Below are 287,038 nucleotides of genomic sequence, written 5' to 3' on the forward strand. Positions count from 1 at the left end.
AGCGATCTGGGTATAGCCACAGTCTACTTCTTTGCATGGCGGGGGGGGGGGGGGGGGGGGGTGAGCAGGGAGAAGGCGTGGGCGAGTGTTATCTCCACCCTTCCCTTCCGATGGAGCTTTTATCTCTTAAAGGTTGAAATTGAGATATCTCGTATACGCATATTTGATGGAATCAACATTTGGGAAATCACCAAAAAAAAAAAAAAAAAAAAAACTGATGGGGGGCGGGGGATGAGGGAGGAAAGGGTCGATTAAAAGGGGAAATTCCCCTTATACCTGAGGGAACCTTCAGTTTTCGGAATATAAGTGATAAGTCTTGTGCACTCAGAATTATTCAGTATTTTTTGTAAATCTAAAAAGTGTACTTAGCTAGGGAAAGAGGCACAGAGGGGGAGGGTTTGGGAGGGGGGTGTCGCCCCTCCCACGGTGAGAACGTTTTGCATTTTGATGTTGCAAATGGTGCAATTTGATGCATGTTTTTGCGTGTTTTAACGAGTTGAAACAGTCCCACTTGTTTAAAGGTTGCAGTATATTTTAGTGTAGATTATTATTGAACAAAGGCCTATAAAATGGTATGATTTAAATACACTAGTCTTCTTGTATTAATTCTTACACTGAATATCATGAACGCTGTCTGTTCAGCAATCAAACAGAAAAAGCATGCACACGAGGGTGTAGATAGGGGCGTATCCCCTCCCACACGAAGGTGATTTTGCGTTTTCAGACCTGAAATTCAGCGATCTGGTGCAAATTTTTGGTGCAATATTTTTTCATCGAAGTGTTAAAATCTCGGAATTTAGCTTCTATTCCGAATGTGCACCATCTGTGCGTATGTATAAAGTCTAGTGAGGTAGAGCTTAGGGGAAGGGGGATTCCCCCTCCCGCTCGCGGAGCTTTTGCGTTTTTAGAATCGAAATAAAGCGATCTGGGTATAGCCACAGTCTACTTCTTTGCATGGCGGGGGGGGGGGGGGGGGGGGGTGAGCAGGAGAAGGCGTGGGCGAGTGTTATCTCCACCCTTCCCTTCCGATGGAGCTTTTATCTCTTAAAGGTTGAAATTGAGATATCTCGTATACGCATATTTGATGGAATCAACATTTGGGAAATCACCAAAAAAAAAAAAAAAAACTGATGGGGGGGGATGAGGGAGGAAAGGGTCGATTAAAAGGGGAAATTCCCCTTATACCTGAGGGAACCTTCAGTTTTCGGAATATAAGTGATAAGTCTTGTGCACTCAGAATTATTCAGTATTTTTTGTAAATCTAAAAAGTGTACTTAGCTAGGGAAAGAGGCACAGAGGGGGAGGGTTTGGGAGGGGGGTGTCGCCCCTCCCACGGTGAGAACGTTTTGCATTTTGATGTTGCAAATGGTGCAATTTGATGCATGTTTTTGCGTGTTTTAACGAGTTGAAACAGTCCCACTTGTTTAAAGGTTGCAGTATATTTTAGTGTAGATTATTATTGAACAAAGGCCTATAAAATGGTATGATTTAAATACACTAGTCTTCTTGTATTAATTCTTACACTGAATATCATGAACGCTGTCTGTTCAGCAATCAAACAGAAAAAGCATGCACACGAGGGTGTAGATAGGGGCATATCCCCTCCCACACGAAGGTGATTTTGCGTTTTCAGACCTGAAATTCAGCGATCTGGTGCAAATTTTTGGTGCAATATTTTTTCATCGAAGTGTTAAAATCTCGGAATTTAGCTCTTATTCCGAATGTGCACCATCTGTGCGTATGTATAAAGTCTAGTGAGGTAGAGCTTAGGGGAAGGGGGATTCCCCCTCCCGCTCGCGGAGCTTTTGCGTTTTTAGAATCGAAATAAAGCGATCTGGGTATAGCCACAGTCTACTTCTTTGCATGGCGGGGGGGGTGGGGGGGGGGGGGATGAGCAGGGAGAAGGCGTGGACGAGTGTTATCTCCACCCTTCCCTTCCGATGGAGCTTTTATCTCTTAAAGGTTGAAATTGAGATATCTCGTATACGCATATTTGATGGAATCAACATTTGGGAAATCACCAAAAAAAAAAAAAAAAAAAAAAAAAACTGATGGGGGGGGGGGGGATGAGGGAGGAAAGGGTCGATTAAAAGGGGAAATTCCCCTTATACCTGAGGGAACCTTCAGTTTTCGGAATATAAGTGATAAGTCTTGTGCACTCAGAATTATTCAGTATTTTTTGTAAATCTAAAAAGTGTACTTAGCTAGGGAAAGAGGCACAGAGGGGGAGGGTTTGGGAGGGGGGTGTCGCCCCTCCCACGGTGAGAACGTTTTGCATTTTGATGTTGCAAATGGTGCAATTTGATGCATGTTTTTGCGTGTTTTAACGAGTTGAAACAGTCCCACTTGTTTAAAGGTTGCAGTATATTTTAGTGTAGATTATTATTGAACAAAGGCCTATAAAATGGTATGATTTAAATACACTAGTCTTCTTGTATTAATTCTTACACTGAATATCATGAACGCTGTCTGTTCAGCAATCAAACAGAAAAAGCATGCACACGAGGGTGTAGATAGGGGCATATCCCCTCCCACACGAAGGTGATTTTGCGTTTTCAGACCTGAAATTCAGCGATCTGGTGCAAATTTTTGGTGCAATATTTTTTCATCGAAGTGTTAAAATCTCGGAATTTAGCTCTTATTCCGAATGTGCACCATCTGTGCGTATGTATAAAGTCTAGTGAGGTAGAGCTTAGGGGAAGGGGGATTCCCCCTCCCGCTCGCGGAGCTTTTGCGTTTTTAGAATCGAAATAAAGCGATCTGGGTATAGCCACAGTCTACTTCTTTGCATGGCGGGGGGGGGGGGGGGGGGGGGGGGGTGAGCAGGGAGAAGGCGTGGGCGAGTGTTATCTCCACCCTTCCCTTCCGATGGAGCTTTTATCTCTTAAAGGTTGAAATTGAGATATCTCGTATACGCATATTTGATGGAATCAACATTTGGGAAATCACCAAAAAAAAAAAACCAAACAAACAAAAAACTGATGGGGGGGGGGGCTGAAGGAGGAAAGGGTCGATTAAAAGGGGAAATTCCCCTTATACCTGAGGGAACCTTTAGTTTTCGGAATATAAGTGATAAGTCTTGTGCACTCAGAATTATTCAGTATTTTTTGTAAATCTAAAAAGTGTACTTAGCTAGGGAAAGAGGCACAGAGGGGGAGGGTTTGGGAGGGGGATACCCCCTCCCAAGCACGAGAGACTTTGCATATTTTGAATTGAAATTCAACGATCTGGTGCACACTTTGAGTGAAATATTCCAAAAAAATATCTTATTTGATGAAAGGTTGCAAAGGAGGCCCGCTTCATGTGCATGCATACAGTATACACGCATTTTTTTCCGCCTCCCAAATCCCCGGTCCAAATCTTGGGGGGGGGGGGGGGGGGGGCGACCGCCCCCATCGCCCCCCCTCTGGCTACGCCAGTGATATAAAGTAACTATTTCTACTTACCGACAGCACTGTATCACAGGCGCCAATATGCTGACCTCGTCATGACTGTGTTTTCCAAACCTTAGTAGTAACAAGAAACAAATTAGATCATTAATTCCATTAGCTGTAGAATAGTGCAAAATTTAAAAAACAGAATCGTTATTCCATGATGTTATTCCTGATATTCATCGAAATGAAATGAAATACAGTTGTACTTGTAAAGCAGGTAAAACAACAAAGGAAAATACCACGTAACAAGTTACGCTGTATGTAAACCACGGACTTTTGCTACCTGCTGCTCAACGAAATGAGTTTGTCTACATATAATCTATTGCAAAACCTTTCCAATGGCTTCTTTGCTAGGAGGGTTCTGCTAGCTCTCAATAAGATGATCTGTCAGGCATCGAACAATTACAGAAACTAACAAACACAACCACTGACACAGAGAATGAAACCTGTGTCATTGACATCCACTTTACAAACTAACCCTTCCTGGAGGTTATTTTTAGTGCGCACTGTTGCGATATTTGAAGAATGTAAACCTCAAATTCATGTCCGTCATGTTGACCTTTGACTCTATTTGACAGTAGTATGGAGAGCCACACTAGTATTTTATTTATTTATTTTTATTCTGTCTTCTTTATACAGGGTAGTCTCTTCAGTACATAAAACTGCTTTACAAGAGAGCCCTGTATTACATAAAAACATTGAAATACAATTTACAATTCGAAACAAATTTGATACAGTATAATGTTACAATCTATATAACAATATATTACATAACATACAATACAAAATACGACAAGTTAAAACGGCAATCAAAGTATAAAACTGAGTATGATATAAGTTAAATAAAATGTATAACAATGTAAGATTAAAATACGTCTTACATCTTACATTCAGGATAACAATTACGATAACAAGTACGAATTATTTTTCCCTATATATATATATATATATATATATATATTTATTTATTTATTTATTTATACGGTATACATATATATATATATATATATATATTTATTTATTTATACGGTATACATATATATATATATACATATATATATATATATATATATATATATATATATTTATATTACCGTCATTGTTTTTCGGTTCGAATTAGTACATTTAAGGGCGTACACGAAATGATGGTTTTCAAGGATCGACTGGCAAATATAAAACTGACTGGGTTAGATAAAGAAGGTACGTGCAAGGAATTTATACGAAAGTGAGTTCGAAACTTTTTTAAATAAATGCATGTACAAATAAAAACCAATGATGAAAAAATGAAATAAGAAATACTAGAACATGACTGAATTATACAAATAGTACTAGTATTTTTGTTTTTCTTTGTCTGCTTTTGTTTGTTTTTCTTTGTCTGCTTTTGTTTGTTTCATTACTCTCTGAAAGGATGTGACAGAAGCCCATCAGAGAAGAAGGTTCTTTTTGATAGTGCGTTGATGCAAAATTAATAATCATCATTTCCACCAGTTAGCACAACATATTTCACTGTCATTGGTATATTCAGCGCTTTCGAATCGCCGAGACCTGATACTTACGCCCTGCCATGATCCAGATGAATTGGGTAAGTGAAATTCCCAAAGGCCTCGAAAGTTTCGTAGTGATGCCTGTCCATATTTCCTGTGTGAAATTATAACAACAATGAGATCAAAATCATTCATGGCTGTCAAGTCATGATCCTTAACACGTACGTAGCAGCTCTCGTACTCACTGTTATTAAGAACTGTATCCACTAAATTCAATTGCCCTACTGCACCTAGCATTAGCATTGGGAATCAAAATGTCCGGGGTTTTTGTTTTTCCTTTGTCAAAACTTTCTTGAGGAGTATAATATTCAAGTAGTAAAAAAAACCAAAAATTATGCACATATAGATTAAGAATCGTGAGAAAAATAAAAATCTGATACCAGAATGTTCATTTACAACTTATGTAGCATTTTTCGCCCACGTATAATGATAAGCAATCCAAACAAGATCACTTATCACCCCTACTGGAAAGAACACAGTGTTCTACAGTGTGTTCACAGTGTGTTCATATAGTCAACTATGTGAAAACGCTCACAATTAACATTTTGAAGATGATTTCACACCGTGGTGTGGTTTTCACAGAGTGTTCACATAGAATGCTTTGTTTCACGCTGGGAATTGACGACTCACATTGTGTTCACACTATTAAAACGCTCGAATTTAACAGTGTGAAGAGATTTCACATTGTGTTCAGTTCAATGTGTTCACACTGTGGTTCTCACACTGTGGGACACCGTGCTCTTTCCAGCAGGGACAAGGAAGAATAAATCTGCAAAACAACAACAACTAATTCTAACAAAAAAAAACATTACACACAAACGATTCGATTATCTAAAATAGCTGGTGATTATCTTTGAACACAAAATGCATACACAAATACCGATGCAGCATTTTTCACAAAATATTCAAAATACAAATGTTCCATGAAAGTAAACCTAAACGTTCAAGGCGAGGCAAGACAAAAAGCTACGATCCTTCTTGTAAATTGTAATTCTTGAAGCTACACATGACTCGCATGGACAAAATTGTCACAGACAATTCATCAACAATAATATCCACCCATGGCCGCTGAAATAGTCAGACCATTGGTTAGCTCCATGGTCAAACATACACAGATATACACACAACACACACACACACACACACACACACACACACACACACACAATTGTACACTCAGACACTTGCAGCGTCCCCCCCCCCCCCCCCTTCAGACTAAGAGTTCTCTCCTATATGGATATACGACGTACTATGTGTATGCAACGTTTTTATTTGTCTGAATGACAATTATACTGATACGTCGTAGGAATAAGTATTATATGACGTATATTGAAACGACAGTTTCGGCATTGTTTCGATATATGACGGATTCATATGACTTACATTCGTGTCTGAACGCTCTCATTTAGGTAAAGTCGTATGAGTATATATTAGCGAACTACCGAATGAATCAGACGCGTTGTGTTTATCAGACGCAATGTTAAAACACAATGCGCAAAGCCGGCGCAAAGTTCGTTCTGCGCAAGGGAAAGAGTCATACATATTCATGAACTTCCCATGAAGCAGAACAGTGCGCAAGGTCTGGGGGCATTTCAAGAAGCGTTTTGTCAGATTTTTTTTTTTAATGACAAACTGTTATAAGCTACTGAAATCCGTGCGTCTGATTGGCAGAGAGCAAATTTGTCGTACAAAACGCTTTATGAAATGCCCCCCCCCCCCCATGCGGCCATACTTTTTTAACTACATGTTTATTAATAGAACGTTGGGCCTGAATGGTTCAGTCTCATATCAATATGTCGTATATCCATACGTCGTAAGAATATACGATAGCTCTGTGTGCCAGAAAGTGTTGTTTGCGTCGTATAAGCACATGGCGTATATCCGTGCGAGATATCAGAAAAATGCCGGAAAGTAAATACTACCACTGCTACTACTACTACTACTAATAATAATAATAATAAGATGAACTGGCCTTCGGGGGATAGGCCTACGACATTTATTGGCTGAACTAGAATTGTATTTCCTGACTCGAAGACAAGAGCAACACGAGTCTAGGGAGGGCAATAACGTCGTATCCCTCGAAAGTAGCCTGTCCATAATTGCCCATTTCAGCATCTTGAGCAGTAATAGAAATTAGTGTATTGCAATGTTAACTTTATACAACTTCCCAATAACAAAATTTCTACTCGGCTTGAGCTCTACACAATTATAGCTGCTTTGCGCTACATCCATACCATGCATACACACATACACAGCTCAGGAAAGCGGCGCACGTTACAGCAGCTGGCGCGCACAGTCACACATAGGATTACACACAGAAGGCAGATGAAGCGATCGTCCTCAATTTCTGCGTGTTAACGTATGAGAATTTGCCCCTGTCGCAAAAACATTCCGCGAAAGAAACTCTCGTCAACAGCATATTTTCATCACCGGGAGCTAAAATGCCCGGATGCTATATTTTCCTCTTTTTTTAACACCCAAATCCCATAGGCGTTTGTAAAAGAGGGAAATATAAGAAATTTACTCCTGTTGGCACGTAAAAATCAAAGGGAAAACAATTCGTAGAACCACAGCTCTGGGCCATGTTTTATGAAGAGTTAAATTGATTATAAAGTTGATTTCAACTGTAAGTCTATGGCAAACTGTGTAGTAAAGAAATTTAAAATCGATTTTATCTTTTGATAAAACGGGGCCAAGATCTCTGATATGGATAATAATACATTAAACTACTACTATACTACAACATTACACACTACAACTACCACTGCTATTACTACTACTTTTACTACCACTACTTCTACCGCTACTATACTATGTATTACTACTACCACTACTAGTCTCACATACTGCGGTAAGTCTGCAAAACCAAACTTAACGTTGATTTGAAGTTTAAAACCACATTGTCAAGGGGGTGGTGTGGTATTGTGCATATGACTCTTGACTCTCAGGTCCCGGGTTCCCGTCCCCCAAGGGATTACTATAGCACGTCCTTGATCAAGATGTTAATTTTTTTTTCACTCTCAAGTCTCAACCTATGTGTGTACTTGGGTATCTGTCAATGCGAGGGTAAACGTGACGGCAGGACCTTTTGGTAGAGCAGTGGAAACATTTAACAATCCTGAATAAGCAAGACCTTACTATAATCGTCATCATCAGTATCATCACGAATGAGATAGAGATAGAGACAAACAGACAGACAGACAGATAGATAGATAGATAGAGAGGGAGAGAAAGAAAGAAGAGAAACGCCACAGAGTCTGTGAGCAATGAATTTACTGTATCGCAGACGGACTTTACCGTTTTCTGAAAGAGTTTTCTTTATAGCTCCTCGAGCACTCGTCGGCGACGCCAACAACTCGGGCAACAAGACAGAATAAGCATCGAAACTACTCTTCACACTACAATTACCCGTTATTACCTTATACAGTTACATAGTTTAAATGACGTTTAAGGTTGAAGAGCCTTGTTACGCCCTCGCTCAGAGAACCTCATTCCGCTGAGTGTTTATCACTGAACTCGTCTTTCTAGTTCAGTGGTGTTTATCGTTGGCAAGGAGCGCGAGAGAACTTTAATATGGAAGGCCGACTGTGTCTAAATTAATATGTGCAAGTGCAATAGTACCTTCATAAATCGTCATCTATAAACTGTACTCACTCATTACTACGCCATGCTCACTATTTAACGGCTCTTATCCCGTTCCAAATCAGCTAAAATTTCTGATCAAAGCATTGGTTCGAATGTTATACAATTGATAATAGAGGCCAACAAACGTACCATCAATTTTACGACCTTTTGGAATTTGACAGACAATTTCATATAGACCCATAAAGCTTACATGACCTGAAAAGCCGTCCGGCCATGAGGCAAGCCGTGCCTTGCACATTCGTGCGATATTACGACCATAACTTCTTATCAGAAGGCTCTAAAGAATACGCATGCGCATCTTAGACTTACTCCTCCTAGGTCAGTCTTCAAACGACAGGACTAAGAATCCGCAACGTCAAGCCAACAGCCACGCATTGATGCATATAGTAGGCGTTTTCACTTCAGCCCGATGAAAATCCAAGCTCGAGATATTTTTCGCGATCGCAAATTAGCGCGCTATTTCATTTCCTATTCACATCAGCCCGAATTTTTTCGAGCTAATTCGACAACTGAGCATGCGCAAACAGTGTCGGGTATACCAGTAGAGCGCGCGCTTTCGGGTCACACACGCTATAGGCATGATGGGATGCATCGCGCTAAATTATCCCGCTATTTCGGAAATTTCCCGAGTTGGACTCGAGAAATTTTCTCGATCAGAGCGACAAAATTAGCGCGCTAATTTGTATTCACATTATCAAATAGCGCGCTATTTCGTGATGGGTTAATTTCCCAAGTCAGAAAATAGCGCGCTACTTCGTGATCGGGTTAATTTCCCAAGTCAGAAAATAGCGCGCTATTTCGAATCATCGGGTTGATGTGAAAACGCCTAATGACACCTTACTGCATGGCAAGCCAAGAACTATTCCATACCAGTTGTTGAGTACTGATTGACTTGTAAAACGATGACAACATAAGTTACCTCCGAAACAAAATGTGTTCCGACCAGTTAATTGTAGGAAACTTGTAAAGTGTTGGCGCAAGTGGCGGATACCTTGATAAATACCTTAAAACTGACTACTCTTCACCACGTGACTTGACACTTTTGCAGAATTAGAACTTTTGTTTATTGTGTTTCAATCAAAAATCATAATTTCATTACGTCATATTTCGATGTAAACGCACGAAAGGGTCCTACTAAGTATGTCTGAGGGTTGAATCCTTTTTGGCCATCTAGAGCCAATTGAAGACAACATTCCTCGCAATATATGTAAACAGAGTTTTCTGCATATTATAATAAATCCCATACCTGGAGGCATTCTACTCTCCATACGTCTAAAAAGACAACAACAACAGCAAACATCCCTCTGCAATAATGTAGAGACAATACAGAGCGCAGCGAGCGTTTTCTCCTCTTGTTTTTTCGTTTTGTCCCCTGTATCGGCTGTTACTTTTTCGATTTGCCACAGAATATTACGTTTCAGCTCTGGCTACGGTCTCCAAACTTGACGGAGAAGTACATGAACTGAAGAGTAATATTATAATGATAATAACGACAATAATATTGATACTAATGATGTTGATGATAGTCATGATGATAATACTAATGATGACAATAATCATTACAGTAATGGTAGGAACAATAATAAGAACATATGATCAACAAGAATGACAACCTCACCGTTGAGTAACATTTTGGATTATAATTCTTTTATATACCTATCAATATATCTATCTATCTATCTATCTATCTATTGATCTATCTATTGATCTATCTATTGATCTATTTTGCAGACTGTTCGTTATGGGTTCTTGGAAAAGCAAACCAACAACTAGCAAATGAATCGATTCCATGTGGCTTTATTAAAGGAACATAAACAATAATAGTGGACGCATGCCAACCAAGGTGCCCTTGAGAAATGGTTAGATCTGCAACTTTGACCATGCGTGTAACTAAAATAAAACCGCAGATTAGACAGTTATCTGTGGAGATGACGGCAGAAAATACATAGAATAAAGTGGTCTGAAATCTCCACAATAGATTTAAAAGATCGAGGGTAATTTCATTGCTGGGCACAAGGAACGTGAAAGAATTTCAGAGTAAATCAATTGTAGGAAATCAGAGTCTTTTAACCTGCTTCTTATCGGGATCAAAGTACACTCTTCATTTCCTCTAGAGAGGAGTACTGTATCGGTGGCAATAGGCTAGTCGATATATGTTTTTCAGATTCGAAACACATATGCGAACAATTATTGTATAGGTCTTGCAGAATAACACACTGCTGTAATTTTACAAAGTTGGAACTATTCCAGCAACAATTCAAACTCTTTTTACTCCATACGAGAAAATCAGACAATTTTCTTTCTTCTACGACTGCAGCCAAGAAAGAAAGAAAGAAAAAAACAAACAAACAAACAAGATTTATAGTTACATCATAAATCAATCACCAGTTACTTACGACTGCATGCTTCCATATACCTACTGCATAACTCTCTCCTTTTAATGTAATATAAGTTGTTTTTAAGTAGCTTATACTAAATCCTATGTGAGCTTGTAGTAGTTGTCTCTGATTTGTACCTCATTCAGTATTATACGGTCTACAGCGTAGTTGTTTTCGAATTAAAATGGTTGTGAGGTAGCAAGCAATGACGATCGTTCTGTTTGTCCTGAATTAGGGATTCTGCAAAAGCGTGTTATCCCCACTCAGACTCCCAATCGGGAGAGTAGGACGGCGCGTTGGCGTTAGCGATTTAATAACAAAAATGGAGACACACTTCAGTTGGATTGTGTATGTAGGCGCAAGCCCGTCTAAATGAAGAAGCTGGGTTTATTCTCCTCTCCTCCTATTAAAAAAAAAGATAACTTATATCAGAGTGTCGATTCGAGAATAGAGGAACTCATGAATACGCATCTTATCATAATGGCGAAGAAGTAAAGTTCCCCTATGACATCTCACGAGACGTCGCGACATCATTATTGTCCCTTCCAAGCTTTGTACTTACTGCACAGGTCCTGCGATGCTTTCCAGTCCACTTGGACGTGGACAGTAAGCTTTACCCCCCCCCCCCCCTCAAGCCCTCCCCTCCCCCTCTACACCAAGTGGAACAGTCGGGGATAACACTTGACCGTTTCCACTACATCTTCCCATGTTTGAAGAGCACCCTCAAGACGTCCAGTCAACAGCGCCTCACGATTCTGCTTGTTGAGTGGAGTATCAGTAGTGAAGACACCTAAGAGGTCGATGAACGCCGCTACAAGGTAGTCTTCGATTAACGAACGCTCAGACACGAGGGATAGTCATCGGATACCAGCAAGCCAAAGGGGGTGTAAAGAATACACTCAGGTGCAGGGAGCGAGAAAATCTGATTCGAGAAGCGTGTTTCCTTGACACAGACTACGAGAACGTGGAAATAGCAAAACATCAGGGGATCATATTCCGAAGTAAATTACGCAAAGAGAGAATGAATGAAAGATTTCGCCTGTCAAACTTGATACCCTCAATTAATACCGAGGGATCAAATATGATCTATTGGTATAGCGCTTGGTCTCCATAACCCGTTATAATGGGAAGCGCACTGACCTTTAACCTTTGTGTGACACTTTGCTTCAAAGCTTGCAAAAGTTCTAGCACTAATAAGTCAACAATCGATCGCAATGGGAAAATGAGTGTGGAATTCCTTCACGTTTCGTCCAGCACGTGCCAGCACTCAATGAATAACTGCCACGCATGAACAAAACGTTCATTCTCTTGGGACTCAATTCAGTGTTGATCATACATGGACTTCATTCAACAATGTTGCGTATACGTGTTTTTAAATCTTTCCGATCACGATTAGAAAGAATGAACGTGAAATTCCAAGCGACCAATGTTCAGATTGACAAGCGACACAGAGTTGGTGTGACAACCTTTTCCTCTCGTTACCGCTGAGGTTACTCACGGTACGAACCGGTGACAAAATTTATTATGGAGCCAAATACCTGTTTTTATTATTTCAATGCGTTTCTTCGTCTTCCATGATATTGTTAGTTATTAATGTGCCTGATGTATCGCGACAGTAAATACCGCAAGGAAATAGAAATAGAATAAATCTATTTGTCTGCCTGGAGTTCTCACAAGAATCCGTCAAATTTATCGTTGACGCCTTTCGTTCATCGTGTAATTGTCATCAACGAAGTTGATTTTCGTATCATTTTTTTTTTTTTTTTGGCACATTGCACAAACATTTGTGACAAGAAAACAGGTGATATACAACTGCCCAGACAGATACGCTGAAATGAAATCAGATATGTTGTTTCATATATGCTTCCATTGGAAGCTTTTGCGTAACAGAAGGGCCATAAAAAGCTTATTCAATAATTTATGAGAATGTCTGATTAACACACACACACACACACACACACACACACACGCGCGCGCGCGCACACACACACACACACAGTCACACACACAAATGGAACTAGGCGAAAGAATACAGGCTAAATTCCAAAGGTTCGTTAGTGCTCACCTTCTACTCATTTTCGGATTAACTTATCTTCGGAATAACGAACCATCCGACTAGCGAACCTTATTCCGTTTTCGGATTTATGAACGAACCTTTGGGATGACGAAACTTCATCTTCGGATAAATTAACCTTTGTAATAACGAGCCTTCGGAATAACGCCACAAATTGTTTGGATTAACGAACCCTTTTTCATTTTCCGAATTAACGCACCTCTAGTTATAGAGAATTTGTGTGTTTCGGAATAACGAACCTTCGAAATAACGACGCGGATGTTGGCATTAACGAACTCTTTTTCATTTTCGGATTAACGAACCTCTAGGTTTAGGGAATTTGTGTGTTGCGGAATAACGAACCTTATGTCATTTTCGGATCAATGAACCTGTGCAGACCCTTAGTACTAAACTGCCCTCTTTTGGTGCGTAGCGGTGGGCAGCGCTGCGTATGTAAAATCCAATGTACTGTCACAGTGAACGGAAACACACAAACTCTCTATACCTAGAGGTTCGTTAATCCGAACATTTTGTGGCGTTATTCCGAAGGTTCGTTAATCCGAAAATGAAAACGAGTTCGCTATTCCAAAGGCTCGTTTATCCAAAAATACAATAGGGTTCGTTATTCCGAAGGTTCGTTAATCCGACAATGAAATAGGGTTCGTTATTCCGAAGGTTCGTTGATCCGAAATGAAATAGGGTCTGCAACGAACCTTCGGAATAACGAGCTTTGAGTCATTTTCGGATTAACGAACCTTCGGAATAACGAACCTTATTTCATTTTCGGATTAATGAACCTTGGGAATAACAAACCTTATCACATTTTCGGATTAACGAACTTTCGGAATAACGAATCTTCGGAATAACGAACCTTCGGAATAACGAACCTTCGGACTAAAGAACCTTCGGAATAACGAACTGTAACCACAGTGAACATACCCTCGTCCAATGCGATCGACAGGCAAATGTCTGTGACGGGGCAGACTACAAATCATTCAAAATTTACCAGCATTTGAATTGAGTGGCCCTATCGCAATTGACCAAATATAAACATTTTTTAGTCTTATTCGGTACATTCAGATATGGACTGCGTTCATGCGGGGAATTGTTGATATTATTAATGCCCCAAAACGCAGTCAAAATCTGTATCGTATTGACGTCATTACGAGAGAAAGAGAGAGAAAGAGAGAGATGAAGAGAGAGAGAGAGAGAGAGAGAGAGAATAGGAAGAGGGGAGGGGTGGGAAGGAAGGGTGCAAGGGAGAGATCCCGTTCTTCTATCCAAACATTTCATTCTTTCCATCTTAATCCGAGAGGCAAATACCGACATAACTCACTATAATATGGCCTCATGGATGACACACGAAAAGAAGACAAATAATCCTAATTACACTACGAGTACAATCAATGGCCGCTGTAAGGCAATGAGACATTAATTTCAATCAATCAGGTTCTTTTTATATCATTATTTCTCATTCAACTTGAGAAAATAGAACGGTAGGTCTACTGTTCGTTATTTGCTTATTAGTCTGCAATAAAAAACTAATGTCGCGGTTACAGACCTCGCATGCACGATATACGGAGGTTTGCGTTTTTGTTGACAAATACCCTATCCGCTGTTCATCCTAATTACATAAAACATGAAATACTTGAGTGGGTATTATAGAAAAGGTTAGCTCTGGGTTAGTGCTCTTCGAACTGTAGCTGACCCGAAGGATGCTTTTCCTTGAAGGACAAACGGTATGGAAGAGGCTTTGATTCAGGAGAAAAAGAAGATAAAAAAGAAGAAGAAGAAGAAGAAGAAGAAGACGGTTAGATAAATGAGACCGTTGAACAAGAAAGATGTAAGAGTAGCATATGGCCGCGTCTTGTCAAGCATCTCGCCAGCAAGCTTGGTGTGGTTTCATGTACGTCACAGCAGCACGCGTAAGCGCAAGCTTAACATTGTAGCACGCAGTACAGTACAATGTATTAGTATTGTAGTGGTAGGAGTGGTATAGTGGTAGCAGTATAAAGTAGTGATAAAGACGATGATGATGACGACAATCATATTGAATGGAGAAGAAAAAAAAATCATCAATAACACAATTACAATTACGACTGAATTCCAGTTCGTCAATGACTATGTATATCGTTAAATCTTTGAAGGCTTCCGTGGCGGTAGAACGTTGGGTGGTAGAAGGCTGAACGGTGCACCACGTATTCTTTTAAAGGCAGCCGATCGCCATCCCTAATGGTACGTAAACTCCGAACGACCGAAGTTTGTGCGTGCAATTGCGCAATGGCAGACTCGGTGCTATATCCATAAACGTGTGGGACAATGCTACCAATGAGACAAGTGTGTGTGTGTGCGTGTGTGTGTACGCATCATACACAAACATTGTCACCGCGAGCTGCGGTGATTGGAGGAGAGAGGCCAGAAGACGCTGCGGCGTGTGTGTGTGTGTGTGTGTGTGCGTGTGTGTGTACGCATCATACACAAATATTGTCACCGCGAGCTGCGGTGATTGGAGGAGAGAGGCCAGAAGACGCGTGGCTCTTTTGGCCTCTCTTCATGCGCATGCGCACTGAGAGTGTGCGTCCATTCGGAAGCTCTCGGGACAGCCATTTTGGGTTAGGAGATAAGCACAGGGAGCTCTCTTGTAGCCTACCGTATTTTCGCTGACCCATTGAGCCAGCGCTATTCTCATTCGGGGGTCACTACATTTGATACAGAATGGGGGAGGCAGCGTGTTGCGTTCGTCTCCGTGCCGCACAAACCACTCGCCACGACTGAGTGTCTTTAAGGTATGTGTTTGGCCCTGAAAAGGGCCTACGCAGTCCCAACGTTTCGACAAGCATGTTCTCGCCGTTCTCAAGGGAATGGGCAAAGTTTATGAAGTTTATTTCATCTTTGTAATTACAAACCTGATTTCATTTGCGGATTAAAGAACCTTATTTCACTCTCGGATCAACGAACCTTCGGAATTACGAACCTTACTGGCCCGAATTCACGCAGGTGGTACAATCTTTGTCCATGGTTTAAACCATGGACAAAGACGGTAGTTGTGTATGGGGCGCCAAGTGTCGCATGGTCTATTTCGTTACGAAATCAGTCATTTCGTTACGAAATGTTAACATTTTGTCGACGAAATGATCAATTTGTTAGCGAAATGGTAATTTCGTCGACGAAATGACTGATTTCGTAACGAAATAGGCAATGCGACACTTGGCGCCCCATACGTTTGTCCATGGTTTAAACCATGGACAAAACCATGTACAAAGAGTGTACCATCTTCGTGAATTCGGGCCAATTAGTTTTTGGACTAATGAATCTTATTTCATTTTCGGATAAACAAACCTTCGGCATAACTGACCTTCATAATAAGAAACCTTATTTCATTTTCGAATTAACGAACCTTCCAAATAACGAACCCTATCTCATTTCAGGAATTAAGGACTTTCGGAATAACGAACCTCATTTCATTTTCGGCTTAACGAACACTCGGAATAACGAACTGTAACCCGAGTTGGTAATCTTTACCGAATGATGTGCGGACAAAAAACCTGGTTCAGCGATCACCGCTAATGATATCCACTTGCCTAACCGTGTACCTACTAAATCAAACGTGGTTCTCATTGGGATGGTGGGGCCTACGTTTCGATAAAATATTAGACCTCAGAAATCATTGGTAGTTAGTTCCATGCTCGGAGATGCAGCAATGTGCTCACTAGCCCGGTGAAGGAGGATCTCAAACCAGGAACGGACACGAACAGGGAATCAGCAATTTAAAAAGAATCTTCATAATCTTCAAGTTTTGGTCATGAGTTACATCATGAATTTTCTATGAACCGCCATTAGAGGTTTTTTTTTTTTAAAACCTAAAATATTGGACTAAAAAGAGTCGTTGTTGCAGAAGGGACTCTATTGACATTGCAATACGTAGCCCATAATTGTAAATCATCGGCAGAGAGGGAGGGGCATATGGTGAACACTTTCTACTCCATAATGCATGTAATACCAAGGAGGTACTGAGCGGACCTCCCTGATCACACCAAACTACGGGGAGGTTCAGCGTAGTTTTCTCTTCTTCAAAAGGTCATCCGTAAGATGAAAGTTTGAGGAACAAATGAGGGCTTAGAAAATGTCGACTGGTACCTCTCAAGGTAATTCTTCAGATAAAATTCTGACAGAAATTTTCTGCAACTTAAATTATGACTCCCAAAACAAGACAAAACAAAACAAAACAAAAACCTACATCAAACGATTAAGGAATATGAGATGACGTCCCTTCGTCTTATGGCTAACAAGTCAATGTCCTAGCAGTCACGTGACAGTCACGCCCCTCGTACTCGTGATTTCAAATATCAACAAGCGGGGGAAATGGGGGCATAAAGATTAGCGCAGATCAATATGTCAGTATGACATATGTAGGTAAGTGGTACAAGGACATGACGAATACTGGAAGAGAATTAAAAAAAGGGGGATGGGAGTGGGTGGGGTGGAGGAACGACAACAAAATGAAAGACAGATAAACTTGACTCCGCTTCGGTTAACCCACATGCCTTCGTGAGTTCACGGGTAAAATGGGTGAGGGGTCACCTGTAGTTCACCCGTGGGTTTTTCCTCTCGGCAAAAGCAAAATGAAATGACGCAGAAATCCATGCACAATACTCAAATTAATATGGTGATCGCTGAACGAGCTACTTTTGTTATTATTGACTCAAGAGATTTGCGATTAAAGCTGCTAAGAACAATGCAAATAACCAGAAAATATGATATATTTCTAATCATAACTTCAGGAATATTCCTTGTTGTACCAAGCGAGGTATCACTGGAAAGGTTTCATTTTGCTTTATCAGACGATGGGCTTTCTTTAAAATGTTTAAAAACGGCGCTTGATCTGTTTTGCAACCAATCTCTTCAAAGGTTTACCATAGGAGAGAAATACCATCTATGGCACGTACTTGTATATGAGGAGATATAGTTTGTACAATTATGTAGTTGCATAAATGCATATTTTTCCTTCATTGTAAAAGAAGGACAGAAAATGAACGCACCAGCTTACGTACTAGTTGTAAGCATAAGAAGACAAGTGAGAGATGAAGAAGAAGGGGAAACGTTTGACAGCCGGCACAATTATCACTTTGATCACGAGGTATGAATGTGTTTATTGACATTCGTTGGCTTGTTGCAAAGACCTACGATAACTCGGAGATTGTATTTGAAGGTACTGTACCTTCCTGACCCGTGCCACGGAAGTCCAATTGACAATCACTCATTATCACATTCAGTATGTGTCACATTAACGCTCAACCCACATTCTTCACATATAAAGAGATATGAAAAGTTTACAAATATCCCCGGGCGCTGAAAGTGGGCATCTGTCAGTTTTGTTCAAGATTGCATCATTTACACACTCGGGTAAATGTCATCTTCTCAACCGATGAGCCGCATGGTGCGCTCAAATGCTTTTTCACGTTTTTTTTTTTTCCAGTTTTGTTTCTTATACGCTAAGCAGGGCTTAAATCATTATTCATCACACTCAACTTCCGTTGCGTTTACCAATTACCATCACTAGAAAACGACTCCATTTATCTTCACTATCAAGGAGGAGGAACCACCCTACCAGCTTAGCTAGATCACCCAGCACACCTCCAGAGTCCTCGGGGAAATTCAGCGTCTTAGCGTGGGGAATAGCAACCCCCTACAAACCTCCTCCTTGGGAAACCTCCTCCTTATAGGGACTAGCAAACCCATGGAATGATGTATTATAACTGCTGTAAGTATTGGTACCAATCGGAGACTAAGCCCAACACACCAGTCAATCAAGGAGGTACTAGGCGAGCACCTCCTTGGTTCAATCAGATTTCGTTTTTTTAAACGTAATTCTGTGAATTTAGCTCATTGGATAATGTGGTTATTGGGATCGGGACTTGGGGCGGGTAGATATGGGAGTTAAATAGCTGACGTTACAGCAGATACACTTTCCTCGCCAACACGTGTGATAATCCGTATGACGCCATTTCATTTCGTATGGCTGTGTCTTAATTTCATCAAAATACCACATTCCGGGCAATTCTACCTATTCCCAGATTTGCTGCGAATATCGTTTCCCTCGGCTAATGTTGGACTGCGAAGCCACGGGTCATGTGCAGGTGTAATGTGACTCTATCGAGGGCTACCTTGACTATAGGCTCATTCGCGTCTACGGAAGAAAAAAGACACATGTCCTACACACATACGTCCGCGAACACGTACACACGCACGTACACAATAAACAATGTAGGCACTTCTTTTTTTTTTGTAGTAGGCACTTCTTATGGTATGTTTTATCACATATTCTTTATCGATATCAGCGTGATTCACAATGAAAAAAAGGCAGCTATATAGGTATGTCACTAATTTAATGCTGCTTAATCACAAATTCGTACATGCAAAGCTAAAAAAGTTTATACAGGTGTACAGATTCATAAAAAAAGATATGTACAAAAACAATTAACAACCACCTTGATCAACTTGATCAAAGTACAATAGCTACAATATAGGCATACTTGATCGCACAAAATACAGACAGAAAAGGTAACTTCACTTAAAAGCCTGTCGTAAACTAAAATCTCATCATTCATAATTCAATGACTGATCGAACGAGAACCGAATTTTGTGGCCAATCCCCTTATCTCTGATTTAAATCGTTACGCAAAATAAGAATAATAATTCCATGCATTAGTATGAGCTTCCTGCATTTACCAACCGAACTATTCATGTTCCTATAACCGGCCTGACCACCCCCCCCCCCCCATTGCACATGAAACCACTCTACATACCCCTGTTCTCATCCACACACTCACCAAACTTATCCCCCCCACAAAAAACAAAATAAAACAAGACAATTTGACAATTTGACAATTTGACAATTTGACAATTGACAATTTGACAATTTGACAATTTTATTTATCTCATGTCACCCAATCAGGGTATTGGAGATAACCATGTGAATTATACTCTCTAAAAAAAATCGAGTGAAAATTTTCACTCTAAAAAGAGTGAATACAAAAAAGAGTGAATTTCGAGTGAAATTGGAGTGAATTTTGAGTGAAAATGTTCATTTTCACTCATTTTGGAGTGACGTCAGGGATCACTCCAAAATCTTCGAGTGATCCCTGACGTCACTCCAAAATGAGTGAAAATGAGCATTTTCACTCAAAATTCACTCCAATTTCACTCGAAATTCACTCTTTTTTGTATTCACTCTTCTAAGAGTGAATATTTTCACTCGATTTTTTTTAGAGAGTACATTTGAGATTACATATCGACAAAAAAAACCCAAACAAACAAAAAAACAAAAAAAAACAAAAAAAAAAAGGTGAAGGTACATAAATTTACTGGGGAAAAAAAGAAAGAAAAAAAGTTGTATAATGCTATGCAACTAACCAAATAACCAAATAACTAAATCTGTAACATAACTGTACAAGAAAAATAATAAAACAATGCAAAAACAGGGATGGTCCTGGTTGGCACCAGTAAATGATGATACAATGCCGAAAATTAATATTCGAAAATGACAAATCAGACAGGAAATTAACATTATAGTAACAATGTTTACCATAAGTTTTCTATGAGTTCTTGAAAAAAATCATTATTTTATGACAAAACTTAACTAAATTAGAACGTGTTCTACGGTTGCAGGACTTAAACATTTGTTCCATTTTCAACGTATTGGGTCGAGTAACAAAATATTTTTAAAGATATAATTGCCTATCGTTGTCGAAAACAGGGCATTCAAATAGGTAATGAAATTCGTCACCTAGTGTATTCATATCACAAAGACTACAGATCCTCATGTTCCTGGGAGTATCTGTGTATCTCCCAGAAACAATTGGTAAGTGATGGTTTGAACACCTAAACCTACAAAGAATAATTCTATCTCTCTTCGGGAGTTCAATCAAATAATTCTCAATATCAGAATTTAGTGATTGTTTGAATATACGATAAGTCTTGGTTTGTGAATTATCAAAGATAGTGGACGACAAATTTTGTTTGTGTATATCAACGAGTCGGCGCTCTACCGATGCTTTGATCCATTCACGACTTGTAGTTTCACACGTGTTCCACAGGTCGTTCATGCCTATATTATTAAGCGTCGTGTGTATTTTCATGAGCCATGGTGAGCGATAGATATTTCGTTCAAAAAGTAATTTCAGTATCAAGTAGATTTTACTAGATAGTTTACTTTGTCCACTATGTACAAGATTGCCCCAAAAGTTTATCATTCTACTTTCAATGTATTTTTCTAATTTCAGCCTTCCTAGCTCGCCTAGAATCATACAATTTACAGTATTTTTTCGAACATGTAATATTTGTTTACAAAATTTCATATGAAATATTTCGATATCATTAACGATATCAAACCCCCAAATTTCGCTTCCATAAAGCAAAATTGGTACTACTAATTGATCAAATAATTCTAAAAGAATATCAATAGGCAAACGTAAATGATACGTTTTTGATACAAGGCCATACATTGCCCTTCTCGCTTGATTGAGTTGCTTGGATTGTGCCTTACGGAACTTATTATTGTAACTAAAGGTGGTGCCAAGATACACGTATTCATCAACAACTTCTACGATATCACCATTAAATTTAAAAATGGGAATGTTCCGTACTTTTCCACGAGAAAATATGACCACTTTTGATTTACTCGTGTTCACTTGGAGGTACCATTTTTTACAATATTCTGATAATGCATTGAGAGCATTTTGTAGTTCATTTTCAGAATTAGCAAGGACAATCGTATCGTCAGCATAAAGTAAAGTAAAAAGCTTGAAATAAATATCAAATCCGATATCGTATGCTTCAGAATCAATTTTGCGAGGAAGAAAATCTATCCCTTCGTATTTGTTGCAAATGAAATCTTTAAAGTCATTTAGGAATAGGGCGAATAACATAGGGGATAAATTTTCTCCTTGACGTACTCCAATGTTGCACTCAAACAAATTTGATTTTCCAGATCCAGTTAATACACATGATTTAGCCTGCTTGTACATATGATTGATTACTTTAAAGAAATTACCATAAATATTGTGTTCCAACAATCTGCAACAAAGAGAGGATCTGTCAACCAAATCGAATGCCTTCTTATAATCAATAAAAGCACAATACACTCTCTTTTTCTTATGTAAATGTAAATCAATCAATGAGTGAAGTACGAATATGTGGTCTAGGGTAGAATGACCACCACGGAATCCAGCCTGTTCATCACCTAAAGATTCATTATCTTCAAGATAAGAGGTCAATCTCTCATTCAAAACAGCGGAAAATAATTTTCCAAAACAGCTTAGTAGAGTAATACCTCTGTAATTATTCGGATCATTGGCATTTCCTTTTTTCTTATAAAGTGGACGAATAAGGCCTATTGTCCATGCCGTTGGGACAATACCACTTTCTAATACAATACTAAATAGTTTTACAATAATTCCCCATAAAGAAGTTGTACTCAGTTTTAAAAATTCATTTAAAATCATATCTTCACCGTGCGCTTTTCCATTTTTTAGACGTTTAATTTGCTTGATAACTTCTTCACTGGCAATGGGACAATTCAAGGCATGGTTGGTTGAGGAAATATTCTCAGATTCAGCGTTATTATATCCAGTTAAATTAGTATTCTTAGATTGACTTAAGTCACGAAAATGCGTCTCAGTATCGATTGGAGTTGTCTGAGCTTTCGTTCCGCTTGAGGAATTTATAACATCCCAGTACGCTTGAGGCTGTTTCTTTTTAAGTCCCCTAAGATCATTCAAGAATTTCGTATCAAATTGTTTTTGGGCAGAACGAAGAGTTTTTTTTTTGTAAATTTTCTTGGCTTTTGTGAGTGCATTGCGAATACTGATTGAATTTTCAGATTTAACTTGGTTTTTCAAGCGAAAATATTGAGCACGTTGTTTTGCACAAATTTCATCAAACCATGGTTTTGAATTCCTTTTATTTTTGTAGCTATTCTGTTTGGAAAAACGGATTTTGGAGTAAGATTTTATCATACCACTTTTATGGGCTGCATCAAGATAAATATCTTTGATGGAATGAGCAATATTATCAACAGAATTTTGGTTAACATTTTGACCCTCCAATCTGTTTACTTCTGAGAGCAATAAGTCAACTGTATTGCTCTCAATATTATCAACAAATTCATTCCTTGCATCTTTCTTCCATTTCACTTTCGACGTTTTCAACGTCTGAACAAATTTTTCATGAGTTACCTTTTTCTGATTGCTCAGGTCCACAAACTTTAAAATGATTGGATTATGTTTGTCATAGAGCAGAGGGTCAAAAGCATCAACCTCAAAATTATCAAGGAACTGGACTAAATCTGATGATGCAGCACAATAGTCAATCGTACTTGCATTTGCACAGGTAAAATCTCCACGTTGTCTATCGGTACCAATTCGACCATTAGTTATTACGAGATTGACATTTCTACATAGTTCCAGAAATTTATGGCCATGGTTGTTAACTACTGTATCGCAATTCTTTCTTATCAAGCTAATCCTGTGTGACGGGAACGGTTGATTCAACCAGTTTTCAGATTTATCTATAAAATGGTTGTTAGAAAAGTCGATTAAATCTTCATATTCTAATAGTTCACTTTCGGCCCCAGTTCTAGCATTAAAATCACCAAGAAGACAAATAGGTAACTTGTAAACATTCTTCAGCATGATCAAATCAGTAACAATGTCATCAAACATAGATATATCGTAATATTTAGAATTTTCTGGAGGAATGTAGACGACACCCAAAATAAACGAAAATCCAAAAGCCTTTTTACTAATCTGTAACCATAATACTGTCTCAGATTTCCCATTCTTCAAAACTGAAATACAATCATATATACAATCATATAATCATATAATCATACAAGCCTGTATATTCAAAGCACGCACACACACACACACACACACACGCGCGCGCGCGCGCGCGCACGCACATCATGCACTCGCGCAGAGCGTGCAGCCAACGCATCATGGTTGTATACTACTTATAGTAAATTTTGTACCTGTTTCTTCGAAATACACCAAAAATCAAAAACAGACCGGACGTCCGATATCGCGACATAAAGAAATGATAAAAATGATAAACAACAGATCTTCTTTAGACAATCGAGCTGTAAATCTCTCCTCACCGATCTTGGAAAAAAATGAATGTAAAATTACCAAATATTAACACCATCTTCATGCGTTAGGCCTACCCTTTTCACAAAAATGTGACCCAACCTAAACGTGCCTGATTTTATCGCTTTTTGTTTCCTGCTCTATAATAATAACAATAATAATAATAATGGCAATAATAATAATGATAATAATGATGATAATAATAATAATAAAAATAATAATCATCATCATCATCATCACAAACATAAAATCTGTATCTTCTCTCTCGAAAGTAAATTATTTTCCAATCTTAATTGTACTATTACAAATTTCCTCATACTTATCAAAGCATTCAAGAATTCAGTTCTAATTGAGTTACCTTAAAATCCCCTCCCCCGAAAGGAAGAAAGAAAGAAAGAAAGAAAGAAAGAAAGAAAGAAACGTAGAAACAAAGAAAAAAAGAAATAAAAGAAAAAAAGAATATCCCTTCGGTCCATATACTTTAGCTCGACTAAACCACGCAGTCCTCAATGAGAAATTGCCATGACGTCTTGGCTCTGTTCCAGCGCAGGTGTGAGCAAGTTACCGTTTTAGACAAAATAAACGCAGATCATCGTTTCCAAAACCATACTTTAAGAGCTGTTGGGTACACATGTAAAAACTCTCGCACACACACGTACACACGTGCACAAAAAAAAAAAACACACTCACACAAACGTTGACTATGATTGACTCTCTTTACGCCAATGTCTGACACAAAACTGGCACCAGCTTTATAACAACAAAAATGATAATAATGAAAATAATGATAACAATAATGATAACAATAGCAAAATCTGATATGATTTATGTCCCCGGATATCTTGCATAAAGGTGACTGACTCGAGTGTTTATCGACGATGTTTCTTCCGTTTATAAAGTGGAGTTGGCGACGAGCCATACTGAGTATACGGGCAGCAATGAAATTCCGTCGTGATGGTATGTCTCTAAGAAGCGCCTTTGCTGTCAGACCCGCCAACGAGATCAATTACAGAGACACGTATTAAAGCGTTGAATGGTCGTCCTAGTTCCCATGACACCGTGCGGAACGACCGTTACTCTACACGTGTGCGTGTATTACCTGACATACCATTAATTATGTGTGTATACAACAAATGGAGCATGGAAATATTGCTCCGTGGTCAGAGCGAAGAACGAAAAAAGGGCGTGGTAATTGGAAGCTAATAGGAGGGCGCACTTTGTGGGGGGGGGGGGGGGGGGGGAGGAATGAAGAATGTGAAGGAACGGATTTGATTGCCAGGAGTGTAATCATGTCTGTTTGGCAGTGACATCCACACCTAAAGTTCAATGAACCCGTCATCCCTTCCCCCACGCCTTCCCGTTTAACCAATGAAAAATAATATAGAGCGTATTAACATAACATGAATATTCATAGAACCCAATAATCATATTATACTTCAAGGACACAACAGGATTGGGTAAGAAGAGTTCTACCAAGAGGCGTGACTTCGAACAGTGAAAACGAGTACATCTACCTATCCCTAATCCTGACAAGCGATAAGATGCAAATACCTAAATAAATGAACTATACCCAGGCAGTTTGTTATCATAATCATCGCAACAAACTATACCAATATCAAAGATCTTGCTAGTTGCGAAACACTGTGGAGCGAAATTGTCTCAGTAGCTGAATTTTTCCATCAGGATATTCATAGTGATGTCATCGCACGATAAAGACGGGAATGAAGGGTGAAGACGCGTCCTTACGCACGCGAACAAACACACACACACACATTCTAACAGTCAAAATTTGAATACAATGTATACACACACACACACACACAATGAGAAGCGTACACTGTAAAAACATCGGTGTTAGATTTAACACCATGGGTGTTAAATCTAACACCGATCAAACTTCAATAGAGGACCACACCCACAGGTGTTGAAAATGTATTGTGACGGTGTTAAAAAGTGTTCGCCTGGCACTTCGTGGTGTTAATTTGACACTTTGGCTGGTGATATTTTTGACACTGCGCTAGAGTTAATTCAATATAAATGACACCGCATGGTGTTGATTTGATATTGGTGGTGTTAATTTCAATGGTATAACACCCGTCCAGCTTCAATAGGGGACCACACCAACTGGTGTTACTGTGGTGTAAATGTGTTTACACATTTTTTTCAAAAATCAAGTACTTTTTCGTCTTGTTGAAGTTCAAAATGAACAAGAAGTGCAGTAACTAAGAAACTATTCAAAAAACAATTTTGAATTTTGAAATGACACCCGGAGGTGTTAATCTAACACCATGAATGAGCACCGGAAATTTAACACCCGCTCGGTGTTTCATATTTAACACCGGACTTTTTGCAGTGTATAAAACCACTCAGAAAATCAAAAACACTTAAAGCAAACGAGATCATCCGCGAGCACTACATCTACAAGTCATACGACCCACGAGCTAAACACTGAAAAAACAGATCCATGAACGAGTCATACACCAACCAGTCATACAACCTGGTAGGCCTTATTACGCGCTAAACACCCTCGAAGTAAAACTTGCCCATTATCTCGACACTAAGCGAAATAGGCACATGAGCTTGACACTAGGCAAATAAGGCTCACGAGCTCTTCACGAGACAAAAAAGGCCCATGAAGTCGACACTATGAACATTAAGCCCCGTGATGCAATGTCGAGCTAGTAGACTTTTTGTTTTCCTACTGTCTAGCTCGGGGACCGCATATGATTACTCGTGGGTCTATTTAAGTTGCTGTCGCGCTCGTGAGCCTTGTTCACTGTGTCCAGCTCGTGGGCTGTATGACTCGTGGGCGGTATGACTCGTGGGTGTCGCGTTCGTGACGTACACACAAGCACACATCCAGGTGTAGTAACACAACATCCACACACCTGAGATGTTACATTAACAATTACACAAGGAGGCATACAAACACGCATCCACATCCTTATCACGAGACCGTGACAAAAGACGCATGATAAATCATTATGTACTGTATGTATATTTTACGGAAGTTAGTACGTCCTACATCTTGATGCTCAATTGTAACATATCATAGCGATATAAAAACGAGGGAGAACCAGCTGATTAGAACGAATAGCAAAATGTGCTCATGTCAACTTACCCATGAGGAAGTCAAAGACAGACATATCCATTAAATCTAGAAGTCTCCGCCCGCTGTTGTAAGGGTGCTTGTTCATCACAATCCGATGACAGTAGCTAGGGTCTTGCTCCCATCTAGAATTTCAAATAACGCGAAGAAAAAAAAGTGGAGAAATCATAATATATCTAATGATATTACTGATAAGAACTATCCTTCGCTGTACTTACGGAAGCTTTCTTCGAATAAAAAACAAACAAACAAAAAACAAATCGTTGATCGAACAGGCTAAAAAAAAGTACACACTGCGAGAATTTACTTTCGAAATTTACTTTTTATATTTCAAAAAGTGTCAAACTGACATTGCCAGGATACATGGTTAAACGACAATTCTTCTCTTGCGATTAAATTAGCAAACATACGGCCGTGACAACGTTAGATTAAGACCAGCAAAATCATGAAATATGTTGATATCAACCGCCTTTAATCAGCGATTGATGCTTGGGCATAATATATGTCCTTGGCAAGGCTCTTCCAAGTATACCAGACATAATATTGTTCGTTTGGAACCAAGCGATTACTTAAGACACATATACCTACAATACAATGTGCTCAGCAATTTATCTGTCGCAACTCGCAACAGCATCTCCTTTCTATCCACAAACCTGTCAACAAATTTCACCAAAAAAAAAAAAAAAAAACCAACCAAACAAACAAACTATGAAAGCATTGAGTCTAAAACTACAGTCCTGCTATTTTGAACAAGGGGCTTGGAATTATTATGAAGTTTACATAGCATGTGTAAAGTTACAACTGATTGTATGCACCAACGAAACCTATTCCATATCGTAGTTTACTTACACAACAAATTACAAACAAAATACGCTGAAATTTGCATCATGACTTTAAGGAGGTTGTTTTAAAAAGGAATCGATAACATTTTCACTACCTCATCACACAGCCTTAAATATTTGATGGCGCATTCCCAACCTGAGGGGGCGACAGAGCGGTAAAAGCGACTCTGCATTATTGTTTGTATCGCGGATTTTGCATGCCAGTCGCTCTTCTAACTCAACACAGATTTGAGCAATGTAAACGATAGAGCAAAGGGATTGCTCTTTCATGCTCGAAGTTTACAGTACACACACAAAAAAATGCAAAGTTTCGATCAAAAATGCATAGATTCGCTCTGATGTTATGTCATGCCGTCTAATATTTTGTGATGTTATCTGACGTTCAAATTATAATATTCGCTTCCAACATGAATCAGGAAACTACATTTCTGCACACCAATTTTCCCCTAATCATTTTGCCTATGTTAAACATCCATCTTCTGCGTTTAACCTTTTTTGTGCCAGGGACTTTGGACAATGTTTGTTATAACATGGGTCAAATGGCACTTCTAGCATTCACAGGGTTAAAAAAGGATGGAATAATCGACAATGTTTCGACGTTTTGCTTTCGTTTTTTATTTATTTGTTTTTTGGATGTTTTTTGGTTGTTTTTTTTGTTTTGTTTTAAGTGAAATCCTTGCTTTTTTGGATCACGATCTCTCGACGTGAGTTTGATTCTCTCACGGTGTATGTAGAGGAAGATGCGCACAAGATGCCTACACAATCACACGCCGCTTATCTCAGACCCATTTATCATTCCACTAGCAGAGCATCTCAAAATATATCACAGACATGTTTTGGGGAGGTTGACAGGTCACGGCTGACGTTTTGAAACATATCGCTATATTCGCTCTGTCTCTCTCTCTGTCTCTCTCTCTCTCCTAATATGTAACATACACCAAAACTCTTGGTTCACGGAGAGGTCACCAGCAACTAGGACTATGTTAACGAGAGTCACTCGTTATGATAATGCAAAAAATATTAACACAACTGGGTAAATCGCTACTCTATACTGTCCTATATTCCCCTGATAAGCACCTCTATTACCTTTTTTCTCTCACTTATCTCGTTGTTGTGTTCTACAACCCGGTTTGGTGATGAACATGGGCTCAGAAATACCTTTGCTGTTTTGGACCTCCCTAAAAGGATTCCCACATGCAACTAGCCATCAGAATTCATAAAACAAAATTCACGAAATATTGAGAGTTTTTGTCTTTCATATAAAAGTAGACCAACTGTTTAATTCCGGTACTGAAATTTGCAGAAGTCTTTTATTTTTTTTTTAATCAATCTCTGCTTTGGAGTCCTTAAAGAAAGACTGTGGTTTCATCACTCAAAAACTTGATCTGTTCTTTTAATCTACGCTGAAGCGAATGTAGTCCCCCTAACAGATAAAAATCGTGTCCAGCCTCCAAATTCATGACGAGTATTTCAAATGCAAATTCAAATTCAAATTCAAATTTCAATTCAATACATTGTAAAGGGATTCACTCTTATACGTTACACCTAAGTAATTTTTAGCAGGCAGGTATGGCTTTAATTTTCATAAGGGGTTCCCCCCCCCCCCCAAAAAAAAAAGACTTATGTTGGTATCTCTGGTACAACAAAGCGATGGGGTCAGATTGCTCTACTTTATTTTTAAGTGCGAGATCATTGTGTAAGCAGCTGCAGCTTCAAGCTTGAGTTACGACTATGAGGGCGCTTTTTCATTTAGTATTTGCATGGATCGGAGACAAAATGTGTAAGTTACTGAGCGTCTAGCTTTTTATTCAGTGCTACGTTAAGTCATCTGAAATGGGAAAGTGTTTCCTGTGATACATCTTTTCCCCGATAACGTTTAAATCATACCAGCTTTCCAAGCTTCACAAAACATTCCTTTGATTACCTTTTGCCTTCTCTAAGTGGCGAATTTACAGAAGGTTCCGTGAGTATTATAAATAAGCCAATGTTTGTTTTTGCAGAGTGAGTGACTCTGTTTCTACTTTGAATAAAAAAAGCCAAATATAGGCTAGCTATCCGGTAAATCATTTGAAGTACGGTGCCGAGGTAAAGGGGACATGACTGTCTGGAAAGCGTCAGAGAGTTTTGTAGGGAATTATGAACTGCTCCCTTGGTAACCTTTTCAAAAGCTTTGGCCCCTGAGCACGTGCATGCATTCCCTCGTAAGATTTCGGTGGTGACATGAATACACTGAACCCAAACCCTACGAGAAACCGAAAAACCCAGAGACAAAAACAAGACTCTCCAGGGTGTAGGCAAGCATCGGGTTAACATTAAAACACGAAGGACTTAAAGTTGCAACGCCACAATAATATTGATGATGAACATGTAGGGTCAACGAACTTTCGTCGATAAATCAAAATGAACCAGTTCACAGTTAGCAATGGTCTGCACTGACTTGGGAACCACAATTTTTTTTTAATGTATTTGATCAATCTTTTAATCAAAAGAGTAGATAGAAACAGCCAAGCGGAAAGCGGTAATTTCTAAGAAAGCACGGCACGAATGGCTTTCATTGATTTGGTTAAAAAGGATAGTACACATTCACCTGCACATTTCGATATGCACCTCGTTCATACATGAATAATTATTTATATCATAGTTTTTGTAGTGAAGACTTGAATATCCAGTTTATTAACTACCTCAGTTAGAAATCTATTTCAACTGGTCTGCAAAGACCTTTGCCTACATAATATGCTCAGATTGTCACTGTAAACTGGCCTATATCAATGTGTGTCAGCAGTAACAAACAAACTAAAACATGATAAAACAAAAATATCCTTGTTATGGGAAAGAAAAGTGATACTCAAAGATACTAGTAGATCTTCTATCTTCGAGTCTATCTTTAGAGGAGCAATCACGTGCTTATCCTCGAAAAATTCCTGTTAGATAAAATTCTGTTTAAAAGTGTGGAAGGGAAAGCTTTGACTACATATCTCAGCAATAACTTGTTGACACTGTTATGGTTAAAATTGTAGAGAAACACCTCTTAAATATCACAGACCGGACTCATACGTGGCTGAAGCTTGCAGCAATCTAGATTTGTCATTGACAGGTGGGAGGAACACTGTATGGCGTAGCGCCCTCTCTTGGTGGTACCTGATATGCCAGTCACTGTCATACCGTTTGCTGTTGTTTTCTTAGATTCTTCGAGCAGGCTGCCTTTAACCCCAAGCAAGACAACCTGTACAGTTCTCAGAAAACTGATATTTATTTTGCTGAAATCATGTAATCATATCCTGGCGTTAAATAATATGCTGATAAAATGACATCGCAAACTGGCCTAACAGTCATTCACATGAAAGGCTATAGGAAAGTCTCCTTAAGACGCCATTAATTTTACCTTCAATAACATTTTGTGTCACATCGCTGGCCGTTATTAGTTCTCCGAAAAGGAGGTGACTTGTTGAAACTCGACGAAGCACCTTGCTTTGGGAAGAGAAGTACTCAGTTGTATGAAACAAGGCAGTTTGTTCAAGACCAGAATGGGAGAGAGCCGTATATCTTCACCATTATCAAGACACCTTTGTGAACCGGAAACCAGCTTTTGATTTTCCTTAATTGCCTATGCCTCGACGAGGTTTAACTATCTGCCTTCTCGTTACACGTATAAGTTTCAATACTTGATAACTTTGGTAACTTTGTCACCCTGGCAAGGAAATGCGTGCGCACTTGATAGGTTCGGTTGGGGGGGGGGGGGGGGGGGGGATTTCCCTATTAAAGTCGAGGGTGATTCCCCGGGCGTGTGCACAATGAGTTTAACAGCATGTAAGACTTACACAGCTGTCCGGTGCTTGCTGTAGGACCGACGCCAGGGGTGCCGCCACGTCTTTCGGGGTGCTGCCTTGAAGGAAGGCAAGAAGGCGGCCACTGATCCCTCGATCATGTCCGGCTTGCCGCACACTGCTGTCTCCGTCTCGCAGTAGTACGAGCAGTGGCCAACGAAACACACGTTATTCGCTGCCAAGGTCCAAACAAATAGAACATAATGACGTCAATGGAAAGGAATGCAATGATTGATCAATTAAAGATTGATGATGATTATAATGATGATTATGATGATTATAATTAGTGATAATAATGACAATAATATTATCATCATCATCATCATCATCATCCTACTACTAATACTATCATTACTACAATGTACTACAACAACTACTAACATGGGGGTAACGAGAGTAATAACAACAATAATACTACTACTACTACTAATAATAATAATAATAACAACAACAATAATAATAATAATAATAATAATAATAATAATAATAATAACATACTAATGATAATGATAATAATATGAGGGTATGAGCACCTAGGATTCGAACCCACGACAACCAATTGGGAAGGCGAGAGCCTTATATCACAGTGCTCTTTGTATGAAGCAAAGCACCATCCTCTATTCTAGTCGTCTATCTTCGTTCACTACGTTCATGAAAGCAAAAACAAAATATGTAAATCATTCCTGAAAAGGCTATGCGCTTTATGTCCCCGCCGTATATGAATAACCACAAATCCATCTAGTTGATTTGACAATGATTGAATCAATTCAATTACTATGAATCTAGTTTGGTATGATAGAACACTCTGATTATGATTAAACAAATAACAAATATAACTTAGTTTTCTTTATTATTGAAACAAATAAAAAAGCACATTATTTCAAAAGCAATATAAGTCTATACGGCAAGAGGTTACATCCACAGCTGCCATTTTACCCATGTCTGACAACTAATCATCGAATACTAGTAATATTCATTAATAAGTGATCAGACGTATTTGATGACGTAGAATTCGAGATTATTCTGCTCAAATCTCACCAAGACACGATGCAACCTGGTGAAGACAGCTGGTGTACATATGTGTTTTTGCTTAAATGAGTGTTGAGTATAATGTGTAACGGGCATGAGTATGTATGTGTGTGAGGTACGTTATCCATTGAAACTACTGTCATTGCGAAACAACACTACTGTTCTGTATTCCAATGTTTTACATTTTTTATTCATTGACTACCCATCTTTCATCTAAGATCGACTGAGGGCGCTTAAACGGTTCAAAGTCGAATCGTCACATACTCACCTGGCGATCTGAAAAATGTTTTCCTAAAGGCCGGATCCGCCAACTCGAAGAGATCCCGAGTGATGTTGAACCATCTGCCGGTGACAGGGGGCGCTCTTCTGAAATCTAATATTCTGCAAAGAGAGCAACGGTGACGCGAGAATTCACTGTGAGTGCGTGTATGCGAAGATAAATCATCACTACAAAGTATTAATGTCTTGTAATCACTTGTAATCACTTGTAATCACTGTTGGGTTTATCATCTTGGGGTTTACTCTCTTTCGAAAAGAGGAGAATCGGTTCGTCTTGGAAATGTGAATAACATCACCGTAAATAGCAACATTTTGGCACACAAAAGCAGAATTCATTCATCTTCGTCTCCACAGAGTCTTTTCATTGTTCATACATGTGTTACCTTTCTTCTTCAGTAAAGCTCATATCAGTCAATAATTTACAACCTTGCATGGATTAGTTAGCGCGTCGGATGGTTGATATTGAATTGTTAATGGTTTCCGATTGGTTGAGTGGAGGAAAAATAAGATGAGCTCATGTCGATCGGGCATTATAATCATGATGAAGAAATTGCCAGGAATCTACTCTGATTTTTAACAAAATTTAAACCATAATCTTTCTTTGGAGACGCAGCATATGTTTGAAGAAAACTACTAATTATTCACTGGCCCCATGTCTGTACGAAAAAGAGTCGCACGCGTTTACATAATTGAATTCCTCTAAGAACTGTCGACATTCGTATACACATTCTTACCTATCAAGGTGAAAGGCCGCAATTTCTGCATTATGTCTCTCTATATCAGAAAAATAAAAATGATCGGGTAGCGTCTCGTACTCCCGTGGAACTCTGTTAAAAGATGAGAAAAGACAAGGAGTTATACACAGATAGTTACACACTGTTATCGTAAACGCTACTGCAATAATGAACAGCATGAGTCACATATTTCAACTTCTGTGGGCTATTGCAAATTGTGGACTTACGTGAACTATCCATAGTTGCATTTACGTTAAGTAAATCCTTAACATTATCGGAGATTACTGCTTTTCTAAGTAATAAGAATAAACCCATTTTCAGGGGAACCCAGTAGAGCTGGCACAGAGTGCAATTCAAGTTGAGAATCTAGTTGTAGGCAATGGGGTAAGGACCATTACATGCATTCTGTGTGATGTCATGCTTCTCTATTTTACAGGGCAAAAGGCAACATACCCTCCTCTCCTCTTTTTTTTCCTTCGGGAAACTAAGGAGGGGAAGAAATCCTCAGGAGAGTTCTTGGGTTTTAGGGTTTGTAATTTACTCACAGGGTTTTAGTTTTATTTTATCATTATTATAATTATTATTATTATCATTATTATTATTATTATCATTATTATTATTATTATTATCATTATCATTATTATCATTATCATTATTATCATTATGTTGTTGTTGTTGTTGTTGTTTTTTTTTTTTTTGGGGGGGGGTACCATTTTGTTTCTGTTTTTGGCAAGAGCGTGTGTGCGTGTGGGGGTGGACTGCAGTCACTCCTCCCTCTCCGCCCAACGCCCCCCCCCCCCCTCCGATTCCGCATTCCACGTTTCAGGACTGCTTCTTGTTACATTTTACAGCTATGAAACCTCGCATTCCTCCCTCCCCCCCCCCCCCCCCCCCCAAAAAAAAAGTCTAGCCAAGGCTTAAATGCTCTAACCAGCAAGAACCAAAGAAAACAAATTTTAGCAATACAAAAATGATTACAATTACGGAGCGAGAGACGTAAAAAAGCTCATAGCTCAGAGCCCTGGGAAGAGTCAACAAATTAATGATATTGGCAAACTACTTCATTCTAACCAAAAATCAATTATAAATCAAATCGTGTGCTGTCTAGTTTCTTGGATCTCACAGGTACTTGAACAATGAAGGGTCCCAGATGACATTTTATTAGATATCATAGATGTACTCAAGCTAATGTCATCCATTTTCTAATATCTAACAAGAACAAAATAATAATCAAGGCAATGTTCTTGATGACAAATGCTTATACCAAGTTGAGGAAGTCCGTAAATGCTAGATAACATAATTTTCACCATAATATTATTATTTTCTGAAATTGATCAGCTTTAAAGGTAAGAAGAGAGGACAGCAGGGAAGAAATTGAATTTTTGGAGAAAAAGCATAAAGAACCCCCTTAATAGAATATAATAGAACAGAATGGGATGGAAAAGTGAAAAAAAGAAGATAGAATAGAATAGAAGAGAATAGAGAACAGAATATATAAGGAACAAGAGGAATGATAATCCATTGTCACGGTAATCCATCGGATATATATACATTCAATTCAATTCAATTCAATTCAATTCAATTCATTTATTTTCATTCTTCTTTTTCCAACAAAACTTTTTCCAACAAAACTTTCCAACAACATTAATCACATCCATCCCTTGCGCCTTAACAATTCCTCTGGGAGAAAAAAAAATTGATCGTGTTCATTTTTTTCCCGATGTGTTCATGAGACCCTTGTCACATAATGCGTCAAAAGTCAGATGTTTTTGCAAGAAGCCGCGTCAGGACAAAGTGTCCGGGGGGAATTTCCAGCTCTGAAGACCTGCTGCAGCGCCATCTTGAGGCAAGTGTCGGGTTAATGCAGCAGGTTTCCTCGACTGCTCACACCATGGAGGTAGAAAGAGTTTCTACCTCCATGCTCACACTAAGCGTTAAAGCGGCACACACCACATACAGTGTAGCGCTGTATTCTGGCGGACCGAATCATCAAAATGATATGACACAGGAGACAGCACATATCAATTACAGAGCTAATGAAGTGGATTAAAGTGCATCTGTCCGTGGAGCATGGGTCGTTAAATACAGGTTAATGTGAACGAAATTTATTGAATGCCTGGTACACTAGGTTCATGCGTCATAAAAGTTGTACTGTTGTTGCGTAAATAATAAACTAAACGTAATAAACCTTCAAGCAACTGTAAGCCTAGGTGATTTTCAATTCTAGGTCTCTTTTGGTTGAACCATAAATAATAATGAGGGGTGTTGTACCCTCCCCCCCCAAAAAAAAAAAAAGTGGAAAAGATTGATGATGAAAGAGAAGAAGATAATAAAAAGACACAACTCTGGAACTTCTTTCCAGTTTTTCGGTACAGTCATGAAAGTCAGTAACATATTTCCGTTTACATAACTATTTTCCTTTACTACAATGCAGTATTGATCTTGTATGTCTATGTCATTGTAAATATTTTGCTGCTATTGCATTTTTGATGAAAGTGAATTTAATGAAATGAAATAAATTGAAAAGAAATCAAATGTTGTTGTTGGTTTTTTTTTTTGTATGGCAGCCAACAAAAACAGACATTGTGCTACGTTATCTGCTACGTTTTATTTCAAGGCCTCTACCCCCGAAACGAGGGAAGGCAAGGAAGGACCGAGGCCTACAAGCGCAATCGCTGATAAAAAAAAAAAAAATCGAATTTCTCCTTTTCTTTCATTGCTTTCAAAAGACAGCTAAGGTTCAACTGAAGACAGCGTGGAAAAGGCAAAATAAAATGACCGGAAAACTTGGTACTGCGCTTTGAAGAACAATAATCATCGTGAAAGTTGAGGCAAATCAAATTTAGGCCCAAGTCTGCAAATAAATGCACATTTTGCTCGCTGGAGAGAAACATGAAGATCACCACCATTGGAATGTTCTGACGATGCAGGTATTGGGTCACCGGTAAACGATACTCGCGCGCAGGAAATCCAATCCGCATAATGTGATTGCGTCTTCGTGCCATAATCACATGCACGTAATAGTAGTAAACGACGGTGGCACACGCGTGCCCTAGGCGCGCTGGATTCTTTACAATAGGGACCTTGGGTGAGTTTGGTTGGGTTAGGGTTCTCGCAACTACCACAAATCGAAAGATGTGGATTCTCAGTCGGAGGAAAGACATGAATTTCTTTGCTTTCTTTCCAAATACAACAGAATGCACAATCTTCATATTGGTTACATTCTTATGATTATTGATTACACAGTCATGGCAGTGTAAACTTCTTGCACTGAACACGAGAAAATCTACTCCACAGAAAATCACACATCTTTAAGTGCTGTGATCCGTAATGGCACAAAGTCCCAATAGTTGACTTTGCCACAAGGTCTACGTAATTTCTACCCAACGGTTCACTTCTGGGCAGACAAAAACAGCCCACCTTTCGCATTTTTTCTCTCTTCAACGTTTACAATACTCCGTGATGTGCCTTTATTGCATCAACGCCAAAGTAATTTCCGGCAGCTTCCTGGTCTTTGGGCGTCTTTCCCCGGCCAATAATCCCTCTTTACCCAATTACGCGGAGCTGTCACGATACATTCCCTCAATCAGTCTAATGCAGACTGGCTTATCCCTCCGTCACACACGGCGGCTTCATTGCTAGGATACAGGCATCATTCGAGCTGGATGAAAGTGGCGTGCCTTTGTTTCCTCCAACTCCCTCCATAATAGAAAGAATGATTTCTGTGGGGTATTATTCTGTTCAGGTTGGTAGTTGTCATCATTATCTCCATTCTTTTTCTCCTCCTCCTCCTTCTTCTACTACTTCATCGTCATCATCTTCATCATCATCATCTTCTTCTTCTTCTTCTTCTTCTTCTTCTTCTTCTTCTTCTTTCCCCCCTCCTCCTCCTCGTTCAACGTGTTGTTCTTCTTCTACTACTTCATCGTCGTCATCGTCATCATCTTCTTCTTCTCCTTCTTCTTCTCTTCCTCCTTCTTCTACTACTACTTCACCATCGTCATCATCATCTTAATCATCATCTTAATCATAATCTTCTTCTTCTCCTTCTTCTTCCCGTCATCATCGTCGTCATCTTCTTCTTCTTCTTCTTCTTCTTCTCCTCCTCCTCCTCCTTCTTTTTTTTCTCCTCCTCCTCCTCCTCCTTCTTCTTCCCGTCATCATCATCATCATCACCACCACCACCAGCAGCTTCATCTCCTAATGATAAAGGATGATGGTTCTGCATAATGTTGGTCTCGCTACTAAAATACAGACGTGGAGTTATCTTTCTTTAACAGAAGATTTGCAGAAGATCACGTAACATACTAAGTACGTCTTTATAACAGCATCGACAATGAGAGTGATTAGTAAATGGCTATCAGAATTAAACCTTTACAAATGTTGCTGATGTACCAGTCATGATCGATGGTTGTTTTAAAATCGACATTCTGTTGAACACGCTCAAAAAGTAGCTCACGCAAGTTTGCATAATATATGCATACGGACAAAAGTCATAATATACCCCTTTAATGGGAAGTAGTCGGCCCTTGATTGAACCCCGCTCCGCTCCTTTAATTGCCCCGCTGCCGAATCCGCGGCTATCTACCCAGGTCCATTGAACGGATGGCGGGCCGGATGAGACTGAGGGGGGATGTTGGTATTGTGGAGGAGGGCATCTTCTCTTCGAAATGGGAATGCTCTCGAATTGTGCAGATAATCCGGGAATAGATTACCACTCGACACCCAGTCCAAATAAAGGTCGTATTTGAGCACAGGCGATAGGGAATGAAGTTGGAGAAGAGACGAAGAAGAAAAATGCAGGAAAAATAGACAATGAGATTCGGCTGTAGTGGTATATAGATACACTAAAAGACGTACAGACAGACAGACAGAGAGAGTAAGAGAGAGATGGGGTGGGGGCTGACGGAGACAGACAGATGTAAAGACAAACAGACACATCGATTAATGTCGACAGGCCGAGCCCCGGAGAGATAACTGAACAAAAGCCATCCTTAACGGAAAGCAATGAGAGTCATTTCGCGTCATTGCCATATCTTTCTTGTCTCACGCTGTACTCTGATACAATGTATCTTCGTGGTCACGTGGTGATAGAGAAAAACGAAGTGATGTTGAAACCAGAGGAAAAGAGAAAGAGAGAGAATGTTTCGAACATATATTATAAGGGGAAATGCATTGACAGAGAGAGAGAGAGGGGGGGTGGGAGGGAGGAGGAGGACATGGCTTAGCAAATAGGCAAACGTCGTCCCATTCGAGTCGAGTGGTGTAATCACTGCACACTCTTGTACCTGAGCATATATGCTCGTGTGACTTAATTTAGGTTGAGTTGCTTCTACCCTACTGTCTTCATATTCTTCACATCCATCAATCCTACAATTCCCATAATCCTTTTTTTTTTGATTGACCAAAACTCGAAATTTATCGAATCTTTGTAAAGCTTAAAACGTTATTTTCTGGACGCCATATTGAACGCTCTTTCGCATCGAACCCAACTGCTGTAACCCTCAGAAAATTTTCACTGTAGCTACGTATATAACTAGTACGACTCCCACAATATACTAATCACTACTAGTAGTGCTCCAACTACTACCACTACTACCACTAGCACTATACTACTACAACAACTACTACTACTACTACTACTACTACTACTGCTGCTGCTACTACTACTACTACTTCTTCTTCTTCTTCTACTACTACTACTACTACTATACTATACTATACTATACTATACTACTACTACTAATTCTACTACTACTACTACTACTACTACTACTATACTACACTACTACTACTACTACTACTACTAATTCTACTACTACTACTACTATACTACACTACTACAACAACAACAACAACTACTACTACTACTACTACACTACTACAACTAGCACTATCATACCATCACTGTTTCTCTCACCACTTTACTACTACTACTACTACTACTACTACTACTACTACTACACTACTAAAACTAGCACTATTATACCATCACTGTTTCTCTCACCACTAAGAATACTATAAGCACTACAACTACTTTACCTTTTACCACAAGCGCCTCTATTATTGCTTTAAAAAGTATTACCATTTCAAAAACTACTCAATGGTACCCATAATATCATCATCACCGCTGAATAATACATTTCTGCTATTATTGATAGTAGTGCGGTATGAATCAGATATCAATAATAGTACTACTGTCATTACAATTACCACTGCTACTAGCAGTAGTGATCGTTGCTCCGAGTTGTTTTTATTGCTGCAAAATTGCCCTATACACCGACGTATCATAATATCGACTACGTAAGTTGTAATTACCAGTATTACTACCACCACTATACAACTCGCAATGACACTACTACACTACTGTTATCATAACTGCATGAAACTTTTGCTTCTATACTTCTCGTACTACAACACCTACTTCCATTACCGCTATTTCTACATCTACTGCAGACAGTGTTGGTAACTTACCGCCACGGTTTCATGAGACTCTGCCCCCCGTCCCGAAATGTGAGGACCATCTTCACCTGGGTACCACCTGATTTCTCATCTGAAAAAAAAAAAAAAATGTGGGAAAAGGTGAAAAGAAATGAGGAAAAATAGCGTTTAATATGAAAAATGATTTTGATTCTATATTAAGTTTAAAACGTACCCTTAAAAAATAATATCAATAATTTTGGGTCTATTTGTATACTACAGTTTGCGATCCGTAATATTGATGCATCTTCAATCAATTTTTCGCTTTGCCTATTTTTTTTTATCTCTTTCTATCTCTCTCTTTTAAACACACACACACCCACCCATCCCCCCACCCACACACACATGCACACACGCACGCACACATAGTCTTGTAATGGGCAATAAGGGGACAATTTGTTTTCTTTTTACAGTTGACTGGGGACCACATTTCACACAAACACACAACAAGACGTAGTGTATATTCTGGGAACAGGCATCATTGATAAAATGTGGAAAAAAGGTGGAGATGAAATTGTTTTTAACATCGTACTGGGGACCTATTTCCTAGAACAAACATTAATCCAAAATGTGCATTATGGGAACATTTACCATAAATTTGGGCTGTGTCAAAATGGGGACGTCTAATATTTCATAATTGATTTTCGGACCTTATTTCACAGAAATACACACATACACACACCCACACCTACGCACTAACTTTCAACATTTCTTTTATTCATTCATTTATTCCTTTATCTAAGCACGGCACATACTTCAGTCCGGGGACTGTTCTTCCGCAGGTCCGTGAGGATAAAATACAGATTTCGACCCTTAAAGGGACAGTACGGTATTGGTGGAGATGAGAATTGGGCTTTTAACTTTTTGCAAGATACCAAGAAAACACTTATGGTATAGTCCAAAGCATACCATTTTAAGAGGAATTCAGAGGTTATTTGATGAAAATCGGGTGTGGAATGAATGAAACATCCAAAAACAAAGTAAAACAAAGCGACCGTAATAAAGTGTGGGTCCCACACTTTATTAGAATCGCTCTTTTTTGATATCTCAGCCATTTCAAAACCAATTTTCATCAAATAAACGTTGAATTCCTCATAGAATTACATGCTCTTTCATATTTCATAAGAGGTTTCTCATTATCTCACCAAAAAAATGTTAGAAACCTAAAATTAGGTCTCAACCAAAACTGTATGTTCCCTTTAATCTACAAACACTAACGTTGTATATCCCCCCCCCCCTCTCTCTCTCTATCTTTTCCTCACTATCATTATTTTAGCAACGTCTCCCAATCCCCTTTCTACCACAAAGTCAGTCCGTTACAAACGCATTATCGCATGCGCCCTAGATCGTTGGAGAGGTGATAATGGGCGAAGCATACTGACGACTCTCGACTTTCTCTCTTCGCTTTATCCCTCTAAATTATTGTTGGTATTCTGTAAACTGATCTATCATTGATATCCACTGCCGTCAGACGTCAACGCAAAATTATGGAGATGATTGATAAATGTTCATTTCTAAAATTCATGGCCTTGTAATGAGATGGCAGACTCAGTGTCGATCCACTGCTACAGAAATAATCGCATCCTTATTAATACTCCGATTTCTCTGAGAAGTGGTTTCAGGCAATCTCAGGTTGGTGTTCATATATATTAAAGAAAGAAGTGTGCCTTTTTGTGTATGTTTATGTGTGTATATATCATAATGTTTATGGATGTGTGTGAGTATATGCGTGTGTTTTGTGTGTTTATGTGTTTTGTGTGTTGTGAGCGGCAACGGGCCGTGTATGATGTGTAGAAATGCATAGAATAAAATGTGGACTTAAAGTAAAAAAAAAAAGGGGGGGTGTGCATGTAAGTTTGTACATGTATGGGTAATTTACCCATATGCCATGTGCAGCAATTACTATAGTGTGGATGCATTATTTAGAGTATTATATTTCCCCCTCAAACAAGGCCACATGTGCTTTTTGCAGATGCTCAATAATTGTACTCATCATGGGGAGTCACTGTGTGCGTGTTTGTGCGCGGTGTGTGTGTAAATGTTTTGTGTGTATATGCGTATGTGTGTGTCAGTCACTACGTACCCCCAAGCTGGCTTATTACAGACAGTAACGCCTTCCTAATTGGTTTATTTGGACGAGCCGACACTGACGTAGACCTTGGCCCCTAGAGATGGTGATGCCGGCATAATGCAATATTTAACCTGCGCATTGGAAACAATTCGGCCTTGCTTATCTAGGCGAGATGCGGTCCCGCTTTTTTGAATTGTGCCACCTGTGCCGAGTGGCGGTGGTATCATAGCTCTTCAAGGCAGCGCGACTCATTTACAAATGAAAAGTAACAGTAGATAAAAAGGGACGGCGAATTTAAAGGGGATGGGTGGTAACTGGTCAGAGGAATCAGCGGGAATGCTGGGGAATGATTGTTCCAATCCTTGTGGGATTAATTAAGAATACATTATATATCTATTGTTATGTGAAAATTATTTGCTTCAGAATGGTCTCCTATTCAAGTAATGTGCAGTTTAATGTTTCCAGGTTAGCATGCCTGTACAGTGACGGGCGATCGTTAACGGCCCGTTGTGGATCGCCCCGACACTGTACAGGCATGCTAACCTGGACACGTTAAACTGCACATTATACTTGAATATGAGACCATTCTGAAGCAAATAATTTTCACACAACAATAGATATATAATGTACTCTTAAATGAATCCCACAAGGATTGGAACAATCATACCCCAGCATTCCCACTGATTTCCACTGATCAGTTACTATAGCCATCCCCTTTAAACAGAAATGTGCTCATTACAGCTTGCAAGGCAGCTCACAATGGTAGGTATTTCCCTATATTAAAATTAGATGTATAGCCCCCAGCAGGATTGATCGTTCATCAGCAAAATGTCAGAAAGTTTCATCCAATAGTAATTATAATTGAAGATTTGGCAACATGTATTCACAGATCTACGAAGGAACATTATACGAACAGCTAACGAATGCCTTGATTTATCACTGTCCAGCGTCTGACATTCGCCGTTATGAGATGCCATGTCAGTTAAATTGGTATATTGACCAAAATTTCATCTCTACTTTAGAAATTGGTAGATATTGTATGATTTCATGACTTGGGAGTTTCGCAATTTTCTTGTTACATGGACACTTTTGTGACTCTAGAAAATATGACCGTGATCTCTATTTGAATTTTGTTCATAATACCATAGTCGATTATGGTAATCATCCTTTTTGATCAAGACAGTACTGTACTCCGCAGAGGCCTCCGAGTTTATGAATTCATCACACTTTAATTAACATCACACACAGTAAGTTTGCGCATACTCAAGATACTACTAGAATTTTCAATCACCACATGACCACGCATCCTGTCATCATCCATCATTCACTAACATGACCATGACAACATAGACGTTTCTGTTTTGGATGCCAACTTCCAACCTAACTCTTTTCTTCTGATATAATTATGATAAGTTACAATAAATTCAATGCATGATACAACCACGGAGCTACAACAAGCTGCATGACACAACTGGTTCCTGGAAGCGAATCAGAAATTTGATACATAGAGAATCACACAGTTGAGAGATACAACAATTCTCGACGGGGTGGTAAGATCAAGCCCCGAGATCAAGTCTATGATGAAAGCTAATCTCTGCGTCAGACACGTGGAGTCTTGAGTCTGGATTGACGTATATGGGACCACTGTCGTCTCCGATCTGAGGTCTTAATCCGGTACTGCTATCGATACACCTTACGATAATTGCGTAAACCGCAATCTCAAAACACGAAGGGACTACTTCACCATGCGGTCGTTATTGTCCAGGGGGGTGTTTCATCAACGTTTGTCAGCGCTGACAACTTGAATCACCATAGTAACAGTCAGTGACCAGAGCATCTCAGCCAATCAAAACCAAGGATTTTACTTAAATTGTCAGCGCTGACAACTTGACAAACGTTGTTGAACCCCCCCCCCCCCCCCCCCCGCCCCCGGTCTCTAGGATACGTTATCTGAACTCGCCCTCTTTTCATCAGTGTACTTTGGTTGTTTTTGTTTTCTTCTTGTTTAGACTGTAGACTCTTGAATGTAAGCGTGTGCGAGGGAGAGGAGGCACAGTTAAAACAAATAAAAAACAAAGACAATATGATGAAATTACAAGCATGTGGCAGGAACTAAAAAATACAAGGTAGCAAAAACAAACAAACAAACACACAAAACACGGTTACTGAATTATTCGTTTGAGTGGCTGCGGGGTAATCGGCATGAATGATAATGCCGAAAGACTGGGTGCGCAGGTGGGTATAAAAGGGAAAGGACGGCGGCGGGGTGTGGCAAAGGGTGAATCTAGCACTTTAAAGCTGCACTCTATACAGGCGTCCCTCGACCACCCCGAGAAACGTGTTCACATTTCTCACGTTGTACATTACCTTAAACTCGCTTTTAGCTGCATTGCTTGCTGCCATTGGATTTCGTGTGCACTGACGCTATGGGGAATTCTACCAACGCAGAGGCGAAGGTTGAATACCGACGATCAAATCTACAGCGATACGACGTCACATTGACGTTTTAATGTTGTAAAGAAAAATATCTATGGAATGATTTAATCACAAAAAGCTGAACAGTAGATTGTTTTGAATATCGTCCCGGTAAGGAGATAGGGGATAACAGTTTGTTGGTTTTTTTTTTTCAGTGCACTGCTTCTATCACCTTACATTACAGACTATTACAGCTCAATCATTATAGAAGTGAAAGGCCTATCTTAAACATCAAGATCTTTTGGTACTTAATGAGTGTGACGTAAGGTCCTGAAGTGGGGACACCTAAAAGTTACCTGGAGCAGTACTAAAGATAGAGTCTACAGGTATTACCGGCAACTTTATAGCGATAAACGGGTGTAGGCCTACTTACCGACTTCGTACAACGGCTGCGTCCGTAGGTACTGCATGAGGTCTTCGATCTTGGAGTTGTTGAAGGAATACATCTCATAGCGGTTGATGCTCAGCTGGAATTCCTCCCATATCTTGGGATCGGATTTCCTGCAGGAATTGAAAAATGGAAAAAACAAAACCAAACACAATTAGAATTATTTTTCTTTCTTCTGTTTCTTTTGCTTTTTTTCGAGGGGAGACGGGGGTTACAATGAACAATGTTGAAGTGAAATAATCGTGCTAACGATTTTACAAACGATATGCATCTCACCGTAGTGATGCCAATAAAATTTATTCATATTCTTATCTTTCTATACCAAATATCCATAGACATCATTGTACATATTAGCTTATCTATTAAATATCACTTGTAGCAATGTGGGCACCTGTTAGCATTCGGAGCATTTGATTGTACCTCCTTCTGTATGCAATAGTGATCTTTGATAGAAATGATTTTTTTCATCCTTAATCAGTCTACCGAGTGCAATCTGCTCGAGCAGTATCAATTGATTTGTAATGGAAATAACCCAAATATCAAACAGAACCAGTTCAAACATCGATAAATTTCACTCTACATGAAATAAACAATGTGTCACCGATAACAGCCTGACAGAGCGCATAGATTTGATATAATGCACGCAGTTTGCAATTTCTCCTCTTGCCTGATTTAAGATTGCCATAAACACGCCGCGACGCTTAATCAACGCAACGTCAAACCCGAGGATGATTTGCAACATATTACTAAACCAAAATAATCTCTTTTCAGGACTTCGTAAATGTAGAGAAACACACGGGGAGATGTAAAAAGCGGGCAGCAGTGAAATGATTGCACTTTGGAGTTGGAATAGGATTTCTCAGGCAGCCCATAAAAGTCTTTTTTTGGGGGAGACGCGAAGCGTGTTTGGACGCTCGCTTCCTTGGCATCAATCTCATTTGCAAAGTTGCTGCTTGTCCGACGGGCATATGTCGCGGAGACAAATTTATCGCAGTCGGAGGCAGATTGATACGTTTTTGGAGCAAGGTGGCGGTATACCTCTAAGGCCATGGCGTGGTAGAGGGCGACGTGTGGAAGAGAAGATGCCAGGCCTATAGCCGAGGGGGGAATTATGGAAGGGACAAGCTGCACTCGTGGGGCTAATTAATGGGGTCGTCATAACAGATCCTGTGATCATCAGCGGCTATACCAAGTCGTTTAACATTTTCAAACCTAACTTTAATAAGGTCAGGATGTCACGATGCATGCTGGGTATTGACACGCGACAATGTGGTGGAGATATCAACTTGTCATTTTCCTGTAATATCAACAAACAGAACTACCGTTAGCCAGAGTTAAACCAAAAAGAGTCCTCACACAAACTGATCCCGAAACCGTGTTGCTTTCTGTTGGGGCATTACGAAATTATCAAATATTTCACTTCTGAACGTATTCACATTGGTATCAGCCCTTTGAAATCTTCACACGAATGGTATAGTTTTGGCAAAGGTGATGCAATATGCAACCAGCTTGCTGTGGTACACTTATCCTGTTGCAGAAATGCGAGATGAAAATGTGAGGCGACGCTAAACCCAAACGAATTAACTTGATTAGACGGATGTAACCTTGATGTGAGAAGAGAGACCGGGAGAGAGAGAGAGAGTGGGGGGGGGGGGGGGCAGATAGAAGGGGTGGACGAGAATCAATCGATCAAGCTTTCTCGAATACCATTCCACCGCTCTTAGATCTCCACGGAACCATCTCCTAATAGAGATGGAAGGGAGACCACTAAAGGGTGATGAAACGCATTCACGCCTATCCATATCTCACAACCATAGAGCTTGCGCATGCGTACTACTAGTCAAAGAGGAAGTTATCCGCGGCAAATGGCGGACTGTCTTCATCGATTTTAGCTTCAACTTGAATGCACATCAAGCACTGTGCACTCGATATTCCCTTTCTCAATATTATATAGAAATGCCTATGTTTCGCCCTTCGTAAATACCAACCGTGAATTATCCAATTATATGGTCCTACGGAGGACACGGAATATGGATAAAACGCCCAGAAATATCGAATAATTCTGAAAGGAAAATACGCTTTTTGGATCTGCCCGCTCTGGTGGCTCATGTAATTTAAACTGAGCAACACGAATATTGAAAGAAAGAAAGAAAAGGAAAAAAGTTGGACGCTGCCATCATTATCCTGATGTAAAAATCAAATGAACGTTGGGGGGGGGAGTGGAATTAAAAGCTACTTTTGGAATAAGAGTGATGAAAGGACTCTTGCAATGGGGATGTTAGAGAGAGGGGGTGGGGAGAGAGAGAGAGAGAGAGACGGTTGATCACGTCACAGTGAGGAGTCAGCTGATTGGAGCAAAGAGAGAGTGAGGGAAATTTGATGACAAAGACTACGCGATATCATATTTTCAATTTTTCATTCATGGCTTGAAAAAAAAATAATGGTTTTCATGAAATTATACAATGTATGATGTACGAATGTAATCGTCTCTATCATGAATGATATCTCGTCATAATAATTGCCTAAATTATTAACAATACCACAGTGAGGGGGAAGGGTTGTCCGAGCAGGGACTTACTGAAATATAAATGACTACTGACAGTAGTAAATGATATGAATATATGGATGATTACAGGCTAGCTATCAATTATCTAATCTATTCTTTCGCTCGTCCTTGTATCAGTATCTGGATGAACATTTTGAAAACTCCTTGGCGGGTCACTCTTTGTGTGGAAATATCTGTTCATTATTCATTTTATAATCAACTCGTAATGAAATTCAAATGACTATTGGGTATCTTGTAATCATTCAAATAAGTCGAAAGAGAACAATGAGCGATCACATTTCTAATTGGAAATATTGCAGGGAAACACTGGACAAACGAAAATCAAAACGATACCTTGCAGTACTAACCGGACTGCATGGACGGCAGCGTTTCTCGTTATTGTTAGGCAGTGCGTCTTTCTACGTGATAGCTGCTCCATGCCACACACAAAAAAAAAACACACCGCCACAACAAAATACTTCTATCTAAAAAATGTTGACGCGTTTATCACCTTAAAACGGTACTTCTTGTTCCACCTGAATTTTGAGCGGGAACAACGGGACAAATGCTCGAACATTGTCATGGCAACAGTCTGTATCAGTATATAATGGGTATCACGAAAGCCACCCACCCAGTGCTTCATCTATGCAAATGCCCCATCCAAGTAAAAATGTAGTCGCCTGTCATACCAGAGATATACCGGGAAAGTACTATGCTTGGGTGGCACTTGTCTCGAGTCTCTTTAATATGCCTTTAAAGGAAAATGAAACTTGGATATATAAAATGAATAAAATATCATGGTAATTGAGGAAATGCAGCTGGTTTAGTAGAACACATCAGGTACCTTCGAAAGTCAGACAATTCATTCACAAGTTATGAGTTTTTTAAAGTTTTGATGCAGCAATCACTAGATGAGAAGACTACAACAGTTCGTGTCGTTACGTTTGGACAACGTTATAAAAAAAACAATTAAACAAATTGAGCGATATCTTGCACAATTAAATGGCAGTTGACGTACCCTTTTAGAAAGTAGGGAGAGTTGATAATATTACCCGTAACATAAATATGTCAGTGACAAGTCGAGGGAATGTGCATTTTTCATCAAAACATGCATTTTGTATAATTCTCTCTCTCATTTTTTTTCTCATATCGTTGTCAGTACGTGACGTCATGAGTTGTAGTAATCTTCTCATCCAGCGATGGTTGCGTTGAAACTTTAAAAATTCATAACTTTGAACGGATTGTTCAATTTTCCTCAAACCTCACTGATGAGTTCTATTAACATTGGTAAATTCACCTAATCCACATGTATATTTGGATTTCATCCCCGTTCAGTATAAAGTAGGCGTAAATGATGTCTGTCTGGGGAAATCTAATCCGACCTACAGATCAAAGTGTTCCAGATTCTCTATCCATTCCTATTTCTTCACATTTTATTCAGTATGTAGGCAGTATTTCCACTTTGAATGCAGGCGTCCTATCTTATCAAATCCATTCATCTCATTTTGTTGGTTGGCATGCCAGTTTGCGAGTATAAGACAATTTTACTTGCAATTTTCTACAAGAAAAAATGCATACACGAACACTAGGAACATACTGACACCATCTAATTTTCATCCTCACTACTGCAAAACGGCGTAATATGTCAAAGTCAATATTGCCTGTTGTCAAAAAAAAACCTACTTCGGTGGGATGTTTTTGAGGCAAAAAAAGAATAAAGTTGGGGTTGTGCTCGTCGAGGCTGTATGATTATGACAAATATGAATCGTTTGCCTTTAATAATCCACAGTCAGTTCTTAGCATTTCCTATCATCAGCATAGGCGTGAGGCGATACGTGTGTGCAATAGGCAAATCGACTTAGAGGCATATTGCCGTGAAGAAGAGCATTTCCCCTTCTGCACAAGGGGTGAGAGAAATAATTAATCCCCATCTCTCTCTGGTAATTTGCAAGACGTCGCGCAGGATCAGGGGATGATGGCCGCTAAATTTGTCGGACATGAAATATTCAAGGCGACACGCCACGACGGCCCCCTATCGATGTCAGATCAGTATGTATGAATTCATCGAATTCCGATGCACTCAAAATCCGCGAATTCCACCACAAAATCGCGTCTGCCGATCGGATTTTCTGTTTTTCCCTTCCCTGGGGTATGGGACAAGGGGAGGGGACAAGAAGAAAGAAGCCACATAGCCTACCCTGACACACTTATATCACACCGTTACACAAGCTTCGGAGCAAGGCGACGTTGAAGAATAAGTGAGCGCCGGTTAATCATGTGGCAAGAAATATCATAAGTTGCCATGGGGATAGGGTGTCATAATCATTCACATAACACTTTATTGTCATGGCGTAAAGTGGTCACGTGAAGATGGCCTTGGACTGTCATCGACTAACATCTAATGGACATAACAACTTCATACTCTTAACTCCGTCAGAGATCGTACGTGAGTTTAATTGGATATGAGATGCGTTATTTCACCATTATGCATGATATGGACGTTATCCATACCACACGTCGTTCCCGTACGCAAGGGGTTGAGTCTGCCTGATAAAGATGAACAGCCGGAGCTCTGTACACCCAAGGGAAATGTTATCGACTAATTGATCAACACCTTCTCTCTACCTCTCCATCTCTCTCTTCCTTTGCATCTCTCCATCTCTCTCTCTTTCTCTACCTATAAATTTCTTCCTCTCTGTCTATCTATCTATCTATCTATCTATCAATCTCTCAACCTATATCTTTCATGTTATTTGCGAAACAGCAAAACAAGTCGAGCAAGGCTACATTGTATCTCGAGCACACGTTATGCGTGATCTTGACTGCACATGGCAATGATAGATTCATAAATGTTTTCTCATTCATCAACAGCAAGCTCGAAACAGGTGTTTCTCTACACCACGGGACACCTATATCTCTTTGTGAGCCGGGGTAAACTTCTCTTAAGTGGGTGCGGGGGTGGAAATATCAATCAACGTGAAGCAGGTAAATCTTTGAAGGAGACGCTGATACTTCTTCCTTCACAACATGCGAAGCGATCAGGGTACTGCGTCCTTTCGTCGTGGAAGCGCAATTGTATTTGTGAAAAGTTTTTGCATGCAGTTACATGCATAAGGATTTTAAGCGCTTTGCCAACGCATATCGTACTTTAGCCTGCAAAAGGACACACTTGCTTACACGCATACATGCACACAAACGCACACACACAACCTTCGTTCAGTTTCTGAAGGGTAAAGGATAAAAACGAACTACCAAGACAAGAGTTTGTTTAAACTGTGTAACAAGGCGCGGGGGGGGGGGGGGGATCATACAAACGGACATCTCCTTTTGAAGTTCGGTGCTTATTCACCCCCCCCCCCCCCCGCTCTCCTCCTACTTTCATAAAAATGTTAAAATGAGATTACAAGATGTACAGATATCTATATTATTTCATTACACTATAAAATTATTCATCTTATACGACACGGTGATGTGCTAACGTTCGTCTTTGGAATCCACAGCTTGCGTCGAATGACCATCGTCACACTGCTGGACAGATGAGCATTGCTACAGTCATGTCATAACGTCATGAAATCACATCCCGATGGAATCATCAATTCCACACCCACCTCCGATTCATATCATTACCTAAGTGCATAAATGATGCACCGTACATTGCTTTTCATACATGATATATCTCACTGCGCACAATTTGCGAGGACTGCTTTTACCTTTTGTAAACTTGACAAGCAATAATTGCTGAACGATGCATGGGGGATGGGGTTCTTTATATATAATCGCAGGCTTATCGCTCTGCTTATTTTAAGTCTAGAAAGTCTGTCTTCAGAATAGAACTTTGTGAATTTCAATGTGCCCACTCTCTCTCGACAGGATCCTGTAAAAACTGTGTTAAAAGTCAGGCAGCGTTCATGTCTCTAGGACGTCTACGCTGTCGTACCCAGATATGGACATGTCGCTCGCTGACCTTCAAGACATCCTACGATTCTTCTCCAATTTCTGTGATAACATCTCCCTGGAATCATTACCGAAACTTTTACGGATTTGCTTCCTAGAGTTTCTTCTCTTGTGATGAGTGTGTGTGTGTGTGTGTGTGTGAGAGAGAGAGAGAGAGCGAGAGAGATCGAGATCGAGTCTGTGTCGCTGTATGTGTGTGTGTGTGTGTGTGTGTTGCTTTTGTACGAGCGCATTCCATGTATCGTTAATAGAAAAAACGGATAGGAATAGGTACTTCAGGTGACCCAATGCGACAAACTCAATATGCACCCGTTCCTTTTAATCCGCCATTGCCTTAATAGTCTATACATAGAATAAAGTCGCGTTGCTGATTTCGGCATAATGACTGAGTCATAAGAGAAAGTTAGCAAGTCTGAAGCAATGTTGGCGTATGATAAACGGTTGTCTCTTGTCCATTATTTACATTACCTTCTTATCGTCTACAATTATGTAGTCGTTCATTACATGCAATCGAACACAACAGTAGTTTTGTTTTATTGGTTTGATTAGGCGTTTCTTTATTCCTTGGCTTTGTTTTGTTGTCTTCTTTGTAATCTTTCCTAAGAAGCGAATCGTGGAGGACACAAAAGCCTTCTCTCGGTGAAAATTAATCACAATTGATATGTTTTCCTTAAAGCGAGAAGCTATCAATATATCAATGTAAACTGAAACGGTTTAGATTTGATTGCCAATATCACAGCTGTAATGTTTGCATTAGTTTTCGAGAAAAAAAGTGTGTACGGACAAAATAAGCAGTGTGTACTCAAATGATGTCAATAAAACCAATGCTAGCTTTCATCAATCTTTCTCTTCTTCACACCTTCTGGAAGTTGTGAAAAGTAAACTCTTCGATGGAATAATTATAGTACATATTTCTCACTCTGTCATGTCTGTAATTGATACAAGCGACGGAAATCTCGCTGCTAAAATGGTATGCGTAATGTTAGCAGATGTAATGTCACACCAGCGTTTGATTTTCTATTTTTCGGCAGGTACATGTGAGATTCTACTATGTCAATAAGATGGCTTCGCTGGTTGCTGCTTCGCCTCATTATATTTACCGCAAGTTGAGAACTCCGGTAAGATTTCACTTTTTTTGCGCTTAAATGGTCTCTTTCAAAGCAACGGGAAAAAACAAGTGTATATGTGGTTTTCATATATTTCCTCTCCGTATCTTCTCTTATTTGCGGTATTTTCAACACAGTTTAATAAAGTATTGAAACAGATCGGGTTACGCGCTGTAATAAGCAATGGGTGACAGCGGGACACTAAACGTGACATTTTGAAAATAAATACATGAAATGTATATGCGCATATATATAATATACATTCGAGTTTGATATTTTTTTACTATCAAAGTCTGTTTCTTTTGGAGAATAGATCTTGTTTAGCAAAGAAAAAAACAATCCCGCTAAACAGGTTGGACCGCAAATGACATAAATATAATAGACAGATATGTTTTCCCTCTTTAATGAGTTAATTATGAGATTCTCTGGGAGGCGACGATGGTATCACAACACTCTCTCCGCAGATATTGATGCCAGGTTGCTTTTGATTTTCTATTCTTTCTCTTTTTAAGCGAAATTTAAGACACACAAACACCCACCCACTTCCTGTCTCCACTGAATGTTCCCCTCCGAGTAATAATAGTGAGGGATGTTTTCTCATTGTTCGTAATCATGTTTGACAAACCTTGAGCTGCCTTTCAGTTACAAGAGTGGAGTTACCGCCCTTTTCCCAGCCAATAAGGGGGGGGGGGGGCAGAATGTAAATTCTCCGCGCAGATTTACACTAATGGTCCTGTAAGACTCGTAAGAAACTAACAGTGCTTCAACATGATGTTTTACAATACATTGGCGCCCCATTCTTGAATGAGATCATCCCACGAAACAGACGCCCTCGATTCATACGGCCTACGGGCTAAGACATTCAAAAAAAAAAAATGGTCCATGAGTCATGCGCTCACGAGTCATACAGCCCACGAGCTAAACACCCAGTATAACCAGGGAGGTACTAGTGCATAGGCGAGCTATACAGTACTCTCCGCGTAATCGGGTATCGCTTAAATGGGTTCTCCGTTAAATTGGGTAATAATGCCAAAATCAGTTCCAATGCACATTAAAATTACCTGATAATCGGGTTGCCTCTCCGCATAAACGGGTAAATAATTTCCTTCTAATCTAATTTATATCCACATTTTTTTTTCTCGCAGGTATAACACTTTAAGAAATCATGAATGTAAAATTTTCCACGGCTAATCGCATTCTCTGCTTAAAGATTGCAAAGAAGACGGATCATTTGGGGAGTGGTTAAACATGAAAACACATGTACACGTATTGACTTGCCACATAAACGAACATGACACATTACGCTGGCACTCACAATTGTGTAGACAGACAGAAGTTGAACACACTTGCGCTCCTCCCTTGCTCCGCAACAACATTCACAATACGAGAAGTTTGCAAAGAATACCAGGCCATGCACCAGCTCCATAATTTTGCTTTTCCCCAGTCACTTCTTGAAAATTAACCCGACGTTCTACGCGACTAGTGCATGTTCACGTAAAGAGACGTGTTTATTTCGGAAAACATCTGCGCGTTAGCAAGGAGTCTACAGTCAACCGTTAAAGTTTTCTGAAGACATATCTGTCCACAAAAAGAGTGTAAATTATTGCTCTTGACTGAGCAAGTGTAAGGTATGTATAATGTGCCGTGCAAACACGCGTGTTAAACATACAGTGTAGGTGTCTGGTGCAGCGTACAATGCATGTATATACACATTTTGTTTGTCAATTGTGATGAGACGTGTTCTTCTGTTAATCGGGTACCCCGCTCAATCTGGTAAGAAACGCTCTGCCCGAGCCTACCCGATTATGCGGAGAGTACTGTACCTCCTTAGTAAAAACCAGGCCTACGAGTTTTAGACACTAGTGAAATTGGTTATGTCCACGAGCTAAACGCTAGGGCCTTATTTGCCTAGTGTCTAGCTCGTGGGCTGTAATGACTCATTGGCTCTATGACTCGTGGGCTGAAAAGACTCGTGGGTGTCTAGCTGATGACGTCGACACTCTTCTTGTACACCCGCGGTTGCACTCAATTGGGAGATGCACTGACCACGATGATTCCAGTACTGTTATAGACCTAATAGCACCAAAAGGGTTAATGCATTTCAAATAAGGCTCATTTCAAGGCGCTTATCATTATTCACACATGAACACATTAATCATACGTCAACCCGAACATTCATAGAGGCATACTGTAAAACTCAAAATTTATTACTAGTATATAGTCTTTCTTCATGCATTTTGACTTCTTTTCTCTGTCAAAACCGTCTCGCTTTTACTCTTTCCGTCCCGAAGAAAGATGTGGGCCTAAATAGAGTTTTACAAATGCACACGCACATAGACTTACATAGAGACATAAAGAAACAAAATGTAAAAAAAAAAAAAAAAAATGATTGGCAAATATACAAACAATGTGTGTGATATCTATTTCCATGTATATCAACATTAGATATGCATATGTGTATAATACTGTATCTATACATGTATACAATATGACAATATGACAGTGTATGGCTATATACAGCATCAGTGAAACTTCTCTGCCGCGCAAAGCATAAAGTTTACCGAAGAAAAAACAGGGTATAATCCTGCCCCCTGGGAAGACTTTTACGGAGCCTAGATAATCAGATTTGTCTCCGGCAGCAGCAAGCCGGTGGTGCAATCACACGAAACGTGGCGCAGCTTGCAATGGCTTGACGGAGGGTGATACAGCTCTTATCGTTCTATGCACTGGAAAGAAGACGCGACCCATTATGCTGACAGTTATGGAAATCTAAAACATTTTGCAAGCCCCATGCCTCTAAGAATAAGTTTGTTTCCCCACGCCGTTCAGTGACAGCTTGCCAGATGCAATTTTCAATTCTGGGAATAACAACTAGATTAACGCCATCTGTGCTGAACAAAAAAATACCCCCAAAACTTATCTCAGGATTGAGCGAAACTAAATAACCGTCTTACAAGTTTGGGATTCAGAGCGTATGCGACAGAATTGGAAATGAGTTCTCGAAATATCTTGATCTCTTCCTCTTCCTCTCTCTATATCTCTTTCCCGCTATCTTTCTCTACTACTCCATCCCGCAAAAGACCTCTATCCCATGAGTTTAATATAAAGGTTCGTGTTGACTGGCAAAACAAACACAATTACGTCAAAGATTGACGATGTATTCATGTTTTCCCCGTGTTTCATTATTCTCAAGTCGCTTCAACAATCTCCTACCATGCCCCCTCACTTACCACGCATTCTCCTTCACATTGGCAGGACATGATCAAATTAGTTAATGACAAACATATAAAGTAATATGTATTCTTGACGAGAAAGATCCGCGTGGGCGATCACTCAGGCTTGATTTGATTAAATTTACAACACTTGCTTTCTTTCGCAATAACCCCTATTGGTGTTTAACAAGATAATGGATACCGGACCACCACGCTCTAAAAAAGGTGCCTATAAAGTATTTTGTACGTTACAAACAACACTTGCTCTTGTCATGCTTGTGAGAGTAAATGCAGGAAAATATTTCATAACAAACTTTCATGTATAGTATATTCTATCGTAGCTTATGAATTTCAAATTCCTTTATTGAATTCAAATTCAAATTCTTTTATTACTCTCGACTGGAAGGCGATATGAGTTTCTCGTTGGGAGCAAACTCCATTATCTGCACGGCTCTACCTCTGCCAGTACACAACACGAAAATGTTGTGAAATGTTCACGAATCGACCTGATGCCACACTCTCAACTATGGGGAGAAAATGCCCCCGCGCTCACGTTTAATAGGACGTCCCTGTCCGCTTGCGCGCCTGCGGGATATTTTGATTCATTTTGTTGTCATTCGAGGATGCACTCGTTGCGGGAAGCGAGATGGACGGGACTACTTTCGAGGTTCGATAAAAATTTGATCAAAGGTAAACCAATGATGGCGTGCGTTTACACAACGCGGCCACAGGCCGTGTTAGTCGAGACCACGTGACATCCCATGTCCACTCGCGTCTGGCCAAGAAAGCACGCTTAGAATTGGCTTGAACCTATCATGCTTCTGGCTATTTAGATTCCCCGCTATACTCTCTGTTTTCCCCCTTTTGTCAACCGTATATTTTCAAAACACGTTGATGCACACTGTTGAATCTCTATAGACCTCTATATAGACACCAGACATATTTTCTTTGCCATATGCACGTTCGTACTTCTTCTTAAATCTTTTTGCAAGGTTAATATTTTCAAAAGTCACTTACACTTAAATCAAACAATGCCTAGTTGAATACGTAGCGGAATCATCGGGCATGATCACAATATGTCAAGTCATGGCAGTTGAAAAAAAAAATCTTCCAGCAATGAATTGTCTCGAATATATAATAATATCGTATACATTTCTCATTCTCGTTCTCTGACAGTTTCATTGTGCTTTGGTGCATATGGTTGTTATTGCCCGTGTGTTGTACAAAACAAATTTCACTGTCGAATGGAGGAGGACGAAGAAATCTTTCATCATGAAAGACAACGTATAGGTTTAACTACATCACCGCCTCCCCTCATTTGAATAACCATCCTCTGTCTGCAACAGCGTAGCCTCCCTCGCACTGGAAGACATACTTTTTCTCTGAAGATGTACAAGGCATTCTGTAAACATCATTCTTAAAATTGTCGGTCTTTCTCTATTACAAACTAACAAGGTATTTTTGATACATTTACAAGTAAACCAGTATCTTCTCCCTTGAGCATTCATCATGCGTGTTGGTGTGCATGTATCAATTTCTTTCGTTTCGGTTTTGATTTTGGTTTGTTTGTACAAAGAGCTTTTTTTAAAATAATGGACAATTTGTGTGAGTGATGTAACTAGAAATAAAACGATATATGATTAATATCAATTACATCTCTGTATAACATTAGAGAATTACTGTATACCAGTATCAGAATCTGACAAATCATATGCACATCTCTAAACAAAATATATTGCGTTTAGAAGCAGAGCGAGTTTGACTAGAAATACAACTCCGTTTGGAGAAAAAAAAAATCACCACGATGTCATTTTACCGAGTAAACCATATTGGACCTCACACGACTATTTGTCGGCCTACTATATGGCGTGTCAATTGGGACGTCGCCTCGGCTAAATGAATGGGTTGACATAAAACGCCATCACACGCTTTTGTTGTGCCGAACAAAAAATGGCAAATGCATGGTTCATTATAGTGGATCGCAGTTTCTTCAATCTCTACCTCTTCCACCTCTCTTATCTCTCTCTCTCCGTCTCTCTCCTCTCTCTCTCTCTCTAGCTTTATGTATCTAATAACCCATTTCAATTTCTATATGTATCTGGAACTACACTTCTATTGGTCAGGCTCTCTTCTACTTATTTTCAATGTAGCTGTCCTCCTAAAGAATCTACGTGTATTTTAACTTTCGCCACTGAAGGCATTTTGTCTCTGAGCTTTTACCTCATCTTTGCACGCCACCAAATAGTACACCTCTCCCATACACATCGTTTGATCATATTACCAGGTCTGTGGAAAAGCATCAATTTGACTAAAATGATACGCTGCTCTTATTTCTGATACGAATTGCATCTTTCCGATCTTGCCCCTGATCAAACCTCAACTTTGGAAGAGCATCCCAATTCCCTGACAAGTCTGCATCTTCTCCGATGCAATCTTCACCTGTTTTTTTTTTTTCTTCAAAGAAACATATCTATCCATCTATCCACATCTATCCATCCTTCGTCCGCATCTTCTCTTCTCTTCTCTTCTCTCTCTCATCTTGCCTCTTCCATGACGATCGCCAAAAAGCCGGCAGGTTTGTTTAGACAAGTCCGCCAAGATTTGCCCGAGACGTCGTGTCCTTGCATAATTATAAGCTGTTAAGCGAAATGTACGTTTAGGGGTTATTTACAGAAAAGTCGCACAGGAGCGCGCCGACCTGGATGCTGGGACGTGGTTTACTGGTGACGCTGTGTGTTTACGTGGTCCTTCGCTCTCCCTCCAACAACACACACCACACACACACACACACACACACACACATACATACGTATACAAGATACACCATTGGTAAAATACGTTTCTCATTTTGGTTTGGCACGTGACGGAATTCCGTCAATAAAGCATGGATCTGCAACATCACAAAGACATAGTACAGTAACGTGCACTGTTAATGCTGAGACAAATAACCGCTGGAGACGGGGTAGCAACCAGCTAATGGTTTGGAATTGAAAGCGTCCCCTGGTTTCGGTCTATTTATCCCCCTACCTGGGACAATCTATCTAAATTGCGGTATGGCTCGATCCTGTTAGAAGTCGGCTAGCATTACCCGTCGCTGATATTTTCTTTGGGATCTTGTCAAACATAAATTTTTCAGAAATTTATTGTAATGTTAACGCATTTGAGAGAAATCACTTGAGAATTCAGTTGAGGAAAATCGTTATCAATGATGCCTGGATGAATGCAATTAATTTTGCTTGCTTTTCTGTATTTCACTGGTTTAATCTGTGATTCATTATTTAGCCTAATTCACCCGTTATTGTATGATTACTTTAAATATGATGTATGCAATATTAGTATGAAACCGTTTATTTCGAGTTTATTTCTGACATGTGACATCTGTAACGTTATAGTTCTGTTAAGAAAAACACATGCTTTTGAGAAACTCTTTTATTGTATTTGTGTGTCTTCATATGCAGATATGTGAGGGGGAACGAAAGAGAAGTGCGTGCGTGTGTGTGTGTGTGTGTGTGTGTGTGTGTGTGTGTGTGTGTGTGTGTTTTGGGGTGTATTCCTGTGTGTCTCAGGGACAGGGATATGTAAATATCTGTAAGCTATGAGATGGGCAATCTTTTGTTGAAATTCTTCTCTCCGTATGAATGACATGAGATTGTTAAGCTTTGGATAGGCATCCCATGCCACATCTCTTATACACGACACACGGAGAAGCGTGCGTGTGTCGGCGAGGCGCAACATTTCGAATTTACCCGAAACGCACGAACCGTACAGCAGCTCCTTACACAAGGGGGAACCCTATGCAAACATAGATTTATGAGTTCGCGTGAAACCATACACCCAGGCCATATCCTCCTATTATTGAATGGACTGACATGGACGAGATATAGGGCCTATGCCCTGTCTTACATCTATGTCCACACGTCTCGGAGATGTGGAAGGGGGTGGGTGGGGCTTTGACGTAGGCCTATACTGTATCAAGAACCCATTTGATGAGCTGGCATCTGAGAAAATCAGACGTAACCAAATGTTATAAACTGCCTCAAAAGGCATAGCTGACTTCAGTGGGAGTTTTCTCCTTCGGAGAACATTAACAATAGTGCCATCGTAATTTTGCGCAGACATATTATGTGCATTTTTTTTTTCAATGAGATTCTCTGAAGAGATTAGTCGTTCAAAAAAAAAAAAGGCCAATCCTCGCCAATTTGAAATGGGGGTTCGTTGAAGTCAATCAGGTTTCAGCAAGTATTCAAAGAATTACGTGTGTGTACGTCACCTCCTCCTGTAGGTAACCAAATTTCATCGTGAATCCCCCGACGCTTGAGTAGCCAGAAGGGTGCACTGTAAAAACATCAGTGTTAGATTTAACACCATGGGTGTTAAATCTAACACTGATCAAACTTCAATAGAGGACCACACCCACAGGAGTAGAAAATGCACTGTGATGGTGTTCAAAAGTGTTCACCTGACACTTCGTGGTGTTAATTTGACACTGTACCTGGTGTTATTTTGACACTGTACTGGTGTTAATTAAAAAATGACACCACATGGTGTTGATTTGATATTTGTTGGTGTTAATATCAATTGTTTAACACCCGTCCAGCTTCAAGAAGAGACCACACCAGCTGGTGTTACTGTGGTGTAAATCTATTTTCACATTTTTTCAAAAATCTAGTATTTTAATGTAAAAATTCTTGATCGTCTTGTTTAAATAAAAAAATCAACAAGAAGTGCAATTACTGAGAAACTCTTCAAAAAACAGTTTTATATTTGGAAATGACACCCGGAGGTGTTAATTTAACACCATAAATGAGCACCGAAAATTTAACACCAGCTCGGTGTTCACTATTTAACACCGGACTCTTTGCAGCGTGCCGAAGCCTTATGTACACTCGGACGAATGGCAAGCAAACGGGAAGGCAACGGGATGTCAAACAAATGTCACACATTATTCACAAGACACCACGCACTATGCTTCATTCTAATTTGACGAACAACATCAATTACTGATATGAGATGCGAGACTTACACACGAACCATTACCCAAGACAATGTCTTATGAATTTTGTAAAAACAAACAAATAAAGCTGATTTGTGATTGTAAAGAGTAGGCCTACATCACGCAGTTAACAGTATTCCAAAGGCGGAACTCAGATAAATGTGGCAACAAACTTTCCAATTGCATCCTTTACAAGGTGATTTCATGCATGAATAATAAACGGTTTCACTGTGTGTCAGTATATTTTTTCCTTATATATCTCTCTGTAGTCACTAATTACACTTTTTCGATCATGCCTAGGTGTTACGTGTCGCCACTAGGTATCACCCTCCCCCCTCAAAAAAAAAAAAAGAATAATGTAATTACTGTCGTTTTTTAGATGCACAAAAGTGATGAATAATTCTCATTTCATGCGGCCTCATTTGCGGCAAAGTGAAGCTCTTGTTTCCTCGCTTGCATTCTTTCTTCTACACCACCTACATCGCTTCAGGCTTTGCATTGTTACCCTGTCTTAATAGGTTTTACGACGCACATTGCCTTTGGGAATTGCTGCATTTATATTCGCTTAGACTTTGCAGGGCCAAAGATGTATATTCGTACGTACTATGAACGCACATACACATGTACATAAACTGTGGACAAACCGTTTCAGAGGTGCATCATAACTTAGTGTTTCAAGACACAAATTATTTCCGCTTCACTTGGTAACCAATACGGCATTTGGGATTTGGGGTAAAGCGTGAGTCTTCTGTAGATGTTGAAGTTGCCGTTGCCATTTAAAATCAAGGAGAAGTTCAACTTTAATATCGTATTCCGGGAGTCTGTATCTCGTATCCTCTCACTACACACACTTTATCCGATTTAAGACAAATGGTCTATTTCGAAAATAGACTTGCTGTTTTAGTTTTTTATTCTCTGCCATGTTCAACTAAAATTAAATTTTCTTCAAATTATTGACGTTTTCTCTACAATCACGGAACACGAGTTGCTTCATGATACTGATACTGTTATATGCAGTAGACAAGTTAAAAAAACAAACACCAGATTTAAATCCGTTTCGCGGTAAGATTGCATCAGTATATTCAGCGCAATTTTGGCGCTCTGTCAGTCTGTCGTTCATTTTGTAGATATTTACAATATTGCACAAGCCGACCAATAGGTTATCCTCATTGTCCTGTTTTCTCAGGGAGAATCTCGAATAGTGACCCAAAATCTCTCTCACACAGACACACACAAAACACACACACACAGTGACACACACACACACACACACACACACACACACACACACACACACACACTTTCTCTGTTTTTCTCTTCTCTTTTGCTGACCAAACAGGGACAACAAATGCACTTTCCCGTCCTCATCTGAGTGATACCACTTGGCAGGTGTCTGATGGCAAGCCACCGGGTCCGCCCTGGCCGTCTCTCACTCTCTCTCGCAAGTCCGTCTTCCGCGACACGACAAATGATGGCGACGTCGGGGTAGAAAAAACAACGCAGCTGAGGGAGTGGATTTTAAATGTCGCATCGACCGCGAAATGGATAGACGTGTCTACCAGTGAGAGATGGATCGGTAGTATTAAAACCTATGAATCATTTCGGCGTGATTGTGCCCCGCGCGCGGACTGCTATATTATGGCTACTGCATGAATAGCGTGTGGTGGCAAGTGCGTATTGACGATCGCATTTTGCCGACTCTTGAGTGCCGCGATATGAGATTCTGTGCTCTTGTATATCTATCCACTTATTCATGTATTTTGGAATATTTTGTATGCCTCACTACCTTTACGAAAAAAAAAAGTTAGGCATTGATGAAAACAGATTCTAATCAACAGGTTGGCTTAGAGTCTACTAGTATGCATGTGTCAATCATCCCTACCAATCAATATCGGTTCAATAGTGACGAATATTACCAGTGGGTTTTGTTTCGCTCGCATCATCAGCAGAAGATCAATTTTGAAGAAAAAAAAATAGAAGGGAGGAAAGTGAATGAGCTGACAGCACAAGCAGACAAGTCGGAACGACCTTATTCATGATTATTTGCCTTTGGTCTTATAGTGTAATATCACTACCAAAGTTGGTAAGAAATTATCATTTATGTTCATAAAATAAATAATGCACACCATTAAACCTGGCATTGCTAAGAACCACCCGTCCTCTGTAGATTGGAAAAAAGTATCTCTCTCTTTCTCTCTCCCTATACAAAAGAATAAACAAATAATAAACCTTCGCTATCACAAGCTAAACCGGAAGACGAAAAACGAAAACTACATGGATAAAAAAAAATACAAGAATTTCGAATACGGGTTTGATAAATAAAACCGACAAGAAAGGGATGAAGAGAGCTGAAAATAGCATGGAAGTGGATGGGGAAGTCAATGAGGTTAAGTCAAACATGGAAAAGATATACATATATACATAATTATATATATATATATATATATATATATATATATATATATATATATATGTATACAGGAATGTGAAATTGAATGACGAAAGAGCTGGATGTAGAGACGAAGACGAGATCAGGAGCGGAAAGATGCGAATGTATTAACCCTTTCTGAGCCGATGAGTCAAAGAGTGTTCATATTCTTCATCACACATACCAATGGACAGGAAACGCGGCACACCGGGGGTGAAACGCAGCCACGTTCCCGGAGATGCAGGTAATGACACCGATATAGAGAGTGTGTCTGCGAGGCCTCCATGAAGGAGAGGCAAGCCGAAAGGCATTTTGAGGCCTGTCATTACACGGATATTAAATCCAAGACAACAGACGAGGAAGGTACAGCGAGACACGCCCCGCGGAAAAAAAAAATTACCAAGGCTCCGCTTTATACACTTGCCTGCTACAAGAAAGGGATCATAATGACTCAATGACGCAAAGCAGTATGCCAGTGCGGCAATAGGCCATGCCATGCTTTGTAATATACGAAAGAGAGAATGATTTTGACCCCCTGACGAATACATACCCATCCCCTCGTGACGACCCTTTCCGATTTCTTGTTTGCTGGTTTTTGTTTTGGCGCTGTACCATTCTGCTTATTTGTTTCCATGAACAATAGAAATGGCGCTGTCATTTCAAGCAACGTTAAGCTTCAGAAGCATGACCATTGATTTAATGGCTGCTTAGTGGTACAAGATAGAAAACAACACCTATATATCATATGGACACTCTTATACGTCCCTTAATCTTTGTTTCTGTAACCTCTCTGTGTGTTTATTTATCATTTTCAATATTCACTCCGCAAACCTCCATCATCTGTAATATTCTTAGATCCAAAACATCATTTGCTATTTTTTGTGTTCTACTTGGACAAAATCTATACTGATCACAGTCTTACCCATCCAAATGAATCTGCACAATCATTCAGATGTTATGTATATTGTCTCTCGCAATGCACATGCTGTAATGTACTTGTGTATGATTATGTCTGTGCACATTAGGTATATAGCGCATGTGGCTATACCAATACGTGTGTACATAGTATGCCCAATACTCCAATGCAATAACGTAGTGGAGTATTCCTTCCCTACATTGTATTTAATTGGATTTTCATCTCCCCCTGCATGTATGAGGGGACGGGGGTAGGACACTAACCGGAGCTTTTTATGTCCTGTCAACGGGTACTCTGAAGACCAGCCCACTCGACACAATTGGGTCTTGACATTTGAGGCTCGAGGATTCGCATTCCCCTCCCAATGACAGCTCGGAGAGGGATGTATATTTGTTGAGTCTTAGCATTGCAGGTGGAAGCCCCTGTGTCTAGTGGAAGAAAAACAAACCGTGCGTTTATCCCGCGAACGGGAGAACCGGCCGACGGACGGTTGCAGCTATAGGAAACTACGGAAAAGAGTTCCGTCGACGATGGTTACAAGCTTGCGAATGTTTGCGAGAGTCTTTACGAGGCGGGTTGTTGATAACAGGGGAGGATGAGAAGAATAATACAAACGTTACGGGAATAACCACATCGCCGACAGACGGGCATAGGACACAGGAAGTGCGCGCTGACATACATGTGGAGACTGGAACGTAGATACGCACGCTGGGACTGTGCGCGGGTCCTCCTCTCGTATTGAGCTGGAATGATGATTGTACAAGTGGGAGTGCGTGGAAGAAACTATGGTGGCGGCGCCCCACAGACTGGGTTTCTTATCCCCCCTGGTTCACCATCTAGATCAATTGGAATACCCCACGAGGTAATGAATAGATGAGTACTGGCGACATATGCTGAACACATCGCATACAGCATCCCTTCATACACGATGAATCTCCCCGTAACTATTGTGGCGACATTTCACAATTATGGATTGGAGATTCACTTATCTTGAGTAGATGTGAACTTTGCACAACATACCTGAATTACGGAATCAGAGCGTCGCAAACGCTCAAAATCCACCGGAATCAATTTTCAAAGTGTGTATCGCGTTCTTTTCGTAGGTTTCGTAGAATCTCGGGACATTACATTCATCAGATCACTGACGTCCAAACTGGCAGGAAAACGTACATTTTTAGCGCCCCACGCTCCATACACAAATTGACATTTTATTCGACGCTGCAACAAGATTTCTCGCAATCAATCATGGCCATACAAGATATGCAGGATATTCAGGAAAGGATATCAGAGATAAAGGGTTAAAATGTTCGTGAAAGGAGTTCGTTTTCGGTTTGAACTTCTCGGGCAGGAATCACTAAATGACAAAGGGGTAGGATGAGAGGGAAAATCCACACAGGACATGAGCTTCACAGGCAAAGGTGTCGATGTTTCATAACCTCCAAGTATGCCTTATAACTCGTTTTGTCAGGGAGCAAGGTGATAGACCCCTGTCAACTTTCAATATTTGATTGGCAAGAAACATCACAGACCACCTTCTAGCCCCCAAATGATGTCACTTTTATGGGTTGTACCCCTCCTCAAGCCCCTAGTACCCCATCCTTACCTCTTCCAGTAATGAGAAGAGGAAGACGAGGAAATGGACTTACTCGATGAAGTAGAAAAAGCAGCAGGTGACTTTTTCTTTTATCGCTCGAAGCTCCTGTAATCACATTGCCCGTTTTCCTTCTTTTTCTCCTATCACCTCCATTCCATCGTGTCAGCTTTTTCTTCTCCTTCTTTTCTCGTATCTCATGCTTATTCTTTATATTTTTCTTCTTAGAACTTCGTTCATTACTTATACGTCACCTTCTCGTGTTATTTTCCTTTAACACTTTGCATGCTTTAAGTGCCGATTGGCACAGAGGGCAATATAGCATTGTTTACACTGTCCAAGTCCCTGGCACGTAAGTGTTAAACTTAATTCGTCTGTCTCACGTCCATGCTCCCATCTCCGCTTACCATGATACCTTTATTTCATCTCTGAATTTTCATTTCTTTTTCATTTTGTTCTCCCTCTTCTGCAATGACTTTCGCCTTTGTAAAGTTTTATATGACATTGATTTTAGCTCTGCTTAGCCGTCGTATACTTCTCAATCAAAAGCGGTATGCCCTGAAAGTTAAAAACTTTTTTATTCTTCAAAGGAAGTGAACACTAACATTATGAAACTCCATTCGTGCAAAAGAACAGAAAGAAAAATAGTTACTCATCTCCTGCACATGTGATATGGACCTATGAATTAATCCTGTTGATCTTCTGTACATGTTTTGATAAAGGTTAGACGTTATCGATACACAATCCATATCATACTACAAATGGTAATAATAAATCTATATTCATCTAAGTTCCGTATATTTTTGCGGTGTCGACATGAAAGCAAATTCGACTTTCATGGCATCAGGAAACATAAAAATACGAAAACATAACAAGCTGTGCGCCCTTGGACATTTCTTTCTTTCTCCTTCCCCTTCTTCCTTTGCAAGGACAGTCTTTTTCCTAGGCAATCATAAAAATTGAAGGCCAGATTTTCCTCACAATACAGCGCAATGGGATGCGAAGCGAGAGGACGAATCTCAACGCTTGTATTCAATCGAGTCTTAATGAATGAGGGGAGCATTACCAGCAATGCGCAGGACACGATGAACCCAGACGTAATCATAACCAAGGGCACAAGGCACAGGGCGTATAGATATTCAACACTGAATGACGCGCCTTTAAACAGCAACAACAACAGCGCGCTTCGTCCAGAGGTTTAAGCGGCGGGTGTTGTATGTCCTGTATTACAATGTACACATAGAGGAGAGGCATGCCAAATCCTATCCCCTTGATTGAACGGGAGGAAAAGGCTCAGCCCAATAAATGCCGACAACACCCCTTCGGATCTCTCCACACTTTGCTGAGCTGCCAATTCGGTCACGGCTTTAAGAATTGGCTGTGGCTCCACTTTCAAAATCACCTCGATATAAAGAGACCTGCAGAAAAGTGAGATTCGCACGACATACGATTGAGAATGGAAGGAAATATCTATTTCATTTCTCACCCCAGCCCATCCGATCAGACACATGGCGAGCTACATCACTTGAACAGTTGTCGCCATCGTTAGGGACGGGATGAGTCTGTGATACACAGACTTTTTTTTTATTTGTTGGCCCCTCTCGGCGAACTTCAGGTCGACCGACCTAAGCGAGCAATTTATAGCATCGGCCTTACAGCGATCAATCTTTACGATTTTTTCCTCGCGACAAATCTCATTTTGACGGAGCTAGAGGACGAATGCGTGTAGGGCTACTACAGCTCGAGCCAGAGCTGCCGCGGAGCACTCCGTGGTGCGCCATGCGAGGAGATCGTATTGTGATGTTGAGTGTTACGAATCGGGGAGGGGCGGACGTAATTCAAATATGGATACAATGGCGTGACCTCAAGGTTGAAACAATCTATGCAGCGGAAGTCTGCTATGGATAGATTCCCGAAACTCAACAGAGTTCATGTATAATGTCTCGAGTTAAATAAATCGAAAATACCAAAATACCAAGCTCATAATGACTCAGCTGGTATGAGAATACAATTACGTTCAAGTAGTGTTCATAAATATAATGGTATAATCGATTATTAAGCATTAAATGTTAGAAGCGCGTGCAATGAACTATAACTAGAGTCCCCGTATACAAATAAAGGAACTCTAGCTATAATAGGCCTGTGGCGACATCTGTAGCTGGCATATGATGTAGAAAGCTCACTTCAAATCTGAAACAAAGACAGCTAAATTGTTTGTTTGTTTGTTTGTTTGTTTGTTTGTTTGTTTGTTTTTTGCTTTATTTCATTTAATCACGAGATAAAATGATCAGCCAGGTAAGGCCGTTTTTCAGAAAGGCCATGAATGTAGTGTTATATGAACAACAACAACAGAAACAACACAAGTTACCGAATCGATCAAAGCAAATCAACAATAAAAACAAGCATAAATTAATAAAATGCATTACCACTCGGTACAAAATACCGAGAAAAAAAAATATAGACATAATCACAATAAACAAACGCTACATAAGGGGATGACACAAGCAGGTTCACGTAAATTCAGACAAATTAGCTCCAACATAATTATGAAATCCACACTAACATACATAATTTAATATTCTTTCAAAAGCTCTTAAATTGACTATTACCATCTCAAGGTTTGTTGATTATGCACAGACACCGTAATGCATGACGTGGAATACGCGGAGACAAGTCATTGCAGTTCACAGTGACAGCACTTTATTCCGTTACGATGGCATAATAATGGGCTACATGCTTTCAAGCAGGGCGCGATGATACCGGAATGTGTTCATTTACCTCTATGGGCAATTTACCTCGTCCACAAATGTCGCACCCCACCCCCCCTCCCCTTAAGGAGGAAAGGAAAAAAAAAAAAAAAACCCGTGTTTCCTGCGATCACATTTCCACTGTGATACTCACAGCCAAAGTCGGGATTAAACGCCCCTCCATGGCGATTAGCAACCGCGCACCCATGTCAGTTTATAAAAGCTTGCCCAAAACGAAAAAATTGGATTGAATCAAGTCTGAAATGCCAAGTGCGGTTGCACTTTACGGCTTAATTGATTTCCTCTGCACGTGAAACCAGCAAAGTTTCTAAGAGCGCCTCAGCTACACAGCTAGAATTACACATGCAATGTTGCGAGTGGCCGTGTTTACACTGCCGAATCAAACCGCTATAATGCTAACAGTGACAAAGTATGCACGCGTCCGCAATAAAATTTGTACGCAGAATGCTGATTTCAACGTCATGGATAGGCCTACAATGTATTGAACCTTAATGATAATGAATGCCTTGTCCTTTATTCCCTCATGCATATCACCCTGCTACAGCATTAAAGGTAAAACATGGTTTGCAAGACTACAGAAATTGTTGATTTTTGCCTTAAAAGCAAACATATGCATTAGAAATGTGTGAAGTAACGCTGTGTTAATACGATTTCAGTTGGGTAACACAAAGTACTAGTATCGCATCCGAAAAAGAATCGCACGAAGCTAACTTGTTAGCTGCATGCGAAACTTTATAATGCTAGGGTACGATTCGATCATCATGTAGGTCCTACTGGTAACGTTTCACCTACATCCTACTAGTATGACTAGGCGGGGAAGGCACTTCAGCCCGGAATTAATGTCGGTACATCGACGTTTATCATTTCAAACTTTTGATCAAAAAATATTCCCGAACAACATAATTATTATCCTGGCAAATACAGCGTCAGCCAGAGAAGTTTCTTAATTGGTTGAGCCTTTTGGTGAAGCAAATTCCAAAATCTTAAAGGTGGAAGATGAATTTTAACCCCTTCTGAGAACTTTTAGAGTATATTTTGGTCTCAAACACTAAGTTTGCGAAAATTGTATTGTGTTTTGATTTCTTTAATAAAACACAAAAAATGGGGAAAAGTTTGGATTCTTTTCATGATGTATCAGCTAATCAAATTATTTGGCACTGCACTTCGCATGGTTCACCCCGAGTCTTCAAACTATAAAGAATACGAGATGATTGATACGGAGCCTAAACGAATGCGAGAAAGGCAATAAGTGACAGATACACCTCGGCAGGCTCCCCGTGATTGCACATACAGGTTTGATTAACAGTCCTCCACAACGTATTCATCAACTGATACATCATGTACTTGACATGCACTTTGCTCCTTGTAACCTTTCATATCGTTTTTACATAATCTTCCCTGTTCTGTTCATTCCTTTGCTACATCTTTTCATGCACTCTCCTGTTTGTTTCTTTTCCATCTGACAAGATAGCTGCAGTGGCGGATCCAGGGGGGGGGGGGAGGGACCGGCGCAAGCCCCCTTAATTTTAGTTAAAAAAAAAAAAAGAAAAAGAAAAAAATGAAATGAAACCCGGAAGTTGCACCAGAAATATTAGTTGCGCCCCCTCCCCCCCCCCCCCCCCCCTTTACAGAATTCCTGGATCCTTCCCTGAGCTGGATAGCTCACATTCACCATGAAGAACTTACCTGAAGATGGCAGGCTCCGACGACCGGCATATACCCGGAAACAAGTGCATCGTCGATTCCTTTGATCTCATTGTTGCTATGTTTAAACTTAAGATTGTTGTAAATATTATACTATAATTTTTTTTTTTTTTTGGTCAGATACACGTGTTGTCATGTTCATGTATGATTTCCAAGGGGAAAAATGCAGAAATAAAATCAAACTGAACTGACTTGAACCTTTAACCGTACTGATTGGTCTTCCATGGGGTCCAGTTGCGAGCACTTGGATGTGGACCTCTTCACCTGGGTTATATTATGCAATCAGCTCTTCATGATGAATGAATGAATGAAAGGGATCATCAATTTACGCACTTGGGTTGTGACTCTCCCACACACAGGACCTTCATGTTATGCCCTATGCGAGTAAAACAGTGTTTTGTCTCTGGATTCGAACCCGCGCCCCCAACCGGAGATATTCAATTGAAAGGCAGATGCGCTACCGACTGAACCACCTCTCCGCCGTGGAAGGCTGGAAAAGCTTGAGATTGTTTTTTTTAATGGTGTAATAGAAAAGCTTTCAGCGTAAAGGATAAAGTCGCGGTCGAACTCTTTGTCTACTATGTATGCTCTTAATACTGACCATTTACTGTATCATAAATTCATTCATATACACAATGCCCAAATTGAAAGAATTATTTAATATTATTCATTGGTCATCAAACTACATTCATGTTGGAACATTTGAAGATCTTTATCTGAAAAGGGTCGCATTCGTGTTCATCAGGAAATCTATATTTGGTCGTTATGCAAAAAATCATGCCACCGAATAACAACAATCATATAGTTGAAGCACCAGCGAACAGTCGAAGACGAGTGTGTAATTACTGTACGGGTAAACAAAGATGGATTGACGTAAGCGCGGCTTGTTTTGAAACTATCGAATACGCAGGGATTAACACAATTTGGAGTAATAACATGATATGGAAACGTCATCCAGTTAGTCTCAGAAATAAATATCCCATGAAAACACGTTATAGTCTTTCTTTTATCATAGCTAAAATCCTCTATTAAAGGAATTGAAAATTGGGTATGTGTTTGTTTGTTATTTGTTGTTTTTTCGCTCACCAATTGCACAAATTCATTTCAATATTTTTGTCTTTTGGTTGTTGTAATTTTTTCTACTGAACGAACGTCAGGCTCTTTCAGGGTATGGGTGCTTTTAATATTGCAGAACTCATTATATGATTATCATGATAATATCGTTTAATGTATAATATGGTGAATAATGAGGTATATAATGGCACAACGCTTTTGCGGTCTCGGTCGTGTTGTAAATCACCTGTGAGCTATTGGAGGAAAGAAAAAAACTGAAAAAGAAACAAAATGTAAAAAAGGAAATAATAAAATTGAAGATTCAGGGCCTAGTGATTATTGTCATAAATCAGTGTTCACTCAATAAAACTGGCGTAATTACTTATATGTTTTCGTGTGTGTAATTTATATATGTCCGCATGGCTCTCTGTCCGTATATTTTACATTGATCGAGCATTGGTTTGGGCTTTGGTACTCTGGAATAATCTAGACCCTAGACTTTCCAATGACACATAATTTGGCCAAATATAATACGAAAACTATCACAGAGCAGCTAAAAACCGCCAAAACAAACACAATGGTATTATATATATATAATTATATAATTACATAATTATATAATATATATATATATATATATATATATATATATATGATTAAATCACTTTTGAAGTGTAGGTGTAGTCGGGAGTGCAGCATATTACACATTCAAAAAAAAAAAACTCCACAAAAAAAAAACACCATTCAAAACATTCTACTAATGTGCTACAAAACCAATGAAGAGGAAGCATTCGTAGTTGAATAGTAACATGCAATGAATGTTCGGTATCACTTCAGTTCTGACCCTATATTGATTTTTTTTTTCTCTTGTCAATGTCGGCACGTCTTGTATATATCGTGAGAACAAACTTTTAGAGGGTACAATATAAGTTTCGAAGTGATTTGTCATTTGAGTCAAATAATGTAATTCTAACATCGTCAGATCTATTCTTCTAAATTGCAATATGCACCCGAACCTATCACGTCCCGCCAATATGACCTTACTACAATATCCGTTAGTGATACGGCGCATAATACGCCGCATCGCGTTCGCTCTAATACTCACGGAACATGTGCCGTGATAACCGATATCTGGACGCGCGGTAAAAACTCTACCCCTTTGAGGTGTATATTGGCATTAAACATTCCCGAGAAACCGCGCGAAAAGGGAACTTTCGAGGGTCACACATACGATCGTGAATTTCTAGGCGTCCCCACAAACCCGGCAATTGGCACGTTTGACCTTTCTCGCCCAGAAACCCGCATTATCGACTGCTTGAACACGTTGCCCACGTAACAGACGAAATTGATAAAGTTTGTACTTTTATCAAACGCTATGAGGACGACACTACGTGTTATCAGCCACTCATAGTTATGTATATTATGCGATCAAATAGATTGGAATTGCAGTTGTGATGTGCTTCTGTGTTACTGTAACTTATCCATAACCATGCTATGAAATCTCATTCAAGCCAAAGATTTAACGGTCCTAAATTCAAATGTATGCTAAAGCTTTCATCGGTACCCATCGTGGAAGCGTCAAATGTCTTTAATCGTCGAGATCGGACACTTCACATTTTAAGACGAGATGACTGCACAGATAATTATTTCCGAAATCAAAGGGTCACGTAATAACGTTTTTAAGAGCAGTCTTAGATTAATCTAACGCACAACGTAAAGGAGAGCTGAAAATGGTACACGCAACCCGACTCATAAGAGATGATTGCGGAAGGATACTCGCAGTGACCCCCCCCCCCCCCCCCTCTCGAAAATTACTGTGAATTACGAATGCCAAGAACATACCGAGCAACTGAAGAAGAAGCGGGCATATCTACAACATTCCGCACATTTTTGCCTTTTTTTAAAAGTCTCATCTATTTTAAAGAATGCCGTCGAGTCGGCACCTTTAAAAGTATCGGCCGTGCTTGCACAGCGTGGCATTCCATACACGCAGACCTCTCGATGGCGAGTTAAGGGTCTGTGCCCTCGGCCATAATGTTGTCTGTTAAATTATCTTGTCCAACAGCGCGCCGAGCTATATTGATCGAGGTCTGCCCGCCTCTCACCCATATAGACTAAGTCAACTAGACCTATTTCTAATATGTATTTCTTTTTTTATCATTTGTCTGTCATGGAAAGCCGAGGAACGTGCACTTGATCAGATTCTGGAATCATTCACAGCACCGAAATTAAAGAAATAATCGCGGACAGTTTTTGAAGCTTCACGCTTGTGGAATTTTGATCCGCGGCTTCGTCAGACGGATATGAAAATCAACATCACTGCCATCCACGCATGATATCTCGTACTATGATGCCCCTCTTACGACTGTAAGTCTCTCAACATTGCACTCATCTTGTATACTCTGGCGTCGAAAAGCAATGCCGCGGTATGCCGCCAATGTGATATGTCTGATTCAAGGCTATGCGTGTGTCTGTCCTCACCTCAAGAGCTCCCTCGCGCGTCGATTTAAAGAAGATGACTGGACCACGACGGAGTGGGCTCGTCACGATCGTGATCAAAGTTATGTAATCAACATTACGACGATCCTTTCTCTAGCCTCCCATCTGTTATATGAACAGACCGTGTAAATACTACGTCGTACGTGTAGAGAAGCAGTATCTGCCGCCTATCATGTTGAGATACAGTTCATGGAGAAGTAATGTCTTCTACATCTGTCTGTTTGTTTGTCTGTGTGGGGGAAAGCGTTTTGTTTTTGTTTTTTTTTCTTTTTTAACTTACATTCAGAGGAAAGATGGCGCAAAAGATCACATTGCATAATGCTTATTTCTCCGAAAAGAAAGATGAGGAGTTGTTTCCCATCCCCTGACTTATTGCGCAATGCTGAGATGAAGGGGCAAACTCAAAATTTGATTGCACCAGCCACATTGCTGAATCGAATGCTGTTGGACAAACATAGATATTGCCAAACAGTTTCGAATTAACTAAGCCATCGTGTAGAATGAATAGATAACATCAGTGAATTTTAACTTTAACGCCGCAATACGATTTGCCCCCCCCCCCCTCTTTGTTTGTACGGCTGGATATGGATTTGTGCATTCAGTATTTCAATAATGAAGGATACGTTTACTTCATGTATGAGAGCCTGTGATGAAAAGAGAAAGAGCTTTAACAGAGAGAGAGAAAAAAAAAACTTTAAGAGGCGCCATAATTACGTGACGCCATATTCTCAAGCATACTACGTGGGGCTTATAGCAGGTAAATTACCATGATTACTATCTTCAAAAATCCATTGAGAAATCTTCAAACAATGAGAAGACCATCTGAACTGTAAGCAGTGAAAATTGTAAAAAAAAAAATACCCTAGATGTGATTGTAAGTATACATGCCTCGGAAAATAAAAGATAATGATGATGGTAATAAATGCGATGGCAGCAATACTCTCACCGAAGGAAATTCAAATTGAACAACTGTTGAACGAAAGTCAAAGACTGTCATGACTTTATATATATGTGCATTTCATCGCCAAACGAAGAGGAAACTCGGCACGAACTTTTTTTACTGTATGGATGACACTTTCATTCCTGTAAATGTCTACAAAGTGGCAAACGAAAGCTTCTACCTTTAAGACCCTCGACTCCACGTGGCGCCAGAAAATGACTCTCCAATTGAAATTCATCATCGGTTCACTGTATCATCAAATTCGATATATTAGGAACATGAATGAGTGTCTGAAACATCGAGCTTCACTGGGAAGCGTCTCGTCGCAGACGGAATACACTGAATGGAAAATAATGAGGGTGAATTCACCCCCATGTACACCACACTATCTGCCTACCATTTCAGGAAAATGCACACAGGGCACACACAGCAGAAGTGGCTCTTTCAACTCCCTGCCCAATTGCGTAGCAGATATTTATGATAATCCCCATATAGCTTCGGTACAGATCGTATACTGTTTCAAAACGTCGAGGATAACTCAAGGCAAAGTGATTAACACTTTGTTCGCACTGAAAGATGAAAACGAGGACGAACAAAAGAAAATGTTAAAACACATTCCACAGAGGAGATTTTGACTTTCTTTTACAAAGCGTTGATTAAACGTCATCAATCATCTTCGGCACAATCGCTTTTGCAGGTGACACCCAATACGAAATGCTTTCTTTAAAAAGCGTCCCCTAAATCGATTCCGCGTATGTAAATTAGCATGCTTCAGGATAATCTATAATTGACGTGAATTCGATCTGAACCCCTAGCAGCAAGCGTCGCGATAATTCCCATGTAACATGTCCGGCTCACGTGAGTTATAGCCTTAGACATCAATTTTTATGGTTGTCATACGGATCTCAGTTCACTTATTAAGAAGAATTAAGGCTCACAAAGCACACGAATATGAAGAAAAAACGTACCCTATATCTGATTTCGTGTGTACTTTCACTCATAAAGTCATTCAACTTGACACGTCTTCAAATAGTTAATAACAAATACATCTGCCAAACAATATGCTCCTCTGTCACTTTTGTAATTAATCATTAACGTTTTTCAGTTCGTTTATAAAGGCACCTGAACATCATCTCCGACCCTGGATATTCATCATTTGGACTTGGGGGAATTTAACATCTGACAGCCGATTCATTTAAATCAATCGCAATTCCCTTTTCTCCACTCACTACCACGCCGCGACTTTGCGTGTCGAAAGAAAGTCGGATCCTTATCGCAGTGTAAAACGTACTAATGATTGACTATACTCGTGAGACATCGATATATCATCACCCGTGTCCGCCGCGCCAATTCGTTATTCTTGATGTACCATCGGCTCTTCCGCCGCTGTGGTGCGCACGCCGTATCGCACACGGGGGAAAAGCCGGTATGTTTGTCTTTGCAATCGTCGATGGGACGGATAGTGGACCGCTAGCCAGGGGCGCGCATTTTAATTGATACACAAACTCTTAAGCAAACAGGACAAAGACTGCGAAAACGAGGATGTAAAGAAGAGGGTGGCACTACATGTAGGGATAAGATGTTCAAAGTAAACGTAAATACATGAGGAAAGAAAGTTTAATCTTTCTGCTATTATGTCTAGCATTCACAACTCTAAACCCATCGCTCCTTTCAACGTCATTTTCGTAGAGAGAGAGAATACAAATGTACGGTCGATGATTCGCAAGGCAAAATATTTTTACGATATGTCAGGCCGAAAATTTCACCCTGTTCGCTTAGCCTCTCACGTTCAGACGAACGGAAACAACCGGAGGCGTAAGCCCCTATACCATGAATGTTTTCGAGTTAGAGAAGAAAAACACGGATTGAATAGCGCCCTTACACCACCACTTCTCGTTAACCTTTTCCACGAGCTGAAACAAGAAGTGATTTTGTGACATCAAAACCGGCAACAGCTCTCTCGCTCCGAACTATAACAGATGATACCTTTCCCTTGGGAGCCTCATCATTTGGTAGTAGAAATTGAGGAAATATAGCAAATGAGAGCTAGCAGCACGTCGCCACATTTGCGATATGAGCGATAATCAAATTCCGCTTGGATGACGACACAAAAGGGACTTCAACATCAATCCCGTAAAAAAGAATACTGGGAGTTTGCAACACCGAGAGACAGAAAACGAAAATGCCATTTCAGTGAGAAGGGTGTGAAAATTCAAGCCATTTCCCGCTCTTCGTTCCCGGTCCCTCGGCACGCTCCTAACTTCACATCAGTAAGAATCACATTTAATGTACGTCATATTTCCTGCCTCTGTCACGGTATTCGCGGTATTACTATTTCATGGCCAGAAAGTGAGTATAATATGTTTGCTAAAACCACGATATGAGATAGATACAAGGAGATTGGTGGTAGTAAAAGAGAAATAGAGCGAGATAGGAAAAGAGGGAGAAAAAAAAAACAGACAGAGACATTCGATACCCAAGCGTCGATGCGAAAATAAATCGCATAATTCACGCGTTAATGCCGGTGAAACCGATCGGACAAAGAATGAATCGGCGTGCGTTGATTCTCGGTAAAAAGACATTAGTGTGCCTGAGTCGATCCTACGGATTGCGATCTCATATACGTCCACTCCCCCCCCCCCCCTTACTTTTTATTGGAATATTACTCATATACAAGGCAGAAATCACACAAATATTGTATCACTTACACCTAGAGCACGAAATAGCAAATAGAAAAATCCAAGAAACAATGGCATACATAAGATTTTAGTTATTGATGTGATGACGATTTCAGTGTCGATTTTTTTTTTCTTGTATGTCAAGGGCATTATCATGAAACTCTACCCTAATTTCATATAACGTTGCATGTATAAGTATATATATATATGTGTGCGTGTGTGTGTGTGTGTGTGTGTGTGGGTGTGTGTGTGTATGTGTGAGAGAGAGTAAAGATTTAAGATTGATCACTTATAACGACTGGTAGAACTATTGAATGATATCCATTTGAGTTGACACCATCTATCTAATTTGCTGTGTGTTCATATCTTATGCTGATTTATATTCGGCTTGTGTGTCTGTGTGTGTGTGCGTGTGTGTGTGTGTGTGTGTGTGTATGTGTGTGTCTGCGTGCAAAGATCCCCATCCACTACTTTTCCCTTTGTATCTTTTTCATATGATTAATGTCCCTATGTAAACTGACTTGCGCCGTCCTTCGAGAGTGGGTGGAATTTATGATCTACATTCCATATACGGTAGACATTGGTCCCTTCATAAGCTGTTATTTCTTTCACATCTGATTATATCTATAAACGCAGTTTCGTTGCATATTAAAGTCAACTACATTAACCGTCTGCTGAGTGAAATGACAGCTGAATAGACCGTTAACAATTAAGGCCATCTAGGCAAGAATGGGTTAAAATGATGGGCAGAAAGCGAGTGGAAAGACTGAATCGATGGAAAAAGAAGCTGGCATTAATTCAAACATTGTCAAACGGGCGTCTTCATTCGATGTACCTCCGTACACATTTTACGCATTAGTATACCAGTTTTATTCACTTATAACTTAGAAGGCGCAATGTAAAGATGAAAGTTCTTGTTCTGTTCTAATGCAGGCAAACTTTTGTAAATATGAATTTCGGTTTGTGCAGATTCATTGAATTTCACCATTTTCATCTCATCTTTCTCCAAATTACGAGCTGCATTAAAATTCAGCGTTACCAAATCTACACAATAATGACAAGATTATAATGTCTGCACCAAAATTCCCGCAGGAGTCAATTTAGTAATGCGAATAGCTTCTCAACAGTCGCTGTACTTCACATACGCGTCCTCCAATACTTCATACGAATTGTACGTATGTCACACGATACCATGCCAACATTAGTTAACCAATACTCCCCAAAACTTTTTCCACTCTTCTCACAGAAACTTTCCCTTCATTTATCTCTATACATCTCAGGTCCGTCCAGCTATCTGTGTTCTATGACTTGCCGAATCTTCTCAGAGCCTCTTATCTCGGAGTTAATAATGAGGATGAGTACATATCACTCCTTGAGAAAGATGAGTGTCACAGCGGTCTGGCAAACATCGCTTGAGATGCAGGCACTATCACACCGCACCGGTATGATCTCGGCTGCACTTGTCCTATCCACACTAAATCCAACTTCCACTATTACTGTCCTACTTTGGTATAGAAGCAAGAATATAATATGTTACAATTCATCCAGATCTAAGTCATATCAAACTTGTAAGATGTTCCCATGGAATTCTAGCCCAACATTACACACTGCCTCCACATTCCATATTCCCAGTCAAGTCGCAATGCAGATTATCTTCGTCTAAATTGCAGGCATCTAAATACGTAATGTTTACATCTTGGAAAAATTTTATAATGGCAAATATCCAATAGAGAAAGAGAAAGTGTTATAAAATTTAAGACATTTCATCCTTTTGTCTTCGCCTTTTCATACTTTGAACTACTTTTAGACCAACGAATATACACACAAGTATTTCACTTTGAAGATAGTATCATTCTGAATTGAAACAAATAGGTGATATGTTTCAAGTAAGCGTGATGAAAGGCAAAGGTTCAGATACCTTTTAACCGTTTGGCTATCATTGTTGCGACTTTCACACGCCATATCCTGTGACCTTCATTAGCAATTTATAACATATAACAACATGAAAATGTGTGTCCTCCCAGGAAATTAATGTAACATCAAATGGACTGAATAAAAGAAATAAATTGATAGGACATTGCTTTTACCATCTCTGCAACTCATCGCAATTATATCAAACTGCACCGATTTTTTTTCCCGCATCAGAGGATCGCCAATGAGACATCAAGAGCGACAAGAAATACCAATTCACTTAATTGATACATCCAGTCCCTTTTCACATCTAATATGCCGTAATGGAAAGAGAATGCAAGACGAGTTGCTGCTGGCCTTGCTGGCAATATTCTGCTCTGAAATGCGTGGAAAACATCGACAAAAAGAATTAAAGCGTGCGATTCAGCGCTTAATGACCAAGGTAATGGCTTTTTTCAGCATGTAGCACCAAGATACATCAATCATCATTCTGTATTTCTCGGTCTCTGTCCCCCGCACATGCGATGCTGTGTGTTTATGACAGGGTTATATATCTAAAACACATTATGATTTGCTAAATTGCATCAACGGCGGAATGATGATAACAGGAATAAGAGAAAACCTTCCATTTTTGATTGAATAATGATGCAAAAGTGGTTCTTTCAGGTGTAACTGTCGCCACAACTCGCTCGCGCTGAGAGGGGTCAAACGAAAAGTCGCGTTAGCTTCTATTAGATGAATAGCGCGCTCTTTGCATGGGTGAATGGCATAAAATAAGGATGAAATGCCGCATTATTTTACCAGTTTGATATCAAGGTGTTTTTTTTTCCAATCGAGATGAATCACAATGAAATGCATATTAGACGAATATTGTCATGTCCCGAATGATTACGACAACTGTCAGAAGTGATCATGATAGAAAAAATATATATATTTTCTCTGATGAAATATCGGGTGAAAAAATACAATCTACAAGTATATTTTCTGCTGCTCGTTGAAAAATACCTAACTTTTTCAAGGAAACGAAACGTTTATGTGCTTGAATAATATGTATCTGAAGAACATGTATATCTTATGGCATATTATAAGACATAATATCTATGTAGGACCATCGTCATCCTTTCATTGCATTCCAACATGGGACGTATTCTTCAGGCGGGACATATTCCCCTGCTACAAAGATGTCTCGCTGAATAATATACACTTATGGTCTTATTCCTGGTCACTGACAAATTTCCCTGCCATTAATTAGGCATGCGGTAGCGGTCGATATCGGCGGCATAATGAAGTACCACTTAATATGGGCAAACGAGATTTCCCTCAGTCCAATAAATATCACTCCGGGCTTGATAAAATATCTGAGGGAAAACGGGAGGGCGTGTGAGCGAAAGAGACCAGGAGCCCACTTCATTACGAATGGCCCGAAGCTCTCATCGGAATCAAAACGTTATTCTACGCACTCCTTCTGAATAACGGATGCAAGGAGTGACGGAAAGAAGAAGAAGAAGAAGAAGAAGAAGAAGAAGAAGAAGAAGAAGAAGAAGAAGAAAAAAAAGAAGAAAAAGAAGAAGAAGAAGAAGAAGAAGATAATAAGCGGAGAGCAGGACGGCGATATTCTGCGGTATGATCGCGAGGCGTGCGATCGCTTATCGAGGGGGATTTAATATAATAACGACGCAGCATTACATCTTAACGGAGCCGAAATGATGAGCCATAGTCTCCCAAAGTAATCGCCAACCCCGACAGGCCTTTGGGAAATGGGCAACAACGATGGATCAAAGTCAAAGAGAGAGAAAAAAAAAGAAAGAAAGAGAAAGCGAAAGAGTAGATATGAAGCTGCCCCGGCAGAGGTCTTGATTTCCGTCGTGACCAGGAGTCGAGGGGTTTACCATATCTGGTACTTCAAGAAGTCACTTTTCCTCCCTTTTTCTGTTGTCCATCATCCATATCGTTCGCACTTGTCCTTGCCTCGTGATTTATTTATTGAGCCAAGAGGAGGGTGATAGTCCTTATATATGGGTAGGCGGAATGCAACCCTTCGAAAGGCGAGGTCATCGATTTGAGATCGATTGGGATACTCGTCATCTTCAAAGTGCATGATTCTATATCTATATTCTTTGCTTCATACTGTACGACAACATCGTTCGCACTCCTTGTGTTTTCTCTTGCTAGATTTTTTTTTTTTACGTATTCGTGTAGTTCTTTAAAGCATGATTTTATGTCTCTCTTTCTTTGCTTCATGATGCACGACATCGTTCGCACTCCTTGCGTTTTCTCTTTCAGAATTTTTTTTTCGTATTTGCGTCGTTCTTTCATTCATCATTCAGATGATAAGATTAAAAGAGCCCCCAAAGTTAATATCCATGAAGACATCAACAGTTCTAAAATATGCAATATGAAGATAAAGATATCATGTCTTGAGATAATCGCAGAAACACTAAACAGCGTTGAGAAAGTAAGAAAAGCCTTCTGCGTGCTAAATAAAGAATTAAGTCTTTACTTCGCATGAATATTCTACCAACTCACGCCGCCTGACGCCTCACAGTGAACTCTCTTTGCAGTACTTTTTAAGCGAGTGCCTATCACCAAAACATGAATGTTTTTACGGTATTGGCCTTGATTCAAGTCTGTACATGATTTGTGCACCATCTCTTCTTCCGGAAAGAACATTCCCTCCTACCTACCAAGTACGGGTATAGTACGATCGACATCCTACGGGGTTTACATGAAATTCCAACAACAACGACAACAACAACAACAAAATAGGGGTATTGAATGTACCAGTGATTATTACCATGAGGAACTAATCATTATGCAATGTTATTCATTTCGTTATTGTTTTTTTTCCAGAAATTGACACTATTTATGGTAGCTTTCATCAATATTGATAGTAGTGTGAATATAAAAACATGAGTATACTATTCAATGAAAGTCTAAAATATCAATGGTAACTGTGACATAGCGTTAACAAATCTCTGCAGCATATTATCCGTTTGAAATACAAAATGTGTAACTCATGTAATCAATGATATGCAGATTGCAGCCCGCATATCCATCCAGAAACGTGCCATTCATTGCTTCTTTGCTATGGATTTTTTTTTTTTTTTTTTTTTTTTTTTAATGGTCAATCTTTCAAAACCAGAGTTCAACGTGTATCAAACTATGAAAGAAATTACAAAGTTAAGGAGAATACAGCTATCGCACTAGAGGGAAGGAGAACTGCTGGGTCCGGAGACTGATGACATCTGCACCACCCGTTACGCTCGCCAGTCAATGCCGGCAAAGAGAACAGAGACAGAGACGGAAAGACAGAAAAACAGACACACACAGACAGACAGAGAGAAAGAGACAGACAGACAGACAGACAGACAGGCAGACAGAGAAAGAGAGAAAGAGGATAGAGAGAAGAGAGAGGGAGAGAGAGAGAGAGGGAGAGAGATAGAGAGAGGCGATTTGGATCGTTCCAGGGTTCGCAGACGATTTATGATGATGGAGTCGGTCTACTTGAACTTGACATGAGAAGTGAAGCGGCCAGATATGTAAGACGGCAGCTACCAGCGATTGTTATTCATGGCGGGAATAACGTATTACTTTGGCGTGATTTAGATGCAAAATAAGTGGAAAAGCTCCGAGAATATTCTGATGTACTTTTTGCTCTGCTTTCCACTGTATGCCTGCTTAACATACCCCAAATTCCTTAAATCGCTCGATTGGAACAACATCAATATTGATCAATTTCAAACACAACATTTCTGCACAAAGACAAAATTTCTGCTGCTTTGATTAGGTCTAAAAGGTCATATGTCATAAAGAAACTGATATTAATCGTGATCTGGGCAATAACAGAATAGGCCTTTATAATACGAACATACTTCATCCTCAAACATCAATGACACTATCGGCTTTATGCCTTCATGTTTATTTTTCATTTAATAGATGGGCATGTGTTTGCCCGACGGGTGAATTAAGATGGATTTACATGAACTTAGCTGTAAGCCACAATGGATCATCAGAATGTGCAGTTTCACTGTTGGATTTTTTATTTTTCATCGGAGGACTTTGAAACTTTTGCAAAGAAGCTCCATTTCGAAAATAAAAAACCAAAAATATGTTGACAGCGCCGATTCGGAAGACAAATAAGCATTATTTTGTTGTTGTTGCTGTTGTTGTTGTTATTGTTGTTGATCAGTTCATTTTTCTTTTTGTTCTTTTTTTTTGGGGGGGGGGGGGGTTGCCGACGGTAACAAAAACCAACGAGGCACATCTAAAAAGTAGTATCTGTATGACGTCAAGGCACGAATCACGAAAATGTAATAAATCATCAGCTCGAATCATTTGATTAAGAACAAGAGCAGGAGCAACGCCGAAAAAAAAATCCCATCCATCTATCCTTGTCGTCTGCTCTTGATATGAACATTACGGGAGAAAAATAAAGCGGGCAAAGGCAGCTACTTACTGCAAAAAGTTGCTCATATATTTCCACTGTCTCACGACTTTCATATCTACAGTAGCTAAAGAGCACGCACACCCACACAAAAATCCCAGGTAGAGAAATTTCGCTTGATATGGACTTCACATATAATACAGACGTTATATCAAAAGCTCTCGCGCGTGCTGTAAGGTCGGGGTGTTAATTCAGGCCTGGCGAATATTGAATAAAAAACTGCTCCATCTTTCCTGGCAGCCGATCCATCTTCGAGTTATTGCGGGAACAAGAAAGAAAACGCGAGAAATGTTACACGAGTTAGTCTCTGCGCCCGGATGTTAAAGCTAGTCAGCAGGGGTGATCAATCTATCTCTACTGACCCGTAATGGATGGAAATGTTTCTCGAACGCTGCACGCTCTTGTCCTCGTAAATTGAACTGCTATTCTTCTTTCGTATAGCCTGTAAACACTTTATTGAAGATTTGAAGGTTTGCCATTCCATATTGTAATGTCCGCTGGTGGAATGCTACAAACTTTTATCACTTTAGGGGTGCCACGATAATTAAAGTTCCGTGACTATTGCTTCTATCAAAACATAGCATGACTTAACCAATCATAGCTCAATAAACTGCATTTATAGACAGTGATTTCAGAAGTGGCAAAACAAAGGTTCAATGCATATTTAAAGTGATATTTATGAAATTATGTCTGATTCTTCCCCTTTCATGCTTTTAATTTTCGCTGTCACGTCTTCTATTCTACGCAGTGCAGTCCTTTTATATCCAACGCACACACGGTCTGATATGGCACGACTCTTTCATTGTCGACTCTGCTGAGTTTGTCTTTCACGACGGCCTTGGGACTACTGTTTTTCTTTTTCTTCATAATCTCGTGGGGGTATACACCCGTCTGAATTCCCATTCTTTGCGATATCCGTGTCCGACGGATTGATAAATGAAGGATAATCCACAACCATCCTCTTCTCACATGAGGGTCACCCGGGCAGATTTATTTACCCACCGATGTTTGCCAACACTCAACCTACTCTCTAGCGTTGGCTAAATGGGAAATTATGGTCCATCGTTAAACCGACGCCGGCAGTGGAAGAGCAAACAGACTGAGATGAATAGCCAGCTCCGAGCCGGAGCTCCTGCCGTCTGATCGCCCCCATCACATTCTAGAGCAAGCGTACATAGCCACCATCATTTTTGTTTTCTTTACGACTCATAGTGGAAAAAAGACAACCTTAACCCATCGCCTACGAGAACACGATCGGCCCTGCATTGTTTACTATTGGGACTATTGATTAGAAAAAAAATGGGCGAGTTGCCACATTTGATACATATGTAAAGGTCAGTTGTATCACAAAACATCCTACCATAATTATAAAGATTTCGCAATAAAGCTTAAAATAATTACAGGGAGATATCACTCTTTTTCTCAACAAACCATAACTGTATACCGTTAATCTATAAACAATGTTCAAATTGTGTATATTCGACATTGATTATAGTGGGTTTTTTTTTAACATTGGTTGTTTCTATCCCTGTCCCACATTTCAGAACTATTTTGAAGCACAACAGCTGTTTTTTTGTTTCATCGGCAAATGGTAATTAGTGACTTTGTAAGGGAATTTCAGATCCTGGTGTACCTTTCCCATAGGGAATTTTAGGTCTTTTGTGCTTTTCTCGTATAGAGAATTCCAGGTCTTGTGCTCTTCCCCGTAAGGAATATCAGGTCCTGTGCTTTTCCTAGAGGGAATTTCAGGATCTTGCATGAAATGCGTTAAGATGAATGATAATTACAAATGAAACGGCTGGCACAAGGGCGGTAGTCCATTTTCGCAAAGAGTGCTACGTGATAAATTGAAATTCCCGTTGAGATAGGCCCTACTGTCTATGTCTTTAATATCTGCAAATGCCCTGATGAGAAGATTGAACACACGAGAAGATGAGGGAATGTCCCATCAGTTACATCATTTGCAAGACATCACATTATTGGTTAAATCGCTATTCCTACTCCACGGACAAACAACTCTCTTCGCATTGCATCTGCGACCTTCTACCACTCACAGAGAAGTGACGAGTCCGCATTCACGTAATGTGCTGTCTGTGCTATTGATCATGTCCTCGTTTTTGCCTCGTTAATCATGTCAGGCAAAATGAGAATGCTCTGCCTCCGTCGAGTATTGCGTCCTCTAAGGAATCAATGGCATTTCCGAATCCTTCTACACGGAAGAAACACGTCGATATAATGACAGATGAGCTCAACAATGCTCAATATTAACTTAATGAACCACGTGAAACTATCTTTGTAGATTTCCCCGTAATCAACTTTCAACCAATTCTTTAAGAGCGCGCAATATTTTCATGAGAATACAGCAATTTTGATTGAACCAAGGCTAGACGAACTCAAGGTCATTCTCCTGATCAAAGTTACTCGTAGTCAGTCGACTAGCGTTACCGGTAATCTTTCGAGGGAATCGGGCTCACCAGCACCCTATCCTCCCGATGTATGAGGAGGGTGCGATCAATTTCAATGTGAACACGCCTCTAGAGTTAAGCAATACCTCAATTAGATGATGGTTATAGCTGGAATGGTCTGAGATACCATGCTATCTACGATCAATGATAGAGATTTTGACAAGATCTATCCCAACCCTCCTGCATACCTCACCTACTCATGTTTCTCATGTTCTTTCCTCCTCAGTCATACTCTCTTCTATACGACTCTCACACAGAGAGAAACGCATACAAGGAAACGTATGTCTCCCTCTTCTTCCTCCATCTATCACTTTCGTTTGTTCCTCTGTTGCCCAACAGACACACTTGCTAGCATGCATGACTGTCGCCATTCGTCAGGCACATTCGCGCGAGCACTTCGAGTGAACGAAATAGATGGGGCTTGTCTCCTACGGGACAAGGTCCCTCCTTTCGTGCTTGCCAGGGGTTATTCATATCCTTTGATCCCCCTCGGGCCTACCGGAGGAGCAGCGGCAACACCTTCTGGCCGGTCCCTGTTCTCAGCAGTAATCCCGAACAGCCCGCTGTAAATCCTTTAGGGGGGTGGGATCATCAAACTTTTCCCCCCTCTCAGCTTAAAGTCTGCGACGCTTAACACCGCTACGTGATCTGGAGCTACTGTGGCTGCTGTCTCTCTCGGATCCCTCTTCCACACGCAGCCGTCTCGACAGTCATGAATATCCATGCCACGTTTTCACCTTACGGCCACCATACCTTCACGGTGCTATCTCCCGCGGGACCTATCGATTCTGGACCATTTTCGACAAAGAAGGATCTCACTCATCGATATCTTTCTCCCGTACGCCGATATTAAGTTGGATGGTGTTATGCTCTTCTCACAGAGTCAATGGATACGAACACGCACATACGCACAAACCCACACACCTACACACCCACACACACGAGCGATCACATACAGGAATGTTCAACGATTTCTTTCAGTCACTGGCCGTGTCTGCCCGCTCCAACAGAATCTCCTCCCTCAAAAGGCAGGTTTTTTGACACCAAAAAAAAAAAAATAAAGTATTTTCTGCATCACAAGAATATGATTTTTATTTCATCGTTGTTCATTGGATATATTCATTGTAGCACTACAAACAATCAGAGATAAGTAGTTTAGCGCACGTGTGTAGACGTGTGTATGTGCACCTGTAGGCTCAATTCAGTTTCCGATTTCAGAATTTCTAAATAATCCGACAGAAGTTAGTATATCTGGGCTTCATACCGAACGGGGATTTGACAACTGTGCTTTAGTTGGCACCGTGAAGATCTTGCAATTTAACAAATTAGTGCAGGTTGCCTAGCGACGGCTTGGCAAACGTCAACCACTTAGGAGCATTTATGTTATTACTATGGTAGCTGTAAAAAGTCCTTTCACAGCAGCAGATACTGAGCCAGGGTCCATTATGCTTGGAGAGATTACATACAATATACATTATACCTCGCCATAGTCACGATTTGCGATTTGAATTATCGTCTTTGAGAAGAGGTTTGATGGAACCGCAGCCTTATTCAACAATGCCTACATTGCTGCATACTCCTCAATCAGATTTTCTTTAACAACATTACCCTTAATCTCATGAGAACTGAGAAGAAAACATCGAAATCCTCCAAGAAAAATCCCTCCCTTAAATCGTCAAATAACAGCACAACAGAAATCCAGAAAGCACGTCATGTGAAATCATTTGGGAAGGAAAGCATTTCAAAGTTGCATTCTTCTCTTTCGACCACTTCACATACGTCTGCATGACAAGATAAGTCTCGAAAAGAGCGCATGTTTGTCTCGAGTTTGTTTTGTGTGCGTGTATATGCGGTTTGTGTTTGTGGGATTTGGCGGATTTTTTTCCCTGTTTTTGTGTTTTACCTCACGCGCACGCCGCCCGCAGCTATTACGTGCGATTGGAGTTCGATGAAACGTGCTCTGCAGCGCCAGCGAGCACGAATTAGCATGGCGCACGTGATATCGGATCCTCGCCTGAGCAGGTTCTCTACTCTGTCACGATAGAAGTCATGACTGAATAAAAAGAAAACGAAAGACATAAAGAATAAGGTAAGTTTACAATGTTAGCAACAGCAGGGTAATCGATGCCGAGAAATCCATTATTTGTCCTTTGTCAAGAGATAGAGAAAGGTCCAGGTACACAAAATAAACGACAGTAGTTGTCTTATAGACTCTCATCATCACGATCATTACGTGGTTGATGTTCCACGATGTCATCAATTTGATTCCTCTCTCTTCTTTACCATACATTAACAAGACAATTGCGATGGAAAATTCCATTACGATGATTGAGTGGTTCCAACTGGACACCATACTATTAAAAACTACCGTTAGTTTTTGCCGTATATGAACATAGATTTTATACCTCTTCTGTTTTAAATTTTCACTCTCACGATTTCCTCCCTTATCCATCAATTCTAATGCAAATTCATTTCAGACTGGCAAGTTTTCTAATCCTCCCACTTGTATTTTCATCATGACAGACCAAAATGATCCGTAAGAGAGGAAGTTTACGTCGATGACAAACAAAAACAAAACAAAAGACAACAAGAGATGAAAACACTCCCACATGGCTTATGCTAATGAATATGCATGTCTCCGTTGATGCATTTCTCTAACGGGAAGCGGGAAAGGACAACCGAGGGTAGATAGCCGGTGAGGGCGTGCAGTGATGCATGCCTCATAGCGATAATCCGCTTAACGTCAAACCAAAGTAAGCCACTAAAGCAGGGAGACACACCCTGTATGAATACAAGCGGGTAGTGAGTTGCTATCTAAGGTAGATCGTGCGTCTATCTATAGCTACTGTTACACTATGATTAAATCTCCGTCTTTCCTGTCAATATAGACTCTCTTGAAGGTTTATTCGTTGTTAGGGGTGTGTGTGTGTGTGTGTGTTGTGTGCTTTAGGGGGTCCTACATGTGCATGTTAGTGGAAGAAGGGTTTCAGTAGGGCCTATATTCTATGTGTGTTTCAATCAATTATATTTTCCATCACGTAACGTTGATAGACTGGTATAGTAACTACATTACATTAAAGCTCTGTCCAAAAACAACATTTTCATCGTTTCTTTAGGTTTTTACATAGATTGCCTTTAAATTGCACTTCGGGTGTATATATATATATATATATATATATATATATATATATATATATATTCTATAATTGTACAAATCATAAACACATAAAGAACAAACACACTAGAATGTAAGTAATAATATACATTGGGATTTCATCCTTATCTGTATTCATTAAAGCATGCAATTCTCAGCAATCATCTTGAAAACATTCGCGGTGTGTTTTATTTGCCAAAGCGCGGCGCCCTCGGCCTCTGCGCTTCGAAAATGATAGAGGAGACTGGTGACAAGCGTTGGATCATAAAATTTGACGTGCTCAATTGAGCGCGACGAATTGCCTATTGATACGCACCAGTCTACTTGTAAATTAAATGTCGCCCGCAATCGGGAGCCGTGGCTTCTGCATCTTCATCGCTGTGTCACCGCCAGCCAACGAACGCAGATGCGACATGCCGGGTAAACGTTGGGTATGGTGTAATGGATTTAATCATTTTTCGCGCTATTTCCCGTCGGCACCGCGGGACAACAGTAACAGCCATGAAAGGTTACGCGTAGGCGATAGAAAATATTTTGCATTACACCTTTGTCTTTGCTTCCTGCCGCCTTATCAGCTGGCCTCCGACAGCTTTAATAAAGAGACGAACTTTTCGAAATAATTTTCAGAATATAATTAGTGCTTGATATTTTGACTATAATGAACTCTGCTATGTAAAAGATTGGTGCATCTTTATCGTGCAAAGAAATGAGACCACGTTTTATCAAAATAATAAGTCATATGCAACTTGCTCAGGTCTGAAGGCAAAACAATAATTACGATACCACTCTTTCTTGGTCTTCTTTTCCCCTTCTTTTACCGGTAATAAAACTAAATCACCGTGATTGAAACGATTGTTTGCATTGCCTGTCAGTATCTCAAGTCATAAAAAGCTACAAACGTAAAATATGGCATGATTCTATTTTGATTAGTGAGTCGTTTACATTAAATTGGTGCTTGGGAAGGGCAGTAGAACTAAGTGTGTGGTTCTCATAATGAACTAATCTAATAAACTGAAGTACTACATTTAATCAGAAGGATCTCTTATGTATGGCAACTGCAAGACGTCTCCAGATGTAATTTTGCTTATGTGATTGTTCTTGAGTTGTTGTTTGTTTGTTTATTTATTAATTTGTTTTATTATTTTGTCTTGTTTTGTTTGTTCGTTTGTTGTTTTTTTTTAGAGGGAGGGGCTGGGAGTAAAGATTTGTGTGAAGAGGCCGGCCATAATGAATTTTAAAAGGAGTCAGCTACAAGGATCGGAGGAATGTGCATAACCGTGTTAGCAACTTGTCGTCCATTCCTCTGCGGTTCATCACAAACAACACGATGAATTTCAAAATAGAGAAGATTTCCGAACAATTTCCCCAACCTTGCCAGCCTGTCTTGCGTGCATGTCAGGAAAGTTGGTGGAGGCTTTGATGAAAAAGAAAAATGGTCTGTTGTAAATGGAGCAAAGGGTTCATGGGTATGATCCAATTATAAAGTTGGAAAGAAATTTTATACATGGGGTGCAGCCATTATATACGCAAACAACCATGCGGAACAAACAAACAGCACAAAGCAAGAGGTATTGTTTTACTGTGCAGTCCATAACGACAAAGATGTAGGGGTACTTGTTGTACCGCTTTCAAACGACAGGAAAAAAAAAAGAATATGCATTAGGACGTACGTACAGGTAATGGCGGATAACGCTAAACGCAATAACATCTTTGCCATCGAATCCTCCCCACCCATGTATTTCCTGTCCCATTTTATTGGTGATTTAGAAGAGGTCCTCCCCTTTTACGCGAAGTGGTCGGACCATTTCTTTATATATGACAAAAGAAAAACAATCAGGGACAAACGGTTGAATGCCCTTCGTCTATATACAAAGCATCAGCACGCTAAATCATGATATACAGGTCCATTTTGTAAGTGAGCGCCCATGTTAAGTACTCTCGCGTCCAAGGGATATTGCCTTTCAGCTAGAACGCGACAAGATTCATTTCCGATCCATCTTTGTAAACAATATACACAAAGCTATCTTCACAATGCTACATAATAAGAAGGGGATGTGTTGCAGAATATCAACTGGGTATGCTCTTAGGTGGAAAAACAACATCTCAGGAAGTCGGCTAGGGGACAGCGGCGATCTAATTTCAGCCGACCGGATATCAAGTTTCTCAAAGTTAGCGGTACTTGTCTAAAGATTGTGATGATGTTCAAAGGTGGCGGCCGGGAGGTACGACATGTTTTTCTATCCATGCCGATGACAACTGAGGCAGGGATAGGTTGACCGGAAGCGACAATAATCGACAGGGGCGTGGGTATCTTCCTGCATCCATGGGACGTACCATCTCATCACCCAGCATCGGGAGAGGGATGCTAGGAGGTGCATCATCCTTTCAAAAAAATCATCTTGCTGGCCCAGTTGTGTTTTCTCTCTCTCTCTCTCTCTCTCTCTCTGAACAGGGACTTGAACACTGCTGAAAAAAAAAATCACGAAGAAGCTTCTTTACAAAGATATCCAACAATGTGCATTTTCAGGTGTGAGTTTCAATTTGTCTCCCTCTACAAATCAAATTTGTTAAGATCGCAACTGCTGATCTGCAAATTAACAAATCACACTTGGACCTTCACCCCTCTGAATAATATCTGTCTTTCATTTAATGTGCATTTTGGGTTTTGTTGTTCTTGTCGTTGTCGTTGTTGTTGTTGGGTTTTTTTTTTTTTTTTGAAGTGTCGTTGCAAAAAAAAGATCTTTGCAAAGATGAAACTACTTAGCAAGCAACGTCACTTTTTTGACACTTAGAATATTGGATTGTCTTTTACTAATATCATGACATTAGTAAAGTGCTCGTAAAGTAGCTCTCATGATATAATAATCCTCCATCCTTAATTAGCTTATCTGCACGAGTCGTCGTTTACGACAGCGTTGCAAACGATCAAAGGAGAAGGGGGAAGAACGCGCTCATTGTCGGCTTCATCAGGTAGCAGTTTGAGGGATTGCTCCCCTTTATCAGTTTTACACGAACGCTAATTGCAGGGTGACATGGATTGTATCCAGAAGGGGATTAAGGTTCGTGACAATATCACGGAAGGCTGCGCCCGAGGAAGAGGACAAAAAAGGAGCACACTCTAGGGAGGAGAAACGTGACCGGGGTTGATGAAGATGTCTTCAAGACACTGGGTTAGATGCACTAGCTTGCATGCTGAACAATGCGCAATACATCCTCCTTGAGGCAGCTAACTAATAATCTAAAAAGCGGTCCTGGAAGTTTGAGCGAGATGAAAGTGCACTACTAGTATTTATAAGAGTCAACAAAAACTACAACAGTGTCGTAAAGCGAGTGAAGCTTTAAAACTATTGATCACTTTACAAGTGGGTATTTTGTCTCGGTATGCTTAATTAGGTAATGCCCCTGTCGATCTATAGGTCCGTTTTTGAAGTTGTTCACATGCATACACAAGCACATACGCACGAACAGACGCACGCACACACACACACACACACACACACACACACACACATGTTCACACGCACGCGCACACATACACACAAGGCAAACATACATGCCATCGTTAAGCAACGCAGACAAAGAAAAACGATGATGAAATGCCACATACGAATTCGAGAGACAAAATTTATAACCTTGCCGTCTTGAGCTTTTTATCGACTCTCTAAAGGTCTACCAAGTGGTATCTGATATAGTCATGGTGGATTCCTTGAGTGCTCTTGAAGGATGGAATCAATTACAACGCCATTTGAGCTAACATGGGGCGAGTTCAAGTTCCACTCCAAACGAGACAATCAAACATTCGTGATTTCCGTTGGCGGCGCCATTGTCAGCGAAGCAAACGTTTCCTCCCAGCGAAAACATACCCCGAAGGCAAGGCCGCTATGTCAATAATGTCATACATTCCTTATGAGAAAGTGATCCCCCAAATAGTACATACTGCTCCAAGTAATATTACATGCATACACTTTAACCCTGTTTTCCCAATCGGCAACTTCACTACATACGATATCAATGGTGTCTTTAAGTTTTGCAGCTGCGAGGATTTCACGGAAAGTAATTTGGGCGACTTTTGCATCAGACAATATTCTCCTTCCCTTTCAAATGATTAAAAATACACTGTACTGTGTTCTTCTCATACAAGATAACACCATTACACGTCGATTCGCAGTTTAAAAGCGGTCCGCTGAGAACATACTTCTCGCGACAGAACCAAGTACCTATTAGAGATGATCCTGTGTAAGTGATATTCAAATACCGTCACTACCATCATGTATCCTTGACAAGAACACTTGATGCAATGCCCACGCTATTTCACAATCTATTTCAACCTATAAAATTCAGAGTTAGGAGGGAGAGAGAGAAGGATTAGAATTAACGATGACATCTACTTTCCCAATGATGTTAGTACAGAGCAGCTGCTACGTTAATCAAGTCATGTATACAGAATAATGTGTTAATTGACGCATATCATGTTTGTGTTTAGACTATTTCAAACTGCCACCATACTAAGGAAGCATTGATTAATAGTTAATGATCAAATGAACATGGAACAGAGGGCTATTTAAGTCCCATCTGAAGGACTGGACAAAATGGACGCAGTGCCCTGCTTCTTAAGGGCACATCCACTGCTACCAGGCCGCTCGACCCAGGAACTCGAGTCCGTGGTCTCACCAGGCATGCCAGGGGGTAATACATAGTAGTACCTCCTCGGTCTTATTCACTGGCGTGACCGTGTCAGAGTGGCTCCACAATGTGACGCCTGTATGACATCACAATATCTAATTTGCATCTTTTCACCGAACGTCCGGGCAAAGCGTAGTAGTAAAACACATTATCTATCAGATCTGATTATGAGATGGGGATAATCTTGTCAATCGAAAACAGAAAACATAAAACATAAAACACACACACACACACACACACATACACACACACACGAACACACACACACACACACATCGCAGCCAGCATGATGGTGCTAAAAAGGAAATGAAATCACGGTTCGCATATTGTATTCCTTGTTACGGGACATTTTTGTTTTACATTCTGAACTATGAAAAAAAAAAACCACACACACACTATGTCAGACCACGCGTGGTCCGACGACTGCACTGTATTGGTGTTGGACCAATGAAGAGGTTATTTACAACTTTATTGCGCTCCCCTGCTATCAGATCAACTGATTATGTCACGTTCATTTAAATGTCTTCGTAAACATACGAATGGACAAGGTCGATTGGTGTGGATGCGAAGTATCCACTCTATCTTTAATTGAAAGACACGTCAGCACACTGGTTAGAGAGTGATTATGCCACGAGTGGTAATTGGACGAGCAATATAGCGGTGCAGAATCGGCTTGTTGCGTCGGATTAGTCATCGCGACAGGTGGATTTTTCTCTCTACTGATGGTACCCTGTTTACATCCCTGAATACTGTCTGTATGTGAATGATTACAATATTTCCCACAAGGACCAGAGATGACAAACGAATGAAAGGAGGCATCTTCCACCAACTATACCATCCTTCCCCTTGTCGCCAGAAGCAGTCCCACACCGCAACAGCAAAAGTCACATAAATATGGCGTCACTATGTATTGCCGCTATCTATGTCCTTATTTGTCTCGATACCACAATCTGTTTCTCTCTCTGTCCCATGAAATATTAACATCATTTCGAACATCTTCATGGCGCTGTCATTCCAGCTGATGCTCAACAACATACCACGTACAAAGTTTCAGAAAACCGTCTTTGTCTTGGTAAGCAGTTCTGATTGGTCAACACTGTCCTTGATGTCGGTCAGATTGACGTGGAGCGTTAAGCTAGCAGTGGCCTATCACGAAGTGAAGTAACGATGCATATCTTCTGCTCGGGTGGCGAACTTGTGGTACTGACATTCCCGCCATCACATCAGATGCCTTCCTCTTGATTTGTTCCCTCGTACATCCATCAGTCCTTCCCAAACTCACGTCGTCAGCGTTTACATCCGGCACCTGTTCCATTGTCTGTAGCTGCATCACACGAAGTCAAATCCTTGTCACATACTTCATTCATTAACACACTAGATTTTATCCCTTTATCGTCGAGTAAAAGACATTAACTAAAATCCCGGCTTTTGTCGCAAAACTTTGCTTTTCGCTCGCACAGAATGTACGAACGGCAGTGAATGTTACCTGGACATGTAAGGAGTCACGTGGCTTCTAAGTGTAAAAAAAATCGACTGTGAGTTAGTACATGAAAAGTGTTCCTGAATTAACAAACATTCACTACTACATGGGTTTCTGATGAGACGGATTTTCAAGCGAATCGTCCAACAGCAAATAAATTATTCCATCGCCCTTTCGAACAGCTCACTCATTTTCATTTTCTTTCAAGTATTTTCTTCCCTCTATCATGACTCTGGAAATTGATTTGAAATCCATGAAATAAACAAGAATGTTTCCTAGCATGACTTCTTCTACGACCTTTAACTAAGAATAGGATACCAGCCCTTTGCTGAGAGACGAACAACATCATCGAATTACATCGATATCTGTTCATCTTCTGAATACGATGGCTCCGTAGATTAAGAGGTCGTCCCTCAAAAGAGAATCTTGTCCTCGACGCGATCCCTCCCGATTCATGTTTGAATGTTCTAGCCAGCTCGATCGAACAATTGATAAAGGGGACAAAGAATTCGGCAAGTTAATTCACATTTCCTCATTGACATCGCGCTTCTCTAAAGTGGCATGTAATCCTTTCACTTTATCCCGCCTCCATCAGATACAGCGCAATAACGGAGAATGAGGATAATTAACTGAAGTTCTTCCGACGATTCCATTCAATGTCATTCTTGATGTATACACTCAGAAGGGATGAAATTATTGACAACAGCCCGCATTTTCTCGTTCTTTCTTTTTTTTTCTCAAGTTCGATAACTTAGAAAAATATGCACGACGCTTCCGCTAAAAAAAAAAACTTCATCAGTGATATTATCATATTCTCAGTAATGATCTCAAAATGTTCTCGCTATAATATTCTCAATCCTTTGGATTGCCAAGATGATATTTCCTTGTTCTTATTCATGAAACAACTCTAGCCAATTTAAAATGGATCGAATGACTGAGTACGCTTGTCAATAGAACTCTGACCAAAATGACAGGGAACGTACACAAGAGTAATTGTAATTCATGAAAGAGCGGCAATGCTCATTCCACATGTTTGTTCCTATATTGAGATGCAAGTGCCACATTTAGGTCCCAGCTGGGTTATTTCAAGTTTACGTTAAAGTTAGGGATTGTAATCACCCTGATCAAGAAGAAGCATTGAAAACAATAACATGGACTTCATTTATCGTAAAAAAAAAACAAAACAAACAAACAAACAAACAGCGATTTTATCTCCCATAGAGCAGCAGGGAAACGAATGTGACTTTTCGGACATTCATTGAGGTTGGGGAGGTTCAATCTGTCCATGGTCTTGCGGACTGACAAATTATGATACAAACGCAAACAGAAAAACTGACCAGAAATGAATACTATTCATTGGTGGAAAATTGAGCAAATAAAATGGGATTCCATCGGGATTCGAATCCCAATGGAATCCCATTTTCTTCGCTCCATTTTCCACTAATAAATGATGATACTATGATATACTGCACCCTGACAAGAGATGTGCGTATGAGGGCGTGTTTGCACCTTCCACCTCTTGAGCTTACTTCTTTGTGCACTCATGACTAACATGAACATACCGTTACAATTTATCAGGTATTGACAAGCGATCTGCCATACCTACTCTAAATGACCCATACATTTCCATCCATACTATATAAAGCATACAGTTTAAGATATTTGCAATGTGTTCATATAAATCACGGTAGTAGAGAGATGCACATGCAGTTATACACAGCTGTGTGTCGTTACACATCGTTCGAGGTTGATATACTGCCAATTAGTTTGTCTAGCCACGTAAAACTTCCCAATGCTGACATGTTATTTGTTATGATTTTCCCGCCGAATCTCTCGCGGGTAACACAATACCCATGGTGTAGGGATATGAATATGACGTCTGTCTGACAGACAGTGCACATGTCAGTTTGTGCATATATATTGTGATCAGGATGGTATGATCGTCGTTGCCATAAATTTACGTCTTTTGTCAAGTCGCCATATTTGTTTTGATCTTATTATTATTATTTTTTTTACAATTTCCTCTATCCTATTTTTTTTTTCGGGAGAGGGGGATAGGTCATGCGAGGTTTTCTATCGGGGACTATAGCAAAACAAGATTTCCCAAACTGATAAAGAAAAGACGGAAGACTAACTAAGAATATGTGTGAAACGTAGTCTAGTTTATCAACCGAATCTACAAAAGGTTAACGGCATTATATCCTTAAAGGCATTATTTACCATTGCAGATGAAACAAATAAACAGCTTAAGTGCATCAAAATAGTTTTTAAATGTAAGATAGGGATAGAAACAACCAATGTAGAAATTTATATCAATATGATCAATGCTAAGTATTGTTAAAAATTATGTGAACAATAATTGTGATAAAAATTCAAAATGTGAACAATAATTGTGATAACAAATTTTCTAGAATAAACCGTCTACAGTTATGTTTCATTGAGAAAAATCGTGATGTCTCCTTATCTTATCTTTTAGGCTTTATTGCGAAATTTGTATATGGTAGGATGTTAATTATACACAAATGCATCAAATTTGATAATTAGAACACTTATTGAAATTATTGCTTCCAATTGTAAACAATACATTTAAATCAAATGGGGATAAAAAGAAACAAGCAACTGATATGATTTTTATGACATGTTTAGACAATTACCTTGTCTTGTCTTGTCACATGAGTTTGCTTCATATGGTCGAACGATTTCCGCCTATACACACTATACCTGTCATTTCATAACAAATTAAATATCTCGAATTTTCTTCGTCCCTAAGTTAATCAGAAGCTATTTGAAACCATAATCAAATAACGCTTAAGTTGACTAGTGCTCTTAGTAAACACATTTTAAAGCCAAAATAGACCACTATTTTTGGAGAAGATGTGTCAACATCGTTCAACTGCTATTCCCTTCTTGCTGAATCACATGAGTTAAAACAAAATACTTGTCAACATGCCATTTATGAAATGATTTTTATATCAATTTCAAATAATTATGATCGCAGATTTCGCGAATTACGGCGAATATTAGAGAGAACTTCGAAGCTTGGCGAAATGTTAGTGAATAGATAATGTTGTGCCAGGTTTTGACACAATCAGTTAATGGAGAACTTAACACAGATGAAGGTAGTTACGAGAGTTCAGTAATAATAACCAACAAAATTCTCACTATAAGATGGTATTGATATATTTGCCTGGCCGGAACACCCTGACTGGGAGGATACCATATGAAGAGTTTGTTCGCAAAAACCGATAAGTCCATTTTTTAAAGATTTTGAAGTACAGTCTCTCTCATAAAGTACAAAACAATATCTTTTGAATGATATACTGGCCAGTCCATAAAAAAAAAGAACATTTTTGAAGTTATGGTCAAAAGAAGCAAAAATTTCTTATTATTCTCTTTATTTTTCTTGACTTTTAATCGCAAATACCTCCGTTTGGCAAATATGGACTTATCGTTTTTTTGCAAACAAACTCCTCATATATATATATATATATATATATATATATATATATATATTCCACACATTGCCAGGAGATCCTAACTTCTGATTATACGCAATACAAATGATATTTACACAAGCACTTTAAATTTGTTAACAACATGAATAGAAAAATTATGCAAAATATCTTTTACAGTACAAATTAACTAGTTACCAGAGTTCAGTAATAATAAACAACAAAATTCTCACTATAAGATGGTATTGATAAATTGCTTAGCCTGAACATCCTGACTTGGAGGATATAAATATATATATATATATATATATTCATATACACATATATATCATTACACTATATATATATATATATAAATTCCAATTATTGCCGGGAATTCTTACCTTCTGATTATAGGAAATACAAATGATATCTACACAATCACTTTAAATTTGTTAACGACAAGAATAGAAAAATTATGAGAAGTGTCTTTTAAAGTACAAATGAACTAGTTATATTACAATAAATAACACATCTGAAAAATTTTTTGTTAGTGTGGTACTAATTACGGTGAGTGTACGTGATTGTCAGAGCATGCAAATGCACACACGAACACATTCACGAACAAGATGAGGAATAAACGGATTGTGAGTATCACATTATGCCCGGTCTCCCTACACTCATGCCCTACTATCGAAATATTCAGGGTGCTGTTTATGACTATGATATTATGAGAAAAATGCCTAAATACTTGACGCTGTACATGTCGGGGAAGAAAAACGACTAAAACGTCTGGCATTGCTACCAATAGCTGTATCATGCGTGCTTTGATCCAATCGTGGGACAGTTAGCGGGACAGAGTATCAAGAAATTGATGCACATCATTTTACAATGTATATATGCTGTGCAGTTGTTCTACACAATGACTACACTGCAAAAAGTCCGGTGTTAAATAGTGAACACCGAGCTGGTGTTAAATTTTCGGTGCTCATTTATGGTGTTAAATTAACACCTACGGGTGTCATTTCCAAATTTTAAACTGTTTTTTGAAGAGTTTCTTAGTAACTGCACTTCTTGTTGATTTTTAATTTAAACAAGACGATCAAGAATTTTACATTAAAATAATAGATTTTTGAAAAAATGTGAAAATAAATTTACACCAAAGTAACACCAGCTGGTGTGGTCCCTTATTGAAGCTGGACGGGTGTTAAACCATTGATATTAACACCAGCAAATATCAAATCAACACCATGTGGTGTCATTTTTGAATTAACACCAGTTAGGTGTTAGATTTAACACCCGTGGTGTTAAATCTAACACCGATGTTTTTACAGTGTATCAGTGGTGGTTGCTCCATTTTCCCTATGCCACTCCAGTTAGCCTTTAACGGCTTAATTGTAACCCAACGCGTCGCTGCTCCGCTTATGATTATCTGCACTTGGACGTGATGTTTTTATTTTGCGCAGTCAAAGCTTCTTTCTGTATTAACGATAATGGTTCTCCAATTATCTGATTGCCATTATGCAAGGGAGTGTGATGGCAGTGATTTGGGCATGAACCCCCTCCCTCCTGTGTGGAGCAACCGAATTCATCCTTACAGTTTGCAGTTTATCGTGTTTTTCTTTTTAGAATGTATGTCAGATAGAAATCTGAAAATGGAAAGAGATATTTTGACGCTTATATTAACTATTCATTCTTGGTTTTTATTCACTCATTAATTACCCTAAGATTTTTCATAGAGTCATGTTAATACATTTGTATGTGATGTCTTCACTAAAGACAAATTCATTCAACATTTCAATTCAATTATGTGTTTACAATCCCTAAGGGAGAGTCGATACCAGACCTCAATCTATACAGAGAATATACACACTTTCAATCGAAAGTAGTTTTTATGAAGACTTTCCCCCCGCTGTGTGTGTGTGTGTGTGTGTGTGTGTGTGTGCTTTGTACACACAGAAAGAAAAAAAAAATAGAAGGGGACGAAAAAGATAAATTGGTGTATCATTTCCAAAGAGCGAAATACTCCGTTGTATTTAAGATGGCGTAATCACTCGCCGGGGGTATTTGGCTTAATACTCCGACCCAGGAAAGGTTAGTGACTTCTAGCATCCGTCGAAGAGACAACCGAGACAAAATTATTTTCGGTGTCAATTACAGAAATGCCTGTCCTCTGGAACGGAAACGAGTTTCCACGAGAAAGCAGCAATTAAGTAGCTATTCTATATGGCATGTAGAATAGAAATACGACTGTCTCTACTGCGACACATAAATTCGTCTCTCTGAAATGTCAAAAAAAAAAAATCTTTCCAAATAGCGACACATAGAAATGTAAGACGATATCTTAACGCTTTTAGCAGTAACAAAACGAACTTCGCTGGTGCCATATCATATAGATTGTTCACGATGAAGCTAAGAGCAAGAAGTGTGTATTTCAGTCTGTGTAATCAGACAAAAAGCAGACACATGCAGAAATGTAAGAGATTAGATACTTTTAAAGGGATGGTATAGTTCTGCTTGAGATTGGGATTCAGGTTTTACCCTTTTTTTCGAGATAATCAGAAACCACTTTATGAAATATTAAAGAGCGTACAATTCTAAGACGAATTCAAAATTTATTTGATGAAAATCAGTTTTGAAATGGCTGACATATCCAGAAACAAAGCAAAACAAAGAGGTCCTAATAAAGGGTGGGACTCACATTCTTTTAAGACCACTAATGTTTTTGGACATCTCAGCCATTTCCCAACCGATTTTCATCAAATAATCTTTGAATTCCTCTTAGAATTGTATGCTCTTCAATTTTTCATATCAGTGCTTTATAATCATCTTGCAGAAATTAAAACTTGAATCTCCATCTCAACCAAGACTATACCGTCCTTTTAAACACTCACATGCAGGAAAATGGATATACATTGTCGTGTGAGTAATATGATATTGGTAGAAGGCAAATTCACACTATCTGTGTTTTAGCTGCTTGCACAGATGATATCTTAAACAAGAGATGTGACGTTGCTCTTTGCATCAAAATATTGTAATACGATTGTTTTGTAGTTGGGAATCAATCATCTAGTCACATCTGTATTATCAAACGCCCCTAGCTAGACAGCGGACAAGTAGTAAATTGATGCTAGTTGTTTTTCTTTCCAAACTTTTTTCTCTCTTTTTTTTTAGGGGGGGGGGGGGTTACTTTGAAATAATTATCATTCTCTTCTGGCACATTCTAGTATCATTGACTGCGGTTCTTTTACAGACAAACATAATACTTCATGCAGCCACTGCATAGCTATATGCCACCATTTCACTGCGGCAGGTTTACTCGGGTATGCCGTTTTGTTTCACGTGATGAACTGTATGCGGGGGTTACTGGACGGCTGATGTCTGTCGTTCACCTTGTACAGTAATTTTATTTGGCGTGTTGCTATTTGCTCGGCATAGTTATGCGAGCGTCAAGGGTGCTTGAAGCCAACGCCGAAGCCCTTGTCCGAGGATTTGAAGAATCCGACGACAGACGGCGGTATGTCATTTTAAAGGGAACTTTTACCCCCCTGAAGGTTTGAAAGAAGACCTTCCTCACTACAACATGCGACAGAGGAATATCCGTTCTCTACCAGCAGATCGCTAACTCAGAACAGAACGCTTTCTGGCGGGAATTCACCGAAATAATTTCTTTGAACTTTACAGTTAATTTCTTTTGCCACATACGATCTATCGTAGTCAAACTGATTATCGCAATAAGATGCGGCTGTATACTTGTATAAATCTAAGAGTGATTTGCAATAAAGTATAAGATGCTGCTGATGTTGTTTTAAGGTTTAGCAATTGCCTGTTTCATATTTGTTTAGGCCCTATACTCCAGAAATGCACTGTAAAATCTATATCTTCTGATATATCTATCATAATTAACTATTATATTATACAAAATACAATGTTGTGTCTACTCTGCATTCAAAATGCGATACAGACATTTGGCCGGAAACTGCGCCTTTGAAAATCTCGGCGACAAAAAAATAAAAATAAAAAATAAAAATCAGGACATTTGACACAAGTTTGTGTGGCAATATTAGAATAATTTCGATAGTCCTAGTTTGATCAGTGTCTTAGAACCTACCCTTCAAAGCACGCATTAAATTAGTATTCTGTGGAAAATTCAAGAACTTCCTTCTATAAGAAAAACCGTGGTGCACATTTTGAGGCACGAGAAATCTCGAATATTTGCAAGAATTCAACCGATAATTCAATAAAATGATTTAAGGACATCCGCTAAGTACACACCAACAATAACGACAAAAGTAATAATCAGTCTACATACGGAAATTGCGATTATATACGCAAGCGCCTCATCATAACTGTAAGACTGAAAATGGGGGGATTACAAACTATAAGATGTAATAAAAATGAAATTACTGAGCCAGATGTCATACATATTTCCTAAACCTTTAGGCATCTATTGTTTTAGAATTATTCACAACGCTTGGAATTCATCTTCCAGATATAGGAAGGACAGATATAGAATTGTACACCCATCAAATAATGACATACCCAATATCTACGATGAGCATCAACTCATGTATGAGGTCTATAATACGATCGTTCTGCGATACATGCAAGATATAAACGATATTAAACGAAAACACAGCTGCCAGAGAAAGACCAACAAATCGAATCAATAGCATTGATTGAGTTATTTGATCGTGTTATCAGAACATTCAACTCTATGCCTGCGTCTCGATATATGACAAAGCTTTATGAATAAAGAATAGGGGGAGAGTGCTCTTGTAGAGTTCTTCATGTATTGCGCAGTCAATCTCCACCGATGGCATTATATTCTTGCGTCATCACACTGTAGACATGCAGGCAGAAGTTCATCACATCTCGGTTTCAAAGGAGGCTTTCCTTACAGTCGCTCGGGGAGCTGAGAATCATATCGTGCACCCACATTTTCCCGCGGGAAAAGAGCGGGATTTCTTTGTGGAAGATGTACCTTGTGCAACTGCGCTTTGAACTGGTAATCTTAGAACTGTCATGCAGTCTCCAGAGGTTAATGAAATGAAAAATACGCAATAGACCAAAATAAGAATGAATCCCGTTTCGTTAATTCTCTCTGCAAATAATTTCATCACCAAGTATGTTTGATGGTTTTGTTTTGTTTTTTTTTTCACTTCGTTTCTTCTATGACGTCAGTATTTTTATTCATACATTGAATGTATATCCTGGTGCCATCTTCACACTGTTTTTCGAGGTAAATTCTCGTGATTATTATTTTCCCTTGAATTGTGTCACTTCGGCATACACACGAGGCAAACCAACACACACAATCCACATGTCATATTAAACACTCACCTGTTCAATGACGAAGATGACGATGCGCAACCGGATGTGGTAGAAAGAATCCAAACCAAAACAAAGAAGAGAAAAGAGAGAGAAAAAAAGTTAGCGAATGTCATTTGCCTAGCAGAACCCCCCCCCCCAAAAAAAAAAAACAAAACAAAACAAAAAAACAGAAAAACAAAACAAAACAAAACAAAAAACCCAAAATCAGGATAATGAGTTAAAAACGTGTCCATTTATGAATAAAATCATGGACGTTGCAGTTGAATCCTGATTAACCCACGTTCACGTTTTCTAGCCCTACAGACGGAATCTCAAGTTATCGTTTTTCTCTGTCTGTTTGCATGTTTGTTTATGGCACTTTTTTATCGTTGCCCATGCCATATGATCTTGACAGATTGAACAGTACAAATGACTGAACATAATATCCTTTAAGCAATCCTCCGGCCCCTAGTTGTATTTACGTGTCTACTGGCAGGAGGGTTAGCGCCTGGCCACTAGCTGACATCTCAATAACTATAGCATATTACGCATTAGGGAAATGAACTTATTGATATCATTTCATTATGATCAAATTTGCACATCTATTTGTAACAACAGACAAATCACATTCAAGTATCACATCTCCTAGGTCGGTCCCCATCTAAAACCTCCTTAAGACCCATGGGGTCTGTACACAAGTCGGCAGCTGACTTCAGCGAACGTCGAGTGCTTTAAGGATTGTCGGCTGGGGACATAATACGGCACATTGAACGTGACAATGGCAGAGTGTAACGGAGACTAGCACACAGAAGTTTTCCCCTTTGGTTTACTTCAGTCATCAATCGCTGGGTCACGTGATGCAGTTCGTCGGATATGTCAGGATCACCCTGTCACGGATTTCAATCCACAATCGGGTATTCGGATATCCACGTTCTTTCACCCTAAATATGGCGTAATGTCATTTGGCATCCATTTAGGTGTAATCTGTGGTAAGCGTTAACTCCGAAAGGCTGCAGATTATAAGAGGAAGTGCGTTCACTTTGTTCGGATTTCCCACAGGAATTATATCTTTTGCCGGAATGCGTGTAAACACAAAAAAGCACGCTCGAGTATCTCACAATTTGTTCAAGAGGACATGATTATTCTCTTGAGAAGATGAGAGGAGGGGAAAGAGAGGGAAAGAAAGCGAGGGGAGAAATGCTGCCAAGAGAGCTTGTAATGTATCATATCATGTAGGAATAGATAGTTTTTGAGATGTCTTTGTACGAATATCAAATGGTAAAGATATAACAACTATCATGGGAGAGCCCCCTCCATCTCCCTGCAAAAACTGCGTCCGTGGCAGCTTACGAATAATTGTATTCACTGTCAAGACATGGAGACTCTGAAACTGTCCCTTCAAAAAAAAAATGGAATCTGTCGAATATATGGAAGCCATGATTCACACAACCACGAGAGAAATTGTGGTAAAATGACCAAAACAGGAACAGTGCAATATGTCATCTACATAATATACCTCGTTAGCAATTAAGAGCGTCGGTTCAGACAGTCGGCACGGTGTTTTATGTCGATTGCTTTTAGTATTGCTTGTTTGGATGCCAGCTGACCTGATAAACCAGGCACCTGCTGCAGGAATTGGTTTGGTGGGGTGGTCTTTTACGATCTAAAAAAAAAAAAATATATCCTATTTCAGGTCAACTCACAATGTCGAGAGACAGTTAAGGCGATATTTCATGAAGTGCTTGATGGGAGCAATAAATCGGTGTCAGTCTAGTAGAAAAACGACATAAGTAAAAGCACAAAATTTTGAATACACATTGTAATTTACTAGTGATATGTTTTTCTGATTCCCGGTCGTTTCTTTTGTACATTTCTCATTCCTTATTTTATTGCACGTGTTTCCTTTTACGATAGTTTCTCCGGGGTCAAAAGATATTCTGATTCTACAGGCTTATTGCGTGGTTTTTGTTTTTGGTTATTTCTTCTTTGTTTATGCCGGTATTTGTCAAAAATGGAGGTGCATTCGTGACTACGCTGAGCTCGTAGCACCTCAAATATGAAGTGACAGATTTCCTGTCTGTTGGTACAAACCGAATATAGTTCGATGATTCGACAAGAGGACAAGGTATGGTAGAAAAAAATGCAGCAGCGCAACAGTCGTCCTAGCGTGTATGATGAACAGATGAAGTTATTCTCCTACGTCATAAATAATTGTTAAAAAATATGGTCGACCCAGTTCGGAAGAAGAGCTCTCATTGTGTTTGAATTAATGTGAAATTTGCTCGGGTTTTTTGGAGCGTCCGTTCAAAACGCCGTCACGGCAATTTTTGATGACATATATCATCAATAATTATTTTGACGATACATGTAGCTAAAAAACCAAGACTGCTGACCTCGAAAGAAAATATAATATGAAAAAAAAATCATCCGCGATTCCTTGCGTGTACATCATTCAATTTCGAAGACCCGTCGTCTTGAGTGTGTGTGTTCCTTTTCTGTTTCCCATTGATTTAATTAGATTGTGGAATGTTGTGAGTTTTTGAAAGTATGTAATCACTGTTTAGTGAACCATCTGCGTTTAAAACACTTTTAAAAAATTTCCCCAAATATAATGTGTAATCAGATACCTATTACATGTACACTATATATTGTTTTGTCTCATCAGCAGCATTTGCGTTTTGTGATGAAAGAATCTCCGGAAATAGGGCTTTGGCATGTATTTCGAGTGCGGTTTTACCTGTGCATTTCGATATAATCTGACCGGCATTACATTACTCATGGCAGAAAGTCAACAGCGTGACCGACAGATAACAATGGAGTGTGGGGTCGCGATGACGTCAGTGAATGTCACATTCAGAGGTCAGGTGCGCTGCTACCTGACAGCTAGCCCGACAGGATGTAGACTGGATAGGCAGGTTCATAACAAGGGATATCAGCGAAAACTGCTTGGGACACAGACACGAACACATCCCCACCACCTGAATCCCTCTCATTCATATCTAACTGTACATGTAGGCCCCAATACCATTGTATACCATCCGTCGTTCACTGAAAGACCTATGGAATAACGCTCAACGTGATTCAAAGCACCGAGTTTTTACGTCTACCTATCAATAGACCTAAAAATGCTTTGGGAAATCAACAGAAGTAGAGCTATTTTGAGAAGCATTTTGAAAAGTTGTTGCAGACGAATAAAGTTTGCCAATATCTATATTCGATTAAGAGGTATATCATTGACATGCTGAGCAATATCACAAGTGCTCTGGGCATTTTTGGTATTACTCTTCACGTAAAGCGCGTTGAAAATAGTTATCTATGCAAATTTTGTGGAGAACGAACTATTGTCGACGCCAAATCTAGTTACAATTTGTAACTGAATCACGGATTAACCACAGAAGGCTGACACAATATCATGGAAGGCTGGTCATGATTTAAGTCAGTATCATACAGTGTAAGCTGTAAATGATGAATATTCAAGATTTTACCCCTCTCTTTTAGCACCATTCGTGTGAGAAAAAAATCGCACTGCGTGCAGAAGAATCAGGTCACTGTCAAAATTACGCCTGAACTCGTCGTGTGTTTTTCTACCATTCTGTCATTTTTCGATAGTACTGTAGCCTTCCTAAGAATCTATGGTGGACAACAGTTGATAAAAAGAGAGAAAAGCCTAACTATAGACAATTGTGACGTCATCATTAATCTACTTGAGTTTATTGTTTATACTGCCACATTTAGGCCTATGGGTGTTTGATTAAATTTTTCATGATGATTGGACTAAGTTTCAATACGTCTGAGAACATGATGAAATGACGGAAATAAAAACACTTCTTAGAGACAAATCTGAGCAAGATTAACTAAACTTGAATTTTTGTACTGTGATGAAACATTGATGCACATTTACAGACGTAATTCAATGAAATTCGGCAGGTTTAATGAAACTGAGATGACTAATACGAATAAAACAAAAAACACCCTATATTATTCACTTCACAAAGCAAATATCACGCGTGAATTTCCCACAGAGTATGACAAGCGGTCTCACAGTGTTATCTCTGGGAAGAAAGACCTGTATATCGATAGGGAACATGCCGATGCCAATGCAAACCCCATCGGTTGTTGGATTGCAGACACAAACATGGCCCCATCGCAGACCTATTCTGCACGATGGGGCTTCCATACACCACTGATAGCATCTAATGGCTTCTTCCCGCAAAGTGTCACCTTTACAAAACGGTTAAGTATAGTCTTTAATGAGCAAATTGGACGGAATTCGAGAGCAAATGGGATCGGTGCGTGCCATGAAATAAGGCAACGCACTACGCAGGTTATCTACGGGCTCCCCTCAGACGACTATGCAGGTTGCGGGCCTTGCTGTACTTTTCTCCCGGGCAATGGCATCGGGAAAATCTTGGCATGCAGCTAGTCTCCCTTCAGACGTCACCTAGCGTTTACATTAATGTGTCATATCAGTCATAACATTATTTGCATTGATATATCAAATTTAAAGCCATGTGCAGTTGTTATATTTGTAGTCCGTTTTTGTTTTTGTTTTTGTGCTCATTTGGGTACAGGACAAGAGAACGAATGAAATGTAGAGAGATTGAGGGAAATGAAAATATGGAGATTACAGGAGATATAGTAGATGAGAAACCACTCAGATAGCATAACAGACGGAGTCGTATCAATCTCCGCAGCAGCAACACTGGGAAAGGCGAAGGAATCGAATGTCTCCAGGTGAACAAAGACATCTATTTCATATCTCATCTTGTATTACGATAAGATCTTGACGCAATTACTATTCTATGACCAACCTCCTCGCACGATCACTTTGTTTAAAGAATTACATCGGAAGTCTGTTCGTCGTCAGATGTAATTTCTATCACGCGTGCACAACCATCAATTATCGAGTTTTTGTTTTGGTTTGCTTTTTTTTGCAAAATGTTTGAAAATGAGGTGACAGTGACTGAAGTTTCTAAACTTTTTGATGACGACTCGATGAATTTCATCTGAAACGACAAAAACTGCCCCCTTAAAACAAAACAAAAACAAAAACATGGGGTGGAGAACTTGGTTTCAGCAGAAAGGTGAAAAGTTATCTGCATTAAACTGGGGAGAGGTCGAAAACAAAACAAGTTCGGATCAGACTTGATATCTAATACAAACGATTTCAGACTGAGTCGAGTCGTTATTGTTTCAAAGTGACCAACTTTGGATGGCGGCTACAAGTGTCCTATAATCGAGATCATATAGTTCTACAAGTTTGTTCCCACTTGTTTTCACTCGAATTCATTCTTCACTCATGATAAAAAGAAAAAAAAATACCCTGAGGACAGGAAAGGATTATATTCAATATCGACCAAAACGAGAAAACACTACACGTCTCAAGATAAAAATTTACCGATGAAAACGCTGAAATGACATTATTGCGGAAAGGGAAGTAACCGAATCCCGACGAAAGCACTCAAAGGAAAGCACAAGCGAGAGAGATGTTAGATGACATTTAGCAGTACTGGTTGTTTACGTCGCTCATCTTCCAGTGTCCTGGGGCAAAACTGATACAGATGGCGAGAGCACAAACAAAACTAAGCCCTGTGGAAGCATTGTCGTAATTAATGGTGCAGCTATACAGAAGATTACAGTTGATAGCTGATCATGATGGTAAAAATGACGCAGAAAGTGATGGCGATGATATTGATGGTAATTGGGCCCATGGTGGTACTTCCGATGGTGATGTTGATGGTGGCAGTGATGTTGATGGTGATGCTGCACGAGGGTGGTGGCAGTGGTGATGTTGGTGGAAATGGTGATGTTGGTGATGGTGATGGTGATGGTGGTGGTGATGTTGGTGATGGTGATGGTGATGGTGGTGCTGATGGTGGTGATGGTGATGGTGATGGTGATGGTGATGGTGATGGTGATGGTGATGGTGATGGTGATGGTGATGGTGATGGTGATGGTGATGGTGATGGTGATGGTGATGGTGATGGTGATGGTGATGGTGATGGTGATGGTGATGGTGATGGTGATGGTGATGGTGATGGTGATGGTGATGGTGATGGTGATGGTGATGGTGATGGTGATGGTGATGGTCATGGTCATGGTGATGGTGATGGTCATGGTCATGGTCATGGTGATGGTCATGGTGATGGCGATGGCGATGGCGATGGCGATGGTGGTGGTGATGGTGGTGGTGGTGGTGGTGATGATGATGGGTGGTGGTGGTGATGATGATGGATGGTTATGGTTATGGCAGTGGTGATTGTGGTGGTAATGGTGATGTAGTGTGATGGTATAGAAATGAGGGGGTGGTGGTGGGATTGCTGATGACGGAGGTGGTGGTGGTGGTGATGATGGTGATAATGGTGATGGTGATGGTGGTGGTGATGGAGACAGTGATGCTGATGATGATGGTGACAGTAGTGTTCATGGTGTCGGTTATGAATACATAGAGGTCCTGACTGTTTTTTGAGATATTTATACGTACATGTTAACGTAACCAGTTTAAATTCTGTATCGACCAAATCGTCATACTTTAATCAATAATACAAACTATTTCGTAGTTCATTCAAACGGGTCACACTCTTCGCCACTTGCGTCTGGACTTGAAAGTGAGGTTTGCGTTTCCAAAGAACTGGTCATTACGAAGGGTGAGGAGACGAACAACGCATCACATTCGCCGTCATAACAATAACAACAACAACAGCAACAACAAAATGTCAGCATACACCAATGTGGGGATTCACAAACACGGCATCAGGATCTAAGTGTGTGTGAATATGCACGTCTTTATTGAGCGTCACCTCGGGGCAGTGGGCAAATCCGATTGCGTGTTGCCAATTTGCGGAGCTTGCCAGACTCTCTGGCGTACTCAATGAGGCTAGTTTCGTAAGAAGATTCAATGAAAATATAAAAAAGGTGACGGTGTTAATTCCACCCTCTAATGACTTTTCAGGCATTTATGCGTGCTTTTCTCAGCAAAGTGAAGTGAGACGAAGACACAATAAGATGCATCCCTTTTTTATTTCTCGAAGAAAGATGAATAACTGAATTCATACGGAGGGTCCGCACGGCCATTTCCATCCCTCTCATTAAGACTTGATATATGTGTGCCGTTTCGCTGGGTTCGTGCCAGATATTAAGGTGGAAGAACGTTTTAGATATTAAAAGTCGGGTAACGTCTCCTGGGGGGGAATGAAGGAATAAATAATTTGAAATGACAAGAGGAAATGGGTTAATTGCAAATCATGAGATATCATTAATTTGGGACTGGCACTAAATTAATCACGGATATCAATTACAACAAAGACGAATGTTTTTGAGCTATCAACTGAAGACATACCAAGATTAATTTCATTTTAGCGACTGAAGTATAAAGGCATGCATCACAATATCATTACTTCTACTTTCGACTCTTTTCAAAGTTGTTGTTGTCTTTTCATAGACAGTGTATCCAAAGGGGGAAAATGAATATCACGTGAAAGCAGCGAATTAGCAGCAACAACTTTCACAAGAGACAACTTTAACGACCAAATAACACAAAGTTGAATTTGAATGTCAATCAGCCATGAAACACGATATTTGATTGGCAGTAGAGAGATCATTTTAGGTGCTTGGCCATCAATTTGAATGAGTAATAATCAACGTTAACATGTACACTATACAAAAAAAAATCAATCAGTAGTTCAACGTTGATTTTCAGTTCGTATTTTTATCAGGCATTGCTCTTCATGAGGATGAAAAGCTAATACACTGGGATTTTATTTTAATGACACAATGGAGTGTATCACAAATTATTTACGGTTGATTGTATACACGAAATGAGTGCTATTCACTTGGAAACAACCTGTACAGAAAAAATGAATATATTCGAGTTCATCATACAAAATCTCTTCTGTTGCAAACATTACTTCAAAATATCAACAGAGCCATGCGGCAGGGGTGTGACTACTTTTATTTCTATATTTGAATATCACAGTGACAAAAATCTTACAGGCGTCTTGCGTGGGGGTTCAGTCCTTTGCTCCCTCAAAAACAAACAAACAAACAAACAAACAAACAAACAAACAAACAAACAAACAAATAAGAAACAAACAAACCCGTAGACTTTTTCCTTCCGTTGCTACATATTTAGCGATTATTTCTCTTCCATTTTCTACTTTTTTCCCCATCTCATTATCCAGTAGTTGCCCAATAAAGAGGATAAAACTGTCACAAGCTCCCGGCACTTGGCGCAAAATGATGACGAAAATCTCAAATTGTATTAAGACGCAGGAAGCCTAGCCCATATATAGTTGAGTGTATAGTCTCATTTACTTTGCCGTATGTACGGGTTGCCGCGTGTGATAAATTGGGAGCTATAAGTGTAGTTAAGGGACTGGGGCACGCACTAGGGGGAGAGAGTGACTAGTGAATTTACTCCAGTAATAAGTGTTCAGTGCCTCCTTTCCCAGTGTACCCTCATAGCACCAACATTCATGATATGAATGTGCGTTAAAAGAAACGATAGACGCATATATTCAAAGTGATACAGTTATAGGTTAATGGCCACGATGTAATTCATTGTCTATCAAATCAGAAGGGAAAATGGCGTTGCCATGGCTTTTTAGAGGGCATACTGGCAAAATGTCAGAGGATAGCTACTACTAGGATACGTTGCCTGGGCCGATACGTCTTTATTCTCTTTTGTGCGACGTGACAGCGTTTTAATAGTGTTTAAACTCGCGTGGGAGATGCTTAAATCCCAATAATCATCATACAGCGGCATTACAGGTGAATAGATTCCAGGCCACCGTATAAAATATTGATCGACTCTTGCTGACCATAACGAGCCACTCTTGCTTCAAAATGTCAACCTCGAGTAATCACGAGCAGTTTGGGTACAAACTGTGGTCAGCCAAATGATGGTGAGGTCTATGTGTTCTGCTTTATCCATATTTCATTTGTCGGAAGTTTTGAAATAAGATATCAGTCAATACCACCATCAAATTTTACATTACAATTTAGTACCACATTGCAATCTTTTCCACACTTCTTGACTCAAGAGATAACTATGTAGGTTATGGCTCTCCAAACATCAATTAAACTGCACAGTACGACATTTGTATTGGATCTCTACATCAAGATGTGGTCGTTGACATGCTCGACATTTTTGTTATGTCCGTGTTTTTCTAAGCATACTTATCTTCGCTAAAAGAAAGAGGAGTGGGTTATGACGCTCCCCAGTCCCTCCCATTAGGTTTCTTTCCGGCACTAGCGATGTTATCAACATCTCGCATTTACGCAAATGTTTTCCCTCTCCCTCCGACGGGCGACACTCATATACGTATCCGCAGGCGCGAAACCGTCGTATCGGGCATAAATCCGATAACGCAATAAAAACAAATGGCCTTAATATTCCCCGTTGCCCCGGTAACAGCTGCATATATACGCGACATTAGAAACTAGAAATTGGCTCATCTTTTGCCACATTAAATGGATGTGTCAGTCTGCGCTGAGTGCGTCCCTGCCTTCGGGCCACATATGGACAGAATTCGCCTCTCATTTTTTTTAATCATTACTCTTGTTATATCACCTTTCTCTGCTTTGCTACTAGAAAGCCAGATTTGAAACACGTTTGTAACATCATGAGAGCAATTATCCCCTCCTCTCAAAATTTGGATTTAAGGGCTATCGTGAATAATTTGTGCAAATGTATTCGTTGCCTAATAAGCAGAAATTCAGCTTGCCAACAAGAAGCAGTAGAAACCATGTCTCTCATGGGATGAATAACAGAGCTTTTGGTAACTTCAAACATCCTTTGGAGTTTCAAAGAATACCCCTCTACCAGCCAGAATGGTTTTCAAAGCAATATGTGCCTCGAGGACACATGAACGTTTTGCGTTATCGTGCCGTCCCGTCTAGGAAGAGGCAAGACACTCTGTTCCTCGGATAGGACATAGAATAGAGGTTCCGTGTGCGAGAGAGTCACAACCCACGCACGTTAACGACCCCACTTCGTTCATTCATCGTAAGAGAGAAAGGGTGCATGACCAGTTGAAGTGGTCCGCCTCAAGTAGGCCTACTGTACTCAAAACTGGATCCCATGGAAGACCAGCTAGTGTAGCTGGATGGATATGGCCTTTCCAGCTATCTTCTTGATGGAAAATGAAAACAAACAAACAAACAAACAAACACACATGAATGGGGACCACCATTATGAACACCACAATGTTTATGCTCGAAGGTAATAGTTGCGACCGGATGCTGAATAGGCCACACAAATCTCAATGTACACTTTGTACACGAGTCTGGTTAAAGGGGAAGGCTAGTAACTGATCAGTGGGAATCAGTGGAAATGCTGGGAGATGATTGTTCCAATCCTTAGGGATTCATTCAAGAGTTCAATGTATATCTATTGTTGTGTGAAAATGATTTGCTTCAGAACGGTCTCATATTCAAGTAATGTGCACATTAATGCTCCGTCACTGACCAGGGACGCTAACCTGGAAGCATTAAACTGCACATTACTTGAATATGAGACCATTCTGAAGCAAATCATTTTCACACAACAATAGATATACAATGAACTCTTGAATGAATCCCACAAGGATTGGAACAATCATCTCCAAGCATTTCCACTGATTCCCACTGACAAGTTACTAGCCTTCCCCTTTAAGGATCCTAGATCAGTGACGAGAAAATATATACATACATTTATATATCATATATAGAAAACTCGTTGGAAAATGGCCGATTCGTGTTGTCAGTGTGACCATGGACCTAACAGAAACTTTGCTTGTGATTTTTTTCCCCATTAATTTAAAAAAAAAAAAAAAAAAAAAAACGTTTATTGTGGCAACCCAGTGAGAAATTCTTCTTGGTGAGTTTGCGATTTTCAAACTTTCAGACGTTCAAAATTTCTAAATTTGGGCACGACCATGTGGAAATTAATTTTATTTTGTGATGCAACAAGCCTGAAAATGTAGAAAAAAAATACAAAAAAAAATCTGCATCAGTGTTTGGTTGTAGATATTGCAGTTTATGTATATCACCTGCTCTATCATTAATGGTGCTACACTGTAACAGTGACAGTCCCCCAAAAAACACTTTCGAGCATGTGATAATTACAGATCATCTCTACCCTGTATCAGCTCCAATTTCATTCTTCAAGGATACTCATCAAATCCTTCTGTTCTAATTCTATATTTTAGAGGCAGGTTTCTGATACCAGATCACACTGGCCGGCGCTGCAGCTACGTCACATTTCGGCAACTTCATTTCGCGCTCTTTCGTGATGGATCCAGAAATGCCTCAGAGAAAAATCCTGATCTCAGTCTAGTCGATTGCCAGCGAGGCCAGGATCGAAATTGCCATGTCAGAATGACGGGGGGCTCTAAACAGTTACCGAGAGGAGGAACAAAGTAAATAAAAAAAAATGACATGTTGTTCTCCGTGTACATATGGGTCAAACGATCGGTCGCGCAATGACAGTCTCGCCAAAATGGGATCGTGGGGTGCTCGTTACATGGAAGATGATGACATACGCCGTCGATGGCTTGCTGCGGATCAAAGTCGCGGCGCTAGGTCGGTGGCGTATGCGTTGACTGGGCGAGAGTACGACGAGCAGCAAGCAAGGCGGCGAGTGGGCGCGGCGCGGTGGTAGGAAGACTACTGCTGATCTAATATTGACTACTTTAATATCTGTCCCAGATAGCATGCTTACCCTTCAAAGGTCGATAATCATGACAAGAACAGACGCGGTAAACGACTCCGGGACCATCGGGTCTCTTCATATACATCAAGCAACAACAACTAGTTTACATGAACTCGTCTTACTTTCTTCTTCATATTTTTTTTTTCATAAATCCATCCCACTGTAAAGAATGCGTCCACATCCCCATATCTTTTGAAAAGAGTAACGAAGTTGTTTTGTACTACAGGTCCATCGATAACCGCATTCAAAATGTTGCGGACATTAAAGCCCAGATTAGAATTTAAAGCACAGATGACAAACTCCATTTAGCGCACATCGAAGTCAATATTGTCGTAAATACAGAAACCGACTTTCCCCTCTGATACTTCGAAAACTGAGACAAAGCTGTTTTGGACAGTATCCGCAGAAAAACATCTCCGAAAACTGTTCAAAACAGACATAAAACTTTGACGTATATCACAAGATAACATGACAAATTCCAATTACACTAATAATCGTATTATATATGGTCCATTTCTTTTCACGGCTAACAGCACTTTTCATGACGGTATGTTGCGCTAATCTCAGTTCCTCTAAATGACATCAGACGTTCGATATGATTCTCTATAAATGTCATCGTCTGGACTCCTAACAGATGACCAGCAATAAGTCAAACCCTATACATTTCGTGTAAACAGGAAATGCATTAACAGAAATTGAAAATGACATACATGGATAATGGGAAGGGAGACTGGCAAGACTGCATTCAGTCCACACACCAATATTCCTGTATTCTGCTTCTGCCAAGAATAAATGAATGAATGAATAGATAAATGAGTAAATAAATGAATAAATAAATAAACAGTCAATGAATAAACAAACAAATGATTAATCGATGCGTAAAAAAAAACAAATACATACACACATACATACTTGCATACATGGACATACTGTACATAATACGTACATTCACATATAGGTCTACACAAATAAATGTGTAGATTATAGATAAATAAATGAATAATAAATAAATAAATAAATGAATAAATAAATAAATAGATAAATAAATAAATAAATAAATAAATACATACATTAGTAATTAATTGAATAAACATAAAAGTGAATAAAAAAATGAAAATGCATCAGTATAGCATGCAAATTTCATCGCTTTTCTCACACATTGCCTTGAAGCAAAAACACCAAGAACGGAAAAAGCGTGAATGATACTATATACTACAGCATGAGAATACAATCTACTTTATTCACCATGCAAGGATTCGAACCTGAGACATTTACGGCCAATGCATACTTTCAACCAATGACCAAAATCACTTAGCGCTCGTAGCTCTAACATCCAACCCTCCTTCTTTAAGACGAAGAGTGACTGATGACGGTATCTGTTATCAAACTGTTTGCTGAAACAAACTGAAACAAACAAACGAAACAAAAAACCGACGTCATTTCTTCATTAGCAAATGCCTTGAAAGTCGCAGTGGCGAATACTTTGAAGGAAACGGCTAGAATCTGTAACACACGTCTAAATGCGCGAGCGACTAGTTTTACTCTCAATTCTCATGTGACGATATAACACCGTGGGAAAGAAAGAGCCCTATGTCTCGCAGGTGTATACAGAGAGGATCACGTGACTGGTAACATGAACAGGTGTCAACCGGGTCAGGTGACGACAATCATAACAACACAGCGGCATTCTGTCACGTACATTCCTTCATCTGGCTATCGACAAAGTCATCCATCAACGCCGAGGCAGACGAGGCGGACGAAGGTGGGCCATTTTTCCCTCGCTGGCTACAGAGGATGGAAAAGAATATAAGGCCTAACCCTAGAAGAGTGTGTGGAGGGAAAGTACGATTGTGGTAGACAAGGGAAGTATAGCAATAGTGTAGCTCTTCAGAAAGCGGAACGTGGAAAGGAAAAGGGAAGAGAGGAACCATCGATCAGCTGGTGTTCGACATCACACACCTAACTCGAGAATATATTACTATTATCATATTAAAGACAATGTACATACTCATTTATTGTCCCCCCTTGCAAGGGGAATTAACCACATCCAGCTTTTATATCAAGTGATGCCGGCACGTGTTTTAACCATTTCGAAAAAAAAGAAACAAAAATCACTCCTATCATAATATTTCTGCATTTAATAGTGAACCCACGCCTATATAATTGGACTGAATACCCATAAAACTTTGAGTTGAAGGAATATGTCTAACCGCAAAGTATCTTCACAGAAAGAAAGAAAAAAATGTAAGCACAACCTTCGGAGAGGGAGAGAGATTCATAATTGCTTGCGAAATATCGTAAATCTAGACGTAAAGGGAGATGCAGGGAAACACATCTGTAAACATGGGTAGGGAATAGAATGAAAATACCCTAAACAAAAGCGGTTAGAGATGGCGACATTCAGGACGTATGGGAGAGTGAGGCATCGTCGTCGAAATACATGTAATCCATAAATGATTAGAATAGCAACGAACTAAGGAAAATGAAACAAAAGGAAAAATAAAGAAACAAAAGAAAAAAGAAAAGGCATGTTGACAATGAGACAGGACCCTTGATAAGAAAATGAGAATGAGGACGAAAATTTGAAACGACCACCATCCCTGTTTCCATGGCAACGGATGAGACGCTGTATCATGGCGATGCTGAGAGGGACATTCGGAAAGACAGTTGGGCATATAAGATATACAATGTAATAGTTGCAAACTGAAAATAAAAAGAAAGGAAAGTGGAAGAAAAAAGCAAGACGAATTCGAGGGGGCAATCGTTTGAGAAGGAATGTGTGAGAACCGCAGAATGAGATCTAACCATGGAGCAGCCATGATCCGTTGAAAGGAGAGGCAATTTGACTTGACGCTTCGAGACAACATCCTCTCGCAAGAGCAGAGAGGGTTCAGGAGGGGTGAAATTCTTGAGTGCTTCGACATAACTGTGTCGGCGAGCCTCCGCACCATTGCAGTGCAACGGCAGTCAAAACAGACCAATAGTATAGGTGTCGCGCTCTCTTACAAAGGAACATAACAGCGTAGACTCATATACCAGCGCGATGCTTCCAGCTAAACATGCCCACACCCGAGATTTCATTTCTCACGTTTCGCTCTCAAACGTAAAAACCACAGATACTAATTGATGACAATATCTCGCTTCATTCCTCTAATAACAGGAGAGAAACAATCCTAATACTTAGCAAAAACAGCACGCATCAAAGCGGACATATCAGCCCCGATAGAATTACAAGCCCATCTCACAATGTGTGATAGTGTTTTCCGAGTCTAGTTTCAAGATGATCCTAATTTCGTGATTGTTAATAATAACACCCAACCGCCTGGATTACACCCTAAGCTGGTGACTTATATGATAGGCATAGATTGACAGGGGTGGATTGTCCTTGTTAACCTCGATGAATCAACTAAATATATCCCATATCCCTGCATAATGTGCACTAACACATTTTCCTCTCTTATGGTATACACACAACAGTCAGACTATAAAAATAATGTGCACCTAGAGTTCCCAAGTCACTTTCGCTGTCTCGTTGTACAAGTATAGGAAGCATCTACAGCAGCGTACTATAATCATGTGTTTATGTTTGAGAAAAGGAGTGTGTGTGTGTGTGTGTGTGTGTGTGTGTGTGTCTGTGTCTGTGTGTCTGTCTGTCTGTCTGGCTACTGACTGTGTTTGCGTGTTATTTATTAACAGCAAAAGTTAGAGAAGTGAAAAACATACAAGGCATCAAGGCTGTATGATCACGCTCTGCGTTTGATTTGATTTGATTTGATTTGATTTCACTGGTATCTGCGTTTTCTTCGCAGAAAACAATAAATCAAATCAAATCAAATCGTTATGTATCATAAACATACTTTATCTACATGATGCTTTGGAGCTGATAATAATAATGGCAATAAAGATAACTATGACACCAATTGTAACAATAACACGGAGAACCTTTCTAATTTCTAATTCACGAACGGAAGCCTATCCATAACAGTTGGCACTGTTGTACCACATGGACCTGCTATTATCATTATAAATTCTCATGAGAAAAACAAACTCTCTCATGTCTTATTACTGTTAAGTAACCAGAAAAACAAAAGGAGATTCACTAATGTTCTTTGCCATCTTTACTGCCACGTGAAATCTGATGTAAGCGCTTACAATATTTGGTTCTGCATAGTGAGAGTGTTTTAAGGCGAAAAATTATGAACAAAGATTCATTTGTGAGTACGTTGGCTTCACTGGCAGTGAAACTTGAATCCCCTGGGCTGTGGTGTGAATATCTACCCCCCCCCCCCCCCAAAAAAAAAGGGGGGGATCTACTGGCAAAGTGTGAGCTATCGCTTGCTTCTCCCATTCTATGGAACAGGAGGGTGATGATTGCGGAGGGCAAAACTGGCCGAGTGTAACGAGCTTTAACTTCGCCACTCTCACGATCTAATTCCGAGGCAGTCGGCGGTAATTGAGAGATATTGGAGTGGCAAAGCATGTATCGTGGTACGATTCGCTGTTCTCTGCGGCGCCGGCAATAAGAAAGCGGTGTGTTTCCATGGAAACCGCGACTCGCTTTCATCGAAATGAATTGGACGAAGAATAGACAACGACTGCATGTATATTTGCAGGGGGACAATGCGTCTAACTGTTAGAAGAGACTAGATAACTGCCACCTTTTTATTTTCTTATTTTTTCCTCTATCAGTGGGCGGACAAAAGAACAGTGGAACAACCAACATACAAGCTTTTCTGTTGTCGTGCTGAGGTGTTGTTGGTTGTTGTTGTTTTTTTTTTCGCTTTACTTTTAGCCCTCAGGAAAAGGACGACCACATAAATTCGTATATGCAGCTAGGTAGTGTTTCACGTGAACACATGAAGTCCTGGCAATTATGACAAGCTCGAATGTAGAAATACACTCAGCAAAAAAAGAAAGTAAACGCTTTTTCAAGTTTAGATTTCTCATAGAATATTTGGCTGAAAGCTAATGTATTATACACCATATCAAAGGTAATTTAATTGGCTATCAACCTGGTAGGTCAACAAAAAGGGAAATTTTATGCACGAGTGAACACCTTTGTTTTTCTCTTCCAGGGCACAAAAGTAAAAATTGCAAAACTGAGCAAGTTGTCATTCAAGCGTATGCGCTTTCCCATAGACGATAAGAACAAACAACAAATTTCACACACACACACACACACACAAAACGAAACATGAATCAAGTTGCAAAAATAAACCATTGATCTCTATGATATCTTTAAAGCCAAAATGATCAATAAAAGATAGAAATAATGCAGGTAAATTAAGAATCTTTTGTCAAATCTAAATTCAAATGAAACAAGAAAAGAACTAATAATTAGCATAAATTGATAGAAATTTGAACTTTTTTCGAATTAGGAAATTGTAAGTAATGTGTGGCTTTTGAATATGTCTCATGCATTCTTAAATCACTACATTAACAGAAATGAATAAAGAAATTCTGCTCATTGAATCATCTTTATGCTTATTTTTCCCTATGTCATGTAAAGTTTGACTTGACAGACAATTCTTTTTTCCCCTTTAGTTTCCCACTTTGCTTTTTTTTTAGAGGTTATACAAAGATAAAGAGAACGAAAACTTATTTTTGCTATTTCATCCATGTCTCTAATTGTGTTAGTCTGGTCTTTTGTTGTCAGTGTTATCGTGAAGGGCATTTGCAAATGAAATTTGATATGTCAATTTTTGCAATTTTTAATTTTGTGCCTTGGACGACATAAACGAATGTGCTCACTCATGCGTAAAGTTTTCTGTTTAATTAACCTATTTGCTTAATAGCCAATTAAATTACCTTTAATTTCGTATATAAGACATTGATTTTCATCAAAATCTTCTACAAAAATATGACCTCAAAAAAGTGTTTACTTTCTTTTCTTTTTTTTTTGCTGAGTGTATATTGAACCATGCAATTCTTAATAGGAGTTGCATGCTAACATGTAATCCACAGTATTGTTTGAAGCACCTTCGCCAACTACTTGCGAACTTTCGTCATATAGAATGATAATCTGCGTAGCTAATGCTTTCGTGTAGTTATTTTTTCTTACATATAGACATGTAGATTTCATGGTCTTCTTTATCATTCAAGAGGGCACTTTAATTATTTGTATATCAGTTTGTGATAGTTATCTGTCTGTCTTAGTTTCAAGTCGACCTGAAGCGATGCAAACTGCGATATGACCTATACCAGATAACCATTTCGAAATGTAATGTTCAAGGTGGATTAGGCAGCATAAATGCTTAGTCACTTACACTGTAACCGATTGCCTATAGTATGTTCATTGTTATTTTTTTTTTAATAGTTTGTCATGCGCCTGCACAGCTGGAAGTTTTGTCAACTCAAGTTTGGTTTTGCTTTTTTTTTTCTGAAGATAAAGAGGTCGATGAGGTATCTGACGCTACTGTGAGCACTGAGAGACTTCTCTAGAAAAAAAAAAAGCAGGTTTTCTGCTCATGCACGTTAATGTGTCTGTTCTCGTAGTATTTCTAAATCTGATGAAGGTTTAATATAATTGCAGTAATTAACCTTTTCGAAAGCCTAATTAGTCATTTTTGGTCACGAAATACTGTTTCGGCATAGTGTAATACAGCACTATATAACACAGCTGTACGCACAAAACTTACTAATCAATGCGTTTGAATAGACGAATAACATCCGAAAGGTGTACATTTTGCAAAATAAATAAATAAATAAATAAATAAATAAATAAATAAATAAATAAATAAATAAATAAATAAATAAATAAATAAATAAAAATAAATAAACACTTGTCCTCATCGCTCTTCTTCATCTCTTTAATCGATTACAATGATAAGAAACGAAATCGCCTTGAGGCCATTCGTGTCCTCCTCCTTCCTGACATACTCAGAAACCTTGAGCAAAAATAGCCTATCGAAAGAAGCAACAAGCAATCCAAGAGAATCATTCTGACCGGTATATACTGTAAAGGCAAGAGTCAGATGACAGGAAGACAATATTTAAGAGCATAAATATAAGAAAAACAACATTAAAGAGTGTTGTCTTGCTATAGCTACATTGACAAATGCAAGGGCATTGTTGTTTAAGTTCATTCATTATTTCATAAGAACATGCACACGTGGCTGGGTTACATAAAGACAGATGTTATATGAAAAGGGAACTCAAGGTTGGAAAGGCGGGCCGATGAAAAGTTTTAAATGTTTCAAGATTGTGTTTGTGTTTGTGTTTATGTTTGCGCGTGTGTGTGTATGTGTGTGGTGTGTGTGTGTGTGTGGTAGGTTATAAAAAATACGAATTTCGTTCGATTAATTTGATTATGAGATTTTAGTTTACTGCAGATTTTGGTGAAATGCTGTATTCTCAAGTGAGCAGTTTGTGTAATGAAGCAGATAGGCCCTATTGATTAATTTGATCAGGTTGATCAAGACAGCTTTTTTTTGACATTTATGCAGAATTTTAGATAACTTTTGTATACATGGTATGATTTGAAAAAAAAATGTATTGTATGTCAAAAAAAGAATGTGATTCAGCAGCTCGATTTTCTCAAACTGTGCCTACCTCCCTGTATCCCACAAGTAACCTGATATCATCATTAAAATTTAACACACTAACAGTTATCAAAGTTTATAATTGCTCTATGTTCCATGAGTTGACATTATATCTGCTGTATGGGAAATAGGACAAATTTGATCTAATTATTAGAGAATGATTCGGCACGTGATGTTCCCACGAGCGATAACAGATCGAAGTCAAATCGACAATGTGTCAAATTAATGCATGAAAATGGGTGTTTGGTTTTTTTTTTCAAAATAACACACATGAGACAAAATCATCACACGGGTAAACCTTGCGAATGTTAAAAGACGAAATAAGCGAAGAAATGAGGCAGAAAAGAAGAGAAGGAGAGAGGGGTAGCAGAGAAAGACAGAGAAGGGGGATGGAGAGAAAGGAAGATGAGAGGGAACAAATTGGAGGATGAAAAAGCTACCCTGCACAAGCAGATCTTGTCCAATAAATGGGTTTTGGACTGAAATGAAAACAGCGAATGTCGAGGAATTCTGTATCCTCATAATGCTCTGTTAGGCAGAGATCTGGGTTTGATCATCCTGTCCGGTTTGTTTGTTTGTTTGTTTGGTTATTTTCTGTGTTTATTCGAGGAGACGATTAAACTATTCCGAATGCTTCCATTATTGAGAGTGATCTTCGACAGTTGTATCTATCCAGGGGGTTGTGAATATCACAATTTAACATGGCAATGAAATCTCCCTGCAATTTCGTTTTTGCTTTTTTGTGTATTTTGGTAGTTTTTTTTTTTTTTTTTTTTTTTTTTTTTGGGGGGGGGGGGGGGGGGGGAGGGAGGGGAGGGTCAGGGGTTCGGTATTCAATTCCGATACCGTAACAGCATCCATTCGGTACCCATGGCCTCGAAGCCTTGCTGACTGATTGCAATAACGTGCCGTGGGTTATGCAGTCACGCCAATATCATATTGATGTAGAAGGATATGATTAATCGACGATTCCATCAAAGATGCAAAGGTCGAGTAGTTAATTGATTACTTCATTCCAATTAATACAATTTTCACTCAGCTAGATTGCCTTATTTTAAAAAATAGATGGTCCACACAAAGGGACTTTTTATACGCACAGGGTAATCTTTGCTTAAGAAGAATGACGATCTCTGAATTATAATTAAATTGATTGCGCGCTTGAGAGAACGATGGGGGCGGTTTTCGGCGAGGCCTCTGTTTGCGTCGGTGTCGATTTTTGTGCCTTTTGCTTGAATCAATCACCGGTCCTTCCCGTCGTTCCTTTTAGGTTATCCCCGGGCTACATCGTCGCTCACCTTGAAATGCCCATTTTCTCCCTGTTTTTCACACAGACATTTTTTTTTTGTTCCTTCTTACTTCTCCCCTCTGAGTTCTTAGAGAAGATTGAACCTAAGCAGGAACACTAATCAAATTGATTGCACAGTTTGCAATTATTAAAACTATAGAGAAAATCAAGAAAAAGTCAAAAATGTGATGCCATATACTCTTGCCTGTTTCTTATCCTCAAACCCAATTCATTTCATTTCTAAGTCTTCTCTCCTGTTTTTACTTCTATTCAATATTATAAGTTACTTATCTTCTCTATTACAACAGAAGTCTATTTCTCTTAAGACCTTAGATAAATCAATTTGCATTATTTCCATCTTTGTTTCAATTCAGCGCTTCAACCGATGTCTTCCAAGATACATTAATGTTTCCTATTCAATCATACAATATTGTTATTCGTTATATATTCTTCATTACAATTCGGCATTTGCATCTCTTTCTCAATGCATGTAAGGAAGGCAGTGGGATTTTTTGGCATTGAATTCAAGATTTTCCTTCAGATATTCACTTCCCCAAGTCTCACTTGTACAGGCAGGCAAAGGATTTGATGTCATCTGATTAAATCCAGACACGACGAGATAACTCGGTATTCTCAGCTTTGAGAGCGATCGAACCCGTGCCAAATTCTGTGACAATGCCCTCCTCAATTACTCCGTGTCAATGACATCCACGCTTGACATTTTCTTAAAGACATCGCGATGACTCGAGGTCAGCGACCACCGACTTTGGCACGCCATGACGTCGGCGCGAGACGAGCGATCTCCGCGGGAGATGAGCCGCCGAGATTAAAGGAGCTGTTTCGACGACAAGGGAGACAGGGGTCGTAAGATGAGGGTCAGATTGACACACAGGAGATACAGACGGCTTGAGATGCTAAAGAAGCAGCCTGTCAGCGAGTGGAAATATTGTCTGATAGTCGGATGGGAAGACAAACGATAAACAACAATGACCCCCTTAGAAGGAAATGCGAGTCTATGCTAAAGTTGACTTTGATAGATAAAGTGGAATAAAATGGCAGACGGTTTGATCAAGTTTAAGAGAGTTCAAAGGAGTGTTAACATTTCACGTGCTTTCACGAAACTGTGCAAAGGTCGAGACCTTATTGCTCATGGGCAAGGAACATGAGGCGACGATATTGCAATCGCTTCAAATTTCTCCCACTAATGTGTACATGACCAAATGCTAGACGGGAACAGATTGAGATTTGTGTGTGCTTGTGTGTGTAAATAGGGACTCATATTGGACTCGAGGGAAAAAATAAACCAAACTTTTTGCCACAACGAGATCAATATTACACGGAAAATGAGTAACCACATAATTCCTACCGGTATTGCGAGTAAAGACGTTTTATAGGCACCAACAAAGACATCTTATCTCGTTTACTTCTACATGCACGGGAAGGTGTAAGACCAGGGAGGTGGAAGTCCGCCTCCCTGGTAAGACCTTCCGCACTCTCGGTAAGCACTAAAATCACCTCCAAACGAGTAGTACTACGGATCTAGAACGGACAAACATGGGAAGCTTTGTGTCGAGGTTTGAAGGGTTAAGACAGGACACAAATCCAACCGGCCAGGTGAAATCCTGAGGCCAGATTCTACGGTAAGCCTGAACGACTTTTCTCGAGACACGAAAACAGTGCGTTCCTTGCTGCTTGTATCCCCGTAATTGGTCGTTCCCAAACATAGACGAGGAGAAGACATTCATGGGCCAGCGGGAATCAAGAGAGAATGAAATTGGCAAGAAGGGGCTGGGGAGACGTGTATAGTTCTTTCCGTCGAAGATAAGGGGGGGGGGGGTAAGCTACATACATGCCAATGTGTCTCTATCTTATACTGTTATATTGTGGAATGGAAGGGATAATGCCTACTTCGCCGTCGTAAAACTGAGGCAAGCCCTGGGCATTTAAGGGAAGCAATATCAGCATTAAGAACAAACGATATTTTGCTTGCGATACACGAATTACGGAAATAAACATTATCGTACAGGCTTCCATGGGTTTGCGTACAGGACACATGCCGACAATCACTCTTCTTTATTGTGAATAATGTAAGTATGGGCCTTCCGCTTTTTCATGCAACCTCGTGGAACAATATGCGCGTTTCGTGAACATCAGGCTTGATGGTGCAGTGGACATCTTGAGGAGGAGAATGTATCTTAAAGAGATGTCTGTTCCAGATAACCCGTTCATCGGTAACATTCATGGATTGTACGCTCCTTTTCGTGTGTCTTGGAAGTTGTGCCTGCTAGGTATCTACATGCACACACATAAAAAACAGGCCGCGGCTGGAGGCTCAAACTAGCACAGAGGGATCTGAAAACTCTCATTGCACGCACGCATTTATCCTCAGATATCGACATTAGATCCTTGACCTTAAGTAGAATTTCCTGAAAAGGAGCAGCGAGTCGACACCCCTCCTCGACTTCTACACAGATATCAATGTTGTCCTGTCTCCGTATGTAGGGGGAGGCGGAGGGCGTGCATCAAATGTTTGCCGACTCTTCACTATAATCAAACTGAGTCCCGTCTGCCCGAAAGACAGGCAGAAAGGCAGGGAACATGACGCAACATGAACCGACATTGACGAGACACAAATCTTTATCACTTAAGCCACTGTTAAGTGATCTTTCCATCACTATACAGCTCCACTAATTATCTCACAAAAAGTTAAAAAACCTGAATCCCATCTCAACCAAAAACTATAACATCTCTTTAAGATCCTTTTAAGATCCCTTGCAATAAAGTTCATTAACATGACTCGATTCATTCCTCTTTTGAGCACGGCAAACAGACGCTAGTTATGAGGTATGATATCAAGTACTGTCTAAATTTCTCTTTTTTCCCATTTCCGTTTTCCTTTCATCTTGTCCAGTTCATTATTGATGATATTGTTGACACATCGACAGCCATCAAAAAGGTGACATGTAAAGACATTTGCGGATGATCACATCGGATAACCACGGATAACCACAATTAATCGCGTAGCCTGTAAGCCAGTTTGGAATTCCACTTTGCGCATGAGCAGAAAAAAAGGTCATTTGTACCAACAGGCATGTTGGTTTTTAAATGCATCAGTGAATGAAATGGACGCTTCCCGAAGTGTCAATTGATGGACCATTCGGGTCTCCACGTCAATGTAAGCTCATTCTTTGTTTGAGAGAAAAAAAAAATGATTAATGAATTCCGTGAACCGCCACGTTTGACAAGTTTACGTATTATGCCGCTTTGAAAACGATTGAAACGAGTGAAATGCCTATTATAGGTATAATCAGCTTACAAAAAAGAAATGAAATTTGTACCAATGTGCATATGAGCCAACTCCCAACTAGCTCACAACTGAAGACACTGCTAACAGTGGTTAGTATAGCAAGAGTACGCGGCAATCGTCCTCCCTATATATATATGAAGAGTGTGCCGATCTTATTAAAATGACTCGATCTTTCCATAGCGGGCGACCATTTCCTGCTCAAGTCTACATCCCGAGTCGAGTTCTGACAGGCCAGAGGGGCTACACTTTCAAGATGGCGTTAGAAACGGACAGAATGGACGTACACAGCTCCACACTGTACACTCTACATACTCTAAATATCCATGTGTCATAGCGCCGCTAAAACGGCCTTTCGTTTAAATTTCTTTTGTAGGCTGATATACACTATCCGCAGGACTGGTCCACAGAGTGATCTGTAATTATTTCAAACTCTTGGATTATGCTCCAGTTAAATTCATGGATCTGTCATTAATGAAATGAAAAGGTGCCAGGGCAAGTCAAAACACCCTTTGCTGCGCTGCATAATTGTTGTCTCGACGAACATTAATTTCTCGTCACAATCATTGAAGGAGACAACCATAACTCCGTGTGACGACAAAATAATTTTACGTCAAAAAACAGTTTGGATGTAGAAAATGTTGATGTAAAGGAAGTGATTGGTCTCTTCCTATTCCTAATCCTCTCATCTGACCAGTAATTATTGCCAGCAGTCTGGACGGTAGCCAACATGTACTCTAACACGCAAAAATGTCGGTGTTATTGGCGCGATTCTTACATCGCAATGTGGACAAGAAAAAAGTAAACTCGCTCTAGTCTGGGCCGGGTAAATTTGGTGACCTCGTTTTCGAGCGCGAAAATCTGATCTCGCGAAATGAACGCATGCGGAGGGAAACGACACGCAAAAGAGCGAGATCATGAAGAAAGTTTGGGCAATAATTCGAGGATTTGTCGCGAGATATTGACTTCCTCTGCAAACGATGCAGTTGAGTACAGGAAACATCATAGCTGAGTGACCTTTTTCAGAGGAATGAAACCGGGAAGTACTTGTATCATATGGGCTTAAACCGTGACTCCAAATAATCGCTCCGACTTCTATCAACAACAAAAACAAACAAACAAACAAACAAACAAACAAACAAACAAACAAAGCTGAGCGCGGAATCCTACAGTAGGATTTACACGAATTACAAGGTCCACTTGCCAAAGATGTTGGCTAAAGTCTGCCAGGTCGCAATGCATTTTTTTGGTTAGAATGCTCATTTTCACAAGCATTCCTAAATCAATCATTATTCGCTTTTAGCATGTATATAGTACGATTGCCAAATAACATTGTCTCCACACCAAAGATCTGAAAAATAAAATTAAAGTACGTTTGCCAAGGTAAAACAAGTAGCACGTTTCCTGCTTGAATGACCCTGTACACAGATACGACGGATGTTTCAAAACGAGTTCAAAGCGATATACTGTAAGCTCTGTCCCTGAATAAATGATCAAATACCAGTGAAAGTGACGTCATACAATTCCTTTCCTTTCTAGTCTGAAATTCGCAGAAATTCTGGCCACAGTCATGAAATATTTTGTACCTACATTTCCTACAAAATAACCCGGGGCTACATGAGACGTTGTGCATATGTGAACGCGAAAGTGATAGGGACGTTCCCCAATAGGCCCTATTTCTTAAGAATAAAAAAAAATGAATAAAAAAAATTTCAGAAAATGTTGCTTGTAGATTTATAATATAGAGTGTCTAGTTTTTATTTAGGCCTTTGACTGATTCTTCTCTTTCCGCAAGCCTACTACTGAAGTCATCTCATAGGTGTACTTAGATATTGAAACAACTTGTATTAGAATAATGTGTCACCGTCATGGTCACAACGCAATATAAGCCTAACCTGTGTTGGGCAAGGGTGGAGAACTGTCGTCTGGATATAGGCCTACTTTTTATGGTTTTTTTTTTTTCAAGTAGATTTACCATTTATAACCACCGACATTGTATAAGTCTTGAGTACTTGCGTCGAATGGGCCTATGGAAATATGAAAGGAAAGAACAAAACAACAAAAGAAACACACGAATCATAAAAGAGGTTTTCCTCGTCAAGCTGCGGTTCCACTCAGAGGTTGTTTTTTTTTTTTTTGACACTTTTTGGTTCACGCTTAGGAGCGCGAAAGACCAGCACAAAGATGGCGTCGTTGTAAAGTCTTCAAAACCTACATGTACTATAGAATAACTATTACACGTATAGTTCTTAAAGCGTCTCCACTCTATCTTCAGCCTCCTCCTCCTTCTCTTCACACGTCTACTTCTTCGCGCGTCCATGGAACTTAACATCCCGATGGTAATGCAATAAGCCATGACACTTAGGAGCAATTTCACGAGGAGGCAGCGAAGCGTGCCCATGATCATTCAGCGCTCACTTCAAGATGGCAGTGTACCTCCTCCTCCCCACCTCTCCACCCCTCCCGCCGCCTTGTACTTGAGTATACCGGGGGAAAAAAACATGACTCAACTGGAAGTCCTGGAAACCTGTTTTTCTGACACACTGTCCCCAAAACAATATCAGTAAATCCCCTTGAACAAGAGGTTGTAAATTTGAACTGTCCAAACTGAACGCTGCAGCGTATACGACCATGACCTCGTACATGACGGATTGTGTCGTACAATACGGTTTCTAATCCTTATTACAATGGAAAGTAGAGTGGTAGATATCGAATGGTTTATGTTTTAGGGTATTACTGCAATACTCTAACACAGTCTCAGATGAAATGTTCGTTCAGAGAGTTAAGATAGATAAGAGGAAAATATTTTGACACATACCTTAGCATTATTGCGCATGTGTGAAGTATATGATTGTATACTTATGTATAGCCCATAAATTCAACATAATTTGAAAACTTTTGAACTTATAGGCTGCCATTTATTTTCAAGTCGCTTAGAGTGTGCGAAGAAGTTGAACTTACGGTTTGGCGGCGTCCTAGATATTCTACTAAATTTCTTCTTGAGCGGTGAGATTTTGCAGCAAGAGGGATTGGGGTGGGCAAGAAGCAAAGATTCCAAGGGGCTGTCTCCCGGGTTTCTTGCTCATTTTGCGCTGTGATATCTACATGCGAGAATTGTTACTTTCAGTTAAGAGCAAAATCATGCTCAAGTTACAGAAAAATGAGAGTGCTCGAGAACAAGCCATCGTAATCATCATCGTCACAAACATTCCAGCTGCGAGTTTGATTTCAAGTCTCTAGGTAAACTTTCGTTCACCGGATAAGTTTCAAGGAGCTGCCACTCGAATTCACTCGAGTCTACGCGACAGCTCAATATCTCCTCTAGTATGTCCTATATACCATCGATGAAATGCGAATATCAAGAAAACATCGGTACGGGTATAGGATACATGACAATTAACGGTTCTGCTCAATAATCAATAACTACACTTTCTTCTTCTCCCCCATCAAAAGCGCTTATTCCTTGTATAATCTTTTTTAGATTGCATCTTGTCACAATGTTTGGCTCTGAAAAACCCAATCTTAAAAAAAAAAAAAAAATTACACGACTTGGAGTTTGGAGAAAGCCTTAAAAACTGTCAACGAATCTACTTCTTTTTTTTTTACATCGACATAACCTTGCTTTTTGCTTAGTATATCTAAGATTACAATATATCCGTATATTGTCAAACAGTTGTATAGTAGCAGTAATAATAACGTCCATCATAATAAATTTGTTACTTACAGTTTGTAGTGTAATTGATCACATTGATAAAGAGACATTTACACTAAATAATATATGTCGAAGCAATCGCGTCCACTTTTCAGTTTCGTGTTTACGCCCGACGTCATAAGGACCAATCTTATTTCAAATCGATGAAATGAATAATTATGCCATCTTGAAAATGTTTTTGTTTTCGTTTTTGTGTGGATGTCTTTAATTTCTGTGACTTACATCCCTGTAGGGTAGTTGCGCTGCAACATCAAGAGGGTCAGAAATCGATGGATACCATTTCAATCAAGAAGGAGCTATCCACCTCTCACAACCATCACAAACTGTTCTGATCAAACGTTCACTTCCGCGGCGTTGCCAATATGAAGGTCAACTTTAATGTTATCAAATCGGCAACACCAGCCCCAAAAATATCAAGAATTCCACGCTCTGTTTACCACTCAAAGTGCTTCCAGCATTAAAAGATTGTATGAAGAAGGATTGGGGTGGGGTTTGGCATTTCTGCAAACATTCATGCACACACAAACGGAGGAATGCGTACAATTAAGAGCTTAAGTTCTTAAGGCATTGCTTCTCCTTCGCTGCTCTGTCTATCTTCTCGAATTACGAACTCGATACCTCTAAAAGGCGGGAACAATGACATTTGGGTCAGACAGGGCGAATCCCATGGGATCCAGCCCATGAAATGCCCCTTTCAGACGCTGTTATTGACATGCGCGTTTGTCTTGGCCTAGCCTTTTTCTACAGTCGTCTCTGAAGTCCAAGTTCATGAGATAATTGGAAATTTGATACCTAGGCCTACATCTCATGCTAGGCGAATTTTACTTGATACAACAATCATTTCGTCGCCATATACGATAACTTCCTTATCTTCTCAACTTTCACTATTTTCATAGTGCCAAAGCAATCACTGTTTGATAGAGTAAAGCACCACTTAATGAAATTGTGATAAGTGCAACCACATTACGATCTAAAAAGTATCATGTGACCCAGGGAATAAAATCAGTCGCAAATTTAGAGAAGAAAACAAAGTTTGGTCGGAAATACAACACTTTTACCTACAAAAGTTAAACTTTGTTCTAAAAATAGGTGATGATAGATGCGGAAGGAATAGACTACTCCTCCCCTACTTCTGCAACAAGAATTGTCCGAAAATAATGTTGTCATGCAGCATTCAAAAGATTTGTTGGAAATCTACATGCAGGGATATGCAAAATGGAACTTTCATATAATTTCTATTAATTATATCAGGTACACACACACACACACACACACACACACACACCTTTATTGAGCGGTGTGATAAGGAACTTCAATGATATACGCGTGCAGAAACACATCAGGTTTATTCGGTAGTCTGAAATTGGTGAAGTGTTATTTCGCATCCCTGGAAGTTTAATACTTTTTGTACGGCTGATGATCTTCCATGCTCTCGTAAGTCTAGAATGAAGGCTAGCCCTGCTTTGGGTCGAGAAATCCGGACGACGGTAAATCCCGGCGGACTTTTCAGTGAATCTCAATATTTTCTTTCCACCGAACAAATCTGGAGAAGAAAGCCGAGTAACATTTACCGGGAAGAACAGCCAGCCTGGTGAGGAGAGTAACGGGAAGTCCTCCGGGAAGTGTCCGGTATCAGCCCGGTGTCTTAACGAAATACGGAGGGCATTCATTAAACTGTGTGAGCAAATTACACGTGCGCCCACGAGTGTGTGTGCTAGGCGCCTTTTTTGAGCTATGTGCTTGTTTTCCTCACTTCCCTTGCCACAGAAATGTCCACATAACATCATTCATAGTCCCCAACTAAAATTTCTCATGCAAACCTCCTGAGTCTAACAGACACGCGTATCGAGATACACACATTTCTACTGGATTTCTGACATCTCCCGGTGTTGTTTCGATAAGGAGCTCGGTGACCACGTACCCTCTGAACAGCATGAGATTTGAATTTCCGCAAAGTTTTGGAATTTGGAGCAACCGTATCACCGCAAAGTTCTTTGCAACACCCAAACGCCGCTATCAAATAAATGCCAACCACCTGATTGGTAGTGTTGTCGATATCGATGGCTACAATTACGTAATAATTCAGTCTGATTCGACCGCACGTGCCGAGAATCATAAAACGAATCACTTACGGCAACATGCTTGGTTGTGAACTTCCCACACCATAAACACGTCACTCAACGCATGCGTCTTCACTTTGTTTGCATTTCTAATAATTATTGCAAAGACAAGAAAAACCGAAGATAGTAGCTGTACGGTCACAGCTGATTGCGAGAACGCGACTCTGCCGACCGAAAATGGTTTCACAGTATAAATAGGGGAATCCCGGCGGTTCCGCTCCACTAACCACGCACTGGTCCTTGACCCTAATGAGGACACCTCCGCAACGTCGAAGTGGGTAAAAACCCGTGTCCTCTACCTTAAACTATGCGGGTAGTTGCATCGAAGGTCACCGTATTCGATTCGTGAGAAAATTTATTGGCACCGTGGAATGTGTGTGTCATTTGATCTTTGTTTCAAGAGAACATCGTAGCAGGCTAGAAACTGACTTTTGACTGAGGGAAGGGAGTTGAAAAGAGCTATCCTATGCGATCTTACTTGCAAATAAATTGCATTGTCTGGATTATTGTGTGTATGATTAAAGCGTCTGTTTGTTTGTCTGTTGTTGTTGGTTGTTTTTTTTTTTTCAACATAACCTTAAAGTCCGTATTGGAAGAGCTGCCCACTGTAATGTGTGTTTGCCTAAACCTACATTTCTCTATCCAAACGGATTTCATGTAGTCCTTTATGATGTTATGGACACACTCCACTCCTGATTTTCAATTGGGCAGAGGGTTATGAATGGTAGAATCTCCTTCCACCATCTCAATCGGAATAACACAGTATATGCATCAGACAACTTCAGGTTTTCCTCGATATATCGAGGTTTCCTGTCATGCCAGTGGCGGTAAGCCCTTGCGACGCAAACACAAACATCAAACCGTCACATTATTATTGTGTACCCAATAGGGGGAATTGAACCTGATGTCTCGAAACCTTTCAGCTTGTCGCCGCCAGAAATGCTCACCGCCATCAGCCCCGACCGAGTGGCCAGGCATCATACCACAAGACATTAAAACCCCATTAGGCCAGACGTCCAAGGGATTTGTAAGGTGTACATGTGTTGGTAGGCAACCCTTACATCACTGACAAACAATTTTCCGGCAGCTCTTGCCGGCTGATTTGACATCCATCATCTAGAGCAAGATTCCGCAGTCGACGAACACAGATTGCCGTCTTCACGGTTGGCATGCGCAAACTAACCCTATCTGCTCAAGAGTTTGCTCACTTCTCAGAATGCTTCTGTATCTATCCCATTAAAAGTCGGAAAGTAGACGAGATGCTGTTGGTGTTGTTGTCATTCTTCTTGCTCTTGTTATTGTTTGTGTTGTTGTTTTTGTTGATAATTCTTACAAAGGGCGACAAACTCTGGCAAGTTCGTTGTATGGCAGGGTCTATTGCTAGGTCTCATACTGATTAATCAGTGCCTACACTTCCACAACATTTACCGAAAAGAAAAATACCATATCTCCTGAGCATGAACACTATTTGCTGCATTCACATTTCAACATAGCTTTGCTAATATCATGCTCTGATAAAGATCGTGTTTACATCTATGTTTGTGTTTACATTGTATGCACTTGATTGGTATTAATTTCGTTATTTAGGGGAAAAAAAGATCTTTACAGTTGTTTGAAACTTTTCTTCGGGCAGCAAATAGCTTGGACAAAATAAATTCATGCCCATATAAGTAAATATATGCCGTTTCATACATCTAATTAAGGGACCGTTTACATGGTTTAACAAACAATTCGCATGAATGCTATAACCAACAACACTGATATTGTATTTAAAAAAAAAAAACAATTACATACTGTGGTCGAAAAGGATCCGAAAAAGCGTAAGAGTGAAAATCGTGTGGGTGGCTGTATATCGTATTCATTTGTTCTCAAAATGTTAGATGTATTAATCTAATAGTGGTACTTGTTCATAGATATCTTGATACTAATGGCCTTGACTTCCAAACCTTTCGAATGACTCTGTGTTAGTTTTGTCCCTGTTTGCTTTGAGTATCACTATACAGCAGTTCTGCAGCAAAGTTAAATATTGCGTCCCCCCCCCCCCCCCCCCCCGTTGAAGCACCACATTTTAACTGTTAAACAGGGTCCCTCGCTTCATGCACACGGAAGTACATAGGATATGACACTCTGTATAAAATCCTTTGGGTACTCTGTTCTTCTGCAAAGCATGGAAACGTGACGCTGGCTTCACACACAGCAGTGATTGTTCGAGTCTCTTTTGCGGGCAGATTTACAGCTAAATGTTCGAACATTGTTCCACATGGCGCCATGCCAGAACATTAAACACCTATCACGTCTATAGGTCTGTACTGTCCCCCTTGTGTGTTTTTCCAGCTACTGGATGAGGAGTGAAGTGCAAATTTGTTTCAAAATATATTATACACAGGGTATTGAGTACATTTTAGAGTCATGGTTAAGCTATTCTCATAGAGGAATAACAAGCTTAGTCATGAGCTAAAAATAAGCGTTTAGTTTATGTCTCCCATTTCCAATAGCTAAACTGATCGCTCGCTGAAAGTTCAACGTCACGAGTGGGTCTGATGTCGTGGATAACACTCACTAAATAGGTTTCGTGCCAAGTCAGTAGTAGTCATGGTAGAACTACATAATGCTGACCAAAGATTGCCGTGACTTTAAAGTTCACATAACCGCAAACAGTAGCTGTTGTATGTCCTGGAATTTGGTGATGTTCGAGCTTGCGGAAAATGTATCAAAATAATCTCTATGCATGCTGCCAACAGTATTTATGGCAAAATTCACGCCACGACTATAATCATATAGCATACGGTTAATATAGAAGAATCGTAACATCCGTCCTTTACTCGGTGTGATGCTTTTACTCGTCAGAGTTCTACAAGTAAATTATTTTTTTAATTGATATTTCAGCGCCTGTTCAAAGAAATTACTATATATTCTCCTCTCATGTACAGCATTTAAATCGCAATCATGCTGATCTAACAGAAGTATTTCCCTTGTCATGTATTTTCACCATTCTGCAGTGTAGATACACATAACCTATCGCTTATCGCGTTTTGGCTCAGCTTAGTTTATATACTCTGAACTTGACAAGCAATGATAATGATGTTGACTAAGGAAATTAGATTTCGGGAAACATCGTGAAATATTGCCCTCGCTTTGACAATATTGCTCCACTGGTCTTCAAATCTTGCATTTCCAGTTGTAGCTGTTATAATTGGCAGTCCTGGCTCTTTTGTATGATCTTACAGCCGATTATCTTCTGTAAATTCATTGTCACTGAGAAAATGTATGAGAAGGAATGGTATCAAGCAAATGCTTGAGATCATGAGAAAACATACTACAAGCATAAACTAAAAAAAAAGGTAGGATTCGCCTAGATCCAAGTTCGTCTGTATAAAGTTCGTTTTCCGAGGGTTTGTGTTTATCATAATGATAGTATATAATTTCAAATGCTGCATTTCCAATATGATACTGATCAATGAAACTGATGATACTGATTCGCATTGTCAAATATTGTCGCAACAACGAGCTCCCAAAGAATACACGTACTTCTTAAGATTCTTGTTCAAAAATTTATGATGAGGGTGAAGAGTGAAAACCTTTTGACGATGTACAATTAGTATAACAAGCCGTCGGTCCACAAAATGAGAAACTATACATTTACCTCTGTTTTTACAAGTAGGTATCCACTTCAGAGCGAAATCATTAAAAAAAGTTGAGGCAACCTTTTTGTTTACAAGGGTTTAGAGAATTTGTAATGGGTATTCGCAGAAGTTTTGAAACGTCCAAAGCTTTCCGTAATTAAATCCATATTATTTGTTAAGGCAAATCTATAACATATCTTTTTATTTATCTATACTTTGTGAGGAAACACAAAAACAACTCATATTACTATATCTATATTACTATATAATGTATATCACGTTACATCGCTTAATGGGAAAAAGGTGTCAGACCTAGGATTGATGAGGAAATTTTGAGAAAAAACAACACGATCATTCATTTGAGTTCTATCCATTGCAGTATAGACAGCCGGAAGCGTCGAGCTTTCAAACCAAACCAGAGGGAAAATGGGAAATCACTTAAGCGTTCATCCAAAACTCTCTTAGATAATGCCACTGCCCAATTCGCCATCCCTCTCCCTTTGTATGTGAAAAAAAGAAGGTAATGTAAGACAATGTTTGGCTTGGAGGGGCAATTTCAAGTGAATCACAAACGTGTCTGCAATAGTGATAAACGGATTTCATCATGTTCAAATGACGAAGCCACGCCGAGTCGATCAAGAGGAGGACTTCTTGCTTGGCTGGTCACAAATTGAGGAGGGAGTGTAAAATTGCCGCTCCAGATCGCGTCATGTATACGAAACACACCTCCCCATCAAGCGCCACTGCTGAGCCGCTCTGATAGGAGGCATAGATACATATACCGAACTTGTCACATGTTATTTTACGTGCATGATTTGATGGGATCATGGGAGCTGCGCAACGCGATCGGATCATTTCTCAATCTGTGTACCCTCTCCATGAACTTGTTGTAACACTCGGGAGACAAAAGTCATGCCTGAATGGACACTATATGCTTACTGTGAATTCGTCACAATCTCTTCACTTACCTGGTAAAAACCATTATACTCTTCACACTTTTATACAAGTGGTACATGCGATTCAAAATAAAACCATCTACAAAGTTACGTATACAGCATTACAAACTTTAGCAGTCAACTAAAGACCTATCATTTCCCACTCTTTCTTCGGTAGAATCTATTCTAGTGGTCCAGAAAAGGGATGCATACTGATGCAACTTCATATACGACTTCCTAATTGATTTTCTCTTTTTTTAGATCACGAAGTAAATATATTGCTCATCACAAATGCTGCGGGTACAAGATGTACAATCTCGTTCTGCTCTACCCCTGAGGGTGGATGCAATGATGACGCTGAGGACATCCCGAATTTTTGAGTGACCTATGCGGCATTAACGACGTGCGAATAAAATCTTGTCGAGACAAAATCCTCTCAGGACTGAATGTGTCGATTACATGGCAATTTGTTCTCTAAAATAGGTTTGTTTGTTGTTGGGTGTTTTTTTTGTGATGTACACATTGACTTTCCACAGCATCAGACATTGTCAGAACGAATATGTTCAGCGACTCTGTATTTCATCATACAACATAAACTGCCCAACATCCTACCTTGTTATGACGAATGGATTGTCCTATATTCAAGAAAGTTTTAATGCCGGGTTACAATAGTATCAATAGTGGAACAGTCGAGCCAAAATCAGAGGCGCAAATTCAGAAACATCTAATTGGAATTCTTTGACAAAAAAATGATGTGGTACTGGTGCTTGCAAATACAAACTGTGAAATGGTTACGTGGGTATTAATGAAAACAATAATATATCTAATGTAATCTTTAATGTTTTATATACAATGCCAGTCCCACAAGGAAAATCGATGTCCGTGTTTGCCATTGCCTGCTTGCAAGCATATATCTGTAGAAAAATACATGTACTCCAAATGACGAGATATGACTATCAAACGTCAGATTTGTTTGTGCTAGCTCCTATAGCATCTGTCCAAAAGCCCAACAGAACTCCACGAAAGAGAGTTAAACATACTGACTTCGATACTGACCCCTTATGGCAGCTGCTCAAAACGCTACTGGTTATTGTAACGTGGGAGGTCGATGACAAATTGATTCGCAAATATTAAATTCAAACACTAACCCTTGTCTGATATCAGCATCGAATGATATGCGAATTCATAATGCATTATTACCTCTGCACTGTTTGGTCGATACACTCTCTCGTCATTGCTCGCGAAGAGTGATCAATGGCAGTCAAACACGAAGCACATGGTTGGCTGTCTTAAGTTGACAGATCATGCCATTTCATGGCTCGAGTGTGCCAGCTTGGGCAAATATCTCGCGTAAATGTGTTTATCCAATCGTTGAACGTTATTAAATGGATGAGCCAGACCCACATCTGTCACCATTGTGCGTTCAAACAAACCGTCTAAATGCTTCTGAAATGGTTCAATATCAGCACGTTTCAAAATACGAACATGCGTTATAATGAGTCACTCCAAGACATGGGGCAACTCCAATCAATGTTCAGAGAAAGAGATGTAAAAATAAGCCAAATAATTGCCATTAAACGACACAAGTCTGTGCTTTCCGGCGGAGCTATATCGATTTCACTTTTTCAAATTTTTATTCAATGTGGTTTAGATTACATTCGATTCGGACCTTAAAATTACTTTAAATACAAACAACAACCTTAGTAAAAAAGAATAGCTTAGATATAAACGAGAGGAAAATGTGATAAGTATAGTTACTGTATCATGGCAGCGCGACAGGCATAGCTGTCTGAAATACGTGTCTTTTGCTCTTGATAGATTTTATTCAAGGCAGCATGTAGGAGGACACATTCCTGTCACCATGTTCACATACACACATACATTGTACATACACAAAAAAATAGCTACAAATACCACCATAACTGGAATGTGAGACACGCAGAATTATTTCCACTTGGTTCTCTTTTGTTGTTGTTGTTGTTGTTGTTGTTGTTGTTATGAAGAATGATATCAAAAAATTATAGTCAGATCATTTAGTGTTGAGACACTTTTAGTAGCCTGAAACGTTTGTAACGAACATTGAAGTGATGTCTTAGTTAATGTTCGTCAACCTTTCTTGAGAAGTGACGTTCAAAAAAATTGATTAAAGGTCCTGTTTACCTTTGGGAACAGTGATTTAAAAAAAAAAATCAAGATATGACATTCAATGCATATGTGTAGGTCTGTTGTACCACAAAACATCCTATCATATAAAATTTTCGCGATAAAGCCTAAAATATAAGGAGATATCTATATTTTTCTCAATAAACCGTAACTGTAGACGGTTTAGTGTGGAAACATTTTTATTATAACTATTGTTCACATTTTGTATATTTAATAATACTTAACATCGATTTTACCTATTCAAATTTTTACAGTGGTTGTTTCTGTCCCTAACTCACATTTTAGAACTATTTTAAAGCACTAATGCTGGGATTTTATGTCATCTGCAAATGGTAAATTATGCCTTTAACCGTAGTTTGAAATACTGTACGATACGATGATTCTAAGCACTAGAGTTCACACGGACACATCGACAAGCATGAGGCGTGCAAGTCACATTGATGTAACTTTCACGACGCTCTTAATACGCGCCTTTCTAGAGGAAGTGAATTACACACTATCAACAAGTTCTATCGAGAGTTCAAGGTTCACCAAGTTAATTCGCAAGTAACGATCCGTATCTCCCGTCTCATATTCATCTCGAAGGGGAAAAAAACAAAGATGAGAGTATGCTTTGAAGTGACTGAGGAGAACAGCTGTAGGCCAGAGGCATAAATTTCACTTTTTAGAAAGACTGACAGAGCAGAATGCGAGAATTATTCCTAATTAGATGTTTTATCTCAACCCAAGATTCCTTTCCCTCGGGTTAGCGCAAACAGCTGTGAGATAATTTCTTCATTTTGTGATTTCTAGAATTTCAGAACGGAACATTCTTCTTTAGATTAATATAAAGCATCAAGCGATCTCCAACAAGACTATACCTCTTTATGTTTTCCGTCGGATTGATTCTACGATTTTATAGTGATAAATGTTTCATGTGCAACATTATTGAGCAGATCTCCTTCCTTCTGTCCTCTTCATCTTTTATCAATGTCTGCATCAATACTTTACAAATGTTTCATGTCATCCAAACGCTAAAAGAAAGGTTCATTAAGACAGTTTCGCCGAAAATCGATAACAAATCATGTCCTTAATTCATTGATTGCTCCTTACATTTTCTCTGAATGGATTGAAAATTCTGCGAAATGTGAATATTACATTACTTATTTAAAAATTCTAATTGACCAAGATTTGAATCATTCATTTGGCCTTTTTTTTGTCTCTATTTCCCCTCTCCTTTAATGTGCTGCACTTCCGTTTATTTCTTTACTCAAAATATGAACATGAATGTGTATCCGTACTAAACGGTTACAGACATTCTTTTCAACTCATTTTATTTCATTTAATTGTATTAAAAAATCACTTCATTTCATTTCATTTCACTTTATTCATCATTATTCATCATCATTTGTTTTATTCTACAACTAGAATGTGCAATTTCTGGGACGCGTGTAGTGATTGTGTGTCCAGATACACACACACATGTGTTGCCAATCCATAGTAGTCAAAGGAATTTCCTTCGATCACTCAGCAGGCTTTACAGATTTAAAACGATTATACTCGCTCGCGTAAGAATCAATGAATATTTTTGTTGTTGTTGGTATTTTTCCCATTAATTCAACCTATAGGCGATCTATATTATATCATGGATTCTGTCTTCACTGAGTTACTCAGCTTTTGGTACAGTTATCGTAGGTGCTCCGAAGTTTCTGCTTTTTCTTGCCGTTTTTCCTTCTTGTCTGTTTGTTCTTCTTGTTTTTCAGAGCTTTAAAGTTCACAGCAGTTATCGTTTATACGATGTGATCTATTGGACTCCAAATACGGAGGAAGCGATGTGTTGGTATACCACCTGCAGGCTAGGTTAAACATGGCTATTATGGCTGGTTACACGATCCGCCGTCCACCACACCGGATCGATCGAACGCCAACAAGATTTCTATTGATCGTCTGTCACAGATGTTCAACGCTCACTCGCTGCGCTAGAAATATTTGGGCTTTTTTCCCCTCTTCCTCTCTATTTAATTATCTATCTCCCTATATATTTTCATATCTATCTTTTTTATCGGGTCTTTCGGGAACCGCTATGAAGTTTCCGTGGCCGAGTGGTCGAGGCGTTGGCGTTCCATGCCAAAGACCCAGGTTCGATTCCCGGTGATGGAGAACAATAATTTTTCAACCCGCAAATGCACTTTTTCAAGGAGGAGCAGCAAGATGAATAATACTTTCATCGTTTTCTCTTCCCTCATATCTCATATAAATATATATATATATATATATATATATATATATATATATATATATATATATAGGCCTACATAATATGACCATATTAGATGTCTTTATGTATCACTGAAACTTTCTCTTTCTGAGTTCATGTCCGTATGACACTAAGATGGAACAATAAATGTTCATTTTGTGATTTTTTTTCTAAATCGTCTTCAGATCTACCATACAGCCATCTCCCTTCGACTGAGAGACTTTAAAACAGTCTGATTTTGTCACGACATACAGTCTCCGTTGACTACAACCCGACCTCAAACTCGGCCCTCGTTCAGGACAACAGTACTAAAGCTATTTTGAAGATAAATGGGGAGAGGACTTTTCACTACCACCTGCACCTCAGTTTAACAAAGCGTCGCTTCTCAACTTTTTTTTTTTTTATCGAGTAATTTCTTCGCTATCGTCTCCGTTGAATTGTTAAATTTTTACCTCCAAACATCTTTCACATGGTAAAGCATTTCTTTATATCGGACGTCTGGCCTTGTTTTCTTGCCCCACACACTTGAACATATTGGAATTGTTTGTTCTTTTTATTGCTCTATGTTCTCTCATCACTCTAATGACGTGCTTGTTTCCGGCGTACGCGCCCTTCAAATGGTCCTATTAGTCTTTTGCGATAGCATACCCCCTCTTGAATATCCTAATGGCGCTCTAAGCCTCGAATTTGTCCTCCTTGTTCCCCTCCTTTGGCGCAATGGAGTTCATAGTCTCGTTATGGAAATGTCATATCACATCACAGGATATCGTTTGCTTTTATTAGACCAGAAACCATCAATAAAAGACGAAATTGGTCTCTTTATGGCTTGCTTCGATAAACAAGCAATACCTGGGAGGTCTCGAATTCTCCGCAGTGCCCGCCTGTATCGAAGTATTCCTTAGCCAACATCATGTATAACTTGTCCTAATAAGCACACTTCAGAACGCAATGGCCTTTTACCATTACTTCCCCCGTCTCGAATATGCAAAAACAAGTGGCCGAAATGGGAAGTGGCCGAAATGTGGAGAGACGGAGCAGAAAGCGCATTTGGCACCTCGAGCCACACTTGACACCAACTAACTGACTGCCTGGCTCTCGACATTTGCATGTCTTTTATTTCCTTAAGTGATTTAGAACGACTCTCAAAGCAGACATATGAAAATTGTCTACCAGTAATTCTTGTTGCTTGATGAGATATGGATGTAATGGGCAGAGAGAATAAGGGCGGAGATTATTCACAAACTCGGAATTTGCAGATCGTGTATCCTGTTCAATAATGAGAGACAATATGTCTCTCATTTTCTCTCGCATTTCTTTTTTGCACGTGAGTTTGTCGTCGAAGATTTGTCCGCTTGTTCAACTTCAACCCTACAGATTTATTTGTATGCATTTATGATGTTGCTGTTTGAATTTCAGCTGCAATAAAGGCAACGTGTTCTTCAAATACATAACATTTCTTTATTCCATTATTTTCATATTACTATTCGCTTTTTACGACACCCATAAAATCACTGCCCTCACCTCATCTTTGATTATTTATATCTATACGCTATCTCTGCAATTATATTGTGAGTGTTATTCTTTCTACATGTGGTATAGATCATGAAACTTACGATCGAAAGTGTCATAAAAAAGGAGGACATTTTGATTTCATGAGATAATGTCTCGACACTGCTATCTGGGTTCACATTTTCGGTACTATTCCTTTGTCGTGCACAAGTTTTGGCTCGATAACGAATAGGTGAGCTATTGATATCAAAGTTAGTGAATCTTGCCACCAAAGAAAAAAAAATGTCTGAAATAATGATTTACTGGTAACATAGAGTGAGGCAGCAAATTCAGACATTAAAACCGAGAGGTCATTTCCTCACGACGGCTTAACCCGCAAAGTTGCACAGGAGACCTATTAAGGTCATAGCTATTACACACGAGTGTACATAATGCTGTACATTTACATGATAATTGCGAATGGACACTGCTGGATAAGCGTAATTATTGATACACATTACTGAAAGTATACCTAGCATGTGTGTATACACACACACACACTCACATTCATATATCAGGAGCTGCGGAAGCGAAGGGGGCTACGGTACAGCTCTCTACCCCTACAAACACTTTTGGCAATTAAAAACAATAACAACAACAACAACAACAACAGCAATGACAACAACATCAGCAATATCGGAAAAATAATAATTCAAACAATACCTTTCCGAGAGTTTATCATAAGATTCTTCCCGTCGAAACGCGGGGTATGGGGTGGGGTGGAACCACTGACCCTTAATGAACCCAACATCCAGGGCTACCTCCCCCCCCCCCCAAACACACACATACACACACACTCACACTGAAAACGTTCGTCAAGCCCCTGTTTTACTCTAGCAACGACAATACACTGCCGAAAAAGAAGACAGAGCGACTGTTGTGACAGATCGCAACGCAAACCATTTGAAGCAGTATCTCCAATCTTTGGGAAGTGTGTTTATTTGCGTAGACACCCGCGGATCGCCATGACGGGACGACTCTGGTTACTATGGTTACTGCCAAAGCGCGCATCCCGATTCAGCAAGAAGTATGAAGGTTAACATCAACTGGCTTAATACCAGCCATCCCGAGTAAAGCTATCCACAGGGAGGAGATGAAAAGTGGATGCGATGGAAATACATAACATCAGAAGGATGGGATATAACGAGCATAATGAAATATTACCCATCTCAATGATAAACACACATATATATTATCATGAAAACTTCGATTACGGTCCCATTCGTATTGTCCACTCACACGGGTTTACACGTTTTAAAACGAAGTGCGTTTACCTATTCAATGACGTACACGAGACGATTGTAACCGCAATAGGTGACAACGGCATGAACGAAATCGGACAATAATTATCACGAGGAATGCGGAGATGGATATTGCAGATGAAGATGGAAAGGGCGGCGGTCGGACCACAACATCCCCGTGTTGTCGGAAGCATGATCGCAGCCGCGGAAAGTAGTACAGGGAGTTCCAGGGGTTCGATGTATTACAATGGAGGTACTAGCAGCTCCATGATACAACATAAAGGGTATCTTATGTAAGATATCCATGCAGGACCTGATAACCGTATTGAGTCCTTTCACGTCCAGCGATGTTGACCTATTGTCTTAATTGCCCTTATGATAGTAACACTCTTCATCACCCTGAACTGGATTCATTTGAGTTTCTCATTTAGAGATGGGTTTCTATTTGGATTCTTCTCTTTTTCTATTAGGGGGGGGGGGGAATCTCAATACTCTGAATAGGCTTTCAAATATCCCAACAACCATCACAGCCGCCTGTCATTATGCGAAAACTAGTAATGACTATGTGTGAAGTTTATCGGTGAAAATAATCACGCAATTAGTGAGGATTAGCAATTAAGTGTATTCACTTAATGGATAACATTCATTCTTTGGATTTACAACTTAAACCCAAGTATAAGTTCTTTTCCTCCGTTTCTTTCTCAATTTCTCTTTCAAATAAAAATAGGTTCAACTTTGCACCTTTACATGTGACACAATATTGAACCATCTTTTACGGGTACATCTTTGCACCTCCTTCAGATCAGTCAGCACCGTCACAGGTGCAAATTTGCACCATTTTAGTCTGAAAAGGTGCAAAATTGCACCCGTAAAGGAGCTACAATCTCGTCACATGTAAAGGTGCGAAGTTGAACATATTTTTCATAGAATGTTCAATAGGACAAATAATAACATATTTGATAAATATTATCGCTTGTGTATAACGTGTGATTGATAAAAGGGGCTTGAACACAGAAAGCAGCAGCAAATTAACATAAACATTGAAAGGACGTTCCCAGTGTATCCTTATGACGTCACAATGTTTGGATATCCTGGCGTAAGGGATTACGACGACAGCATAACCACTAGTCTGTAGTTTCAACGAAGTTGAGAGAAGTGTTTCCATCTCTCGCAGAATCCTTCGCCGAAACCAAGGAACGTTCTGTGATAACTCCTTATAGCCGAAACCATCTATTATTGTGGTTCGTGTTTGAGCACCCTGGATTACACGTCTTTGCTTTTACCAAGCACATATTTTTGCAACTAGTGGAAGCAAATCAAACATTTTTCTCTATCATCATCAGAATCAGGCCACTTGTATTTGTATGAGAATAGAAAGGTGGAGGGAGAAAAAAAAGGTCAGACGGAGGAAAATATCACGAACCATCACCAGCCGGCGAGGGATGAGATTTCCGCGCCAAAACCAGGTGTCAGGTGCAGGTGTCAGGGGGGAAAGGGAGCAGCGAGCAAGTGACATGAAGTGAGCTCGGAACACAAAACATTTGTCGTGTGCTCGTGAAAGGTGGCTGTGATTAAACGAAGGCAACGGGGCGGCTGGGATTTTCTAAGGAGATAGGCGAACATGACAGAGAAAAAGTGTCAACTCTACGCCGCGCCAATTTTCCCACTCTCTGGCAAAAGGGAACACTCCATTTTCCTATATGACACACACACCAACAAAATCGGTAAGAAAGTATATACCCATCTGCCACCATCACTCGAATGTTTTTCGTGTTCCGTTTGCGGGATATTTCGGTGTCCTTGAAGGGTCAAAGCACCTTACATTATGGTTTGGGACTCACTCTGTCATCAAGGTGCTATTTGTTTTATGATGACAATGATTATGACGTCATTAACGACGGCGATGGAAAACAGCGTACACACACTGTTGCACGCAAAACCCCCTGAGGGACCTCGATAGAATATTATTGACTTAATATAACTCAAGACACAACTCATGAAAAAAAAAATGTATTGACAGTTATTGATTCATTATCTAAGACTACATGGGACATTCATTTTATAATTTTAAAAAATGGATTCTTCCACACGTAAATTATCAGAATTTTTTCATTTTCGATTGTCATGCTACTAAGTGGATTTCTCAAACACGACACAAGCCTCTCTCTCTCTTTCTGATACGCACGGAGATACATGGATGGATATAATATATGGCAATTATGTGCAAATTGAGGCGGCTCGCAAAAGGAAAGTTATATACCCCCTCCGAGGGAAATAAATGAAATACAATACGACTTTTCATCAGCGATCACTAAAGCAGGACGTGCTCGTGTTAATAAGTGGCATCGCCATAAATGAAATGATGACTTACCAGCTCCAATAATGTTTAAAGATTTACGAATACAATAGTCATTGTTAGTTTTCATGTAATTTTTGGTTTCAACGTTGCCAGACTTTCATTTACTGCAAGCACTACACAGAAGGAACGACAGGAATCTCATTGTATGTGTATAATCGCGGGGAGGTGACTGATTGTATGACGCTGAACACAGCTGACCACATGCATGATACGTCATACAAAAGACAACTCTCCCCTTCGGCGTATAATTCAACCAGCTCTTTTGTGTTGTCTTCGCATCCGAGTCGAGCAGCAATTTGCACATTGGCGCTACATTCTTCCGTTGCACATCCTCGTCATCCTTTCAACATTATTCAAAGACTTCTTTCGAATGTCTTGTGTGAACTCTCCCAAGCCCAGCCCTTTATTGCGAAGTTTCTGCTAGCTGAACCTATGCATCGCCGAAAAGAGCATGACCGTGCCATCTTGCGAGAGAAAGGAATGATGTTCGACGTTGTCAACAACAAAGGGATGCTCGTATACACTTCTCTTTACACTTCGTCCAAGAGGCATTAAAGTAGACCTCCCAATGACATAGAAGTGACAATGACGTGTGAAAGAGAATTCTCATTGAATCATGATCGAGGCAGCGTCCCAACATCCAGAAGGGAATATACCTTGACCTCTTTTTACACCCCCTTCTCTCCCTCCCACTCTCTATTTATTTCTATCTATCTCTCAAAAAGAAATGTATTCATCAAGGGGATTAAAGGGATCGTATAGTTTTGGTTGAGACGTAATTTCAGGTTTCTAATACTTTTTGGTGAGATAATGAGAAAGTTCTTATGAAATATGAAAGAACATGTAATTCCATGAGGAATTCAACGTATATTTGATGAAAATTGGTTTTAAAATGGGTGAGATATCCAAAACAGAGCGATTCAATAAAGTGTGGGACCCACATTTTATTACGATCACTTTGTTTTACTTTGTTTTTGGATGTTTCAGTCATTCCAAACCCGATTTTCATCATATAAACTTTGAATTCCTCTCAAAATGGTATGCTCTGTACTATTTCATAAGTGTTTTCTTGGTATCTCACAAAAAGTTAAAAGCCCAATTCTCATCTCCACCAATACTGCACTATCCCTTTAAGTTTTAAGAAGCAAGGAATGAAACGATGGGAAATAACAGGTTTTTTTTTTAAGAGATTCCGTAAATGATATCAAAACTTTGGAAATAGTTTTACAATGTAGGCAGTCTTGAACCACGGCTTGAACATAAACTTGATCTTTCTTTTTTTAATCCATCGATCTACAAAATACAAACTTGTCGTAACATGAACATGAGCGTACTTTCAACGGTCAATATGTTTACGAAAAGGTACCGGAAAATACATGTATCATAAATGTTAAAGGCATAATTTACCATTTGCAGATGAAATAACAACCTAGCATTAGTGCTTCAAAATAGTTCTAAAATGTGAGTTTGGGATAGAAACAACCGATGTAAACATCGGAACAAATAATTATAATCGATGTTAAGTATTGTTAAATATACAACATGCAAACGATAGTTATAAGAAGAATGTTTCAAGACTAAACCGTCTACAGTTATGGCTTAATGAGAAAAATAATGATTATCTCCTTATTTTTTAGGCTTTATTGCAAAAAAAAAAAAATATGTGGTAGGATTTTTGCGATATGCATCAAAAGTGATATTTTGAGCACCTTTAAATCAACTCTCCCAAAGGTAAACATGACCTTTAATTGCACTGAGGCTGGCATCTCTGCAAATTATCGCCTCATACTAGTATGTCATGGACGTGACATTACAAATTTTGTGTTAATAATACAAATGTAGTCGTACGTACTATAAATCAAGCGTTTTCCGGGGAGGGGGGGGGGGCGACTACATCAAGAGAATAATTACTACTGCAGCAATAAGTATGTTATAGTATATTTAAAATAAATGCTATCGTATACTACATGATATACACAATGAGATCGTATACACTGTAGCTCAAAAATGAAAAATAAACAAGCCATATAAATATTACTCCATCATTCGTTTCCGGAAGATATTTTCTGTATCGGCACCTTAATTCTGCAGTGGTGATGATAATGTATAACTATGACATGATTCATGTAACACTCCTCGATTACTTATACGACACGACTATGATTTATTAACATAGATTTTAGTAGATTTGTATTACAGAAATATCTGACTAAGATCTAAGTCATGTGACCGAGGTATAGTATCCATCGACTACTCAATGACATAAGAATGAAAGAATGATCATAACCAAAGACCGTATACGTTACATTAATTGTCTGATCTCTCACAATTCACTTGCTGAACTGTAGCCTTTAAATGACTGTTCGATTTTTCACCAAGGGCAAAGTGTCATACAATCCAGCCACCATACAACGGACTGGTGACACACTCCATCTAGATGTCGATAGCATTCTGTACAGTGGTGGTACTGTGAGGCTTAATGAGGGGCAGGTTGTGAGCCCGAGGCTAAAGACTGGGAGCGAGGTGACGGGCTTGCCAATGTGTGGCTGGTCCCTGCGCAAGAGTTTCCCCCCTCATCAGTGCGAATTAATATTTCAGCGTGTCAGTTAAAATATTGACCGTGTGAAACGCTATACGGCGCACTTCGCATACGAACATTGCTAGCACGTATAAGAGATGGCGTATGATGCTTTTCAACCCCGTAACATGTCATCACGTTTCACTATAATGTCTGTACCTCTACTACACATATTCTATCTATCCGAGATTTACGGCACTCTGAGAGGAAACATAATAAAATTATGGCACAAATGTGAAATTTGCAGGAAGGGAAGGGGCTTCAGGAATAAATAGTTTAACGATAAAAAGATGATGTTCTATATTTTACTTTTATTTAACCTTTGAATGATAGCTAGCATAACGACGTGACTCTGTAACATTTCTTCAGCTTGGCATGCAGCTGTGATAAACCCCGGTATAGGTGTACCTGGTATTTTCCCCGTAAACATAATAACATTTATAGAGCCGAATCATCGAACGATGGAGCTACACAGCCATGCTTGTGTTATGTTTTCAGATCTTGCATGACCTTTGACCACATTCGGAGGGTGTCTTGTATTAAAGAATCATTAAGGCATTGCGCAATGTTGATTATGATGTTCTTTCGCTGCGAGTGAGTACGTAATAGAGCTAGCGTTCAACATTATTCCACGCCTTATCAAGGTTTGAAATATCTTAATGTTTGCGTAATTAAATAACTAACAAAACCAAGTCCAAATATTGTATATTAACACAGCAAATAAAGATACATGTAAATATAGGATACAGGTGCAGTTTTAGCGTGACTTTACACTGTATTTGCGATGTATTGTTGTCGCATATAACATCATGAGTGCGCTTGTATGAGTACGTGTGGGAGTGCGTGTACATTATAGGTCATAAGTGTATCAGCCAGCTATAGTAGTAGTATAATGGATTAGAAATAATTACTTGAATACAACGTGATCCTGTATGAGGTATAGTATTGCAACATAATAGGCGAACAGGGGTCACATGATGTAGCACATGACGATACTGCAGATCAAACGACACTTTGACCCCATGTCAGTGGGGAGGTGAGATGCTTCATACAATATAACTCATAATTACTACGAAATAACGGGATAACGGGATATAAAGATCTTGAATGATATGGTTTTTAACGAATGTTGGGTATCATGTCGCTAACCAGAGCATTTAGTAGTCTTCAGTTTGCTTCTTTCATCATTACCTTTTCGACATGATAAACTCTCAATGCAATCATATCACACACTGTGCTCTATCGGAGCTGAGAGGCAATCACAACAAAGTAATATGGAGTTTAGTTATGCATACAATCGCCATCTATAGCGCTACTGAACCCTATACAAACTATATAGCATGTATTATCACGATCAGCTGAACAATGTAAACTCACATAGACCTAAAACTTGAACACTGTTTGAGTTTGACAGCGATATGTTATCGGCCATCTTGTTCCTGTAGTATGAGTTTTGCCCGAGCGTTGCCATGGGTTTGTGATTTACAGGAAATAGCAACGCGCGGTTAGTAATCGGGAGGGGTAAAAGGTCACAAGGGGAATGTTTCAGGGAAGGGAAAGAAGCGGGTGGGGGGGGGGGGAGGGACAGGGGGAGGGGGAGGGGAGGGGGGCTTGCTACTCGGAAACGGCTGGGGGTTTGCCTGTCTGGCTTGGCACGTCATATCCCCAGCGTCAGTGAACGTTGTTATGCTGCTGCTCCGCTATATACAGCAGCAGGCAGACCGTGTAATAGTACATGCACCGCAGCGACGCGGGGTCATAGTGTGCGCTGTTGATGTGCTTGATTCTCCCTGATGCAACCATATCGATAATCTTTCGTCCCGAGTAAGGGAATGAGAGGCAACGATGCCCTGTACCTTCTGTCCCGGAGAGTAGCCTGTCAATTTCGTGTTATTGAAATCGATTGGTGCGGGACAGAGAAAAAAGAAACCGTGAGGGAAACAAGAATTATTCGGGGGCACATGCCAAAATAACCTTAATACAAAACTGTCCTCGAGGAAGAACTGTCGCATTCTGAAATAATACAACATGTCGTGTTGACGGTAGATGGACATTGAATTATAAAATCCCGGGAGTTGTCAGGGGTTACATAAGTAAAGGTTGCAGAACCCTGGTGATAGGATTACTGAGAAGGAAGTGAATATCACCCAACTTTGGACATAAACAACCAAAAAATAAACATAAAAACATAAAATACAATCAATTAGCGGAAAAAAAGCATTTTCAAGTGCGCGCAGTCTGCGTGAATGAACCCAATGGATCTGCATGTACATGATTATTATACGCATGTTTCATCATACTGGAAGTACTGATGGTCAGTCCTGCCGCAAAAACGGGCTGTAATTGCGAGACTTTATATTATACTTTTAATGTCATTAATCAGTAAATGAATGAGGGCGAACACAAATTAGTGAAGGAAGTGATATATCAACAAATGTATATCGATGAACTCCGTTGGCCATGAGGTCGCTCAAAGACCGCCGATTTGTGAGATGCATGCGAATGAAGTAGTGGATATAAAGTGTAATCTGCGAAGGCAAACGCAAATTGCATTATTGAATACGTGAGTGGCTTGCAAAGTATTTAAACTATCAAGACTCAAGGAAATAATCGCAGTGTTGGAAAGCATACTTAACAGCGTTTGTTTGTTTTTTTTTCTGGAAGTTTTCTTTACTTTGAAACAAATCTCTGTGACTTTGTTTGCAAGTAAATAGGCAATACAAAACGTGATTTGTTGGGGGGGGGGGGTGTTAGTGTTATTTCAAGAGCACGCGGCTCAGTTTTGATTTGCTTTGTCACTTGCCGAGGAGGTTTTGTCCATATTAATGTATATAGCATGGCTATACCAGAGTGGAGCTTGAAAGACAAAAACATTAGTGTGATTGAGGCAGTAATAGTAATAATGTTAGTAGCAGCAATGGTATATATTAGTAGCAATATATGCAAAACTGTGGTAATAGCAGACGAGCAGTATTTTGTCGTAGGATTAGGAGTATAACAGCAGTACGTAGAAGACTATCTTTTACAAGTTAAACAAGAAGCAGAAGTATAGATTCGGTATAGCTCAGAATGAGAACTTCTATACAGAAGTACAATGTACAATATGTAGGCCCTACAGAGTATAGTAGCAGCAGGAGTAGTTGGTAATTTTAGTTGTAGTATGTACACACATGTGTATAGTGGTAACACAGTCTAACTAAAGCTTATTGGCATAACGGAAGTAGCAGTGTAGTACATGTAGTAGTATTACAGCAGCAGCAGCAGCAGCAGCAGTAGTAGCAGTAGTTTGTAGCATAGCACCTGAAGTATAGCAGTGATAGTCTGAGTTTGTAAGAGGTAAGAATAGTATTTTGATAGTAGTTTCGGCGGTAGAATAAAAGCTGAACAAAGTCGAAATAGCAGCAGTACAGCCGTAGTATATGGCCAATAAAAGAAGCAGCAGATGTATAGTGCAGTGTTTTGCAGATGTCAGTATCAGCAGCAACAGCAATAGCTACTGTCACATCATAAGGAAAATGACTGATTTGTAGTGAAGGTTGACTTTATGTAAAGTAGTGGAGCAGCGAAATCCGTTCCGAGTTGAACTATTTGTGGTTTGCCTGTCAACGCAAGGACGATACCTTTACATGTACACACGGACAGCTACCTTTCTTGCTCACGGAGATTCGAGGAGTCCGAAAACAAGTTATAAAAGCATTGCTGTACTGTAATATGCTCACCCCATGTGTCAATTATACATCACTGTAGAAGAAAATAAGAAAGGAAAACAACAAAGATATTGACAAGTGTCAGCGTTGCTGCCAACGTTTTGCGGAGTCAACATGCAGCAACAAAAGGTCATGTCTCTTTTGCGACGCATCTAGAATAGACATTTGACAGAAGGATGAGTCCAAAAAGTAAACTTTGCTAGGGACGATACGTCACAATCGGGGGATGCAGTCCAGATTTTAAGCTTATCAGTCATTGGACAACCTAAAGTGGAATTCCATTCCACGGTTAAAGGCATAATTTACCATTTGCAGATGAAACGATAACCCAGCATTAGTGCTTTAAAATAGTTCTAAAATGTGAGTTAGGGCTAGAAACAACCAATTCCAAAATTTGAATCAGTATAACCGATGTTAAGGTATTGTTAAATATACAAAAGGTGAACAATAATTATAACAAAATAGTTTCTAGAATAAACCATCTACAGTTATGGTTTATTGAGAAAAAAGTGATATCTCCTTACATTTTAGGCTTTATTGCAACATTTTGATATGATAAGATGTTTTGTGATACAACTGACCTACAGATGAAGATGATGTAATCGCCTCAAAATGTATTGTTCGTGCCATAAAACGATTTGGAAATGGCTTTAACAATGGAGGAAAACGCTGTGGACGTCTAAAGTCATACAAATAATATTTTGCTAAACATGTCCGTGTTTTTTGCTTTGGGGTTTTTGGGGGGATGTAAAAGCTATTGTCATAATACACGCAAAAAAGGTCACTTTTAAAATTCAATTGTGTTTGTTGAAACTACTTTAATGGTTCTGGTATTCACATTCATCATATTACGCATCTCCATACGCCACCCACACCCCCCCCCCCCCCCACCCCAAGAGAATGATAGTTATATTGAAGCAAGGCAAGAAAAAGACATTAAAATTATCATCTATTCGAAGAGGCTCTTAAATATTACTCCACGCAGATATCTCAAATTTATTGGTGCGATCATTTTATTTTAGCGTTAAATCTAGATTTTATGTGTTTACCAGGGAGGAGGTAAAATTGTAAAATGTCTAAAGGACAAGAGTATTTGAAACTGTTTGAAAGCGTTGTTCACAGTGTTGTAAGAATATTATTTTCACCATAAAGCACCCAACAAGTACGCCCACTATTCGTGTGACCAAATTATTTCGCTTTATTGTATACTACGATATGATAACAATATATTACGGTCTTTTCATAAAGATTGCCGCGATAAAGTGGCTACTTCACTTGTTTGTTATTGTACATTTTGTTTGGGCTTATTCAGCTGGGTTCATCTCTCATTTCGTCCAATGAAATTCAGCCTGCAACACACCCATAACACTGACCGTATCCCCCAAACTTAGCACGAATCTGTGACCTTAATTGAATATCAAACAGCCTAAACCTGCATGGAAACCTACTCCCTGAGCTTTTAAATCCAGATTCATCCATTAAATGAAATGGAAAGAAAACTTTTGAATGGAACTGAAGAAAGAGCCAGGGTATCTCTCCAAGATGCATCATGAAAACCATGAAGGGGGGGGGGGGACTTGGCTGGGGCACACTTGAATAGAAACAATACATACTCCTCTGTCTTATGCAATTCTGGGCACAGAAAAATGCAATGTAGCTTATAACTACGCATAAAATTCGCTTAACATAATCTCAATTTTCTGGCCGGATCATGAACAGAAAGTGGATGCAGCTTATGGATAATTTTCGCTGAACAAAAAACGCTATACTTCAATGCGAGTTACGTAGAAAAACAGGAATGGCATACACACACCAAAAAAAAAAAAAAAAAAAAAAAAAAAAATGCCACGAACACAATCACAATAAGGGGGGCTGCAAACTTTATTGGATGTGCATGGAGAGAAGTTTGATTAATTTAATAACAGATGGATTTATTCGAAAGTACAGGGCAATGTCAAGTCATGAGGGGGGCAATTGAAATGCTACGCGGTGTGTGGTTTCCCGTATATAGTCCTATACGTGATGGCGGGGAAAAGGCAAATAAGGGGGCAGATTGGGTCGAGTTTTGATAGAAAAGATATATCTACAAACGAAAGGGAGAGCGAGAAGAGAAAGGTCGGGGCTATATGGAGGCTGGACTAGACTTCGAGAAGATTAAATCTCGGCAAATATTCTAATTATGAGGATTCACTCATTTGAGTTTTGAGTTGTTGTGGTTGTTGTTGTTGTTGTTGCTAATGTTGTTTTAAAGGAAAGTCTTTTTGCCTTCCACAGAAATGTCTAACAGGAATACTATCATTAAACTGTTCATAGGAAATTAATTACGCACAATCATGTCATGTGAAATCGATGATAAATAAAGATATATTTCTGGTATTAACAAAACCAAATTTAAAACAACACATACCTTGCATTTTTTTTGGGGGGGGGGGAGGGCGCTATTTCTCCTCAGATCATTCGTATTGTTCTTGCCAATATCTTTATTTCATTTTTTGCAAGTTTGTAATTCTATATCATTTCCATTGCGCATAATGCACTCACTGATGTCCATGTCGCTTTCTTTTCACTTCTTGTGAAAATATAGTTCAAATTTCCCTCCTTGTATACAGCTCTGCACTTTTCCTTCTATTCCATATTCTTGTCATTGTTCGTACAAGGATCCCGTAACTTTATGCAATTATAACGAAAAAGTACTCGCTTCACCATCAATCTGTTCTTCAATATTAAAAAAATCTGCAGGCGACGACGGGGTTTCAGGGAAAGTCTCAATATATATTGCTTCGGTCCCTGGCATCACAGATTACGAGGTTTCTGCCACCCCTCTCTATTTCATTGCTTGGCATATGTCATATTACTGGATACTTCATAGGACACGAGGTATTCCTATACTGAAGCCTTTATTATTGTCCATTTCGAAATGAGAACGTGAAACTCGATCTATATACTCACCGGCTAAAACTTTTTTTTGAGATTCGATTGCGAGCGACTTTCAGGTTCCTGATGAAATCGGCAACCGCACATCGAAATTGATTTCCTCTGAAAACGAAATGTCATTCTACATGCGGTGACATTGAATGTCATAAACAACATGATATCAAATCCTGGGGATTTAAGGCTACAATATTGAGTTCCTCAGCGCTCTCCCTCCCTGGACTCTCCTGCTGTAGTCCAATGACTCATGCAAATTTGTAAAGCGGCCGGGTGTTTAAAGGGTATGAATGGCAAGATACATCAACATTTCACAACAAAGTCATCTCCCTCCTATAAAAGGGTATTGAAATTAATACAGCAACTAGGCCTGTTGATATACATAAAATTTAACGCGCCAGCTGCAGCCTTTCTTTATTGTGCGTTGATTAACTTCATCAGCAAACTCTGTGAACTTCACAAAATTGGAATAGAAGCAAAGTTTTGTGTAATCCCTATTCTTTCGCCTGTCTCTTCATGACATTCATTTTGACGTCTATACTTTGAAATTGAAACAATGAAGGCTACCATCGGCCCTACTGAGTACAAATGACGTCTGACAGTCACATATAAGAGCATGAATTTTATGCAACAAAATGGTCAGAATTCTTCCCAAACTTACTTTGCGACTCGTATCCTTTCTCCTTTATTGTCTGTGAAATTTAGAGCAAATAATAGATACCTTCCAATGGAGGTAGATTCCATGAAATGATTCTAATTTAACCATCACCACAAACAAGATAACATCTGAATCGTTCACTGCGGCACAGTCCATATTAATCAATATCCGTACAGAGGAAAGGTCCCCTAGAAACCGTGAGGCCTTGCTCATTTGTGTGCACACCTGCTCAATCACCAGCATACATCCGTTTGTGATGGATATTTGAAGGGATTTGATTGGAAATGGAGTTGGTCAACTTCGGGAGATACCGTTCCAACACCAGGAGCGCACGATGTACGCGGCCATCAAATCAATAAACCAGTGTACAGGTATTCACTCGACCGGAAGTTTGTTATCACAGACGCGCGCGACTCAATTCAGTCGGTTTTTGGATTTTATAGTTTGAAATCAAATATTTCAAAGAGTGTGTTCTTTCCGCATAACACATTTTAACAGCGAAATCACCCACGCACGAGTGGACGGTAAACTGCACATAGTAAAAATGTAAATCAAAATCATAGGTGGAATATAAATTGTCAAAACGCGAAAAACTTACTTCATTGTATTTGCACAGTTTTTTTTTAGGTTAGTGTTCAGTATAAAAGGTTGCCAATCTTTGCAGACCACAATGGCATATCGCACAATCAAAATCATGTTTCGAAGGCTAAAATCACATTTTGGTTCCCAAAGTTAAAAAAAAAATGTTCAAAATTATCCTGCAAGCTGGTATGCATTACGGGATTTCATGCTTCATGGGAAACAGCGATTCCATTTGAAATCACTTTCACTTATATATGATTAATTTTAATTGCAAGGACATGTTCCTATGGTTCAATGCAATACTTTAATAATAACGCCAGGATGAATTTTTAGCTATACTGTTTATCAATGGGAACAGTGATTAAAACATACAATGTTCGAGTTATCACATTTGATGCATAGGCCTACATCTATCAGTTGTATCACTAAACATCCTATCATATAAAAACTTTGCAATACAGCCACAAATGTGAGATATCACTAATTTTCTCAAATATCTATAACTGCAATGACGGTTTATTCTAGAAACGATTTTAATAAAACTAAACTTTTCATTTTGTATACTTAAGATATTTCACTTTAATTAAACTGATTAACATTTTTACATTGGTTGTTCCTATCCCTAACTCACATTTTAGAACTATTTTGAGTATGACTAGAGTTGTTTTTTTTTATCTGCAAATGGTAAATAGTGGCTTTAATCAATCGATCCACGTTCGCCAGTTGAATATATATATATATATATATGTACCCATCAAAGTGAAGCGAAACAAAATATAGCTAATGTATAGGCCTACATGCTTGGCTAGTAACGTGTCTATAAAGGGAATCAGAGCGTTGAGTGTCATATTGGTTGGATGTGGTTATATTCAAGGTAATTATATCGCAAAGCCATAAGAGAATAGACCGCAAAATCCGTATTATACAGACCATGACAACGTAACTCACTGTGTGATATCAAATATTGAATATTAGAAACTCACTAACAAAAAAGCCAGTTACACAAGACGAGTCAATATATTTTGGAACAGATCGCCAATTAATTGTCAAGTATATCATGACTGTGGTCACTTTGAAAGCGATGGCACAATATCGAATTCAGTGATTGCAACGCTGTGATTTCCGCCATAGCAGCCTTGATGTATTGAATTATGACGGTCGGCAGTCGGGGGTGTGCGAAGAATACATGCATGCCCATTTAGATTGTTTTGTGGCGTTGTATAATTGGCGCAACCTTGCTTGGGAATAATCAACAGAATCTAATTTGCATCTGGACGCGTAATGACATACAAATTGTAGCGACTCTCTGGATAATAAGTAGAAAATTGCAACGGGGGTTATTTCTTCCACGAGCCGTTGAAAAAAAAAAGAATCTGTTCCACTAGTCTCTCTCCATTAAAATAGACAATAATTATTCTATGGAACTGTTGCTGCTTGATGAAGACACAAATTGTACGTATTTCGAATAGAAATGTAAATTCTGGTTAAGCCCCCAATTGTGGCTTGGGTTTTTCACATTATTTTCATTAAAAGGTGCTGTTTCAGTGTAAATGCGTATACGGGTAGGCCTATATACAGTAAAGAAACACAGAGCCTCAACAGAGATCAGAAAAAGCTACCTCCCTGAAGTATATAGGCAAAGAGTAACAAAAAAGGACAGTAAACCAGACTTATCAGTAATAAAAGTAATAATCGCACAAACATAAATAAATCAGAGACCGCATAAAACTGGGTATACAGCAAGAATGGAATACAATCTTGAAAATTATAATCAAATGAACTTTGCATGCAGCATAAAAATTTTCCGTGATTAACATTATCATCACAGAACATTTATGATGTACGCAAAGTTCATTCACAATGGCAAGCTGTCTCGTGTTACAGGGGGAGATTAAGGTATAGAAAATCCTGCTGATGCGCTTCAAGCTATTAAACAGACCCGTGTAAACTTGGCAGCTTTCCCTATGTTGGATTAAGAGATTTGGTATGATTTTGGGCACAATGGCGAATGGTTTACGTTACCACGTAACTGCATGCACAGTCAGGCTATTTGATATCAAAGAGTATATAGGTTGACATTGCTCGTTTTCATATGTGTATTTAACCCATTCCCGACCATTGCATTCATTCCCGTCCTAGATTTTGAGTTCATTATTTCTGTGTACATGAATTGATTAAAACACAGAGTCAATCTAAGAGACATGTTAGTAGAGTAAATTTGAGGTTTGACCCCAAAAAAATTGATACAAAAGGTTTTTCAACGGTTTTGGGTAGGTTTTGACCTCCAAAATAACATACTAAAAATCTACTCAAATCCACCTACCGGAAAGGGCCTATTTCCAAGATGGCGTCCAAAATGGCCGCCGTGGGCTTAAATTTCCATAGAATGTGCAATAGCTGGCCTACATTTGTGATTTTTGTGTCAATTTCTATGTTTTGGGGGTCAACAAATCCAATGAAACCATTTTCAAAGCTGATCAATGATGGGAAAAACCTTAAATCCAAGATGGCGTCCAAAATAGCCCCCAAAATGGCCGCCATGGGCGTAAAATTGCTACTAAATTGTCAATAAATACCGTGCATGTGTGATATATGTGTCGATTTATATGTGTTGGCGGTCAACAAATCCACTGATATCATTTTCAAAGTTGATCAGTGATGGAAAAGCCTTAAATTCAAGATGGCGTCCAAAATGGCCCCCAAAATGGTCGCCATGGGCATACATTTGCTACTAAATTGTCAATAAATGCTGTGCTTGTGTGATGTATGTGTCGATTTCTATGTTTTGGAGGTCAACAAATCACCTGATATCATTTTCAGAGTTGACTAGTGATGGTATGGCCTTAAATCCAAGATGGCGTCCAAAATGCCCCCCCCCCCAAATGGCCACCATGGGCGTGTACTTGTTTTAAAACAGGCAATAAATGGACTACATTTGTAGTGTTTGTGTTTATTCCTATGTTTTGGAGGTCATGCCCTATCCTTCAAATAGTGTCTACCTGAAAAGTTGTCCCGTGTGTAGTGATCAGAATTAATTAACCATTTTGTGCATAACATAAATAAAAATATGCTTTGGTAATTTAGAAAGTAATAAATCAATCGGCATTCTCACAATGATCATCATTTCCTCTAGAACGTACTTTCAATTAAAATGCCTTCAAGTTAGGGTAAATCGAAAACATCAACGAAAGTTCGTTCATTGAAGTAGCATTTACCATAGATAAACTATGCTTCCTCTTCGTCCTCCGATACTGTCTTGTTGAAAGGATTTTCGCAGGTATCAAGTTGACAGGGTCCGCAGACGCTGTGGCATGGCAGACCGTATCCCCTACAGCTACAGCGACTTGTTCTACAGCCTGTTGTGCAGTTGCATCGGATCTTCTTCAACAACTTTTCTGGAGCAGCGTCCTCGTTTGACGTGACTTTAACTAGTTTATTGTCCTCCAGTTTCCAGCCCCAGTCTGTTGCCTTCAAGTTTCCGTTCCTCCCCATCCAGACCATAATCTGATGGTATACTATCAGAGAGTGAAACCTTGTTGAAGACGCTGTTGGTGGCAGACATTCTGGGGTGACAAACGACTTAGCTGAAGTCAGTTTCTTCACAAAGACATTATATCGCAACTTGGCGAGGGAATCACAGGGATGTCCTCCAAATAATACTTTCATGGCATTGTTGCCGTTTTCCACGACCATGTTTCTTGTTTGGTTGGGGACAAGGAAAGTGTTTGCACAAGTCTTGATTGCTGAATCCCCCTTTGCCAGTTTCTGAAATGCTGACTTTTTTCCAATTCCAAATACTCGAGATGTCGAGTCACACCCAGTGAAGGCATGAAGGAAGAGAAGATGTGGGCATAGCTCTTCACCCAATGATACTTTCAGCTGGTTGATATTGTGCACCTTCCAGTTCCTGGATGAATTGTCAGAACGAAAATACAGTTCTTTGCTGTCGACGCTAGCGTAATGCAATACAGTGTAATAGCACCAACAGATCTGTATCTTTTCCAATCAGGGTAGTTGATTGTTGGTATGACGATGTCACTTCTGTTTTTACTATGTCTACATCAGCATCCCCTGGTGCATGAATTACGTTCAAGCCAATTTTGTTCATTTCCTCACTGATGAGGTTGATGAGCTGTTGCTTGTTGGAGCTCCTGGACAGGAACTCATCCTTTTTGCCAGAGAATTCTGTTCCAGGTGTGAAGCTGACTTCGGGATGAACAATATGGCCACGGCCCTTGTGTGTATTGTCCTTAATAGATGGTCCATCATCATAACCATCAAAAACGACTGTTGCTTTTCCATAGTGATGAATAGTGAAGTCAGCATACGACTTGGCTATCACATTGAAACTGTCCCCGGCTGTCCATGACAAATGAGGCAGCAAGGAGCCACCATCAAGAACATAGTGCTCAGTTTTGGGAACAGAGTCGGACACGGTATCATTTAACACTTTGGCAGAATGGTCTCTGATAGCTTGAACTAATTGAGGTTTGTCAGCCTTTCTGAAAATACCTATACCCTCAAACAGGGCAGCGGGAAATGGGCTCAGCTCATAGCCCATGACATCTTCCAACGAAATGTCTCCTGTTTTTGACACGACAAGAAATCTTTGAAAGAGTAGAGCAGGGTCAATTGCTCTGTCTGGACCAAGTTTGACTGAAGATACATCTCCAAGTGTTTTGGCTCTGTCTTTTCGATTGAAGGTAGATGTGAAAGCAGGTTTATTGACCATACTTTCCATAATCTTCTCTCCAACAGACTTATGCTCGTGGACATTCACATCCAACGCGGCCATCACTCCAGTCACAATATTTCTTAGTGAGGGATCTGGAGAAAATGGAGAGCATTCACTGAGTTTTGAACTGCTTTTGGCTAGGTCAGAAGCATCTCTTTCCATCCTTGCGCCACTAGATTCCTTGTGTTGTTCACTAGTCGTGTACAAAAGATCAGTGAATTCCTGCATCGCACTGTTATATTCCGCCGTGACCGGCATTGACATTGTCCATAGAGACAGTTGTTCTTCACCCATCCCACTTCCGCGTGTTAGGCCACCAGTGCTCTTCAGGGATCTCATCAAGGTCTGTTCGATGACAAGATCAGGGCTTAGACCCGCCCAGAACTTATTACTCCGTCGGATGACATGGAATCCATCTGCAAACCTGCAGAAGACATCTGGAAGATTCTGTTCTAGCTCTGTCATTTCTTGAAGATACAAGTAAGAAGACTTCAGGTAGTTGGAATGGCCAGCTGCAGCAAATATTGGCAGACATTCAGTTACAGCATGTAGGTGCATTGGCCAAGATCCTTTTCGATCTGCCATGATCAACTTTCTTGCTACCCCTAACATTGTCTGATAATTTAACCACAACTGACTTGTCTTGGATCTTGTTCGAAATTCCATCTTCCGTTTGTCCATTTGTTTTCTGATTGTAACCATTGCTTCAGATGTCACGACATTCTCAAGCGTTGTCTCACCATCCAACACCTTAGAGTACATATCCTCTGACTGAGCCACAAGTGATGCAAACTCAGTATTCTCATTCATCATTTCGGATACAACCATTCGATTAAGGCACTTGTCTACCAGCAAATGTCCTCTGAACGCTCTTTGAACGGCCTTTCCAGTCATCATATGCACCACTGCATTCTCACCATACACGACCTCTAGAACCTTGCTGAGCCCTGTTCCTTGCATGAGTGTTCCTATGGCACCGAGCAAGTTCATGAACAAATGAAAATAGCCAAGCAGTAATACAACCCTTTTCAAGGGACTGTCTTGCAGTGCATCTTGGATGATTTCAGCAGCTTTCCAGTAGAGTGGTTGATCAAATGTCATGATGGGTGAGAAATTGTGCTTCATTGCCATGTTGGTAAGGAACTCCAAAGTCGATAGAACGCAAGTCTTATCCCCTGAATACATGTCTATCATTGGCGAAAACATCACTGAAGACTGACCAGGGTATTCATACCCTTGATAAAGCGAGCACATCATTCCTTGCCAGTTTGAGGTAGCCTTTCGGAAACTGAAGGATAGCTCCCACAAAATATCGATGCTCACACCAACAGTGTGAAATAATAAGACAACAATGACCCAACTCAAAATTGACATTTTGTTTAAGATTTAATTTCATAATCATGTGTTGTCGTGAATTAAAAAACAAACCATCTGAATTTTGCACATATTATCAAGGTGTCAAATAGACTATTGGTGCAAGTTTTTGAAGCAACAATGAACACAGAGACAAATAACATGTTGTTATACGACAAAAGATCGCACAATTTGAAACTGAAATGTATAATCAATAGCCGAGTTAGTAATTATAAAGTAAGTAAGGAAAATGCACATAAGTGGGATTCCATATCAGAATTTCAAGTTTTGTTACACTAGCACTTGGCAAGAAATGATTTTGGCCTGGATTATACAGCTGACCTCCACAATAATGGATTAAATCCAATCCAAACATTGGAAGTATCAGATACGTATTGGGTATTTTGAGTATAACGAATTATTGGCTGTTTTATAGAAATTTTAACCCCATGGTGGCCATTTTGGATGTCATCTTAGATGCCATTCCTGGTTTTAGAGACTTTCCCTTCACTAATCAGCGTGACAAAATAGTTTTAGTTGATTTGTTGACCTCCAAAATGTAGAAACGGACACAAACATATCACAAATACACGGCATTTATTGACAATTTAATAGCAATTTTATGCCCATGGCCGCCATTTTGGGGGCCATTTTGGACACCATCTTGGATTGAAGGCTTTCCCATCACTAATCAACTTTGAAAATGATATCAGTGGATTTATCGACCTCCAAAATATAGAAATCGGCACATACATCACACATGTTCGGCATTTATTGACAATTTAATAGCAATTTTATGCCTATGGCCGACATTTTGGGGGCCATTTTGGACACCATCTTGGATTCAAGGCTTTCCCATCGCTGATCAACTTTGAAAATGATTTCAATAGATTTGTTGACCTCCGAAACATAGAAATTGACACAAAAATCCCAAATATAGGCCAACTAGTGCCCATTCTATGGCAATTTAAGCCCACGGCGGCCATTTTGGACGCCATCTTGAAAATAGGCCCTTTCCGGTAGGTGGATTTGAGTAGATTTTTAGTATGTTATTTTGGAGGTCAAACCCTACTAAAAACCGTTAAAAAACCTTTTGTATCAATTTTTTTGGGGTGAGGCTATTTTTTGTTGTAGATTTACCCGACTATGTATAAATTCAAGAATCTAGTATCCTATCTAATTTTCATCCTTTTGTTCTTCTTTAAAAAAATATATATAGTAATAATTCACGCTCTTCTCTCTGCCTTCCATCTCACTCCCGTTCTTATCTGCCTCCTTCCTGCCCCCCCCCCCCTGTTCATTGGTTAAATTGTACGGCCTTATTTCTCTGTAAATAGACTAGAGTAACATCGGGCAATATCCCCTTACACTATACTCGCTATTCACCAAACTGGGACACAGTCTATCAGGGTGATGTGACAATATTGACGATCGCGCAATTTCGTTTTTCCACACAGTCCCGAATCGGCATCATCGGAGGCATGCGCACGTGATAGTCAATCGGAGCTACCTCCCCGACACCGTCTTAATGGGTGATGGAAAAAAATGACTGTCATAATAGTTCTTCGTTTTCTCGATATCATCATCAATTAACACATGAATTATAACGTCTTGATTTTCGTGCTCACTTGAGAGTATAAGATTACATCCGTTGAGTTAACCTCTGACACTACAGCCGTTAACAAAGCGACGGAATTCAATGATCGTGCAGTCATACCAATAATGGGAAAAGTGTCATTGTGCATTCGTGGGATATAACTCCATACACCCAATAATTTATGAAAAACAAAAAAAAAAATAAAATAAAACGCTAATGTAGGCCGTATTCATAAATGGGTTCCATCTGTACTGGTCAACCATCTGGACCAGGTTTGGCCTAAATAGCCAGAAGTTCTTGTCACCCAGCAAACATTAAACCGTCAAAGTCATAATGAATTCATAATTCTGTCCTATTAAACAAGAACAAAGAGAGCAAAATGAATGACAGTTTTGTCAATTCACTGCAACCAATACATCTGACAGCCGATCACGCACATAACACGCGTCTGTAAGGGATTACTAGGGCATGGGTTAATACAGAAATGTCATCTGGACAGTTATCAATGGCAGATTTTTGTTTTCTCTCTCACACACACACGCAATCCCCTGAAACCAGGACAAGGCATATATATTCAGGGATTAATCGATTACCACAAGTTCAGAGGACGCGTAACTAGAACTAGGCTTATCGTATTCGAGAGTTCCGGTCATGGCAGATTCGGGCAGAACGAGGAACTTTCTCTCCTACGGACAGAGAGAGAGAGAGGGAGAGAGAGGGAGAGAGTCAAAAGAGAGAAAGAAGTTTAACTGGTGCCAAGTTCTAGAGCTTGCTGTCATATGTTCGTTTGATCATCAAGCAGCGTTTGTCATCCTTGTGTGTCCATGCCAGCTTCCCTTCTCAGACTGATACGTGACCCGTACAATTTTTACACGATGTACTGTAATACACGAATCGCAGATATATTATGGCACTTAGCCACAAATACAAAACATTTCTAATCGATGAAGATTTTTGTTCGTTTAATAGTTTCGTCTTTGTTTTTGTTTGTTTCATTTTTTGTTTTTCTTTGTTGTTGCTACTGTTGTTGTAGTTTTTTTCCCTTTGGCAATGGAAGCACTGCGACAAAAGATTAACCACGTACCCGGGGTCTGTGACGTCAGTCTTTCCACTCTCACACCATAGAGTTCAGCAACTAGAACTCTCACTGCGTAATTGTTACAATAAATTGTGTCTCCTCCCACCTTATAAACGGACAGTGTTGTGAGTAAGGAGTACAAGTACTTCCAAGTGAACGAACATCAGTGTAAAAAAAATGTGTGTGCATGTCTGTATGTATGTGTGCACCATGTGGGAATAATAACTTTTAAAGAGGCCTCACAGGGACATAATTTCCGACTCGAGGGCAAACGCGTCAACGTGCCGTATAAAATGAATCAAGCCAGAACGTGTGGTTTAATTATATACCACACAGCATAATATGAAATGAAATATTAAAAAACATAGAAAACAAAAACATTATCATACAAAGGCAATTTTACAACCGACCAAAATATCGGATCAATTCCAGTGTGTAATCATCTCGCATATATATAGAATACAGTACCGTGAAAAGACGATATGAGAGTTTGGGGCAAGAGCAGAAAATGGACATCACACAGAAAACTATTAGTGTCTTTGAGGGCCTTAAGTGATTGTACGAGGACCAGGGTCCAGATAAGTAACTAAAATAGGTACCTAATTACAATTGTAGGTGATCTGAGTATCCTCTCGGATCACCTATTGTGTCTGTACGGATTCTTTATTCTTTGTTATTGAATGTATCGGTGGTACTGGATGCGCTCATCAATACAAAGCCAGCGACATAATACCAATGTACTGTGAGAGAAGACGTGCAGTTTCTGAAGATGATGATGAAGATAATGAAGATCACGGGATGTTTTTCATTTCATTAGGATTTTCTACGTAACTTGCCGTCTCCTTCTCCAATCTCATATGTCAGCGCTTTCTACAAACTTTTCTATAATTTCAATCGAGAATACTTCATTATAGGCAGAGCTCGATATTAACGGAGGCCTGGTGGCCACTAAAAGTTGGTGTCGGACCACTAAATTTATCCCCTGGTGTCCCGATCGGGCAACTAAGATTCAAAATGGATTGATACTTTTGCTTTTATTTCGGACTACATCTTTAGCGGACCACCAAAATTTCAGATATAAAGACTTCAGTGACCGAATGGGCCAAAAAAAAAAGTTAGTGTTGAATCCTGTTACAGATTTCTTTCCCTTCATTTACCATGGTCCTACAAGGACAGTGTTGAATGTGCGGAAGGCATACAGGATGTCCGCTACTTTACACCAAAATTTAATGTGGCAAGAAAAAAAAGTGATTAAAGAAGGGGTATAGGAAGTCGCTGAAAACTACTAATTACAGTGGCGAGTCTATGGAGTAAAATGAAGCTATAAGGATACCTCAGCTTTCGATCCTACATGTAGAAGAATCTTCGTTAGATGAAAAAATAGTTATTTACATTTAAGCTGGTTTTCTCTGTACGTATATGCTGTTCTTTTATCGTCACACACTGTCACAAGTAAAGCATTCGGCTGGTACTGACGCGGTTGGTCATGCAGTATCATATTATTTATTGCCTATACTGCCAGCAGCTGAATCCCGGACTCGCTTTTATCACTCCATTGAGTTATAATTATACGCATTCATATGAACATGCTGTTTGAATCTCGTTCATGATAAAAATGACATCAAAAACAGTAGACTACATCGTTGGACATAAACTTTTACCATTTGCAACTGTGTCAACGGAATACATAATTGTGTAGTGAAGTATTGAATTCAATCCTTTGCCATTAATGAACTAATCGATAATCTTCTTAAATGACCTTTAACGTGATCGGCGAGCTCACAACGGAAGCTGAGGGGAAATCATTTTGGTTGTTGCATCTGTTTTGTTTGTGTGTAAATGTGTGTGTGTGTGTGTGTGTGTGTGTGTGTGTGTGTGCTTGTGATTTACAATGCGTAACTTCCCTTTCAATTATGTTTGCCAACACGAAATGGCTTAGTAGTTCATGTTCAACGAGACAGAAAAAAAAAAACACACCCGCACAATCAAGCTGTGTGACGATGTTGGCAGATCGCAAGAGGTGCATGGTCGCTCTTAGTCAGTTGTCCAAATTACTGGGTTACAGGGGTTACATGCCAGCCAGTTAACAGTGTCTAATTGTACAGTAAGACAACTGAGAGAGTCAATCAGACAGACAGACAGACAGACAGACAGACAGACAGACAAAGAGAGATGGAGAGAGCAGGAGGTGGACTTGAAATTTACGAGCAGCCTCGCCTGGCGATCATTAGAGTTTCATACGTTGACTTGAGCGAGATAATTAAACATTCACAATGAGTTGATGAAACATGCAGGGCTAGTCACAGCTTCCAAGGGTGTAGCGAGCAGCGGATGCGGTGTGCACGTACCGTACGAAAAAATATCACCGTATCTCATATCCGGGCACTCAACACAATATTACCAAAGCGAGCATCTGTCGTAGGGATGTATGCACATGGCAGTAAAAAGGCAAATTGACGTTACACGCGTAGCATTATATAGTACGAGTTGATAGATATTGGCTGAAAAACGTTGCTAAATTTGGGCCAAATATGCAGTAATTGGTTGTGAATTTTCTTGTTATCACTGTTCAAGACTGGTCATATTGCTCACGGATATGTGGTGATACACCAAATTACACGTACTTTGCGCTCATGTTTATGATTTATATGCTCTGTTTTCTGCTACTAAGCCGTATCTCGACCAAAAGTGTTTATAGACGTTCGGATCATTTATTATGATAAGTGCTATTGCCAAACATCTCCAATAAACTATTGGTTCACGGGTTATTCTATTTCTACTGCTATGTTGAGAGGACTACCATTAGCTTGTCACAGACACAATGACACCGTTCTTACATATTTGCCCAAAAAGATAAATACAAAAATAACAAATTGAGCCAAACTTAGGACTCCGTCGGACGTTAATCCGTCATGGAGATATACATGTTTTATATATACATAAGTGAAAAGGGAAGCTCCCAAGGAAGTGGAAGCACAGACATGTGTCAAAACCTTAATTAGGTGCTGACAGGTTAATTTACAAATTGCTCCGATCGACATTTACGGTACGAAGGAAGAGAAATGTCTAATGACTATATCATGATATAATTGATTGTGTTGGGTCCCTTTTATGATCTCGCTTATACACGCACTCCTCTCCCATCATAACGTTCAGCCATGTACATGATGTATATGTGACAGCACATGCTAGCCTTGCAATCCCATGATGCCTCTCTACGGGGTCGTGATTGCTACCCTTCCTGATCTGGGCACGTCGCGAGCAATGTCAGAAAAACACCAACGTCACGTTTCAAGCCACTACGGACACCCTAGGGATTGATACACATAGTCACTGCCAACAATGTACACGGCATTATTGGCTCAATACTATACATTTTGTAATATGCGATTGAGGAGCGAAACATACAATAGGTGAATGGGAGAGAGAGAAGCGTATAGGTACCCTACTGGTAATGGTATACCGCCCGACCGAAGAGCCTGAGAGTTGTCGTAATTAATATCGATCCTGTACAGTTTATGCATAATGACATAACATCACCACGACTGTTTCGTTGCTGTGACAGAAAGTACAGACTTTATGTCGATGCAGAAGCCGAAAACGTATTTCGCTTTATTGAGATCTCTTTACACCTGTCGTTTGCATTTTATTACAGGAATGACTATATCTCCAGAAATCAGGGCGGCAAATCACACTTCAAAAAACAAAACAAAACAGCATCATCGAAAAAGAACTAATGAGTATACATAGTATGTAGGGCAGAATTTTGATATGAATAATTGTATTCATAGTCACTAGATGAGAAAGTACACACTAACCCGGAAAAGAGAGCGATCATAATAATAGAGAAATGAAAACGGAGTTCCAAGTTCGACCTTTACGACCAATACAGTACGAGCATGAGACGCTGTAGCATTGTTACACTGTAAGATTTATCGCTTCGTGATTCCATAATGTTCTTCCTGAAAAGGGACGACGAATTTATAATCACTCTCAGCACTTTCACAGACTTAGTGGCTCCTTGGTACTTTCAAATGAACGTAACGCACGACTTATACAGTAAGCCTTCAGCTCTCCAAGACATGACAATAAGTGGAAATAAAAATATTGACAGATAACTTTTATTGGTTGGAGAAAGACATCTAAGATTCACCCAGCCTTTATATTTTGGCTGGCATCATCGCACAAGCAGAGAAGGTGGGAAAGAATCATTTGGCTCTGTTAACGTCCACGGTAGTGGGGGAAAGCTCACTATACACTTTGTTGTACATGTATATTGAAATATCTTTTTTAACTCATCAAATAGTTTTGCATGGAGTATATTCTTACAGAATTTTCAAAAGCAGTGACACCCTTGCATTCTTTGTTAATGTCTGGAGCAACATCAAAACTTCATATTGCATTATAGAATAACATATGTACTACAATATCATTATTGATATAAGTAAGTATAATAACAATAATAAAATCAATCACCAACGATTCCACGGGAAAAACAAACTTGGAGGATTAAGGAACGACCTTCCCACATCGATCGGATGCGACCACAATGGCCTCAATAATTCTGCCAAAACAATCGCACTTTTCGGACAATCAGTAACAGTTTCTAAATAATAATGATGGTTGCAGTTTTTCGAGGTCGCATCATACAGTCCCTATGCAATTGTTTGCGGTTCATTGTATCTGTCTTGTGGGCTTTGCAAGATCAAATATGATTCAAGCAATATTTATTGTATGGTGCGCATGACTATTAGCGCTGTTTATATGCAAGCAAGTCAATATCACCAAGTCTCACTAGCAAACAATAAGATTTGCCATGTGGTTTGCTTGGAGAAGCCAGTAGCCAAGTCTGACACATGTTTGATTGTTCTTGAGTTCTTCTCTCGTACGTCATCCTCACCCTATAACTCAATTACTCTCCCTCTCTCCCACTCACACTCCTCGTTCTCATTCAATACACCAAATATCCACCCTCCCCCTTTATATTTTCATGCCTGGGATAATAATTGTGATATTATACATTTACATGGATAATATTGTAAAGGCATATCTCGATGAAAGTTCTACACGATATTTCGATACATTAATTTTACTGTACAAGTTTGTTCCACCCGTCGACATCTTTCGTGAAACTTTCGGAATACAGATTCCTTTGTCACCAAAAAGTGTGAAACGTATGTCACGTTTTGTCGAAAAATGTCTGTGTTTTGCGTTGTTGTTATTGTTGTTGTTGTTGTTGTTGTTGTTGTTGTTGTTGTCGTCATTGTTTTGTGTGGCCGCGTGTATTATTATCTTCTTTTTTGGTCACATTTTCCTGGCATACATGGCCAAATGGTGTCTGTGCCATAAATCTGCTATGTTATACATTTTGTATGTTTGCATTCTAAAATAATAGTAAGTATTGTTTATAGTATCAGCATCAAATATCAATGAGCAAATGTACAATGGTATACAGATGAATTCAATATTAATATATTGTATTGGTATAACAAATTGGTGCTGTCGTTGTTTTGTTTCCAGTGTTCCACGTCTTACAAGCTTGGCTTTTAGTGGAACACTGTTTTCCATCGTTATGATTACTTACTTTTTTGTTGCCGTGACAAAGTGTGCATTGTTCCTTTTTTATGACATCATTCGTGCATATACTTTATATTACATTTGAAAAAAAAAACCCTACCCTTATCAGACGAATGAAACACAAATCGACAACTTGTACCGCTTTGAATCATGTTCTCTTTTTCTTTTTTGATAATAGAAATAAACAAACTATTGAATATATATATATTCATGCTATTCAAATTCACGTTCCATGCATTTATATATATATATATAAATGCATGGAACGTGAATTTGAATAGCATGAATTGAATTGATGTCCGGGTCCGAAGATAGTCTAGATTATTGTATTCTTTTCCCGCACCTTATCCGCAACTTCCTCCTCTTTCATCTGCCTCTATTTGGCCATCTAATCTCCCTTCTCTTCTTTTCCTTTCATGATTCCTCCATCTTACTTTTCAATCATACCTTCATCACTTCCTCCTCTTCCTGTACCTTCTCCATCTCATCCTCCTTCTTCTCCTTCTTCTCATCCTCCACTTCTTCTTCCTCCTCATCCTCCCCCTTTCCTCCTTCTCGTCCTCCTCCTCCTCCTCCAACTCCTCCTCCTTCTCCTCCTCTTCTCTCATCCCCCAACCCTCTTTCCTATCTGTTCCCCGAAGCACCTGACATACAATGTCCTCAAATCTCATCTTGGTCTCTGTCTCCTGTCTCTGTCTCTGTCCACCGTCACCATGACTTCAGGTTTGTATCTCCCAGTGAGACCCCACTGACCCACCACTGACGTGCCGCGATGATACTGTGTTGACTGATGGCCCGGATGTCCCTCAAATTGGCGGCAAGTGTCCCTCCCCTTTTCCAGGGATTGGATCAAACACTCCCTTGTGATAACAAATATGATTTTTTTCTCTGTCATTCCTGAATCTAAAGCCTGAATGTAGATCTGCTTTAGACGTTCTCTGCAGAACGCAGAATCAACTACTAGTAATAGTCCGCTATCAGTACCCTTGCTCGGTGTATCATAACTGCGTATGAATGTTAACTTTAAAACATGGTCAGGAAACTTGATTTCCAAAAAGCATTCAATTTCTATGCTTTTTTGCATACTAATAATTCTTAGGAAATGAATACAAAACGTTAAACCTTCCTAGAATAATGACTTGCAATGCTTCGTCTAGACTGCCTAAGACATGGATGACACCTTTGATAATGATCTTGTACGCTGGAGATGGACATCATGCAGTTGGAAATGCTCAAACTAAGCACTGCTGAATACAAGTACATGACGATAGTGGTAACTTATAATCTGAGCTCCACAGAACGCCGGATAACTTTATAAAAGATGGAGATGGGAAGTTCGTTGAGAGTACACCAGCGAGGTCTCGCTCGCCTCAATGAGGATATAGGCCTAATACACTTACATCACAGGCAGTATATTGAAAGCGAAACGAAAAAATGATAAAAACAAGACTTGCATAGCTATATCATACAGGACGATCTTTCCAGCATGTTTACATGGATACCGTCGTCTGTATGGTGCACCTGCTCGAAAAGAAAATACAAAATGCGCATCAATGTCATTTAGCGTGCCAGCATTGTTGTCCTTTCCTCAGCTAAAGTCATGTAATGAATATAAGCATCTGCGATTTCGGGCCAAATACCTTCACATGACGTACATAAACATGTAGATTGTTGAACTCTTCATCTGAGGCCGAGGATAAATACATTGTTTATTGATAAGCAAGGACTGGGACTGGAGGAGAGGAAGGCATTTCAATATCACGTACCTGGTAATCATTATCAGTAGTAGTAATAGTATAGTAGTAGTAGTTGTATAAGTAGTATAGTATAATAGTTGTATAGTAGTAGTAGTAGTAGTAGTAGTAGTAGTAGTAGTAGTAATAGTAGTAGTAGTAGAAGAAGTAGTAGTAGTAGTAGTAGTATAGTATAGTATAATAATAATAGTAGCAGTAGTAGTAGTTGTTGTTGTAGTAGTAGTAGTAGTAGTATAGTATAATAATAATAGTAGTAGTAGTAGTAGTTGTTGTTGTTGTAGTAGTTGTTGTTGTAGTAGTAATAGTAGTAGTACTAACAGCTGCAGTCGTAGTAGCAGCAGAAGCAGTAGTGGTAGTATTCTTTTTTTTTATCTTGCCTTATATAGAGTGTAAAACAATATGTACCTACATACAAATTCATTCACTGATTTTTACTACGAGGAACAGTTTCAAGCCAACTTTCGTTGTATTTTTAAACTATAGATCTGTTAACGTCACAATTCTAACGTCAACTGCTGTGATAACTGATTTATACACTCAGCAAAAAAAAGTAAGTTCCCCCCTAGCATTTGTGGATATATCTCAAAAAGTATTCAACCGATTTCATAATTCAAACGGAAATGGATAAAGAATTTTATTACTCATAATATGAGTGGAAAATCATTGCCACCAGATATCATTATTGGTGTGAAAAAATGCATTTTATGTCAAAATGCAAGGAAACAAAAGTTGCACTTTAGTGATTTGCAATGACTTTTACACAAATAATCAAACAATCACTCATGATTCTGAACATTTAAGCATGGGTTATTGCATATTTTTCTATCTCTTTCTTTTCATGAGCATATAGTGAAGTATTTGATGATTGATATGTCCACCACCCGCAATGACCAGCCGCCATCTCCTCCTCAAACTGTTAACTAAAGTTTGTACTTGGCGCTGCTCAATGTTGGTCTATGCTCTCTGCAAGATGCGCTGAAATTCTTGCAGTGAAGTGTCATCTTTCAACTTCTTGCTCGCTTTCCACTTAATGATATCCCAAAGATTCTCTACTGGATTACAGTCAGGGGATCTTGCAGGCCACTCCATACGTTCGATGCCATTTCCCTCAGCAAACTGATCTACAACTTGAGGGCATGATGCAAAATGCCCACAGGCACATTAATGTGATCAACCTGAATTGGAATTACAAATCACATGGCTTCTACCAATATTTTCATATTGAGAAGGCCTATTGTTCAAAAAGTATGCATAACATCTGTTTAATAGGGAGACACATTGTACCTGAAGAAATTCCTGAGAATTACACAATTTAAAAAGATCATTTGATAACTTACATAGGAAATGTATACAATATGCTCTCTATGGCCTAAAGTGCAACTTTTTTCCCATGCATTTTGACATAAAATGCGATTTTTTACACCAATAATGATATCTGGTGGCAATGATATGCCATTCATGTTATGAGTAATGAAATTCCCTATCCATTCCCGTTCGAATTATGAACATCCGTCAAATACTTTTTGAGATATATCCAAAAATGTTAGGGGGGAACTTACTTTTTTTGCTGAGTGTATAATAAACATAGCAAGGCGAGTGAGTGTCGAGGAAAAAAAAATCCCATTAAATTCTCGTCTTCGTCCCTGTCTGGACGAACTGCATAATTTGCATTTCTTGATTACTTCTTCATATTTCGCACCTCTTCATACCACGAGCGAATGGAAAATGACATGCAATGAAAGGGGCGAATCAATTTCAACCGGCACGACGCTCGACAGTCTTCTAAAATAATCTTGGTTATTTACGTTTTTAATCTAATTTCATCAATAAAGGAATGTATGAAGAAGGCTGTGATAATTGCCTATCTAGGTCATTATTCATAACATCATGTAAGGTAGACTATCAAAGAAATTGCTGTGTGGCCCAAAATCAAGTCTTCAAGGCGTATCTCGTATCATAGATAATACCCTCGTTCGTTTAAGTCGACCAAAATACATCTTGATACCACCACCTACGAGTTTCGGGATTTTTTTTTCCTAGAAGAAAACTGCGTCCTCTGACAAGGATGATGTACACTTGATGTAATAATTTATCTTGTATAGAATTCAAGCAGATTCATCAAACAAATACAGCAAGGAGGATTGCACAAACGACATTGAGTATTATATATACTATGTGATTAGAACTAAGCTTTGATGTGCCCATTACATAACATTCATGGTAAAATAATGACCTACGAATACAGCGATCGCATCTGCCCCGTCCGCGTCTGCCCTTTATAATTTGCAATAACTCTGTCTAATCTAGCACTTGTTTATACGCATTTATGCCCTGTTATTTTCTACTTTGGGCATAATTTCCCCCTTACAAGCGCTGCAGACCGTGAAATGCCGTGAATTTATCTAAGCTGTTGAGATGTAAACATAATGTAGTCATTGTGGTCAACGTGTGGTATTTTACGTTGCCTACATTTGAGCCGAAATACACACATCCGTCTGATCATTGGTTTCTAACCCTATTGATTGCTCAACAAAAATCTCAAACAAAGGCTTACTGCTAGATTTGGAGATAGAAAAATAGACTGCCAGTAAAATGAGCAGTCTAAAGATCAAAGGTGGTTCTGCATTGTTAAACGTCAGCCGATGAACATTTTTTTTTTAATTCTCCTCGAGGACAATTACGTGTAATGACCATAATGACATGACTGAGGATAATATTCTCAACTGAAAGACCTTTCAGGTATGATAAAGAACCGAAAAATCGTAATGTGTTACACTCGCTTAACACCGTTACATTATTTATGTGATATTAAACAAACTCTTTCGAAATACTGTAGGTTGGTGATTAATAGTTCACACTACATCATGTAGGCAGTACTTTGTACCCAACATAATCCATCTATTTGACATTCTGTGAAATTATTTACACTGTTCAGTTTGGATTGCACCAACATGCGCGGTGTGTTCAGTAAAGTCCTTCATAACAATTGTGTTTTCTCTTCATTGTTTTGTTCTTGTTCCAGTCGTTCAAAGGGATTCTCTATAACAAAAAGCGCACTCATAGTAATAGGTCAAAATCGTCGCAAATGTTGACAGTACACCCGAGACCTTTACACTTTTTTTTAATCGCAATGTCAATACTCACTCGACGAAAATATTTCGCTGTTTATTTCCGTGAGTAAAGTAGCGACTGATTGTTAAGCGATACGCTTTGGGAATTAGTTTACTCACGTAATAATCTCACCCAGTTCTTCAGTTTCTTTCCTGTCAGAACTAAAGGGATTAGCGAGGGGGAAAACAATGCTTCACGCAATGTCAGCGATACGTTGGGTGCTATTAACTCTGCGACAACATGACCTTACCAGTGAAAAGCGCATACACGCATGGTCCCTAAACAGTTTGCTGAGTATACATTAACAATCCCAGTTATATCCAGTAGGGCCAATTAGATACTCAGTAGTTCCTTTAATGAATATCACTACTAACAACCTATTGGCCTGGCCATATGAATTTGACAAAGATTTGGCCAATACAGCAATTTATTCGATTCAATTCATTTATTTAAACAATGTGAGTAAAATTTAAAAAAATCATGCAAATGACATCCCACATTTGCAGCTTACATTATGTAAGAAGCATCATATAAAATTGGATGCCACCAATAGGCATTAAGGCCTTTCAAAGGCAGATTCCTGTCAGATAAGTTAACTAACAGCCGTAAAAAACACACATACACAAACAAATAATTACAATCAATTTCTGCACGATTAAATACAATAGTGACACTGGAGCGAGGAGGATAAAGTAAAAAAAAACCTTAATTCGAAGAGAAAGAAGACCGATGAGCCATGAAAAGGACCTGCTAGTGAACCATTTTACTCGAAAATCCAATGGCCCACACGTTTATCACTGGTTTAAAGGGATTGAGAATTGGGCTTTTAACTTTTTGCGAGATACCAAGAAAACACTTATGATATAGTACAGAGCATACCATGTTCAGAGGAATTCAAAGTTTATTTGATGAAAATCGGGTTTGGAATAACTGATACATCCAAAAACAAAGTAGAACAAAGCGATCGTAATAAAGTGTGGGTCCCACACTTTATTAGAATCGCTCTTTTTGGATATGTCAGCCATATCAAAACCAATTTTCATCAAATTAACGTTGAATTCCTCATAGAATTACATGCTCTTTCATATTTCATAAGAGGTTTCCCATTACTTCACCAAAAAATGTTAGAAACCTGAAATTAGGTCTCAACCAAAACTGTACAATCCCTTTAACGTTACTGTAAATGATGTGAATGTGAGCATGAAGCAACGAAGCTCCATGGTGTGTGTCCTTAAAATAATCAAAGGGAACTGACGTGATATAGCCTACTATATGTTCGCTGCCATTCTCATGAATCTCAACTAGTTTCAGGGATGCTTGTACAATCACTGCACTGTTATCACCACGAGCCAGGCAGCTAACCTGAAGATAGCATGTTCCGCTAAATGCATGTCATCTTTCAAACTCCTTGCACTTTATAAAGGTTAGCAGTATGTCATAATGTGAAAGTGACGCAGACGGGGGGGGGGGGGGGCAGGAAGGGAGATAATATGGAGAGGGGGAGATGGGGGGAGTACAGTAGTTCAGCTCATCTAGCATACCCAGAGTAGATCACTTTGATATGGAATCCCTTCGATATCACGGCCATTTTTCAGCCGGTGTGTCTAGACAGCTTGCTATCACAAAGCGGCAATCCTATCTACCTTTTGTGAGAAGCCTGCTCAATGCAGACCTGAACAATGTTACATCACACCCGCTGGACTTAAATGAGACACTGCCAGCGATACTGCGTTACCATGGCAACCTCCCCACACACGATTAGGTGCTGCATCATTTTGCCCCCGCGATGGTTGTTACTGCCTTTTCCCCCCGAGTACGTACGTGTAGGGAAAGAGCGTACCCACGAATTAGGAATGATGCACTTGTACCTCCTATCTCAACCAAGGGAGGTGCTTTTTCCCACCTCCCTCTTCAACCTATAATCGAATTTCAGGACTGTCAGTATCTATTTCAACGTCCAAGTTCCAAACCTGCGTGTACACACCATGAACTGGAATACGTGGAAACGTGGGAAGTTGAAGAGGACAAATCTATAGCCGCTGGGCCCATGTTAACTATTCTATAGTCTCCATCAATATTGGGCATACAATGTATTGTCTAACAACTTCCAGATACACTTCATAATTATATTACATATATTGCAACGTCCTGTTTGCTCAGCATTTGAAACAGACTATTTTTCTAGCTGATGTCGCATTTAGGTAGAATGAAGTGTTTCTATGGAAACGCTTGTGTTTTCCATTCTGGTGTGATTTCACCTTGCTCTACATTTATTACAAGTAATCAGCCTTTAATAACAAGCTGATATCATTGTGGTGGCTGTACAAGGTTGTATGTGCCTATGTTCTTTCGTTTTCGACCGATGTGCAAACGTTGTTTTTATGGTGTCCTTCTCGGGGAAAAAAAAAATGTTTAAGGAAATTACTCTTCGAATGATTGATGTACGAACAGAAAGTTTCATTTTCAGATGTGATAATTCACTTGTAAGCAAGCGAGCATTGAGAGAGATTAAAAAAAACTACACAGCTTTCTTTGCGTTAAATTGAACTGCCTAGAAAATGAAAGGGTGATGTTCACTGCTACATGTATGTTACATTCTTTTGGGAGTGAACATAGAACAATACCAATAAAACCATTCAGGGAGATAAATGTGTATATTTTCCTGCAAATAAACATTTCAAACAAACAAAAAACTGCATGCAATCAATACAGAAAGGCCAAACAGTGATTAAGTAATTCCAGAAGAAATAATTAGGTTACAAAAGTCACAACTGTACATCACTGCGTGATAGAAACTGCTTGAGCACTGTGACAAACATGTCATGGGTCATAATCAACCTACATGATAGACCACTCAAGGTAGGTGGTAGATCTAGGAAGGTGCATCTTCGCGAGGTACGTGTTTATGGACCTAGATCATTGCGCCTTGTGTGCAAGGGCTGCGACGAAACTTAAGAACTGTCGAAGTCACATAATAAGTCGTGAACAGACTGCAAAAATAATGTGCTGCAAAAATGTGATTCTTACCTGCTTGTGCGTTTCGATCTGATTAGCGACTCTGCTCTGACTGGGGCCTTGTTTAAACTGCTCACTTCGTCGAATAATCTCCTGTACTTTCCATCGCTCAATCTTTGGTTGGAGTTACCGGACGACGCGGAAAACTTGTGCCCGATGTTATAAAAATTGCCCTCTTCAGGAAAGCCACGGGGTCTATTCACCGGCGGCTGGCCAAATCTTGCAGCACGACCTCCGGCTGGTCCATCCCCTAACCCGTACCCCTCTACCAGCGTCCTGTTGTTGAACAGGTCAGCTCTTCCCCCGCCACCGGGGCCCTCCAGTCTAGTACCATTGCGTGCTCCACCTGACTTCGAGTCCACTTTCTCGAGTTGTCTGCGTAGCATCACCACACCATTCTCACCGTTTTTCTCACCTGCATTCAGCGCAAGTTCTCCACCTCCCTGGTAATTCGCATCTTTCTCTCGAGTTCTGAAATCGAGATTTCCTGAACGCGGGACATTGTGTAAGGCGGAGATGGGCTCGAGACCTGCTTGCTGCAGGGCGACGACAAACATGAACCCGACAACTATGGCGGCACTGGCCAGCACGACTCGCTGCTTCAGCTTCATCCTGACACGGGCTTCGCGGCAGCCACCGAAATATTGTGCCTCTAGAAGAAGAATGAACACTTATCTCGGTTGAAAACATCAGGATTTACACTGTCTTGGAGAAAACAACAAGGACTAGTGCCTCCGCCTTGCGAGGGTGGTACAAAACAAGATAAGAAGCTCTGGGCAAGTCAAATCTGCGGACATTATCTCTCGATTATGCTTACACAAAATTCATATCCTGTCCAATCTGCATTACTCACTACACTGGCGATAGCCAGCTCGCTCGCGCGGTGCACGATTGAATCGTCTGCAGCAGCGCACAGCAAGCCAGCCAGCTATTGAAGGCGTTTAGCACACAGGCTCAATCCACTATTGGACATGCAGCTCGTGATAGCAAACTAAACACACAGCTCCGCTAGACATGGATAGCCGACCGAGTATAAATAGCTCCATTCAATAACCGGCGCTCCGTTATTCGTCACCGCATTGTACCTCTCTCAAAGTCGTTTCATTTATCGGCGAAATGCATATTCAGTAGCAGAGTGACAAACTATCGATCCTTCGATCAGCTCCAGCAAATCACAACGTAGGGTACGAATACAATTACTTGGCAGAGCTCGAAAACAGCCTGGGTTTTCTGTCACAAACATGATAAACAAAGCAAAACAACTGAAGTGTAGCGGCATACATTGCATGATAAGTTCACGGCAGATAGGGAATTGTACTGAACTCAGGAAATGTCAGAGAGCGTGAGGGGGGGGGGGGGGGGGATAGAAAGAAAGAGAGATACGTACAAGGACTGATGGATTTTAACAGGGATAGAAAAAGACCTTCCTTTGCGCCGGCAAAGAGGGAAGTGCTGTAATTGAATGGAAATGAATATTCATGAACTGGTCATGGACGTAAACAAAGACAGAGCGTAATACACGTGGCTGTCTCCTTCCACGGGGCTATGATTGAACACGATTTTTTTGCCTCGACTGGCAAAGGAGTCATTGATGTGTTCCGCAAGAAGCGTCAGCGTTCGTTGCCATGGTGATTAAACATCTTCTAACAAAACACACGAAAGGGGCACGATCAAGGGGGAATGGTTTTACGCCCGAGATGTGTATAAGGGCACTGAGACCACACTTTGCAGATTATAGTGTTCTCCCGAGTGTTTACAAGTTCTCTGTCACGTTTAACTGTCATATTGAAAGCTATCAATTACCTGTCAGACCTGTTGACTCATATGCCACTACTTAGAAGTACGTTTTTGTGCTTTTTGTGCGTGTGGTTTCTTTTGTCGTTGTTGTTTTCTTTTTTTTTTTGCTGTTACGATATTCTTGTAAAATCACATTCCAAAAAAAAAAAAAAAATCACTGGCAATCACTGTCGTTTATAAAATGCAATCTACCATTTCTTTTCAGTGATTTAGTTTATGTCATATAACCCTTAGGGATACTAAGGATGAGGAAAATTGTAATGCCACCTTCCACAGTACAGGTTTGGACTGTCATTCTCCTACAAACGTCAACTATCATTCTTAGTACTCCTTTAAGTAGCATAATTATTATTTCAACTGTCTAGACTTATTATGCCCTTGTGATCACAATAAGACGACAAAAAAGATACTTCCTTTGTTTTGGAGAGAATTATAATCATAACTAAATGAATGAAATATATGAAAGTAGTATAGGGGAAATTGGACAGTTATGAACATGTTTAAGGAGTATTTGAAAGGGCACTTACGTCATTTAAGCCGATGGCTCATCTTATTAGGGAGATCACCGATAGATGTTGATGGATGGACAGGTTGATTATTTCTTAGATAGACGGAGAGAGAGATAAACTAATATAATGATTAACACTATGCCTATATAGGAACCTGGTTGATGCCGTATAATGCCTACCGGATGGATATCTCGAAAGAAATGCAGCAGTTAATTGACTGCTCCTGTATTTGAATAAGCCTACATGCTTGAGTGATGAAATAGCTATACATTGTAATTGCTCTGTATGAATTTAAAAAAAAAAGTATTATTATGAAAATAAACACTTTGGCCCGAATTCACGAAGGTGGTACAAATGAAACCATGGTTTAAACCATGGACAAAAACCATGGAGCGCCAAGTGTCGCACGGAATATTTCGTTACGCAATTGGTCATTTCGTCGACAAAATGACCGTTTCGTTAACGAAATTATCATTTCGTGGACAAAATGTTCATTTAGTTACAAGATGTTGTCATTTCGTGACAAGATAATCATTTCATCGACGAAATGACTGATTTCGTAACGATATATTCCATGCGACACTTGGCGCTCCATGGTTTTTGTCCATGGTTTAGGGCTCACACCTGTAAATACAATGGAATGTCCGAGACAAATTCGTACCAAAGATACCAAAATAAATGAAGAAAAAAATTAATTAAAAATCAATGATGTAGTTTGGCAAAAAAGTGAATAGCTGCTATGTAGATATTGAGTATGAATTCCTCTACAAATTGCATTTTGGTTAGAAGATGAAAGCTTTTCTGGTGGAATTTGAGGGGACTATATTTCATTGGGTACGTGTACGGAAAATGGGTGATGTTTTGAGTGACAAGAACTCGTAGTCTGGCTTTTCGGACCCCTGGACAGAATTTGAACTGAATTATCCACCCTGAGAATTTGATGGATGAAAGGGTACATCTAACTTATCTAGGTTAGTGAAGCTGAAACACCTCATTTCTCCCAGCTATTTGACAGAATTTTTTGAAATTTGATTTTTAACACACATCCCTATGGGGAAATATTTATGGGTGTGAGCCCTTTAAACCATGGTTTCATTTGTACCACCTTCGTGAATACGAGCCAAAGACGCTGAACATTAACTTGAACATGATGTTGGATAATGACACTTTAATGACCCTGCTCAAGATTAATTTTGTCATTATCAATGTACTCTTACACACCCTCAAAGTTAGATAGATTATTACTTTAAGAAAAATTAAATATTGCTCATTTTGCTGAATCGTGATGTGCGAAAGCAACTGAGAATCTTACCATGCCTATTTTGTAGGCCTATACAAGTGACTTTGCGTCATAATAATGACGCTGTGTCAGATTGCTCACAGTGACACTGTCGTAACTTTCATTTTCCTCATCCGTCGTCAAATTTTACACGTCTGTTAATTTGGCTATTGTCAATTACGCCCATTCAAAGGCTGTTTTCACATTTTACTAATAGTAGTTGACAAGTCGTTTTATAAACATAAAAACAAGCTTGGTTTATAGAAAGAATCTGATTTCGTTAAAGGGATAGTACAGTATTGGTGGAGATGAGAATTGGGCTTTTAACTTTTTGTGAGATAACCAGAAAATACGTATGATATAGTACAGAGCATACCATTTCAAGAGGAATTCAAAGTTTATTTGATGAAAATCGGGTTTGGAATGACTGAAACATCCAAAAACAAAGTAAAACAAAGCATTCGTAATAAAGTGTGGGTCCCACACTTTATTAGAATTGCTTTTTTTTTTGGATATCTCAGCCATTTCAAAACCAATTTTCATCAAATAAACGTTGAATTCCTCATAGAATTACATTCTCTCCCATATTTCATAAGATGTTTCTCATTATTTCACAAAAAAAAAAAATGTTAGAAAACCCAAAATTAGGTCTCAATCAAAACTGTGTGATCCCTTTAAGATCAAATGGGACATAGGCCTCTGAGTCATGTGTGATGTTCTTGTGATTTTGTATTTATGTTTTTTATGTGTGTTTGTTCTCTCTTTCCTGTCTGTCCTGTAATGGCTGTCTTCTTCAGAATGACTGAATATCTTTTCTTTTGTTGGCCCAAAGTTTTTGAGTCGATTGTATAATTTGTACACAATGTACCAGCTGCTCTGCTTTTTAGTGGACTCCTCATCACTGTTTTCTTTCCTCAGAGCATGCATAACGTAGCATGTCAAAAGGTTGAAATACAACTATGTATAATATGATTTTTAATTCATAGTTACCTCTAATTTTCATCACACAGTCAACTCGTATGTGTTCAAGATCATTAAGTGATGTTTTAATAATGTTCTGTGGAAGAAGATAATGAAATAAAAATGAAATTAATTGAATAAAAAATGCCGACATAGGCGTTGACATCGAAGATCCTGATGTTCTAACCCACCTCCCTGATGATACTGCTTTTATGACACATTTTATATTGTATGACATAGCTTTGTAAGCATGCGTGACCAACTGCGGAAATTCAAAAAAAAAAGGGGGCATGCAAAATCATGCTAGGTACATCGTACTCCACTTACGCTGAGGCCCTGGAGTTGTGTAATATCACTACTTTGTCAGAAAGAAGAAAAAAAAATGTGTCTTGACTTTGCCCACAGTTTAGAAAAGCCCCTGGTTTGTAACTTGCTACCATAAAAACCGACCCATGACCATGCATTGCGCTCAAAGAAAAAAGTATGAAATGTTCAAATGTAAAACGAAAAGGTTCCAGGATATTACCTCATCAGACTTCTTAATAGTGAAACTTCTTAGTTGATTGAATGCAGTATTGCAGGTGCCCTTATATACAGTGGCGTATCTAGGGAAAACGGCGCCCGGGGCAAGCGCGAAAATTGCGCCCCTAATTTCTGAAAAAGTGTTCAACCCTATACCCATCCCGGTAGGGACTTTATTTGTTTGTTTGTTTTTATTTCCGTCTTCATATAAAAATACACACATTACAAGTTACATATACATTGCATATACGTACAGAAGAAACGGGGGATTGCCTGTTCAGTCATAATTTCAAAATATGTCCGTTCTTCCACATGGTCCCGATATAATACGCTTTAAACAAAGTCCATATGATATGCTTTTTCAAGCACTTAAAAGGGGTCTTTTGAGGGTGATTCAAATGTAATGAATTTTGATAAATTGTGGCGAGCGAGCACAGCGAGCGAGCCAAAAATTTTTGCATTTCAGCTTACAAAACATGGAATTCTTGTCATTTTTTGCTAATCATATCTTACAATATTTCCGCGTCATCATCACGTTTTGTTATTATCTCTTTCTTTTTTTTCTTTTTTTTTTGGGTAAATTTTGGCGAGCGAGCGCAGCGAGCGAGCCGGAAAATTTTGTATTTCAGCTTACAAAACTTGGAATTCTTGTCATTTTTTGCTTATCAAATCTTACAATTCTAATCAAGCTATCGTGACGACCTTATAGATAACGATTTATACCAACAAACTGAGGACTTGAAAAAATACTCTAAATTAGTACGAGCGAGTGAGCCGAAATTTGTATATTTCCGCGTCATCATTACGTTATGTTCTTATCTGTTTTTATTTGGTTTTTTTTCCGCCCCCCCCCCCCCTCACGTATGTTCGAAACCGTTGGCGTCCTCTTTTGATCCAATCGGCGATCGCTTCAGAACGAATGAAATTGCAGCCGCTGCTCCGTGTAACATTTTTCCTGCTAAATATAAAATGACACGTGTGAACACGATAGACATTGTCATTTTGTCCGCGTCATCGTCACGTTTTGTTCTTATCTTTCTCTTCCTTTTTTTTTTTTTTGATAAATTTTGGCGAGCGAGCGTAGCGAGCGAGCTGAAAATTTTTTTATTTCAGCTTACAAAACATGGAACTCTTGTCATTTTTTGCGTATTAAATCTTACAATTCTAATCAAGATATAGTGACGACCTTATAGATGACAATTTATACCAACAAACTGAAGACTTGAAAAAATACTCTAAATTAGTACGAGCGAGTGAGCCGAAGTTTGTATATTTCCACGTCATCATTAAGTTTTGTTATTATCTTGTTTGATTTGTTGTTGTTTTTTTGCCCCCCCCCCCCCCGTATGTTCGAAACCGTTGGCGCCTTCTTTTGATCCAATTGGCTATCGCTTCAGAACGAAAGAAATTGCAGCCGCTGCTCCGTGAAACATTTTGCCTGCTAAATATAAAATGACATGAATGAACACAATAGACATTGTCATTTTGTCCACGTTATCATCACGTTTTGTTCTTACCTTCTTTTTTTTATATAAATTTTGGCGAGCGAACGCAGCGAGCGAGCCGAAAATGTTTGTATTTCAGCTTACAGAACATGGAATTCTTGTGTAAACACAATAAACATTGTCATTTTGTACGCGTCATCATCATGTTTTGTTTTTATCTTGTTTGATTTGGTTTTCTGCCCCCCCCCCCCCCCAACCATTCTCCCTCCCTTTCCGGGCGATTTTTTTTCTTCTTCTTCTTCTTTTCTTTTCTTTTTTCTTTTTTCTTCTTCTTCTTCTTCATTTTTTTCTTCTTTTTTTCTTCTTCTTCTTCGTTTTTTTTTTTCGTTTTTTGCGCCCCCAAGGAGTGGCGCCCGGGGCACGTGCCCCCCTTGCCCCCCCCCCCCCCCCCTAGATACGCCACTGCTTATATAGTTTAGTAATTAATAAGAAAATTGATATATTTTATTTGCTATCACTTTTTTAATGCTGCAAATGCATCTTCTTAAGTTCATTTTGTCACAGTACTGAAACTTCAGTGGGTTCCGATGCCCCTTTTCTCTTTTTCCCTCATGTCACAACGGTCCACCTATACTAGTAGCTAAGTAATTTTTAAGATATTTGAATGGTAGAAATATCATAATTTGTCATTTGTTTTTATGGTGATAAATATCCTTATTTGGAATTTATCTCTAAAGTGATAGAATAGTCACTGCTGATATGTGTGTATTGTAACCATAAGCATTATTTGGGAAATTAGGAAAAAAAATCAAATCCACAATTTGTCGTATATCTGGTCTGTATGTTTGATATACATACATATATTTTTTTTTTTTTAGTTGGAAAAATATGCAATATCATTATGTATGCCCCCCCCTTCCTTTGGTTTGTGCATCTCATCTATATACTCAGATATGCGTAATGTGTCATTTTTTATTAGATGGTGAATAAGTAATAAATTATAGCTCATTGATAGATTTGCAATTTATTTTGATACAATGCACAAGATTTAAGATTGTGTATTTTATATATTTTAGGTGATTATGACAATGTTTCCATTGTTCTTATTTTGATATAATTTATCATGTAACTTTGATTCATTGATTGTGGGTATGCACACACGCACATCCACCCACTCCCACACACAAACACAGACACACACACACACACACACACACGTACCCCCCCCCCACACACACATACCCCATTTCCACACACATGCGCAAACATGCACACACTCTCAAATATATAATTTAAGTTTCAATATTGATTTTGTTCCTAGTGCAATATACTATTTTTGTGATCAAACATAGAGTATATTATATGAATTATTCTTCTTATGATTATGTCTTTTATGATTATATTTTCATGCTTTTGTCATTGATTCAGTTTAGTTTTTATTGTTTTGAGTGTATTATATAGATATAACCTTTTTCAATAGCGATTATATCAATGTTCATTATAGAAATATGTGCAATTATGCCATCAGCTATAAGTGTCTTTTTAAGTTTTGAATTGTTGATCTATAGATAGAAATGTAATTAGTATTTGTAATTTGATGATTTAATCATTTTCATATTATTATTTTCCATTGTTTACCATTAATAGTGATAATTATTTTATTAATTATTTTTTGCATATTTTAAGCTTTTCAATGTTTAATTTTAAGTTAATATTCTCAGTTTTAGTTAAGTGTATTTTGTAGGAGTTTCAATCTTCTTGTTGTTTTATATGAATTAATATAATCATGATTGTATCTTTTATTTTTGTAAACATGTGCAATTCAGCCGCTGGCTGCGATACATGACTGAATAAAATCTTTATCGAATTGAAATTGAATTGAATTGAATTGAATTTAAATCATATACTGCCTGGCTTAGTGCTTCCGGTTTATATTAAAGTGAAATTTCACGCCATGTTTACGATTGATTTCATAGCAAAAACGAATAAATGGTAGGAATTTCATCAAAACTAAGGAACAAGTTGTGGATTTTAACCGTTTCACATTAATCTGTGGAAATCTTCATTAGACACTAGATATGAACTTGACATGAACTACGAAAAGAGAAATCATATTTCGCATTATAGATCCAGGTGATAATTTGGCAAGGGTAACGAGAAGGGAGTTAACTCCTTTTGCGATCAAACTCATAATGTACATAGCGATGATGCGCTAGGGCATTAACCAAAAAACAATGCTGATTTGGTGACATCATTGTCTCTGCTACTTTACATGATAATAAAAGTTGTTGAGACCATTACCACGTATGACTTGAGGCCATTATCACTTGTGACTTGGAACCATTATCGCTTGTGACTTGGGACTGTTGTCATTTGTGACTTGGGACCATTATCATTTATATGACTTTAGACCATTGTAACATTTGATTTAACGATAGATAAATAAGTATAATTGTACTATGTTGCTTCTACGATTCTGTTCATTCGATCATGTTTATCAAAGGCAACTTGAACATGGCGCGAAATAACATTGGTCGTGGTCGACAAGTGTACCTAGCCGTGGTCAGAAAAACAGTGCCGTTTTAGTGAACATGCGATAAGGTGCAGTTTGGCATATAAACTTACTAGTTTAATAAACTACGAGTGTGTATTCACACCGTCACATTCCGACATAAGAACATCTAGAATAAGTTAGGCAGTGGAATATGGATGCCATATCGATTACTTATTTCACTGCAACCTTTCGCCCGATATAGATATCAACAAAAAATTAATTCGTTCTGGCCGACAAATGCATTGATCACTAGCAAACACAGAGCAAAGAAACACCTGCTATCTCTCAATTTGTACGCTCACAGTTGGAAGCAACATTAATATGACAGGGAGGTGAGCGGACTTCCTCGATTATAACTAGACCAAAGTATTATTTGAATGTGTCTAAGGGGAAGCGACGACGGACAAGCAACACAGCTATACATTAGCTGCATACATATAGGGTGCAAGCGTCTAATGGTTGTACATGTATGACTTTGTTTGTTTTGTTGTGAGAGTCTTCCCTCTCTTGGTGCAAAATGAAGATCGAAAGTATTAGCAAGGTTTTACACCATTATTTTCATGAACATTTTGAATAGCTCTTTTCCACCACTGCCAAAGGCCGAAAGGCATATTTATAGCATTTAGAGTTTCTTGAACCATCGCAGGTCAATTTCTGAATAGATTTTTCATTAATGTATGCTTTATGTAAGTGTGTGTGAGTGTGTGTGTGTATTGAAGAGTTCAAATGCAAACGGCGATATATCCATTTTTATCGGCTTGAGGTATTTGACATTGAAGTACACTGCTGTTGAAAGACAGAGACAATTATTAAAATGTAATAATGATAATACTATTTTGTGATAATTTCAAAAATATTCAAAAATATTATAAGCGCAGTATCATAAAAATGATGAAGTTTTCTCAACTTGATAATGACCATATTTAAAAAAATAAACAGAATTTAAAATGGCGTATATCAGTTTTGCTTTAAAACTCTTCATTGTTATACATCAAACACACCAATATGACTTGCGGCGATATAAAAGATATGCTTAGTATTTCAACGTGCTCTGAACTACCAGTAACGGAGTTAAACTAAACACTGATGAATGAATAGCGCTTATGTATAAAAGCACAACACAAAAATTGTAATCCAAATCAAATAATACACATAACACAACTCTCGTGTGTAAATAGATCAGCAAAGTGTGCTCAAACTGAGACAAGAATTAAGCACTGAGAGGCAAGACAAGCCTCAAACACAGGCATAATTATTATGTACACAAGAAGCAAGTCGAAGAATGTGATCTTCAATCAGAGCCGTAGAGAGACAAAGACGGGCGCCCTCTTGTGATTATATGCCGCACAGTTACTTAGCAACAACAGCCTGCGTCGTGTAAGGTGCAGCAGCTCTCTCGAAACTGTGAAACTGGTATAGGGCCCAAGGAGACACAATGAACTGTGGAAAGAACACATTGTCATTGATGTTTTACTTCTTTTTTTTTCATTTCGCGTAAATATTCCTCTCTAAGGCACAATAACACACAAAGTTATCTTACAACATATTTTATATTTCTTTTTTTTTCTTTAAAGATGATCATGAAAGTTTTCACTAAACCACTGAACAGCGAACAGCGAACAGCGAACAGCGAAAAATGTTATTGGAAGGATCCGTTCGGAAGATCTAATCATCAATTGAAAGAGATTTGCTCGAGCTTTAAACTATGATTCACAAATTGATTTGATAGGATTAATGAGTGAACTCCCCGTTTCGGCCCGTGATTAGATGTCTACCTGATAATAATCATGTGAAATGGAATAGTTACAATCTGGGCTGACGTCTGAAGAAGAACGTTCTCTTTCAGATGCGATGACAATGCTGCATGCAGCTGCCGATAATAACGACGATGATGATGATGATAACAATGATAATAATAATAATAATAATAATAATAATAATAATAATAATAATAATAATAATAATAATAATGATAATAATAATAATAATAATAATAATAATAATAATAATGATAATGATGATGATGATAAAATCAATCATAATGATGCTTGGGCACAAAGATCCTTCTTAGTATTATTTTATCACCTTACTAGGGAGTGTGCAAAAAAAAAGGATTTTGATATTATACAGTAAGCCCCACATCGTTTGCTTGACAAAAAAAAAAAAAAAGTAAAGTGTTGGAGGTCACTGAATAACGTTTGGGTTCTTAAATCATCTGTCTGCGTTCGTTCGTCCGTCCGTCCGTCCGTCCGTCCGTCTGTCCCCGGCGCATCGTCCTGTCCACTCAACCACACGTCAAGTACGTACAATAAAATCCTTAGGGGTTTGCTCTGATACAAAGTCCAATATAAAAAAAAGATAATACTAGTATATGAAGTGAAGATCATCTGACACTAAAATATCACTTCCATCAAAGCCTTCAATGTCAAAGGTCTCCATTGTCGGTGAAATTTACCCACCCCTGCCCCAAATCCCCCCCCCCAAAAAAAAAGAAAAGAAATAAAAAACATGCGCATCCATATTAGGTTTCTCATGGGAATGCTCAATGGCATATAGGTTAAAACGTAAACTATCTACTACTGTCATCTACATTCACAATGATATAGGGAGAAAGATGTATACGTCATGGTCATCAATGTATTGTTTGAGAATCTTGGTAATGAATAATCATTTCAGACAAACCTTCAGCGTGTTCAACTATAGATTCCCCTTCGGCAATATTTTGTCCAGCCTGTTACGTATAGTTTGGTAATGCACGGTATACCTGTATGACATTGTGTTGAAGGATATGGGTATAATACCAATTAAAAGGTAGGCCTATAGGTACTCACCGTGGTTTAGCGATGCAGATCAGCGAATGCAAACAATAAGATTATGAATAGGACCTACATGCTTGTAACGGATAGTAGCCTATAGGCTTTTTTGGGGGGTCATTGTGCGAAGATCTGTTTTACTTGGCTGCTGAGAAAATTTGCAGTGGACGTTGCTATAAAGCAACAATGCAGTATTACAATGCAGTATTATTTTGATCATTAGGCAAGAATAATGATGTAAAGGCCCTAAGTGTCTCACTTATACAGTATAATATATAGGCCGCAACTTTCACAAGGCCATGGGGACTCGAACCAAGGACCTCGGACTGGACAGTTCGTTGTCTTGTCACATAAAAAAATAAAAATAAACAGAAGACCATTTCAGGGCCATTCACAGCAATAATTATTAATTTTAGTTATTTTGCTCCTTCAGCAAATTACAGCCAAGGAAACTCCATTTCATCCACCGTAAACGCAATGCTAATTGATTAGTTGTATATTGGATGGAACAGAAAAACATGCAAAATCTGACAGACATGGTTGTCAGTTTACGTGTATACCATGACAACCAGCAATATCAGACGTAGGCTATACCTCGGCTAAAATTTATAACATAATGCTCGCAATGCGATTTTTTTTAAGTCATCAAATTTGATTGAAAGTGCATGGGCTAGGGTGTTAGAAGTGGAAATGATGAAAATATTATGGTAGGCCCTACTAAAGACACAATGTGCCCCTAGCTTTATAGGTAACGAAACTACATTACGGTTGTAACTCATGATTACATCATATGGAATACCGTTACATCATGATGAAAGGGCCCTCTATTACATTCTGCATCGAAAAAATGTATAGAGTACGGTTACAAATAAAACCAGACATTCAAAAAATTTCTCTTGTTTATCTGGGGTGTTGTTGTTGTTGTTGTTGTTGTTGTTGTTGTTGTTGTTGTTGTTGTTGTTGTTGTTGTAGTTGTTGTTGTTTTATTTTTTGGGGGATATAAGCCCTATATAGGGTCCTATCTCTGTTTGTCTGCTTGTGAGTTCGTCTGTTTGAAAGGGAACGTAACATTCCATCACCCGGCGGTGATGTACTACACAAAGAACACTCAATCAGATGGGTGCGGCCAGAGCAATTACTGCATTGCATTGTTAGTGTACATCATGGGCGGGGAAAAGGAACAGGTGCAGACAAAAGCTGCGTAAGCCACTGAGTCAATATAGGGCCTATCATGCCTATTGTGATATATAAAAGACCAGAACCTACTTGTGTACCCATGTGATGTAATTTGTCCGGAGTTACCCAATCTTTAAGGTGATATAACTTCGAAGTAGTGCGGACTGACTAAGTTTCGTAACTTGATCGTGTACAGCACCGTGCATGCCATGCAGACGGGCGGATCCAGAAGGGGGGCGGCACCGGGCGCGCGACCCCTCTTTATTTGTGATTGAAACAAAAGAAATAAAAGGAAAAAAATGACATACAACCCAGAAGTAGCACCAGAAATAGGCCTATTTTTGCCCCCCCCCCCCCCCTTTACGGAATTCCTGGATCCGCCCCTGCCGCTTGATCTCTAACTCAGCCATTCTCTCTCCTTTCCGGGTGTTATGTTTTCACCTGACAGGCAAAAAACAAACAAACAAACAAACAAACAAGAAAAGGTCTTCAGAGAAAAAACATACCCTTACCGCCATACTTAAAGATCTCTATCTATTTCTATTTTAGTGCCACTTACGTACTTCCGGGTTTAAAAAAAAAATGTAGGGGCCCAAAGTGATGACACCTTGTATTCCTTTGTATGGTGCACAAAAAGTGTGGGGGCCCGACCCCCACGGCCCCCACGGCTGCGCCGGCCTTGAATATTAATAAATACCAAAGAATTTTGCATTAAGAATTAGGCCTATTCTGTTTGTTTATAAACGATAAATGATAGAGCATCTGTACATCGTTATTTTCCTTGACCTGCCATCGTGAGATAGAGCTAGGCCCTACCAATTCCATGCATTCCAGCCCATTTGTAGGACTCATCAAGGCCATGCAAGGTCAACACATTTGTCATGACAGTGATCTTTAGATGTAGGCTACCTTTAAATGCCTTATTAGCAGACAGTGTTGTTCTTGCACTCTTTATCTCATGGAGTGTCAATTTAGTAATCTTTTCTGACTTTCGTTCAACAAAAAATGTTGGGAAAATTATCGACCCTGCATGCAGTCCTTGTCGATGACCGGAGTGTGGTACAGTATAGCATCATCTTTGACTTCACGTAGTGGGGTGAATAGCACTCTCAATACCAAGAAAGTGTTCCAGTCTCCCGCTTACGCCGACCTGAGCCTGTCTTTCCCCTACCGTTGGGTGTGCAATTTCCCCGCGAAATTGATTGAAAAACGCGCGCTTGTCAGCTGCTTGCTTGTGCGCATATCCATGCAATTCAAGTCAAATGTGTTTGTTGTTTACACACGTCGCGATCCCACCTCAATCAAACTCAAAGACTGCTTTAGTTCGTCAACATTTCGTAGACTAAATAATCTGCCTACGTAAAAGTAGTCATCACGTGGATGACACAATCACTATCAGTATCATCTGAAGTTTACAAACGTACGACCGGGTTAAATCAGGAATGCAGTCGCCTGAGAAGAGGGCAAAATTGTGTACAGACGGTGAGTCAGTCGTTCGGGTTCATTCATTGAATTCACTATACAGCTATACGGCCATCGCACTACCGCCAGCATTCGGCAGGCCTTGGCATTGACATTGTTGTTTGGTAGTACCTGTACTGCTGTAATAAGTGTCGGCCTGAATCTACTACTACTACCTTGTAATCGCTCTTTCATTGTCTATAAGTAACCCCTCAAATGGGTGTGTAGCACCGTTATACTCATAGTATAAACAAGTGTATGTGTGAGCTCACTGCATGCTGCACTGTTTTACCGTGAAACTACCTTCCTGTGGATTGTTGCTGTTGATGTTGGAACGTAAAAATTGGTACGGTAAAAGTGTTACAACTACAAGTACAACAACGCAACGGTGGGCAGTGCATGCATGCAGTGCAGTGGGGAGAGCATACAATTGTACCCAATCCCACAAGGCAACAAGCAGTGGCACAAAAATAACTGAGTTTCACGCGAGTCTCAACTGCAACTGGTGAGTAAGTACAGTACTGCCTACTACTGCTGGTTTCAGGATTCAGGTTTAATGATGCCTCATGTTAGGCCTAACTGTTAGCTAAACATTTTTTGGTGAGATAATGAATGAGAAATCTCTCAGTCTCATTGGTCATGAAAGTGCATGTAAATTGATTTCAAGAAGGATTCAACAATGTTTTATGGAACAGTGAGTTAGTTAAACTTAAACAGGGGTTTCTCCAGTCAGAGAGCTCAAGAATAAGAGGGAGGTAGTGGAGTTGATCCAAGAAGAGGGCATCTGGTAAAGCATGCCATTCAGGTGGTGGTGTACTATTCTACTTCTACTTCTACTTCTACGTGGATACTCAGCAACGTCCAAAACTGGATATATTACGCCGAGGTGTAACTTGAGTGCATGTGAAGTCGGTGGTGCATAATATGTACAAGTGCAAGTAAAAAACCATCCCTTGGAGCTAGTTGGATGAGATGAGTGCCCTGAAGACGTCCACGGATGGAGCTGTGATGACGTCTACCGGCAAATCATTCCACAGCCTTACAGCTGTAGGCATGAAAGAGTATTTAAACACATCTTTGGTAGAGTATGTTGTTAGAGGCTGAAATCTAGCTGGATGATAACTTCTCAATCTCGTGTTGGACATTGGAGAGAGATAGTTGTCTTTATTGATTGCAATGAGGTTGTGTGATATCTTGTAGAGCATGAGTTTGATGGCGTTTTCTCTTCTGGATTGGAGCAGAGCCCATTGTAGTGAATCAAGTATTGCAGTTACACTTTCAGTATGTTGGTATATGTTCTTCACAAATCTGGCCGCTCTTCTCTGTATGGCTTCGATCTGGTTGATGGAGGTCTGATGGTATGGGTTCCATACAGTTGAGCAGTACTCCAGCTGTGGTCGTACTAGAGAAACATAAGCCTGTTCTTTTAAGTGTGGGTGACATCGTTTGAGATTTCTTTTAATGAGACCTCTAGACCTCTAGCTATTTGATGAAAATTTGCCTTGCCTTGGCTTGGTTGAAATGGCGGCGACTAACGTCGGGTCAGTGAGAGTGAGATATCCAAAAAGGTGATCCGAAGATTTGACAGGCCGCATGCCACGGCCGTTGATAAAAGTGTTTTATATGTGGATCTCCTTGTTTTACATTGTTTGAGATAGAACCGTCGACGTCTACTACACAGTACACTAGGCCTACTGGTATCGTTGTTTAATAATGTTATTTAAAAACTGATTTTTATCAAATAAATTTTTGATTCCCCTTAGAATTGTATGTAAAAATGAACAAGTCCCTAACTTGCCTAAGTGATTTTTCAGTAATAAAATAGTAAATAGCAAGGATTAGGAATAGGCACTAACATAGGCCTAGGCCTACCGCCGTACACTTCAGTTTGTACACAAAATAGACTGTTTCTACTGTAACTTACAGTATTTTGTGTACAAACTGAAGTTTAATTACAGTCATTTGAATTATTGCATTCCTTTGTAAGGGGTCTCCAAAGAGGATAAACACATTTTCTGTTTGAACTGTTAAACAGTACCCGTTCTGTACATGTGTTAAATTGGTGTTCAGGTATTTAACTTCCACTACCAGCAGGCCCTACTTCCGCATGGGTGTGTACTGTTGATAGATACTAGTAGTACAACAAGTTGTATCTCTGGACACGAAGCAAAAGAGATTGAAAATTTGATGTCATGCCATGAAAACTGGTTCTGAACAACCTACATGTAACCTGGCCAGAATATATGTGAACTATGAGTGTGAACACTATTTGCTGCTTTGTAATGCTAGATGCTCACACATGGCTCCAGCCAAAGCGATTTATATACAAAAGACTGTGACATCATCACTTTGCTACTCTATGGCAGTGTCTTTAATACATTTTGTGAATTCTGCTGTCAGCCAGTTGTATGCAATGTACAGGTACAAATTACTATCATGTAAAAAAAAAAAGTATAGCTCACCCACTTGTGCAAGTGTATACCTTGGTACACGGGTAAGGATGCCATACTTTAAGCAAGTGTACGGTATTTTCATTTTACTTGCCCAATGTCAGTGAGCTTCCCTCGCCTGGGAAAATTGGCATTTGGGTTTTGCACCCATTTCTATGAGCTGCTCAGTGAATCAAGAATTGACAGTGTTATAAAATAACAAAGTTCTCATGCTATCAGCATTGATACAGACAGTTTTATCACAGTCCTGTATTCTTCTACTGGGTGCAGACACGATAAGCTGTGGAAGATCGTTCCTTGGCCTTTCCACTCTGTTTAAACAGAAGTGGCCTGCAAGCTTGGTTGCATGTTCAAATAGCATCCGTGGAACAGCTATTGGTATTCGGAATGTCTGTTGATGTGCATACAGTACTTGTGAGGGATACAGACAAAAAAAGAAGAAGAAAAAAAAAAGAATTGAAGTGACTGGATTTGATGATGGTGCCCATCCCAATACTTAAAAATGTCAACAAGGTCAGGTCTGTTCCTGCTCTCCTGATGAAAAATTATGACCGTGCATCTAGATCTAGACAGTAGACTTAAACATCTTGTGAGTCTTGGTATCACCTTCACTAAAGGGAAAGGGCTCCACACTTTCAAGGGCAAGTGTCCATGTACAGTATACAGTACACTGTATCATGTATTGCTTGCCTGAGCATGAATTTTAGCTTCCGCTTGGGAAGAGGGTAGGTGAGTACAGTGTATGTAGCATCTTGCAGTGTGAATGTTTCATCTGTGATGGACTGGACTGAATCACTGATACAAAAAAGATTTGCATTGAAGAGACCATCAAAATGTAGACTTCTTTTTCATTCCAGTGGCAAAATACCAAACTAGAAAGAATTTTCAGGCATTGAAGTGGCTTGCATTACAAATGCATGTGATAGAACTGCTGTAAGCAGAGAGAGAACGACATCTTGTCAGGCCATTAACAACAGACAGCGATTAAAAATCCATGGATGGATAGATGCTGGTAATGCTGCAAAGGATAAGGTTGTAGAACACAAAACAAATTAATGTACAGTATTACATGTACATGTAGTGAGATAAGGTACTGTACATTGTAGCTAAAATATATTGTCCTAAACATTAATTGCCTTTCTAGTATGAAGCAGTTTTACTTCTTTGATTCCCATGCAGTGCAGAGTGGATAGGTCACCATTATGTGGGATAGTACACGTAGGAATACAAATGGCATACTCGTGGTACAATATTTGAACAAGAAACACTTAAACCCCCAAGTTCACAATTGGATGGGATGAAGCAAAGATCTACAAAACCCACTGACTTACATTGTACATGCTTGACAAGGGCAACTTTTTGTGTACAGAGATCACTATTGGGCACTTGCCTCTTGGCTGTTTGGTCTTTGCCATAACATCCATTTACAGTATACTGTGGGAAGATCTTTTGCAATGCCCTGTGAGGCACACATTGGAATTGAATTCCTTAGCCCTAGATACAATGTATTCTAGTTACAAAACATGTTTTGAAATTCATCTATCAGGTAAGTAACTTTCATCCTGTCCCCCCCCCCCCCCCATGATATTACAACTTTGATCTGAATATACTACTGTACATCTACAACCTTCCACTTTTCAACTGATATCTGAGTTAAGCCATAAAAGTTGAAATACTCTGTTGAAGTCTTTTCAGCATTTATTTTTTAAGTATTTTCCGATGGAACCCTTTTTAGCTCTCTTTGGAGTGTGTGAGCTTGATTGGGACACACACTAACAAATCAAGCACCTGGTTTCGTTATAATTGGCTATTTTTCTAATGTTTTCAAATTTATGAATACTTTCTTTTATGTAACAAGCTAGTCATTCCAGTACATGCTGTCATGAAAACTTTCTGGTTTTCAGGTAAAAGATTTTGTTACAAGGGTATTGTATGAAATTTGAATACTTTATTAAAGTGGTTTATTGTGTTGACATCAATTATGTTCCACAATGCATTTCTAACATATTTTGATATAATATATTTCTCTCTTCACAGACCAGGGTGAAGTTATCAAGATGGCAAGTGACAGCGATGCAAGCGCGCCGGTCGTCGTCAACGGTCACGGAGACGGGCACAGGTGGTTTGGAGACGAACCCTTGGAGAGCAACGACCCCGAGATGTACAACATCATCATCAAGGAGAAGGAGCGGCAGCGGAAGGGACTGGAGCTGATCGCTTCGGAGAACTTCCCCAGCCGGGCCGTGCTGGAGGCCCTTGGCTCGTGTCTGCAGAACAAATATTGCGAGGGTTACCCTGGCAACAGGTTGGTATTGTCCAGTCCCGCTGACCAATCACAGGCTTTCTTGCCTTCATACCTGCAAATGTATTCTTTCAATTATAATTCCGTTTTGAATGTCTACTATCAAAAGTAAGCAGTCAACATTCTTTCCAAAGGAACCAAATCTTTTTCCCCAGTTGTCTCTTTGTTTTTATTGATAATGTCTGGATATTTCTGAAAACATGTCATTCATATGAAGAGGGACTGTCAGACCAGAGCACTTTATACAGGTGGTGTAATCAGTACTTGAAGCCTGACCTCACTAGACGGACGTCCATTTTTTTGGAGGAGTATGCTGAGCAGTTGGTTTTTAAAAAATATATGTGCAATATCACTGTGAGGCAGACACTGCTTGAAGTCAATGAACTCCATTGTAACTCTGGATCACACAATTTCAAGGTACCAACGTTCAGAAGTGAATGACAATTCATAATCAGACCCTAGTGTGGCGGTTCGTTTGTATAGGCTCAGATAACATGGACTTACAGCTAAAGTTATCAGTTGTCTTCATATCACTGTGACTTACTGTACAATTGTTTGCATTCCCCTGAAGGTAGTCACCCTTAATTTCTAATTGGGTCCTGTGTATCCCACTTGCATAAGATATGAGGATATACAGTATAATTGGTACCAAAATTGCAATTTATGGGATTCCAGCTCCAAATCTACTGCTTCACATTGAGAAAAAGGAAAAAAATGAAAATTTCAGAGAGAGATAGAAAAAACTAAAAATATGTGCTCTGAAATATTATAAAAAAAGTCTTGCCAATTTAAGTATATGTAATAAATTTAGCACTAAAGCGGCTGCAACCCATTAAACTGAAAGAAAGATTTACTCTGTCTTACATGTATGATATGCTAGCAATACATTTTCAAGTTTTGATATGAAAATACAGCTTTCAATCACAGAAATTTGACCTCAAAGATGTGATTGGTTTAATATAGAGATGTGAAATCAACGATTTCTGAACTACTTCTATCGAAGCAGCGTATTGAAGAAGAAACCTCGCCTTTGAAGCAAGATTTTTATGCATTAGATAGCAACATGCCTCATGGAAAACTGAACAGCCATTACTTCACTGTACATGGAGATTAAGCAGATATGCAGAAGGAACATGTAGTGACAGTGTTTGGCAGTTACACAATGTGTATACAAAGTTGTTACCATCAATGAAAGCCTGTCCACCCCAAGCCGCCCCCTCCCCTCCCCCCCCCCCAAAAAAAAAAAGGGAGAGAAAGAATACAAAGGAAAAAAGGAGGTCACTACACATTGTGCAAATTTACTCATGTGATAAAGCAAGGCGTGTACTATGCCCTGCTTCTCTGCACATGTGTTGTTCGAATATCGGGTAGCAGGAAGATCACTCAGTGGTACAGTGTACTATTAATTCACCTTCAAGTATAACCTTAAGTATTGGGGGATGACAGGATAGTAAACTTGGAATGGCACTGAATAGATCTGATCACGCATACTGCAGTGTACTTCAACTGACCTTGTGTAGGATGTCATTGTCATAGTGTCTTCAATTTAAATTTTATGCTGGGAGACTTTTACTGGCAGTATGCATGCACTGCATGAAATCAAGAACTTGAAACATTTCATATGACAGTATGTAATTCTGCTCTAAAAAACAAAAAGGAATAAAATTTTGTGCAAGTTCTGATTCGTTGATGACCTACGTACATGTATGATATACGCTACGATACCAATGATTATCAAGTGGTACTTGACATCTAAGATAAGTTACAGGCTACTAACCTGATATAACCCATAGATCTTTGATTCTAGTGCCTTGAAACTACAATATGCTACATCATAGATTTGTTGCTGTTGGAAGCACACAGTTGATACATTCATACATGTAAACCTGAAGAGCAAGTCATTACCTAGTGGTATAGGTATGAAATAATGACGAATGAATGAGTGAAGTTTCATACATGTAGTTGTACTTGTTTTTTCCCTTCCCTTCCTCAAAATCTGTTTGTATGTGTGTGAAATATTATGTGGCGTACAATCAACCCCAAATCACTTCAGTTTAATGTGTGCTATGGTTGAGCATGAAACAGTTCACATTCAGGTTACAAACTCAAAACATACACACTGATTCTAAAAACTGAGGAAACACTGAACTACATGTAGCCTTGCTACAATTGTATGTATCTTGTCAGGTACTATGGTGGAACCCAGTTCTATGATGAACTGGAGCTGCTCACCCAAAAGAGGGCGCTAGAAGCCTACCACCTCAACGCCGAGGAGTGGGGTGTCAACGTCCAGCCGTATTCGGGCTCCCCGGCAAACTTTGCTGTCTACACTGCCGTTATCGGTCCTCACGGTCGCATCATGGGGCTTGACCTCCCCGATGGTGGTCACTTGACCCATGGCTTCATGACCAGCAAGAAGAAGATCTCGGCCACGTCGGTCTTCTTTGAGTCAATGCCCTACAGAGTGAACCAGGCCACCGGGATCATCGACTACGATGGCCTGGCAGCCAACGCCAAATTGTTCCGTCCACAGATGATAATTGCTGGTCAGTATTCTTTATAGAATGTGTTGAGATAGTTATCCCTTCTCAGTAGTAGTATTAACCCATTGAGGACGAGTCCCAAGTATACTTGGGCAAGTGTCTATGGGAAGTGCGTGTTGTAGCAAAATCAAACGGTCCTCAATGGGTTAAAGCCATGTGTTGATTTTTACTGGCTGCATGCACAGTTAATGTGATATGTATACCCTGCATTGACAAAACCAACAAAAAGTCACCAGACATGGATTTGTAGGTAAGGGCAGATTCTGAAAGAGGAGGCTCTAAGCTTTGAAATGATATATAACTCAATGCAAATGGACTCTCCTAACCTGTCTAAATATTGAAAGCAAAACACACACTCTGGAAAAATGTGAAATGAGAAAAGAGGCTCTGAAGTACAGTGTCTATTCAAGCACTTTCCAAAATCTTTACCAAGCTGTGCTAGCTGCGCGATGAATGGGACAAAAACAGGATATATGCCACTGTAGCAACAACAAAGAAGGGATTATCAGATAAAGCTAAAATTGAGCATCCTTTAATTAACACATTCTGGCCATGTTTAATGCCGACTTTCAAAGCTGTGGCACTATCCTTTCAACCACGAAAGTAAAGCGTGTGCAAAGGATTTTCAAGAAATGAAAAGGGGCTTCCAAGACATACCTTATCTCTCTAGTCTACAAAAAGGGGTCGTAAAAAAACTGCTGGAAACACACTTTCTCATTAATGAGTCCAAACTGAGGAATAATGTAGAAGAAGAATATTTTTTGCAGAAAATATGAAAAGGTCAAGATTGACTTGGTTGACCTGTTTTACCTCTATTGAGTCCTCACATAAAATCAAGGGGTGCGACTTTTTTGGTTTTGTGATGCACAGTCACATATGACATAGATAGTTATTGCGATCACTGATAATACCCAGGTTAAACATGCAATCGCGCACAATAATAATAGTTTGTGTTCGTGAATGAAGAGTCAGCACACATAGCTAGCCATGCATCCTGTGAACTTGCCATTCTAAAATCATTACTAGAGACATGATTGAATCAAATGGTTTCTTCTTTTTTTTAGGGGGGGCAAAAATTTGTCAACCATTCTATAAAACAGATAATGCACATGTCTTTCTGTCTTTCAGCAGGAACAGTATGGGTGCAGTAGCTATGAAATTTTAGTCTAAACCCACCTTAATAAAGTAGTGCTATACATGGGTTTTCCGGATGTGAAAAGTTACCTTCTACATGCAATTACCTATCACTTGGACCCTTGTACTATAAAGGTGACTGTTTATCCCTTTTGTTGTGTAGTGGGATGGGCTTGGTTGATGTCATCTGCTATTGCTTGTCACTTTGAATGAGTCATGAGTTGGACAGTTTTGTCTCTTTTCCAGCTTGTACAGTATGTGGGGCAGGCCTTCTCCCCTAATATGCCCCCTACTCTTCGTGTCAAGCTAAAGTGGTGGCATCTACTTGCATACATTAGCCATGACTCTTACACATGCATGACCTTCATTTTATGTACTACCTATGCAAGGAAGGGATTATATTGACCTCTTACTCAGGGTATGGCATGATATCACAATAAATATTGCTCAGCTCATTTCACTGGCCATGAAACTCGAGACCTCTAATGGATGACAGAGGATACATGCTACACCGTACAAACCAAGCCAACTCACTGCCTTTCTTTTGTGTTTTATGCTGATGAAATTAATATGTCCTGTGAGCTGCATGATAGTGAACCAGTGGCCCAAAGTCTACCTTTTAAATTAGGGACCAATTGAGTCTAGTTTCATTGATTATAAAGACCATGCAGTGCTAAGCTGTACACTGTGGTAAGGCATTCAGTAATCCCTCTAAAATAGCTCATTTTAAAGTTAGCAAGCCCATAAGAAGGTTATGGCAACACAATACATGTATGTGTATGCAGGTGGGGGGGGGGGGGATTATGCAACCTCTATTCATTGACAATAATTTCCCCAACATTCATGCCAATTGGGGAAGAACTCTCCAACATTTCAGCCCACCAACCAGTGAACAAAAGGCAGTAAGGGCTATTAAACTTCTTGCCAGTAACCATTTCTCTTTAGCCTGCAATTTTTTTTCCTTCTATGCACTGGAGTCAAATAACACCATCCATTCTCTCGTAGAGCTTTATTTCATTATTATATATATCAGACATTTGCCGACTGCAGCAATCAAACCATAAATCTATTTTCAAAAGATAGAAGTCATAATGCTATAAAGTTTTACCACTCTGGGTGCTGTTGTCAGATAATAGTCATAAAACTAAATGCAAAAGATACTCTGACTGTAAGAGATAAAGAGAGATACTGGTATTTACACACAGTAGGATGTTTATTACTGAATTATATGTGTATAAAGATTGGGAAATAATTTGCCATGCATAGCATGTTTATGGATTCATTTATGCCCAATGCCATGTACCACAGACAAATACTTGTTCACTGTGACTACATGTTCAAAATGCATAGATTATATTCAGCATTCTTTGATATCTACAATATCCCCAACTCATTTTCTTTTGAGAGCTATGATATCAGGATGTGTGTGATCAAGTCATATCACCTTAATTACACATGAATTTTACAGGACAGGGATAAGTCTGTAACAGGCACAAGATTTCTATTTGTTTCTGTCAATACAAATCTATTGTAATGCATTGGGTTAGGAAGAAAAGCTGGAATGCATGTCACAACACTGTATGAAATTGGTGGACAGAGTAGCAAGACTAGCAAAATTTGACATAATTTGTAGTTAAGTTTACATAAGAATTACTGCAGGTGTTACTTTATGGCATCGATATTATTCATTATTGTTTAACAAGTGAAGAACTTACAACGTAATTCTTTTCAAAGTTACAATAAGTCTGTTAGTACTTGGTGTCACACACAGTCAGGACATGTTATTCCTATGGGGGGGGGGGGGGGGGGGGGGGGCGGTGTGGCTGTGATGGGTTTTCCGATTGGTACTAGCATGTACTTGCTATATGTCTGAGATTTTGTGTGTTTAACCAATTGAAACAAAACAAACAAACCTGTTTCTAAAGTATGTTAAATCTTATAAGGCAAGCATGTAGTCAATACCAAAGCTGGGCATGTTGCTAGGATATGTCAATAATAAAAAGCAGTGGCTGCATCTTCCATCACAGTCAGTACTCACAAGTTGTGTCCTTCACGAAGTCTTCGTGACTCTGCATGTATTGCTCAACAAGTTTTAATTATTTGTCCATTGTGAAGCTTTTATGTCATCTTATTTCTCCTGAAAATGCTCATATTTTGAACTCAGAGTTGTCCCAGACCCCAGGTCCAAGGAAGTACGTGTACTTACCCTGTTGTATCGCTTGAATTTACAACTAAGCTACTGTATGCGCTTGCGTCGGTTGTGATAATTTTGTGAGATTTCTTTTATACTTGCAGGCACCAGCTGCTACCCGAGGAATCTGGACTACAAGCGCTTCCGAGAGATCGCTGATGAAAATGATGCATTCCTCATGGCAGATATGGCCCACGTAAGTGGTCTTGTGGCCGCGGGAGTCGTGGCCAATCCGTTTGAGTACTGCGACATCGTCACCAGCACGACGCACAAAACTCTCAGGGGGCCGAGGTCAGGGATCATTTTCTTCCGCAAAGGTACGTTGTTATGTAATCTTTCCCCTCCCCGTTTGCTATCTCACGTCATGCGATGTTTCAAAGCCTTTTTGGGGAAGGGGGGATGAATACTTTCATATTGCACTATAATGTTGGTGCTACTTGATGTAAAAACATCTTACATTTGTGAGTTACAATCAGTCTAGTATGTCAGAGGAGACTTAATGATAGTGTTGGCACAATCTATAGTAGATGCTTTTAAAGAAGAAACCCACTCCAAAATTTTTAATTGCCCTGGTAATTCTTTGATCAATCATTGAAGATGATAAAATGCCAATGCACATTGATAACACAAGCATTGTGAGGCATACAATATGACGTGTTTCTGAATAATTTCTCCCCGACAGCATTGCACTTCTATCATTTAAAAGGCATATCCAAACCTTACGTCAATGTGTTTTCTTTTAAAGCCGTGTATCAATTTGCTGTGGTCCAGTCTTAACATTGTTGTAGACAAATTTGAAGATGTGCAGGTGTGAAATAAGTAAGTCACTGTCCAGTTTCCACTTTTTTTGTCTTTTGACTCTTATAGCCACAGTAGTTGAAGTTTGGTATTGTGGACGTGTTCATGGCATTGACGACACTTGACAATGACTATGCTGTTCATGTTGTTACTGATGTGCTGGTTACTGTAGGTGTGCGCAAGGTCCTGAAGAACGGGACAAAAGTCATGTACGATCTGGAGAAGCCTATCAACGATGCCGTTTTCCCCGGTCTTCAGGGAGGCCCTCACATGCATGCTGTCGCTGGTCAGTTCCATTTGCCTTTAATGCATAGTTGTGTCCTTGGGCTCTTTACAATGCAGAGAGAAATTTTACTTTGTGTTCAAATTGATTTCAAGCAGCAAAGTAAAATCCAACCAAGTAGTGAAAGTGACAACATAGAATAATTGGCTAAATTAGCAGTTTTAGTATAGAATTTGAACTCAGTGATGTTTTGTAGAATCAGCAATGAAGTACAATCAAAGAGAAAAAAATTGGATGAGATGATTTTATTTTTGTTCTGACATATGCGGAAATTTGATGTTTTGACGTCAATTTGAATAGGTCACCAGAAATCATCATATTATTCTACTGATGTCTTGCTTTTCCAGTGATGACTTGCAGACAGAGATTTTCATAGTCGCTCAATTATTTGCTTTAGAGTGAAATCAGTTTGTGTAATTATGTTCTTTATGTCCTATGCCAGTCTTATTTGATTATGTTGTTGTGTTTTATTGTTCTTGGCCTGCCAAAAATATCAAGTCACAACAGAATGGCAAGTGAATGGAACAATGATAGTCCCATGTGTTGTTAACCTTGATTTTCCCTGTTGCTACATGTACATGTATTTTGAGTCAATCAATTTCCCATTCTATCTCCTGCATGTGAAGAGTTTTATTGCAAAAGGGTTAAGCGCCAGTTATAAACATTTTAAAGTAAGTCCACCAGTGCGTAGAGTGAAATAAAATCTTTCGAATGATACCTCACTTGTTGCGTAACGAGGAATATTCTTAAAGCTATGATTAGAAATATCCTATATTTTCTTTTGATTTTACTTGATTTTTAGCAGGTTTAGTCGCTAATATCTCAAATTTGTGTGTGGAGTTCATTTTTTTTTTTTTTTGCGATGAAATTCTTCGTGTACAGGTGTGGGAGTTGCCCTGCGACAGGCTTGCAGGCCAGAGTTCAAGCAGTATGCACAGGATGTGATCACCAACTCCAGGGTGATGGGGGAGGAACTCATGAAACGAGGATACACACTAGTATCAGGTTAGTCAGCTGTCAATCATAGCAAGTCGCCAAGATGGTGACCCCTTGGTGCCTAGGTTCTCAGGGCAGATCATCTATTTTTACCTCATTTTAGAAACTTAACTCTTTATGTGCCATGTTCGCACACCAGACTCAATTGCCGGCGTGCCAAGTTCGCTTATTCTGCTCAAACGCACAAACCCAGCCCAATCGACCAATAAATTGCCAAACACCACAGTGCAATGGAAGCGTTCCACGTGATTCCATTCCTGTCACATGTAACTTGCATTTTATTTGGTGATTAACTATCAAGCAATGTTCCTTCCTGGATTTACGAGTAGATTTTAAGTTTCTGTCACTGTTTTGCATGCAAAACTCCCGCCTCTACAATAATGTACACCGTAGCTAGTGGTCAATTGAAAGAAACACAATCAGAGATTTGTCATGGAATTTACATCAAGCAAAGCTTGGCATTTTCTCTGCAACTTTGCTCATTACATGTCCGTGATGTATAATGGTTACATTGATTTGAAAAACAGCATGTTTTCCCAAAACATGACTACATTGCTGTCTCAGAATAATGTGGCACACTGGGGTTTACATCATGGCACATAAAGAGTTAAAGAATACCACTCTGCAGAGGCTTTGTTTTATGCTGTGTGATAGATACCTCACTCCTTATTTCCATCTCAAACATTCTAACCAGCTCCAGAAAAAGATCAACATGGTTTTACAATCTTCTGTCCGACTGATGCTCTGTAACAATGCATCCTTTGACGTACATGTAACTGATGTAGCATATCTCAGATAGGTATATTGTTGCCCCTGTTGGCCACCAGTCACGACCACTGTGCAGGCATTCATGATGATATGGCTAGTCTATGCCTAATGTACATGTGATGTGTGCTTGTGGCTTTTGCTCTTCTATTACTGTCACAGTGGTCCCAATAGTTGGAAAGCGATAAACATTGAACAGACATGTATCAATAACATTGACCAGCAAAGGGAAATTCCAGGAATTTGTCGGAATTTGTCAATTTCGTGAATGTTTTTTTTTTTTTAAAGCAAGGACCCTTGTGTCAAGAAAAATGCAACTGAAGTTTTGATGTACAGCTGTAACCATTTATGAATTAGAAGACTCTACAGTTTGTGATGTCACAAGTAGGAAACGATATGTATGAAATATGAACAGAATTCCTCTGCCTTGCTAATTTTAAAACTTATGTCAAATTTTGTGGATAAATGCATGCTAAGGAAAAAGCTTGGGAAACTTTTCAGCTAAGTGCAAGTTAGTTTAATGACAGTTTCAGATTGAGCTATGTTTATTCCTGGATGCTGAATATCAGGAGTCGAGAAAAAACAGGAAAGGGCCTAGTAAGTCAAAGGTGCAGGAAACGAGTCTTTTGTTGCATTCCCAACTACATCACCATCAGGTGGAACCGACACACATTTGTTGCTGCTTGACCTTCGACCTCTTGGCCTGGATGGTGCGAGAGGAGAGTTCGTGCTGGAGAGAGTTGGAGTCGTCCTCAACAAGAACACATGTCCAGGTGACAAGAGTGCTCTCAAACCTGGCGGCTTGAGAATCGGAACGGCTGCCCTGACATCACGCAAATTCAAGGCTGAAGATTTCATGAAAGTGGCTGATTTCATTGACAGGGGTAAGCCAAGCCATTCCATTTTACATGATATCCCCAGAGCTGACAAGTCACTCTGATACTACAGGGGCTTCCTGAAAACTTAAGTATCATCATGTCTTGAAAAAAGATATCGTAAATCCCTGTGTTGGGAAATATTTTTTCTCATTTACATGCCTGTATTAAAGAAAAATAATATCTCCCTGATTGCTCTTTTGAACCTCCTTGATCTTATTATGGGAATGTAAGCAGCCGCTTAAAGGCATAATTTACCATTTGCAGATAAAAACAAAAAGCCAGCATGTGAGTTTGGGATAGAAACTTTACACTTTGAAAATTTGAATCTGCTTAATCGATGTTAAGTATGTGTTAAATACACAAAATGTGAACAATAGTTGTGATAAAAATGTTTCCAGACTAAACCGTCCACAGTTATGGTTTAATGAGAAATATACTGATATCTCCATATATTTTAGGCTTTATTGCAAAAATTTCATATGGTAGGATGTTTTGTGATACAACAGACCTACACGTTTGCATCAAATGTGATATCTTGAACATTTTTAAATCACTGTTCCAGAAGGTAAACAGGACCTTTAATCCCAGTTGTGTCTCAAGCCTAAGATAGAGGTGAAGTCTGCCAGTTTATGAATACAGTCATGTTCTGCATGAAACATGTTAATGTTTAAGTCTTCCTAGTTATAGTGCTCAGTTGCAGTGGAATTGCAAAGAATGTGAGACGATTGTGCTCAAGTAAAATTTGAATTTGATTTTGAGGAACTTTATTCACTGTCATTTTAGGTCTGCAGTTGACGCTCGAGGCTCAAAAGTCCAGCCCGGGTCCCACCCTGAAAGAGTTCAAGGCATTTGTAACAAGCGACCAGGCATTCCTTGACAAGATGGCTGCCCTGGAGAAAGAGGTCGAAACCTTTGCTGAATCTTTCCCGCTTCCCGGCCGTGAGATCCTCTGAGCAGGTCTTCGCATTCATGAAACCCACGCTATCTGTTCAGTCCACGATGTGGTAGTTATCCTTAAAAATCTTGAACTGCCTTAATGGAATTTTGACTCTCCAGACTGTGACAAGTGGGGTTGTTGGCCTTTAATTTCTTAGGATATATTTTCCCCCCCACTACAAAACCTGAAGCAAATATGTGACACGATTTCCACTTTGGACATACATTCCTTGCAAAATCATGTGTGCTGCCTGCTCGATTTGTATATTGTTTGTGACATGTCTTGCAGGAGGTATCGAGAATCAGATTCACGTTTGTTGAGTGGGTTATTACATCCCCCACTCCCCTCTCTCTCTTTCTTGTACTGAAATTTTGGAAACAAAACAAGTAACTCTGGAGATTTTGGGAAGTTAGTAGGATAGTCTCCTGCCAGAGTTCATGCCACAATACATGTAAGAGTGGGAAGTTTTAAGTCGAGTTATCCGAGGCTTGTGACTCTCTGAAACTAGGGACCACACCACTGGGCTGGTGAACAGCAAAAAGATGCAGTACCAGCATGAGTGATGTAAAGTATGTGGTACATGTAGAAACGAGTTAAGTTGTTCTGTAGTTGTGAGCTCAACTTGTAGATGTTGAATAACAAGGTTATTATAATGAGATTTGTCTATTACGAGTGTGTATTTGGCAGATGTTGCTTTTAAGCTGTATTCCACAAGTGCCTATATTTCATATACTGTATCGCCACGTACAACTGCATAATACGTACAGGCATACATTGACACATACTCAGTAAAGGTTTCAATCAGGGATATATTGAAAACATATTCAAATTTGAATTGTGCAAAATCCAATTCACACACATGCTGGCACTGAAATGCGAAACAGACAGGTGCATGTCATACCCTCAGGATTCTCCTTGGGCACCCCTTGGGCTTTATGAGGGCACTTTCCATTATTTTGACCTACATTGGAAAAGATGGCATATGCCCCAAATTTTGCTTTATTGCCTTGATTGAAACACAGCAATATCCCCAGATTTGTGCCAATTGTGAGAATGCATACATACACACGTGTCTGCCTGTGTTACAATTGTTGTGAAACTTCTGCGAAGGAAATGGTACCAATACCACATTTTGTTGTGTTTGGCAGAACTTTGCCAATTCCATACTTGTACTTCAGACTTTGAAAGCGGAGTATTGAAAATGGGGGTAATCTTTTACCCTGGTCATTGTAATGTTGAATCATACGTACAAGATTGAATAAGTTTCAGTGTACATACTGACAAAAGCATTGTCTTCCAGAAAAGTGTGTTTATGTATGTTCCTCCTGTATAATTCCTAATTCCAATTGTCATAAAATAAAATTGATTCAAAACCATTCAAGTTAAAGATGACATGTGACACAACATGCCAATGGAAGATACAATAATGTAGAAACGGCAGCTATGAAGTTCAGTTAATAATATGAGTGATTCGATTAGGACACAAACATGTACAATGTATTTGCACACCCATATTGGTAAGAAGTCTGTATGATGTTACCATTTGAACTTCATGGTAACAAACAATGTAGTCTAGGGGAAACAGATTTTTGTAGAAAGAAATAATTGTCATCATGCATGAACAGACAGATATAGAAGAACAAGATAGACATTGAGAATATTTGGAAGATTTCATCAGACCTTTTGAAAATACTTCTCTTAAAAATCAGTAAGGTGGCACATGAAAACTTGAAAAGTGACGACAGTAACGCAGCCATCTTAGACTGTGAAAAAAAAAGGTTTTTGTTTTCATGGATGAAAGACCATGAGCAAGAGGAATCTGATACGATGTACATGTAAGGTGTTGAATATATACGTACCTAAATTACAGGTATATTGTACCAGTAATCTGCTGTTTTAAGTGGATGTTCTGAGGACTCTCAGAATCACACAGGTATGTCATTGTGATGGGATTCTTTTCTAAGTTTGCACATGATGCTCAAGAACAAAACCTCAGCAACTGCTGTGGGAGAAAGGCAAAATTGGTCTTTGATCACCAACATGTCATGAACTGTGCACCAAATTATTGTCTGCATTCTGAGAAAAATTTCAATTGTGTATTAACAAACTTTCATCATGTCTTTGTATTGTAAAGACGAGAATAAAAGTTGCATAATCTGTTGTGACGTCAAAAGTTTTCAAATGTTTTTCAACAGTTTTTTTTTAAAAAAAAACCCGAATGATATGATTTCAATTGAGATGGGACTTCCCGTTTCAAACTTTTTTGTGATATAATGAGAAACCTGTAATGAAACAAGATATCCAAAAACAAAGCAATCCTGATATTTGTAAAAGGTGGGAGTTAAGATCACTTTGATTTCCTTTTTTTTTTGGATATCAGTAATTTCATAAATGATTTTCAATAAATAAACTTTTAATTCTGCTTGGATTTGTATGCTCTATAATATTTGATAAAGTGCTTTTGTAATTATTTAACTTAGTTAAAGCTAAATCCCTGCCTCTACCCAAACTATACCATCATCTAATGTCTGATTGCATGATCTGTTGTGGTCTGCATTTTCTTGACCCTTTAAAAGCAAAGAATTCCAATCATTCAAAATTATATGAAAACAATGAACTACTGTGTATGCAATGGTTGTACATTACAGATCTTCACAGAATATGAACAGTTGTCAAAAGAACATTCTAGGATTACGATAAACATGAGAATGCAGTTTTCAATTAGATTATTGTACACTGTAGTAAGAACAAGGAGGTTCATAACAGTGAGTCGAGCTAATTAATATGAGCAAAGATATTAGATATTAAATAATGATAAATGAAAATAAAACTTGTGTGTGTCATTGAAATAAAATTTATAAGTTTAAGTGAAATTGGTTTTAATAAGAAGTACATGTATTTTCTTTTCAACTGTATTTACTTTGATTTACAAGTGGCCATGACAGTTTACCGTACCTTCTTTTCATTAAATCTAGACTCATGGGAGAAACAAAAGTCCACTAAAAATAAACTACCAAATAAACAAGAAACATAATTTGCGTTTCCTAACTTATCACCTAAATAATTTTACTGACACAAAGCTTCTCCGTAATTTACAGTCTACTAATAAATACAATGTATGTTTAAAGTAGTCATGTACAATAACTGAAGCATTTACACTCATGAGGCTAACCTGTAATAATTTATGAAGTCAGATTCAATTCAAATTCCTTTGTTAAAGCTGTAAAATGCTTTTCAAGTGGTTAAACACATGGTCCAGGATGACGGGTACGTATGGCTATGTGTCTTAATTCTTCTTTGTAACGAGAAATATAGCAGTGCCTTTAACACATTACCTGCAGGCCAAAGCATCGCCACAATACATGGACACAATAAACATTATACATGTATATGTTAGAACAGTAGGCATAAGATGCATAATTGTACATTTCTCCCTTCATGTACGTGTCATATACATGTACATATAATGTACAGTGTGTCTCTAAAAAAAAGTAAACCCAACTTCAACAGCAAATTTTCAGAAAACTATAAAATATTTGCACATTATTTTTTCATGGTCAGATAGTCTAATAAGGCCTCTATCCAATGATACCACGTAGGTTATGTAATTCTCATACATGACTGAGCATGATTCAACTTAGTGAATAGGCGTGAAATCATCACTGTGGCAAGTCATTTCTTGCTATTGTCATGCATTCAGGGCATATTTGAAGTTCAATTTTTGTCACATGTTAGGCCTATGATTACATAACTTCAGCAAAGGTTGTTCCTGACACAGGCACACTTCACATGCTCTCCAAACATGGTACAGTTGACAATTGAGCAGAGAGTATTCCTGGTAACTCGATACCAGGAAACAAGAAGTTTCGTGGAAGTTCAAGAGGCTTTTCGGGTGCAGTTCCCCCGACAGGCAGCCTCCAACAAAAAGAGCCATCTGGTACAATGTGAGAAAGTATGCTGATCACGGAACTTGCCACAGTGATGATTTCACACCCATTCACTAAGTTGAATCATGCTCAGTCATGCATGAGAGTTACATAACCTAGCTATGTGGTATCATTGGACAGAGGACTTACTGGACTATGTAAACATGAAAAAATAATGTGTAAATATTTTATAGTTTTCTGAAAATTTGCCGTTGAAGTTGGGTTTACTTTTTTTAGAGACACACTGTACATATATATGTACAGAGCATATCAAATCAAAATAGTAATCCAACTTTGGAGGGCTACCATTTCAAAATTGTCAGCTCTGGAGAGTGCAGCATTAGTTGACAGGAAAGGAAAACTCTTTCCATTGATACAGTGCACTCCCGTTATAACGAAATGCTCGGGACCGGCAGTTTTCTTTCGTTATAACGAAACTTCGTTATAACCGAACAAATACAATATACAATGTAATCAAAACAAGGAAACCACGCATATATCATATTCTGTTTGTTGAATACTCATCTAACACTGTGCAGCTATGTGAAACGGGATGGTACACTGTACCTTTTAAATTTCGCTTGGATATGACATTGAAGAGAGCATAAAATTGACAGAAACTGTGCGTGACACACAGAGCGAACACACCGTGATGTGAAGCTTTGGCCCATGCTTGTTTCGCTACATATTTTCGAAAGCGATCCGCACTTCGTTATAACAGAGCACATTTCTTTTGTTTTTCTTTGTCCGTGGGGCTCGGAAAAGACTTCGTTATAACGAAAATTTCGCTATAACGTACCTAACTACACGTATGCTGAAAAATGTCTTGCATGACTGAGCACATCAACTTTAAAGACAACAATAACAAATTGCACTTTTTCCAAGTTTGAGTGTTATGGCGATGGAACAATGCATGTCTCACTGGTGAAGTGAAGTGGATGGGATCTGTTTGGGCCAGTCTTCATGACTGTAGGTTTGTGTTTAGGGTGTCTTAAAACCTTTTATGGTCCACAACCTTCAACATGACCATGTTCATAACTTGTTCACTCCTACAAAGGCTGAACCATTATCCATTATCTCTCTTCATATTCAAGACATGTTTGTCGCTGCGAGCTATGTGTTGAATATGAACAGGGAAAATTGATTGTATGGGTTGGCCTTAGCAGGAGTGACCACGCTATATGACAGGTGGCCATAATACATGTATCATCAAAAATGTTATGGACCTTAAAATGTTAGAAACCCTGAACACTAACCCTAGACACAGAGCAGTCATGCAGGCTGGCCAGTTAACATAACCACTTTCATTGACGGATCCAATCCATTCAGTGAGACATTCATTGTTCCTTCATGTGACACTCAAATTTGGAAAAAACATAATTTCTCATTGTTATCTTTAAATTTCATGTGCTCAGTCATGCATGACATTTGTCAACATAATTAGGTATCAATGGAAAGAGTTTTTTTTCCTCACAGCCAACGCTGCACTTTCCAGAACTGACAAATTCCGAAATGGTAGCCAAAAAAGTTGGATTACCTTGCTGTTGATATATAAACTCCAACTCCAACTCCAAAATATTGTCTGAAAAGGGAACTTTTTTGCCCAATTGATCACGGGCCCGGCAGCCACTGAGCAACGCCAGATCGACGTTGCTCTAACCTTTTCAACTGTTGAACGGCAAACAAGGTAGCAGCAACTCCCATCTTTTAGCGTCTTTTGGTATGACGCGGCCGGGCTTCGAACCCACGACCTTCCGATTGTGAGGCAGCCGCTCTACTTTACTGAGCCAACACATCTACTCTCTGTATATATGTATATACCTATACACTGTATAATATTGTAGTTGCTCCGCGTATTGGCAGTACTAGAAATAGCAGTAATAATGTCACAATAGAGGAATGCATTACATGCCAATTGCCTTGATTTTGATTCAAAATCCGAATTTTCGGATTTTGAATGCTATATATATGGTCAATTCCAACGAAAAGTGTACAAATGATGTCCCGATCAATATGATTTTTCTGTGACGTCTGACATTATTGCAGCTGTGTTCAGGTGAAAGAGCTCGATGAAACATTTCGGGCCATACCAAATATGATGTGATTGGTCATATAATCTTGGTTTTATGAGTAAAAAAACATGCTAATTTTGGCCATTCTGGAAAAGTTTTCTTAATACTTTTTCAGAAAATTTACATTTTTAATATGAAGATGTAACTCAAACTTGATAAAAACTTGCCACAATGTTGACAGCGTAGGCCCGTTTTTTTTCTTAAAATTTCATGATGATTGAATATACCGTTGATTTTTGTTGATTTTTCTCCCCATGGTAAAATTTAGTTGTTACCTACGAATACATTTTTCAACATGCTCACAAATTAGTTTGAATTCATAAATACAATACGAATTAAGTGTAAAAAGTTACATGCGCCCTTCAGACAAAAACATACGCCATTAAAAAGTAGATAGAACTGTAAAATCAAGAGATAACAAAAGGGATGAAAAGTGCCATTTGGTAATAAAAATGGCGTTACCTACGAATACATTTTAAAATGTTGTAGTTTGAAAGTGCTGGTCAAAAAAGACAAAATACTGAGAGGGAATATGTAAGACTATTCCCTCGTGATATTTGGAAAGTTTCATTGTAATTGCATCACAGATTTTTAAGATAATGCAACATACTGTATGTGTATTCGTAGGTAATTTTACATGCCAGAGATGTTCCCTACGAATACAAGATTACAACCATTTACTCAATGACCAATTCAGCACATTTTTCGGAACCGTATGTCACAATTATTTTACGAAATGTGTTCAGAAGACTATGGGTATTTTGTTTAACATTGTTTTTGATTGTTATTGTACTTAAACCAAAGTTGAACTACGATATGTGGATATCATAAATTTGACAATCGATTAAAAAAGAGAGGCACAAAAGTATCTTTAACGCAACTCACCCACTTATCAAAATTTGTTGGCTCTATTAGTGTATTTATAGTGATTTATCATAAAAGACACCCCTTAATTATAATTATGGATATCAAATTTAATGCAAAGTGCTCATTTTAATGAATAAGCTCCCTAATCATTCAGAGAGTAATGTTGTATATGTAGGTAACAAATGTATTCGTAAGTAACGTAGTGACCATCATTTTCACTCCTTATTGATGGATGTTTGCCCAAATCTCATATACATGTATTTGAATTCAATGAGTGACAATGGATGTTGGGCTTCTTCACAGTAGCAAAGAATTAAAGAAAAATGAATACAATAATAAAAAAATATGGTGATTTAATATGACTATAATAAAAATTTAATCATCCTTTCATGATTAATACTTAATAATTCTAATTGATGATTTGATGATAATGAATAAGAAAATCGTTTCGCGTGAATGTAAAAGTTTAGAGCCTACATATGAAAAAGCGATCAAAAATAAAACTTTAATATTTTCATTCGATATAATTTGACTAACTTTCGATTTTCAGTGTGTAGAATATTCAATACAATTTTGATTCCTTTTTTTTTTTTTTTGAGGTGGGGGTTGGTTGCTGAAGAAGCATGTCAAAATCAATGTTACACACTCAAACACACCCACACACGTACATTCTTATGACAGAGCACACACGCAATCACAATTTTTTGTTTCTGATTGTGAATACCGAAACACACACATACACACATACACATAAATGAAGAAAAATATTATGACACAAACAACAGAAAAAATTAACACTAGTGAACCTCCCTCAACTCCCCTTTTGTCACACAAAAAAGATTACTGTAATTGAAATTCATATATAAATAATGGAAAGTTTTGATAATGAACTTTTTTGTGAATGGTTAGTTTCAATGCAGTAAATCATTCTTTCCCTTTGATGTTCCGGGGGTGAAGTATTTGAACGGAGGATAGTAGGATAATGTACATGGTATTTTAAGTTAATAACATTGAAAAAAAACTGTTACCTACGAATACATCTGTAACCATGTGAATACCTTCTGCTAAACAATGTCACACAATGCTAACCTGTTAATAAGATTAAAGGGATAGTACAGTATTGGAGATGAGAATTGGGCTTTTAACTTATTGCAAGATACCAAGAAAACACTTACGAAATAGTACCGTGCATACCATTTTAGGAGGAATTCAAAGTTTATTCAATGAAAATCGGGTTTGGAATGACTAAAGCATCCAAAAACAAAGGAAAACAAAGCAATCGTAATAAAGTGTGGGTCCCACACTTTACTAGAATTGCTCTGTTTTGGATATCTCACCCATTTCAAAACCAATTTTCATCAAATAAACGTTGAATTCCTCGAGGAATTACACGCTCTTTCATATTTCACAAGAGGTTTCTCATTATCTCACCAAAAAATGTTAGAAACCTGACATTAGGTCTCAACCAAAACTATACGATCCCTTTAATATTCCTTTATTTCAGCAAAAGCTTTGTTCAAATTTGAATTTTGATATTCTATACTTTATGTTTGGAGGTTAATTTTACATTACAAGTAGAACATTTAGAATGGTAAAATAATATTTTTTCTTTCAAATCCTGAATTAGTGTGATCCATAGATAATTTGATGTACCTTTGTCATTTCAAAAGGAGGAATCCACCCCGAGCCATTATTATAAAACTTTAGAAATGTCTCTTCATTGACTGCAGGTTCAACAGAAACGACCAAAATGCCAAAGTTACCTACGAATACAACGTTACCTACGAATACACAAGATTGAAACTGATATGATCATGTAATAAAATGTGTTGATTGCCTCCAAATTTTAACTTGTTAGAAAGCACTCTTCCTCATCTGTAAGATATGAGAGAAACTCTCTTCATTGTTTATATGTCATATCCACAAAAATATAGGAAGTTATATAAAGCCTACTTTCAAAATTTAAAAATCTGAAATTCGATCGATGTGTATAACATGCCCAAAATTTCAAAATAAAGTAGATTTGAATGAAGTAAACATCTTTTCACAAGTACATTTGGCCCCTGTTAAATTAATAGCAATTATTTAGAAGATATATGGAAAACAAAAAATCCAGGTGTACATTTCTAAACTAAAATGCTTGTATTCGTAGGTAACATTGAAAATTACCAGTTTTACTTCCAAAGGTTCCAACTTTGTTTTTAGTTGAGATTAGTGATGGCAAACTCTCTCCGTATTAATATGCTCAATATGTCTACTTTGAGCAAGCAAAACTAGAGAAATGTGGAACCATTTTGAAATTTGGAAGTCAAAAACCTCATTTGTCTCATTTGTACACTTTTTGTTGGAATTGACCATATATATATGTATATATATAATATAGTATATATATATATATATATATATATATATATATATATATATACTAGGTGTTTCAAAAAACATTTCCCACTTTTGATTCTTAATAATTCAAAAAATATATATCAGATAACACTGTCATTGATATGAGTGATAGCTGAATAATGTACAATTTGGTTGAAGGTGGTTTAAATATGAAAGCATAAACAAGTTTCATGAAATCCATGATTAATTTCACAGTTAGGTTCCAGACTTTGCTCTATTTTCAACCCTGTGTACAAAATTTCACTTTGCACACGGGTCAATGGGTGTGTATGGGAGTGTGTGGTTAACACCTTGACAATGGTCCTGAACAATGGCCAGGGTTTGAATGGTTCATTATTTATTCATGAGAAATTCCACTATCACAACTAGTCTTTATTCAGCCTCTGGCAGTATCTGGGTAATGTCAAACGCCTGTCGATACTGTCGTTGAGTCGCGTCAGTGCTCTCCCTACTTCTGAAAAACAAAATTACAATGAATACCTATTGTTCTATCGTAAACATGGTGACAGGAAGTAAAGAAAAATCAATTAGAGTATATATACACTTGTGTATATGGAGCCTTAAATAAATCTACTCTGAAACAAATCGCCCCAATGATAAATGCTGCTGAACTCTTTACCAAAAATGATCTCTTTTTATCGAAAAAGCGAAAAAATTGTCAGACTATTTAATTAGTAGACAGTTGTATTAAAATGAGGAACTTTAGATCATTTATGCTTATCTATATCCCAAATTTAGTGATATGTAAAGCAAAATTTGAAAATGATTGCCAGCTGGAATGAAATGTCGTGTTTGCAAGCACTTTACCGTGCATGAATTCAGACTAGCAGTGCCCAGGGCAATCCACATGAATTATTGATTAAGCATTCATGTGCCAGGGAGCGCCAGACTGACGCCTAGTCAACAGGTGGTTCAGGCATGTCCATTGTTCGGGCCATTGTCAGCACACACTCACATACACATCATTGGTTCCTGTGCGAAGTTCAATTTTTGTACAGGGGGTTAAAATTTGACCAAAATCTGAAACCTTACTTCAAAATCAATCTTAGATTTAACGTAATTGATTTATGCTTTCACATGCAAATCACCTTCAACCAAATTGTACACTATCCAGCTATTACTCATATCAATGACAGTTTTATCGAATGAATAGTATTTGAAATATTTATGATCAAAAGTGGGAAATGTTTTGTGAAACACCTAGTATATTGAAGGGTTTGTTTGCAAAAACCGATAAGTCCATTTTTGAAGATTTTGAAGTGTACGGTCTCTGTCATAAAGTACAAAATAATACCTTTTAAATGATATATTGGTTAATTCATAAAAAGGTATATTCTTAAAGTTATGGTCAAAATAAGCAAATATTTTCCTATTATTCTCTTTATTTTTCTTGACCTTTAATCGCAGATATCTCCATTTGGCAAATATGGACTTATCGGTTTTTGCAAACAAACTCCTCTTATATATATATATATATATATATATATATATTTATATATACATATATAATATATACATATGTATATATATATAATACAATATATATATATATATATATATATATATACATGTATATATATATATATAATATATATATATATATAATATGTATATAAATTATCTTTGTAAGCAAACCACAACTGATCTCTTCCCGTAACACTGAATACATGTATTCATTTCCTCGCCAAATATCTCCTTTAATGTGCATTAGAATCATATGACACAGCAAACAACTGCATCTACTCTTCTGTTAAGATTTAATGACCATTTGCATAACTCTATATTTACAATGGCCTGCTTTCCAACAGAGAACTAATCATTTGATGAATTTCGACAACATAATACAATACAGAGCAGATCAGCTCATGCACCATACAGGATTGTGAAAGTGAACCGAAGCTGACAGTACATGTACTGTAATCATATTTGATGGCATTGAGAAAAGATTTCACGTTACATAAGTAACCAGATTTTGTCGTTGTTCCATAACACTTGCAGTAGCATCAACACTAACACCAAAACGTTCAAGTAACATTGTTTACAATAGTTATGGACAGTGTCTTGAACTGAAGGTCTCACTTTAAAAATGTAAAAAAAAAAAACCAACCCTGTTTAGATCTAAAACCCTCTCATTTTGACCATCCTGGCATGAAATTAAGTGAAATGAATTTAAGTTAACGAACCATGTCGACTTGTTTTTTGAACATTCTGTAGTGATCCGTAACCGTATCCGATTACCTTGACACAGAACACGAAGAAAGGTTACGTTTTCACATGACTACACTGCCATTATCTCAAGATATTATATGCTGACAACACGTGAAGGCTGGTAAGTATACAGGTGCCCTACTGAGTAAATTCTCATGCATGTACTTGTGCTTAAATCATAGTAATTTGCGTTAAACTTCGGGTAAAAGAGAAAAGCCTAAATGACATGAATACTTTTAGAATTATAATTCGTTTTGTCCACTGTTCATTCGAATAGCTACTTTTGACATACAATGTACATATAAGAGATAAGAAATCTTTTTAAAGGGGAAGGCTAGTAACTGATCAGTGGGAATCAGTGGAAATGCTGGGAGATGATTGTTCCAATCCTTATGGGATTCATTCAAGAGTTCATTGTATATCTATTGTTGTGTGAAAATGATTTGCTTCAGAATGGTCTCATATTCAAGTAATGTGCAGTTTAATGCTTCCAGGTTAGCGTCCCTGGTCAGTGACGGAGCATTAATCTGCACATTACTTGAATATGAGACCGTTCTGAAGCAAATCATTTTCACACAACAATAGATATACAATGAACTCTTGAATGAATCCCTTAAGGATTGGAACAATCATCTCCCAGCATTTCCACTGATTCCCACTGATCAGTTACTAGCCTTCCCCTTTGAAAATATTTCGTAAGGAGTTCGAAGGTACAATCTGTAGTATGCCTCATGGTGTACCCACCTTTCAACTCTCGAGATAGTCGATCTGTACTGCAGTTCGTCATTTTATAGACAAACTGTACTTCAAAATACATGTAGACTGATTGCTATTTCAGGAAGTGTGTACCAAAATACGTGCAGTAATTTCAAGAAACCTGATGAACCAGTATGCATTAAGAGCACATGAGAATGGAAGAAATACGTTTCTACAACAACAACAAAAAAAGGAAGGAGAATTTAACTAATTTCTTGCTAGTCAAATAGACAGCAAGATGATTCATGTCATTCATCAATTTTCCCTTATGAAAATCATAGAATACCTAAAGGTATCAGTCAAGAAAACAATAATTTGAGAATGATATGAAATTTCAAACTTTCTGATACCAGTATGACTAACGAAACGAAAAAAGCAAGGTTTGAAGTTTCACCCATGTAATTCAGACTCACATGATAAACATTACTTTTACTTCTCATTCTTAGAAAAATGTATACAACGTGTATTACACGTATTATATGCATCACATGCACTTGCTCAATGAAGCCGTCTAATGAGAAAATTTGATGAGTTTCTGTTGCTGGTGCAAATTGTAATTTCTGTATCATCCGGCAAAAATTACAATACAGTTTAACCCTAATCAGGCTGGCTTTTTTGGCTATGCTATATCTGTGTGTGTGTGTGTGTGTGTGGGGGGGGGGGGGGGCGGATTCCGCCTTCAGATCTCGCCTATGGAATGCGTGATCGCGCCTAAAATCGGCACACGCGACGCCCGGGACGTATACTATCAAAATGTATGGTTGCTTTCCCCGAAATTTTTTTTTAAAAATTATATTAATTAATTATTGTAATTTATGCATAAAATCAGTTTTGGGCTCTAAATCACTTATTAATGCTCTAATTAAGCTAATTTCTTTTAAAACATGTTTCTAGTATCATTCTCCTGAGACATAGGATAAAAAAAAAATCTGTATCGAAATTAATTTCTTATGTATTTGATTGTTTTTGAATTTATGTATTTCTTTGTTTTTCGACCTTTTGTTTTTGTTTGTTTGGTTTTTGGCCAAAATTTGTCGCAGACATTTTTCGAAGCTTTATTAGGCTAAAATAAATTAATTTCGTCCATTCTAAGTCAAGATGTGAATTTTTATGTGAATTAATTGAAAAAACACAATTTGCATTGGATTTGTACACAAAATCACGTTTTGGAGCAATTTTGGGGTTGACAAATTTTTTTCGAACGGGCGTCGCGTCAAAACGGTATGCGCGGGGACAACAATTTTGGTCTCAAAAGTTGCCCGATACTTGAAAGAAAAAAGTCATGAAACATCGCGGCGGGAGCTTATCGCGCTGCAAAGATATTGCGCGAAACGTCAAGGGGGGGGGGGGGGGAGCGGCGGATTCCGCCCCGCCCCGCCCCCCCCCCCCCCCCCCAGCCTGATTAGGGTTAAAATTGGAAATAAGCGTATTCAGTGGTTAATGAAAATTATACACTGTATATTACAGTTCTGGTAGAAACAACATGTCCATGCATCTTTATGCGTATTTGAAACCCAAAGAACTCACTGGTCTTATCACTACGTTGAGCATTCATCTGCAGGTGTGAGTTGATCTAATTCAAAACTAGACGATTGAGCTTGGATTTAATACCAATGATACACTCTTTTTCGGGATTTCAGAGATCAAGGCGAAATTTCAAAAGTACACCCTTCATTGCAAATATCACATGTCTTTGGAACTGTTTCCTCGTGGTTCTGAGCGGTCATTCCAAACTTAGCACAATAAGATTACACAACATGTACATACCACATTCACATTGCATTTTATTAGTTCGTTAATCAACTGTAAGACAAGAAGTCTCCAATGGTCATTGTCTTCCGGGCTCTTCCAATGACACTATTTCTGACGAAGTCTTTGATGTCTGTCCATGTTCTATGTTTTAGTACCTCTTCCTTGTTTATGCAATCCTGACATTCCCGTTTTCCGGGAATGACCCCAACAGCGAGATTTACTGAAAGATGCCTAGCTATTGCCGCTCGTTCGGCTGGAGTCCACTTCCTTTTCTGATGATGAGGGATTCTCCTTTTACGACTCTTCGCTGTGCATTATAAAAATAAAATAACCAAAAGGTTATTTTTAGTATATCTTGTATTCCCATTTGTCATTTTCCCGTAATGTTAATTTACTTGTAACAAATGCATGTAAACAAGTCCTAATAGATGTAGGAGCTACCTCAAATAGTTCCATTAAATATCTCAAATATCATCTTTATGGATAATTACGGCAGGGTAACTTTAAACAACTAAAGACATCGAACACCAAAACTCTCCATGGCTGTTCAAGCGATACATTGCGAATTTTGCTTACACCTTACAAAAAGGCACTTCTGGATCAGCTTCTAATTAATCTGAAAAGAACTGGTACAATTTTTTAGCACAACAGTGAAAATTTGGTCAAAACCCGATAAAGACATGAGGCAAGTTACAAAATCATTAAGTTTTGCCAAAATTTTGCCATAGGTTCTCGAACAGTTGAAACTGTATACAGTATTTTTGCAAACGAATGAGCTAATAATGTATTAGTTGTAATGTATAGGTTGTTATTAGGATGAGCATCATTTTTTAGAGTATAGTAGGCATACAGATTCGAATATAGTATAGTTGTGCATACACGTACGAATCATATTTTACTAATCAAAATATAACTCCCTGGCGGACCGAAAAATGTTATATTCCATTCCGTACCAGTCAATATCTGTATAATAATACACAATGTACCTTGTACTTGAGGCTCTCCATCACCCGCTTCTATGCCAACATGTTCTGCATGTGAGTCACTGGGTTCATTATTCACATTTTCAACCCATAGACAAAGTTCAGTGGTGTCGTCTGGCTCCGGTACTTGGTCATCGATTTCTGAAGCGCACTCTGTCAAAAATGATGGAACAAAAGCCTGGAATATTATCAAGTGATTTGACACAAAGCCATTACGTGAAGTATCATCGAACACAATGGGATATGCTACAGTGAGTCCCGACAAGCGAAATAGCAAATTAATTTTCAAGTATTTCGCAAACAACAATGCTTAAAGAATCAATCTAAACAGATTATCCACGGTTGTCTGGAAAGATTATGACTGGATCATGGAACTTAGTTAATGTCTTTAGTTTAAAAGTTCAGTTCCTTTTTGTATCTGCAAAAGAAAAACAATAATGAAGAATTCAGCTGCTAATGAGACCTATAAATAGAATGACTTAAAGAAGTACTTTAATTAACTTTCGGGTGCAAAAAAAAAAAAAATCTGAAGAAGTAATAAATCTGAATGACTTCCTTTAGAAGGATTTAATATTCCTGATATTTCACAAACCTTCATCATCCTGTAGCTCTATTTCTTCTAATGACTTTCCACGAATTGCATCTGGTGGCATCCCCAAGCTTCCATCCATTGCCAAGAGCAGCTTAGACAGTTTAGCAACTTGGATAGTTGGGTCTGGCAGCCGACAAGACTCCCTGAGAACGCGAACATCGTGGCCGAGGTAGTTTGCTAAAATGTCCAGTTCATCGCCACTTAAGCTCATTATCTGCGACATTGTTGCTACGTGCTTTCTGAGTCTTCTTGACCGCAGTTGGCGTGGTTGCTCAGCTCCGCCTTGCTCTGACAGCTCTCGCAGTGCATCGCGGCCGCTGATGTGTGACCTGCAACCAGGTACGGCAAATACGTACGGATTTCCTGTGCAATCCATCACTTCTCGGCACTTCACCAGAGCATCAATTGACAACTTCATCTTGTCGGTCATCATGAAAGGTATAGACCTTGCTCCCCCCACGCCAGTTACATCAATTCGCCACACACTTCTCATTAAGTTTTGTTCCCAGGACTGAAGAGACAGCAAGTCTTCGAATATGAGTGGCGACCCCTTTTCGGCCCTGGCATAATCCTGCAGTTTGATTTTCGCAACTTCCCCTCGTCTGCGCCGGTTGAAAAGAATCAAGAGGGTGAGGACGACTTTACCTAGTTCTTTCCAAACTTCCTCTCGTTCAGATCCATTGCATGAATCGAGTTGAGCTCTTAGTTCATCACTCCTGCAATTCACGTATCTGGCCATCTCGATAACGTCGCTAGTGAGAGGAATCAGTTTTGGCTTGCACCTGTCTGGATTGTTGAAGGATCGTAGGGCTTGCGAGGAAATTTCTGGCCATTCGTTTTCGTACAGAGTAACGAAGGATCTTGCTCTTTCTTCCATCTGCTTGTCACCCTCCATGAGACCAGAGTTGAGAGTCAGCAATGCCGCTTTCTTCAGTGAGTAACCGAGCTTCAATGCTAAACTCGACTTGTCGTACAAGTTTCTGTCAGGATGAAATCCAGAAAGACGTTGGACTGCTCTAACAACGCTCATGAACTCCACAGGGTCTATCATCGAAGACAGCGTCGCAGAGTGTTCACCAGTTGTCTCTCGATATGTTAGAAGCAGTCTAGCCATCAATCTCAGTTCGTTTCTAATTCGGTAGTGTTTTTCTTTATTATGCCCAAGTTTCAAGGTCCATACCCTGCCAAGTTCATTAAGCAGGTTATCATTTCTGATGCACAACGAGATCCCATCACATGGTAGACCATGTATCACCTCGTCATACGTTCTCTCTATATGCGGCGTTGGTTTAAGCATTTGGCCGTCCGCTACTGTTGGGTTGCTTTTTCCCATTTTACAGGCATGTTTCCACATTTCTGACTTAGAATACCAACCAAGGCAAGAGACACATGGCTGGAACAATTCGTGATCGACATCATGATCCCGGCGATAAACAGGGACAATCACACCTTTGCCTTCCTTAAGCACCCTGCAATTATGGAGGTGGTTCCCAGTGTTTCTAATCTTGGCAAGCAGTTGTCGTTGTTCATTCTGATCTGTTGTAGCTAAGTATTTTGCAATCAGTGGTTCATCTTTATGTAGCAACAGATGGGGTCCGATATGTTTCTTTGCTTCATTGCAAACCATACAATACGCTACCCTGTCATTCTTCCTTCCTCCTTTATTGTCAGTTTTCATGACTGTTATTTTCCCGTGATTTCCTCGTTCTGCTTGCGACATCTCTTCGTCTGTGCTTTTGTCGCATGACGCCTGGACATTAGTATTACTTACATTTTCCAGTGTTTGCTCTTCAGTCGTTTTCTGTTTTCTCAACCCTTCATCCATTTCCTCAGCTGCATTTTGAGAAAAAGGGGATGACTCGCTTACACTGTTTGCAGAATTTTGTTTTTCTTTGCCTTTTACCACCTCGTCATACGTTCTATCTTCATACGTCGTTGGTTTCAGCCTTCCGCCGTCTACTCCTTCGGCATTCCTTTCTCCTATTTGACACGCATGTTTCCACAAATCTTTAGAATACCAACCCAGGCAAGAATTGCACGGCTGGAACAATTTGTGATCGGCATCACGATTCGGGCAATAAACGGGGACAATCACACCTTTGCCTTCCTTAAGCACCCTGCAATTATGGAGGTGGTTCCCAGTGTTTCTAATCTGGATAAGCAGGTGTAGTCGTTCACTCTGATCTGTTGTAGCTAAGTATTTTGCAATCAGTGGTTCATCTTTATGTAGCAACAGATGGGGTCCGATACGTTTCTTTGCTTCATTGCAAACCATACAATACGCTACCCTGTCATTCTTCCTTCCTCCTTTATTGTCAGTTTTCATGACTGTTATTTTCCCGTGATTTCCTCGTTCTGCTTGCGACATCTCTTCGTTTGTGCTTTTGTCGCATGATGCCTGGACATTAGTATTACTTACACTTTCCAGTGTTTGCTCTTCAGTCGTTTTCTGTTTTCTCAACCCTTCATCCATTTCCTCAGCTGCATTTTGAGAAACAGGGGATGACTCGCTTACACTGTTTGCAGAATTTTGTTTCTCTTTGCCTTTTACCACCTCCTCATACATTCTATCTTCATATGTCGTTGGTTTCAGCCTTCCGCCGTCCACTCCTTCGGCGTTCCTTTCTCCTATTTTACATGCATGTTTCCACAAATCAGATTTAGAATACCAACCCAGGCAATAATTGCACGGCTGGAACAATTTGTGATCGACATCACGATCCGGGCGATAAACGGGGACAATCACACCTTTGCCTTCCTTAAGCACCCTGCAATTATGTAGGTGGTTCCCAGTGTTTCTAATCTGGCAAAGCAACTGTAGTCGTTCACTCTTATCTGTCGTAGCTAAGTATTTTGCAATTAGTGGTTCATATTCATGTTTCGGGAGATGGGCTGTGAGATTTTTCTTTGCTTCATTGCAAACCACACAATACGCTACCTTGTCAAACTTTCTTCCACCTTTATTGTCAGTTCTCATGACTGTTATTTTCCCATGATTTCCTCGTTCTGCTTGCGACATCTCTTCGTCTGTGCTTTTGTTGCATGATGCCTTGCTTACTCTCTTCAGGTACATATCTTTGCCTTCTATCGATGTGATCACCTCGTTATAGGTTTTCTCTTCACATGGCATTGGATTCCGCATTCGACCGTCCGCTCCTTCGGCGCTCCTTTCTATTTTACACGCATGTTTCCACGAGTCTGATTTTTTAGCATACCAACCCAGGCAAGAGTTGCATGGCTGGAACCATCTGTGATCGACATCATGATTCGGGCGATTAACGGGGACAATTACACCTTTGCCTTCCTTAAGCACCCTGCAATTATGTAGGTGGTTCCCAGTGTTTCTAATCAGGCAAAGCAGCTGCAGTCTTTCACTCTGATCTGTTGTAGCTAAGTATTTTGCAATCAGTGGTTCATCTTTATGTTGCAGCAGATGGGGTCTGAGTTCTTTCTTTGCTTCATTGCAAACCATACAATACGCTACCTTGTCATACTTTCTTCCATCTTTATTGTCAGTTCTCATGACTGTTATTTTCCTGTGATTTCCTTGTGCTTCTTGTGATGTTTCGTCGTCAGTGCTTTTGTCGCATGATACCTGGACATGAACGTTTCTTCCACTTTCCTGTGGTTTCTCGTCGGTCGTTTTCTTTTCACTCACTTGTTCTTCTGTTTTCTCAGCTGTATTTCCGGAAAAATGTGACGACTTGTTTACTCTGCTCAGGTACATGTCCTTTCCTTCGGTAGCGTCGTTTTGCATGCTTCTTTCCTGTTCTGCATCTATAGGATTATTTCCTTTCTTTTGCTGATCGTTTACTTCACTTGGTCCATTGTTTCCATCTACGTCTTCGGCGTTCATTTCAGTAACAGTTGTGCCTCCAGCACGTGTCTTGATCACTTCATTCTGACCATCTATAGCAATTTGGACTGCATCAAGTTCATGATCAGATTCATACCAAGAGTAATCTGAAGTATCTTCGCTGTGGTTGGGTTCATCTTCATCGGACTCGTCACTGTAGGAACTTCTATCAGCGATGGGCGGTAACACTGTAAGAGAAACGAAAGGATGTCTTGCATACGATGTATGAGCGGACATATTGGGATATTTTTATGACCACCATTCGATCAAGATGGTGGGTCCAAAAAGCATATAATGCAAAAGGTCCAAATAGTAGCATTTAGATGCTAATGTGAGTTCAGAAAATAAACAGCTCCAGAAATAGAAAGTTTGGACGGCAGAGTTTATGACCGTTAAGTTTCAAATTAGTTTACTATATCATAGTGATAATTTGGTAATTGGTCATTTGATGAAAGTATGTCCTGCAGGAAGGCTTGTTGCATGCAAACAACATATCTTTATTTCATGTACATTAGTGCTGGCAATGCTTTACTGCAGCAGGACAAATGAAAACACTATATGCCTTGGCTGGGATAGTACATGTAATCAAGGGTCTTCATGGCTATATTTAATATTGACACTGCAGGGAACAAATAACCAAGGGCAGAGGGGCAGAATTACACTTTAAGACTAACCAAGCCTGTAGACTGTTTTTATAGATATTTTTGAAATTCATTCTTATTCTACAAGCCAGGTGACTTCCCAATATCTCAAAAAATAACAAATTTTTAATGTTCTTGGTTGGTATGATGTTTTGATGGAGATTGGTGATTGGCGAGATGGCAGATTGGACTCCTATCTTGAAAATTTCAACAATACTGCAGTTTTGCTAGGATAACTTAAGACCTACATGTATTAGAATCCATGTAAAGTCATTGATATAGCTACAGAAGCATAATTACAAAACGATGTAAGGCAGGTGCAATTATACGTGGGGAGGGGGAGGGTATTTGAGAGCTGAGATGCCCCCCCCCGGCAATTTTAATTGCATGTATAATAATGTCCCTGTATAAATTATTGTTTCCTTAACCCTAAAAAGACTGGGCTATTTTGGTAGCTCGAAAGACTGGGGGGGGGGGGGGGGGCCTAAAGGGCCCCCCCTTAAGATCTCGGCCGTGGATCGCGCGATCGCCGCGGAAATTTGCACAATGGTAGTGTGCGATGTAATCTACAAGATCGTATATTTAAATTTTCTAAAATAGTCTTCTTTTATTTTATTTTGATTATTTATGCTAATTTATGCGAGAAATCAGACTCTTTGACCTAAATCAGTAAATAAAGCTCCAAAAGTGCTCATTTTTGGTCTAATTATTCTTTGTGGCATTCTTAGCAAATGTACTTGAAAAAAGATTCGGTATCAAAATTAATTTCTTATTTATTTTATTGTTTTATGAATTTCTTATGTATTTCATTGTTTTTTCGACCTTTTGTTTTCGTTGGTTTTTTGTACAAAATTTGTGGCAGACACTTTTTGAAGCATAATACTCCTAAAACAAATTGATTTTAGCCATTGAGAGTAAAAATAAGCATATTTATATGAACCATGTGAAAAAACTCAATTTGCATTGACTTTGTACACAAAATCACATTTTTGAGCCATTTTCGGCCTCACGTGCATGTACAAAAAGTTATGTAACTTCAGAACCGTACCCCCGTGCGTCACAAATTTGGTGTCAAAATGTGCGAGAAACTCGAAAGAAAAAAGTCATAGAGCATCGCGGCGAGAGCATTGCGTGTTGCAGAGTAATCGCGCGAAATGTCGAGGGGGGGGGGGCCTTTTAGGCCCCCCCCCCCCAGTCTTTTTAGGGTTAATATTTAATTCTAGCTTCAAAACATGATGTATTTATACTAGGTGTTTCAAAAAACATTTCCCACTTTTGATCATCAATAGCTCAAAAACTATTTATCCGATAAAACTGTCATTGATATAAATAATAGCTGAATAGTGTACAATTTGGTTGAAGGTAATTTGAATGTGAAAGCATAAATCATATTCATTAAATCTAAGATTGATTTTGAAGTAAGGTTTCAGATTTAGGTCAATTTTTAACCCTCTGTACAAAAATTGAACCTTGTACAGGAACCAATGATGTGTATGTGAGAGTGTGCTGACAATGGCCCTTGACAATGGACATGCCTGAACCACCTGTTGACTAGGCGTCAGTCTCGCGCTCCCTGGCACATGAATGTTTAATCAATAATTCATGTGGATTGCCCTGGGCACTGCTAGTCTGGATTCATGCACGGTAAAAGGTAAACTGCATGCACATGGAAAAAGGAAGCACACGTTTACACGTGCTTGCAAACACCACATTCCATTCCAGCTGGCAATCATTTTCAATTTTTTCTTCACATATCACTAAATTTGGGATATAAATAAGCATAAATGATCTAAAGTTCCTCATTTTGATACAACTGTCTACTAATTAAATAGTCTTACAAAATTTTCGCTTTTTGATAAAAAGAAATCATTTTTGGTTAAGACTTCAGCAGCATTTATCATGGGGGCGATATGTTTCACAGTAGATTTATTTAAGGGTCCATTTACACAAGTGTATACTCTAATTGATTTTCTTTGCTTCCTGTCACCATGTTTACGATAGAACAGAAGGTATTCATTGTAATTTCGTTTTTCAGAAGTAGGGAGAGCACTGTCGAGATCTAATGACAGTATCGGCAGGCGTTTGACTTTACACAGATACTGCCAGAGGCTGAATAAAGACTAGTTGTGATAGTGGAATTTCTCATGAATAAATAATGAAGCATTCAAAACCTAACCATTGTTTAGGACCCTTGTCAGGGTGTTAACCACACACTCCCATACACACCCATTGACCCCTGTGCAAAGTGAAATTTTGTACAGAGGGTTGAAAATAGAGCAAAATCTGGAACCTAACTGTGAAATTAATCATGGATTTCATGAAACTGATTTTTGTTTTCATATTCAAACCACCTTCAACCAAATTGTACACTATTCAGCTATTACTCATGCCAATAACAGTGTTATCTGATATATAGTTTATGAATTATTAAGAATCAAAAGTGGGAAATGTTTTTTGAAACACCTAGTACTACGTATAGAAAAAATACTTGTGGGAATATACCTTCTCCAACCCCCCCCCCCCCGCTTCTCTCTTTTCTTTTCTCAGCTAGCTCAGTCTCTTGAAGCCCTTTTGAAATTCTGGCTATAGTTCCTAATAACAGCAGAATTTACCTTTAACCCTAAAAAGACTGGGGTATTTTGGTAGCTGGAAAGACCGGGGGGGGGGGGGGAGGGGCCTAAAGGGCCCCTCTTGAGATCTCGACCGTGAATCGCGCGATCACCGCGAAAATTTGCACAATGGTAGTGTGCGATGTAATCTACAAGATCACATAATTAGATTTTACAAAATAGTCTTCTTTTATTTTATATCAATCAATTATGCTAATATATGCAAAAATCAGACTTTTTGCTATAAATCAGTAAATAAAGTTCCAAAAGTGCAAATTTTTGGTCAAAATACTCTTTATGGCATTCTTAGCAAATGCACTTGAAAAAAATTCAGTATCAAAATTAATTTCTTATGTATTTTATTGTTTTATGAATTTCTAATGTATTTCCTTGTTTTTTGACCTTTTGTTTTTGTTCTTGTTTTTTAACAAAATTCTATGTCAGACGTTTTTGAAGAACAATACTGCTAAAACAAATTGATTTCAGCCATTGAGAGTAAAAATAAGCATATTTATATGAACCATGTGAAAAATATCAATTTGCATTCACTTTGTACACAAAATCACATTTTGGAGCCATTTTCAGTCCTATGTGCACGTACAAAAAGTTACATTACATCAGGACCATACCCCGGGCGTCACAAATTTGGTGCCAAAATGTGCAGGAAACTCAAAAGAAAAAAGTCATAGAGCGTCGCGGTGAAAGCAATGCGCGATGCCGAGAGTAATCGCACAAAATGTCGAGGGGGGGGGGGGGGGCCTTTTACTGCCCCCCCCCCCCCCAGTCTTTTTAGGGTTAAAGGGATCGTACAGTTTTGGTTGAGACCTAATTTCAGGTTTCCAACATTTTTTGGCGAGATAATGAGAAACCTCTTATGAAATATGAAAGAGCATGTACATAATTCCATGAGGAATTCAATGTTTATTTCTTGAAAATTGGTTTTGAAATGGCTGAGATATCCAAAAAAGAGCAATTCTAATAAAGTGTGGGACCCACACTTTATTACGGTCGCTTTGTTTTACTTTGTTTTTAGATGTTTCAGTCGTTCCAAACCCGATTTTCATCAAATAAACTTTGAGCTCCTCTTAAAATGGTATGCTCTGTACTATATAAGTGTTTTCTTGGTATCTCACAAAAAATTAAAAGCCCAATTCTCATATCCACCAATACTGTACCATCCCTTTAAAACATCTAGTCAGGATGAAGTAAAAACATATTTCACTATGCATATTTTGAAAAAAAAAAAAGTTCCTTATTTGATGAGAGTGGGATTATACCACCTTGCACATATCCTCCATACCATGCATGAAATCCTTCCTGAAATGTAAAATGATTTCACGAAATTCTGCCGTAAGAACACATATTCAGCATGCTTAGGGACATTCATTAAGGAGTATTTTCAATAAGTTCCTTAACCCTGCTCCCACTCCCAGCTTGGTTGCTTTGCTCAATTTAATATCCACCACTTATGCCCTAAAATCCTGACTACAAGGCTTAATAATTGTGCTAAATTCTACTGTAATTTTTAACCTTGCTCAGAAAAATTTGCTAGACACATTTTCAAACAGTCGCTAACGATTAACGATTCTTTTGCCCATATTCCCCCAAAGTATATTGCAGGCCTTCAAGTAAACTAAAAGACCTACAAATTCTTTTGGAGAAATTGACATATGTTCTTGATGTTTTTTCTGCAAGTACATTGTAAATATTCTCCACACAATTACTGTTTCCTTCCCTATCTCCCTCTAGGTCCTTACACTCTGAGATGATTGTCCTTTGAATATAATTTTAGTTCTCTGATATTGAAAAAGTATTTTGCATTCACAATCAATCACTCACTATCACTGCTAGCACCACGTATGTCAAGTTCATCGTTGTTAGTGTCCTCTGCTGTACTAGTTTCTTCAGCTTTGTTTGTCGTCTTTGTCCCTCTGATGACTTCCACCTCTGGACTGGCACCCATTTCTCCAATGGCAGCACTGTCTTCCTCCATTGCTGCGTTTCCCACAGCACTCTCGACTACCTCCGCTTCACCAACTTCCATGTCTCTAGTGACTTCTGCATCACTTATATTGTTAGGTTCATTAACCTCTGTCAAGCACTCTGACTTCACATCAGCATCTGCAATACGACAAATTTGATAAATTACATGTAGTTTGATTTAAAAACAAACACACAAACAAACAAACATAAAGGGAAGATCAATTCTTCTTACGCATCCATGCAATTTCAGTAGCTGAAGACCCTGCTTTGCTACTTGTGAATTGAGAGTTACTGCACGCCATCCTTGTGAGTACACCAGGTTGTACACCAATACAAGACAGAGTGGACCTCTTGTTATAAATCTGGCTTTTATTCTTTTGCAACACATTTTTTTTTTCGTGTGTGGAAATATCATAGGACTGTTTGGAGGCCTACAATTTAGATGCAGTTGAGAGATACATTCAACTACGAGTATACACATACTTGACAAGATATGGATGGGACTCCTTCTTTGTGAATACATGTACTGTGATTATGATAATACACTGGACACAAGCACTCACTCAGTGATTTCAGAAGATAGAAATCACTATCTCCATAAAGAACTTGAAACTCCTCCGGGTCTCCAGCCTCATTCTCATCTCCTGCTCCTTGGTAAGTTTTGCGCTCTTTCCACTTTGCTGAGAAGTTCAACTCCTAGAAAGGAAAAAAAATCCAAAATCTGAGTTTTTTGTAATTTTTATTTTTTATTGTAAAAACCTGTACAACTTCAACTGATTCAGCTTTACATGTGCAATTTCATATGACATTTTCTTTTTTAGTGTTTTTTTAAAAATAAAATATACAACTCTAACCTGGATCACCTAACCATGACAGAGTATTCCACATTCCAAAAAGAGATATAAATTATATGTGTATATAGATATGGGTGTGTGTGTGTGTAATATAAATATTATAATGGCCTATTACAGTAGGTCAAAGATTATTAGTGTACATGTGTTTGTCTATGTTACACCCAGTACAAATGTAGACTACTCATTATTTTATTGCATATTAATGAACAGGGATGAAATTTCATTAAAAAAAAAACACCCTTGAGCACAATACTTGCCTCATCTTCACTTTTGTGTGTTCTTTTCCTCATTGCTCTAGGGCAGTCCATGTCCATTGTCCACAGTTTGGTTGGACGATTAGGGGCCTAATATTCCTGAGAACAGATAAGACGGAAAGCAATGATATGCAGTACAACAAACAGTGCAATAATTACACAAAGGTATCATACTATCTACACAACCAAGGAATCCATTTTTGTATACTTTACCGAACACAACAGGGGAAATCATGATTTATTCATTTGACGAAGACAATGCAACTATAGTTGTATTAACCCTAACTAGGCCGGGGGGGGGGGGGGGGGGGGGGGGCACTTACGTGAAAAGCTATCGCCGCGACGTTTCATGACTTTTTTCTTTCGAGTCTCCCGCATCTTTTGACACCAAATTTGCGATGCCCGGGCTCGTGGTTCTGAAGATGCGCATAAATATGTACGTGCATGTCAGACCAAAAATTGCTCAAAAACGTGAATTTGTGTACAATTTCAATGTACACTGTGCTTACAGGCAAATTTCATAAAAGCATGATTATTTGGGGGTTTTATTGATTAAAATCAATTGATAACATATTTTCTTGTTCGCAACAATGTCGCGGACAAGTTTCATCGAAAAAACAATGAAAAACATAAAGTTGAAAAAACAAAGAAATACATAAGATATTCAAAAAACAATAAAATACTTAAGAAATTTTTGCTGATGTCATAATTTTTTCTCTTATATTTGCTCAGGACACTATAAAGAATAATTACACAAAAAATGTGCCCATTTTGAGCTTTATTTAGTGATTTATACCAAATTGTCAGATTTCACGCATCATTATGCATAAATTAGCATAATTTAGCATAAACGATAATCTTTTAAAAATTTAACTTCGTGGTACTTTAGATTACATCATAGGCAATGTGTGTGCCAATTTTCGTCGCGATCGCGCAGTCGACGGCCGAGATCTGGAGGGGGGGGGGGGGGGAAGTGGGTTAATATTTGAGTGCAATTCAATGGATTAGTAAAGTTTTGACTAACTTTTCAATCTTAACCTTTGACTTGATTGGTCACTTTTTTAGCGCTTCCTATTGGCTACGTTCTTGAACCCATTTTATAATACGCTTTCTCTGCAATGTCCCATACGATAACACGCCGTGCTGTTTGACTTTTCGTTGCATACTTTTAGCACGGCCGTGCATGTTAATAAGAAAATCATGAGAGCACCCATGACTCATCTCAGCGCTTTCAATTGGCTACATTCTTGAACCCATTTTATCAAATACTATAAAGCACTTACTGTGCGGACACGCACGCACGGACACACAACCTGAGAATATTCGGGCGGACAAATCAGAGGGGATCCGGGATACGCGATCGATGGGTATCACGCGATCAGTGTGGTAGACGTGTGATTTACGCTGGCGCACGATCGGAGGCATATGATAATGAACGGCCAGTATCTGGTCTAATGACGTACGCGCAAGTTGGAATATTTCGTTACGAAATCATTCATTTCGTCGATGAAATGATTATTTTGTAACTAAATGACAACATTTTGTAACTGATAAACATTTCGTCCACGAAATGATAATTTCGTTTACGAAACGGTCATTTTATCAACGAAATGACCAATTTCGTAACGAAATATTCCAGCGATACTTGGCGCTCCATGGTTTTTGTCCATGGTTTAAACCATGGTTTCATTTGTACCACCTTCGTGAATTCGGGCCAATTATGCACAGTATGGAAGGTGTTCAACACACCGACCGTGTCTATAGAAACCGACCGCGCTCTATAATGGCATTGCGCGTACAGAAAGAAAATGTATACGCATAACCGGGGGCCAAAAGCTAAAAACAGAGGTCGAGTTGCACTCTCTCTACAAACTAAGTAGACCATGCTTATTTTCAAGTTTTTTTTGTATTAACAAACAACATTCCACTGGTCTACCTCAAAAAAATTTGTTGTGAAAGCCTCCAAATCCAAGATGGCGTCCATGATGGCCGCCGTATTTACTGAATTTGTTATTTAAAAGATAGAATTCGATAGAAACATCAGATTTCAACAAATGTGATGTCATATGAAAGACAATAAAATTTTCTACAAGTTGATACCATTGTGTGGGTTATTATGATAACTGGATTGAGATTTTAAGGAAAAAACACTAATTTTTTGATATTTTTCTGAAAAAAGGAAAATCATAAAAATACTTGATTCAGCACAAATCAAAGAAAGACTGAAGGATTATCTTGAAACGTTTCAAGAACTTTGTTTGACACATAATTAATATTTGGAGAAAATTAGGGGTCAGTACCGTTTTCGGTTCAGGAGTTATAATGTCTCAAACTTGAAAACTCACTATGTAAAAATGGCCACTTTAGTTGTGAACAAGACCTTGTTGGTCATAAAAAAAGTCTGCGCGCGCCAAGACTACTACACGCACCACTGGCACTGGCGGTTGTAGCAGTGCCAGTGGTGCATGTAACAGTCTTGGCAAATGCAGACTTTTTCTTTGACAAACAAGGGTTTGTGCCTGCAAACTAACTTTTCATACCAAGTGGTAGCCCAGGTGACACTGATCGCTATTATTTCAAAGTAGATTGTTCTGAAGCAGATGAGATGAAGCAAAAAAAAAAAAAATGTCAAATAGAGGTAGTAGCTTGAAACTTGGCACCAATCTTGTTATAGAATTTAGATTAACTGCTCAAAAAAAAAAAAATCAAGATGACAACCATCAAAGTTGACATAGTGTATTGCGCCAAATTAAATGTATTAGTTTCGTTTTTGATACAATTGTGTCTGTTGTGCTATCTTAAACCGTCTTAGGTTTTTATGGACACACTTTTGAAACCAGTGATATACTACCGAAAAAGAAAAAAACAAATCGAGTGGAAGTTTTTACTTTTGATGTGAGGAGTGTATAGAACAGAAAACGGTGAATTTAGAGTGAAATTGGAGTGACTTTTGAGTGAAAATGTTCATTGTTCACTCATTTTAGAGTGACCTTAGGCCGGGCTCCACACTAACTTTTATTTTTGGTGGCCCAAAGGCAAATATCCGACCTTTTTTGGTGGCCCGATCAGGCCACCAAATTCTTCATTTCTGACATTTTGGTGGCCCGACGTGCGTTTTTAGTGGCCCCGAGCCACCGGACCACCGTTAGTGTCGAGCCCTGCCTTAGGGATCACTCGTGACTCTTCGAGTGATCCCCGAGGTCACTCTAAAATGAATTAAAATGAACATTTTCACTCTCGAGTGATCCTGATATCTAATATGGGAAAGCATTTACCAATGGCATAAGTTCAGATAAATTGTGACACTATAACCAACATGAAATCAGCCTAAAAACAATGGAAGAAAAATCTGATAACAGAAAATACAGTTTCAGCATGCTTATTTGTAAATGTGAATATACAGCACGAATAATTAATTTGGACAATTTTATGAAGATTAAAAAATATATCAAATTATAAGTTATAAGTTGAGATTTAACTTAGACGCAACACACTGAAGGTATTGTTTACCATTGGGAGAGATATCACATTCGATTTATATGTGCAGGTTAGTTGTATTACAAAACATTCTACCATGAAAAAAAAAAATATGATAAAGCCTAAAATATACGGAGATATCACCATTTCTTTTCAGGAAACCATAACCATGATAACTGTTGACAATTTAGTATATAAAAAAAAACATTCTTATCAGATCTATTTAGTATTATCTAACAATATTTAGCATTAATTATACTGATTTAAGTTTGTACATTAATTGTTTTATCCCTAACTCACAGTTTAGAACTAGTTTGAGGAATTAAGCTGGGTTTTTGTTTTACGTGCACTAATAGTAAATAATGCCTTGAACGACAACCTCGATTAATTACCGCCATCTTCAATTTTGTGTGGATACTATTTCTATCGCTAAATATTACACATTGGCAAAATTTGTGCCAAATTCCAAGCTACTATCTCTTTTTGGAAAATACTTTCTGTTCAATCTTATCTGCCACAAAACAATCTACTATGATGAAATGCTACAGTAATAGCGACCAGCGTCACCTACCACTTGGCAAGAAAAGTTAGTTTGCAGGTACTTGCAAGTCACTAGACATTACAGTATTACATCTGACAATTTAAACACATTGTATGCAATATTTATAATGAATAAATATTATTTCTTCAAGTTTTAGATGTTAACTTGTCAACAGTGTATGATATTGCCTGTAATTCCAGAAATATGAATTATGTCTCAATCGCAGGTTTCAAAATAATTCTTTAGTTCTTCTTTGATAAATACTAAATCATGCATTTTTACATTTCTTCCTTAAAAAAATTATAAAAATATGGATCCCCAAAAGAGAAGCAAACAAGCCCCCCCCCCCCAATTTATCACAATACACAGCTAAAGTGGTATCAACTTTTAGGAAGTTTTACTCTCCTTCATATGACATTAAATTTGTTGCAATCCAATGTCTCTATCAAATTTTATGTTTGAAATGTTAAATATATTTTTATTCAATAAAAATGATGGCCCTATTGGACCGCATCTGTACTTTGGAGGTTTTTGCAACAAATCTACCGAGGTGTATACTTACGGAACATTGCTTAGTATGCTTAATATTATGTATGGTCTTGTTTATAGAGAGAGTGGAACTCGAAAAGTAAGCACGATCTTGGATTTGAATAATACCTTTTGAATGATATATTGGTCACTACATAAAAGGTGCATTTTTGAAGTTATGGTCAAAAGAAGCAAAACATTTCTTATTATTCTTTTTATTTTTCTTTACCTTTAATCGCAAATATCTCCATTTGGCAAATATGGACTTATCGGTTTTTGCGAACAAACTCTTCAAATATTGATTGTATGGGAAAGATGTTAATTTCTGCATGGTTTTCATAAACATTTTTTATTTCATTTTTAAAAACTTTTAGAGAAATATTCAGGTGCATTCTGAAAAATGTCTCCATAAAAACCTAAGATGGTTTGAAATAGCATCAAAATGTTTCGAATAAAAACCATATAAATAGACAACAAAACAGACAAAATTGTATTACAATCGAAATGATACATTTACTTAGGCGCAATACACTATATATATCAGCATTGATGCCTGCAATCTTGAATTTTTTGAGTGATTGATCCAAATTTTGTTTTAAACTTTCTATAGCAAGGTTGTTTCAAGCTTCTACCTCTATTTGAAAGATATTTTTTGCTTCATCTCTTCTGCTTCAGAACAATCTACTTTGAAATAATAGCAATCAGCGTCACCTGAGCTACCACTTGGTATGAAAAGTTAGTTTGCAGGCAGAAACCCTTGTTTGTCAAAGACAAGGCAATCGCCAAATTGTGTCTCGCCCATTCGCGTACAAGGAATTAATATTCTTTTATAACTCCCAGAAGTTAATTGACCTGCTTATGACCTTTGACCTTGTGGTGACCTTCAACACCCTAAGGGACATTCACCATCCAAGTTTGGTCACAAACGGACAAAGGGATCAAAAGTAATGAGCCATAATCGAAACGCGCCATAAAAACTTAACATTGGGCCCTAAAAATTTGGTTGACCCCTTTCTGTGACCTTTGACCTTGTGATGACCTTTAACTCCCCAAGGGACATCTTCCATCCAAGTTTGGTCACAAACGGACAAAGGGATCAAAAGTTATGAGCCATTAACGAAATGCGCCCTAAAAACTTAACATTGGGCCCTAAAAGTTCGTTGACCCCTGTCTGTAACCTTTGACCTTGTGGTTATCTTCAACTTCCCAAGAGACATTTACCATCACCCAAGTTTGATTGCCATTGTAGCAACATGTGCTGAGTTATGTGTGATAAGAGAGTCTTGCAAGTAAACTTTAACGTATGACCTCAAATGACCTTTGACCTTATGTGACCTCTTACGGCACCACAACATGAAGGTACCCCCAGTGCATCCATCACCCAAGTTTGATTGCCATTGTAGCAACACGTGTCGAGTTACGTGTGATAAGAGTCTTGCAAGTAGACTTTAACGTATGACCTCAAATGACCTTTGACCTTATCCTGTGACCTCCAACGGCACCATAACATGAAGGTACCCCAAGTCCATCTATGACCCAAGTTAGGCTGTATTCCAAGCAACTTATGTGAAGTTATTTGTCAAAAGAGAGTCTTGCAGGTAAACTTTAACATAGAAAAGAGAGTCTTGCAATGTATACTGTTTAAATATATGACCTCAAATGACCTTTGACATCATCACATGACCTCCGACAACACCATAACATGAAGATACCCCTAGTGCTTCTATCACCCAAGTGTGGCTGCCATTGCTGTAACAGTTGCCAAGTTATGCATCATAAGAGAGTCTTGCAGGTAAACTTTAACATTTGTGACGGACGACGGACGGACGACGGACGGACGCCATTTGGATCCCTTAGTCTCGCCTTCACCTCCGGTGGGCGAGACAAAAAAGTCTGCGTTTGCCAAGAATACTACACGCACCACTGGCACTGTACGCTACAAGCGCCAGTCAGTGCCACCGAACTAAAACATAGTGGAATGCGTGTTCACCCAGGAAATACGCAGCCACCAAAACTTGCTACCACCGCCATTTTGTTCGGTCAATTTTTCCTTATATGGAGTGCGGGCTGTGTGCCCGAAGCGCAAGACCATTGTCATGTACAAACGTGCATTGTTACGTCATAATCACTAGCCACTGGACGGCGTACTCTTGCTTGCGCGCGTACCAGTGGCCCAGTCTGACCGCGCCTAAGCGTGCACTCCATATAAGGAAAAATTGACCGTACAAGATGGCGACGCAACACTGTAATTTGGCTGCACGGTCTTGTGTATGTTGGGAATAGGGACACGCATTCCACTATGTTTTAGTTCGGTGGTCAGTGCCAGTGGTGCGTGTAGTAATCTTGGCGCCCGCAGGCGTTTTTTACGACCAACAAGGTCTTGTCACAACTAAATAGTGGCCATTTTTTCACAGTGAGTTTTCATGTTTGAGACATTATAACTCCTGAACCGCAAACGGTACTGACCCCTAATTTTCTCCAAATATTAATTATATGTCAAACAAAATTCTTGAAACGTTTCAAGATAATCCTTCAGTCTTTCTTTGATTTACGCTGAATTAAGCATTTTCATGATTTTCCTTTTTTCAGAAAAATATCAAAAAATTAGTGTTTTTTTTCCTTAAAATCTCAATCCAGTTATCACAATAACCCACAAAAATGGCATCAACTTGTAGAAAATTTTATTCTCTTTCATACAACATCAAATTTATTGAAATCTGGTGTTTCAATCAAATTCTATCTTTCAAATAACAAATTCAGTAAATATGGCGGCCATCTTTGACGCTATCTTGGATTTGGAGGCTTTCGCAACAATTTTTTTTTGTTTTGAGGTAGACCAGTGGAGTGTTGTTTGTTACAATAAAAACTTGAAAGTAAGCATGGTCTACTTAGTTTGTAGAGAGAGTGGAACTCGATCACTCGTTAAGTAAGCGACTTTTTGGGGTTTGGCCCTCCGGTTAGCATGGGGACTACTAGTCCAGATACTGGAGATCGATTTTAATCGTCCGCATTCCAGCGTTGCTAGGTCCCAACAGAGCAAAATCACCAAAAGGCTTGTAAAAAATCACCAAAAGCCATCAAAAATCACCAAATTTGGAAAAGCGTAGGTAAGGCTTCAATTTCAAGACAAGATTATGTCAATAAACCTTTATCAAACACTCTGAGCGAGTCTCGGTGCAATTTTCGGCGCGCCGTAGTCACACATACTAAATGCAAAATGTGTACGATGTGTATGGATATGTGAGTGTTTGTGTGTGTCGAGTGACAAAAAAGGGGCACATCTTATGTTTCTACAGGAAATAAGGGGAAAACTTTGGGCAAAATGCATTTTCATTTTCAATTAGTGTGATTATTTTTCATTGGTCTAAAAATCACCAAAAAGTTACCAAAAATCACCAAATTTTGATTTGGTTACCAGGCTAAAATTTTGTCACCAAACAACTTCAAAAATCACCAAATTTCACCCTTTTTGGTTCCCGAAATCACCATCTGGCAACACTGCCGCATTCCCCACTATTAGTAACACACGCATACACATGCATGCACCCACACACAATGCGCCCAAATGCTGATGGTTGCGACACTCCACCAATTGGTACTACCGAAAAAAAGGAGGGGTGAATTGTGTAATACAGTGTATATACAGACACCATCAACGTACGTCCGTACGTACGCGGGTACACTGCATACGAATACAGTCCAGGAAGTGGACTAAGCTAGGGCGGGGACTACGCGCAACGGTGTTCGATTCTTCTCTGGGCTACGGCTACGCTACCGAGTAGAATGAGGCGAAAACAACTGTAAGAATTCCATCTAAATTACCGAAATTTAGCAAAATCGAATAAGATCTATCGTGTAACTACATATAACTAGGCCTACCTTTGCTGACTCGTTGTTAGATGAGGCAAATCTCTCGTTTGAAGAAGCTACACCCCTGTAGACAATGCCAGTGTATATCTTGGCAATCAAGGGCATAATAAACCAAAGATATAAAACACCCGTTTCTTGACCCCTGGGTGACTAAGAATCAGTCACCACCACAGCGACCGGGAGGGGGCACCTGCGAGAGGAGGAGATTGTTTTGGTTTTGGCATGTAGCTCCATGGTGCATGTGTGTGTACGTGTGTGTGTGTGTGAGTGTATACATTCAGTATTAATAGGCTCGCGGGTGCGAAGTGTATGCAGACAGAGCATGCATGTGACTGGATGTCTCTTATCCCCATAAGCTCCCCCCCCCCCCCATCTCCCCCCCCCTTCTCTCTCTGTCTCTCTCTTTCTCAACGATTAATCTTTATTCCAGACAGCACAAGACTGATTCACTGCCAACTAGCCGTACACGATCTTCAGTCTGGTTGTGTTTCAATGCTCTACAATGCTTTCCTTCTTATTCCTGTATTTTCGTTATTTATGGGTCAAATTTTTTCGTTTGATATTTAAAACGGATCACCATAGAATTTCCCAATAAATATAGAATATAAAATTGAAAACTTTAGAAAGAATAGAGAAAATTGAGTTCACTTTGAATGGTCTGCCACAGGCAGATATATTCCTTATCGTGCTCTTACGTAATATGACAGCTGTTGTAGTCATTAAACCCTGGCTTGGACTCCAGGTTTGCCACGCAATGGGCAAATAGGTCTACCACCCAAACGACGACTCGTTAGGGGGGTATAGCACCCCATCAGCTTCGTTTGCCAATGATGGGGTCTCGTCTCAAACGGGGGTTGTATCCTTCCGTAATAAATTTGACGGTTTTGACCGCAAAAATTGTCATTATGCCGCTCTCTCAAACTCCGCCGCTTGTACGATCGTTACCTGATACGTGGACACGTACACAATGATGACATAATCATTAATGTCGCCCGCTACGACCGTACGAGTTGTAAAGCGGAAACGAGAAATGAATGTGAAAAACAAACGAAGGGTTTGTTTGCAAAAACCGATAAGTCCATTTTTGAAGAGTTTGAAGTACGATCTCTGTCATAATGTACAGAATAATACCTTTTAAATGATATATTGGTCACTACATATAAAGGTATATTTTTGAAGTTATGGTCAAAAGAAGCTCACATTTTCTTATTATTCTCTTTATTTTTCCTGACCTTTAATCGCAAATATCTCCATTTGGCAAATATGAACGTATCGGTTTTTGCGAACAAGCTCTTCAAACCGACTCATTTAATTTATTTCAATTACGATGTAAAGTTTCCTATAATGAAAATCAATTCAAATTCATCAAACAGTCCTTCCAAAGGAATATCGAAGGATTCAAAATGTATTTAAAATAACTGGGGAAAACTGACCGCTCATGACGCAAATCTCTCGTTTGAAGAGGCTACACCCCAGTAAATAATGCCAGTGCATATCTTGGCAATCAATGACTTAAAGTCAAAGATATAAAACACCTGTTTCTTGACCCTGGCCTAATCTAAGCATCAGTCATCGCCACAGCGCCACAGGAGGGGGGGGGGGGGGGCACCGCGAGAGGAGGAGATTGTTTTGGTTTTGGCATGGGCCATGTAGCTCCATGGTGCGTGTGTGTGTGTGTACGTGTGTGTGTGTGAGTGTAGACATTCAGCGTATGCAGACAGAGCATGCCTGTACTGTAGTGACCGGAACTATTGTCATTCCATTTTGCTCTCCCCTTCTCCCTCCCCCATCTCTCCCCCCCCCCTCTCCCTCCCTCTCTCGCTCTCGCTCTCCCTCTCTCTCTCTCTCGCTCTCCCTCTCTCTCTCTTTCTCAATGATCCAGTCAGCAGGCTGATTGTAACCAGGGAGGTAGTCTCACCTCCCTGTTGTAACTCACTGCCAAATAGCACATTGTCAGCACCGGCAAACTGGCAATGCTCTCCTTCTTATTCCTGTATTTTCGTTATTTACAGGTCAATTTTTTTCGTTCGAAATGTAAAATGGATGACCATAGAATTTCTCAATAGAATATAAAATTGAAAACTTTAGAAAGGATAGAGAAAATTGAGTTCACTTTGAATGGTCTGCCACAGGCAGATATCCTTATCATGCTCTTACGTAATACGACAGCTGCTTTCTCAATGATCCAGTCAGCAGGCTGATTGTAACCAGGGAGGTAGTCTCACCTCCCCGTTGTAACTCACTGCCAAATAGCACATTGTCAGCACCGGCAAACTGGCAATGCTCTCCTTCTTATTCCTGTATTTTCGTTATTTACGGGTCAATTTTTTTCGTTCGAAATGTAAAATGGATGACCATAGAATTTCTCAATAGAATATAAAATTGAAAACTTTAGAAAGGATAGAGAAAATTGAGTTCACTTTGAATGGTCTGCCACAGGCAGATATCCTTATCATGCTCTTACGTAATACGACAGCTGCTTTCTCAATGATCCAGTCAGCAGGCTGATTGTAACCAGGGAGTAGTCTCACCTCCCCGTTGTAACTCACTGCCAAATAGCACATTGTCAGCACCGGCAAACTGGCAATGCTCTCCTTCTTATTCCTGTATTTTCGTTATTTACGGGTCAATTTTTTTCGTTCGAAATGTAAAATGGATGACCATAGAATTTCTCAATAGAATATAAAATTGAAAACTTTAGAAAGGATGGAGAAAATTGAGTTCACTTTGAATGGTCTGCCACAGGCAGATATCCTTATCATGCTCTTACGTAATACGACAGCTGCTTTCTCAATGATCCAGTCAGCAGGCTGATTGTAACCAGGGAGTAGTCTCACCTCCCCGTTGTAACTCACTGCCAAATAGCACATTGTCAGCACCGGCAAACTGGCAATGCTCTCCTTCTTATTCCTGTATTTTCGTTATTTACGGGTCAATTTTTTTCGTTCGAAATGTAAAATGGATGACCATAGAATTTCTCAATAGAATATAAAATTGAAAACTTTAAAAAGGATAGAGAAAATTGTGTTCACTTTGAATGGTCTGCCACAGGCAGATATCCTTATCATGCTCATCCGTAATACGACAGCTGCTGGAGTCATCAAACCCTGGCTTGGCCTCCAGGTTTGTCACGCCTGAGCAGAAAGTTTATTTGCAATGGACAAGTACTTCGACTCCCAACTCCCAAACGACAAATATACGCACCCCACTTTAGGGAACCCCAGTTGGGGACTCGCCTCAAACGAGGGATTGACGGCATGTAGAAAAAAACCCCCAAAAACAACATCTTGTCGAAAAAAAAACGCATTTAAAGGACAAGTTCACCTTCATTAACATAAGGATTGAGAGAATGTTTAGTAGAACACATCATTGAAAGTTTGAGGAAAATCAGACAATCCGCTCAAAAGTTATGAATTTTTAAAGTTTTTGTGCAGTAACCGCTGGATGAGAAGACTACTGCAGTGTATGAATAACTTAGATGTCACATGCGTACAACAATATAAGGAAAATGTAAAGAGAATTTCTCAAAATTTCATCTTTTGAAAAAAGTACGCATTCCCTTGACTAGTTACCGACATATGGTATGGGTATATAATATCATTCCCCCTGCTTTAGAAAGAGGCAAGTCAAGTGGTCTTTTATTATGTGAAAAAAGTGAAAATATGTTAAATTTTCTTTACATTTTCTTTATACTGTTGTACGCATATGACTCACAAGCTTTAGTAGTCTCCTCATCCAGCGGTTCCAACACAAAAATTTTAAAAATTCATAACTTTTGCATCGATTGTCCAATTTTCCTCAAACTTTCACTGATGTGTTCTATTTATATTGCTGCATTTTCTCAATCCTTATGTTTATGAAGGTGAACCTGTCCTCTAAGTGCGCTTTTATACGCATTGTCAGGGTGGTCGGTTTAAATGTACAGGGCAACCGAGCCGAGTGGGGAAAAAAATGACACCCCACGCGTTCGAAGCCGCCATCTATAGAGCGCGTACCTCAGATCGCATTTTCAGTGGGCGCTTGTGAATCCGGAGTATTTTCTCCATATACGTGAGTAAAATTTCAGGCAAATTGTGAGATTTTTCACGTTTCTATTGATAGAAAAACGCTAGGTGGTCGATGTGGAACACCCAACCATACTTCCCATCCATGCAAAGGGAATTACAATACTAGGTGTTGTAAAAAACATTTTCCCATGCACTTTTGATCTTTACTGTAGTGCGAAACTTTACATCAAACACTGCCATCGATATGAGTAATCCATAGCTGAAAAGTGTGCAATTTAGTTGAAGGTATACGTGATTTCAATATGAGAGCATTAGTTGAAGGTACGTGATTTCAATATGAGAGCATGAATCAGTTTCATTGGAAATCCATGATTAATTTCAAAGTTAAGTTCCAGATTTGGGTCAAATTTGAATCCTCTGTACAAAAATTGAACTTTACATGCAGGAACCAATGAAGTGTAGGCCTATGTGAATATGCTTTACAATGACCCTGAACAATAGACATGAATACCACGGATACACCACGTACCTTTCAGAGCTCTGCTGACACGGCTTTGGTCTCCTGCTCCAAGGCACATGAATGCTTGATGCCGTCAAACCCCCGTTTGAGACGAGATCCTATCGGCAAACGAAGTTGATGGGGCATTATACCCCCCCCCCCCCCCCCCCCCCTAACGAGTCCTCGTCTGAGAGAGAGCGCACGCAGTGCGTACGCTTAGATACTCTTTGGTGGGAGGATATGTATTTGCCCATTGCAAAATAACTTCCTACTCAGGCGTGGCAAACCTGGAGGCCAAGCCAGGGTTTAATGACTACAACAGCTGTCATATTACGTAAGAGCATGATAAGGATATCTGCCTGTGGCAGACCATTCAAAGTGAACTCAATTTTCTCTATTCTTTCTAAAGTTTTCAATTTTATATTCTATTGAGAAATTCTATGGTCATCCGTTTTAAATTTCGAACGAAAAATTTGACCCATAAAGAACGAAAATACGCTCACACACACACACACACACACACACACGTACACGCAAACACGCACCGGAGCTACATAGCCCATGCCAAAACCAAAACAATCTCCTCCTCTCGCGGGTGCCCCCCCCCCCCCCCCCCCCCCCCCCGCTGTGGCGGTGACTGATGCTTAGGCCAGGGTCAAGAAACAGGTGTTTTATATCTTTGGTTTATAAGTCCTAGAGATTGCCAAGATAATGCACTGTGGCATTACAGGGGTGTAGCTTCTTCAAACGAGAGATTTGCCTCAGGGTATACCTTAGCCTTTTGTCAAGGCCCTCTCGCTGTAACGGACGTGCGAACGAACCCACTCGGCTGGGCTCGGTACACCATACAGCGAGAGGGCCTTGACAAAAGGCTAGGTATACCTCAGTAAATCATGATGGCGTGCCCTGCTGGCGATTTTTTTTTCCGTATCTGAATTCATAGTAAAGGGTAAAATACATGCACATGAAAAAAAGTAAGCACATGTTTGTGTGTACGGCTACTAGTACTGTATTTCAGAATGAATAAAGACTAGCTGTGATAATGGAATTTCTCATGAATATCAAGTAGTAGAACAGTCAAACCTTGTCCACTGTTCAGGACCATTGTGTAGGTATTAACCACACACTCCCATACACACCAATTGACCCCTTGTCAAAACTTCCCTAACAAAAAAGTCCTGTGGTACTCCCTGTGGTACTTGTCGGTACCACACAATGTACCACACACTTGTAATGTTACCACAGGAACTGTGTGGTACTGTACCACAGGCTTGTAGGGTACTCCCTGTAGTACTTGTCAGTACCACACAATGTACCACATAAATAAATGTTACCACAGGAACTGTATGGTACTGTTTTACAGGCTCATGTGGTACTCCCTGTGGTACTGGTTGGTACCACACAATGTACCACACAAATATATGTTAACACAGGAACTGTGTGGTACTGTGTCACAGGCTCGTGTGGTACTCTGGGATGTACCACAGGGCAGTACCACAGGACATTACCACAGGAAAGTACCACAGGACAGTACCACAAGACAGTATACACACAAATTGTCCTGTGGTATTTTGGGACGTATACCACACGACAGTACCACAGGACAGTACCACATGAATTGTCCTGTGGTATTTTGGGACGTACCACAGGAGAGTACAACAGGAAAGTACCACAGGATAGTACCACAGGACAGTACCACACGACTTGTTCTGTGGTATTTTAGGACATACCACAGGACAGTACCACAGGAAAGTACCACAGGATAGTACCACAGGACAGTACCACAGGAATTGTCCTGTGGTACATGTATTTTGGGACGTACCACAGGACAGTACCACAGGATAGTACCACAGGACAGTACCTCACGACTTGTCCTGTGGTATTTTGGGACGTACCACAGGACAGTACCACAGGGCAGTACCACAGGACAGTACCACAGAGCAGTACCACAGGAAAGTACCACAGGATAGTACCACACGACAGTACCACACGACTTCTGCGGTATTTTGGGACGTACCACAGGGCAGTACCACAGGACAGTACCACAGGAAAGTACCACAGGACAGTACCACACGACTTGTCCTGTGGTATTTTGGGACATACCACAGGACAGTACCACAGGAATTGTCCTGTGGTATTTTGGGACGTACCACAGGACAGTACCACAGGAAAGTACCACAGGATAGTACCACACGACTTGTCCTGCGGTATTTTGGGACGTACCACAGGACAGTACCACAGGAAAGTACCACAGGATAGTACCACAGGACAGTACCACACGACTTGTCCTGTGGTATTTTGGGACGTACCACAGGACAGTACCACAGGGCAGTACCACAGGAAAGTACCACAGGACAGTACCACACGACTTGTCCTGTGGTATTTTGGGACATACCACAGGACAGTACCACAGGAATTGTCCTGTGGTGTTTTGGGACGTACCACAGAACAGTACCACAGGACAGTACCACAGGACAGTACCACAGGAAAGTACCACAGGATAGTACCACAGGACAGTACCACACGACTTGTCCTGTGGTATTTTGGGACGTACCACAGGGCAGTACCACAGGATAGTACCACAGGACAGTACCACATGACTTGTCCTGTGGTATTTTGGGACGTACCACAAGACAGTACCACACGACTTGTCCTGTGGTATTTTGGGACGTACCACAGGACAGTACCACAGGAATTGTCCTGTGGTATTTTGGGACGTACCACAGGACAGTACCACACGACTTGTCCTGTGGTATTTTGGGACGTACCACAGGACAGTACCACAGGGCAGTACCACAGGGCAGTACCACAGGACAGTACCACAGGAAAGTACCACAGGATAGTACCACAGGACAGTACCACAGGAATTGTCCTGTGGTACATGTATTTTGGGACGTACCACAGGACAGTACCACAGGATAGTACCACAGGACAGTACCTCACGACTTGTCCTGTGGTATTTTGGGACGTACCACAGGACAGTACCACAGGGCAGTACCACAGGACAGTACCACAGAGCAGTACCACAGGAAAGTACCACAGGATAGTACCACACGACAGTACCACACGACTTCTCCTGCGGTATTTTGGGACGTACCACAGGGCAGTACCACAGGACAGTACCACAGGAAAGTACCACAGGACAGTACCACACGACTTGTCCTGTGGTATTTTGGGACATACCACAGGACAGTACCACAGGAATTGTCCTGTGGTATTTTGGGACGTACCACAGGACAGTACCACAGGAAAGTACCACAGGATAGTACCACACGACTTGTCCTGCGGTATTTTGGGACGTACCACAGGACAGTACCACAGGAAAGTACCACAGGATAGTACCACAGGACAGTACCACACGACTTGTCCTGTGGTATTTTGGGACGTACCACAGGACAGTACCACAGGGCAGTACCACAGGAAAGTACCACAGGACAGTACCACACGACTTGTCCTGTGGTATTTTGGGACATACCACAGGACAGTACCACAGGAATTGTCCTGTGGTGTTTTGGGACGTACCACAGAACAGTACCACAGGACAGTACCACAGGACAGTACCACAGGAAAGTACCACAGGATAGTACCACAGGACAGTACCACACGACTTGTCCTGTGGTATTTTGGGACGTACCACAGGGCAGTACCACAGGATAGTACCACAGGACAGTACCACATGACTTGTCCTGTGGTATTTTGGGACGTACCACAAGACAGTACCACACGACTTGTCCTGTGGTATTTTGGGACGTACCACAGGACAGTACCACAGGAATTGTCCTGTGGTATTTTGGGACGTACCACAGGACAGTACCACACGACTTGTCCTGTGGTATTTTGGGACGTACCACAGGACAGTACCACAGGGCAGTACCACAGGGCAGTACCACAGGACAGTACCACAGGAAAGTACCACAGGATAGTACCACAGGACAGTACCACATGACTTGTCCTGTGGAATTTTGGCACGTACCACAGGACAGTACGACAGGAATTCCTGTGGTAATTTTCGATGTATACCACAGGAGAGTACCACAGGAACTGTCCAAAATCCCACAGGAAAATCATAATATGGTGCTATTCCACACAGAAGTACCACACAGCAAATTAAATAATTAAGTACCACAGAAAAATGCTACAGGGTATTCTTTTTTTTTCTTAACATTTTATACCAAAGGACTATCACATCAGGAGAATATCAAACAGCAGTACCACACAGGAGTACCACACAGGAAAATTGTAAGGCAGAATCAACTGAAATTTATAACAAAAATACAAACAAAAAAGCACATATTAATATTCCTCAATTAATTGATAGATGAGTTATGCTGTGAACTATAACAATTGATTTGCCATTACTTATCCTGTCCTATACTCCTACAGTATTACCTATTTAGTGAAAGTGCTGATGTAAAGCATGAGAAATTTCATAAGGACTTCTGTGGTACTCCTGTGGTACTCCTGTGGTACTCCTGTGGTACAAATTTTTACATAGCTCATGAATATTCATAAAAAGCACTCTAGATTTTAGAAAATACATATATGACTTAAAAAGTCAAAGTATTAATGATGGAACTTACTTTGAACTTTATGAAAGATTGTCTAATTATGTTATGTTATTCCCAATATCATAGATATTGTTATGAAAGTGTAATTTCATATCTTGATAATAAAGTATAATCGAGTTAGTAACCATGCCTTAATGCTTTACGGATAGACGGCCATATATATATGTACTGATACGGTCGATGGCTACCTAGGAATAGAATATGACTATATAGATCTATTATAGGACTAGATTGGCACTTGGCCATTAGACTCTCGTTTGAGGTTATATGTTAGGAGTAGGACAGGTTATTAAGTAGGGCCATGTTTGTCCTGAAATCCATCACTCACCTATCAGGAATATTCCTTGATATGTGGCTAAAATTCTCCCAGATTTTTTTTTTCGATCTATCCTGTGTGGTACTCTCCTGTGGTACCATGGAAATGCTGTGTGGTACTGCCCTGTGGTAATGCTGTGTGGTAATGATCGACCTGTGGTCCTGTCCCAAAATACCATAGGACAGTTCCTGTGGTACTGTACTGTGGTACTAGTCCTGTGGTACTGCCCTGTGGTACGTCCCAAAATACCACAGGAATTCCTGTGGTACTGCCCTGTGGTACGTCCCAAAATACCACAGGAATTCCTGTGGTACTGTCCTGTGGCACTGTTCTGTGGTACCAGTCCTGTGGTACTTTCCTGTGGTACTGCCCTGTGGTACGTCCCAAAATACCACAGGAATTCCTGTGGTACTGTCCTGTGGTATGTCCCAAAATACCACAGGACAATTCCTGTGGTACTGTCCTGTGGTACTGTCCTGTGGTACTTTCCTGTGGTACTGTCCTGTGGTACCGTCCTGTGGTAATTACCACAGGAGTACCACAGGACTTTTTCGTAAGGGTTTTGTACAGAGGGTTGAAATATAGAGCAAAATCTGAAACCTAACTTAAAAATAGATGTTTATTTTCATGAAATTGATTTAAGCTTTCATTTTCAAATTACCTCGAACAAAACTGTACACTATATTCATAGCTATTGCTCATCAAGGATCAAAAGTGGGATTCTTTTTTGAACACCTATTTAGACATATGTACTTTGTGACGCTGTCTTTTCCAATGCTAATCCATATCCTCCCAATCACGACAATCCTGTACCATACCAGGGTATGCCTTGTAAGGCAACCAAGTGCTGAATATACACTATATACGTGTGATGCACCATGCAGCACTATACCGGTACATTATACGTGTAAGTACTAATTGATGTATATATAACGTACCGCGGGAATGGGCCCCTCTTTATTTTTGGTTAAAACAAAAGAAATAAAAAGAAAAAAATGGGGGGGGGGGTGCGTGCGCCCCGATTTAATTTTGCAAAGGTAACTCCCTTTACAGAATTCCTGGATCCGCCCCTATTCATGTATGATAGGCAATTAATGCACACACAAGTTGGATAACCTGTCTATATATACATCCGGCCTCCCGTCTATAATACCCATCGCACTCTTTTCGTCTCCCCTGGGTGGCCCATATAGACAGGTTTGAGTGTATTGAAAAATGAGTATTAGGCGCCTTTGTGACTGGTATGCGGACATAATAAATCCTACTGCACATAACGGGCATAAATTGAGATTATAGGCAACCAATTAAGTTCACCGTTGCACAACACATGCATATAACAGTATCTTACTGTATGCATTATACACCATGGACACAGCGCCTTACAGCACTGTACTATATGATATTACTTTTAATATTGCTGGCACTGCACACTAATCACGTCATTCTGTACCTTTGTTTAGATCCTGATGAAGGCCTATTTGGCCAAAACCTTGAGAAGTTGAAAGGAAAGAGAAAGCAGAAGCTACGTCTGGACGAGTAGAATACTACTATCTTAGGCCTTACACTACGTAGTGGGGATGAAATTAAAATGAACAGGTGAACTTTCAATCGAACCACTTTAACCTCCTAGCAAACAAAAATGGAAAACTATGTGTACGTATATCCCACAAATACAACATGCTGCCAACCCCTGGCCATCTTGACCCCCCCCCCCCCAAAAAAAAAAAAAAAAAAAAAAAAGTTTCCCGACTCCTGGAAAGTACGATAAGTTGTACAAGACATCAATTAAGACAAGATTTCACGTTACATATAAACCTATCCAGAAATTTTGTTTTTGTTCCATAACACTAACATTAACATTGATACTAACACTACCGAAATTAAATTATTTGCCGCCTGGGACCAGTTTTTATACATGTAACTGACGTTCTCACTTTAAAAATGTAGGAAACATTCTTGTTCGGACCTAATTCTTTATTATTTTGACCATCCTGGTGCGAAGTAATGCAACTAAGGTAGTGGGTCCTAGTGAATGCACCACGTTGACTTTCATGCTTTATGAACATTCTGTAACCGTGTTCAACTATATCTTGACACAAAGCATGAAGAAAGGTTATTCTTTCATCCTATGACTTTACTGACATCTGAAGATATTAGGCTGATAAAATGCAGAAGCTGGCAAGTCCTAGCAAATGCTCATACTTGGGTTAAAATCTTACATAAAAAATATTTGTGCAAACTCTTGTCAAAGAGCGATGCTTAAAAGACATGAATTCGTTAGTACTCGTTTTGTCCCTAATTCAAGCAACCTTCTGTGATATAAATACAAAGTCCTTTTTGATTTTTCTTTTTTTGTTGTTGTTGAAAATAACTACATCATCAATCACACCCCCAAAAAAAACCAAACAACCAATAATCATAATAAATAGATATATACGACACATTTACACTCTACCAGGTGGCTATTTACCGGTTTGTCGTTTTATAATCATGTACTTCAAGATGCATTTATAGGGACTGATTTTACTTTAGGAAGACCTTCTTTGATATGAATACAAAGTCCTTATGATTTTTCTTTTCGCAAATAACTACATCATGAAGTACAGTCCCTTAAAAAACAAACAAACAAACAAACAATACATGTACTAACAACACATTTACACTTTTCAGGTGGCTATTCACCGGTCTTTCGTTTTATATACTTCAAAATGCATGTAGAGACTGATCTTTACTTAAGGAAGACTAAGTGTTGAATGGAATACAGTAGTAACTTGTAGCCTGATGAACCAGTATAGATTAACAAAAATAAGTAAGAAAGAAATAAGATGCTATACGAGGGAAAGGGAAACTTTTCAACAATGTCTTTGATGCTATTCCACGTTCTATCTTTGAGTACGTTCTCCGTATTTATTATGCTAGCTCTCTTGATATTTCCATTTCCGGGAATGACCCCGATAGCGAGATTCTTTGACAAAAACCTGTAGCTTTTGTTTAGGTGGAGTCCAATTCCTTTTCGGACGATGAGGAATTCCCTATAATGGCTCTTTGCTGTGCATCATGAGAAAACAAAAACAAAACAAAACAACACAAAACAAAACAAAAAATGGCTCTGCAAGTATACTTTAATACAGACACTTAAAAGTGTTCAGTATTCAAACTAATATCTTTCATTCAAGTACCATTACTATTTTGTTTCTTTTTTAATGCTTCTACCACGAAATGTTGCCAGAGGCATTATGTTTTTTGAGTTGTCCGTCCGTCCGTCCGTCCGTCCGTCCGTCCGTCCGTAATCAATTTTGTGGACAGTTTGTAACTTAAAAACTGTTTTAAGGCATCCTAATGAAACCTGGCATAATTATGTCATTGGATGAAAATGCTCACAAGGTCAAATTCTTTAAATTTCACTATTTCCTCCATATTTATGTAGTTATCTGACGGTATTTTCTTGAAACTTAGTGTACACGTGCATTATACCAGAAAAAAAAAATATCGCGAGAAAGTTTGGACGATGGGATCAAAGGTGAAATAAAAATGATAAACTTCACATTTTTTTCTCTTTATTTCCTAAATAGCTCAAGGTATCTTAATGAAACTTAATAGCACATTATTCGTGTACTGTTTGATAACAATCCTCTTGGGAATCTTGGGTCATACTAGTAAGTCAAAGGTAAGGCTATAATTCAAAAATTCTATATTTGATATTGAAATGTCACTTTTTCCCTATACCTTGGAAATTACCCAATGCCTAAATTTTAACTATGTATTAGAATATGCATTACTGCACAATGATTTTGTAGGGAAATATTATAGTCATGGTTTCAAAGGTCAGTGAAAAATGTTACTATGAAAATGTTCATACCCCCGCGTACACGAAGTGTATAAGGGGGTATGATAGGAATCAGCGTGTGATCGGGCGGGCGGTCGGGCGGTCCGTTACAAATCTTGCGTCGCGAACTCCTAGAATTTTTAAGCAAGTTAGATGAAACTTAGGATACTAGTACATAATGACATTGAAGTGTAGATGTGCAAGGCACGTTTTTGTGTTTGCCGGAGAAAGCGTTGCCATGGTAACCACAATTTACCCAAAACCCTGAGGAGCAAACAACTTCCACCAGTATTTAAGCATTTTATTTCAAATTTGGTATGTATTAATGATCTAAAGGTGTATACAAGACACCATTTGTGGTTGTACTCGACAAGGCGTTGCCATAACAACTGCATTATTTTCTTGAAAATCTTGTGGAGTGAAGTGCTTCGACAACTTAATCTTGAGGCAATTGAAATCAAATTTGGTGGACCTCATGGCATTGAGGTATAGATGTGTAGACATGATATTTGTGTTTGCCAGATAAAGCTTTTCCATGGTAACCACAATTTGACCAAAACCTTGTGAATCGTACATTTGTATTATTTTCATAGAATTCAAGCAATGAAGGTCAAATTTAGTATGTATGATCCCTAGGTGTAGACACCATTGTGTTAGCATGAGAAAAAGGCATTGCCATGGTAACCACACATTTTTGTATCAAACTGAAGCAATCAAAAATGTCAAATTTGACGTGTGTGAAGATCTACAGGTGTATATATATATTTTTTTTTGCGCGAAATGTCTTTTGTGCTTGCATTGCCATGGTAACCACATATATTTGGAAAAAAAAAATTTTAAAAGAGCAAAATTTTTCCACAATTTTGGTGTACACGAAAAAAAACCCCGGCAGACCTGATCAAACTCACAAAGTACTCACAAGGTACTACACACACACACACACACACACAAACACACACACACACACAAACACACACACACACACACACACAGGTACACAGCCTTTTATAAAACCCTGGTTCAATTTTTTTTTCATAATCATAAAGGAGTCTGAGCTGCTGGAGCGGGGGTATTAATCACCTTCAGTGATAGTTCTAGTTTATTTTGGACTGTATCTCTTACGAAAGCAATACTTATGCCTAAATACAAAACATCATTGGATTCTAGAAAGTCAGTTGCACACCCATTTACTACTTTCTCAAGGACTTTCGCAATATTTGCCTGGAAGAACTGAAAGAGATCTACAATTTATTATACCCTTTTTTGCTATTTGTCAGGGCATCTGGAAAATTGTAAATTTTAATCATATATATTAAAGATAAAAGAATATAGGAACAATAAAGGATGGTGAATCTTTGCAATACACTGTATATGGTACATAATACACATGACGCTATGTAGCATCAAATTGGCTAGGTCGAAGAATAAATATTTAAACCAATGGATACATAATGTGTCCTTTCTACGAAATTCACGCATTAAGTAAAGTCGAAGGACCTTTGATTTCCACTTATGTTATCACGAGGGTGGCTGTATTATGGAACAGCTGCGGATGCGTCCTTATAAACATTTCAAAGTGATTCCGTCATCAGATAAAACAAAATCGTTGCAGTGCTACTTCACTTGTTACATAAAAGGGAATATTTTTCTTATTATTTCTTATTATTTGCTTCGTTTTTTAGCAGTTTAATCGCAAGTATATTATACTACATCAAATTCCATAAGATTAGAGTTAACACTTTTTTTCGATCAAACTCTTCCCATTTACCGTCTTGTTAATTTCATGAAAATACATTGCATCAGTCAATATATGAAATTAACTGAAATAACAAATAATGTGGCATAATGTGTTAATATTTCATATAAAAATGCCACAGTGGTCAAATACAGCTAAAACTCCAACACTGTCCAAGCAATATCTTCCCTGAATGTAAGCATTGCTGTACATCACATCACATTAAGTTAGAACTCTGAGCCCAATGTTTTAGTTAATTTTCTGTATAGCTGATGTCACTATTTTTTATACAATATATTTCATTCATTTACGTAATTATCAGTCATTCTTTAGTAATCAACAATATTTTGTTTATGTTAACACAGTTTAGTAACAGGGGCAATCAGGAGAGATGCTAATGGTACTTGATGTGGCTTTACATACCAGTGCTCGTCAGGGAAGTCACTTCGTCGGAACAAATGCCAAAATGATAAGGATCTAATCATCTAATTTTCTTCGAGCTGTGGCGCCTGTTTTCACATGGTTTAGTACTTCAAGTAGCTCAAATAAAACATGGGAATATGTCTCTTGCATAAAAACATACCCACAATATAGGCCTACCTGTGTATTTCCCATAAGGTATCGTCTATTAACTGACCCTGCATTACTTCTTGAGTTATGATAAGATGAATATAATGGTACCAAGGGTTGTAGATCCTAAAATTAAGTAATGTTGCATAACTTCACTGGGTAAGTAAACATTTTTTCTAACAATGAATGTATACGACTATAGTTGAAGTGAAGCTACAGTTGAAATGCAACAATATTCACTAAGATTATGTCATCTATGGTTTGGTTTGTAAAATAACAATAATAATAACAATAATAATGATAATGATAATAATAGTAATAATAACAATAATCATGATAATAATAATAATAACAATAATAATAATAGCAATAATAACAATAATAATGATAATAATGATAATAATAATGATAATGAAATTTCTTTAGCGCATAATTATAACAAATGAATGTTCCCTATGCGCTTTAAATCACAAAACATACTGTAATAATAACAATTTACTTTCAATACACACACACATGTAGCATACAAAGAAAAAAAATCAAATCACAAATAAATAAGTCTTTAAAGAAGATTTGAATGAGACCAATGAAGACGACTGACCGATTAAAATCCATCTTAGTCGTGTATAGCAAATCCAAAATATGCTTTACGTGGCCAGTCAGACTGTTCTTCATCCATGCAGGCCACCGCTGCATGGTTTTGTGTTTTCTATAGTTCGTCAAGAACAAATTCATTCTCATCATGACGTTGGTGTCTGATGCAATTGCCCTTTTCTTATACAAAAGTTTCCTCTCATTTTCGAACAAACAAACAAACAAACACAACGAGTACAAAGTATTCAGCCCGGAGATGAAACTGTGTACCAGCCATGTAGTTGTAAGACTCTCAAGTAGGGTTGTCCCCGCACCATGCACTCATAATTGATGTTTTGACCGTATATAAATGTTAGTAAATGCAACATTGTAAATCGTTATTAAACAGTCCGTATCTTTTAAACATGATAGCACAACAATATCTAAAACGGCTCTCTCGCCTGTGCTATAATATACACTAGTTTTGTCAGTTTGTCTGTTGAAAGCAAAAGATCAGAAAGATATCACTATAAAATGATCCTACTGAATTAAACTACATAAACAAACACCCATACAAAAGCTAAATGCTCTATATCACACATCAAAGATATATACAGCTGATTATGTACACATTGCATTTAGTGATAGTAGTCTTCATATAGGCTAGGCCTGTTTGCGAGGAATATACGAAGATAGAAGGAATTATGCAATTCGGATAAACTTTTGTATCAAGATTGCCACTGATACTGAAGCTGACATCAAATTCATTGTTATAGAGACTAGGCCCAATATTAAATATTTTGTTGGCTTTGAACAGTGGTGCAGAAGTTCTTCATTGTAAAATCTAACATGTCTTGTACAGCCAATGTTCGCAACACTGCATCGTCCAAACTGTTTAACGGTCTAATTGTCCAGACAGAAAACTTTAATACACAATAATTCTCAGTAGGTAGTATCAGGCGTGTTTAGATTAGGTATGTTTAGAAATATTATCTAATCCTACATGCACAAGGTTTACTTTTCTTTCAGTATGTTAAATACTTATATATGAATGCTCTTGAAACTGCCGCACACAATATAGTTTATAACGATGCTACTGTCTTTCCTCCACAGTACAGTATTGCTTTGGTACTAGTTCACTTCAAGATCCAAGAGTGGTCTTTCCCGTGGTCCGGTGGTCATCATCTCCTTACGACCGCTAAGTAGAGCATTGATAGAATCGTCAAACTCAGGAGCCATTGCGATGTCATTTGCCCACTACCTGTGGCGCTGCTCGTTAGCGTGGTGTCCATACTTTCGTTGAAGTAGAAACACCGCCCGGAATTAAGGTCCCCAACGTTGAGTCGTCTGCTCCTGCAAAACGCCTTGCCGTTCTTTCCGAAGAGCTCGCCTATCTTCCTTCCTTTCATCATGGCGGAACTGCAGTGTTTTAGTATGGCGTCGCAGAACTCCACGCACACGGTCAGGGTCTGCTGAATGTAAAAGCGATGTTGGTAGGGCGAGCAGATGTAACACATTAGATAGTTGATGTACCGTTGACATTGCTTGGAAGCCCCGGGCAGAGCTTTCATCTTGCGGAACGTAACCTCAATCTCTATTTGCCGACAACAGCTATTGTCCCGGTACCATGTGCAGTTTTCCAAATCAGGCTGTACCTCGGGCGCACGATTATTGAAAAATGTACAGAATTGAAGCTCGTCCGGTTCAGAAGGGTTGTAGCCGACCACATCACCGTCTTTTAGAGCACAAGAGAACGAAATGATAAACAGGAGAACGCAAATCAGCAATGAGAGGTTGACGAATGCGTGCATAAACTTGGCGAGAATGTCGCATTCACGTCTGGGCGCCATCTTGATGGTGTTTGGTATGCACCTGCTATCTTACCCCGACGACGACGAGGCCGAGGGAACGCGCAAAATGTAGGGAGGCGGCAGATCATCGTTCATACTCCATGCACACATACACACAGGCGCCAGCTATGTATTACTCATAATGCGTTGCGATGCGAGTGTGTGTATTAACGTGTGTATCGAGCATCGAGCCCAGTGCCGTATACCCACTGCTCGTACCACCATCCTCATGGAGCGAGTGTGTATGATAGTGCCGCTTCTCCATTGAATAAGAGTATTGCGCAGAGCAGTACTGCATCCCGATCAATGCTTTGAGAGAATAAAAAGCGGGGGAAAACAGAAACAAATCCCCAAACAGATGCTGCCATCTCACGCCTTTAAATGGTATGAACGGAATGAAAAGTAGTATACTAGATAGATCAATGATTGTTTAATCGCAGTGTGATTATGCCAAATATCATTCAGGGACGTTAAAGAAGTGACACAATGATACACTATATAAAATCATCTAATAATCTATCTTTGTATAATGTTGATAAAATAGACGTTATTTTCAAAACTCTTAGATCGTGTTTTATATAGTCTATAGTAAATTGAAGTTCAGAGATTGCGTCAGTGGCGTATCGCATTTTTCAAAATCGCAAGACAATAAGTACTTCCAGCTCACGCTTTGACACCCCCCTCCCTCACACAAGCTGTCATGGAGTAGATACGTTATGTCATAATAATCCCATGTTAAACATGCAACTCGTCATGCTTTGCAGTAGTCTATTATCATCACCTATTAGTAAACTTACGTGCAATGTCATATTATATATATATATATATATATATATATATATATATATATATATCATATTTTGAAACAAGGAAGGAAAAACTGACCAGAAACAATTGTAATAATAAATAGCGAAAACTTTCTTTGCTCAAAGTTTTCGCTATATGTATCATATATACATATACATAATATATAAATGTATGTATATACATGTATATAGATATATATGTGTATACAATTATATTATACTCTCCATAAAAAGAAAAAACAGCAAAGAGTGAGTTTCAAGTGAAATTGGAGTGAATTTTGAGTGAAAATGTTCATTTCACTCAAAATTCACTCTTTTCTGTTATTCACTCCTTCAAGAGTGAAAAATTTTCACTCTTCTTTTTTAAAGAGTGTATCATATACATGTATATATATATATATATATATATATATATATATATATGACATTTGACACTGAAATGAAAGCATTTCCATGGTTGATATTTGGGATAATACTCTAAATATGAGCAATATTAACCAAAGAGTGAAGCAGAGCATTCGCAACCTTTATGTATAGTGGGAAAGGGGAGAAGAGAAATAGAGGTAAGTAATGTTACTACCTCGCCTGTATACCGATTTTATTTTTTTAAGGCATGTGTTGATTACGACAGTAATTATATCTATGATTTCAAATATTTCCACAAGTTGTACTCAATTTCAGGAAACTTTTAACGATTTCTAATACGTTCGGATTTATGGAAATTTATACTCCCTTGACCACGTATCATACTATTCCAGTTTTCTGTACTCATGCTCGACTGATTTCAAAACTTATTAGCGTAAAACAATTTATAGGTTGGTGCTTTGTCTGGCAAGCCTGGCACAAGATTTCTAGTTTTCAACAGATCTTTTGTTGTACAGGTATAAATGCATGACATTCTCTATATTCTTTTCAGATGTCATCAGATGAACATCTACTCATTTGGGTTTCCCCGATTGAAAAAGATTCCTTTCATCCATCCAAAGGTGAGCCTGAGCCTTTGGGAATATATTAAGATATATATATATATATATATATATATATATATATATATATATATATATACTCATTTATAGGATGAAGTCGGTATAAAAATTCCTGTTGAGAAATATATGAAATCAATATACAAAAATAAATTTCAGTGTCTCAATGTAATCTAAAGAGATTTGAACATGCATGTTCATATCTCTTTACATTATAGTGAGACACTAAGATGTGCTGTATATGTACATGGATTGTATATGCTAGTATATATATATAATCAATATATATATATATATATATATATATATATATATATAATATATACATGCATACATACAATTTTGCTTCAGAGAATAAAATGTTGACTTAAAAATCGATTACTGTTTAAAAGTTGTGTAGAGATGTAATTCATTAAAATGTAAAGATGGCCACACACACATACACACACACACATACACTCATGCACATTGTATGTACACTCATTGGTTGAGTTGTGTTGAGTTGAGTTTATTAACAACACACATGTGAACATGATAACATAACTTCCGCAGTGTAAGATACAATAACATAAAATTTTAATGAGAATACAATGATTTTGTACACGGTTCTTACAGCTTTGCAAGCATATATTTTATATTCTTATATCTACCTTACATAAGAATACATGTGTTGTAATAGATTTGGTTTCGTTGTGATACATTTATCACTGAAAAGGCAAAGAGAATGAATAAGTATGTAATGTAGACATTTATATGCATAGACAGAGGTTCTGGAAAAAATAATCGAAAAAAATAATAGAAAAACAGAAGATAATGTTGTTAACCCGTTGAGGACGGTTTGATTTTGCTACAACACGCATTTCCCGTAGACACCTGCCCGAGTATACTCGGGACTCGTCCTCAACGGGTTAAAGGGGGAACCAAAAGTTAGCACAAGTGCTAGTCAAGAATGGTTCTCCCATTATAGCTACATGTATATTTAAGCTGCTTATTGCAAGGTCTACTCTTTTAAAGTAAGTGTACTATAGAAGTACATTAAACTGAACACTGAAATTTCTTTTCATCACTAAACTTCTTTTAACAAGTGATTTTTAGTCGTCCATTCATGTCCAGAGTGACTGTATGGTCATATGGACCCAGAACCCTTTGAGTTTAATGTCTGTATTTGAATAAGAAAAACCCCCAAAACGGAGTTTTAGGTAGAAACCCAGGGGCAGTCTGTTTTAAGCATTCATGGTGTGAAGATGTGCCTTGTCTACCCAGCCTCTTGAAACTTACACTTACATGTTCACCCACCAAATGGAGCCATTCAACAGTTGTATCATGAATAAATTAATATAATAATACACTCATATATTTCACACACACAAACACATTATGATAATCTTTGCAAGCATACAACTGAACTCTTCCCTACACTTATGCATGTACATGTATTCATTTCCTCGCCAACTATATCCCTTAACCCTATTTTAATTAACTGGAGGGGGGGGGGGGGATTAAATTGACCCCCCTCCTCGACGTTTCGCGCCACGATTCCGCAACGGGCAAAGTTTTTGCCGCGTCGTTTCATGACTTTTTTCATTTTCATTGAATTTTGAGACCAAATCTGCGACGTCCGGGTACACCGTTCTAAAGTTACGTAATGTTTTGCATAGGCCCTATGCATGTCAACCCGAAAATAGCTCAAATTCATGATACATCTATCGTGCATATCCAGTGCAAATTGTGTTTTTTGGTTAAAATGATATAAATTAGATTATTTTAACTTTTAACCATTTAAATTAATAAATTCTAGTGCAGATAAGCCTGAAAAGTGCCTGGAACAAATTTTGACAAAAAACAATAGAAAACAAAAGGTCGAAAAAACAATAGAATACATAAATTAACAAAACAATAAGAAATAAAAGAAATTGATTTTGATTGTGCTATTTTTTTACACGAAAATTGTTTGACGTGTCTTAAGGAATCATGACACCAAAAGTGTTCAAAAAGTTATAAGTGAAAATATGATTTCATGCACAAATTTGCATAATTAATTTATCATAAATAGAAAGGCAATATTTTTCTGTTGTATGCCCATGTAATCTTGTAGTTAACATCCAGCTCTATCTTCACCCCCCCCCCCCCACCCCAGTAAAAACTTGGTCTCAAATAGCCCAGTTAAAATAGGGCTAATGTGCATTTGAAATACACGTATATGGCACAACAAACAACTGCATCTACTCTTCTGTCAGGATTTATTGCCCATTTGCATTGTTCTGTTTCGTTACAATGCCCTGCTTTCCAACAGAACTTATCATTCGATGAATTTCAACATAATACAATACAGAGCACATCAGTAAACACATTTTGTTGTTGTTCCATAACACTTGCAGTAACATCAACACTAACACCAAAAAGTTCAAGTTACATTGTTTGTAATAGTTATGGACAGCATCTCCAACTGAAGGTGTCACTTTAAAAATGTAGAAAACAATCTTGTTTAGATCTAAAACCCCCTCATTTTGACCATCCTCGTGTGAAATTAAGTACAAGTGTAAAATGAATTAACGTCAGCGTACCATGTCGACTTGTTTTCTTTTTTAACATTCTGTAGTGATCCGTAACCGTATCCAATTACCTTGACACAGAACATGAGGAAATGTTACGCTTTGACATGAAAACTTCACTGCCATTATCTCAAGATATAAATGCTGACAACGTTCGGAGGCTGGTAGGTAATTGAGTAGATTCTCATCCATGTACTTGTGCTTAAATCGTAGCAAATTGTGTTAAACTTTGGTCAAAAGAGCATAGCTTACATGACATGAAAACTTTTACAGAATTATGCTTCGTTTTGTCCACTATTCATTCAAATAGCTACTTTTGACAGTCATGTAAGAGATACTGTAAGAATTAAAAAACAACAACATTTGGTAAGGAGTTCGAAGGTAACTGCCTCACGGCCTACCCACAACAGCCAGTAGCATCAACTTTAAACTCTCGAGATAGTTTATCTGTAGTTCGTCATTATACATGTATAAGCAAATGTACTTCAAAATGTATGTAGACTTATTTCGACCTCAGGAAGTGTATAAAAAAAAATACATGTAGAGTAATGTCACGTAACGTGATGAACCAGTATACATTAATACCAAATGAGAATGAAAGAAATACAATCCTATACAAAGGGGAAGATTAAACTCATTTCTTGCAAGGCACACAGACAGCAAGATGATTCATGTTATTCATCGATTTTTCCTTATAACCATCACAAAATACCTTGAGGTATAAGTCAAGAAAATATAATTGGAGAATGATATGAAATTTCTAACATCCTGATACCAGTACGACTCACAAAACGATGAAAAGGTTTGAAGTTTCACCCATGTAATTCAGACTCACATGATAAACATTACTTTTACTTCTCATTCTTAGAAAACGTATATTATCATATGCATTGAATGCAGTTGCTCAATGAAGCCATCTAATTAGAAAATTTGATGAGCTTCGTTGCTAGCGCAATTCTTACTTTCTGTATAATACGGCAAAAATTATAGTCAGTTTAAAAGTGGAAATAAACATATTCAATGGACGGAAATTATACACTGTATATTACAGCTCTGTAATGTCCAAAAGATATCATATCTATGTCATGTAATGTCCAAAGATATATCTACCTACTCTTATTCAGCCTTGCCATTTATGCGTATTAGAAACCCAAAGAAAACATTCTTTGGTCTTTAATTGCTACACTCGAGCAGTCAATATGTGCCAGAATTTGGAGTTACTTTGCCAGACTATATTTATTTTCTTACATTCATCTGCAGGTGTGTGTTCATCTAATTCAAAACAAGACAATTGATGAGCATGCATTTAATGCAAATGATGCACTCTTTTGGGATTGTAGAGATCGCGGCAAAATTTCACAGTACACCCTGCACTGCAAATATTACATGTCTTTGGAACTGAATGACATGTCCACATTAATATCTACCAATATTTCATACAAGTACCACATATTCAGCCTTGTTATTTGTGCCTATTTGAAACCCAAAGAAAACATTGGCCTTATTATTACACTCGAACACTCAATCGTGCCAGATTTTGGAGCTACTTTGCCAGATTATTATGTATCTTTTTACATTCATCTGCAGGTGTGCGTTGATCTAATTCAAAACAATACGACTGATGAGCATGCATTTAATACATAATGATGCACTCTCTTTCGGGATTGTAGAGATCGAGGCGAAATTTCAAAAGTACAACCTGCACTGCAAATATTACACTTGAAACTGTTTCCTTGTGGTTCTGAGTGGTCATTCCAAACTTATCACATTATGATTACACAACATACTTTCATACCACCTTCCGGTTGCGTCTTATCGGCTCATTAATCAACTACATGTATAAGACCAGACGTCCTCAATAGTTGTTGCTTTCAGGGCTCGTCGGACAACACTATATCTGACAAAGTCTTTGATGTTTGTCCATGTTCTATGTTTTAGTACCTCCTCATTATCTATGCACTCCTGACATTTCCATTTTCTGGGAATGACCCCAACAGCAAGCATTACTGAAAGATGCCTAGCTACTGACTCGACATTCCCGTTTACAGTTGTACACATAGAAATATCATTCAAATCCTGACACGAAGTTTGCATCAACTGAAAAAAACAAAACAAAACTTAATCTAACACAAACATAAATTCTTGTTATGAAACTCGTGGAAAAAATGGAGAAAAATAACCAAGTTTCTCAGCTTCTCAGTAGAAAAATAATGAAGTTTTGATCAGAAAAATAACTTAGATTTTTTTTTTTTTTTTTTTTTTTGGGGGGGGGGGGGGGGGGGGGGGGGGGGGGGGGTTATTGTATCTATTTTCTCTTCTTTGCATCACCGAAGTCGAGATGTGGCTTATCCGGTGCTGCGGCCTTATTGCCAGTGAATACGGTATTTAGTGGTTGATGAAAATTATACATGACAGCTCTGTGGGAAATGACATGTCCACATTAAGATATTATATCTACCAATACATATTTCATACCACATATTCAGCCTTGTCATTTGTGCCTATTTGAAACCCAAAGAAAACATTGGCCTTATTATTACACTCGAACACTCAATCGTGCCAGAATTTGGAGCTACTTTGCCAGATTATTATGTATCTTTTTACATTCATCAGCAGGTGTGCGTTGATCTAATTCAAAACAATACGACTGATGAGCATGCATTTAATACATAATGATGCACTCTCTTTCGGGATTGTAGAGATCGAGGCGAAATTTCAAAGTACAACCTGCACTGCAAATATTACACTTGAAACTGTTTCCTTGTGGTTCTGAGTGGTCATTCCAAAACTTAGCACATTGTGACTACACAACATACTTTCATACCACCTTCAGGTTGCGTCTTATCGGCTCATTAATCAACTACATGTATAAGACCAGACGTCCTCAATAGTTGTTGCTTTCAGGGCTCATCGGACAACACTATATCTGACAAAGTCTTTGATGTTTGTCCATGTTCTATGTTTTAGTACCTCCTCATTATCTATGCACTCCTGACATTTCCATTTTCTGGGAATGACCCCAACAGCAAGCATTACTGAAAGATGCCTAGCTACTGACTCGACATTCCCTTTTACAGTTGTACACATAGAAATATCATTCAAATCCTGACACGAAGTTTGCATCAACTGAAAAAAACAAACAAAACTTAATCTAACACAAACATAAATTCTTGTTATGAAACTCGTGGAAAAGATGGAGAAAAATAACCAAGTTTCTCAGCTTCTCAGTAGAAAAATAATGAAGTTTTGATCAGAAAAATAACTTAGTTTTTTTTTTTTTTTTTTTTTTTTTTGGGGGGGGGGGGGGGGGGGTTATTGTATCTATTTTCTCTTCTTTGCATCACCCAAGTCGAGATGTGGCTTATCCGGTGCTGCGGCCTTATTGCCAGTGAATACGGTATTCAGTGGTTGATGAAAATTATACATGACAGCTCTGTGGGAAATGACATGTTCACATTAATATCTACCAATATTTCATACCACATATTCAGCCTTGTCATTTGTGCCTATTTGAAACCCAAAGAAAACATTGGCCTTATTATTACACTCGAACACTCAATCGTGCCAGAATTTGGAGCTACTTTGCCAGATTATTATGTATCTTTTTACATTCATCAGCAGGTGTGCGTTGATCTAATTCAAAACAATACGACTGATGAGCATGATGCATTTAATACATAATGATGCACTCTCTTTCGGGATTGTAGAGATCGAGGCGAAATTTCAAAAGTACAACCTGCACTGCAAATATTACACTTGAAACTGTTTCCTTGTGGTTCTGAGTGGTCATTCCAAACTTATCACATTATGATTACACAACATACTTTCATACCACCTTCAGGTTGCGTTTTATCGGCTCATTAATCAACTACAACAGACGTCCTCAATAGTCGTTGCTTTCCGGGCTCTTCGGACAACACTATATCTGACAAAGTCTTTGATGTTTGTCCATGTTCTATGTTTTAGTACCTCCTCTTTATCTATGCACTCCTGACAGTCCCGTTTTCTGGGAATGACCCCAACAGCAAGCATTACTGAAAGATGCCTAGCTACTGACTCGACATTCCCTTTTACAGTTGTACACACAGAAATATCATTCAAAATCCTGACACAAAGTTTGCATCAACTGAAAAAAAAAACTTAATCCAGCACAAACATAAATGCTTGTCATGAAACTTGTGGAAAAGATGGAGAAATATCCAAGTTTCTCAGCAATACAATGTAGAAAATTAATGAAGTTTTGATCAGACAAGATTTTTTTTGGGTTATTTTATTTATTTTCTTTTCTTTGCATCACCCAAGTCGAGATGCGGCTTATCCGGTGCTGCGGCCTTATTGCCGGCGAATACGGTATTTAGCGGTTGATGAAAATTATACATTACAGCTATGTGTGAAATGACATGTCCACATTAAGATATTATATCTACCGATATTTCATACCACATATTCAGCCTTGTCATTTATGCCTACTTGAAACCCAAAGAAAACATTGGCCTTATTATTACACTCGAACACTCAATCGTGCCAGAATTTGGAGCTACTTTGCCAGATTATTATGTATCTTTTTACATTCATCTGCAGGTGTGCGTTGATCTAATTCAAAACAATACGACTGATGAGCATGATGCATTTAATACAAATGAAGCACTCTCTTTCGGGATTGTAGAGATCGAGGCAAAATTTCAAAAGTACAACCTGCACTGCAAATATTACACTTGAAACTGTTTCCTTGTGGTTCTGAGTGGTCATTCCAAACCTAGCACATTGTGATTACACAACATATACCACCTTCTTGTTGCATCTTATATCGGCTCATCAACTGCATGACCAGACGTTCTCAAGTCGTTGCTTTTCGGTTTCTTCTGATGATACAGGATCTGACAAAGTCTTTGATGTTTGTCCATGTTCTATGTTTTAATACCTCCTCATTATCTATGCACTCCTGACATTCTCGTTTTCTGGGAAGGATCCCAACAGCAAGAAATACTGAAAGTTGCCTTTCTACTGCAGCTCGTTCGGCTGGAGTCCACGTCCAGTTCTCACGATCACGGATTCTCCTTTTACACCTCTTCGCTGTGCATCATAAAAAAACAACAACAACCGAAAGGTACATTTTAGTATATTTTGTGTTCAATTTGCAATTGTCATTTTACCTGTAATGTTAATTTACTCATAGCAGGTGCAAGTAAACAAGTCGTAATACTAGTAGATGTAGTAGGTACGTCAATCTTTATCCTTGGGATAGGGTTTGGGTGCAAAGAATACATTATTAGTCAGTAGTGCAGTTAGAGGGGACATATATTTTGTTGTTGTTGAGATGTACTCTGGTAAATACTTTTTGTATGGTGGATTTTTTTTTTTCATTTTTTTACGGGAGGAGGTGGAATGAATACCCATTTGCCACAATGATATTTTTAGTTTGCATGTAGAATAATCCACCTGGTGTACACGCTTAATTCAAAATTGTACTGTTTCTTTTCTTTTATGTTCAACTACTCCCTGATGTGCTTCCTTAAGTTGGTTGGACAGGCCCAAGGGTCATAGTGATTTTGATTGCTTTTTTCCAACCTGGCTCCTTACGGAAGCTCAACAGGGAAAGCCTGACACTTTGTTTTCTTCTGTTTTGGTTGTTTATTTTGTTTCTCTGTTATCACTTGTATTGTTTTACAAATGCCAAATAAATATATAATAATAATAATAAAATAATAATAATAATAACAACACTAATACTACTACTACAACTACTACTAATAATGATAATTATTATCATTATTATTATTATTATTATCATTATTATAATCCCATTTAATATCTCAAATCTGATCTTTATGGATAATAAGGGCAGGGTAACTTCAAACAACTAAAGACATCGAACACCAAAACTCTCCATGGCTGATCAAGTGTTATTTGCTTACAGCTTACAAAAAGGCACTTCTTGATCAGCTTCAAATTAATCTGAAATGAACGAGTACAATTTTTGAGTGCAACAATGAAAATTTGAACAAAACCTGATAAACATGAGGCAAGTTATAAAATAATTAAGCTTCGAGAATATTTTGCTATAGGTTCTGAAACAGTTAAAACTGTTAATCTACGCAAACGCGTGAGCTAATAAAATGTAATGTATTAACTGTAATGTAATTATAGGCAATTAGAACTAGCATCATTATTTAGAGTATAGGCATACAGGTTTGAATATAGTACAGTGTTCAGTATGTCCCCCCCCCAAAAAAAAAAAAATACAATCAAATTTTCGCATTGATAACACCCAATATGATTAAACTGTCTGAATGCTACTTCAAGGTCTTAAAATATATCATCTTAGCTCTATTTTGCAGAAAACACAATTTAATTTGGTTAAGCTGTTACAAAGAAATGTGGATTGTGCAAAGCATGTCACAAATCTGATTCTTACAAGTTTAGCATTTCGATGATCTTGTGCGTGAATACAATAGACAAAACTTGGAGGGAAGAGATTCCTGACATCCTCTGTAAAATTTCTCATTTCTTTGAACACTGAAGCATATCGAATGGGGTTTTCTGTAAGATGTGGGCAATGAGTTACAGTTTCATACCCTGAATTTGTATTTAGATTGATTTACTATTTGTATTTAGATTGATTTACTATTTCTAAAGATATCATTGTGGAGCTCCCGTTGTAATTTTTTTGGCATATACGGATACAGTGCACTCCCGTTATAACAAACACGGTTATAACGAAATTCCGGTTATAACGAAGTAAAAATTTGGGCTGCAATGTCATCCACTCTATGTATTTCTATTGTTTCTTTGTTCGATTATAACGAAATTCCGATATAACGAAAGAAAACTGCCGGTCCCGAGGACTTCGTTATAATGGGAGTCCACTGTAGTTGTTTATATTAATTATACATGTATTCAAAATATATAAAATCAAATCCCTCAGGAAAATATAACTCCATGGCAGTCCAAAGAATGTTATATCTAAAATAATATCAGTCAATAATACCTTTTACTTCAGGTTCTCCTTCTCTGGCTTCCATGCCAACATGTTCTGCATGTGAGTCATTTGGTTCATCATTAACATTTTCAACCCACAGCCAAAGTTCAGTGGTGTCGTCTGGCTCCGGTACTTGGTCGATTTCTGAAGCGCACTCTGTCAAAAATGATGGAACAAAAGCCTGGAATATTATCAACTGATTTGACACAAAGCCATTATGTGAGGAATCATTGATTGATCACAATGGGATATGCTAAAGTGAGTCCCAACAAGCGAAATAGCAAATTAATTTTGAAGTATTTCAAAAAAAAAAAATGGTTGTCTGAAAAGATTATGACTGGATCATGGAACTTAGTTTAATGTCTTTAGTTTAAAAGTCTAGTTCCTCTATTTCTTTTTTTTTTTGCAAAAAAAAAAAAATCTAATAGTGAAGAATTCAGCTGCTATTAAAATCTCTATACATGATGACTTAACCCTATACCCCCCTTGACGTTTCATGTGATTATCCTGCAACGCGTGATGCTCTCGCTGCGACATTTTATAACTTTTTTCTTTCAGGTATTGTCCAACTTTTGAGACCAAATTTGTTGAACCCGCGCATACCGTTTTGAAGCTACGCCCCTTTGAAAAAACTCATTGACCGACCCAAAAATTGCTCAAAAACGCAATTTTGTGTGCAGTGCACTCCCGTTATAACGAACACGGTTATAACGAAGTAAAAATTTGGGCTGCAATGTCATCCACTCTATGTATTTCTATTGTTTATTTGTTCGGTTATAATGAAATTCCGATATAACGAAAGAAAACTGCCGGTCCCGAGGACTTCGTTATAGCCGGGAGTCCACTGTACAAATCCATCGTAAACTGTGTTTTTGCAATAAATTCATATAAAAATAAATATTTCTACTTTAAATGGCTGATAACGATTTTTTTTTTTTAGCTTGATTACGCTTTAAAAAGTTTCTGCAACAAATTTTAATGAAAAAAAAAAACAAAAAAAGAGTAAAAAACAGAGAAATACATCAGAAATTCAATAAACAATAAAATACATAAGAAATAATTATGAAGCCGAATTTTTGCTTCAATTAACCCTAACTAGGCAGTGCTATTTAGGTACTAGTAGATGATAGGGGGGGGGGGGCCTCCCAGGCCCCCCCTCCAGATCTCGGCCGTTGACTATGCGATCGCGACAAAAATTGGCACACACATTGCCTATGATGTAATCTAAAGTACCATGAAGTTAATTTTTTCACAAATTATCATTTTACGCTAAATTATGCGAATTTATGCATAATGATGCATGAAATCAGACAATTTGGTATAAATCATTAAAAAAAAGCTCAAAACAGGCACAGTTTTTGGTCAAATATTCTTTTTATTGTCCTTTGAAAATGGAAGAGAAATGTTTTTCATTGTTTTTTCGATGAAATTTGTCCGCGACATTGTTCTGAACAAGAAAATATGTCATTAATTGATTTTAAACAATAAAACCCCCAAATAAATATGCTTTTATGAAATTTGCCTGTAAACACAGTTTGCATTGAAATTGTACACAAATTCACGTTTTTGAGCAATTTTGGGTCTGACATGCACATGCATATTTATGCACAACTTCAGAACCGTGCGCCCGGGCATCACAAATTTGGTGTCAACAGATGCAGAAGACTCGAAAGAAAAAAGTCATGAAACGTCGCGGTGATAGCTTCTCGTGATAGCGATACATCACGCAAACCCCCCCTCCCCGGGCCTAGTTAGGGCTAAAATGAATATTTTAACCAAAAATTAGAAGTCTTGGAGCTTTATTTTTTTTATTCATAATTAGCATAAATCAATTGATTATATAATACATAAATTAAAATTTGAAAAATCTAACTATTCAGTTTTGTAGATTACATTGGCCTCTACCTAACCTTAGTGCAAATTTTTGCGAGGATCACATAATCCATGACCGAGATCTGAAGGGGAGGGGGGGGGGGGGGACAAAAAGCCCCCCCCCCCTCCGAATCCAAAGAAGTAATAACTCTAAATGACTTCCTGTACAGCAAGATTTAAAATTCCTGATATTTCACAAACCTTCATCACACTGTAGCTCTATTTCTTCTACTGACTTTCCACGAATCGAGTTGCTTTTCCCCACTTTACAGGCATGTTTCAACATTTCTGACTTAGAATACCAACCAAGGCAAGAGACACACGGCTGGAACAGTTCGTGATCAACATCATGATCCGGGCGATAAAAAGGGACAATCACACCTTCGCCTTCCTTAAGCACCTGGCAATTATGTAGGTGGTTCCCAGTGTTTCTAATCTGGCTAAGGAGCTGTAGTCGTTCCTTCTGATCGGTTGTAGCAAAGTATTTTGCAATCAGTGGTTCATCTTCATGTTGCGGGAGATGGGCTCTGAGATCTACCTTTGCTACACTGCAAACCATGCAATATGCAAACTTCCTTCCTCCTTTATTGTCAGTTTTCATAACTGTTATTTTCCCTTGATTTCCTCGTTCTTTTTGTGATGTTCCGCCGTCTGTGCTTTTGTCACATGATACCTGGACATGACTGTTGCTTCCACTTTGCTGTGTTTTCTTTTCTGTAGTTTCGTTCTTCCTCAATCCTTTTCTTCTTTTCTTTGCTGAACTTTGGAAAGCATCCGAGGGTTTGCTTACTCTCTTCAGGTACATATCTTTGTTTACGCCTTCTACCACCTTGTTATACGTTCTCTCTTCACATGGCGTTGGATTCATCATTCGACCGTCCGCACTTTCGGCGTTCCTTTCTCCTATTTTACACGCATGTTTCTGAAAATCTGATTCAGCATACCAACCCAGGCAAGAGTTGCACGGTTGGTACAATTTGTGATCGGCATCATACTTGGGGCGATAAACAGGGACAATCACACCTTCCCCTTCCTTAAGTACCCTGCAATTATGTAAGTGGTTCCCAGTGTTTCTAATCTGGGCAAGCAGTTGTCGTCGTTCATTCTGATCTGTTGTAGCTAAGTATTTTGCGATCAGTGGTTCATCTTTATGTTGCAGCAGATGGGTTCTGAGTTCTTTCTTTGCTTCATTGCACACCATGCAATACGCTACCTTGTCATACTTTTTATTGTCACTTCTCATGACTGATATTTTCCCGTGATATTGTTCTTTTTGTGGTGTTCGGTAGTCATTTCTTTTCTCCCATGATATCTCGAAAACAACAAATCTTCCGCTTTCCTGTGGTTTCTCTTTGGTCGTTTTCTTTTTTCTCACTTGTTCTTCTGTTTTCTCAGCTGTATTTCCGGAAAAATGTGACTTGTTTACTCTGCTCAGGTACGTGTCCTTTCCTTGGGTAGCATCATTTTGCATGCTTCTCTCCTGTTCTGCATCTATAGGATTATTTTCTTTCTTTTGCTGATCGTTTACTTCACCTGGTCCATTGTTTTCATCTACGTCTTCGGCGTTAATTTCAGTAACAGTTGTGCCTCCAGCACGTGTCTTGATCACTACATTCCGACTATCCATAGCAATAGGAACTGCATCAAATTTATGATCAGATTCATGCCAAGAGTAATCTGAAGTATCTTTGCTGTAGTTGGGGTCATCTTCATCGGACTCGTCACTGTAGGAACTTTTATCAGCGATGGGCGGTAACACTGTAAGAGAAACAAAAAGATGTCTTGCATATGATGTATGAGCGGAAATATGGAGATATTTTTGTGACCACCATTCAATCAAGATGGTGGGCCCATACTGCAAGCATATAATGCAGAAGGTCCACAATACATGTAGTAGCATTTCGATGCTAATGCAAGTTCAGAAAATAACTGCAGAAATTGAAAGTTTGGATTGCTGACTTTATGACCGCCCATTTCAAATTAATTTTGCTTTATTGATAGCGATAATTTGGGAATTAAACATTTGGTGAAAGGGTGTCCTGCAGGAAGGCTAGTTGCATGAAAACAACATATCTTTATTTCATGTACATTAGTGCTGATAATGCATTACTGCAGCACGACAAATAAAAAGTCTATATCCCTTGGCTGGAATAGTAAGCAAGGGACTCCACAATCATGTTTATCATATGGCTATGTTTAATGTTAAAGGTCCTGTTTACCTTTGGGAGCAGTGATTTAAAAAGTGTTCAAGAAATCACTTTTGATGCATATGTGTAGGTCAGTTGTATCACGAAACATCCTACCATATAACATTTTTGCAATAAAGCCTTAAAATATAAGGAGATATCACTATTTTTCTCATTAAACCATAACTGTTGAGTTTAGTCTGGAAACATTTCTATTATAACTAAAGTTCACATTTTGTATATTCAGCAATACTTAACATCGATTATACTGGTTCAAATTTTTACACTGCTCGTTTCTAGTCCTAACTCACAGTTTAAAACTATTTTGAAGCACTAATGCTGGGTTTTTGTTTCATCTGCAATGGTAAATTATGCCTTTAATACTGCAGGGAACAGTTAAGCAAGGGCTGAGGGACAGAATATATTATACACTCATTGACTAACCATGCCAATAGGCTGTTTTATAGATTTTTTTTTTTTTATTTGAAGTTCTACAAGCCAACTGACTTCCCAGATCTCAAAAAACAAGAGATTTTTTTTTTAATATTCCCGGTGATATATTATGTTTTGATGGAGATTGGGGAGATTTGCAAATTCGACTCCTACCTTGAAAATTGAGGGGGTCGGTGCAATATAGTGCTAACCCACACTTTTGTCAAAATTGAGTTGCACGCATTTTCATAATCCTTATCCTTCACTCTATTAAACCTCTGTGAAAACATCATATTTGAATTCAACCAACAAAATGGTAAAACGTGCATGCATTCATGTTTTATCAATTTACAATGTATGGACTTTCCAAACATTCTACATCGATTATCTCAAGATGACGTTTGTGTGGGTAAGCACTATATTGCACCGGCCCCTTCAATTGTTTAAATTGTTTAAGAATTCATGAGAAGTCATTGATATGGCTACAGAAGCTAACTAGTAATCATAAAATGGTGTAAGGTAGGTACGGTTATATGTGGGGAGAGAAAAAAGTAGAGATGCCCCCCCCCCCCCCCCCCATGCATATTTTGAAAAAAAAAAGAAAAGTTCCTCATTTGATAAGAGTGGGATTATCCCCTTGCACACATCCTCCATACCATGCATGAAATCCTTGCTGAAATGCAAAATGATTTCACTAAATTCTGCCTTAAAAACATATATTCTGAACGCTTAGGAATATTCACTACGCGTATTCTCAATATTAAAGTCCCTAAACCTTCCTTCCACTCCAAGCTTGGTTGCTTTGCTATATTGCATTAATATCCTGCAAATGCCCTAAAATCCTGACCACAATGCAGAATAATTCTGCTAATTTCTACTGAAAGTGTTTACCATACTCAGAAAAATTAGCTCCACCCCCCCCCCCCCCCCCCCCCCGTCTCTTTTGCCCATATTCCGCTAAAATGCATTGCAGACCACCAAGTAAAAGACCTACACATTCTTGTGGGAAAAAATGACATCTTCATTTTCTTGTTGATTTTTCTGCAAGTACACTGGAAATATTCTCCATGCAATCGCTGTTTCCTTCCCTATCGCCCTATACATTGTAGGTCCTTACACTCTGCGATGATTGTCCTTTGAATAATAATTTTAGTTCTATAATATCAGGGGCGGATCCAGGGAGGACCGCAACCGGCGCACGCCCCCTCTTTACGGAATTCCTGGATCCGCCCCTGAATATTGAAAAAGCATTTCATATTCACAGTCAATCACTTACTATCACTGCTAGCACCATGTCTGTCAAGTTCATTGTCGTTAGTCTTCTCTGCTGTACTGGATTTTTCTCCTTTGTTTGCTGTCTTTGTTCCTCTGACTTCCACCTCTGGACTGGCACCCATTTCTCCGACGGCAGCACCATCTTCCTCCATTGCTGCATTGCCCCCAGTGCTCTCGACTACCTCCACTTCACAGACTTTCATGTCTTCAGCGACTTCTGCATGAATTACATTGTTAGGTTCACTAACCTCTGTCAAGCACTCTGATGTCACATCAGCATCTGCAATACGACAAATTTGATAAATTACATGTACATGTAGTTTGATTTAAAAACAAACACACGAACAAACAAACATAAAGGGAAGATCAATTTTTTTCCGCATCAACGCGATTTCAGTAGCTGAAGACCCTGCTTTGCTACTTGTGAAATGAGAGTAACTAAATGCCATCCTTGTGAGTACCAAGTTGTACGCCTTTACAAGAGCGGACCTGTTGTTCTAAGTCCGGCTTTTATTCTTTTGCAGCACATTTGTCTTTTTTAAAAAAGAAATATTAATGGGACTGTTTGGAGGCCTACAATTCAAATGCTGTTTGGAGATACATTCAACTATACACATACTTCACAAGATATGGATGGGATTCCCTCTTTGTGAATACTGTGATTATGTTAATACACAGGGCAGAAGCACTAACTCAGTGATTTCAGAAGATAGAAAACACTATCCCCAAATTGAACTTGAAACTCCCCCAGGTCTCCAGACTCAATCTCACCTACTGCTCCTCGGTAAGTTTTGCGATCTTTCCACTTTGCCGAGACGTCTTCCCTCATGTTCAACTCCTAGAAATATACAAATTGTAAAAAAGCCAACATTTGAGATATCACATTCTTTTTAATTTTATTGTAAAAAGCTGTACAACTTCAACTGATTCAGATTTACATGTGCAATTTCATTTTGCATTTTGTTTTAGTGTTTTTTTTTTTCCCATAAAATATACAGCTCAAACTTGAATCACCTGTAGCATCCATGACAGCCTTTTCCACATTACACACACACATACACATATATATATCGTTGGTGGGGTGACAAAACCTCGTATCTCAATATTTGGTGAAAATGAGTTTTCTTCATTATATTGAAGCTAGGAACCATAACTATGTAATTCCCAATCCTTATATGCCCATCTGCAAAAATAAGGTCACAAATGATAAATTAAAGTTGGTTGTTTCCATTGACTTACATGTTGTGGCAGCCATGTTTTTTAGCTCTCCTGAACATTTGACATTTTTGAGATATCAGGTTTTGTCACCCCACCAACGATATGTGTGTGTGTGTGTGTGCGCATGTATACATAATAACAAATATATTTATATGGCTTAATAGTGGGTCAAAGATTATTAATGTAACATTAATAATCTTTGACCCACTTACATGTGTTATCTTGGTCTAGATGTTTACACCTAGTACACATACAGATATAAATCACTTATCATTTTATTTGATATCAATGAACAGGGATGAAATTTCAAAGAAAACAAAAACACCCTCAAACACAATACGGTACTTACCTCATCTTCACTTTCGCGAGTTCTTTTCCTTATTGCTTGAGTGCAGTCCATTGTCTTTAGTTTGGCTGCCTTATATTCCTGAGAACAGATAAGACAGAAAGCACAGATTACTATATGCAGTGCAACAAATACAGGGGAAACTCGGTATAACGAACACTGCTGTAACGAGATATCGGTTATAACGAGGAAATTTTCTCGGTCCCAAATTTCCTTCCACACAAGTCTATGTAAAATGCTACTCTTATAGCGAGATCGGCTATAACGAAATAACTGCTATAACGAGATAAATGTTGTGACTTCCAAACAAAGAAAACCATAGTAAATCAAACCTGCTATAGCGAGGTAAAGCAAAATGCCTTCGGTAAAGCTTTACTTCGCCTGTGCTATCATCTTCCGAGATTGTACAGCTTGATGCGCCAAAAACTGTCTTGTACACACATAATCATTAAGCACTCCAGCTAGCACTGCATGTTGTACGTGTGAAGTGTGTGTGTGCACGCACACTGATACATGCAGAAAATGTAGTGGGACGGCCATATGTATACATGACATCATCATGACGTTTAGCAGGTGTGAGGCAATCTTATGCTGTGATTGGCCTTCTACTTAGGAAATTCCCCGTCTTCACACACACGCAGTCATAATGTACATACAGAATGTGTCACATACACACACAGCATTGTGCAGACCATATTCAAGCTTTCCACACAACACACACCCATACGATAACCACATACCAATCCACAGACGATCTTGTAATTGATACAATCGCAAGCTATATAAATTTACAAATTCAAACATCTACAATTAATAAGAAACATATTCTTGATATTGGATTTCCTTGGCGAAAAACATCTTCTTACCCATAAGGTGAGTAATTCCCTCACACACAATATCAAGTTATCAGTATTGATTGAAATATGATGGGTAGTCCCACATGTGCAAATTAATGTCTTTATTTTATGCCTTCTTTTATGCCTACTGATATAACGAGATATCGGCTGTAACGAGGAAAATGACTCGGTCCCGACCATCTCGTTATATCGAGTTTCCACTGTAGTATAATTTCACAAGAGTACCGGTATTTATACTATCTTATACGAGTATCAAAGCAACCAAGGAATCCATCTTGTATGTGCTTTACCAAACACAACAGGGGAAATTTATCACTATCATTCATCTATTTGACCAAGACAATGCAGTCCAACTGTACAAAATACAATATATGAAGACATTGCATGCTACCTTAATCTTTTATACGCCTAGGCCCTACCTGCCGGTCTGGGCTGAAATGAGAAGGGCTTTATCCATCTACCCCGATCCTCCTATTCAATCGGGCATTATTAGTGCCGTAATATTTTACCTCACACTTATTACAGCTAGCTCGATCCGGATACCCCTACATGTAATAAATAAATAAACAGGGGCAAACTAAAGAAGTGAAGTTCATGGCAATATGAAATTTAAATTGTTGTTGTTTAATGGTAAAAGTCAATGTTGCTGTCGAAGTATTGTTGTTTAAATAATGGTAACACTAACAGTTAAAATTTTAATGTTGCTGTTGAAGTGTCATTAACGAGAGGCTGAAGGAGGTGTGTGGTGTGGTGTGAACTGTGCTGAATACTGGGTAAATTTACTGTGGGATGATACAATCATTCCAGTATGGAGTTGCCATTACAGTGTAGAATTTAAAGATCTATAGTTCTATCTTCTATGAAGTCTAGAGAACTCAGAAGTTAGAACTTGTGTAGCCAGTATAGCAGTTTGTTCATTAAAACTTACTTGTAGTTGTACGTGTGGGACTGCGTTTCACTACTGGCGTTTATCAAATGTTTATAGACCTAGACTTTATTAAAGAGTTACAAATTCTTATACACACTGTAGATTTATAATTTACTACAAACTACCGGGTTAACTACTGACCTGAATATACCACGGGGATATCCTGGGTTTTAGGAGTCTAAGGCAGCCTAAAATGACTTCGGATCCCCATCAAAATCTGAGCAACATTCTCACACGAAACACACCTCTTTCGCGGAAAATTGGTGTTGTGGAATGGTCTGTGCTACGAGGTCGTGATGCATGCAGCAGGCGCAGCAGGGGACGTAGCAGGTTTGTTACGGTATTTATAGTATGGAATGCGAAAACTATCCAAATCAGCGCCTAAAGCGTCGTCTGCTAGTGTACACTTACGACGTGCGTGCGAATACACAGTACCGTAACCCCGGGACGCTCCGTATACAGTTACACACTGTGGGAGCCAACATTGCGTGTTGGGGCTGGTCGCAGTTAACAGTACCGGTACTTCCCATTACATCCATGCAAAGGGAAATAAATGTACTAGGTGTTACAAAAACATTTCCCACATTTGATCATACTTTAGTTCTATAACTGTACATCAGATAGGCCTAACACTGTCACTGATATGAGAAATAGCTGAATAGTGTGCAATTTTATAGTTGGATGTGATTTGATTATGAGAGCATGAATCAGTTTCATCATTTTATAGGGATTTTCTTTTCAGTTTCATCATTACTTACAAAGTTAATTTCCAGATTTTGGTCAAATATGGACACTCTGTACAAAAATTCTGAAACCCAACTTAAAAAATAAATATTTAATTTAATGAAACTGATTTATGCTTTCATTTTCAAAATTATCTTCAACAAAATTGTACACTAAGAGGTATTCAGCTAATGCTCATATCAATGTCAGTGTTATCTGATATACAGTTTTTTTTTTTAATTTACCCATAGGATCAAAAGTGGAAAATGCTTTTTGTAACACATGCATATAACAGTATACATACAGAATGCATACACCACAGAGCCTTATAGCACTGTAAGTTATGTTATTATTTTCAACATGCATTGCTGGCATTGACACAATATGTCATTCTGTGCCTTTGTTAATAGATCCTGATGAAGGCCCATTTGGCCAGTAGAAGCTACATCTAGACGAGTGAAATACGACTATCTTTAGGCCTATTATATATATATATATATATATATATATATAATTATATATATATATCATATCATATAGACGAGTGGAATACTACTATCTTAGGCCTATATATATATATGAGTCGAAGCTCTCGGGACTGAAAAAAATGCGTCGACTTAAGTGAACTTTGACTCTCGCAAGAGTCAATCTTTTTTTTTTCAACTCACAGTTATGTACATGTATATAGTACATTTGCATGCATGCATGAGTGTGTGTTTGTGTGTGTGTGTGTGCGTGCGTGTGTTTGCATTCAAATTTGTCTGTTCTTTAAGATAATGTTCTTATTTTGTTCTAAATTAATACATTGTAATGGAATTTGTATCAATACTAGCACACGATCGGACGGCCTCTCAAAGATCATACTGCAGGGCACAGTCCAGGGGGGAAGAAGAAGAGGTAGACAGAAGAAGAAATGGGCTGACAACATCGCAGAGTGGACTGGAAAACCTTTTGCAGAGACCCAGGCATTGGCCCAAGATAGACAAAGATGGAGGAGACTGGTGTCCACGTCATTGCAGCACTCCCACGACCACGCCCGGTCAAGGGACCAGTAAGACGGTAAGATAGTACACTGTAGTTAAACGTAGTTCTGAGAATGTCTGCGCTAATGTGGCAATGTGCATGTGCTATGTCTATGGTGCAACACAGGTAGCCATTGCTGGCAGACATTCTCTCAGCTGCGTGCTTTCATCTCTGTCAACCCCAAGACAAAACACTCTCCCAGGCCCATCCCACCTCCATTGAACAAAACTATACAGCCAGCCAGGTCCGCACAAACAAGCTCCGCCCAATTGGCCTGTCACTAAAATAATAAAGCAGCGATTGGCTTGACCAAGGAGTTCTGGGCCCCGTTTTATCAAAAGATAAAATTGATTTTAAATTTCCGTACCACACAGTCTGCCATATAGACTTACAGTTGAAATCAACTTTATAATTGATTTTAACTCTTCATAAAACAGGGCCCTGGCTTGACATGGATAAAGTATGGATGTGCTGTGTGTATGGATAAAGTATGGATCGATGAGCTGTGTGTATACATGTATACACGTTCGACATGCGTGCGGAGCGGTACGGTGTAAGATATTGAGTGTTCTGCGACATGCCAATTTTTTTGTTCTCCTCTAATGTAATGAGTACGCCAGACAAATCTTCTTCGGCTCAAGTGATGTAAACTACCTGTATCTTGTACAAAAGGGACCGAATGTTTTACTTCGACACAGCCAAAATTCGACTCTCGTACTTCGCCTTATCCACATATTTTCTTAGAGAAAATACATAGGGAACTAGAAATGTCGCTATGGCGACTGGTATGCCTCCGCCATAATGCATGATTCTCCTAATAGGTCTAGATAGTACATGTGGACAATGTGTGATTACATTTTCACAAAACTGGCAAAATATTGAAATGACAAGTTTGTCACAAATGTGTTGAATGTTCACCTTCCTTGACCTTGGTTTAATTGGATGAATAGGAGAGCATGTATTTGGGGATTTAAGGACTTTAACTTGACTTTGACCCATTCATACATTTATGCATTGAGTAATTTTCATGCACCAGTATGGAGAAAAAGTGCAATTTCTGTACTGAATAGTAAATTGTTACCATGTTCATCTGGCCTTTGACCCTAAAATTCATAAGATAATCACTTTCAGGTAGAACATGCATAAATATGCAGTAAGTTTCAAGATAAATTGAGCCACTTCCGAGATATGGAGGAAAAAGTTACAAATGATAGTTCAGCACTTTCACTTGATCTTTGACCTTTTGACCTTTGAGGCAAAAAAAAAAAAAAAAAAAACTCTCCAGAGAATTTCTATTAGGTTACACATGCATACACCAAGTGTAAAAAAAAAAATAATAATCCTGCTGGCATTGCATGAACATGAGGGAAATAGTAAAATTTTGAAGTGTTGCACTTGACCTTTGACCCCTGACCTTTGATCCCATGAACCCTACATTCTCTAGATAATCACTGCCAGTCAGTACATGTATATACTATGTTCCATGAAGATACCTTGAACAATTTTCCAATTTACAGAGAAAAAAAAAAGTTTTAATACTTCTACTCGACCTTTTGACCTTTGACCTTTGACCTCATGACCCAAACTTTCACCAGGGAATCTAAATTGGGTAATACATGTATGCACTAAGTTTCAAGAAAATATCTTCAGGCATCGCATAGATATGGTGGAAATAGTGAAATTTTATGTATTTGACCTTGACCTTTGACCTTGAGCACGTGCACCCAAAAGTTGATAGGCACAACTTCACCCCCTAATACACATACATGCCAAGTTTCATTAGGATACCTCAACAGCTTTTGATAGTTACCTTGTCCACA

General features: G+C 39.0%; 2 protein-coding genes across 2 annotated transcripts; one reads left to right on the forward strand and one right to left on the reverse strand.

Annotated features, from left to right (window-relative positions):
- Nucleotides 1-3,442: 3,442 nt before the first annotated feature.
- Nucleotides 3,443-182,097, reverse strand: LOC139712967 (extracellular serine/threonine protein kinase FAM20C-like). Its single transcript, XM_071624747.1, has 9 exons — nt 181,142-182,097; nt 45,415-45,542; nt 40,490-40,568; nt 34,016-34,108; nt 33,271-33,383; nt 31,968-32,148; nt 27,320-27,432; nt 4,991-5,072; nt 3,443-3,506 (listed from the first exon to the last, which is right to left on the reverse strand). Exons 1-9 carry the CDS (start codon nt 181,738-181,740, stop codon nt 3,443-3,445), a joined length of 1,452 nt encoding a protein of 483 aa, XP_071480848.1. The 5' UTR covers nt 181,741-182,097.
- Nucleotides 182,098-195,481: 13,384 nt separating this feature from the next.
- Nucleotides 195,482-213,220, forward strand: LOC139712966 (serine hydroxymethyltransferase-like). The gene is made up of 8 exons (XM_071624746.1): nt 195,482-195,666; nt 200,133-200,400; nt 202,585-202,943; nt 206,370-206,582; nt 207,236-207,349; nt 208,229-208,351; nt 209,764-209,991; nt 210,769-213,220. The coding sequence occupies exons 1-8, from the start codon at nt 195,627-195,629 to the stop codon at nt 210,936-210,938; spliced, it is 1,515 nt and encodes a 504-aa protein (XP_071480847.1). The 5' UTR covers nt 195,482-195,626; the 3' UTR covers nt 210,939-213,220.
- The last annotated feature ends 73,818 nt before the right edge of the window (nt 213,221-287,038 follow it).

The sequence above is a fragment of the Diadema antillarum genome, unplaced genomic scaffold (assembly GCF_040938485.1).
Source record: "Diadema antillarum isolate AM-2024a unplaced genomic scaffold, OU_Dant_1.0 seq00001882_RagTag, whole genome shotgun sequence".
Classification (NCBI taxonomy): domain Eukaryota; kingdom Metazoa; phylum Echinodermata; class Echinoidea; order Diadematoida; family Diadematidae; genus Diadema; species Diadema antillarum.

Excerpts from the sequence above, each read along its gene's own strand:
- LOC139712967 (XM_071624747.1), bottom strand. The coding sequence starts at position 181,740 with ATGAAGCTGAAGCAGCGAGTCGTGCTGGCCAGTGCCGCCATAGTTGTC. Across the intron at positions 45,543-181,141 it reads AGATCGAAACGCACAAGCAG|GAAATCCGATCCCAAGATAT; the intron begins GTAAGAATCACA and ends CAATTCCTGCAG. Across the intron at positions 3,507-4,990 it reads CATCTGGATCATGGCAGGGC|GTTTGGAAAACACAGTCATG; the intron begins GTAAGTATCAGG and ends GTTACTACTAAG.
- LOC139712966 (XM_071624746.1), top strand. The coding sequence starts at position 195,627 with ATGCAGTCGCCTGAGAAGAGGGCAAAATTGTGTACAGACG. Across the intron at positions 195,667-200,132 it reads GGCAAAATTGTGTACAGACG|ACCAGGGTGAAGTTATCAAG; the intron begins GTGAGTCAGTCG and ends CTCTCTTCACAG. Across the intron at positions 208,352-209,763 it reads AGGATACACACTAGTATCAG|GTGGAACCGACACACATTTG; the intron begins GTTAGTCAGCTG and ends CATCACCATCAG.